General features: G+C 37.6%; 10 protein-coding genes and 1 long non-coding RNA gene across 17 annotated transcripts; 5 read left to right on the forward strand and 6 right to left on the reverse strand.

Annotated features, from left to right (window-relative positions):
• Window positions 1-22,887: 22,887 nt before the first annotated feature.
• On the reverse strand, window positions 22,888-24,472 carry LOC128011757 (transmembrane protein 18). The gene is made up of 5 exons (XM_052594463.1): window positions 24,235-24,472; window positions 23,940-24,057; window positions 23,666-23,720; window positions 23,487-23,580; window positions 22,888-23,359 (listed from the first exon to the last, which is right to left on the reverse strand). The coding sequence occupies exons 1-5, from the start codon at window positions 24,325-24,327 to the stop codon at window positions 23,264-23,266; spliced, it is 456 nt and encodes a 151-aa protein (XP_052450423.1). The 5' UTR covers window positions 24,328-24,472; the 3' UTR covers window positions 22,888-23,263.
• A 1,022-nt stretch (window positions 24,473-25,494) lies between these two features.
• Window positions 25,495-34,129, forward strand: LOC128011816 (cyclin-T1). Of its 2 annotated transcripts, XM_052594544.1 has the most exons (9): window positions 25,495-26,047; window positions 26,770-26,851; window positions 26,941-27,069; window positions 28,613-28,673; window positions 29,966-30,028; window positions 30,146-30,191; window positions 30,565-30,728; window positions 31,049-31,119; window positions 31,352-34,129. In XM_052594544.1, the coding sequence occupies exons 1-9, from the start codon at window positions 25,878-25,880 to the stop codon at window positions 32,588-32,590; spliced, it is 2,025 nt and encodes a 674-aa protein (XP_052450504.1). In that variant the 5' UTR covers window positions 25,495-25,877; the 3' UTR covers window positions 32,591-34,129. The 2 variants fall into 2 exon arrangements, with proteins under 2 accessions (XP_052450504.1, XP_052450503.1); XM_052594543.1 differs by having other exon boundaries at window positions 25,830-26,047; window positions 29,966-30,191.
• Window positions 34,130-36,274: 2,145 nt separating this feature from the next.
• LOC128011817 (melanocyte protein PMEL-like) lies at window positions 36,275-40,760 on the forward strand. Its single transcript, XM_052594545.1, has 11 exons — window positions 36,275-36,410; window positions 37,200-37,313; window positions 38,017-38,163; window positions 38,286-38,426; window positions 38,505-38,666; window positions 38,754-39,119; window positions 39,527-39,676; window positions 39,750-39,855; window positions 39,935-40,140; window positions 40,243-40,336; window positions 40,533-40,760. Exons 1-11 carry the CDS (start codon window positions 36,356-36,358, stop codon window positions 40,669-40,671), a joined length of 1,680 nt encoding a protein of 559 aa, XP_052450505.1. The 5' UTR covers window positions 36,275-36,355; the 3' UTR covers window positions 40,672-40,760.
• Window positions 40,761-41,318: 558 nt separating this feature from the next.
• LOC128011819 (tubulin alpha chain-like) lies at window positions 41,319-44,934 on the reverse strand. The gene is made up of 4 exons (XM_052594550.1): window positions 44,774-44,934; window positions 42,818-43,040; window positions 42,586-42,734; window positions 41,319-42,503 (listed from the first exon to the last, which is right to left on the reverse strand). Exons 1-4 carry the CDS (start codon window positions 44,774-44,776, stop codon window positions 41,523-41,525), a joined length of 1,356 nt encoding a protein of 451 aa, XP_052450510.1. The 5' UTR covers window positions 44,777-44,934; the 3' UTR covers window positions 41,319-41,522.
• A 5,717-nt stretch (window positions 44,935-50,651) lies between these two features.
• Window positions 50,652-57,419, forward strand: LOC128011818 (tubulin alpha-1A chain). Of its 4 annotated transcripts, none has more exons than XM_052594549.1 (5): window positions 50,652-50,801; window positions 51,704-51,926; window positions 52,010-52,158; window positions 52,241-52,543; window positions 56,601-57,419. In XM_052594549.1, the coding sequence occupies exons 1-5, from the start codon at window positions 50,799-50,801 to the stop codon at window positions 57,270-57,272; spliced, it is 1,350 nt and encodes a 449-aa protein (XP_052450509.1). In that variant the 5' UTR covers window positions 50,652-50,798; the 3' UTR covers window positions 57,273-57,419. The 4 variants fall into 4 exon arrangements, with proteins under 4 accessions (XP_052450509.1, XP_052450508.1, XP_052450506.1 ...); XM_052594548.1 differs by having other exon boundaries at window positions 50,653-50,801; window positions 52,241-53,167; window positions 57,225-57,419; XM_052594546.1 differs by lacking the exon at window positions 56,601-57,419 and having other exon boundaries at window positions 50,653-50,801; window positions 52,241-53,353.
• A 927-nt stretch (window positions 57,420-58,346) lies between these two features.
• LOC128011815 (junctophilin-2) lies at window positions 58,347-78,501 on the reverse strand. Its single transcript, XM_052594542.1, has 6 exons — window positions 77,761-78,501; window positions 72,464-73,283; window positions 65,697-65,815; window positions 63,497-64,458; window positions 62,182-62,278; window positions 58,347-59,834 (listed from the first exon to the last, which is right to left on the reverse strand). The coding sequence occupies exons 1-5, from the start codon at window positions 78,137-78,139 to the stop codon at window positions 62,198-62,200; spliced, it is 2,361 nt and encodes a 786-aa protein (XP_052450502.1). The 5' UTR covers window positions 78,140-78,501; the 3' UTR covers window positions 58,347-59,834; window positions 62,182-62,197.
• Window positions 78,502-80,181: 1,680 nt separating this feature from the next.
• LOC128012037 (ganglioside-induced differentiation-associated protein 1-like 1) lies at window positions 80,182-95,337 on the forward strand. The gene is made up of 6 exons (XM_052594954.1): window positions 80,182-80,426; window positions 83,846-84,038; window positions 91,657-91,830; window positions 92,420-92,514; window positions 92,662-92,776; window positions 93,461-95,337. Exons 1-6 carry the CDS (start codon window positions 80,247-80,249, stop codon window positions 93,802-93,804), a joined length of 1,101 nt encoding a protein of 366 aa, XP_052450914.1. The 5' UTR covers window positions 80,182-80,246; the 3' UTR covers window positions 93,805-95,337.
• A 250-nt stretch (window positions 95,338-95,587) lies between these two features.
• LOC128012038 (uncharacterized) lies at window positions 95,588-96,779 on the reverse strand. The gene is made up of 3 exons (XR_008182693.1): window positions 96,636-96,779; window positions 96,395-96,482; window positions 95,588-96,269 (listed from the first exon to the last, which is right to left on the reverse strand). It is a non-coding gene; the product is annotated as an uncharacterized LOC128012038 (long non-coding RNA).
• Window positions 96,780-99,922: 3,143 nt separating this feature from the next.
• Window positions 99,923-115,201, reverse strand: LOC128011711 (nuclear receptor subfamily 1 group D member 1). Its single transcript, XM_052594399.1, has 8 exons — window positions 114,567-115,201; window positions 107,684-107,965; window positions 107,451-107,539; window positions 107,211-107,355; window positions 103,616-104,190; window positions 102,270-102,455; window positions 101,771-101,981; window positions 99,923-101,277 (listed from the first exon to the last, which is right to left on the reverse strand). Exons 1-8 carry the CDS (start codon window positions 114,580-114,582, stop codon window positions 101,081-101,083), a joined length of 1,701 nt encoding a protein of 566 aa, XP_052450359.1. The 5' UTR covers window positions 114,583-115,201; the 3' UTR covers window positions 99,923-101,080.
• On the forward strand, window positions 101,876-179,763 carry LOC128011712 (retinoic acid receptor gamma-A). Of its 3 annotated transcripts, XM_052594402.1 has the most exons (10): window positions 101,876-102,030; window positions 107,458-107,547; window positions 141,265-141,557; window positions 172,294-172,442; window positions 173,634-173,775; window positions 175,354-175,517; window positions 175,975-176,151; window positions 176,256-176,460; window positions 176,633-176,791; window positions 177,701-179,763. In XM_052594402.1, exons 3-10 carry the CDS (start codon window positions 141,389-141,391, stop codon window positions 178,072-178,074), a joined length of 1,539 nt encoding a protein of 512 aa, XP_052450362.1. In that variant the 5' UTR covers window positions 101,876-102,030; window positions 107,458-107,547; window positions 141,265-141,388; the 3' UTR covers window positions 178,075-179,763. The 3 variants fall into 3 exon arrangements, with proteins under 3 accessions (XP_052450362.1, XP_052450361.1, XP_052450363.1); XM_052594401.1 differs by lacking the exons at window positions 101,876-102,030; window positions 107,458-107,547 and adding an exon at window positions 125,770-125,924; XM_052594403.1 differs by lacking the exons at window positions 101,876-102,030; window positions 107,458-107,547; window positions 141,265-141,557 and adding an exon at window positions 157,147-157,623.
• Window positions 179,764-186,641: 6,878 nt separating this feature from the next.
• On the reverse strand, window positions 186,642-210,520 carry LOC128011710 (calcium-binding and coiled-coil domain-containing protein 1). Its single transcript, XM_052594398.1, has 15 exons — window positions 210,267-210,520; window positions 208,358-208,510; window positions 208,168-208,270; window positions 206,529-206,731; window positions 200,254-200,466; window positions 199,916-200,064; window positions 199,388-199,457; window positions 195,508-195,663; window positions 194,706-194,960; window positions 194,489-194,614; window positions 193,872-193,967; window positions 191,031-191,118; window positions 190,445-190,698; window positions 189,141-189,232; window positions 186,642-188,508 (listed from the first exon to the last, which is right to left on the reverse strand). Exons 2-15 carry the CDS (start codon window positions 208,487-208,489, stop codon window positions 188,481-188,483), a joined length of 1,965 nt encoding a protein of 654 aa, XP_052450358.1. The 5' UTR covers window positions 208,490-208,510; window positions 210,267-210,520; the 3' UTR covers window positions 186,642-188,480.
• Between the last annotated feature and the right edge of the window lie 12,879 nt (window positions 210,521-223,399).

Here is a 223,399-nt window from a genome sequence, read left to right on the forward strand (position 1 = left end):
TATCGGGAGAGGAGCGGCCGATGTCCGAGTGGTTGTTGGTGTGGTGAAGTTATTATTAGTGTGTTGGTGGTCCTCTTAAGTGTGCGTGAGTTTGAGGAAATGAAGGCAGAAACAGAAAGAGAGCTCTGTGATCCGTTTCTGATGAGGCACATCTGGTTGAGGCGAGAACATCTCTTGTGTCACAATATAGGGTTTGATTACAGCCAATTAGATTGCCCCTGCAGTTGCTTTAGTTTTTTTCTATTTGCATAAAAAACATGGCGGAAGTGCTCGTTTCTCCACAGCCACAAGCCACAGTCCTGATGGAGGGTTAAACATTTACTGTAACACCAATCAAATGCACATTCACACACCAGTTGAGGTCTTTATTGTTGTGTAATCCATTATTCTGGCTAATTTTGTACAATTAAAACTGTCTATCTCTATTAAAGCTGACAATCACCCTTTCTGTCAGCCCTCCAGTGCTTGTTTAGGCAAGTATTGAACTTTAGCGTGTAACTAATTCTACAATTGCTTTGAGAAAGAATGACAACTTAAATCCTGGATTTGTTAAGGTCGGATGTTCTGTTACTTCTCTAATTGGTCCTGAGGGCGATAAAGTGGATGGAAACTTACACTGCCTTTCAAACGTTTGGGGTTAGTATGAATTTCGCTTTACAAAGCTGCATTTATTTCATAAAAATTACAGTAAAAACAGCAATATTCAAAAAAATTTAATAAAAAAGTATTATAGTTATTATTTTATTTCATTATTATTTTATTCATGTGATGCAAATCTGAATTTTCAGCATGATTACTCCACTCTTTAGTGTCACGTGATGCTTCAAAAATTATTGTGTGTAAGATTAGTGTTCTTGCTGAATAAAATATTGATTTCTTTCTTTTTTTTATGATACTCATCTCAACCTTTATGTATATATAAAAAATAATAATAAAATGTAAAAAAAAATGAAATAATGGTATGAATTGGAAATGCGATTATGCAGTGATGGGAATGGTTAGGGCCTTTTTTTAATATATATTTTTACACTTTGGTAGACATTTCTATATTACATTGCATTGAAGGTATACATTTCTTCTGGTAATTAAACCCATAACTGAACCATTAGTCCAGGTTTTAGTCCAGACTTAGAATTTTATTTTTAGACTATAATTTGCATTTAACTTAGTCTTTTTTAGCCTCATGAGAATACACCCTTGTGTTTTTAGCAGGGGGATGGTAGTCTTGATATTCTTAATGTCATGTGCTGTTGCCTTTTGCACAAATCGGCATGCTTTGCATTTAGGTAAAACAGCTCAGCTTTAGTTCAGTTGCATAAACATGTCATTCATTTGTGTGTTTTTGCATAGTTCAAAAGTGATTCAAGATGCTCTCCTTTACAAAAAGATGGCTGCCTCTAATGTACACTGCAAACCACATTTGTGAATTGCTGGGATTACCGAGGACAACTGAAGTTCTTCTCATGATTTTAAGATTTGTGCTTAGCTACAATTTCACACTCACGGTTGGGTGATTGTTAGAAGTACTCACTTAAAGGGGAATCCCAAGTTTTCTTCTGTACCGGGATGTTCTTTTACACTCAGTTGAATTTAAATAGATTTCATGACAACTGCTTAGTCATTTTTATAGCCAAAGTTCACTACACCCATATGCGTGTGATCATTTTAATATTACTCATAATGGCTAGTTGAAAACCTACCAAAAACCAATTGTGCATAGTTCTTTAAACAATTATTAGATAATTTCCCTGACCTTCAGTTGACATTTATGTTATATATTCATTTCATAGTGATGTATATTTCTAATATGGTGCATTTGCTATTGGGGAGGTGAACATGCAGGTAATAAATTTCAATTATTAAGTGAAAACTTGTCTGTAGTGTGGATCTTACGACTCAGACTTAAAGACAAATTATTCCAACAGAATGTATTTGCTCCAGACGCATTTGTCAACTAGTTAGTATAGTATGTGAGTCAGAGATGACGCATTTAGGGGGTCTTCCTGAAGCAGATTTTCTAAAGTAGTACTTTGAAGTAATTTACTCAGCCTTAAGACAACATCTCACTTTTGATGTCACATGATGAGGGAGAGACACTTGGCATGGAGAAAGCCTGTAAGGCGCAATGCTTTGTCAGAGGGGTAAAGAGAGGCCTGGCTTTATCAAAAATTAATTTTAAATGGGATAAAATGTATGATTTTATGTAAATATTCGTTAAATATAAAGATGTTTATCATTTGAATTTTAAACCTGCAGGAACGCCAAAGGAAGGCTCACAAGATAAAGGCTTCTAGAGTTAGTAAACTGACCAATCAGAATTATTATTTAAATGATGCTCCTCCACTATTTATTCATTATTATTCAAATTTCTCCACCAACGAAAATAGTTCTATACAAAGTCACAGCAGCAACATTTGAAACGGCAAGTAAAACAGAGTTGCATTCTTTAGTTATTCATTTGTTATGGAACAAATCGGTGGAGTGAATGAATCATGTCATTTGTAAATAAATTAGTGTCTTTTAACGAATTGGTTCTTGTTTAAAAATGTTAGCATTTTAAAATAAACATTAAGTATTTGCATAAAAGTTGTACTTTTTTTTGCTTAATTTTGGGTTTTTTTGTTTTATTTTTCATCAATGCACGTTGTTTTATTGTTCAATTTATACAGAAAATTTTAAAGTTTGTTCATTAAAGTTCATGTTATTTTATTACAATGCTAACATTTATAAATATGATAAGACAACTAATAACTTTAATGGACTATTTGACAAAAGTAGAGAATAGAGGTGAATAGTTGTTAAATAAAATTTTGCTCTTTGTTCATTTAATGTGATCATAAGCACAAGTGCCTCTGCTTGAATTTGACAGGGGTTTTCAGATAGCCACTAAATATAATTCAATATTGCAAAAAGGTGGTTGAGAAGTTTTCTTCACTGCACCATGCCTTGTGAGAGAAAGGACATGTGAGATAGTAAAGTGACAGCATGAGTCAGGATCTCACCTCATAGGCACCAGGTGAGAACAAGGCAAGTTCATTCAAACTTTTCTTTATTTAACACCTGATCCGTATGATCCCAGATCAGCTTTCCATCACAAAAGTCTCTTAATGACCACTTTAGCTTTGATAGAAAACTGATCTCAGAACAGTACTCAAGCCTAATCACCACCAAAAGCTGCGCCATCTACGTACACTCTCCATCAGTAGGTGTCAGTGCCTTTAGACTTAATGGTAAGAGCGTGACTCACACTGACGTTCGACTGCCACTGGTGTAAAGGGTTCATCTCACTTTCGATAGTTTGTCGTCTTTGATTAATAAGCTGAATGTGGCAAGGCCACATCTTTTCCTGCAATTACCTATGAGCCCACAAACCTGAAATAATTGGTGAACTTTTCTACTTTCCACCATGACTGGATACATAATATAATATACATAATAAACTGTTAGTGTACTAATGCTGTGTAAGGCAAAATATTAAATAAAATAATAAAACACCAGAACTAAAGGTTTGCTGCTGAATCTACAGAAAGCACGACTAACGTAGTCTGATTAAACTAAATGACTCTTATGAGTTGGTTCTTTTTAGTGAATCAAAAACATGGACAAAATAACCAGTGTTGTTTGACTCTTGAACAAATGACTCTTATGAACAGGTTCTTTGAATCAAAAACATACAGAACAAACAGTGTAGTCTGACTCCTGAAAAATTACCCATGATTTACAAATCCTCAAGCCACCCTAGGTGTATATGATTTTCTTCTTTCAGAAAGAAATCCTGCTAACTGTTGTACGTGTGTTCCAGCAGATGACGTAGGCTCTGGTAAGAAGTGACAAAGACAGAAGCGCAGAGCAGAGGGAAAAACAAGACATCAGTCATGAACTAGAAGTACAAAATGAGGATTTATAAAGGAAAATGTTGGAGGATTTCGATATAATCCAAGAAGACACTGGTTTTTCTTTAATGTAAACAAAACTTGTTTCTTGCAAGACTAGCATATTCTAACTTGAGCTTATGCTATGTCTACGTCCTACTTCATCCACTGGAACACCACTCTCTCTTGAATGTATGTGTATGACAATTAGAAGTTAGGCATTACTGTTTAATAAAGTATTAAATATGGATTTTATTTTTTACACAAAGTGGAGCACTTTTAATGGTGGATGGATGCACTTTTTTGGGCTTCAAAATCTTGACCCCCTCATTTACTGCCTTTTTACAGCTTGCAAGAGCCAGGACATTTCTTAATATAACCCAGATTTTAAGTCATATACACCTAGGATGGCATGAGGGTGAGTAATTCATGGGGTAATTTTGATTTTGGGGTGTACTAACCCTTTAAATTGGTTCATTTTGGTGAATAAAACTTATAATACCAAAAGAATTGGGACACCCCCTTCCAATGAACAGGTTTAACTACTTTAGTAATTTCCATGAGTACAAATCTTAATGTTTCAATATATAATGATATTCTAGGGAATTGTGTGCTTTTAACTTTACAGTAAAATTTTTGTATATAGTGTAACTACAGTTTATAATCATCTAAATAACTAATAATTTCTCAGTGGTTGTTCATACAACACTTCCAAAAAAAACAAGGTGTAAACATACCTTTTGCTTCAAATGACTCTTTTGAGGTGGTTATTTTTAGTGAATCAAAAACATACTGAAAAACCAGTGTAGTCTGACTCTAGAAGGAATGAATCTTATAGGTCAATTCTTTGAACCATAAACATATAGAATAACCATTGTGGTTTGTTTGACTCCTTAACAAATGACTCTTATGAACAGATTCTTTGAATCAGAAACATACAGAACAACCAATGTATTCTGACTCCCAAATTAAGTTGGGTTCTTTTTATTAACCAAACACATACCTACAGTTTATAAGCCATGGAACAACTAATAGTTACTGAGTGGTTGTTCACACAGTGCCTCTAATTATGGTCTCAACATAGCTTTTTATATATATTTTATCAGTCCAAACCAGGCTGAGTTGTCCATTTATCTGATCACCTCTCAAGTCATTCATCACATGCACTACCTGATTCATTCTCCAAGTCTTTCTTCATCCAATCAGACGGTTTCTTTCCCACGCTATTTCATCCAATCCGACTTCATCAGCCTGCTGCCTAATTCACAATTCCATTCATTAAAGTGGCAAAGTAGACAGACGAGTTTGAGACACAGAAATAGAAAGATAATATCTGACATTGTGACATTATCATTATCTGCCCAGAAAATCCTCATCTTTGTAAAGTTGGTGGGGTGTAGAGCGAGAGAGAGGATTCATTCATAATGTCCTGTCTGCAGCCCAAGTTAGTTTCTCTGCATATGTGTGGATTTATCCAGACCTGTTCCAGTTCTCCCTATTAGTTATTAATGACCACTCTCCATAATCACCATTGCGACAGCACTAACAATCAAAAAGTAGACTTAAAACTAAACCAGGGTCTAAAGAAAGCTCTTCTTTGAACACTTCTATGCATGTGTTATTAAGTCGAACCCATAAACATTCATACTGTAACCTTTAACCTTCACATCAACCCTCTCACCCTGACCACTAAAGATAAAAGCAAAAATTTAGGAATGCTTCAATCATACTCCTACTGTCATGTGTTGGCGTTTGTTGCCAGCAGGATTTAGTGAAGGTGGAGTGAAATCATCCGCTATATTTATAGCAGCTATAAAAACCCATAACCCTGGGTAACAAATGTTAACATGTAACTCATCCCATTTTATATGCATGTTTGTTGGTTTTATAAACATGCATGGTAAAGAAAATCGGATTGACCAGCAGAGATTTCTTACAGTTTTTTAGAAGTCATCAAAATTATGATTTTCACCTGTTGGACACTACCAAATAAATTAATATATTAATGAATGGTCAACCAGTGTTATACAGTCACAAGTTCGGAATAATTACATTTTCTTAAAATGTTTTTTTGTAGAATAAATCTCATATGCTCACCAAGGCTGTGTTTATTTGATAAAATAAAATAAATAAAAGTTAAAATTAGTTCTTTTACACTGTAATAATATTTCACCATAAAAGTGTTTTTACTGTAGTTTTACTGTTTTTTCTAGCCTTGGTGACTTCTTTTAGAGTAAAAAACAAATTGTAATTATTCCAAACTTTTGACTGGTAGTGTAGCCTTACATTGATGGACATATCTAGAGAGCAGAATGCCATAGACATAAGTAAAGGTAGATTTCTCTCCAGAGACGTCTACTCATCCGCCCTCTTGCAACGGACAGTGTGTCATCACTCTCAGTAAAAATCAATGCCACAACATTGCACAACCTCTGGTTGTAAAAAACAAACAAACATAGCAATCTAAATTGCCTGAAAATGAGCTAAACTTTTAAAGGTGAGAATGTGTTGTTTGGGATTTTCAATATAAAACTCAGTATTACAGGTTTTTAAACTGTGGTATCTTTTTAGCGTCATATTAGCTAACAACTTCTTGTGTTGTGTTGGTTTGGCAAATTCATCTGCGGAAGTCTATTGCAGAAAGAAATATTCTTACATGTATATAACTAGATTTGTAGATGCACAGTCAGCTTGCTCTCAAGTGTTCATGGACTGGCTTTGATCGCTCCAATATGGCAAACGCCTTACATATAATGAGTGGCTGAGAAACAGCCTCTAAAAATGCATCTGTTCTGTTTATTGTCAGACACTTTTAATGCCAAAATCCACCTTAGCATCCACATAGCAACACTCTAGATAGCACTCACTACACCCGAGCTAGCATCCTGGCTAGTACCTCATCTCCAAACTGTTAAAATGTAGCATTCTTCACATACTTATTGGTCATAAATCACTTAAAACAGCTTTAATATAGGTTAATATATTGGCGACCAGATTCGTTTTTGGGGAGTGAATGTTTTGATGAATGATTCATTAATTCATTCTCTCAGCTGATTCATTCAACAACATCGATTACTTCAGAAACTTAAATGACTGTCTTTAAGACTCTTTGAATTATGCACACAACTGATTCATTTAAAAACTCTGGCTGAATTCAGAATAGCAAACTAGTTTACTAGTTCTACTATTTCTGCTATATATAGATCAGTAGTATGCTATTCCGATTCTGGACACTAACTTAGGTAGAAACAAGTTTACATCTTCATAAGAGATTCATTTATTTATTCACTAATTTAACAGAATCATTTTAAAAAGCATATGTGAAAATGAATGTTAAAATAGTTTTAGCGAATAGCAGACTCTGCACCAGACCTACACCAGTTTTAACAATAACAAAACAGAGAAACTATATTATGCGCTATAAATAGTGCATCATCATGTTTTGGTGTGAATGCTAATATACTTATCTTTATAGTTTCAATCTTGGCGTGAACGGTACGTAACTAAATTGTTAATACTTGATATTAACGTCTGTTTGTAGAACAGTTCTATAAAAGCTCCCTGCTGCGTGTTTCCAAAATATATAGCAAACACGGTTAACTCAACTCTAGTTTTAGACAGAAGATTCACATTTATATTTCTTGCCAAAGGAAGACAGAATGTGTTATCATTGGCACTTTATAAAAACAATAGGTTCATGGAATTTCCCCACTATAATTATAAAGCAAACATATGTAGGTGTGCATTGCTGCATGTGCATGTTTTGATATCAGTAAGTAATGTGCTGAACTGGGGCTTCCCCCATATAATTAAAGCACTATCACAGCTGATCCAGCCAAACCACGCTCAACATGCTTTCACTCGCACAGTACCTCCTGCACGCATACACACTATGATCAAATAAACATCCACTACCTTATACAGAAACAACAGCCTTTAGGCGCAGAACAACCAACACTGACCATGATGTAATCATCCATATTAAAAACAGTTTAGCTATTATGATGATGCTTATGTTTGAGTAGAATCTGAGTTGATGACTTAAGATCAAACTAGTGACATCACAGAGATTCTGTTGAAAGAGACCACGAGTGACTAACACAACAGCCTTTGATGATGATTCTCATAATTGTCGTAATGTACGCAACTTGATGTCAGAGTATTGTCTGTCTTCAAAGTGGTTCTAATGGCACTTTTTCCACTGCGTGGTAGAGTCAGAGTTTAGAATCGCTTTAGAGTGGCCGGGATTATTCACATGTCGTTATAGTTTGCACTGCCTCTATAGTTCTATTGTTCCACTCCTCTGCTATCAATGAGAGGAAAGTCTGTACTTCGGCATCAGACAACAAAACTTTTTGTTTGTTAAAAAAAGGTGCGCTCATTCAAAACGGTTGTGTTCGATCCTTCGCTGGCTGTGCTGATTTATATCTAGTAGTTCTTTTGTGTTTGTGTCACAAGTTTAGTGACGCAGGTAGAGACAGTTCTCTCCAGCCAATCTGTGATCAGCAGAGTTTACACATCACGTTTTGGTAACTGTACGATTGGAACCTCAACAGAGGTGGTACTAAAACAATTGTCCAGGTACTATACCCAGTGGAAAACCCCCCAAAAGTAAACCATGCAGTGGAAAAGAGACATAAGTACCACGTTATATATAAGGTTTATCTTCCTTATTTTGCAATTTATTTGAATGAGCAAGACTTCTGATTCATTAGCCCCTATAGCTAAAAAAAAAAATAGAAGAAAAAGAAAGTGCTGTAAGTTGTAAAAATATCTGGTGTATGAACCAGTGCAGTTTGATTATGAAAATAATTATAATAATTTGATAACAAATGTCCTTTTCAGAGCATCATGTAACTCTGTTTACTAAGCTTACAATTAAATTTCATATATGAAATCACCAAAGAAATCTGAAAACAACTGTGCATAAATGTTGTTACTTTTGCTCAAAAAGCGTTATTAAATTTTTTTTTTCAGGTTAGATCAGCCAGTGCGCATGCACAGTCCTAAGAGCACATCTCAGAACTGTTATATAGATGTTATAGATGCTAAATGTTATATAGCAACCGCGACTTCAAGAGGCAGCTTCAGTGATGCACTGATTTTACCGATTAGTGATTGGCTCTCTCATTCAGAAGGCGGGGCTTCCTGCGATTGAGCAGCCATATTGAGCGTTGCATTTTTCCCCATTCAAAACTATAAGAATGACATGTGTTGGGTATTCTATAGGTAAGTATTGTCTTGCAATTCTAAGAAAAAAATATATGAGGTATGAACTCAGAATTGTGAGATATAAACACAAAATTGGCAGATATAAATGTAAAATTCTGAGAAGGTAGGTCAGAGTTGTGAGATATAAACTTCCTATTGTGAGAAAAAACTTTTTTGGTGATATTTATGTTGTGTTGGGGAAAAATAATTGAGAGATGTAAACTTGTAAACTTGTGAGAAAGTTAGAATTTCGACTTCTGAATTCTGAAATCTGAAATTCCCAGTTCCGAGTTTCTATCTCTCAATTGACCGTTCGCAAAGAGCTTGATTAACTGCCGATCCGACCATCATAATGCCAAATCTGCCAGCTTGTCCAACAGTTACGGATGGAAACTAACAATAAATGTAATTTTTGACCTATTAGATTGTTTAACTAACATCTACAGTACACCTACCCCCAACCATATAAAATAATGCAAAAACAGAAATTATTGTTGTGGCGTGACAAAAAATATGCTTTATTATTGTGCGCATACCCATGAGCCTTAACTGTATCACAACCACAAATAAGACAGAAGAGTAGATTAACCTCTTAAACTTGAACTTTGAAAAAGGTGTTCCGCAGTTGAAATAGAATACTTTCAGATGTTAATTTCGTGCTTTAAGTAAATATGAAAAGATGATCGTTTCACATGACACTTTAACTGAGGCAATACAGTGATCTGTCATTAAACCACAAAACAGTGTATATTGTTTGAATTTCTATAAAAATAAAATGTAAAAGCTGAAAGTCCTGAGACATGAAGTAAACTGCTCTGTATTGTCTGTCCGTGAAATGCAAGTTTATATCTACATTGTATATATGTTTATATATTCAATTCTGAGTTTTCTTTTTTTAGAATTATGAGGAAAAAATTTGTATCACTTCCATATGTTTTTGACATTTCTTCAGGTACAGTTACTACAACTAAATGGCACCAGAAAACATCACACATTCTTAATAGTTAAAAATAGTGTGGATAAAGCTATTTATTTAAGGATTTGGTTTTTATTTAGTGTTTGATCATTTTTGTCTGATAATGTGAGCTATTGTGTTTAGATCAGAAACATACTGTTGATTGAATTAATAGAGCAAAACCTCCAAACTCAAGCAGTCATCTGACACAAAACCTTTCAGATTGTTTGTATAAAGTAATGGGTTTGTTTGACCCAGGCAAGGACACAATTCAGTATAATTACCTTCTTTCCTTGCTGAATGGCACACATTTAAAATTGCAGCCTCCTTCTATCATCCATTCTCTCTCTTTCTCTGTACATCTCATTTTTCTCTGACTGATTTGATTTACCTGCGTCATCATGTCTTTTTGAAGAGATTCCCATCTGCCTTGTAGCTGAGATACGTTGTCAAACACAGACAGCCCTTCCGGAAGAATCTTTGAGACAAACAAGGGCAGCCATGTCTAATGGGATTTCCAATAGTCAGAGACCCCAAAAGGCCCTAAAAATATCACAGGCATGCTGAGAGAGTTTCCCCCACCCTTATGTAGCAAAACATCAGAAAGAAATGTGCACTACAGGTCAAAAGTTGGAATAATTGAGACCTTTTTAAAGTTTTAGAAAGAAGTTTTAAACTCACCAAGGTTTATACATTTCTTTAAAACATGGTAAAAATGTAAAAATATTATTATTAATCTAGTAACATTTATTACATAAAATAAATTAACAGTTTTCTATTGATGATATTAGTTAATTAATTCTATAATTAATATACTTTATTTATGGACAATGTAAACTAGCTTAAGACTTTGAACCCTTGCAAAGGTCTTTCAGCTGTATTGATTTGTTGCGTCTCATTTGTATCTGCCAGTGACTCACTAATCGTATAAAGTTACTGCTGACCACTCTGAACATGTGATGATGTCATTAAGAACAATCACGCACAGATGAAATCGTATGCTGTCATTTTATAGTATACATGCATAGAAAGGAAATATACCTTTGGGAGGATGTTATAAATAAATACTGGACTGCTGGATTTGCTGCTTTGCATCAAAAATTTGATTGCTTGCATTATTCACCATCCTTGCATCACATCTAGTACATGGTGTTGGTACAACATGGAGGGAGGAGATGGAGAGTTAAGGCAATTAATAAAATATCAAACTATCAATATACAAACACTGAGTGTGCTTGTATCCTGAATTGGAGATTTCATTCCAAATTGAGCAAAAACGTGTGTGCTTAGAGATGTGGAAATCATCTTAACTTTCATTAAAGTCTAATTTTAGCTGTAAAACCCAGAAAAAATAAGTATTACCTGTACCTTGCCTTAATATTTTCCATCAATGAGTAAAGCACCTACAAGCCATTTCAAACCGATTTGCTTGATTTAAGAGGAACTGGCAACATTCACCAGAAAATTATATATATAACTTATTTTTTTAATAAATTATATACTTTATATTAATTTATTTAACACAAATGATTGAACATTTATAATTTAGATTTTTACGAATAAAATACCTTGAAATATGCATGTTCCCAGCAAAGCTTGTACTTCCTTCGCCAGCTGAGGAAGTTTAACTTGCCACAGGAGCTGCTGAAACAGTTCTACTCACCCGTCATTGAGTCTGTACTGTGTACCTCAATAACTGTCTGGTTTGGTTCAGCAACAAAATCAACAAGGGTTATTGGTGCTCCCCTGCCCACCCTTCAAGAACTGTATACATCCAGAGTGAGGAAAAGGGCTCAGAAAATCACTCTGGATCCCTCACATCCAAGTCACCCCATCTTTGAACTTTTGCCATCTGGTTGGCGCCTCAGAGCCACAAACACCAGAACAGCAAGGCACAAGAACAGTTTCTTCCCCCAGGCAATCTACCTCATGAACAGTTAAATGTTCCCTACTTATGCTTATAAACGTGCAATATCCTTATATTTATTTGTTAACCCTCCATCCTAGAACATTCCTGCATCTCTCTCAATCCTGTTCCATTATCATTTATAGCACAATTGTTTATACACTTATTTATTTGGCAATTTGTAAATCTTTTTTTTTTTTTTCTGTGTGTTGTCTCTGTGTACTGGAAGCTTATGTCACTAAAACAAATTCCTTGTATGCGTAAGCATACTTGGCAATAAAGCTCTTTCTGATTTCTGATCACAATCACAATACCCCATAGATTTTCTATTGGGTTAAGGTCAGGCGAGTTTGCTGGCCAATTAAGAACAGGGATACCATGGTCCTTAAACAAGGTACTGGAAGCTTTGGCACTGTGTGCAGGTGCCAAGTCCTGTTGGAAAATGAAATCTGCATCTCCATAAAGTTGGTCAGCAGCAGGAAGCATGAAGTGCTCTAAAACTTCCTTGTATACGGCTGCGTTGACCTTGGACCTCAGAAAACACAGTAGACCAACACCAGCAGATAACATGGCACCCCAAACCATCACTGACTGTGGAGACTTTACACTGGACCTCAAGCAACGTGGATTGTGTGCCTCTCCTCTCTTCCTCCAGACTCTGGGACCCTGATTTCCAAATAAAATGCCAAATTTACTTTAATCAGAGAACATTACTTTGGACCACTCAGCAGCAGTCCAGTCCTTTTTGAAGCGAGACGCTTCTGAAGCTGTCTGTTATTCAAGAGTGGCTTGACACAAGGGATGCAACAGCTGAAACCCATGTCTTGCATACAATTGTGTGAAATGGTTCTTGAAGCACTGACTCCAGCTGCAGTCCACTCTTTGTGAATCTCCCCCACATTTTTGAATGGGGTTTGTCTCACAATCCTCTCCAGGGTGCGGTTATCCCTATTGCTTGTACACTTTTTTTCTACCACCCCTTTTCCTTCCCTTCACCTCTCTATTAATGTGCTTGGACACAGAGCTCTGTGAACAGCCAGCCTCTTTTGCAATGACCTTTTGTGTCTTGACCTCCTTGTGCAGAAGGACGGAACTAGACTGAGAGACAATTTAAAGGCCTTTGCAGGTGTTTTGAGTTAATTAGCTGATTAGGGTATGGCACCAGGTGGCTTCAATATTGAAAGTTTTCACAATATTCTAATTTTCTGAGATACTGAATTTGGGATTTTGTTGTCAATTATAATCATCAAAATAAAAAGAAAGTAACATTTGAAATATATCAGTCTGTGTGTAATGAATGAATATAATATATAAGTTTCACTTTTTGAATGGAATTGGTGAAATAAACTTTTTGATGATATTATAATTATATGACCAGCGCCTGTATATATATATATATATATATATATATATATATATATATATATATATATATATATATATATATATATATATATATATATATATATTATTGAATTATTTCCTCTGTCCTTTATGCATCTGTGCACTGCACCATGTTGTGTAAAGAACATGTTTGTAGTAAGGGGAAATGTTGTGTTTATCAGGTCATGCATTTTTCATTCATGTTAAATACATTATTAATGCTTTCATAACATTTACCCTACTTCCTGAACCATTGTTTTATTTTTCACCCCTGGTTTCACATTAATTAAAGATTTTGTTTTATTTTTGCAGCCTGCTTCTGTCATAACACACTGTGACATGGTCAGCCTTTAAAGCACAGTTCAGCGTGACGAAGATGTTACACAGACCCTGTGATCATTTTTGCATTATTTCAGGTATAATTCTTAGTTATTATTGTTATGCAGACTGGCATACAGATGGGGAGTCAGTGAAAACATAAACAGCTTAGATTTATAGATTGATGATATAGAGAAATGTAGATTTATAACCATACTAAATGACTGAATGATGTGAATGATTTTCAATATGTGTTTTCTAGATTACCTCATATGGTCTTGATAACTTCTCGACAGTGAAAATGATTTAGACATCTCTATATCCGCAAAGGGCTCAGGTCTGAAGAAATATGAGCAGATAAAGCTTAAACACTCAGACAGTGGGTTTTTAACACTCACTATATTACACACTCAAATCCTTGGCTAGCCACGTTTTCCTCAAAGTCCAAACAAATTAATTGCTGATTTGAATGATGCAAGACATTCAAAGTGCTTGGATGGAAAAACATGTTTTGTTTTTTTGTTTTAAATAAGATTATCTGCTTGTGAGGGATCCCCTTGCTAAAATTTAAAGTATAAATGCACTAAGACACAATTATATTGTCTGGAACAGATTTGGAGAAATTTAGCATTGCCATTAATTGCTCACTACTGGATTCTCCAGTGAATGGGTGCCATCAGGATAAGAGTTCAAACAGTTGATAAAAACATCACAAAAATCCATAAGAAATCCACATGAATCCAGTCCATCAGTTAACATCTTGTCAAGTGAAAAGCTGTGTGTTTTAACTTCAGGACTATATCGTTCCATAATAACAGTTCTCCCAGTGAAAAAAAGTCAATTTCCTGTTTTCCTCTCAGATCAAATACCACTGACACATTGGTTAGAACAGTTTTAGACTATAAACGGTGACTTTTCACCAATTGCTTGTGCTTAATCTCTTTATATTTTCCCCTGATTCAGATGAGCAACCTTTATCACTGGAGACAATTTGATAGAGAACTTATATTAAGGCAAGACGCAAAGGTTTTAAGTTAAAATGTCTTAAAGATGGAGATGTTTCTTATAAACACTGTTTGGACTCTCATTCGTACGGCACCCATTCACTGCAGATGATCCATTGCTGAGCAAGTGATGTAATGCTAATTTCCTCAAACCTGTTCTGATGAAGAAACAAACTCATCTACATTTTGGATGGCCTGAGGGTGAGCAAATTTGCAGCAAATTTTCCATTTTGGGGTGAAGTATTTCTTTAAGAGACGACACTTTCAAAAATTCCAAAATCCAAAACCTCACACATGAAGACGCAGCCAGATCATTTCCATAATGACCAGAGCAATCTACCTAGAGCAGCGAAAAGTACCACCTGCTTGAAGACATACTTTTTTAGCCTGTAAATATTGGCGCAAATACCAGTAATTTGGCAAGTGCAACCATTAGTTAATCACATTGCGTGATTAATTTTAATACTCTCCTCCCATAAATTTTCCATCTGAAAGGAAAAATCCTACAAATCCATATTAAAGGGGTCATATGATGCAATGAATGTTCCTTTCTCTTTGGAGTGTCAGATGCTCTAAAGAAGATCTGTAAAGTTGCAAAGACTAAAGTATTTAATCAAAAGAGATTTTCTTTATAAAAGTTAAGAGTCAACCACACCTACCTAAAACACCTCATTTAAACACGCCCCCACATGTCTACATCACGATGTGGGATGATTTGCATAACACCACCCAAATCATGGGCGTAGGTTTAGGGGGGGACGCTAGGTACTAGTCCCTATCAATATTTTGAGATGACAAATTTGCTCCTTTGAACTGCTATTTGGATCTTTACACTGCTATTTGGATCAATTCTAACGGCCAGGAGGACGACAGTACAAGAAACGCCGTAATTTGATTGGCAGTGGGGTATCTGACAGGCTACACGCGCGGGCCGGGACTACTTTTGTGCGTGCACTAGCAGCGAACGGGTGGTTTGTGTGCGCGCGCATGTTGATGACGCCGACGATAAGTTACAAGGGCTGTCTCTCTGCCACATACAAAGGCCATAGTAAAAACATTTTAATATTCCTTTTTTTTTTTGCCCCTTTTTGTACTTTGTAGATGCCACCCAAGAATAAGAAAGGGGACATAATAAGCTTTTTCATAAAGCAGAGTCAGAGTGTAAGTAGGCAAAATAACTAGTTAGCCACAAATAAGCTAGCAGTAGTGACTGACCAGGCTTTCAAATGCATATTCTGTGGAAAATAGTATTAACTGGTGATAGTATTACCCAGATAGAATGCTACGTTAGCAAGTAACTGAATGTCAATTAGCCTGTAAGTTACCTTAACTTAGAATCTTGCTGTCAACATAAACGTGAGTGTCCTGGAGGGTAAATAGTGTTTATAATAGAAAAAGGTTATTATTTATTTATTTAGATGTTTCCTTGTGGCAAAATATTTTTTGTTAGTGTAAATACTAATGTACATAATAATTTATCTTAATAAAACGTTTGGTTGTTCAGCATTACACAGTCTCAGATTTTTATTTTTTGAGAGTGCATTTTTGAGATTATACAGTTATACTAAATCACCATTAAATCACTGGTATCTTACAACAAAATAATTCCTTATGGGGGTGTCCCCACCAAAGCTGAGACCAAACCTACGCCCATGACCCAAATGTTCACACAAAGACAGAAGGCGTAACTTTTATTATCGCTGTTGCTACCGGCACCATGTTGTGGAGATGCTGTTTCGTTCCAAAAGAGGACACAACTAGAAATCAGAGGTTAAGTTGTATTTACAACACTGTTCTGGAACAGTTCAACCCAAATGTTCAGATGTGTGCAGCACATTTTATGGAGGACAAAGACTGTTTCCTGAGAAAGTAGCCTACAATGCCTGTGTCTGTTTCTATAAAGTCGGGCAATTCCAACTTTGCAATGACGGTCTGGTGCTTCTGACTCACAGCCTGTAAGTACGTTTACATATTTTAAAGGTATTGCTACTAATAATTCAAACTTGAGTTTTTAGCAGTGTTGAGTAGCGCTTGTTTGTCATTTCTCTGATCACAAATGCACACAAGGTTTATGTTTATGTGGCGCGGTATGCAACGCAACACACAAAATATAGTATAAGTCATTATAATCAGTAATTATGTGCCCAATGCAACAAATGCCTTTTTTGTAATGGGTTTTACTGGTTTTGTCTTCTCATGCAGGGGGACTTGGCATCACAGTATGGTAAGGGGCGTAACATTTTCGTCACAGACTTGAGGTATTCGGCCAATCACAATGCACTGGACAGCTGGCCAATCAGAGCACACTTCGCTTTTCAGAATGATGAGATTTGTAAAAAAAAATCGATGCATTTCAGGAAGACCAGGAGAAACAATAATGAACATTATGTGGAAAATAATGTGTTTTTTTAACCTTAAACCACATAAACACATTGCATTACACCAAATACAGAAAAGAATGTTCTTTTTAGCAACTTCATACGAACCCTTTAAATAAGGTCAGGCGCAAAAATAACCTTTTCAACGCAATTTCTTCACTGCATGTCTTTAGTAAATTCTGACAGTGGCTACTATTATAATGCCAAAACATGGTTTGTGCCAGTTTCCTAAATCAAATGATAGGCTTTTATAATTATATTTAATGAAAAAACATTTAGAAAATATTTACTTTATTAAAGTGCAGTGTATTTTTTGTCTACCTAATGTTAAATGTATTTACACTTTTATGCTATTTCTTTAGAGATTAGCGCATTGATGTTGGCACCTGTTGCTGCACAGCACATCTGCCAATGCCTCTCATCTCATTTTCTATGGACATTTTTTTCTCTTTTAGAAATACTTCTGTAGTGTAGGATGATAATCTGTTATAATGAAAGCATGCTTTGCTTTTCGGCTTGAATGAAAACCCATCTTGTCTTCCTTGTTTGGGCTAAATAAGTGTGTACATGTGCGTCTGTGTGTATTGTTGCGCAGAAGCAGTATCATTAGCATCCCTTCTTAAGCCTTTAAAGTGCAAATGGGGACACCCACTAAAGTGTTCCTCAAAAATATCACACACGCAGTTAGCCTACACACAATGCTGTCCTGTCAAAGAGAGTCCTCTGCCATCTCTAATGATGCTTTCTGGAGGAGGGAAGACACTCTGCCCTTTAACATGATGCAGGGCAGGGAAAGAGACTGATAGTAGGGAGGAGTGGGAGAGAAGGTCAAACTGAAGGTCGTCAAGTGGCCAAATTTTTGGAAAAAGAAGGACACACCCACCTTCTTCCCTCCCACCTTTTCGAAAGCAGAGGATGTTTCACACACCCATGTCAACCGCATGTTTTCCTGATAAAAACAACATTGGAACTGTCTTTGCTGGCTTGCGGAGACAAAGCAGAGAAAAACAAGTGTAGATATCTGTGTGGCTCTGGAATGTTCTGTTTCGTCCTCCCAGAAGAAAATAAATCCTTTTATAGCCTCTCCCAAAGTTAAGAGGGTCTAAATACAATTTCAGGAGTATAAAAGGACAACAAGACATGAGACCCCTCTTCTGGGGATGTTATTGGCCCCCAAAATCTATGTTTTTTTGCCTCATACACTACCCTTCAAAAGTTTAGGGTCTGTAAGATTTGTGGTGTTTGGAAGAAGTTTGCATTTATTTGTTGAAAACAGTTGTGATGCTTAATATTTTTAGTGGAAACTGTAAAACGTTATAAAGTTCCTGGCATACATAAATCATTATTTTTTTATATCCACTTTGTGCAGTAGATAGTTTTTTTTTTTTTTTTTTTTTTTTTTTATCAGATTTGATATTTATAGTTTTATTTTTTATATTTAAAAAGTCATGCATTGTCTTCTTAGCACATCCCTACATTTATGTATGGCATTTATTCTTCTGTAAATGTGTGTTTTTATTTATTTATTTATAATTTTTTTGTAAATGTAAGACTTGATGAAAACGTACTACTGTACAATAAGTTGATCAGCAATTATATATATATATATATATATATATATATATATATATATATATATATATATATATATATATATATATATATATATATATACATATATTTAAACTTATTCAGCAGGCCTGCATTATTTTGATCAAACTGACAATACAGACATTAATAATCCATTTCAATAATTGCTGTTCTTTTGAAATGTCTATTCACTAAAAGAAAATCACAGTTTCCATAAAAAAATTAAGCAGCACAACTATTTTTAACAGTGATAATAATTGTTGAAATGTTTATTTCTGCTTATTAAATGGTGAGTGAATTATGTTTTCTTCAGAAATTGTAAAGCTCTAGTTATAGTGACACAGTGTATTCTGTTTGATCGTATCATGGCATTACAATGCACTTCACAGCATCATTTCAATGAAAAAAAATGTGACTCAATGATATAACTCATGCTGAAAACAACCTGTCTGCCTTATCTTTAATCTCGCTATCTCATAGCTAACCTCCTTTTGATTGTAATGTAACTATATCCATATTCACACATCCATCTATCAATTTTTTAGTCATCAGCCTCAGAATTAAAAGAAATCCCTGCTTTCTGGAAGATCAGGGAGTATTTGTAATCAACGTCATCATTTCCTCTAAGTCAACATATCCCTTACATTACGATAAGTGCTGTGCGGCAGCGCAGTTCCTGTTAGCACCATTGTACTTCCTGGATTATTAGTGAAGATCAGAGATTTAGTAGCCAGGCATCAGAAACCTTGACATAAACGCTGCCAGTCAAACCAATATTATGCAACGATGGTGTTTGCGATGCTTTCAAGGAAATCATTAATAGAGGTTTGAAGTCTAGACGGCACGTGCGTCTTGAGTGTGTGTGTGTGTGTGTGTGTGTGTGTGTGTGCCATCTCCGGTTTCTCTGGAAGAACTGCACTGACACACTTTGCTCTATGATTGGAAAATGCAGCGTTTGGGTCATGTGACTGTGTGGAAGTGTGATGCAGTCAACGTCAGGGATGCTGGGAAGAGCAAGACAGCATCACTGTCCTACTGAGCTGATAGACTTCAGCTGAACCGTCTCACAAGCGATCAATAGCCTTGATACATTTACAGTAAACCATGCAAGCCATAAATACAGAGACAGCACAACTTTTTTCACTCTTTCTGTAAACGTTTACATGAATCTGACCATTTGAGCAATTCAGTGCACTACATTTTTTTTATTAGACCAGAAAGTAATGTTAATCAGTGCTAAACTTTTTTAAACAGTGAGTAGGGTGTTGTTTATGTGGCATGTTTACATCACAGCCATGATTTGCTACTTGCTAATACTGGGTGGTACTAACAGGAGGGAAATTTTCTGAGGAAAAAAAATCCAGATTAAGCTGGTTTGCAGGTCTTAGTTAGTCTGCTTACCTGGTCAGATGTCAGACTGGTCTGTTGGCTGGTTTTATAAATTCGGAGACTTTTGAGCTGGTCGAGCTCAGGCTAAAAATAAAAAAAGATATAAAACCATATAAATACTGTCCAGTTTCTTCCACAGAGCAATTGTTTTGTGTCTTTACACATCAATGTATCATCACAAGCCGCAGGGTTTAATTTGGTTTTGTTTGTTTATGTTTATTTGACTATCAAAAATGTGATTCCATCCTTTTACATTATATGACATACAGACTGCAACGGTTTGTCTTAAAAATCTTTGTCTGTGTTCTACTGAAGAAACAAAGTCACCTACATCTTAGATGCACTGGGGGATTTGATGGAAACATCACATTTTCCTTTTTGGGAGACCTATCCATTTAATAGTGACATTAATGATACACAGTTTATCCAGGATCTGAACTTTGTGAGAAAAGGTGTGAAGTTAAAGGAAAGATAAAATTTGAATGTGACAATAATCTTTCTTTGTAGTTTTATCTTGTCTTCTTAGCGATGGTGAGCGCCGGGAGTTTGTAGTTGAATAGTTTGCAGTCAGAGTGAGCCACAGCTGCAAAGATAGAAGATTCAGTATTATCACCATGTTTGAATGAAGCTTACGATAAAGAACATAATTATGCATTAGAACAGAACATAAATGTGCGTTCTAACACCTAAATGTTGTTACACTTTTATTGTTTAGGAGACTTAATGTTTTTTCCCTCTCATTTTCTGTATATCATTGCTCCTCAATGATGCTGGAAGACTAATATCTTGTGGATTTAATTATTTTGGCTCATTTTTGCACCATGAAGGTAGTGAAATGAAAGGATGTTCTTAACAAAGCAGAAAGTCAAAAAACCACAAATCCTCTGACATCGTAAAACTCATTTATCTTCCTTTTAAGTGTACAGAAAACAGGCCTTTGATGTCTCAGGACTCTTCAGAAAGCAGAAAGCTTTCCAGGAAAGCACACAGCACCTGTTTCAGATGGTCCCTGTGTTACTCCTCTCTTGTTTTGGCCATAGAACTGGTACAGAAACCACTTGAAAATTCACATAGAAGAGAAATGCTGGGCCAAAGCCTGGCTTCACTAAAGCTAACTCACTTTGAAACATATGAATGTTCAGTCTCCAGACCCTTGAGGAGTATTGTTAGCATTACAACTTTCCAGAAAAGAATATCATGTAGCATCACACATCACTCCTATATGAAAAAGAATACATTTTGGAATCCAGAGCTGGATTTTGGCTCATTTTCTCTAAGAGGGAGAAAGAGGGAGTGAATAATGAAGAATGAAAAGTCAATAATATTATGAAATATGACTTCATTTTACTGACTCGTGAGGATGGTAGTGACTCTGAAGATTTGCCACTGTTTCAGGATGAGATCTCAAGACATAAGTGAAGCGACCTGATAGTCCCCATCCAAATCACCATCATTGCACATCAGAAATTCAAAATCTCCTTGAGGCCAGATGATTTTCATAATGATTAGCTTTGCATTTTGAGCATCACCTCAATGGATTGTCTAATCCTGAGCTCTTCAAAGCTGCTTATAATAGTCCAATTATGCATGCATGCATGTGACTCTGACCATATAGGGTGCACTGCAACATTTATGCACTGCACTACACTTAACCCTGGGGAATTGGTGTGCTGCCCCCTCTACTGGTTAAAGAAAGACATTTCATTAAAAAAATCTCCTCTTTTCCTTATTTACTAATGTGATACTTTTCCATTGCAAATTATATTATCTGCATAATAATGTGTGTGGAAGTTAATATATATATATATTTTAATGTGTGTGTGTGTGTGTGTGTGTGTGTGTGTGTGTGTGTGTGTGTGTGTATGTATGTATGTATATAATATATATGCACATTTAAAAATATTAAAGGAATAGCTCACCCAATAAAGAAAAGATGAGTTTGTTTCTTCACTGTAACAGATTTGGAGAAATTTGTAAGCAAACAAATCTAAGCATTACTTCACATGCTCATCAACAGATCATCTGCAGTGAATGGGTGCAATCAGAATAAAAGTCCACACAGCTGATAAAAACATCACAAATATCCACCAGTAATCCACACGACTCCATTCCATCAATGAATGCCTTGTGAAGTGAAAGCTGTGTGTTCGTAAGAGACAAATCCATCAAGGTGTTGTAACTTTGAACTGTCGCTTCTGGCTAAAGTCAGACTGCTACCTCCAGTAAAAAAAAAAAAAAAAAAAAAAAAAAAGTGAAATGTGCACCGATCAACCATGTTTACAAACCAAAACTGTTCTAAACAATAATTTTACGGGTTTTGATGAGGGGACAACGGGGTGGAGGAAGCATTATTATTAATTATGGACTAATTTAGTTAGAAGAAATTGTTTAAAGTTAAAATGCATTAATAATAAATTTATTTCTTAAAAACAAATGCAACTTTTCACAAGATTTTAACCAATGTACTGGAGCATTATGTATTACTTGTGATGTTTTTATCAACTGTTTTGACTCTCATGTTGATTGCACCCATTCACTGCAAAATATCAATTGGCAAGGATCCTTTTCAGTGAATGGGTGCCGTCAAAATGGTTCATAAAAGCATCACATTAATGCTAAATCTCTCCAAATCTGTTCCGATGAAGAAAATTAAATCATCTACATCTTTGAATGCCTGAGGGTGGGTACATTTTTAGCAAAAGTTCATGTTAGGGTTAACTATTCGTTTAATGTTCATCTTAAAAACAAAATAAAAATCCTAAAACTTTGTTTACTTAAAGGTTTAAAATAAATTATCTTTTAATGTGGTCTTAGACTTAAGTGGTTGTGCATCTCAGTTGCTGATGTAGAGGTATAACATTAAAAGAAAATCAAAATGATGTCTATAAAAAAAAAACATTCAGTTTATTGACATAACTACCCAATTTACACATTTGACAAAAACAGGGATTTTCAATGTTAACAACAGACAAATGAGCAATATTGAGCTCTGGAATGGTCAGTATGTACACAAAGCAGTTACATAATACAGTTGATGGCTTTCTCCAATAGGTTTGATAGTATTATGATTTGATAAAATCAAATATTCCATGGAGCATCTGCCTGCAGCATCCATCAGCATTCTGAAATAACACTTAAGCACCTTCACCAACACATATTTTCTAATGATCACACCATCTTAAACAGTCTTTTCTTTCTCTATATTTGCCCTCCACCACTGGACAGTATATAAATGGAGCACATCCTGTTCATGTCTTCTACTGCATTTTTTTGTTCTCTCTGGCAGCTTTTCTCTTTAATTGCATTATCTTTAATTCTGTCATGGTTGAGAAGGTCCTCCATACCCACACAGCCTAAAAAAACAGATTTAAGTATAATCAATACCAAACGTTTGACCAAGTTAACATACTCTGTACAATTAATAAGATGCATATTGCAGTATTTTATATGAAGAAGAATATTCTAAAAGGAAAAACTTACCACAACAATAACAGTGTTGAGCAAGAGTGGGACTGAGTATACTAATGAAATAAACATTCCTTTTGAATCAAAGTATTGGAACTTTGAAAAAGACCTAAAAACAGAATGCAGATATGTTCAGTATAACAATAAAACATGTATAACATAATGTCAGGGGGTTATGGAGGGTATATGGTCACCTCCAGTTCATCGCTGCCAGCTCATTCAGGTATTCTGCACTATAAACCATAGCGACTGAAAAGAAAAGAAATACAGCGTTATCTGGTGTATAAATGCAAAAAATGCAAAAAACATATTTTATATAACTAAATAAATGTAAATGATATTTGGGGTACTTTTGCAATTCACATATTTTGTTGGTTGTCATGTAATATTTTCAGAAAGTTAATGCTGTGTTTTTCTAATATGATTGTATCCATTTTCTCTGATAATATTTTTAGTGCAAAAACTCACCCATTAGGAGAAAATGACAGATCTGTACGCGGTAGTATTTGCAGGATAGGATGGTGAAAGCAAAACACAAGACATGAAAGACCAGCAGAGCCATCAGCCAGGGTTCAGACCAGTCTACCTGCAAACCAGATCACAGGATTATTACTAGTTCTTCCTAATTACACACACACACACACACAAACGTTTTCTTTACTTAATACACGTGGCCTCAGTTGTACTGACAAAGTAACAACTAAACTCTGGATTGTTTGTATGTGAACCATAAAAAAAGAACGTAATTTTGCTGTAAACTTACAGACTGTAGAAAGCTCCATAATGATGTGATGCGAACATTGCTGAATCCATCGATTGGAATAGCGCTGACATTTTTTGCTTTAGATTCGGTCATTTTATCTGAGTACACGACACTGAACTAAACCAACTAAACCAGTTACAACATAAACACTTCCGCATTCGTCACTGTCCTTTTCTCTCAACAGAAACTCATTTGCCGCCCATCAAAGCTATATTTATTTTGGTTGTTCTAATCTGACTTTTTATGTTTTATGTCATTTATGATCAATAGGTTTTTTTTAAGTATCTCGAAACGTCAAAAAAAATCCTTCGCCTCCTTGAAGTCCAAGTCCCTTTCACATACATTAACATTAAATGTTTCATTATTATAATAATAATAATTATTATTATTTCTACAAAATTTTAGGACTGGGTTGAAATAAAAAAAAAAATTTTTTTAATTCCCACATCGGATTAAAAGGAACAAGAATGTCTCAATAAATGAAAGAAGACGTGTAGTAAAGGTAAATTCAAAATAAAAGTCACCTGGACGATGGTGATACTCGCACTACAAAAGTTAAAGCAAATGTTACAAGTAAATGTCAACTAAGACTTAAATATAGATGATGCGATACATTTTTTAGTTTCATTTAGTTTTCTTTAAATAATATACCCTTACAGAGCTCTCTTAGTATTTTTTTTTTTTGCCTTCATCTTATTAAAACATTTTTTTTTTTTTTTTTTTACTGGAGCCAATGAAAAATAAATAACTTGCCCTACTGTACTGTGATAAATGTGATACTGATTTAATACAAAGATTCCATAAACAATAAGTTAATATTAAATGACTTACATTGACTATATCCCTATTGTCTGATTTTGCTCTATTTCGTTATCGTCAAATAGTTTGAAAAAGTCACAGTGGAGCCACTGATCATCTCCATTCAAACACAGCGGTGTTTCGCTTATGAATGAACTGTGTTTTTAAATACAGGTGCTTGTCATATAATTAGAATATCATCAAAAAGTTGGTTTATTTCACTAATTCCATTCAAAAAGTGAAACTTGTATATTATATTCATTTATTACACACAGATTGATCTATTTTAAATGTTTATGTATTTTAATTTTGATGATTATAACAGACAACTAAGGAAAATCCCAAATTCAGTATCTCAGAAAATTAGAATATTGTGAAAAGGTTCAATATTGAAGACACCTGGTGCCACACCCTAATCAGCTAATGAACTCAAAACACCTGCAAAGGTCTAGTTCTGTAGGCTAAACAATCATGGGGAAGACTGCTGACTTGACAGTTTTATGTTTTTTGTCAAATATTGGATTATTGATTGTAGGGTGCTCCTAAAATGTAGAACATGCTCCTAAATTTTTTTAGTTAAAAAAGAAAAGTAAGCGTAGAGCCCTGTATTATATCTGGGTTTTTAGCTTTGTAATGGCCATTACAAAAAATTATAATAATTAAAACTACCAAATACTAAAATTGTCAGAAAATGTTTCATTTTAATTAATGGATGCATTTGGAGTAGAAATAAAGACGATTTTGTGTCCAGTTCTGAACGGGTTAAATTTCAAACCGCACCGCCAGCCGGCGATGACGCGCTTCCTGTGACGCAGTGAGATTTTAAAACATTGTCCTTCTCAGTAATGGCGGCTTCGTTCCCTTCGCTTTCGCAAAATAACAATAAATGGTACTTCACGCGCGAACAAATCGAAAACAGCCCATCTCGCCGAGCGGGACTTGATCCCGACAAAGAGCTCTCGTACCGACAGCAAGCTGCTAACCTCCTGCAGGACATGGGACAGCGGCTCAACGTGTATCTTTTTCAGTTTGTAAGGCGTCGTTCTCGGCAGTCGCTCTGAGGAGACTGACGCCGGTTCGGGCGGCTTCTGGGGTGTTGAGTTTCAGCATTATAATGACCAGAAACAGCTCTACCAGTATACACGCCTTTTGTATTGTGAAACTTGTGGATTAAGGCAAACGGAATAAAAGATTTATGTCCCAGTTTTGTGTTTTTGGTTTAGTTTAGGCCGCGGGGCCTACTGAACAATAGCGCAGTCGGTGTCATTGCCATTCCCACTCTCTATTCTCCATTACTTTCTTAATTATACCATTTGTTTAAATTTTATTATTAGATATATTCGTTACCTATGCCATTCCAAACCTATATCTGTTAGTAGTAATTAAACATACATTGATTTGCCCTGCTGGAGGGAAGGTCTGATACAGTTATGTAATAATTGAGAGAATATGAGCTATTGTTTTATTTTAGATTAATAATGTTCCTTAGATTAAAGGAAAATTTGTCAGGAGTGAGTACTTTCACTTTTAAATTTGAAGAATGGTTCTACTGTGTCTTTAAAAATGGTAGCACCGCTGATGGATTAAAATAGAAGGATTTAATGAAATCATTCATCTGTGATTGCTTCATTCATGTAGCTGTTATGATCCTTTTGAAATACTGAGTTTGTCGAGTTGGGCAGTTGTACTGTTTTCTTAAATGTGTTTGTGTTAAAATCCTTAACTTTGGACCATTAGGTCTCAACTTACAATTAACACTGCCATTGTGTATATGCATCGGTTCTACATGATCCAGTCCTTCACTCGCTTCCACCGTAATGTATGTGCTTTATCCTTCCACAAGTTTTATTAAAATCCTCTGTAACCAGGACCCTCTTAACCTCTTTGTTTGTGTCATGTGCTGTGCAGGTGATTGCTCCTGCAGCTCTCTTTTTAGCTGCGAAGGTGGAAGAACAGCCCCGCAAGCTGGAGCATGTGATTAAGGTGACCCATGCCTGTCTCAATCCTCAGGACCCGTCACCAGACACCAGGAGTGATGTAAGTAATGATAGAGTGTATGTAAGACGGTCTTCAAACCATCTGTGAGAGTCACTGCTTCCATCTACTTGCTTTGTTTAAATGTAATTTATTAGAGTACTTTTTTTTTTTTTGACTGAATTTTACTTTTCGATTGAACTATTTCTTTAAGGAATAACAGTTCACCCAAAAATTCTGTCATCTTTTACTCAACCTTATGTAATTTCCAACCTGTATAACATTCTTTCTTTTGTTGAACATAAAAATATGTTTTTGTTAATGTTTTGAGGGTTTTGTGAACAAAAAATACCGAGATATTTCTCGAATTATCTTCTTTTATGTCCCACTGAAGAAAGTAAGTCACAGGTGTGCACTGAAATGAGGGAGAGTTAATGAAAGGAATAATTCATTTAAGAAATAGTTAAAGGTACAGGTTGTAGGACATGCCACGAGAGGGCGCACTATCAAAACAGTAACAATCGCGTGGTTTGATGAGGCTAACAAGGAGCGTGGAATGATAGATTGTGTTGTCTTCTATCCAACTGCTGACGGCCATCAATCAGACAAAGATAAATCATGGATTTAACGCGAGTTCAACAATTTGCGCGAGTAGATTACATACAAAGTCAATGCAAAGACGTGATCAGACTATGGATCAGACGCGTCCTCGCACAAGTCTAAAGACGCGATGCCCCGCGTTTGGAGTATATGCCCCATACTACTAATCTTGTTGATTGTTATAATAGCATACGTTTTCTGTAAAGAAACGAATCACAACAACTCACCTGTTGAGTAAAACTCAAGCGAGATCAGCATTTCATTCTAGTTGAAGTTTGTCGCGAAGCTATTTCCACATTTGTGCACACAACGTTGTCATGTGGTTTCTTCGTCAGTAAAGGTGTAACTAACGTCATTGACAGGCGACTGCACTGCCCCATGTCACTGTTTAGAATGGGAATTTTTTCATGATTTACAAGTCGTTGAAAACATTAGAGATATTGTTAGTAATCAGCTGGACAACATATATAACACTAGCCTAGTGGTTTTTGGACAATTTACTGCAAATATCATACAAATTGGACCTTTAACTTTTGAATGTCCTTGATGAATAATGGGTTTTAAAAAAAATCCCCTTTGTTTATTTTTTTCTCTCCAGTCTTTGGGGCTTACAATTTACCCACAATGATTTTATTTTATTTTACTGATATCAGATCAATATTTGCATCAACTAATCTAAAATATCAAATTTAGTCTTAAGCAGCAGAACCACAGCATCGACCATAACATTGCTTTTTTTTTAACAGGTTGTCTAACCCACATATTTCTATATTTTCGTCTGAATTGATCTTTTTTTTTTCTCTTAGGTTGGATATGTGTAAACTTTCTTCAGTCTTTAACTGTTAATCTTCATTAACTATCATATTTATGAATTGAAAGGGCATATCTTGTGTCATAAGGTGATTGGCTTGGTGCAAAAAGAGGGTCTTAATAATTTGATGAGAGTGAGTATGTAGTCCATGACCAAGAGACCATATGAGTAACCTGCCTGTCCTCTCAATCTCAGACATACCTGCAACAAGCCCAAGACCTGGTCATTCTTGAGAGCATTATACTGCAGACCCTGGGTAAGTTTGGAAGGGCAAGACTGAGTCAGTGAATCACCATACTAGAGAGATGCACAGAATAACCACATTTACTCTCATTAACTGCTTATTCCCAGAAGTCGACTGGAATATTACGAACTCCTCATTACTACTGTCAACTTAGTCATTTTTATTTCCATTTCATCAAATCTGGTAATGCACAATACTTGTGTGTGGTTTCACAATGCTATCAATTTTGTGTGTTAATCTTGAGTCCACTAGAAATGTCAAAATATCTGGTATTAAATTAAAACACATGTAACAGTACCCTTTTTTTCCAACAGTATCAGTGCCAAGTACCAACCTCAGTCTGCTTAAATCATAATTTATCTTTTAATTTATTTTTAGTTGACTTTTTCAACTAAAACTGTTTTACAGTGTTTCTGCGTGTCTTAATTCACCCTTCCACAAATGAAGGCCTAAAAAGCTCTTAAATTGAAACAGATTGTTCTAGATTTATAATTCATGGTTTTAAACGTTGCATATCCTGTGAAAAATTTATATCAGAAGGGACAGTAAAATATATTCCCATAGTGATTGGAAGCAGAGCTATCCAAGCACTTTGTTTTTTGTTAAATAAATAAATTGGAGATCTATTGATTGTTTTTAAACTGTGAAGCATCACTAATACAAGACATTTACAATATTGGTCATATTATATATATTTTTATCCCTTGTAATTTAATTTTATATATATATATATGTGTGTATGTATGTATATATATATATATATATATATATATATATATATATATATATATATATATATATATATTTTTTTTTTATTTACTTGGTCATAAAATGGTCTTTAAAATGTTTAAATTTGCCTTCATAAGACTCGTAGAAACCCTGTTTTAATTTCATTAGCATTTAGCCTTCAAATCTCTTTCATTATAAAAAAATTGTTACTATTAATATCTTTTTTTTGGATTGTGTGCTATAGCAAAACAGTTTTACAGAATATTAAATCAGGAGATGGTAATGGTATCAACTGCTGACATTATTATTATTGTGATATGTCCTCCGCTTTGAATAATTCTCTTCCGGTGCCCATGATGCTCATTTGTTTTGAAAATTTTGACTATAACCAAATTGCCCTACAGGCCACTTGCATGGAGCTCTAAGATATTTCACCAGTCAAGCACAGGAAGACCCATGCTTTTGATTCACTTGCTCAGTGTGTAAATTGTGTGTGGGGGCTTCACTTCTAAAGAGTCGTTATAGTTCAAACCAAAAACTAAAAGTCTCCCTCTCGTCTGCTCTCTTCCTTCCAGCTTTTGAGATCACCATTGATCATCCTCACACACATGTTGTCAAGTGTACCCAGCTTGTGCGAGGTGAGAACCAGCTGCTCACAGTAAACTGTGCTTCGTATTGCTCAGTAGTGGGTACTTCTAGCCCACCAAGCTCACAGATTTCAAATCTGATTATGAGCCTTCCATTTGTTCTTCCAGCGAGTAAAGACTTAGCTCAAACCTCATACTTCATGGCAACAAACAGGTATGTAGATTTTCAAGTTTTTCAAAGGTTACATTTTTTACTACAAATTAGATCAAAAATACTTAAATGAACATCTGTTTTTGAAGTAAATGGCTGTCAATGTTGCATTGCAGTGTAGACTACCACATTTTGAAAAGTTGAAAGTTAGAAGAGAATTTACTTGAAATTGAACATTTTTGTAACTATACAAATGTCTACACTGTCACTTTTCACCCTTCTGAATATGAGTATTATATTATTAAAGAAACCTTATTGACCACCAAAATTTTTGAATTATAGTGTATGTATTTATCATTTTAGAGTTAGAAGAGTGTTAAATAGTTTCTTGTTTTTACTCGTGTTTTTCTAATCGTGGGTGTTCTTTTTGCTGCAGTCTCCACTTGACTACATTTTGCCTGCAGTACAGTCCACCCATCGTAGCTTGTGTTTGTATTCATCTGGCCTGCAAATGGTCCAACTGGGAGATTCCAGTTTCCACAGACAGCAAACACTGGTGGGAGTATGTTGACCCCACGGTGACCCTTGAGCTGTTGGATGGTATGTATTTAAATGGCAATTGTCTCTGTAATAGAGAGTGTAATGCTAGAGTTTTAGAAAAGGTTGTGAGGGTTGTTTTTATATTTGTTTTATATTTGTTTTATATAAAACCATTGTTTTATTTGTTTCAGTTTACATGTAAAGTCAGTTTTACTATGATTTTTAATAAGCTCTTGTTTGAAGGGCTGCAGTGTAAACTTGGGTGACATTTTTGGTGTTTAGCCAGGAAAAGAAACTATATAGCCTTTTAAATGTTTATTTTTTTTTCTTAAGTTGTATGTTTTCCACAAGTCCTAAAGGTTTTGTTAATGATTTCACAGAGCTCACTCATGAGTTCCTGCAGATCTTGGAGAAGACGCCCAGCCGCTTAAAACGTATCAGAAACTGGAAAGTAAGTCGGTTTACCTAATATTTTATAAACGTATAGATCTTTCAGAATGTTCCGATAAATAGAATGTTCAAAAGAATGACATTTATTTAAAATGTGTTCTTTTTGAATAAAATATCAATTACTAGAATATATATATATATATATATCTTACTTTACCCCAAACTTTTGATCAGCACTCTGCTCTGACCATATACATTTCATACTCATCTTTTTCTTATTTGTTCTGCTTCAGGCTGCGGGTCAAACTGCAAAGAAATCAAAAGGTCAAGATGGTGATCAGTCTGATGCCATTATGAATATGATCTCCATGGCATCGGCTGACAGCACGTTGGCCGGGCTGATGAGCCTCTCTGGCCCACCCTCCGGTTCCTCCATGGACTCCTCAGCTGACGACCACAGCACCGCTCCCTCATCCCAACACTGGCAGCCTCCTGCGAAGGAGCTGCCCGCTACCAACGAGCTTCACGCGCCTGCTAAGATGTCTCTGAGCGAGTATCGGGTGAAGCATGCAGACGTGCTGGCGGCGCAGAAGCGGAATTTGGTGAATATGGAGGCTAGTGTGAAACAGGGATATGCCACTGCCGCCCAGGCCCTCATGAACCAGCAGAGGAAGGAGAAGCACCATCACCACCAGCAGTCCAGCTCTAGTTCCTCAGACCTAAACAAACCCTCACCCATCGTCCTGAAGATCCCGCTGGACGAGCGATCGGAACGCAGTTCCATAAAAATGCGCTTCCCAGTGCCAGGCCAATCCGGCAGCGGGGGGCACAGCAGCAGTAGCAGCAGTCGAGGATCCGAGCAGGACATTAAAGTGCGGATCCGAGTTCCTGAAAGGCGAAGTGGCTCAGGAGAAGATGGGAAAAATCGTGTGAAACGCAGAGAGCGGTCCAACCACCATCACCACCACCACCACCACTCTTCCTCTTTATCAACATCGTCTTCCTCATCCTCATCACAAAAACACTCGAGTTCTGCCAGCTCATCAGGAAGTAGCAAAAAGGTCTCAGGTGATCCTATGCGAATGAGCTCTTCGTCATCCTCATCCCGAAAAAGGACCCACTTGCCTGATCCTCCTTCTGGCAGCCATCTCTCGAAAGTTAGCAAATCGTCCAGAAACTCGTTTCAGTTGCCGACGCTCACCGGCGTGCCCTCCCACGCGATGGGTCAGGGGTCGGACATCCTTCCCTCGCTGAGCCTCTCGCACCATCAGGGAAACTATTCGCATTCCAAATCGGACAAAGCAGACACGAACGGACACAATACGGGCAGCCAGTCCAACGAATACCAGGACACGTTTGACATGTTGAACTCGCTGCTCAGTGCACAGGGCGTTCAGCCAGCGCAACCGCCGATGTTTGACTATCGCTCTCAGTACGGAGACTATCGGTACAGCGGTAGCGCTCGCGGAGGAACACAGGCGCCACCTTTACCCTCAGAACCACCTCCATCTCTGCCGCCACTGCCCAAATAAACCCTTTTCCACTCAATTCAAATCAATCGTCTTGGGAATCCTGGGTTCCTTTTGTGCATCCAACTTTGTGATATTGAGTTTGACAGCAAAGTAATGTAAGGCAAAAAATGTACCTGGTGAATCTTTGCCCTCATGTTGTCTTGCGTTTTGTGTGGGCGAGTGTGTTCACAACACCCATCTGTGGCAATAATGTTATTATAGAACAAAATATGGCAAAAAAAAAAAAAGCAAAAATATTATTTATTGAAAACAAATTGTACATACTATTTTTAATGTTGCTCAATTTTATATCCGCGCTAACAGAAAAGCATAATGGAATTAAGGGTATGTATTACTGAATGAGAGGGACCCATTTTCCTCTTTAAAAAGTCTAACTGAATGCAAAAAAAAGAAAAATGATTTTGTTTTATGTATGGATTTAAGTCTTGCTAACAATGTCTTTTTTATCGAGTATGGTATTTATTATTAGCCTTTTAAAACCATAGTTATTAGCAGTCGTTGCTTGAATGCGTCAGACGATATCTGGATTTATTTTTCTACTGTTGTAACCTGCTTCCCAGTCTGTATTTACTTGACACGTAATGTACGTTTTGAGAATGGACATACGAATCCCCAATATTTACATCGAAATGTATGTTTCTAATATATGAATAGTCACTGAAGTAATGTTTGGATTTTGTTTGGTAAATCTCTGTGGTGTCTTTTTTTTGTAATTTTCAGCTTCTGTAAATGGACTATTTTTACATTTTTCCAAAAAGAAAACCTGTCTAATTTGGGAAAGTGTGTCTAGTAGACCTATGGTTCTAGATTCAGAGTCAGACGCAGTCATTGTTTTAAATGGTTGTAGAATTTCACGCTCGTATATGATACACTATACACAACAGGATGTCCAGCTTGTACTCATTTCATTCTTGTGTTTCAGTTTATTTCACAAACCCAGATGCTATCAGATACAGGCTATTTGTCATTTTAGAATGTAACTGACTTATAAATGGCCTTTAAAATGAATCTGTGATGGGTAAAAATACAATCCAATGAATCATCTTTCCACCAGTTTTCGGTGAAACTATCTTTTTTGTTTCTTTGCAAAAAAAAAAAAAAAAAAAGGCAACAGTATAAGATTAATTCTGTCTGTTTATAAATGATTACCCTTATATTGTCCATCATAGCATGATTTATTTTCTTTTATGTTGAAGGGATAGTTTGCCGAAAAATGTACATTCTGTCATTTGCACACACGACTTATTTCTCGCAAAAGTTATTTTTTCCATATAATGACAGTCTGTGGGGGTTGATGTTTGTACTCCAAAGTATCTTCAGTTTTGGATGACTATCTCTTTAAAAATGCTGTGTCTTTTAAGGTCTGTTAGGTATTTGTCATCTGTCTGTATTTGAACACTCCTGTTTATTTGCTGTAATACCTCCATTTGTGTTTAACCCTGTGATTGTATCAAGGTCATGTTTTTTTGGAGTTTGGAAATGTCAATGATAAGCCATCCGGTCCTAACTCATGAAATTAAAGCTGGTGGGAACTTAAAAGTTTTGAGCCAGTCGGTTTGTACCTTTAACAAGATCGTCTCCATATTCATATCTTGCGTTATCATGTTTTTGTATGCACTTAATAACTGCCCTGAATTAATGGCATGACTTTCATTTATCTATTTATAGACAAAAGTATTTCTAGTGGAAGCATGTAAATTGTGCTTTAATGTTGCATTCTTTTAATAAGATGTTAGCAGGGATTCTGTTTCACATTTCAGGAACATTGTGAAATTATATGAAACACTATAAGCTATAATAGATCTGGTTTAGCATATATGATGCACTCCTCGTTTCCTGTCCCGGTTTTATCGTTCCAAAGTAGAATTTGAAGGTTTACCATCATGTTCCATCTTTGTGTTTGCTGGTTTCTAGTTTGGTTCAGTAAGACTAAGACTGATGAGAAGGCGTTCTGTGGGTCTAATGCAATTCACGTCACCACTGTTTTTCCTATGTACCTCCGTCTCAAGAATATAGCGTTTTATCAAGTGTACAGTAAATTGTATTTTAGTGGTACCACATGAACTCTCAGGTTTTGAATTGAATTTTTGGGGTGTTTCTTGTGAGAAGTTAAGTTTGCATTTTTGTGAACTCCGTTCCTTTTTTTTATAAATGTGGTTGATGTACAATATTGTTTTATGAAAAAAACATTCCTGTGTAAATTGTAATCATGTGACAGACGTTCTACTCATGATTCTTGCAGTAAATTCACATTTCAGATTTTTCTACGACAAACTGAGCAGTTTTGCTTCCACCTGATGTCAACACCTTCATGGTTTGCCTTTGAATTCAGTGAATAAAGAGATACGAGAATAAACAAGGAATGTTAAATGTGGCTATTCAGAACAATTCTGAAGATCAAGATTATTTTTTTGTAAGGATGCCGAAGAGCCAAAAATCTGGGTAAACCAAAAAGTCACAAGAGCTGCTGTAATCCTGATTAACTTTCCATTCCAGACATATTTGTCTAGCCGTAATGTGTAACTTATTGTTTTATCGACACCTTTATATGGAAAATTGCCTGAATTAGAGTGTCATAATTCAGATTTCAGACCCAAATCCAAAGAAAAAAAAAAGTAAATTATTTTTTGCTCGAAGGTAATGAAGCAAAATTAATATGCGATCAAGATGTTTTGCATTGTGCAATTACATTCGATAATTAAGAGCATTTCCCCCATCCTTAGTCAAATGCATATTACTCATATTTCAGAAAGTAATTCACTGAACTACAGTGCAAAAATGAACCTGTTAACCTCTCTGCATTAGTATTCACAAAATGTAGATAATTCTTGCAGTATTTAGTGAATGAGCACTCTGACATGAACAGACTCTTATTGTTCTTGGAGTCCGCCATCCTTAGTCTCACATGACTGATGCTGTACCAGCCGTCTACAGTAAATCCAACACAATTTCCCTCCATCTACCTATAACATTGTTTTTCACTCGTATCTCAAAACTAACATGCATGTTTATTTTTACGACCAAATCTCAAAATGCAGTCTATTGCGTTTGCAAGGCTATTAAAAATGTTAAGATAAAAAAGCGTAAGATTATGGCCACTGACCCAATTAAGAAACAAAGCTTTCAAAAGCATCACACACAGGTCCTCTGGAATCACATGTAAGCATTCTCTAACTATGTTCCTCATTAAAATAAGCTCAGCCTGGAAAAGAGTTTTTAATCTCAGTGTGACCCCTCAAAGTAAAATAAATAAGTCTCATGATTGCAAATCAACCATTCTATACTATTAAACATAAAAAACTATTTGGAGCAATAAGGTAAAAAAATATTATATACACTTTATATATATATATATATATATATATATATATATATATATATATATATATATATTTTTTTTTTTTTTTTTTTTTTTTTTTATTATTTATTTATTTATTTTTTATGGATTTTTTTTTAACTTTTTTAATGGATAGGGATATTTTAAGTAACAATCGGGCTCTAACTGCACATGCATGACTGATCCGGCCAATTAATAAGTTAGTTTAATCAAATAGCATAATTAACCATTAATCAAATCTTAATCTGATAACTCTCTTGCACAGCATCACCACAATCTTACACAGTTATGTGTGTGAGTTTGTGTGCACACATGGATGGTCTTAAGTGATGGGAGGAGCTTGCAGCCCCGGATGTAGGACACGTCTGTATAAAGAGCGATGCCTCTGAAGCTAAAAGTCATTAAGGTGCCAAAAACAAAGTGACACAATGAAGCTACTTTCAAGAATACTGATACTGACCTGTTTGTCTCTGGCCTTAACAAGTAAGTAAACTTTTCAATATCACAATATTATTGTGTTAAGTAATAATAACTGTATCCAATAGCCATAGAATCATGTTCTTGTATATTGGATTTCACTAAACAATATATTATGCTTAGTGCAGAGTTCTTTAAACTGCTTTCAAGAGAATACTGGATATCAGGAAAGTCAAAACAAAACTGTTAACTGTAATAGTTAATTATTTCACCTGCACTACTAACATTCCTAAACCCTCAGGCAGACTTAATGATGCGAGACAATGTCCTGATCTCATTTGACCTCCTTATAGTCATTCAGATTTCAGTAACAATGTGGCACATGAGAATTTCCAAGATCTGTTGAAGCATGTGTTAGCTAATCAGATCAAATAAGAAATAATACATGAAATACTTTGAAAAAAAAACAGCATAGACCAAGAGCATTACTGTAATGGTTCTAATACCAATAATGCAATGGTTTCAATTATTCATAACTGTAGCATTGCATTCTGATTTTGAGTTATGCTAAGCTATGTGCTCTTAAAGCAAGTAAGTAAGGCTTTATGCAGTAAAGCCGAAAGTATGGTCACATGGACAGCTGACCATCACATGCACAGGATTTGGGGTAACACTGCAGAAAGTGTGCTGAATGATCCTCGATGATTCACATGCCCCGCCTCTCAGTCTCCAGACTTTAAAGTTTGTGACTTTCATTGTCAAATGAGAGTTAACGGGATTCCAGTGCCTTTACTCTCAAATTTACTGTTTTCTCTAAATTCTATTTAAATTTCCCTTTATCTTCCTCTGCATAAGGACAAGTCGACAGAAGCAACTATAAATCCAGATTCAATCAAAATCAGACATGGAATACAAAACGGTTCCCAGTGTGGAAAGATGGAGACCCACGCTACAAGAACAGCTGGACAGGTAATAATACATTGCAGTCATAAAAGAAGGAAAGAAAGAGACAGATTTTCTACACTATATGTTTGCATCAACATGTAATTCTTTTTTTTTTTATCATTTTAAACTGTAGTCTTAGCTTAGTTTTTTCATTAGCATTTCTGTACCACAAAGTCATGGGTTTGATTTAAAGGAAGTGCATGACCTAAAATATTTTCTTGAATGCACTTTGATTAGATTTTTATGAATGAATGAATTATTAATTTATGTGAATTATTTTTTATGAATAATTTGATGTACACTCTTAAAATAACGTTGTTCTATTGTCTTCCATGTTTCCATGAAAAATCCTTGGACAAAAACAGGGTTAAAACATTTTTTTTAAATAAAAACCCTTAGTCAAAAAAGATTCTTTTACATTTTTCTTCACACTAAGAAAAGAACCGATCACTGAAAGGTTCTTTGGGGAACCCAAAACTATCATTCTACACTCTTAAAACTAAATGTTCTTTATTTGCATTTGGCTCCAAGAATATTTTTGGAGGATAATATCTTCCATTATACAAAACGATCTTTATATGTTAAACTCCACACTCCACACAGGTTCTTTTAAAAACCGATCACTGAAAGGTTCTTTGAGGACCCCGAAATGATTTTTCTGTGGCATCACTACCCTTTATTTGTGTGTATAGATTATGGATAAAAGCATAATTGTACATTTCTACAGGAGGTCAGCTGAGTTTTGATGTGGGAAATGATGCACCCACTTTAACTGGTGCCAAAATCACCTTCACCATTGACATTGTGTTCCCTCACAACCAGAAGGTCCTGCCAGATGGACAAGTTGTTTGGGCAAAAAATTGCACAATAAATGGTATGTTTCAGTCATCTTCATCCCTGTTTACAAAGACTAAATCTATTTACATTCTGCTGCCAGCACTATGACCAGCAAATGCCGTTGTATTAAGCTTGACCGATAATTATAGTCTAATTTAGGCACACAGTTCCACGAGGGTGAGCCTGTCTATGCTGAGGAGAACTCTGTAGGTGAATGGAACGCTGTGTTCCCTAATGCTCCTCTCCTTTCTAGACAAGGGGATAAGCAACCTCCATATGTGTTTGTGTGGAAAACCTGTGGTAAGGAAAGAAGGACTTACTGTACTGTTATATGCAATTATCTGAACGTTCCTGACAATCCTCTGTTGTGTTTGACAGGTAAATACTGGCAGGTGTGCGACGGCCCGTCCTCATCATTAACCATCGGAACTGATGACGTTCCTCTTGGCTCTTACATGATGGATGTTGTCATTTATCACTACAGGCAAAAAGAGAAATTCATCCCGATTGGATATGCATCCACACAGTTCAGTATCACCGGTATGCATAACTCATAATATTAATCTTTTAATAACAAGTTGTTTTACAGTTTAAGTAATGCAATATATTGAATCCCTGTGTTTCTAGACCAGATTCCCTTTGCGGTTTCCCTGACGCAGGTGAATGACAAAGATGAAGGTGATCGGAAATTCATCAAGAACAGAGCAGTGGCCTTCGACATCACCCTTCATGACCCCAGCCAATACCTGGGCAGATCAGACGTGACATTTAACTGGAACTTCGGCGATGGCAGTGGCACTGTCATCTCCAGGGAACTCAGCGTCACACATACCTACACTGCAGCTGGAGCTTTCAAGCCCCAAGTTGTCGTACAAGCAGCTATTCCGGATTCATCTTGTGCCACTCCACCAAACCTTCCCACTGAGGCCCGTCCCACCACCAACACCCTCACCTCTGAGAGCCCCATCCCCCTGAATGAACACATCACTGAAGGTGCACTGCATGGTTTGGCTGGTTACAGCTGTGAAAATAGTAAAAAAAAGTTGCCTTATTGCCTAATTCATGTATGGTTTGTTAGGATCGGACCATATTTGGCCGAGATACAACTAATTGAAAATCTGGAATCTGAGAGTGCAAAATAATCTAAATACTGAAGAAATCGCCTTTGAAGTTGTCCAAATGAATTCTTAGCTATGCATATTATTAATCAAAAATTACGTTTTGATATATTAACAGCAGGAAATTTACCAAATATCTTCTTGAAACATGCTCTTTACTTAATATCCTAAAGATGTTTGATCCATATCATTTTTTTTGTCAAAAAATATACTCCCAGAGACTTAAGACTGGTTTTGAGATCCAGGGTCACATATTAATATAAATTTAAACACACATTTCAGAAACACCAGCTGCTGACAAGGAGGTGATGGCGGAGGAAGACTACATTGCAAACCAGGCCCATACATCAACAATAAAGCGTCAGGCTCCAAACACAAATGACTGTGTGATTTACCGCTATGGATCCTTCTCAACTGATATTGAGATTATTGGTGAGATTCCTCCCTTCAACAGCATTCAATTTTATTTTTATACCAAAGAGTAATGCAAGTTTGTGTTCTCAAGAGGGCATTGAGAGTGTGCAGATCGTCCAGGTGGCTGTACCTGATGGTTTTCTGCTAACGGAAATAGAGCAGAATGCTGTTGATTTCACAGTTTCCTGCCAAGGAAGGTGAGACCTGGAAAAAATTTAGCTGGAACCACAAAATACAGCCTGATGGAGAATTCACGACCTTACCTTCTCTTTCTAGCCTCCCCACTGAAGTGTGCACTGTAGTATCGGATGCTGACTGCCATATGCCAGTCACAACCATCTGCAATGCTGTTAGCCCCTCCTCAGACTGCCAACTCATCCTTCGACACTACTTCAATGACTCTGGGATCTTCTGTGTCAACGTGTCAATGACAAATGATGTCAGTTTGGCATTCACAAATGCCAGGGTTAATATTAACATTGGTGAGTTCATTTATTTACAGTTAAAAATAAAGCATGGTGCTCCAAAATGATAGCAGTGCTGTTTATTCATCATACATGCTTCTATTTCTCTGCAACATTTAGCAGGGTCCAGGTTGACATCTGCAGGTGCCGCTGCCCTATTGTTGGGAATCCTGACTATTGTATCGGCAATAGGTGCTGTGGCTTTTGCATATAAGTAAGTCATTCCAATACTGCTTAATATCCATGCACTGATTTAGTCAGCTGGCATGAATTATTCATGAATTATAATTCATTTTTCAACCTGCTCCTCTAGATTTCCGAAAGCTTAATCATTAAGCAAATTATTGTGAACATTAACTGGCAAAACTGGTTGGAAAGCACTAACTGGCCTTGTTTTTGCAACTTTCTAGGCGTCTTAAAGGTTATCAAAGGCTGACTGAGGAACCTGCTGCATGCCAATCCAAAGACACTGGTGTCAGCTCAATGCCAGTGCTCTTCTGGAGCCTGGTAAACCAGCAGACGCACAATCAGAAAAAAGGAGTAGTGTGAATTTTCCTTTAAAACTTTACAATTCAAATTTGAAGTTGCATTAGCGCTATTCTGAATAGTGTAAAAGCATATAAACCTTTTTTTTACCATCTCATTTTTTTAAATCTTTAATATTTGAATTGAGATTTTGTATTCTTTTATACACCTATTTGAACCAAAATCCTTTTTTCTACAAAGTCATGTTTTTCATTACACTACATATAATTTTGTACTGTAATTTTAATCGGAAAATTGGCCAACAAGCATTTAAGCAATTGAATAAAATATCACAAAAGCTGCTATTACTTTATGGCCTTTTTATCTTAGACATTGGTGGCAGATATTCTGGATTTTATATATATATATATATATATATATATATAACAAGGCTTTTTACTACAAGATCTTTTGATACCATGACCTGCTTTCCTTCATTCATGCATACCACTGCTGTAACATTTGCACTTACCTAAAAAAATTATGCCCTTAATACCAACTGCTGAGTGACTACTAATCTACTTTTCCTTCAGCCAAAGTGGTTGGAAGCCAAACCTGTGGAAACTGGTTAGTAAGAAGATTACGTCTCTTGAATGCCTGGAATTACTTAAAACTGTCATCTTATATTAACATCCACAAGAAAGATTTTGAAAGAATTGCATACCAGCAGATTTTTTTACATCATCATCAATTTATTCAGTCAAAATTTGGCAAGCAAATTCCACAAATAATTATCATACTGGCCATAACAATACAACAACTGATCAAGAATGTGTCTCTAACATTTAGGAGTAGACTTTACACTTGATACCTGATGTAAATCGTGTGTAAATTACCGGTCTACTGTTTTTAGTTTTAGACATTTAGTGAACAATTTAATACTCCTCGCCTTCCTCTTCTCCTTCACCCTCGATGGAGTCGACACCGACTTCTTCGTAATCTTTCTCAAGGGCAGCCATGTCCTCTCTGGCCTCTGAGAACTCTCCCTCCTCCATACCCTCACCCACATACCAGTGCACAAAAGCACGCTTGGCGTACATCAGATCGAACTTATGATCGAGTCGAGCCCAGGCCTCAGCAATAGCTGTGGTGTTGCTCAGCATACACACGGCCCTCTGCACTTTAGCCAGATCACCCCCTGGAACCACAGTGGGAGGCTGGTAGTTGATGCCAACCTTGAAACCAGTTGGACACCAGTCCACAAACTGGATGGTGCGCTTGGTCTTGATGGTGGCAATTGCAGCATTCACATCTTTGGGCACCACATCACCACGGTACAGCAGGCAGCAAGCCATGTACTTGCCGTGACGTGGGTCACATTTCACCATCTGATTGGCTGGCTCGAAGCAAGCATTAGTGATTTCAGACACCGAGAGCTGCTCATGGTAAGCCTTCTCTGCGGAGATCACTGGGGCATAGGTAGCCAGTGGGAAGTGGATACGAGGATAGGGCACCAAATTGGTCTGGAACTCTGTGAGATCAACATTGAGGGCACCATCAAACCTGAGAGAGGCTGTGATGGAGGACACAATCTGACTGATCAGCCTGTTGAGGTTGGTGTAAGTAGGACGCTCAATGTCAAGATTCCTACGGCAGATATCGTAAATGGCCTCATTGTCTACCATGAAGGCACAGTCAGAGTGCTCTAGGGTGGTGTGGGTGGTCAGGATGGAGTTGTAAGGCTCTACCACAGCGGTGGAGACCTGAGGAGCGGGGTAGATGGAGAACTCCAGCTTGGACTTCTTGCCATAGTCCACAGAGAGACGCTCCATCAGCAGAGAGGTAAAGCCTGAACCGGTTCCACCGCCAAAGCTGTGGAACACCAGGAAACCCTGGAGACCTGTGCACTGGTCAGCCTGAAAATAAAAAACAGTTTGTAAATTGACCCAACATAATATATAATCCATTTTATGTATGTCTTTATTTATAACTACCTACCAGTTTGCGAATCCTGTCCAGCACCAGGTCAATGATTTCCTTTCCAATAGTGTAGTGACCACGGGCGTAATTATTGGCAGCATCTTCCTTTCCAGTGATGAGCTGCTCAGGGTGGAACAGCTGACGGTATGTACCAGTGCGCACCTCATCTGGAAAGATGGTCAATGTTTAGTGACAGGAGCACTATGACATACACAATCATCATCACTTAAATCAAGTCCCATCCTCTTACCAATGACAGTGGGCTCCAGGTCTACAAACACAGCCCTGGGGACGTGTTTTCCAGCTCCTGTCTCACTGAAGAAGGTGTTGAAGGAGTCATCACCTCCTCCAATGGTCTTGTCGCTGGGCATTTGCCCATCCGGCTGGATGCCGTGCTCAAGACAATAGAGTTCCCAGCATGCATTGCCGATCTGGACTCCAGCTTGACCAACGTGGATAGAGATGCACTCACGCTGTGCAAAGGAATGGGAAAATCTTTTTATTAGGTTTGCACCATCATTCTGTTGACATTTGCATGTGTTTAATATTTTGGGTACAACAATAGACACATAACTGACATTGCATCAGAAATGTTCCATAAATGTCTAAAAGTCTTTCTTTGGAATCATAAATGCATTGTTAACACCTGCAAAATGATATTTATCTTAAGGACAGGCATACAAGTGAAGTGAACTATTGTGGCATGATAAAGATTAGTAGGTTACCAAAAAGGATGAACAAAGAAAGCAGTCAGTTCTCTTTATTCAAAGGGAATGAGGCAGCAGAATGGGAATAAGGCAGATCCCCCACCCACACAGAACAGGCTTGCAAGAGCGTGCCTGATAGCCGTTGAAAGAGAACAAAAAAAAACAATGACATAAATCCACCTTTTCCCATTTAAGTCATCTCAATGGTCTACATGAGACTATGGATTTCAATAAAGGAACAATATTTATTTTAAGTAGGTTTTTATAATTGTCTCAGTGGCTGTAACCAACATTTGAAAGGAATCCAGAATGCTGCTTGATTTAAATTAACATTTTTCTTTATTTTTAGATTTGGTCACCACTCATTTTTAGATGCACAGCTAAACTTCCCTATGAGACATCGTGATGATAAAAAGACAGGTCCCAGAATTGAATAAAAACATATTTATCAAAATAATGAAAGCCATGAAAGCATTTAATGTAAAATTTGAATGGAAACAATAACAGCTGTGGAACAGAACAGGAATAGAAATCCAGTCATTTGCTGCACAGGCCAGACATGAGCTTCTGCAGACAGCTGCAGTCCCCACCCAGTTTACTCCTCACGCAGGGGGGAGGAGGGGTGGATGCAAATTTCAAGAAAATTCTATGGCAATCTCTGACGACAGAGAGCTTGTGAAAACCCCCCCAAAAAACAATCATTACATTTGTGCATTTTTTTAAAGATATTAAGTCACAATTATTAAATATAATACACTGTGATTTTAATTAAGCTGCAATTTGTAATTTAATATTATTATTATCACACACACACACACACACACACATACATACATATATATATATATATATATATATATATATATATATATATATATATATATATATATATATATATATATATATATATATATATATATATCTGAGATAATGCCTACTATTTTGGCTATGATTTCGCATGAATATGTAAAAATGATTTCATCATGTAAGGTGGTTTTGGAGGTGCACCTTCAAAACAGGTGCACTGTTATGTAAATGTAGCTAATTGATGTGGAATGTTACACTATTTTATAATGTGCGTCATTAAAAACTCATGATCCTGTCATTTATAAAATATATATATATATATATTTTCGAACAAACCATTCTGGGTGGGTTAATGAATGAATGGATTGATAGATGGATGAATGTAATCCTGCAGGCGTTTGCAAAGGCATTTCTAAACTGAATGCATGTAGTACGAATATTATTTTTAAATGTATCATTCTGTGCATTACAATACCTAAGATTATTTTATATATATATTTTTGCGGCGTTGCGTTGTTGCAATGTCGCGAATTTGCCTCCATTTTAAGCAAAGGGCGCGCGGTGAATGACAAAGAAAAGCCGCTCGAGCTGCTTTGAACAAAATAACACAAGGATTAAACGACACAAACATTTATGGCCTAAACCCTTTGGCGCAACGTTATTTGAAATCAAAGAAAAAATATGCTACTCACCATTGTTCTGGAGGGGATGGAGCGGTGAGGCGAATATCAGCAGGCAAGAAATTTTTTTATTGTTGGGAGTATACTGTGAGTACAGTCCAAGATTGAGACTGTCAGTTGATGATGAAGAGGAGGAGCTAGAAAGAGCGTGACGTCGAGACGAGGAAGGGAGATTAAAACACAGCCGGTAGTGACCGATATAAATCAGTGCAGCACATCTCATATCTCCTTACCAACATTTGTATGGTATTCATCCCACAATGTGGTTGATATTGAAACCTGTTATCATCTTTATGTTTGTACACGTTCCCTTTCACGAAAGCAATCAAAACGCACGATATGGGAAAATTTCTTTAATCATCAAAACAAAAGATTATGTTCTTCTTTAGCTTTAATAATGGAAATAATCAGTTTATGTTATAACGGATAATGTAAGATTCATGTTTCGAAATCCCCAGTAAGGCCTGTTCTTGCTCTGACCCAACTGAAAAAGAATAGATAATGTTTGTGTTAGAAAGTCATTATTTATAATAAATAAAAATAAAATAAGTACAAAGAAAGAACAGAGAATGCTAGTGTTAAAATAAATAAATGTCAATAGAACAGAAAGGTAATAGATAATGCTTGTGTTAGAAGGTCATTATTTATCATAAATAAAAATAAAAGAGATGTGTTTTCAGCCGTTTCTTGAAAATTGGAATGAGTTGGGCAAGTAATTCCACCAGGAAGGACTATTTGTCCATGGAAGTCTTATCACAGGTACAATGTAAAATGTTTCAATACAAGCATTTAATTCAAATGTAATTTATGAAATATTTCAAACCTTTAACCCACTTGGTAAAATCAACCAATGGCAACCGTTTAAAAGTAGCCCAAATTCTGTGGGAAAAAAACGCTGACTTGGCAACATTCAACAAGTGCTGCAGGAGTCAGATTTGACTGATCTCAAGTCGAGAGAGATGACTAACAAGACCATGCTGGAGTAGCCTATTTGCTGCTTAACAGATCCTGAGCTCATTTACAAATATCTGATCTCATAAGAGGTGCTTCCTTTACAAGGAGTGAGTGTGATTGCGAAATCGAAAGTGAAAGTAAACAGCGCCAACGCTCATTCAAAAGATATTTAAATGCTCGCATATTGAGAGCGGGAGAGCGACTCCATGGAGTGCCAAAGTGACATATATTAGAATGTTTAAGGGAGTGGACACGAAAATCGCGGAAGCGAATCACAAGTTGTGGGAGCAGCCATCAACGGTCAGAGATTCTGTGGGAGCGAGATAACCAAAGAAAACCAAATCCCAGACATTTTGGGCGATTAGGCTTTTTTTTTAGGTCCAAAAAGAGCACAGGTTCAGGGAGAAGAGGACGAAAGCAATGTATTTTTTGACACAATACAAATACTCTATATCATAAAAGAGTTTGTAATCTATTAAAGCATGTAGCCTACGGGATGAAATGTGCAACTGACCCGATCAGCATGTTGTTTGCAATCAGGGGAGAGTCTAGTTTCTAGTTATTAGCTATTAAGGGAGTTTTCAATGTGATATTGATTTAACTTTGTTAAAGAGCGTCAGTGGATGAATGTCACAGTTTTGCATTGTGCTTTGAAACGGTAGGCATAGCTTAGATTCATGCTTTCAGGTTGAAAATAAAAATTATATATATAGATATTGATTTTAAACAACAATTAAATAATCAAGAAATATTAAGTGACTTAATTTATCTGACTATAACACTGTTGCCTGATTTTGACAACTAAAATAGTTTGAAACAAGTCACAGCTGAGCAGCTGCTTATCTAAAAGCAATCACAGCGTGTTTTATTTATGAAAGAACGTGAGTTTTTAAACAAGTGTGTTTTTACAGCAGGCTGACAGTAATGTAACTTTTAAACCTTATTGTCATCATAAAAAATAGAGCACTGTGGAGTGCAGCGGATCAGTGCTAGATTTTCAAATATTGGGGTGGACAGATTGGCCATTTTTAATTATTGGGGGGGGGGGGGGGCCTTTTATGGCATACACTGCTTCAAGTCAGACGCTGACTGATCTGTGCAAATCGAACACAACTGCATGCGCTCTGCAAGCGGTCCTGCTCCTACAATGAATGATCCATTAACGGTTTAAATAGGCTAAATAAGTTCGTTGAGAAAATTAACTTATTTATTCAAAGCGCCGGGCCCGTGCCTAAATGTCACTTCAGAAGCGCTTCTGCACCGATTTTGCAGAGTAAATTAAGCATTAGAAATGCTGAATGAAAAAAAAAACTATAGGAAACACTGTTGTATTTCCTAAAAACTGCATTCATTTAAACTTTCATTTCTCATTTCTGTTATTGAACCTGTAATCAGTGATTATATGAAAATGTCATGAGGTTTTACTGATATATTGAAATTACATGATAGAATTGAGTATGATGTACACAGTAGTGCCATCTTCTAGGCTACTGAACAGCATAGCCTGTGACTCTAACCAAACAGAATTACATGAAGCTCGGTCATTAAGTAGCTGAGGTCATATTATTGTGACTAATAATGAAGAATTGTAGCTGGTTTGAGACACCAGCACAAATCAGCTAAGATCAGGTTTTTGTCATCAGCATAAAGCACACTTTTAGTATTTTTTTTTTTTTTTTTTTTTTACAGTGTTGAGTTTGTGAACACTGCACTTTAAAGTATACAATATCTGAATGCAGACTATCACACATGCTATCAGACTGTGCCTGATAGCTCCTCCCACCATCCTCCTTGCTATCTCTCTCCTGCCTCTGTGTCCTAGATTTTGTTGAAATGATGTCATCATGTTTGTCACATGGACAACTTGACTCTTTTTTCTTGCTCTGTCAGTGTCAGTGAGCTGTTCAGTGAGCACGTCTGTAACCAGGTTTCTACAAAACTGGAAGCCGGTTTGTCTGTGTTGACTGCACATTCCTAATTGCAGGGTCTGGACGTCTGAGCACAATGATTGGATTGAGACTCCTACTTACTTCCCCAAGTCAGCTATCTCTGGTATTTAAGGCAGTTTTTAGGCAGACTCCTGTTTCCTTAGCTTACATGTTTAAATAAATATGACAGTACCCTTAACTAATAAAACCAGACTTTCAAATAGTCACATATTGTTTATCCAGTCACAAGTATGCTTATTTACAAGTTGGCAAAAATTGCAAATGATTCAGCATTCTATCTGAAGTGTCCTATTGGCTAGAATACTGTTGGGAATTTTCACAGCTGCTGTATGAGAATAGGATGGGAGGGACGGGTCTGTGTGCAGTTGCCAGTGGTGAGCAAACTTTAAACATAAACCACACAACCTTTTTGGTATTCTGCCACTGAGTGTACTTAATGTCAGTCTGTAACCCATATAAAATGAGTAATGGACTTTTTACATGAACTATATGCTTGCAGTCCTTTACGAATATATATAGCATTGCTCATTAAAAAAAAATAAAAAAATAAAAAAAAAATTAAATGAGTTTATGATTTAATAATAACAGGTATTGCTCCTTTTTATTATTATTTTTATTATTATTATTATTATTTTATCTGTCTAATGCATTTATTTAAACTTAATTGTTCAGATGTCAAAATGTCTCCAGTGTAGATAGTAGATAACATCTGGAAGTAGTTAAGGCTGAAGGGAAGTTGAAGTTCTGAATCTAAATGATAAGATAATCATATCATGTCCTTCAATCTTTACATATCACTTTGCATATCAGTATTTGTTATATCTTGGCCCTGCAGGATAGCTGTAGTCTGTTTTAGGCCTGCGCCACTGACAATATTGATTTTGGGGCCTTGTCTTAATGGGTTGTGGACTGCAGTGAGCAGAATCAGAGATTATGCTGAAAGACAGGGATGTAATCTGTTTTAGAGCAGTTGATTGATCTGGCATTAAGACTTGCATACAAAACTGAAATGGGCTAAAGATGCAAGGATGTTCATTGCTCACACACACACACACACACACACACACACATATATATATATTTATATATAACAGAAAGGTTAAAAGTTAATCAAATATATGCATAACATTATATATTATGAATATAAATTGTTTACATAATGTAAGACTACAGTGAATTCCTAAGTTGTAAGCGTTATTATTCTAAACATGTCCAAGGAGCTATATGAGACCTGTATGCTTATTGTGTTCACTGCTGAACTGTTGTTAGCAACCATACTATAAACAGTAAAATGAAAGCTCATGCGTGAAAACCAGGAAAGGGAAGAGAAATAGAGAAAAGAAGGGGAAAGGACATTTAGGAATGAACTGGTTTTAACCAAACTGTATATATATATATATATATATATATATATATATATATATATATATATATATATATATATATATATATATATTATGGAAAATTACTATTTATTGCAGCAGATTCAAAGCAGAGTAACCTTGAAAGAGTACAAACATTATGTTTCGAGACAATCATCATCTTTCAAAGGCCTATGACTTTGAGTGGCTCAAAAAAAGTATTGATTTTGGAAAACAATCTTTTTGGGCTCACATAAAATTTCTAGAGGAAATGTACCTTTATAATTATAATATTGCGGGGATTTTGTTTTTGTTTGTTTATACTGACAGGACTCTCGGTTTCATTGTCTCCTGCGATTTATCACATAGATAGATAGATAGATAGATAGATAGATAGATAGATAGATAGATAGATAGATAGATAGATAGATAGATAGATAGATAGATAGATAGATAGATAGATAGATAGATAGATAGATAGATAGAATCAGAATGTAGAATTGGGGTAACTTTAGGGCCAGATGGAAGAGTTAGTGTTAAAAAGGATGGTCCTTCCCCTCACTCCCTGCTGGGACAGCTGCATCCTCCCCCTGAGTGCTGCTATTCAGACTCGGGGTCATGTGATCTAAACATATTGGTCGTTAATGTAGGCTTGTGTATTATCTCCAGGATACTAGTCACTATCTAAACATCTCCATTATTCATCTCTTAGCAACGGCTGGAGCCTGGGAATGGGGGGCTGGGTGTCTTGGTCCCTGGCCTATATTCCCCCGATGTCTATGCAGGGTCATTTCACCCCATACATTTATGACACAACATTTTAAGCATTTCAGTAATCATATGCATTTTAGTGAAGAATAGGGAAAAGATGCTAATTAATGGCTGCTGATTGTCATAAGCTATCATTTCTTGAGTTATAGAATATATTGTACAACATCATCTGTAACCGAGTCTTAGAATAACATCTGTCACCTCAGAAGATCTTGTAGGCCTATGATAGTGATTTCATCCTAGTAGCTCATTTGAAATTGGTTTTAGTGCAACTTGGTTAAATATAGTCCCTCTTTTATTTATTTTTAGCACAAAGGTAATAGATGAAAGAAAGGGAAAAGATGTGACAGCTAACTCCAAAATGTACCTCAGGCAAAGCTCTTAAAAGGGGCAGAAGGTATAAAAGAGAACAGATGGAGAGTAGGTTGATCAAGTTACACAAAGATGCTAGTACATAAAGGTTTGAATGTTATACAATTAAAAAAAAAAACATAAAAAAAACCTTGATATATATGGTTATATTAATGCAACCAATTTTGAGTAATTTAAAAGCATAAAAGAATATTGATGGAGAACAACCAAACATAGCCTACATCAAATTACATTTTTCCCCTTTCTCCTTTCTAGCAGCTGACTAAAGTAAAATTTTTAAGATTTGATAGTTGATTATGATCAAATTATTTGATTCCGAAACAATTAAGTCTAGAAATAAAATGTTTCTCAGTATGATTCAGTGTTTCAGATCTATTGGGTGAGGTTCTGGGTGGTGTCTAACTAAATTTAATCTTCTTGACAACCAATACAAATTCGTCTAGCCCTCCGATCTGGGCAGATTTCACCGCGTCTGACCAATCAAAAGAAACGTAGTCAACACTCGTATATAAAGTGAGGGCAGTCCGTTATAACGTTATTCTTCTTACATCGACCCCCTTAGTTGTCGAACTGTAAGATCTCTCCGTCAAGAATCTTTTCTCACCCGGCCAAGCAACATTAACAGGAACAATGGTGAGCACGACTTCAAATAACGTTACTCAATATTGATTACTTATAGAAGTAAAAAAAAATTATACGGCTTATTGCCTGCCTTTTAATGTATCTTACGTTAATTGCGTATTTAAACGATATTTGTGGTAGGTCTATATAAAAATACCTTTATGAAAAAAAAACCCTCAAAAACGCTTTGGTTTTGTAAATGATGTGTTTGGAATCCTTTTTTTTTTCAATTATTTTCAATTAATTTATGTATTTAAATGTATGTACATACATAATATAGTCATGGATGTGTTGAATATGGAGCACGCTTGAACGAGACAACAAAGAGAATGTAGCCGCATAAATAATCTGGGTGTAGCCGGCTCCATGCTGTCCAGTACGGTGTCATATTGATTCAATGGACCAAAAAATAGAGAGAGAGAGAGAGAGAGAGAGAGAGAGAGAGAGAGAGAGAGAGAGATGCAGCGCCTGCCAAAAGGATTTGGACATTTATTTTTAAAATCTTTTTTTTTTTTAATCAAAAGTAGACTACTAATGAGACTATTTTAAAGAACAGTTTATTCCAGGGGGCGACAGATGCGATTAAATTTATTTGTGGAAATCGTATCCCATTTCAGGGCTGTTGGTGAAGCTGTTAAATATTCATGATGATTTAGGCAGCATCATAATGCAGCTGATGGACATTATCAGTAAACCAGCAGTTGATGGTGTTATATGACTACTGCCTCTGTAATGGTATCTCACTAGGATGATTGCACAGAAACAAGATATACAGGCTGTTAGTGTAACCTTAGAATTTCCAATGTTGGGTGAAATACAGTTTGACATGCTAAAGCTTTACAAGTGAGTGACATCTATATAGTGCAGTGATATTTGTTTATTCTGAATTTCAACTTTTGCCATTTGCTTTACAGCGTGAGTGCATCTCTATCCACGTTGGTCAAGCTGGAGTCCAGATCGGCAATGCCTGCTGGGAACTCTATTGTCTTGAGCACGGCATCCAGCCGGATGGGCAGATGCCCAGCGACAAGACCATTGGAGGAGGTGATGACTCCTTCAACACCTTCTTCAGTGAGACCGGAGCTGGAAAACACGTCCCCAGGGCTGTGTTTGTAGACCTGGAGCCCACTGTAATTGGTAAGAGGATGGGACTTGATTTAAGTGATGATGATTGTGTATGTCATAGTGCTCCTGTCACTAAACATTGACCATCTTTCCAGATGAGGTGCGCACTGGTACATACCGTCAGCTGTTCCACCCTGAGCAGCTCATCACTGGAAAGGAAGATGCTGCCAATAACTACGCCCGTGGTCACTACACTATTGGAAAGGAAATCATTGACCTGGTTCTGGACAGGATTCGCAAACTGGTAGGTAGTTATAAATAAATACATACATAAAATGAATTATATATTATGTTGGGTTAGTTTCCAAACTATTTTTTATTTTCAGGCTGACCAGTGCACAGGTCTCCAGGGTTTCCTGGTGTTCCACAGCTTTGGCGGTGGAACCGGTTCAGGCTTTACCTCTCTGCTGATGGAGCGTCTCTCTGTGGACTATGGCAAGAAGTCCAAGCTGGAGTTCTCCATCTACCCCGCTCCTCAGGTCTCCACCGCTGTGGTAGAGCCTTACAACTCCATCCTGACCACCCACACCACCCTAGAGCACTCTGACTGTGCCTTCATGGTAGACAATGAGGCCATTTACGATATCTGCCGTAGGAATCTTGACATTGAGCGTCCTACTTACACCAACCTTAACAGGCTCATTGGCCAGATTGTGTCCTCCATCACAGCCTCTCTCAGGTTTGATGGTGCCCTCAATGTTGATCTCACAGAGTTCCAGACCAATTTGGTGCCCTATCCTCGTATCCACTTCCCACTGGCTACCTATGCCCCAGTGATCTCCGCAGAGAAGGCTTACCATGAGCAGCTCTCGGTGTCTGAAATCACTAATGCTTGCTTCGAGCCAGCCAATCAGATGGTGAAATGTGATCCACGTCACGGCAAGTACATGGCTTGCTGCCTGCTGTACCGTGGTGACGTGGTGCCCAAAGATGTGAATGCTGCAATTGCCACCATCAAGACCAAGCGCACCATCCAGTTTGTGGACTGGTGTCCAACTGGTTTCAAGGTTGGCATCAACTACCAGCCTCCCACTGTGGTTCCAGGTGGTGATCTGGCTAAAGTGCAGAGGGCCGTGTGTATGCTGAGCAACACCACAGCTATTGCTGAGGCCTGGGCTCGACTCGATCATAAGTTCGATCTGATGTACGCCAAGCGTGCTTTTGTGCACTGGTATGTGGGTGAGGGTATGGAGGAGGGTGAGTTCTCAGAGGCCAGAGAGGACATGGCTGCCCTTGAGAAAGATTACGAGGAGGTCGGTGTTGATTCTGTTGAGGGTGAGGGAGAAGAGGAGGGTGAGGAGTATTAAATGACAGAATGAAGAGCAACATGCAAGAAACATGACATGGAAAAACAAGCAGTGAAAAATAAACCTTACCACCAATGAAAAAGATGTTACAATTCTTTGGACAACTGAAAATAAAGCTCCTTTTCAAACAAATGAATGTCTTCTGTTAAAATATTGTGTATATTGGCTATAACAGATATAAGCAATGATAGTGTTTTTAAGATAAAAAGTAGAACACTTGACATGTAATTATTAAAGTGTTTAAAACTAAAAAGTGGGAATGCTGAAGTTCAACCATCTTTCAACAAAACACTTTTGTTGCACACCGGTACTGAGGAAAATGTACATACTTATGCTAGAAGGAATACATCAGGGCCTATGAATGACACAGTAATGACTGTACAAGTAAAAAGCTGTTTCACTAGCATTAACAAATTTTATTATGACTATTTTTATTCTTTATGATCCAGTTTAAAAAAATATATATATTTTTACCAGCAACATTTTCATAAGAACAATTCAGTCTTTATAAGTTTTGGCCAGCGCAGATATACTATTACATTTCATAAATAACCCATAGTTGTGTGGTTTTCTGAAGAACATATTATTAAAATAAAATGAGCTTTGGGTGTATTTTATTTAATCTGAAATAGGCCTATACCAAGAAAGTTTCCTCATGCCAAGACTGATTATTGAGATAAACTTTGCATTTATTTCTTACCCCTAAATGGCAGGTAATTGTAAGCAAAGAATGAACAATATGTACATTGTAAATTACTTAATTAGGAGGCTAACACGAAATTAATGTATTTGAATAGAACAACAGCCACATCTATGCCCATAATTAAGTACAGTGCAACACACCCAATTTATACAAAAACATCAAAGACAAAACAGGTTAATTTTCTTCTATTTTAATAAATGTTAATTTTTCATGTGACTAACATCCATTATTGCTAATGCTTGTCACGCCTCGTACAGCATTTTCCTGTCACAGACGTTATTGTTCAAAGTTAGAATCAGCCAATGGGATGCCACTGACACTCAGACTAACCAATGGGGATGTGACAGGAATCGAAACGTCACCTCGCGCGCGCTCCGCCTTCGTGACGGTTGACAGAAAAGTATAAATATGCACACCCGCCTTTTCAGGCATTATATTCTCACCAGACTCATAAAAGTCCACTTGTGAGAGCGGTCATAACAGAAATCCTACGATTTCCATATCCTCATTTTCTTTTCTTTTTTTTTACAAAAGGTTTGAAAATGGTGAGTTTACAATTTTTATTTAACTTATAAAGTGGTGTCATTATCCTTAAAGATTGGATGTTTTACATCGTCTGTGATAACGGTTTTTGACACAGCATTTAAAATTATGCATCATTATTTTAGTATTAAGGTGATGTACTATAATCCTGTAAATTTAAGCATTGAGGCGACGAAGTTATTTTTGGTAACGTTAGGTATTTGAACTTACGAATTATTAAAGGTTAAATATTGTTTTGTTTTATTTATTTATTTTTCTTAAACGTTAATACTTCCGGGGGGGGGGGGGGTCAGGTTTTACAGAGTAAATGTCAAGAAAAAATAAAAACGTGTCTTTTATACAAAAAAAATTAAAGTCTAAGAGACTTTGCGTAATTACGCACCATTCATATAAATTAAAAACTTGCCGTTTATTTCCCTGGTATAAAACTACCGGTATTAAAAAAAAATACAGATCTGATTACCAAGATTTTGAGAAGAAGATGCTGAAGTGTGTAGTAAAATATCTTCCTTATTCGAAGTCACTTCTCTAAAGCAGTGTTCTAAAGTTACCGGCACAGGAAGTGAGTCAGGAGGACCACGTGCGTTCTGGTGAAACTTGATGAATACCAGTGCTCTTGTGTCAAGAGGTTTAAAGTTTAGGAAGTTCCTCGTAATAAGCCTAAGTGGTTAATGAGCATAACCAGCCTAAATCCGAGAAGTTTTACTCATTTCGGATTTGTCTGAATTAAAATTTTGTAATGATATACTAGGCTTGGATACTCTTACTTAATAAAATCAATGTCATCACTTAGTGTTATTTTACAATGTACATGAGAAGTTTTAGATTTTTGTAGTTCTTTTATGTTTGAAAAGTTGATGTGATTTTTAAGGGATGTAGTTTCATTGTAATTAAACAGTAAAGCCCCCCCCCCCCCTTTTTTTTTTAGTTGGAACCAGTGAGACAAAGGCAGATCTGTTTCGTCAGCTGTTTGTGTGGTCAGGAATTTGTGCAACAATAGCAGTTTCTGATCTGCAGTAGAGGCATATTTCATCAGTGCTTCTTGAATGCATAAATAATAATAAAAAAAATGCTTGTTTCACATACTGTAAATTAACATGCTCATAAAAAAAAAGTAATTTTTTTTGGCTTTATGAAAGTGTTTATTTTGTGAGCATGGATGATTGAATGGCTAAATCATTATTTGCAATTATAGAATTTTGTCCTAAGGTGCGTAATGTCTTCAAATCTTATAAATCACTCTTGTCTCTTCACAGCGTGAGTGCATCTCTATCCACGTTGGTCAAGCTGGAGTCCAGATTGGCAATGCCTGCTGGGAACTCTATTGTCTTGAGCACGGCATCCAGCCGGATGGGCAGATGCCCAGCGACAAGACCATTGGAGGAGGTGATGACTCCTTCAACACCTTCTTCAGTGAGACCGGAGCTGGAAAGCACGTCCCCAGGGCTGTGTTTGTAGACCTGGAGCCCACTGTAATTGGTAAGAGGATGGGGTTTAATTTTAGCTATGATAATCATGTATTTCAAAGTGCTCTGTTCTCTAAACATTTTTTAATGACCCATCTGTGTAGATGAGGTGCGCACTGGTACATACCGTCAGCTGTTCCACCCTGAGCAGCTCATCACTGGAAAGGAAGATGCTGCCAATAACTACGCCCGTGGTCACTACACTATTGGCAAAGAACTCATTGACCTTGTTTTGGAAAGAATTCGCAAACTGGTTAGTCATTAATTTAATTACAACTCCTTTAGAGTTAATTAGCGTTAAATTATGACTAATTAAAACATAAAAAAACTTGATTGCCTTTTTAACATGAATCATGTCTTTCAGGCTGACCAGTGCACAGGTCTCCAGGGTTTCCTGGTGTTCCACAGCTTTGGCGGTGGAACCGGTTCTGGCTTCACCTCTCTGCTGATGGAGCGTCTCTCTGTGGACTATGGCAAGAAGTCCAAGCTGGAGTTCTCCATCTACCCCGCTCCTCAGGTCTCCACCGCTGTGGTAGAGCCTTACAACGCCATCCTGACCACCCACACCACCCTAGAGCACTCTGACTGTGCCTTCATGGTAGACAATGAGGCTATTTACGATATCTGCCGTAGGAATCTTGACATTGAGCGTCCTACTTACACCAACCTCAACAGGCTGATCAGTCAGATTGTGTCCTCCATCACAGCCTCCCTCAGGTTTGATGGTGCCCTCAATGTTGATCTCACAGAGTTCCAGACCAATTTGGTGCCCTATCCTCGTATCCACTTCCCACTGGCTACCTATGCCCCAGTGATCTCTGCAGAGAAGGCTTACCATGAGCAGCTCTCGGTGTCTGAAATCACTAATGCTTGCTTCGAGCCAGCCAATCAGATGGTGAAATGTGACCCACGTCACGGCAAGTACATGGCTTGCTGCCTGCTGTACCGTGGTGATGTGGTGCCCAAAGATGTGAATGCTGCAATTGCCACCATCAAGACCAAGCGCACCATCCAGTTTGTGGACTGGTGTCCAACTGGTTTCAAGGTTGGCATCAACTACCAGCCTCCCACTGTGGTTCCAGGTGGTGATCTGGCTAAAGTGCAGAGGGCCGTGTGTATGCTGAGCAACACCACAGCTATTGCTGAGGCCTGGGCTCGACTCGATCATAAGTTCGATCTGATGTACGCCAAGCGTGCTTTTGTGCACTGGTATGTGGGTGAGGGTATGGAGGAGGGAGAGTTCTCAGAGGCCAGAGAGGACATGGCTGCCCTTGAGAAAGATTACGAGGAGGTTGGGGCTGAGAGTGTGGAAGGAGAAGATGAGGGTGAAGAATATTAGAAATGCTGTTCACTTCCACTGCCTTTTCATTTTCCTGTCTATTGTCATTTTTGTGTGTTTCTTTTCCTCGCTTTCCAGTTGTCATCTGGTTAAAAGGTCAATCTTATAATCTTTGCTCTTGAAAGAAATAAAATGTTGTGATATTTACATGTTCTCCAGTGTTCCTTCTTGACTAATGATCCTTTACTTTATCCCGTTTTTTTTTTGTATAAAGTTAATATTTGAAGTGGATCTAAAAGTTTCATCAGTTTTTGGTTTAAGGACAACTTTTATAGGTTTTGATCTACTTCAAATGCTGACTAGTGTAATATGTCTCTAATTTGCTCATTTAATCTGATGAGATAAATTTAACACCACTGCCACTAGAGATAATTTTTTTTTTAATACAAATGAATGCAATAATTATTTAGCTTTATTCTTAATGCAGATTTAAACATGAATCCTTGGAGATCCGCATTCATTTTAGAATCATTCCATGTGTAAATAAAGGTTGCTTTGCCTGTGAACGTCAAGTTTTAATTGGAGTTCTTTCAGAATTTCCTCAAGCTCTTGCACTGCAGTGGTATTTTGAATGTGAGCTCTCTGCTTTGTGTTGAATGCAGAGGGCAGTATTGCTTTACAAATGGCTGTTCTGGTCTCAGTGGTGCTCGATCTGGCTGATGTGGAACAGTGCAGCAGGGCGATTAAATGTAAATTGACAAATGTTTCTTGTAGGCTTTCTGTTTGCCTAAGCTAATGTGTAAGTGTTGATGAATTGCCACTTTATCTGAGTGAAATATTCTTCCCATGTTTCAGAGTAAATGGTGTTAGAAGAGGCCAATGTACCACCCTAATCTAAAATTGGGCCTGGCATTCAGACCTTGTCAGGAGAATATGTCAAGCTGTTGGACAGGTGGAGTTTAAATATATATTCTTTGTTCCCCCTTAGTCTGCCTCTTCTTAGACAAATGAATATACAGTGCAAATAGACATTTAGTGGTTCTGGGCTGTAAATGAAGTTTAAACCGCAGATAAAGGTGAATGTTTAATGCAACGTAATGCATGTTTTAATGCTTAAAGTAAAGAGGATGACCGTTGTGCAGTTGAAAACATTTATTAAAATTGTGTAGTGCATTTTCTTTTATTGTAATGACTCCATTCATAATTTTGAGTGCTGAAACACAAGAAGCTTAACAGTCATGTGAAAAGGGAAATTTGCAGGAAAATCTCAAGTAATGCAATGCATCAACCATGCTGAATACTATGTCTTTATTAGCTAAATGTAACCCATTTGAAAGTCATATTACTGATACTAATAGATGAAGAACATGTTTAAACATTTAATGTTGCAAAGTAGCGAGAATAGCACTTACATGTCTAGTGATTTCAAAGCCATAAGAAACAAGTGGCTAATATCTGCATTTTAGGTGAAATAGGACTTGTAAACACCTAATCAGAGTCGACTTAATTTGTTATTCTAGATAAAATGTTAAAACCCATTTGTTTATTCAATAAATAACATTTTGGACAGTTAACAATATTTTCTATAAGACCTTTTCAAATTTGAGGTAATAGACTACTGTATGAGGGTTAAATTAGCTAAAACCATGAAATGCTTTGATAAAGTTCATAATTTAGAAGTTTACAAAAACATTGTAATGTGCACACATGCGTAAAAATATGGGACATGTACATTTGCACAATCTAGTTTGAACATTCTCAAATCTCTTGCATACTGTTTTATGTCTAGTACAGGCAGAAAAATGCTGAAGAACCCTCACAAATTCACAGTACAACAGTTTGTAAGCCACAACATAATTTTCTTTTTCCATTCAATAAATAGTGGTATGTTTAGATTCGTTTAAAAACTCTCACACTAATTTGTGGAGACCATCTCTATAGGGACGCTTTAGCTTAATAAAATCAAGCATGTTACATCTTCATAGACCTCATTTTCATTACTACTTTCTTTTTTGCCTTTTTGTCATGTTTTGTTGCTAAATTGTAGAATACTTACACTTCCGGTATGGAAAACATGTTGCTCTTTGTCATGCAGGCGAGACTTTAAGACATTTTGCATACAGCATCTGAGATTATGAAGCATGACACTACCTGGTGCACTGGTGGATTTTATGTTTGTTCTAGCCATTGAAAAGAAAAAAAAAACTGTACGGACCCATTTCATAATGTCATAACTATTTGTTTATTTTCCAAAAATGAATGTTACACGCCAAGTGACATGTTCTGCTCTATAGGATATGTGATGTGATTGTGAACGTACATAACAATTAGCCCTTATAGATGATTCAGTTTCACCTGCATTAGACTTCAGCAGTACTGTTAAATGCAGCATACCTTCCACAAACAAAGCAAATGTGCACAAATGCTTTATTCTATTATGTTCAGGTACTGAGACACACTGATCATTTGGGAGCACTCGGTCCAATTACAGATGGTAACCAACTTTAGAGTAGCTCAGGAGGGCTGGTCTGAAACTGGATAATGCAACAACAGAGCCGTTAATGGAGTGCAGTGCTTCCTCACAGCTCCCCACGGTAGTTTATTTCACCTGGATGGTTTTGGCTAGAAAACGGTGTGTGAAATAATACCCACAGTGATTTTACAAGGAAACAACGTAAGCATTAAGTTGCACTTAAAGGGTTAGTTCACCCAGCAATGAAAATTAGCTTTTGTTTTACTCTCCCTCGAGTCCTCCTAGGTGTTTAGGACTTTCTTCTTTCAGAAAAATCCAATCTGAGTTATATTAAAAATTGTCATGCACCGGAAAAATAATTTTTTGAACTTGTACATAAAGATAGCATCAGCTAAGTAAATTTTACAAACAAATAGTTTTTTGTCTTTTTACTTCAAAATGTGACGTTTAATTCAATAAGCTACTTGAGGTTTCGTTTTCATTTATGTTTCCTAAATACATAAGTAAATTCAAATGGAACTGCCTAAGTACTGCCTACTTGAAACCATTTGTTATGTTTACAAGGATTCTTTAAGTAAATATCAAAGTTATGATGCCATATTTCCCATCAAGCAATGGGGCATAAATGATTAAAAATGTACACTGTTTTATGGTTGCTTTTGTTGTTAGTTGTTTCAAGCCGATCTCATGGCAATTCGTATATTTTTTACAAGGTGGCTCATTCGTACTAATTCATACAACCAAACTCGTACAAATTCATACAATTATTGCCAAATCGTACGTATTTTACGAGTTGCACAATTTGTATGAATTTGTACGAATGACCTACACCTAACCCCGCCCGTAAACCTAACCGTCACTGGGGTTTAGACAAATCGAATAAAATCGTACGAGTGAGGTCATACAAATTCGTACGAATAAACCACCTCGTAAAATACGTACGAATTGGCCATGAGATAGCATTGGTTGTTTTGTTTAGTTGGTTGTTGTTAGTTTTAGTAACATACTGTTTTGTGACACCTGGAGTTTATTTTCTACTTAAAATGACCTATTCATACTCAAACACTATTCACTGATTGTTATCGTCATTGTGTGTGGTGTACCATGTATTGAGGTCTCTGTGTTCATTTGGCTATTCATTTTATTGATTGGGCATATTATCTTAAAAGGATAACAGCCTGTCTACATGTTTACTTGCATGTTTGCCAGTGAACCACATGCTTTAATAGGATGGTGGTTTTCCAATGTTACCTTGTTAAAGTAAATTGTATAAACACGCATCTTTTATTTAATTAAATATTTAAGTTTTATTTAGATTATATGAGTGGAAAATTACACTTTTTACAGTGATAAGCATTACTTAATGTAAAATTTACAAACAAAGAGTCAACAAAATTAACTGGGAATTTCCAAGTAAACTTAACTTAAAAATGTCTAATTAAACCTACTTCTAATTATGTTTAGGCTTTTACTTGGCAAATGTTTGTAAATTTACTAGCCTTTTCTGAGTGAAAAAACTTTCCAAGCTTTTTTCAAGTAAATCCTACTCCAAATTTTTTTAACAAAACATGTTAAATAAGGTGTGTGCATCCATAATAAAATGTGTCTCACACGGCTCTGGGGCATGAATAAAGGCCTCCCATAGCTAATCCATGCATTTTTGTAAGAACAATATCCATATTTCAAACATAATAAACACTTTTCTCTCACTTCTGCTGACTGTCGAATGCGGAAGCAGTCCGGCAAATAATGATAATTAATAATTTGTTACATTTATATAGCATTTTTATGGGTACTCAAAGTGCTTTACATGGAAGAGGGGAATCTCCTCAACCACCAGTGTGCAGAATCCACCTGGATTATGCAACGGCCGAAGGATGTTGCTTTTAACAGTATAGGATGACATAGGACGTATGTGTTGTGCGCACCTATGAGATATGCTCTCTGAGTTTAATGAAGCAAAGTTTTCTCTTGACTTATATCAAAATCTGCCAAAATTTCTTTTTACAAAATCCTTGTTTTGTGCTTCTAATTCATTTGTCCACGTTCGTCACTAATCACCCAATGCAGGCATCCTATGTCATCCGCTGGAACCGTTTCCTCATATGACAGATAGCGGAAGTGGTAGCAAAGTGTTTATTACATTTGAAATATGGATATTTTTCCGTCGAAAATGCATCAATTCACTACAGGAGGCCTTAATTCACCCCCCAGAGCCATGTGAGGCATGTTTTATTATGGATGAGTGCCCTTTATTTAATGTGGTTTGGACCGTTGAACAGAAACACCCGCCCACTACAATGATAGAGCTTAGAAGTGCCAGGACAATTTTTTATATAACTCAGATTGAAATTGTCTGAAAGAAGAAAGTCATTTACACCTAAGATGGCTTGAGGGTGAGTAAAGCATAGGCTAATTTTCATTTTTGGGTGAACTAACTAACCCTTAAATGAAATTCACTCAAGAAAAAATGCAGGATGTAGGGTGTCAGCTTACCTTAGGCTTTGTCATCTCAAGATAGGATGTGAACGAATAGAATTGCCAAACCAATGTTCAGGAATATAACCATGCAGATCAAAATCGTGTTTGGCCCCTAAAAGAAAAAAGGGTCCACAGCTGTTAGTGTCTATTGTCCAAAGTAAAATAATCAAATGATGGTGCTCTAGGTGGTATTTACATGTGCAACTGCTCAAAGGCCACTTACATCAGAGTCAACTACAACCCTTACACCAGGCTCAGCACATTAAGTCCTTAGGCCTACTGGAAACATCCAGGCAGGTGTGTTGGAGCTAAATTCTGTAAGAAGGTGGCCCTTCAGGAGTGGGACTGAACATTGCCGCCAGGGTGTCCAGTCCTTCTCCTGGAAGGCCACTATCCTGCAGAGTTTAATTCCTAATTAAACACACCTGCACCAACTACTCAAGGTTTTTCGATGCTAGGATTTTTAATGCTAGGAATTTTGTGTTTTGGTAGGTTGGAGCTTATCTCTGCAGGAGATTGGCCCTTCAGGAGCAGGACTGAATACCCCTGCTTTAGAGGAACCATAAAAATAAAATACCTGCTTTTTCAATTGCAAGAGGTAGTGATGTTATGCATTGCAAATAATTTTTCTTCCATGCCATAATCAGTGAGCCACGAGATGCTGCTGTGATGCAACGTGATACTGGGTATCTGATGGACTGCAAGGGCTCTCTGAAGGTGAGAAGTTGTAATTTTGACGGTTCAGCCTTGAATAGTGAAAAATGTGGTGAAAGAACTGGAGCCAGGGCATTATGTCAAGGAACACAATCTGCTGGTATTCCAGAGCAGTGTGTTCCAGTCCACTCAAAAACTGTTTAGAACAGCGGTGTCAAACTCAGTTCCCGGAGGGCCAGAGCCCTGCAGAGTTTAGATTCATCCCTAATTAAACACACCTGATCCAACTAATCAAGTCATTCAGCTTATTTGAAATCTACATGTGTGTTGGAGTAGGGGTTAGACCAAAACTATGCAGGACTCTATGAAGGACAAATAAAAGCTGTTCCAACAGGTTCAGAAAGGGTATTGAGGTAGGACTGAGTGAAACAAAGAAGATAAGGAATGAATTGTTTCTTTTTTCCTTAGGAAATCTAACAAGACTTATAGTTAAATACATGCAGAAAAGGTTGTAAAAGGTGATTTTGATTGATTTTTGTTATGCTACGCAAATCTGAAATGTGTGTCTGCTGACTGCAGTCTTTGGGATGTTTCATGTGATTCAAAAATCAATTGAACTGACCAATTGAGACGTTACTTGTAATCAGATTACTAAGATTTGGTTTGTTATCCTTACCTCAACTAGCTCTAGAGGCTCTTGTCTCGTTTCGCTAGGGGCTTTCACAATAGACCTCTGCCTCATCTCAGTTTTGGCCTCGACCTTGGCAATGGGTTTAGCAACCGGCTTGACCACAGGTTTAGGTTCTGGATTAGGCACTGACTTGGGCTCAGGCTTTGATGCAGCTTTTGGGGCAGGGCTTGGTTCTCTTTTCAGTGAAGTTTTAGGCTCAATTCTGTTAGTTAATTTCTTCTCCTCCCTGACTTCTGTCCTAGACTCAGGCTTGCTTTCTGTCATCGAAGCTGGACGCTCATTTAAAGGCTCCCTTGTTTCAGCTCTGTGTTTGACTTCAGCTCCCTTTGGCTCTGGTGTGACTGCTTTGAAGGACAGCTTGGGGGCAGGGTGGGGAGGTGGTTCATCTTCGTCTGTGGTAAGGACGAGGTTGGTTCTTACTGGCGTAGCAGCAGGGGCAGGTTCTGCTGCTCTTAACTCCGAGTCCATTATCTGCAGGGCTTTGATTTCCAGGTCCGATCCCTGCTCAGCTTTGGCACTCTGGCGGCTAGGGGTACGGGCTGGGACCTTGCTGCTGGAAGCAGAATGCTCCTCCGGAGCGGCGTCTGAAGCGGGAGCAATGGCAGGAGTGAAAGAAGGGGTGGTGGGTCGACTGCTTGGCCTACTTCCTGCTCGACTGCTACCTCTGCTACCACTGCCCCGACTGGCCTTATGTCCATTCCAGCTGCCAGTGCTCAAGAGGTTTGGATCTTCCTTGCTGGGTGCCTGAGGGACGATGACTGCAGTGGGTGAGGGGGTGCGTGCAGAGGTGGAGCTTGGTCTTAGACTTTCCATCTCATCCATGAAGGGGCGCTCCAGGGGTGTTGGTAGGGAATCCTCAGCTAACAAGGGCTCGTGCATCCCTGTGTCTGCATTCTCATTGCTCTCAGCAACCTCCTGCAAGGCTCGTTTTTTCATATACTCGGGACCTGAGGGACATCATGTAATGCATGCTTTATTAGAAATGGACAAGACTGATACTCTCTGATTATGATTTAACACTGAAATCTATACAAATACAATGACTTTTGATAGGTTCAAAGGTGCACTAATTACACTGCAGTGTTCCTAAACAACCAATATAACTGCATGAGGCTCTCTACTGTTTTTTTTTTTTTTACCTCGTGTTATTATTCTAGTGTAGAATAAAACTAGTCAAGTCTAGTCACTGATATGACTGAAGTGCTTATGTGACTTTAAGTGTAATCACTTTTATATTGACAATGGCCAAAAGAACAAGTAATCTCTTGGTGGGTTTTTTGTGGTTTGTTATTTTTATTTGTGTTATTCAGATTTTTTTTACCATATAAAACTTTATTTTTCTGCCTGTTATTGCTTTGTCTCAGATTCATGCTCAAATATATTATCAGAGTGGATGATAGAATTGGCTGTACAATGATTAAAATACTTACAAGTGCTGACAGGTATGAGGTAACTGTGTATGCATTCATATATTTGAGTGTCTATATTTAAATTTGTTGCCTCACTGTCTGTCTATCTCTGACACATCATCACATTTCTTTTCACAATAGACCAAATAACCCTGTGCTGTATATTTATCGCTGAAATGCAAGACTAGGGTGTTGAATAACTTGTTCAGTTTCACTTTACGGCTAGCTGTAAGAGGCCAAGAATGCAACCACTCAGGGACAGAATAATAATGCTATACTTCAAGATGAAAGATGAAATTCAATAGCCTCGTCAAAAACAAATGCAGCCTACCATCCCATGTCTTATTATTAAAATAAGCAATGAACTATAATAACACGTTTTGTTATGCTCGTCTACAGTTTAATCTAAGATTTTGGAGACCAAATGTGCCAACATAAAACCGTCAAGAGTTTAGCAGTGCCCTTCAGATCAGATGGACAGACATAGGAACATGGTTCCTAGCAATCTAATCCCATTTCAGACACTCCAAGATTTTTACATGTGCGCTTTAAGGGCTGAAGACATTAACAGCACATAGACTGCTCTGTGATGAATGTTGCTGTACTGTAAATCTGAATTTATGTCTGGATCAACAAGCATTCCTGCTGAATTTACTTCTCTGAGCTACAACCTCCACTAAAACAGACACTCACTGGACCGGGAGGATCTTAACCAGCCCCTGTTCCTTTGGCCTCTGTTGATATATATTCAGCAAACAATGAAGTCTTCTACCTACCTGGTTGATGGAAAGAGGGAGAGAGCTCTCTGGCAACCACACGGGCGATACTAGACTCATTGTTAGAGGCTATGGAGGCCTGGTCTGCGGCGTCTCCTTTGCTTTTGGCATGAGCTGTTCTGTAAAGAGGGAAAAGCCCTGTAGTCAGAGGTTTTAAATCAAATACTGGGAAATATAGCTAGTTTTGTGGTCAGAAATGGATTTGATTTCAGATTCAGAGCATCAAAAGGTGTGAAAACATATTTTCTACTTTCAGTTCATGAGAGTGAATTTGAATTGAAGTTTCAACACCCAACTGGAAAATAAATTGGAATGTAGGAAGAAGAATTTACTAAATTGTAATTCATAGAAATTCAACACCGGTAATACAGTCTGGAAAATGAAGTGATCTTCCACCCCGGTCCATAAAAGTAAATGGATGTGTGTTTAATATTTACATACAGTTGTTTACCTATTTTTGTCAAAATTTGCAATGGCAATCATTCCAACCATTTTTAAAAACTGCTTTAAATCAGAGTTATACCTTGCTGTCCCTGGGAACTGAACTCATGGTCTTAGATTTGTTAGTAATGTGCTACCAGTTGAACATAAGCACGGAGGGTTTCTATAGCATCAATAAAACCAAAATAGAAATTCATTAGTACTTTACGTTACACCTGTCTACAACAGATGCATAAATTTAATATGTATGTTGTGGCAGTGTTTCGGAGGAGCACTATTCAAAGAAAGCTCTGTTTATTTCTGACATTAGATTAAATAGTTTACGATTATAGTGTAGCAAACATACTGCCGGTTCTTGACTGTGAGAGAAAAAGCATTCGTATGACACTATTTTTTTTTTTTTTTTCATTTTTATTAAAAGTATATTCTTCCCATATCTTGCTTGTAGAACCAGAGCAACTCAAGACATCCCATCTCATCATTATTTGGAGAGAGTGGTAGCAGTTGTCTGCCCTATAAAAAGCAATGTTAACATCCCCTCAGCTCTTAAGAATCCCATGCAGTATCCGTGCCAGACAGTGCAGGAACTCAGCAGAACAACAACAATGCTGAAGAATGTTCCAGAGAGAAACCCCACTCGTCCCCTAGAGCTGCAAGAGTTTGGGTTGCTCGTTGTGTGTTTGACTTAAACACGGGAGGAAGAAGTGTGTTGGGGGTCGTATGGCAAGAGGTTATTTATAGCAGAAGAGGGTGTCCTCTTCGCCCATTGAGCTGAAATTAAAATAAATCACTCTTTTAACACCCTGCACCTCATAGTGAGAGATGAGGACTGCTGTGCTATGACGCCGCTTTAGAGAATACCACCCTTTATTCTCTACCGCATGCATTGATTAAATTCAGTCATGCAAAATTATTAATGGGCTAAATTCTACATGTGCTGTATTGTTGTTGGTCACATTAGGAATTACTGCTCTGCAAAATTACAGTGCAAGCCATAGAACCTTATTTTCAGCTGCGTAACTTGACAACAAATACTTTTGACCTCATATACATACTTTTTTGCATTTACAGTAAGCATAAGTGCTGTATCTTAATGTATGAAGTAAGCAAACCTTCACGGTTCAGCTTTTTGTTTGTCAGTTTGATTAAAAAAAGCAATGTAGTATTTACTCTGTGATATTTTCCATCCTGTAATGTTATCCAGAGTTCAAAATAGCCCGAGCACTAAAAGACACTGTACTGAAGCTGGCTGTCAGTGGGACGCTTAGAAAAGTTCAGACCCTCCCAGTGGTACTGTATGTCATAGATATACATTTACAGTAATGTCTGCACTGCATTGCAAGGTATTGGCAGGTGCTTTCATGAATTCTTGCTGAAATGAATATCCATAATACGAATATTTCTTAATGTTGCTCTACAATTAAAAAACAACTATAATGAATAGAAAATAATGTTTAAAAGCATGCTTTCGACTTCTAACATGTTCAGTGTAGGAATGTATTGTTCTGCATTATTAGGTTGGATGTATGTCAAATGGCATTTTCAGCATACGTTAAGAGTGTGTTGTAGGGATGTTAAAATAATAAAACTCAATCACCAAATGAAAAGTACTACTAAAATATTCTGAGCCTTAGGTTGGCAAATCCCATTACAGATTTTGTTATTTTGCATGTTTTTGATATTTTGTATCATAAATCGTTAACATTTGCACATCTAAACTTTGATTAAACTTTGATCAAACAGCGTTTTTCATGTGAGAATTTACTTTGTATCCAGACTTGTTTGGATTGGATTGTGTTACAAATGACAGAAAGAAAAATATTTAATCTTTTTGTGTGGTATTTATTTATTTATTTACATACTTGCTTATTTACATTGCATGATATGTCAGCCTTTTTTGTGATGGTGTTGTCCCTCATCATTTATCAGCTGACATAACATCTGGCCCTTTACATGACTACTGATAGCTTTTAACATTCGAGAAATGAATGAATGACAGAATCATTCTTGCTTGAGAATGCAGATGAATAAGAGTTCGCTATATGGGACAGAAGTCTAATGTAGACATACTATCTGAACTAAATTCTCTTTCTTTAGTTTTTTCTTCACTTACATAATAGTATGAATGGCAAACATTATTCAGATGTATGTTCGTACACATACAGCAAAACAAACATATTACACTAAAAAAAGCCTAAAAGACTTCCTAAAGCATCATGTCTAATCATGTAGTCTGATAGTGAATGATAAAATGATCTGCCATGTCTGAGCTCAGGAACATAGTAGGGTGTTGTACATCTGTATACCACCAGTCTCCTCACTCATTTGCAGGATAGGCAAAATTTATATCCCTGAACGATCCGATACCAATGCTGACGCATTTCAGTATGTGATACCATCAAGAGGCCTTTTGTACTGTTGTACTAAATAGGAAAATAAGAGACATTGAGTTTCAGTATAATATTTACATATATAACAGATCATTATATATATATTGTTAGATATGTTAGAGTTGTAGATTACGTCAGGTACGTCTGTGTGAGTGTCTGAAAGAAGCTGAGGACAGAAGAGGCTATCAGCTGTTGCATTCCCCTGTGATTGTGATATAGCAACAGTGCCTCTCCTTTTTTAGGCAGGCCTCCTTTTCTGACACCAGACCCATGTGCGTCATTTACACCCGGTGCCGCGGCCTCCGAGGAGTCTCGTCTTCCACACAAGACCCTCTGCTGTTCTGAATACACTATGATTAGAGCAAAGGCTAATTGGCACCTGTACCCCACTGAACAAACTCCACGGCCACTGTTTTTGGGTTTTTATCACTGGTGGAGGGCAAGGAAGTCTGTTAAGGTACAGATAGGACAGAGGAGTTGCATATAGGGCTTTGAATCACATGAGGTAAAAGTAGCCATTTTTACTTCATTTTATTTTAATTTAATTTAAAGTTTTTTTTTTTATATAAAGATCTACATGTTATTTTATACTATTTTACACTTTTTTTTATTTTATACCATTTGTATTTTACCTAATTTTATTTTATACAGTTTATATATATATATATATATATATATATATATATATATATATATATATATATATATATATATATATATATATATATATATATATATATATATATACTACTTTATTTTTATTTTATTTTAGACAATTTTTAACGAACCTACTGCGGGCCATGAATCTTGATTAAGAAATACCTTAACTAGCATTGCATGTCTCACCACCAAATTTAGGCCAGCCATATTGTAAATAATACACACACTTCTCCAAAGAAAAAAAAATCATGTTTTTGATTTCCAGTTTCTGTCTCTTATTGCTAACAATAAGATCCAATTTCTCCACTGCAAACAATGATCTGGCACTGGCTAAAACACTTGAATAATGGTGTTTAGTTGTTTAGTAACAACAGGCTCCTTTTTTTGCATTTACTTAAATGCTACTCTGGCTGGCAGGTATAAATGTTTTGCTTATGTATAGGGAATGAGAACAATGAAGTCTTGTTTTTTTGTTCCTGAAACATGTGCTTTGATTCATTTGTTTTCCTGTGTGCAGTCTGGTTTCGGTCCGCTGTCAGTTTGTCATCTTTAATAATGCTTGAAATTATTTTTATGGGATGAGCATCAACAGAAGCGAGCATCTGATGACTGAGAACCCAAGGCTGTTTGTCTTTGGTTTGTGCATCTCCTTACAAGGAGGGAAGATTTTATCAAAGCCACTGCACCTGAAATTTGCCCCGCTGTTTATAACCATAAGAATCACAATGATAAACTGCAGATGCTGTCAGGAGTGTGTGGAAATCTAAACATTTTATCCTGGAGGGAAGCTGTATTATTAGTGTCAGTGCATTAGACTTCTCTTTATCATGTCTAGAGCTCAGCCTAGCCTCCAAGACGCCATGAGTAGGAAAGCAGCTGGGAACATGTGGCCTGCTTTGAGTCTGTTTGGTTTTGCATTTGCACAGACTGTCTGGAAACCAACACCAAAGTGGCATCAGGATGTTTTTTTTGTTGTTGTTGTTCTTGTCGTGTAAAACCTACAAAACACATCCTCTGGCAGGCAACTCTCTGGAAGAATTGACCATAAACTAGTTATTTAGCAATTCATAAAAAAATGTTATATAGCAATTCATAGAAAAATTTGGGGTGTATTCTGAAAATTAGAGGTAAATCTAGCTGAACCGATGTTTGTGGAGAGTATTAAAGGCTTAGTTCAGTCAAAAATGAACATTAACCCATAAATTACTCACCCTGAAGTCATCCTTGGTGTATATGACTTTCTTCTTTCAGACGAATTCAGTTGGAGTTATTAAAAAAAATAGTCTTTGATCATTCAAGCCATTTGATGCAAGTAAGCTGGTGTTGCACTCCATCGGTCCTTGAGAAGTTTAATAAAAGCTCATCCATTTAAAAAAAAGTGTCTCACACGGGTCCGGGGGGTGAACAAAGGCCTCCTGTAGCGAATCGATGCATGTTTGTAAGAAAAATATCCATATTCAAAATGTAATAATCACTTTAATCTAGCTTGTAAAACAGAAGCAGTTCTGGCTGATGGCTTATGAGGTCAACGCTGCGCATGTGGCGGTGATTCTCGTCAAAACCAACATTTGTTAACAGGAGCAAAGGAAGCAAAGTTTCCTTACTTTAGCAAAGGAAAACAAGTCTCCTTTTGGCTTATATCTAAATCCTCCGACACTCTTCTTTACAAATACTAATTTTGTACTTCTAATTAGTGGCCATTGTTTTGTTTTGATCTCTCTACTGCGTTTCCGCGTGCATCAGTTCTACGCTTCGCATGCGCAAAGCTGACCTCATATGTCATTCCCCAGGAACTCCTTCATTTACAACTGTGACTATGAATACTAACTGTAACTTTGTTACAACCGATGCAGTGCAACACCGGCTGAATTGCATCAAACAGCTTGAAAGATCAGCTGAATTTGTTTGAAAGATGAAAGTCATGTACACCAAAGATGACTTCAGGGTGAGTAATTTATGGCTTAATTTTCATTTTTTGATGAACTCTAACCCTTTATGCAGCATTTATTCATTCATTAAGTAAAAAAATATATATTAGGGTTTCGGTTTTTGTTTTTTATAGATGAAACCAGTTGTTGTAGAGTTATTTTCAAATACAAATACAAATCTAGAATATATAAAAGTTTCACTTTCAACTTACAAAAAAGATAACTTTTTCACAATATTCATTTTTTTTAGCTGCACCGTTTTCAGCCAAAATATCTTAAATTGTGTTCCGAAGACGAACAACACTTTTACAGGTTTAGATTGACATGGGGGTAAGTGTTTATTGACAAAATTGACATTATGGGGTGGAGTATCCCTTTAAAGAGCAACACATCACGCCCCAATCTAAAGAAATTCAAGAACAGATGAGTAACAACAGCTGACATACATATCAGTCTGGAGAGGGTTATAAAGCCATTTCTATGACTTTGGGACTCCAGCTAACCACGGTCAGAGCCATTATCCACAAATGGAGAAAACTTGGAACAGTGGTAAACCTTCCCAGGAGTGGCCTGCCTACCAAAATTACTCCAAAAGCCAGTGCTGACCAAAAAGAACACAAATGCTTGTCTCATATGCTTGATTGCAGTAGTTGCTGCAAAGGGTGGCACAACCAGTTATTAGATTTATAGGGCAATTACTTTTACACTTAGGGCCAGGCAGGTTTGGACAGCTTTCTTCTCTTAATAAATGAAATCATCATTTCAAATACTGCATTTTGTATTTACTCAGGTTATCTTTATGTAATATTAAAATTTGTTTGATGATCTGAATCACTCAAATGTGATAAAGATGAAAAAACCCACTTTATATGTAATAAAAAAAAAAATATATATATATATATATATATATATATATATATATATGTGTGTGTGTGTGTGAATGTAAATGTCAATATTTTCAAAATATATACTGTATGTTTATATATTTGTATTTATATATGCATAATAAATATAAACAGCATACATATATATTATGTAAACAAAAACATTTAATTTGGATGCAACAGTATTATTTTTAATATTTGAACATTTTTATATTATCTTTTTTTTTTCTCTTTTTGTTCTGATTATATATTTTTATATTCTCAAATTGACTTTTAATGGCATATTTTATTCAAGTGTTTTGCCATGTAGGTGGAATAATGTACACAGTAATAGCAGGAGGATAAACTCCCTACTTCCAGATTATACAAGATCAGTCCCAATCTCTGTCTGGGTTAATCTTGCAATAACAGTCAACCATATCCAACAGAATCTGTTGTGAGCAGTTAAATGATTTACTCCATACCTTGAGTTGGCGATTTCGGCCTTCTGTTTTGCTATGGCAGCTGCCCTCTGGGCTCCTTCCACACTGCGCTCCACTTTCTGCTTGATCTTAGTGCCCTTCAGCTGAATCATCCTCTTCTTTACAGACTTCACCAGCATGTTGTTAACGTATTTGCCTTCTTCTTTGCCACCCTCTGCAAAAGTGGTGCACCCATAACCGTGCCGTTGGTTGTTCAGCCATTCGCCCTCATATTTAAGCCCACTAGAACGTTCACTGATCCCATACCCTGAGCGTTTGTCGTTTTTCCACTCTCCCATGTAGATTTCAGTAGTGGTGGCGTCAATGTCTGACTCCACTGGGGGAAACTCGTGACCTTCACCTTCCCCTTCGCTCTCACCCAGGCTGATGGTTGAGTTGGCATCGCTGGCGGCGGAGCTGAGAGCTGAATCACTCCGCAGAAAGCTGATCTTACTCTTATTGCTGGAGAGGGATGTGCGGGAATCGGACTTCTTCAGCTTGCCAAGAAGCGAGCTGCGCCGGAAGAGGCCTTTCTTCTTGGGCTTGACTGCATCCGGGTCCACTTGCAGGGTGAGGGCGAAGCCGCCACGAGATGGGCCCAGAGGCATGGGCATGTTGACCAGGGTCTCTTGGCCGGCCGCATTGGTAGCGGTGATGACCGGGATGTCCTGCTGAAGGAGTGTCCCATTGCTGTGTTCACTGCGCAGGGAGCTCAGAGAGTTCCTCAGAGGAGAACGCACCACTGCTGCCATCCCGTAAGGAACACTCTGGCGTACTCCATAGCCGTGTCGCATGCCGCCAGTGAACTGGCCCTGGAAGGTACCTATATTGCCAAAGACATCAGTCAGGGAATGGTAAAGGGATAGTTCACCCATAAATACACATTTTTTCACCACTAGTTTAAAAGAATAGGTCACAAAAATAGATCACCCATTGCAGTAAATGGGTGCCTCTGGAATTAGAGATCAAATAGCTGATCGTCACAATAATCCACAAGTAATCCACATGTCTCCGGTCCATCAGTTTACTTCTTTTAAAGTGAAACAAGTAAATAAAGGCATTTTAACTTTAAACGGCTGCTTCCAACTAGAATATGTGTCATCTATCCACATTTCTTTCTGCAGTGAAAAATGTCTTCAGAGAAATATGCACACACCAAGCACTGTTTGCAAGCAAAACCAGCCCTAAACTGTTCTAAACTAATATGTTGGTGGATTTTCACTGGACTTTTTCACTAGAGTAAGCGTTATTACAGATTATGGATTTACTTGTAGATTATTGTAATGTTTTTATCAGCTGTTTAGACTCATTCTGATGGCACCTATTCACTGCACAGGATCCATTGGTGAGCAAGTGATATAGTGATATATTTGTAATACATGAAATGAAACCAACACATCTATGGCCTGAAGGTGAGTACATTTTCATTTTTGGGTGAATTATTCCTTTAATCAAAAAAATAAACTAAAATATATTGTCACGGGAGGAGCACAAGACAGACACAGTGGGCGTGGCGTCAGGCCTCGGAGAGGCTTTTATTAACAGAAATCATAAAACACAGGGAATAAAAGTGGCCAAAAGGGGAAAGTGTCCAAAATAACAGGGAATCTGGTGTCCTCGTTGTGCTGCGGGGTTCGTGTGGGTCGGGCAGTGTTCATGGAGGAAGGGTCCAGGTAAGGGGCGGAGTCCGGCGGCCGCACGCGCTCCCCTCCTTGGTCCGGGGCGCGAGGGGCGGCGGCTTCCTCTAGCGGCCGCATCTCTCTCGTCGGCCGCGGCGCTGGTAGGGGATGGACGGCCCGGCATCCTGGCCCGTCGGCCGTGTAAACGGGTGCGGTTCTCCTCCGGATCGCGGGTCCGGCTGCTCACGTCTCTTGTGGCGCGGGAGTCCCTCAACGCACCCTTCCTGGACCCACGAGGACACCAGCGTGCATGCACGGGGAAGAGACCGGTCTCCTGAGGAGAGGCGCGTTGGGCTTTTAAACAGCGGCGGTAATGAGGCTCCACTTCCTTCAGGTGTGCCCCATCACACGCCGCCAGCCCTGACTCATCCAGCGCCCCTCCTCTCACACACCCACTCCAGTCGGGAGCCTGGTGAAGGGCGGCGATTTAGGACGGGGTGCCGGTGATAATCAGGGAGGAGGCAGCTGACTCGTCACATTCCCCCTCCCAAGCGACATCCCCGTCATCAGGGCGCCGCCCACACGGGAGTGCTACCATCCTCAACCAGGCTCCAAACGGTCGGAGTGGGCGGGGCTTCCTCTCCGGGCGGTCCTCCCTCTCGCAGCGCACCAGAACAGGGACAGAGAAACCGGGTTTTAGTGACAGCCTCAACCAACCACAGGGTAAAATGACAATGGAAAAGTCACTTACCCCTTGTGTGGTTGGGAGGCTGTCCCCAGTTTTCCTCCGTCCCAGTCTGGGTTCTCACGAACGTTTGCAAGCGAGAGGGAGTGACGTCACCAGACGTTTCCCAACTGCGCTGTCTAGGCTCCGCCTTGCCCGCATTCTCCACCAGTGTCACGGGAGGAGCACAAGACAGACACAGTGGGCGTGGCGTCAGGCCTCGGAGAGGCTTTTATTAACAGAAATCATAAAACACAGGGAATAAAAGTGGCCAAAAGGGGAAAGTGTCCAAAATAACAGGGAATCTGGTGTCCTCGTTGTGCTGCGGGGTTCGTGTGGGTCGGGCAGTGTTCATGGAGGAAGGGTCCAGGTAAGGGGCGGAGTCCGGCGGCCGCACGCGCTCCCCTCCTTGGTCCGGGGCGCGAGGGGCGGCGGCTTCCTCTAGCGGCCGCATCTCTCTCGTCGGCCGCGGCGCTGGTAGGGGATGGACGGCCCGGCATCCTGGCCCGTCGGCCGTGTAAACGGGTGCGGTTCTCCTCCGGATCGCGGGTCCGGCTGCTCACGTCTCTTGTGGCGCGGGAGTCCCTCAACGCACCCTTCCTGGACCCACGAGGACACCAGCGTGCATGCACGGGGAAGAGACCGGTCTCCCGAGGAGAGGCGCGTTGGGCTTTTAAACAGCGGCGGTAATGAGGCTCCACTTCCTTCAGGTGTGCCCCATCACACGCCGCCAGCCCTGACTCATCCAGCGCCCCTCCTCTCACACACCCACTCCAGTCGGGAGCCTGGTGAAGGGCGGCGATTTAGGACGGGGTGCCGGTGATAATCAGGGAGGAGGCAGCTGACTCGTCACAATATAATATAGCTAGTATTTATAATCTAAAATCTAACATCTTATATTACAAGGCTGAATAATAAAAGATTCACATTCAAGAATTATATAAATAGCTTTGAAGTAAATACTACAACATTTTTGTTTAGTTTTTCAGAGTACAATGAAAATCAGTGCTGTCCATGTTAATCTTAGTATAAACTAAAGCAGTTAAAACATTGTTTACTACATTTTTGTGTTCTATAGAAGTAATAATTATTTCTTATTTCATAAGAAATATTGGCATCCACACAAATGCACAATAACTTTCTATTCATTTTAAACGTGCTGTAGTTTTGTAGTTTGCGCTTTATTTAAAAAGTCATGTTATCTCAACAATATTGTTCCTCTGTGTTTTGGTGTGGACTTCCCCATTCTCCTATAATTAAACAAAATATTAAATCTTTATAGTTATCTTTAAAACTTTATACATTATCGTGACAGTTATCGTCCTAGGTGTGAATGGGCCTTAAATGATGACAGAATTATCATCCCTTCAACTAAACTACATATTGTATTACAACACTGCATTTTATTCAAATACAGGCCACCTCTCTCATATCAACCTCTGGGGTAATAAAAAAACATGCAGTTATTTATGTCATGGGGGCTAGTGGGTCCGGTTTGGTCATGCAACACATGTCTGAGATCCATCATTCCTCAGGGACGGGCAGGACATCCGTTATTGTGCCTTCATCCACACAGTGATGCACTAACACTTAGTGATGACTCAGCTTCCAGCTCAATAGATGCAGTATATAAGAAGACACTTGTATGATCATTTGTGTAATTTTGTGCACATGCAAAATGTAAATCTATAAATCTAAATCTATAATGACAAGAATGCTGGTACTATGCTGATAAAAAAAATACTATGTAGTAGTCAGAACTGATGATTTAGGAATAAAATTTAAATAATTAAGATAAAAGGGAAGTCAGTAAGCTGTCTTAGATGTGGACATAACAGCCTAATGTGACACAACAAAAGAAAAATGACTTGGCCAACAGTGAATAAGCTTTTTTATTTGTACTCACACCACACGTCCAGAAAGAACAGGATTCGTGACACTAATTTGTAACCACCCTCCATTCTTCACTGGCAAATGTTTCTTAGCAGTAGGCATTTACCCAAAAGGCCATCTGTGGCAACACCAGGGTTCCATGATTGTAAGCCTCATGTTTATACTACTAACAAGAAAGAATGTTCATTAAATTTAATTATTATTATTATTTTTTTTTTTTTCAGAGTATTCGTGGGAATCGTTTAGCCATGTAAGGATATCTGTCTACTGTTTATGTAGAGTTGGATCCTATTTTTAGATTGTTGTACAGTATGTACAGGATGTGAATTTTCTGCATTCAACCCTAAGTGATATGATTCTTTATAAAAATCAATTTTTATTCATTATTTAAATCAAAAGTTAATTATTAAATTACCATTAGCGAATTACCATTTTATGTTCACGATATGAATATATACATAATAAATATTAAGCTAAATGAATTAATGTAAATGTAATGTACATTTACATGTAACATGTAACTATATTATGTTCAAGACGACTGAATATCTCTATTGCTGAATTAAACGTAGCCTACAGTAGCCTACAACTATGAAATGTTTATTATGGTATAATATCTACAGATTCGCTTACTATAAAAATGGCAGATAGTGTCAGTGATATTTAATGTTAATGAATCAAATGTGTTACCACGTTGTATTATGCTACTATTTTTGAGTATATATATATATGTATATATATAATTATTATTTTTTTTTGCACTAGGCCTACAGTTTCTGATATCTAGGCGTATCCCGTGTGTTTTTGATATCCAAAATCTTTCTATTTTTTCTAATCTAGCAACAGATTGAGGACTAAGAGCAGCCTAAATGCAAATACAGAAGTTTACTTTTCCTTTTAGTAGCTAATTTCAGACTCGATAAGATGAAACGGAAACGGAATCTTTGAACTCCACCAACTGTTCTCAGTTTAAAATCTTCTTGCGTTGCATACTAACCCCTGGCTTAAAATGTCAGCTCACAGAGTGCAGTTTGCACTCACAAAAGTTCATTCTCCGACCTTACCGCCATCCGCGTAGGTCTCCGTCCCGTAACCATCCTGCAGTCCGTTATTCCAAGTGCCCTCGTACTTGGCACCGCTGGCCTGACTGATGCGCGTCCCGTATCTGCCTTTGAATCCATGCGTCCACTCTCCCTTGTAAATCCATTGTCCCTTGGTCTCTACACCTAAACCGTGACGCTTTCCTTGGGACCAATACCCCTCGTAAGTGTTTCCACTCGGCCAAGTATAGACTCCCACCACCTCGAACCCGTAATTCCAGGAACCGGAGAACTCTCCTTGTCCTTTAGGTCCGGTACAGATCCCGTGTCCGTGCGCTTTACCTCCCTCCCAGCCTCCACAATAAGCCCCGCCATCATCGAACTCAAAGCGACCTCCGCTCATCGCACTTAATGCAATTACCACTAACTTTGACTTTAAAAATCAACAGTAACGAACGGCTCGATCTCTGTTAAATCCATCTGTCAAACTCTAACGGAGCCAGGAGAGCCTTTCCTTGCGTTAAACTTCTAGAATAGTCGTGCACGCGCATAATTCCTTAAATATGTTGAACTGAAACAAGCGTGCTAAAGTTTGAAGTTGACTTGGGAGAGGGAGGATTGTTTTGTTTTTTAGTTACATGATATTGTTTCAGTTTACAATGATCTATTTAATCGAATTGTCGAGCCAGTGGTCTTTCATGGCTTTCACCCCTCTCCCCTCTCCCTGCCTCCCCTCTTTGCACTTGGAGCTCCTGGATATGTTTTAGCAGTCCCAACAAGGCTACCAGATCCCAACACTGTTCCAAAAATACAGGCCAATCGCCCCTCAGCACCCAGGCACCTTTAAAAGCGCTGCCAGATCACTTGCAGAACAGGGTTTGGGCTCAGTGTCCATATCAGTCTGTGTCTGTTATTTTAACCGTGTACTTTCAAACTTAAAGATACTAAAAATTGCATGTTGATGCAGTTGCATCCCTGTTATTATATAGGCTATTATCCCTGTATTCTTTTTATACATTTTTATAGAGCATAATAAACTGATTTGACATTTTGGGTTTTATAGAGTTCAAGTAGCCTAAGTTTAGGAAAGTGACATCTATAACGCAATTCAATGTATGAATAGTCTATGTTACATCTCAATTCATTTCCGTTGTTTATTTATTCTCCATTTTATGTCTTTATGTTTTTATGAACCTTGTTCATTTTTCTGTTGTTTTTTTTTCCCTTATAACTTTTTAGTTGCTGTTTATGAAAAATTATAGTCTATATGTTAACATGCCAATTAAAACTTTGTTGTGTCTCACTGTAAATAAATAAATAGGCAAAAGTCTAGACACTCAAAATATCCCGAGCTGAATTGAAATTAGCAGTCTCCTAAAGAATTTTCTCTTTGGTAAAATGATCCTGTCTTGGTTTTAGTTGAGTGAATGTTGAACAGAGGCCAGTTTGCACTCACTGGATCTTTATCCATGCTGATAATAATGCTGACAGAGAGAGAGCTGTATTAGCTCTGCTTGATCTCACAGCAGAGAAATGTGCGAGGAAAGAGACAGAGCCATCTGCTGGCTCTTATGTGATGACTGTTCATCTTACTAAACCATTATTATTAAATAGAACAAACCACATCGTTTGAGACCAGTGTTCTTTAATGCATTTATTGTGTCTTATTATTAATATTTAGTAGAGTAAATTAAAAAGCCCCTAATACAGACAATTACTGGAATAGGCAACACCTCTTCTGTGATGGGTATGTCTACATGATGTAACCATCCATAATTATAGAAATATTACTATTAATATCTACTGTTTTAAGTACAGTATATATATATATATATATATATATATATATATATATATATATATATATATGTGTGTGTGTGTGTGTGTGTGTGTGTGTGTGTATATATCCAAAGATTATATAAATTATATTGTAATAAACTTGTAAGTTTGTAAAAAAAAAAACATTAAAAAGCTATTCATTCAGACAATTACGTGAATACACCTACAGTATTCTGTGAAGGGCAGGTTTCAGTTTTTTTTAAATATATATATAATATTCGTACAGTATATTTATTTATTTATCTTTAAAAATATCGTGTATTCAGAGGGTAAGGAAAATGTTTTCCTACTTTTTACTTTGTTTTATAGAGTTTGGAGCAAGTAAATAAACACTATTTGTAAGAAATGCGAAACTAAATGCTAAAATGCTAATTTTTTCTATCTTCAAAAATATATAAAACCAAAATGATAAAAAAATTGTAAATTATTTATTTTTAAACAGTTCTCCTTTCCATCTTCTCTGGAATCCGTATTTTGCACGATCCCGATAGATTTATCGTGGAGTAACAGAGAGTAAAGCAGCGGCTCGAAAGTGTCGATGATGCCCCTGTTCGTGGTGCTGAACCCCGCGCGCTCTTCCTCCATCCCTCTTTCCCTCTATCTCTCCCTCTCCCTCCCTCCCTCTCTCTCTCTCTCTCTGCTCCTCTCTCACACGCACAGAATCCTCTGTCATGGCGTCTTCCAACAATGTTACTCCCACCAACTGTAGCTGGTGGCCCATATCAGCCATGGATGAAGATGGCAAAATCACAGACGGAGAGGAGTGTCACGAGCCCACGATAGAACACAAGCCATTCTCCAAAGACAGGCTCGTTCTTTACCACTGGACTCAGTCCTTCAGCTCTCAAAAGGTAAGAAAAACACAGCATGAAAATGGTGGGTGATTCTATACTATGCAGTGGGACAAATAATGTCAGTCGGATAACATTGACGCTTTCTCCGTGTGGATGCGTGTTTTATTGGCCTAACGTTACCTGTCTGTTCTGTTGCGTCCTTTATGAAGACATTACGAAACCTCAGCAGAAGATGGAACATTTTGACTTGACTAGCTTCAAGTCCACCGCATCCCAACATCATCGATCAGTTACATGCATAGTGCCTATCAGATGCATTTGAGAGCAGATATGTAACTGTTTACAACGGGGTTAAGGCTGTCTTTGTAGAGTTGTGTGTCGCTTTGCTCTGGAGGACGATGGCACTCTAAATTATTCATTAAAATGAGGGAGCTTTGTGAAAAACAAACGGTGATTTCGTATTATGCTCTCAGTCGCTTCGTGCATTATTCTACGAAAAGATGCCTTTCGTGTCTCTCATGAATGTGTAAACAACGACTTTAACAATGAAAACTGACTCCCAAGTTTTCTATGCATTATTTTAAAAATAAAATAGTATTTATTTTACGTTTAATTCTTTTTCCAACTTCTCCCTGTTGTATTAGCAAGCATGCATAATTTGATTAACAAACATATATATAGTATATGTACTATAATAATAATGTTATATATTATAAATATTTCAAAATTATATATACACTAAAATAGATTTTAATGATTAGTAAACAGATACAGTGTTGACAAACAGAAACAGTAGTGATGATGCTTTTAATTAGCTTTTTTTTTCCAAATTAAATGAAATGTTTATTTTATGATCGTGTGTGTGTGTGTGTGTGTGTGTGTGTGTGTATTTAAATATAAGATGTATGACAAACATTTCACACATTTACACAAACACACACTATTATATATATAGAGAGAGGGGAGGCATATAAATGTGCATATATACAAAATATTTGGATGCATTCAAAAGTTACATTAACACAAAAATTGATTTTAATGTTTATTGAATATATATAGTGTTTAAGAAAACTGTTCTTCAATTGATTCTTTTATTTACATTTTTCTAACTGAATACAATTTTCTGTATTATGGATTACTGAATATGTGCATACATTCAATAAGTGTGCAGTTTAATATAATATTTATGACAAATAAATACATAATTTCAAAGATTTCCACACACATACATACACTATATTATAATATCATGCATTAAACTCTCTTTGTGTTTTGTCTAAACTGTCTAGCAATCTTATATGATGTGTTAAATAGGAATTATGCGTTCTAGGAAACACGTTGTAGTGTCATGACCTTGAGTGCAAGGCTAGTAATAGCTAAACGGCTAAATATGACGGTCAACCCGTTTTTTTTTTTTTTATTCCAATGTATAGTAAAATGTTAAATGTAGTGTGAGATGGCATAATGCACTTTATTAAAACTTAGCCATTCTTTGTCTGATAAAATGTGAAATTTCTTATTAAAATCACTGATTCACAATGAAAAAGCCTCATTATTTGGTGGAATGTCCCTCCTGGCCTTAGCCTCCTGTTTGTTGTGCAGGAGACGACGCTTCTCCACAGCCAGTCTGCTGCTGGTTTTTACATGATCTGAATGAATGTCACGTGTTACCTAAGCTAAACCTGATTCCTCACAACAATATTAAATTGACCAAAACATTGGTAAGGCCCAGATCACAAAGTGATTCGTTTTGCTGATTACAGTAGTTACAGACTTCCATGGAAAGCTGAGCAAAAAATCAATGACCTGCCAAAATTCATCTCATATTTATTTACCAGCAGACTGAGAAATAGAGCTCGACATCATTGAGTGTGTTTTCCTTTGAAGGCTGTTGCGAAATTAGTATTTGACTGATTTTTATAGAAATATTAATTGGAGAACATTTACTGAGCATCAAAACAATCATGTCATCCCAGAAAAGAGATTGGTGCTGACCTTTCAATATCCTTGTCTTGTGCCTTTATATGGTCATGAATTATATGGAATCAATGCATTATCTTGATGAAGTTGTAAAAAGTTAAGCTGTAATGCTGGCTGAGTCTTCTTCTGTTGATTATTATGTGTCTGGTCGAATCCAGACATCACACCGTTGTTGTAAAGTGCCTTATCAAATGTGTCTATTGGTTTTGCAACACCTCAGCGCAGTCAAAGCTGAACACAGCCTGACATTCATTAGGCTTTGCTGCTGGCTGATGCTCTTGTCACTCATCGGTCAGGGCTTCGTTTTATCTTGATCGATCAATCTGGATTTGTAGTATCAGGCAGGATTGGATCTTTAATGAGACTTGTAACCAAAACTTTACTAGCTGCGTTCCTCTTATCCATCAAAACATGAATCAAACAGATATTCTTTTTAAGGGACTATTCGAAACACATTGTGTTGTTTAGCTAAATGCCAAAGTGTCAGAGCTCAACATATGTTGTATTTATAGTTACTTCATACTGTACATGTATAGTTGCTATAGTTACAGCGGTAGACCTTAGATAGTGAGTATGTATACAAACAACATTTTAAGAGAAAAAATATTGAGACATTGGAGAAAAAAAAAGGTTATTACTGTTAGAGCCATAGGATGAATAAGAAGAAGATTGGACGTGCAAGCAATACAATGGTTTATTTAATTACATTTCTAACAGATGGCCAGCCAGACATTTAATTAAAACTAGAATGCTTTCAAAACTCACATTAACACTGAAATGATTTTTTATGATTAATAAATAGATACAGTGTTAACAAAAACAGAATAGAACATCTGTTTACTTGTATGGGACATACATTAATAAAAAAAAAAAACTGGGGTACATCATCAGGGATGTGTCAGAACACTAGAGAAGATGCACTCTTTTTTTGTGCATTGTTTTGCATTTTTCTAGTTGAATACTATATATATATATATATATATATATATATATATATATATATATATATATATATATATATATATATTGAAAACTGAACTGCTGAATTAAGAATTCCCTAGTAGCTATTTTATATTTTATTTTAATGACATTTTCTCAGTCCATATAGTGTTATTTTATTATCATCAATTCAGATGATTAAATTTTTTATTTAGGTTTTAGTAATTTTGTGGTCTGTTTTTGTCATTTTAGTAGTTTTTATTGTAAATGTTAATATATTTCTAATTATTTTTCATTTCAGTTTTAGTTAATTTATTACATCAAGTTCAGCTAAATTAAAATGAGAAAAAAAGCTGAAATAAAGTTTTTTATGTTATTTATATTTTCAAATATATTTTATTTCAAGTAACAAATATGTTTATTATTATACATTTTTATGGTTTTAGTTTAGTTAACTATAATAACCCTTGTCCAAAATCCTAAAGCTCTCAGATTTTTGAGGTCGTATGATGTCATGATGATGTTGTGTGTGTGTGTGTGTGTGTGTTTTGTGGCAGGTGCGTCTAGTGATCAATGAGAAGGGGTTGCTGTGTGAAGAACGGGATGTGAGTCTGCCTCTCACTGAGCACAAGGAGCCTTGGTTCATGAGGCTCAATCTAGGAGAGGAAGTACCGGTTTTCATCCACGGAGACACAATCGTCAGTGACTACAACCAAATCATTGATTATATAGAGACCAACTTTACTGGAGGTATGACTACAGAAAAGATGCTTGTCACTGTACCAGCTGGTATGCATTAAATATATATATTGTCACGAGACAAAGAAGCACACGACGAGCGAGTGAGTGAAAAATATCCCCGAAGGGTGGATTTTATTGAGAGTGCCAGTGAGGAAGTGTCGAAAGTGCGGGTCTTCGTGTCCGGGTCCTTGTATCCCTCTTGTGCGCGTGCCTGTGCTGTGCCGGTGTCACCGTGGTTCGACGGGGCTGCGGCTTAAGGGCTGCTTTCTGCGGGGAAAAGAACAAAGAGTCACTTCCTGGCATGGAGACGTTGCCCTCCTTCTTCCTCCTCTGCCGCATCTTTATAGCCCGCTTGATGAGCCGCAGCTGGGCTTGCTCAGTGGCTGATGAGCGGGGACAGGTGCGGCGTGTCGGTTGCCAGGGCGACGCTGATGAGGACTCGGGACACTTGTCACACTCCCCCCCCCTAAGCGTCGTCCTGTGTCTGCGGGAAAATGGGGAGAGAGGGTAGGGGTGGGGAGTGGAGCCTGACAGACCTGCGAAAGCTGCCCACATCCTGGAAAGGCCGTCGGCGTTGGCGTTGAACGTCCCCGCCCGATGTTGTATGGTGAAGTGGAAGTCCTGGAGCGCTAGGAACCACCGGGTCACCCTGGCATTTGTGTCCTTAGCCCGTGCCATCCACTGTAATGGGGCGTGATCCGTGAGGAGGGTGAACCGGCGGCCGAGGAGGTAATACCGCAGCTCCAGGACTGCCCACTTGATGGCCAACGCCTCCTTCTCGACGGCCGCGTACCGCGTCTCAGCGGGGGACAGCTTTCGGCTGATGTAGATCACCGGGTGTTCCTCACCGTCGTGGACCTGGGAGAGGACGGCTCCCAACCCGGTGTCTGATGCGTCCGTCTGCAGCAGGAAGGGGCAGCTGAAGTCGGGGGCGTGCAGGACTGGTTCGGAGGTGAGGGCCATCTTCACCTGCTGGAACGCCTTCTCCGCCTCCGGGCTCCAGGGAATCTTCTCGGGCTGCCCCTTCCTGGTCAGGTCTGTCAGGGGAGATGCTAAGGAGGAGAAGTTAGGTATGAAACACCGGTAATATCCCGCCAGCCCCAAAAAGGCTCGTACCTGGGTTTTCGTTGAGGGCTTCGGTGCGGACAGGATGGCCTCCACTTTCTTCTCCTGCGGCCTAATGAGGCCGCGACCGACCTGGAAACCCAGGTACTTGGCTTCTGACAGCGCTAGGTGACACTTGCGGGGGTTGGCGGTTAGTCCCGCCCGGCGCAGCTCCAACAGCACCCTCCGGAGCCGCTCTAAATGCTCTCCCCAGGTCTCCGAGTGGACTACCACATCGTCCAGATAGGCTGCGGCGTAGGACATATGGGGCCGCAGCAGGATGTCCATCATGCGCTGGAAGGTGGCAGGGGCCCCGTGTAGGCCGAAGGGAAGGACCCGGTATTGCCAGTGGCCACTGGGGGTAGAGAAGGCGGTTTTTGCTTTGGCTTCCTTAGTCAGGGGGACCTGCCAATATCCTTTCGTGAGGTCTAGTGTAGAGATGAACCGGGCCCTTCCCAGGCGGTCGAGCAGCTCATCCACACGGGGCATGGGGTAGCCGTCGAACTCGGAGACCTCATTTAGGCGGCGGAAGTCGTTGCAAAACCGGAGGGTGCCGTCGGGCTTCGGGACCATGACGATGGGGCTTGACCAGGGACTCCGAGATGGTTCGATCACACCTAACCTCAACATCTCCTGCACCTCCTCCTCTATGGCGTGTCGCCGAGCCTCCGGGACTCGATAGGGCCGCTGCCGGACGATGACTCCAGGTGGTGTCCTCACATCGTGCTCGACGACCTTGGTCCTTCCGGGCCGGGGGGAGAACACATCGGAGAACTGACCGACTAGGTGTTGCAGCTCCGCCTTCTGGGCCGCGGAGAGGTGTGGATTGACATCTACAACCACGGGAGTAGAGGCGGTGAGGGCCGCAAGTTGGGGTCCGGTCCCCACCCAGCGTTTCAAGAGGTTGACGTGGTATAATTGTTCGGGTCGACGCCGTCCAGGTTGTCTGACCCTGTAGGTGACGGGCCCTACTCTCTCCAGTACCGTGTACGGGCCTTGCCATCTTGCCAGGAATTTACAGGCTGAGGTGGGGACCAGGACCATTACGTGGTCTCCTGGCTGGAACTCCCGTGGTTGGGCGGCCCGATCGAAGTGGCGCTGCTGGGCTTGCTGGGCCTTGGTCAGGTGCTCCCGGACTAGTGGCATGACCCTGTCGACTCGCTCCCGCATCTGGCGGACGTGTTCAACCGTCGTCCTGAGGTTGACTGGTTGTTGCTCCCAGGCCTCTTTAGCCACGTCGAGAAGCCCTCGGGGTTGGCGGCCAAACAGAAGCTCGAACGGGGTGAAGCCCGTGGATGCCTGGGGGACCTCCCGGATGCCGAAGAGGACGTAAGGTATCAGCTGGTCCCAGTCTCGTCGGTCCTCGGCCGCCACCCGTCGCAACATCTGCTTCAAGGTTTGATTAAACCTCTCGACGAGGCCGTCGGTCTGGGGGTGGTAGACGGACGTCCGGAGTTGTTTCACTTTCATGAGTCGACAGAGGTCAGCCATTAGCCGGGACATGAAGGGCGTCCCTTGGTCGGTCAGTATCTCTGTCGGTATGCCGACCCGGCTACATAGGAGGAAGAGCTCCTGGGCGATGGCCTTTGCGGTGGCTTTGCGGAGAGGGATAGCTTCGGGGTAGCGGGTGGCATAGTCGACGATGACCAGGATGTGTTCATGCCCCCGGGCGGACTTCGGCAGCGGCCCAACGAGATCCATCCCGATGCGCTCGAAGGGCACCTCGATGATGGGTAATGGAATCAGCGGGCTGGGGGGAGGTGTGTGTGGTGAGGTCCTCTGGCAGATCGGGCAGGCTTGGCAGAACCGTTTCACATCGGCGTCCAGGCCCGGCCAATGGAAACGGTCCCGGATCCGCTGGATGGTGTTCTGGGCCCCAAGATGACCCGCCATCGGGTGAGCGTGTGCCAGTTCCATCACCGTTCCTATCTTGCTGCGGGGCACTACGAGCAGAAGCTTCTCCTCCCCCCTCCGCTGGGCGGCACAATAGAGCAGGCCATTCCGGATGACGAAGTGAGGGATGGGATGAGGTGCTGGTTGGAGATCCTCTCCTTCCGCAACCCTCACTTGAGACCAGCAGTTCTTCAGGCGATCATCCTCGTGCTGCTCCTTCGCGAAAGCCCCACCTCCTGCCACCTGCTGAAACACATCAAAATATAGGTCAGAATTTTGGGAGGGGGGCTCACCTTCTCGAGGGCTGTCCGATGTCAGCAGCACGGGATGTCGAGGAGGTCCCTTTGCTGGCCTCCGGCGTCGGCGGTTCCCGGTCGAGCTGGCAGGCTGTGCGGCTGCGGCGAGCAGACGGTCGAACCCCGGCCAATCTCTCCCGAGGAGGACGGGGACGGGCAGGTCCTTCACGATCCCTACTTCCAATGACCAGGTTCCCGGGGCAGCGGTTATGGCGACTCGCCGAGTGGGGACCCGTCTGGTATCGCCGTGGACGCACGTGATGGCCATCCGGGCCTTGGCTCCTGACCGTGGAGGGAGGACGGTGGGCCGCATCAATGTAATGGAGCTCCCGGAATCCAGCAGCGCCGAGAACGGGCGGCCATTGACGGCGACTTCGGCCCGGGTCGCCCCAGCTGGGGGGTCGTGAACGGCACAGCCTGCCAGCCAAGCGCGTCCTGGGGAGCGTGGTGGTTCCGTTGGCATGGGCTCGTCCTGGGGACCGGGAACCGCTGGCCTGCTCATGTGCCGCGAGGTGCCCTCCGGCGTGCGTCGCTCCTGGACCACCCTTCGGGGAAAAGGCGGCGCTCGCTCCCCAGCCTCCCGGTGGTAGGCGGCATCCGCCAGCTCAATGGCCTCGATCACTTCATCCACACTGGAGGGGTTCCGCATGCCTACCGCCTGGCGGATGGATCGGGGCAAGGCGCGAAGAAGGCGGTCGACGGCCACGCGCTCCGCCACCTGGTGCGCGCTGGGATCCCCGGCCAACAGCCAATGATGCGCCAACCTGGTGAGTTCCACTGCCTGTGCGCGAGCGGGCAATCGGGGTCGATATTCCCAATCGTGGAACTGTTGGGCCGCACATATCGGGGACAGACCCACGCGGCCGAGGAGTTCTTTCTTTAATTCATCATATGAAGCCCTTCGGTTGGGAGTCAAAGAATAATAGGCCCGCTGTGCTTCCCCCGTCAGGAGCGGGGCGAGGAGATGTGCCCATTCATCCATGGGCCAGACTTCGCGCACGGCTGTGGCCTCAAACATCTGCAGGTACAGCTCGACGTCATCACTCGCCGTCATCCGGGGCACGAGCTGCGCGGCTTGGACGCGGGGATCAGGCAGCGGAGCGCGCTGGGCGGTGGCAGTGCGAAGCGCGGCGAGCTCCCGTTCAGTTTCCCCTTGCCGCGCGGCCATGTGTTCAACAATTTGTTGCTGGCGGATGCTCACCTCGGTGAGGTGTTTGAGCAGTTCTTCCATCACGGGGGAGGAGCTGCCGCCTGCACACAAAAAAAAGAAAAGAAAAAAAAACACAACGGTGAACGGGGGAAAAAACTCACAATTTTGGTGATCGCTGTCGGTGCTTCTTTCAATTTGCTGCTCGCATTCTCCACCAAATTGTCACGAGACAAAGAAGCACACGACGAGCGAGTGAGTGAAAAATATCCCCGAAGGGTGGATTTTATTGAGAGTGCCAGTGAGGAAGTGTCGAAAGTGCGGGTCTTCGTGTCCGGGTCCTTGTATCCCTCTTGTGCGCGTGCCTGTGCTGTGCCGGTGTCACCGTGGTTCGACGGGGCTGCGGCTTAAGGGCTGCTTTCTGCGGGGAAAAGAACAAAGAGTCACTTCCTGGCATGGAGACGTTGCCCTCCTTCTTCCTCCTCTGCCGCATCTTTATAGCCCGCTTGATGAGCCGCAGCTGGGCTTGCTCAGTGGCTGATGAGCGGGGACAGGTGCGGCGTGTCGGTTGCCAGGGCGACGCTGATGAGGACTCGGGACACTTGTCACAATATATATATATATATATATATATATATATATATATATATATATATAGTATTTATTTTTCGCCCAAATAGTTCCATTAATAAGTCATTAGTGCCAAATGGCAAATCTGTACGGAGAATATGACAAAAATATTATTAAAAACTATAACAGTATCTCAGTGATAGCAACATAAGACCGGCCATCTAATGTCATAGAGTATTAAAGATAACTGCATTTTCCCTGTGTAAGCAATACAAATGCTAAATCACAATCAGTGCAGTGCACTATATTTTCTCTCCCAGGCTGCATGGCTGGGTGTCATTCTGAATGTCTTCACAGTTTGAGTGTGGGGGTGTTTTCACCGAAGCTCGTCTCTGATCCAAGATCACTCACTCATTTAAGTGATAAGAGCTGAGCGTGATCACTCAAGCTCAATGAAAGAGATCGAAGCAGATATAAGGCATTTTAGAGTGTCCAAACACACATGTATCAGTAATTTATGAAGTTATCTGATGCATCAATTTGATTTGAAACTCGATGTGCTTTTTTGAGCACTGACTATTCTTTAATGTAAGTTTTTTAGATTTAGATTTTGAAACTTAAACTGAAACTAAAATAAAGCCTAATTCATTCAGATAACTCTGAATGCATAAAATGCCTTTCATGTGTTTACAATGTAAAAATAGGATTGTCCGATTTACTATATGATTTTCATTTGCATTGTGGATGGTGTTGAGTTTATGTCCTAAATAACAAACTGTGAAATTAGGCCTGGTAGAGTGGACAAGAGAGGTGTTCGTGATGTTTGTGCCATTTCAGCTGTTTGTGTGCCAGGGTAACAGAGATGTTTGATCCTGTATTTATTGGCTGTATTGATCTTGGAGGGCTGCAGGTCAGCATGCTGGAGGTGCAGAGCAGTGTAGAATGGGATAGCCCTTTGTACCATCCTCTATCTGCTCCAATGCAGTAACATTATAGGCTTATTTTTACCAGATGTATCAGCTTTTCTGGTTGTTGACACCAAATGTTTTACTAAATCCAACTTTATCTTTATCTATATATATATCTATATGTATCTTTAAAAATTGTATATGCTTTTTTTTGTATATTTAATACATCAGTATTCTATATATATATATATATATATATATATATATATATATATATATATATATATATATATATATATATATGGCAAACAAAAATGAAGATGAAATTCTGAAAGCTTGTTTAAAATAAATCAGTGAGACTTTTATAACTGCATAATAAACATAAAATGCATATAAATATTATTTGTCAATCAATATCTCCCATTAAGATGTCTTAGTAAGATGATATTTTAATGCTTAGATATATGATCAAAGCTTTATAGTTTTAACTGTGGTAGAAAAACATATAATGCAATGCAATACAGTGATGATAGAGAGATGAATAAATAAACATTCATCAAAAACTTGATGTATCATATTTGAAATTCCTATTTTAAAGCTGCGGTAGGGAACTTTTGACGCTCTAGCGGTTAATAAACAGAACTGCTTGCGTCTTGCGGAAGAACATTGTAGCCGGAACTACTTCTCTCTGTTTATGTCTTTGAAGAATCCCAAAGGTACTGGGTTACTCCGCCGCGGTACCCCCGAAGCAATCTAAAATAGTCCGAATATAAACAATTATTATAGGTGCACCCTAGTGATTCAGGACAAGCTAAAAACACGGTTTGGAAAATGGATTCATGGTGTACTCGCTTATTATATACATTTTTCTACATTTTGAACACAAACAAAATTACGGACCGCAGCTCTGATTGGTTGTTTCTCACCGGGAGCGATGGAGTTTCTGCAAATGGCAATAGGACCACTGGGAGGAGCCAGAGGAGCTTGATTTTTTTTCACAGATTATCTGTCTCATATTCTACTGTCAGGACATAATGATAGGTTTAACAAATATGTAAAAATTATATATTTACAAAAGTTACCTACTGCAGCTTTAATGAGATTTAAAAAAATAAAAAATAATGTATGTATAATACATAAGTAAAGCTAAGTTCCTTCAGTCCAGTAAGAGATCAATTTAAAATACAAATTCGTAGGTCTGCTTTATAAAAATCTGTAATCTGTAAAGATTTCACAATAAAAAGTGTAACATGACCTGAAATATTATGAAAGAAAAAGTAAAAAAAAGTTTACTTTTATAGCAAAACATATATCAATTAGGCACGTAGTAGATTGTGTGAACATTTCTTTTTTTTTTCGGCAGCAAGTTTTGATCAAATTGATAATTTTGAGGCCATAGAATGTGAAATGTTACTTGCAACATAAACCAAAAAAAAAAAAAAAATTTTTATGTGAAAATAAGAAGCTGGTTAATTATATGACCAGATCAGAAGAGTCATGGCTATATTTATGTATATTAAAAAATGACAAAGAGCAGGCAAAAGCATGCACATCGATCTCAACATACAAAAACAAAACTGCAGCAAAGCATGTGTGACGTTTTGAGCACGCAGGCTCAAATACATTTCTGATACTTTTGGAGCTTTGGTGTTGCCGACTGTATATTTAAAAAAATATATATATATACAGTATATATTTTTTTCTTTCAGACACAGTAGCGCAGCTGATTCCAGATGAAGGAACTCCTATGTATGCAAGGGTACAGCAGTACCGAGAGCTGCTGGATGGGCTGCCCATGGATGCTTACACACATGGATGCATCCTGCACCCAGAACTCACAACCGACTCCATGATCCCAAAGTACGCCACTGCTGAAATACGTAGTAAGTGATGCTGCAGTTCAATGCACCATTAATCTTTTCTTTGTGAAATGCATAGAAAGCAAAGCATCTAACTTGCAAAGCCTGCTTAGTCTGGGAATCATTTTATTTCTCCGAATTCACGTTTGAAGCAAATTGCTGTCTCAAATGTTGACTGTAAACTAACATGGCATCCTCTAACCTATCCTCTAAAGATGTTCTAATGCTGCCCTATTTATGCAGAGTTCATTGATATTGGATGTACAGTACAATGCAAATAAAGCCAAAGAGTTGATCCAGCCATTGGGTTGCAGCGAAATAAATAATGTCACGAAAACCCAGCATAATTGCAAATAAATCTCTTTTATAGTTCATAATTTGGAGGGAGTTCCTATGATAGGTGTTGTTTATCACAGTCACTGCTGTGATTTTATGCATTAAATTCCTTAATTAGTTGTCAGGGACATAAAAAATCAGCAGAAAATAGTGCCAGTTCACAATGTGCTGCCCGACAATGAATAACTCATCGTGAAGGAAATACAAAATCTTCTCAGATTTGGGGTCTATGAAAAATCTTTTACTGAACCACACAATTTGGTCTGATTTCTCTCAGGACATTTGGCCAATGCGGCATCTGAACTGATGAAGTTGGACCATGAGGAACCCCAGCTGACAGAACCATACCTCTCCAAGCAGAAAAAGCTCATGGTAAGTCAGCGGTTTCACTGCATCCATGATGTGTAGCACATTTTGGATGGATACTGTATTTTGTCCTAGCTGAAATAAGAAATTAAACTGCAGTCATGTCAGTTATAGATTTTCCTTGTCTTGAATACTTAAAACTATATTTTGTAGGCAAAGATCTTGGACCATGACAATGTGAACTACTTGAAAAAAATTCTTGGTGAGTTGGCTATGGTGCTAGACCAAGTAGAGGCAGAGCTGGAAAAAAGAAACCTGGAATATCAAGGTATGTTTTCTGTTCACTTAACATTTAACAATTAAAATAAAATCTTAACAAAATAACCCTAATATTTTTTTTTATAATATATCCTTATATAATAAGCATAAGAAATGTTATAAAAAAAAAAAAAAAAAAGATGTATAGTCAATAAAGTAAAAATACAATAACCTTATTTAATAACCTTATTTTATATAGTTTTATTAAATTACATTAGGGTAATTTTTTTAATCTGTGCATTGTCATATAATTTTTGTAAATAATAAAAATTCACATTTGTTAATCTGCAGGTATGTATTTATTTGTTACATTATAAATATAAGATTTAAGTGTTACTTAGTATGTTCTTAGTATGTATGTTAGTATATTTGAGATACTGTTTTAATTTGTTATTTGTAATTTTAGGTAAAGTTTTAGTAATTTCGTTGTATTTGTCAACTTTCCATTTCTTTTTTAATTGTTCTTATTTTTATTTTAGTAAATTAAGTTAAAATGAGAATTGTTACTTTGGCAACTAGCTGAAATTATTATTTTTATGGGATATATATACCATATTTAAAAAAAAAAAATTATTCATTTTATTTTCAGTTAGAGTTGATTTTATTCCTTGTAAATGGTTTTAGTTAACTGTAATAACCCTGCTTTGTGAACCGTTGTTTTTGATCTTACAAGTCATCTTTCATTTCTACACAGGTCAAAAGTGTGAATTATGGCTTTGTGGACCTACTTTTACACTAGCTGATATTTGTCTCGGAGCCACATTGCACAGGCTCAAGTTCTTGGGACTCTCAAGGAAATACTGGGAGGACGGGAGCCGGCCGAACCTGCAGTCGTTTTTTGAGCGGGTGGAGAAGCGTTTCGCTTTCCGCAAGGTGTTGGGGGACATCCACACGACCCTGCTCTCTGCGGTTCTACCCAATGCATTCCGAATGGTCAAAAAGAAGCCCCCGTCCTTCTTTGGCGCGTCCTTCTTAATGGGCTCTCTCGGGGGGATGGGCTATTTTGCCTATTGGTTTTTAAAAAAGAAATACATGTAGTGAATGTGCTCTTGTAGTGTTTTGTGTCTGTGTATCTGTATGACGTTCGAATTTTTCGGTAACACTGTTTTACGATAGCAGGAAAAACAAGACAGTATACAGAGATTAACACTCTTTACTCACCTGGGTGAATAATTAAATAAATATCTAATGAGAACATTCCAAGACTAGGAATTCTTCTTAACAGCACCTTCTCTGGTAACAAACCTATTTTTGTTTTTATGATTTACTGGTTTATTTTATTCATATTATGCTTGCATACAGCATAATTATTTTGTGTTGTTCTGTCCAGATTATAAACATTACGCATTCTTGCCATTTAGGACACCTATGGTTATATGGTACAGCACAACGGTATATTATAAACAGAAAGCCCAAAATAGTGTTTATTAATCTACTCTGAATTCTTAAGCATTCATATTCTGTACGGGTTTCCGAACACTTTGCACTTCTAATTTTAAGAAACTCAAAATTATCAGCATTTAGTTGTTCACTTTTTAGTGCAGATCACATCTGAAACACTATTTATCAGCAGAATGCAACACGTCACTGTTAGCATGACAATTTTCTGGTCTGAATCTGTTTGCTTCTGCATTTGGTGAGAGGAATCAGTGCCAGCAAACATATTAAACCCCTACATTTTCAGAATATTACACTGTACCAAGAATGCAAAAACCCCAAACACTGAAGAGAACAGAATGTTCCTCAGAAGACTGCCAATTTTAGCATTTCTTTCCAATTTAATTGTATTTTTTATTTTTATTTTATCACTAGCAAGTCGTGGAAAGTATACTGAGTCACATGATGAGTAAAGTTCTTGAAATGGAGGTGGTATAGAAATGTGAATGTCAAGTTCCAGTTCTGAGCGTAAAAGCAAACACACCTTGATGTTTAATCGAAAAATTTGACTTATAATAAAAATCAAATGGTCTTTTAAATTAGTGTAACCATTTTAAACATGCCACTGTTTAATTTATGGGTTTTTCTTTCATTGTATTTTTCCATTAATGTTCACTTATACATTTAAACTCTGCTGGACTTGAGAGGCCATTAAATGTTTGCCATGCAGTAAAGGCGAGAAATTACATACATAATATGAGAGTTCTATGCCACCTCACACACAAGCCATATACAACTGTGAAGATGCATTAATACTCTATGATTTAATTTTATGTACTGCTGTTAGTCATTTTCAATACTATAACTACAACAAATGTACAGTACAATGTCTGAGCTGAATTTCTCGGCACCTCAAAACTCACAGAAATGTACTTGATCTGGAGTGATTGTTGTGAATTCAGATAAGTGGCGATCCCTACTCTAAACCGGAATGACTGGAAGTTAAATTAATACATGAGAAATATATTGATGTCTGTGGTCACTAGACTTCATAATAGATTTTTTTATTTTGTAATTTTTATTTTTATATCTTTAAAATATGCATTTCTTTACAGTGCTTTCTAAGATGTTTGTTCATGAGCCTTAATTTGTTCAGTTGCCATCGATTTCAATAAATCAAAATGCTTACCTTAACTTCTTTGTATGGTCTGTGTGCAGCTCAAGTCAGATGATTGTCTGGGGTTTTTTTTGTAATATTTTTTAAAATAAGAAATACAGTGCATGCTGAGCATTTCTAGGGCTTTTCGCACTGTGCTGTGTTCTGGTCATTTTAACTCAGAAAGGAAATTATTTTTCTCTAAAAATGGTAACCTTATGGGCAATAATGCGATAATCGCATTGGGCAAAAACACACAAAGGGTAAAACAACTCACAACCAAAAATGTTAACATATTTGTACCTTTAACAAATACATTTTCATTTTTACATTATTGGTAAAAAACATGATCTGGCTACAAAATATTGCTTGTATATATTTCATTATGTTATTAACAAATTACGTATTAAATTTTTTATCAACTTGTTTTCTTTCAATTAGCATAAGATTGGATTTTGGAAATACAAAAACTTTTCTAATTAAAAGAAAAGTAGGTAAAAAGTTTACAGGCCTCCTAAAACACATCCTAGTATGAAATAGTCTTGTGACAGCTTTGTAATGTAGATGACAGAATAAGCCAGTCAGAAGAGGAGACACGTCTGTCTCTGTCCCAGAAACTGCGATAGCCAGCTGGCCACAGGAGCAAATAGCACACAAGAAGCAAGGCCACACACGAATGTCGATCTGAGACTCCAGAAAGTTGTAAAGTTGTAGAGTTTATAAAGGTAAGGTCCCTGCAGCCAGTCTGCCCAGAGGGCCAGGAGATACGCCTACAGAAAGAGCTTCTGGAACCGTCTGAATGCCGGATTGGGACGAGGTGAGACGGCGGGCTGTGATCTCTAAAGTCACACACAGTCCCCCCAAGACTATGAGTACAAGGTATCGGTCACAAACATGATGGACAAAAAAGTCCCAAATCCTAAATCAACATCCTCATACAACTCTTGGTCCATCGAAACTCATGGTTCTTCTGCAAGAAGGGAATAAATATTAATTATGAAAAATAGTGTAAGGGAAACTACATATCAACTAAATATTAAGAAGAATTGTATTCTACCCAAAATAATAGAAAATACAAATTAAAAAATGGCTTACCAAATGTGACATTCTTCATCATGTAAAATTCAACAAAATATCAACTTCTGTATAAACCAAAGGAGAAATCATCCTGACAGACTGACTTCTGAAATGAGCCACACAGTCATTATTGATTCATGGAAACAGGAAAGCACTAATTAAACGAATGCACTAATGCTATTTTGTAAATTCAACTTTATTTTTTAGTTGACTAACATTTAACAATAACTTTTGAGTTAAGCGCTTTAAATAAACCTACCTTACTCCTAACATTCTCCTTAAGAGTTTAAAAGGGAGATAAATTCCCTTTTCAATGCCATGGTTTCAGAAGATTTTATGGCATACATGCTTTCAATATTAGCCTATCTGCTCTACAACATCCGTGTGTTTTTCCGGGTTCTTCTTCTTCTTGCTTAATAGCAATTGACTCCTTAGGAGCATTATCGCCAACTACTGTACGGAATGTCAAGTAAACTTACATATTTGATGAGTCTGAAATTTAAGAAGGGGAAGGATTGAGAATTTTTTTATTATTTTTTTTATTTTTACTAAATAAATGAAAGATTTGGTGACTGTTTCATGGCACGCTCAGATTGCATACGAAGGACGCCTGCGCTTATCTTATGAATATTAATTAAGAAACACTGCGTTCACAGAGTACCACTATCTGATTGGTCACTAAGCAGGCTGACAATATAAATATTAATTAGGGTATGTATCAAGACGCTCCATCAAGTTTTCCAAGCAACGCTGAATATTTCTTCTTCTTCTTCTTCTCTATTCTTGTTCTTAAATGTTTAATTCAGGTTTAGTTATAAGAAAAAAAATATTTTCGCCACGACTTCATCTTTTATTCAGTACCTTATTATAAGTTTATATTTTGCTTGTCCCTGAATTTTCCATCCTAAAAACACAGCCAACATTTCATTGTAAAATAAGTATATTTATTCACGAGAGTTTGATTACTAATAATAACGTTTTTTTCCCCCTACAATGGACTTATGAAGTATATGATGAAATTAATGTAGAAAACTAAAATTAAGGTATGCGTAAGCAGAATATTTATATCATGCACGGTTTAAAAAAAAGTATTTGGACAAAATATTCAAAACGTGTGTGAACTTTATACATTTTGTACGCCAATTTCGGATGCGTATATGCTAGCTATAAATTTAGAATTAGCAATTGAAACGTTAAAATTGTCATCCACCACCATGTCCACCATCAAACACAGTAATTTCAGATTCAGACTTCAGTTTTGAAGAGTATGTTTTTCTAAAACAAAAGTGCCCAGCAATGATGACACATATATAAATAAAAAGTAAGCATGATTACAATAATAGTGATAGGTTTTATCAACAGACTGTGGTTTTATCTTTCGGTGTTGCGTCATAGCTTGAGATTTTTAAATGCGCTACCGCGGGATTCCACGCGATGTCACTATAACACTGTTTACTATGTAACGCGCTTCTCTTGGACCTCGCATTAGTGTTTTAGATAGAGTTGCCACCCGTACATTTAAAATACGGAATCATCCCGTTTTGAATCAATAAAATCAACCAATCAATCAAAATCCCGTATTTTCGAAGTTGTCTTCAATGCAGCATCATATGCATATCATCCCACCGGCATTTTGTGAAGACAAATTCTGCCCCTGATTGGGTAATACTCGCAGCCATCGTTAGATTGATTGGTTTGTTTCAGGTTCACGGCCAATCAGAGTCAGAGGAGGGCGGGTTTCTTGGCAGAGAGTCGATTTGAAAGAATGGCGGAGGTTGTTCCCGTAAAAGAAATGATCCAGATACCCCCGCGTCCAGCGCTGAAACGAAAGCGGATGCAAAAGTACCGTCGAGAGTGGGAGGAATCAAATACTTGGCTGGAGATTGTCAGCGCAAATGAGTATCAAGCCAATTGCACAATTTGAAGGCGAGTGTTCTCTGTTGCGCACGGTGGCTTGTCAGATGTGCGACAGCATGCCTTGGGAGAACAACATTCATACACTTTACAATAAGGTTCATTTATTAAACATTAGTGTATTATCTAACATGAACTAACAATGAGTAAGTAAACCATTTGTTACATTGTTTATTAATCTTTGTTAATGTTGGTTAATAGAAATAAAGCTGTTCATAGTTCGTTCATGTTAGTTCACAGTGCTTAACTAAAATTAAGATTTTAATAAAATATTAAATGTGGAAATTAACATGAACAAAGGTGAACAATTGCTGTATAAGTGCAGTTCATTATTAGTTAATGTTAATTAATGTAGTTAACTAATGAACCTTATTTTAAAGTGTTACCCATTTGTTTATTATGGTTAAGGTGTACAGTCATACAATCATTATTTTAATAAGAGATAAAGCTATATTTGATTATAAATATATAGTGCCTATGTGAAGCAAATAAATAACTAATTTAAATGATTGCATTATTCAATAGACTACTGTACAATTAAAAATAGATATAAAAAATAGATTAAAAAATTGTGTGTTTTACATGAATTTAGAAATGTTTGTAGATCGGTTATTTATTATGTGGTTTTACTGTTTGGATGGTCTTACTGTCTGCAAACAATGACAAATATTTTATCCAAAATCTGTGTTCACGCCACCTTATACTAAACTAAAGTTCATTAGCAATTAGTATTTTTATGAAAACATGTTTTAAGTTGTGATTTACCGCCACTGGCACATCATGACCTGTGGTCATCGTGGCCCTGAGGGTTGTCCCCCCGAGGCGTCCCTTATTTTTTTGTATTGAAGGTGGCAACTCTAGTTGTACAACAATACCACGAAAATATGATAGGTCCTACAAATACGCTTTTAAAGCATGCATAGATTAATCTGGCTGCATGCATAAATTTAAAACTGATTCTGCATAGTAGCCTATCTTTTTCCAGTTCCCTGAATTAAAGTGGATTAACTGAGTCTGTTTGACAACCAAAACTTGACTGACAGTTTCAGGCCAGTTACAATTATTCTGAAAAGCTCCTGATATAAAGTCTACTGAGGAAATGCATGACAATCTACATGGTTTGTCTACTTCGTTTATCTTAACAAAGCAGAAAGCATTCATTGGTGTTAGAATATAAGCCTACCATCAATAATTTTTCATTATTTTGGGAATTTAGTCAGCAAGCAATATATACACTACCTATCATAATTTTAAATAATTCATACTATATATATATATATATATATATATATATATATATATATATATTATATGTTTATTGCACAACAAGGTGCAATTATTTAATAAAAAATAAGAAGAAAAATTAGCCAAAAAATATATATTAGAATAATTACTGAACTATCTGAAGATTGGACTAATGGCTAAATATGTATCTTTGCCATCATTGAAATATATTAAAATAGAAAAATTATTTTAAATTGGAAAACTATTTCACAAATATATAATGACATTTAAAAAAAAAAATACTATTTTACAAAAAATCTAATCTTGGTGAGCAAAAGAGACTTTTTCCAAAAACATTATATATGTAAAAAAATATATATATATATAAATAAAAACAGAAGACATCAAAATAGATAATTTCATATTTATATTGGTTCTACAGAAGAAATCAATTTACAAAATATACATTACCATATGATTGATGACCATATAATTTACCAGCCATAATAACAATTGACTCAGCTGATCAAATCAACCACAAATTCCTTTTTGACATGCTTTGTGATCTTAGTAAAGGCTGTAAAGATACTGTGCTGGTGGCAGAAGTTCAGGGGCTCTTTCTAAAGACACACAGATGAACAGTCCATTCTTACAAGGCACCAAACGCCCCATCTCAGTCAAACACACCAACCTCTGTCTCTGAACAGGCCGTTACATCAGTGGAAATGTGCAATATTTACAGTAAGAAAACAACAGAAAACTACAAAACATAACATGCGTAGGAGAGAATGCTGGTTTTGTTTCCCTAGATTCAGATATATTCATAAAGGAGAATGTGTGATAATCTGACTTACTGCATTCACCTTGACAATAATAATAAAAAAGTGAACAAATATGACAATTTCATCTATTTTCAAAAGTGAAATGACATTTAAAATCGAAGTTAAATGGTAACTAGAGTTGTTGCCAATCCAGTAAATCTTGTGTAATTAAATGTTACACACTAACACAGGTGACAAATGTATTATTCTTGTCTCAAACTGATGTTTTAATGTGACGTAACTGTATAAGTGATATCTATGGCTTATGTACATGGTATTTCATTCCCTTTCTCAAACACACAGGCACATACACTCACACAGTTGCCTTTAAATGGTCCTTAAAATTACCTTTCTACTGTATACTACAGTGTGTTTCAATGCGCAGGCATTACAGAGGAATGTTCAAAAGGTATGTGTAAGCTTATTTATGATGATATGACTGGTGCAACATTCCCTCTGATAAAAATAATCAACAATGTTCTCGAGGCCAACTGAACAAAAGAGCAATGCATGTATGAAAATGATTTGCGGAAGCTTAAATGGAGATATAGTCTTGTTTAGAGCTTGCTGAAAGCCATCTGTTCATTGTGTTTCTCATTAACACACATAATAACGAATGGTTCCTATGGGACCATGCTTAACATCTCTTCTTCTAAACGAGCAGTCTTTCTCTTAACCAGGACAGGTGTTCTCTGATTGGCCGGTGGTGTCCGGTGGTTGAGTTCCAGCTGCAGCGAGTGATAGCTCAGGGATCGATGCGGAAAGCCAGCAGCTTGTCGGAGTGAAGGTTGTTGAGGGTGTGCAGGTCTGGCAGACGCAGGAGCAGTTTAGAGAAAAGAGAGCTGTCATCAGGGTGGCGACGGGTGACAAGGGTGCGAAGCGCTCGGATGAGTCCTTCCTGTAACTGTTCCACAGCTACTGTATCCGAAATGCCAGAGCAATCTGTGGATAAATGAGGAACAATTTATTATTTAAAAAAAAACAACAGAAAAGTGAAATTAAATATTATGAGTAAATTATAAAGGTATGTATTTATATATATTTATTTATTAAAAATTTTTTGGAATTGTGATTGTTTTTTTAGTATTTAATGTTTGATTTAAAATAATTAAATGCTCAAATAAATGTAGTATATTCTTAGTTAATGTATGTTTTTTAGTAAAAATTTAGAAATTTTTGTTTAAACAGACTTCCATTTGAGTTTCAAATTTATATAAACCATTTGTCATTTATCAGTTATCTGCTAAAACATAAAAAATAAGTAGTTTATCAGTATCAGATTTTTAATATTGCACTAATGAGCATCCCTTTTTTAAATAATTAACTCAGTGTGAGCGTATTCTTCACATCTCCAACACTAAGCATTAGCAATAATAACAGTGATACGTGCCTTGGCAAACAGCACTGATTCATTTGATTCCTGTGTTGCTCTTACCTGCAGAAACCAGCACCACCGCCATAAAGAGAGCCATCTCATCTGACTCCAGGCCCAGAGAGCTCAGCTTGGAGCTGAACTCGAACATGGCGTCCAGCAAGGAGCCCATGCCCAGACCCCTAAGGGTGAGGAGAGGATACGTCTGCCCGTTCAGGAAAGTCACTGTTCTTTCCTTGTGGTTGAACAGTGAGCAAAACCTCACCATGAGCACCTGTAAAAAGACAGCATGATCAGACGGATTCAAAAAGAAATTTACCCAGGTGATTTTTTTGTTTTCAATCTCAAAATATTTTCATCATTTGTAGGGTGTTAACACTATGAAGTTATCTACACGTTAGTTTGTTTGTTTTGAGTGATCTGAAGTGTCAAACTGTGGCTTAACAAATCGCGTGAGTTTGAGTTAGGCTGACTGGGAAATCTAGAGGCCTAGAAATGACACTCTTCACCTTTAATAGAACAGACGGGGAAGTAAACTTTAGTAGAAATGTGTAATCAGTACCTGGAAAGTGCCTGCTTTGAGCAACATGACTTGATCATGCTGGCAAAGCTCCTGGAAGCCCGGAATGCCCTTCGCGAACTCGACTACTTCACGTACAGCCGGGGTGAAGCACTGAGAGAAAGACTCCCACACCTGCTGGCTGGAGACGCCAGGTGCGGACACAGGGTATGCGTTCAGTGGACAGGCCTATGATAGAGATGGTATATATCATTTGAATGTTTTATTAGCATGTATGCTTAACTTTCATGTTGTGTTTCGGTTATCACATTGGATTAAAACCTACTGACTTTGCTCACAAAGGGTAAAAAAACCTCCAAAATAAAATCTTTAATAAGAATTTTTTTACTTTTCTGGGATATTTTTTTCACTGTTACACCTGTGAAGTGTGAAAAAAATGACCGGCTTACTGAGAAAAATAACCTATTAATTCATTGTTATGATATATTATTACCAAATATTGGATTCAGTTTTTTGGTCAACTTTTTATCCATTAGCACAAGTTTTGTATTTCTTTTTGTACTCACTGGCCTTAGTTTTTGAGTGAATATTGCCAGACTTTTCCACAAATAATTGTCATTGAGGCCTATGGCCAAAAAAGGAAAACAAAACCCGTGTTGACTGACAGAAAACCAGTTTGCAAAGGATTCAATCCAAGATTTGGTGATACTGCACAGTAAATCTATGAGCAGTTTTTAAATGGCCAATCCAACAGAGAACACCAAATTAACCAGGGGTTAAAGTGTCCCTGTTATGGATTTTTGAAAAAGACCTTTCATGCAATTTGTAACACAGCTCAAAGTGAATTAAAACATCCTACAAATTTTGAAATCTGAAAGTGAACCATGTATAAAGTTATTGTCTCTCAAAAGAAAGAGTCGACTCTGAATCATTGAAAAATTAATCGTTGAGCGAATCGTTTGGGAGGCTTTGAGCAAATAAGAAATTGAAAGTGGTTTTGACCTTGCATGGGTGTCAACCTGTTGTTGGGGACTCCCAAAACCAAAATATCAACCTTTCATAACCCATAATAGGGTTCTTACTTTATTCCTATACACATAATATTGGTGCTATAATGAAACAATAACATGACAAACTCGTAGAAATAAAGGTTTCAAAAAAAGGATTTCACAGCAATGCAACAGAAGAAACATTTTTGGGTTCCTAAAGAACCTTTCAGTGAACAAACAAACCTTTATTTTCTTATTGTAAAAACATTTGAATAATCTACCAAACATTCTTTCACTATAAAGAAACTTTTGCACAATATAAAGTTCCATGGATGTTAAAAGTTCTTCATAGAACTAAAGATGGCAATAAAAAAAGTATGTATATTGAACCATTCTTACCAGCACTTTGGAGCCAGCAGCCAACTTAAACGGACACGAGGCCTGGGTTTGGGACTCGCCAGTCACGTAGCTGTTGTAATCGACCTGAGTAGGTTGTGAGGATGAGTTGGCGCTCATCTGGAGGTGATTTTGGCTGAACGAAGGAGCGTAGCTGTACCGATTACTGTCCACCGATGAAACCGAGCATTTACTGTCACTGGAAGCAACCGGGCAGCGAGGTGGGGCTGAGAAGCTTTCGTGAGCAGTCGCGTGATACCCCACGAGAGGGTTCACATGAGGGTAGTTGCTGTCCTGAGAAGGGTTGTTTTGAAAGGTGCTCGATCTGCTGCTGGTGTTTATGTTGCCCACACGCTTGCTCAGGTGGTCCTGCGTGTTTGTGAAGATGTCCTGGTAGGCTCGTGATAAGGCACCAATGGCCTCTTTGGATTGGTTCTCGCTGGGGCTGGGAGGAAGTTCGCATGGTGGTGAGGTTTCCATGCCCATGGGGGACGATTCGTTGAGGCTGTTCATGTAGCTCTGCATCTCATCCAAAAGCCGCTGCTTCTCTCGTTTAGGGATTCGGCCAAAACGCACAGCTAGGGGTCAGAGAGAGAGAAACAATTGGTTGACAACATGGACAAGACAACATAAAGCTATAATATGGTTTCTTAATAAATGTATTTGCTTTATCTGTATGTTATTTTACAGACCAAAAATGTTTCTTTATATGGACAAAAACTAAAAACTAATTCAAAGTATCTTTGAATATCTCACAGAAGAATGTAAATCAGGGTCAGTAAATAATGGGTGAAATATCTCTTTAAATGCATGGCGAATTTTCATTTCATATTGGCTCTTAATATAAAATTTTTGATTAAAAAAAATGCCTGGGATTTATCTGAAAAAAGAAGTCTAAGGCAATGGTAAAAAATACACAAGATGTTGCGAAACCACTGCATTTCTATGCGAATCAATGATAATAAAGATCCTGCCTGATCGGTTATCAAAATACCCATGTCCCATTTATTTTATAATAAAGCACATGGCAGCATCAGAAATAGCCTAGTGTGACAAAAAAAAGTGAAATATTGTCTGAAAAAATTGCTTTGGAAGTGAAAAAAAAAACACTCAAAAATAGCACAGCTGCAGTGTAGGAGACAACTTGCTATCTAGAATCTTTGGTCGCTGTGGTGTAGAATATTGATGATCAGTAAATGCGTTAGTCATGTTTTTAATGCTTTCGCATCTTTCACAAGCCCCTCACTCTTTTCTCCATCACCACCCCCTCCTCTAAGTAAATCTGTCAGCTGTTGAATCTAAAAATAGCACCAATGCTACCATATGTTTCCTCCCCCCACTCTTCATCTCTCTCCGTCACTACCTCTTCCTCTCTTCATCCCTATGCTACTCTCACTCCTCTCTGAAGCTGTAAGTAGGGCAGTGGGGCAGGCAGAGCGTGATGACAATGCCACGGGAATTGGAAGATAAACTAATGACCGTGGTGGGGAGAGGACAGGAAAACGCAGAAGAGAAGAGAAGAGAAGAGAAGAGAAGAGAAGAGAAGAGTGTAACTTGTCAGATTGAGGTTGCAGTAGATGTAAGGTATTATGGCACATCCTGGGTTTACAGGATGAGAGCAGAAGGAAGGCAAGTGGCAGAGATGTTCCATACAGTATATCATATATGTCTCACAACTCCTGCATCTGAGAAAATTAAAGAAGCCAAAAAAAAAATGTCCCACTCTTCTGTAACTAACATGCAATAGTTGCATGTGTTATCCTGCAGGATGATCAATATTTTGCATTGCTAAGTCCATAACTGACTTGCCACTTACCAATCAGGGTTGTGTGCCATTTAGAACTCAACTGAAGATGCCTTTTAAACTGCAATTCAGTCCCTGAATTTCAGCTCAATTTGTATTGTATTGTTTGGCAAACCGGATACAAAATTGTTCTTAGATTTGAATGTAGGAAATCAGAATTAAATTACTGTAATTTTTAACTAGTAATGCAAAATAAACAATGCATTATTTTGTCAAAAAGAGAAAAGTTAAAAAAGCAGTGTGTATGTTTATAGATAAATATTTTTTTTTAGTTGAGATAAATCAGATCTTCTTATTGTCATTCCAATTCAATTTCCTGAATTCAATCCAGGTCTTAATTGATGTAGCAAACAGGATGCAGAATTGCACTTTTAAAACTTAAACTGAAATAAAAATTAAAAAAGTTAATATTACCAATTCTAACTAGAAGAGTTAAAACTCTGAATGTTGTTTTAACAAAAGTTTACTTATTTCATTTTTTTTTTTTTTTTTTTTTTACTTTAACATAACAATTCATTTCTTAGAATGCATTGCCAGTGTTGAGTTTGTTTCAATGGCAATTAAGTAAATTCCTCTTCCTGTCATTTCAATTCAAATTCCACTTCCACTTCTGGTGGGTAGTGGCCAGTTCAAATTCCAATCCACCAGTTCAGAATTTGACTTAAATCTGTTAAATTCAGTTCAAATTCTCAGAATGAATCTGAAGACTAGGGTTCTTCATCCTGTGCAAACAACTTGACACACATAGCTTAGGGCGCTGCACTGATTACTAACAAATGGCAAGTTCATAGCGGAAGTGAAACCATGCTACACCATCGTGTCAAACCAAACATCTGTTTGTACCGCACAACCGAAATTAAACTAAAGACTGCAGTAAAGTGAAATGAAATCAGGGCGTCTACTTTATTGTGGTATTTGAGGCCGTTGCATGAGGTTTTCCTGTTTGTGCAACAGAACCCGTCAGAGAAACAGGTTTCTAGGTTGTGGGCCCTAACAATTTCAGGAACTAGGGTAAAATGACTGTTTACCTCCCCCACTTTGTAACCAATAGACTCATTTCTGTTAGTGCCCTCTTAGAATAATATCCAGTGCAATCTGTTATCATAGCCAAACCTAACTTTGAAGCACATCCGCTGGTAACCATGAGAAATTCTGCTGAGAACCTGACTAAATAGGTCACAATGTACAAGTATCAGTTTATTTTGCTAAATTTCCAAAAAAGTTAATTGGACAAGATTTATCATTCATTTCAGTGTTATTCGGGGGTTAAATTTCCGCCAAAGGCATTGTTCTTCTAAGGAGTTCAGATGCCTTGCTTTTTTCTGCATCCCTTGCTTAATTTTTGCTGCAGCACAACATTAATTGCTGAGGATGTTATAAGGCCACAAGTGTGGTAATCAAGACGCCCGTGTTCCAATTTCTCAAAATAATTCTTGTATTTGCTGCAGTTTTCCAGATGACAGATAGCTTCAGGGACTGCGTGACTCCATCCCTCATAAATCATTGTCTCTAGGAGGGATTGGGAGGCAGAGCTTAGGGAACGTGCGAGGGGGAAGGGTAAACCGATTGAGAGAAGGAGGCGAGAAAAAGAAGGGACCACAAAGGGCAAACGAGAGACAGAAACGAGTGCAAAACAACTCTCTTGAAAGTTACCAACGGTGCAAGACTAAAAGAGGAAAGTAGGTTGAGGGGGAGGGGGGCGGTTGGGATGCTTGGCTTGAAGAATGCAATGAAAATACGACTTTTCACTATTTGTCATATGTCAGTGCCCTGATAACCTCTTAAAATTCTCACCGTCACGGGACATGCCAACAGACAGGCATTTTTTGAAGCGGCAGTGTTGGCAGCGATTGCGGTTCATGCGCATTATTAGGCAGTTCTCGTTCTTCACACACATCTTGTAGTTAATGTTCTGCTGAATGCTGCGGCGGAAAAAGCCCTGCAAAGAACAAGACATTTTATATGATAAACTACAATGACATGACAGAAAAGACTCATGCATGTTTGATTTATCACAGGCTTGTTCTCTCTCACCTTGCAGCCTTCGCATGCATGGACACCATAGTGGAACCCTGATGCGATATCTCCACACACTTTACAAAGGAGCACCATGCCTCCAGTCTCTGCTCAGGTAAAGATAGAAACAGAGAGAGAATGGGGTCAGGACGTACAAGAACGCATGTCCTTAATATTGGGGACTCGTTATTCCTTTGTGAAAGAAGATGCTGACATGTGTGATGCAGGTACTAAAAAGAGAACCGACTTACTGGTAAATGTGCCAGTGAATCCACAAGGCCTTTTGCCGGCGATGGGATGGGAGTAGCTCTGTGAACCTGCAGTGGCGTTGTTGTAGATTTCAGGGAACTGAAATACCAGTTTTGGAGAAGGTGCTTGCTGCTTGAGAGCCCCAATCTCGGTGAACGTAACCTCCTCTGGGGAAGATGGCTGGGAGTGAGAAGATGGAGATTGGGTTTGATAGCCACTAGAGGGGCTTCCTGGGCTTCTTGGACTGGCACTGCCATTACTACCAGCATAGAGTATCACACCGCCTGTAAAAATACAAGAGTATATGAAGCCTTTGAGTGGGAAAAAAACATAAAAATGGAACTTTATTTTGTTAGTAAATTTCATTATGTTGCATTATCACTAGTCTTTCAAACACCTTACATTTTAACACGCCTAGTTAAAAGTTAGAGTTAGGGTTAATTTCATGTGCCCCAGTTCAATTTGTTGAACTGGCATATTTGCAAAGTCTAATTTGCATTGGCATTAAACAATGCTAAATGCTAAATATGTCTATTTAGGCTGAAAGCCTTTTAGATATTATAATGAAATGTTATTTATTTAAGCCAGCATGTGAGATTGTTCATTTGCTGATATCTTGCTCAAGTCATAAATATATTTCCAGTATTCATTATTTCCTGTTTGGCTGTTTGGAGTAACTTCCTTGTTACTCTACAATCAAATTCCAGGTTCACAACAAATGTGCTTATCAGTTTATTAATTGGTTCTCGGATTTTCATGAATGTTCACAAGAAAGTCTACATCATTGCTGATCCTGAAACAAAATTCCCATCAAATAGTCAGAGTTAAGGGATAAGTTCGAGGAAAATCAGTTTTAGGTTCACAACCATGAATAGGTGTTTCTACACTCTGTTGTTACTCAGCTATCATCATGTCCCTCTGGTTTTAGGAATTAATCATAGTTAGGGTTAGGTTTAGGTGTGGGATCTATGTTTTTTGATTCAGCATCTACCAAAAATTTTGATCTAGGAAAATGTATAACTTGGGAAAACCCCGCTGACCAATATTAAGCGAAGTATGCTAATATGCTGTTCTGAATTCAGCAAGTGTTTTTTAACTCGAGAAATGCTCCGACTGATTCAGTCCGTTTTAGAGAATCGACTCACTGATCGATCAAAAAGATCCGGTTCAAAATACTGCGGACAATACAACCGCGTATCTCTTTGTTCGCTATCTGTCAGGGTCTAGGGGTATTATGTGCGGGATATTTAACCGCTTGCAGCAGCTTTCAGAAGGGAGGTGATGTAATGATCTAAACGACTGGGAGTGAGTGAGGTTTCCTCCGTAAGAACGATCTCAAGCGTTAAAAATAAAGACAGGTCTACAGCATCATATTGCGACGATCCCCATTTTAGTGCACTCAAGAGGTTTACGGTTTGGTGTTGTTACACGTTACTTTAAATGAAACCATCGGCTTGTTTTATTTCCATTCCCCTGCAGGTTTCTCTTTCTCCCTCTGGGTTTCTGCATCCTATCGCATCCTCTCCGGTCATGCGCTCAGGATGAGCTGAGGCACGATCTCACGTGTTTGCGACGCGAGCTCTCCCGCCTCTGCTCTCCAATAATAGCCCTGGCATAGTGCCCCAGCCAAAACTGCACAACACCTGACCGCAGCCTCACATGGATTCCTGACACCGTTCCTACCCAAACCAAATCCGCAGTCTCGTGTAAACAGCTACAACAATCGTATCAAAAGCTACATACACAGGGACTTTGCGATGATGTTACGGTTCCCACACAGATGCGTCTCCAGTGAGAGGGGCAACGAGGAGTCACGTTTTGATAGAATGTGCACCGTGGCTTTCAGATTGACTTTTTAAACAACCCAAGAACACAGTCGGTCAAATCTGGGCCAAGAGAATGCGATTTAAAGCCGCAGTGTCCAAAACGTTTCTTGCACCATGGTGATTTAACAATGAAATGCAGTGGTGTCTTTCAACAGGCAAAGTTATTAATGATATTTTTCATAAACAAAATGATTCTTGCTTGTGCAAACAACGATGCTGGAAGCTGACCTTGCCGTTTTCACACTATTTACGCCACTATTTAGGCCAGTATTAGAGTCAGTGTCTCCATATGTGACCCTGGACCACAAAACCAAACATTTATTCAACCTCATGACATTGCAAGTGCACATGAGTATCTTATGTAGAACACAAAAGAAGTTATCACAATGTTAATGGCCAGTGGCCATGGCTGGTTCCCATTCACTTTCATTGTATATTCCTTTGCTGAATGTTTTTAGTTTAACTATGCCTTTAATACTGTGCAGTGCTTATGACAATATCTAAATAGTTCCTTATTACTGTCTTTCAATCTGTGTTTTCCACATAATTTGGAACCCTTCTGTGGTAAACAAGTTCAAACTACCAGTAAATAATTGCCTTACTCCTTTGTGTGTTTTTTCACATGCTGCACGCGGTATTTATTTAGCTCAAGTGTTTTTGTGATCCCTCCACTGGCACGTGCAATAGGACTTGTTGATATACTGCAGCGCAGGATTTTACAGCCTTGTGATAGTGAGTCCTACCTGAGTGTATTACTCAGTCCTGCCCAACTCACAAACCCCACCCACTTACACAGAAATACTCACACCTGGACACACGTGTGAGGCCACAGAGGTTAGACAGACAAATGACATTATAGATAACAGGACATGCCCGTTATTAAACCAAACCATAGCAGCTGGGGCACAGTTGTTTTTAGCACCAGTTTCACATGATTGCAAACCAGTCTAAGGCTTTAATTAGATATTAATCTAAAATATGTAGGTGTGATATCATTTTGTCTTTTTTCCTGCCCTTTATGTAAATAACCAGTTTGAACATTAAGTGAAGATAATACAATTTCTAAAAGCTAAATGAGGAGCCATGCACATGTCATTGCAAGCCGGTACAAATTAAGGTCAGTGGAAACACCAGCATTAGTTGAAGAATCAGCAGGTCTCTTTGTGAGCTTAGGCAACCCATGCAAACCCTAATCTGCTAGTGAGCAAAGGCAGGCGTAGAAACGTGAGGACTTTGCAGGGACAATTATTCCCTCCTCCCTGGTCTCAAATACTGGCATGGTCTCCCTTCCCTCCCTCCCCTGAGGAAAATAGCTGAAATACTCTGCCTTGCATGACCGCAATGTTTTGTATATCTGCCTTGATATGCAGCATATTAACATTTCTGCATTTGTATGGGTTTGGGCAGGAATGCAAGAAAGTAATGTGAATGTAAAATTATCATGATAAAAGCACATACTTTCACTTTTTAAAACTTATTAAACAAGCATGACATTTGCTTACTATCGAAGGAGATGTGCTCATATATAGATTAAATGGGTTATTACAGGATAGAACTTTCATAAAGTGAATATGAATACAATTTAAAGCCAAAAGTTTTCAAACTAGAGTTCTCAGACCCTCAGGACGTTTCAATACATTTAAAACATATTTAGTAAGAATATTATATTCTTTTATATTAAATTATATTATAACATTTAGTATTTAGTAAAAAAAAATTCTCAATTTTCAGCTCTCCTTTCAATGTAAGTACTACTTATAGTTGTTATTTGTGTTGAATATTTCTAGAGAGTTTTCTTCTTGCTCATTGGTCATATGTTCTATTAAAGCTGCTTTGAAACTATTTAGTATAAACAATATTTTAGTATATAAAGTATCTTTTTTTAAATAGTTTAATTGAAAATCTTCAAATATTGTAAAAAGGTTTTTGTATCACTAAATTCAAAATATTTAAAATATTATCCAAAAATGTTTTTATATATTTTTTAACAGTTTGTTTTGCTTAGTACTGTCTACAATATAATGTTTAGCATTTTCCACACACGGTATAAATAAAATAAAAAAAAACATTGAGGTCATAGGCATATGTATATAATCATAAACTTGGATAGGTAATTTCGTCCATTGCAGATTGTTCTCATACTGTCATGAAGCTGTTTATGCGAACCGCTCCAGAGGAGAAGTTGCATGAGGCGGGAAAACGTGATGAGGCGCTACACTGACTGCATGAAATCGCTGACCCACTGACCAACCTCCCCTTCCTAACGTATAATCCGCATCAAAACACAATCATTGAAAGAAACAGTGAGGGCGGGGGCGTGGAAATCACGCGCTGCACGCGGCTGAAAGAGCGCATGCACGTGAGGACGATTGTAGGCGCGAGGGATGCGTTCGGTGGGAAGATACGCGCGCTGCGCTCCCACAAGCAAAACTAAAAGCCTCGCGCCTCTCCTATAATTGAAAAGCACTATAAAATAGAGGCAAGCGGCTATATAAAATGGAGGGGGGTGGGTGGATGGTCCGTTACTCTGCTTCTGGAACTTGTCATTCACCTCGTGAGCACAGAGCATATAGACTTTATGTTTGATACGTATTTAAACCATTGGAACGTGTAACAGAGTTCCATAAACGTCACAGCGTTTGTTTTACACCAATAATGAAAATAAATGGAACATTATAAGCTAATGCAAATTATTCAAGGTCCCGTTGTTGTACAATAGACACATGGTCGCTGTGATTTTGCCAAGTAAGACAAGTTCAACATTAAAATCTTTTGAAGATGCTGATTCGACATTATTGTCCAAAAATATAAACTTAACCCAATCACCTACCCCTACACCTAACCTCAACCATAATTTATTCCTAAAATCAGCCTGAAATGATAGCTGATTAACAAGGGTGTAGAAGCACCTGATTGTAAGCCTAAACCAGATATTTCCTTAAATGTTATATCTCAATTCCGATTGGTTGATTGTAATTTTGTTCCAGGATCAACAAGGATGCTGGTCCAGGAACATGTTGAACTTGGTGAAATCATACTCACCATAGTCACATATTCAACAGAGGTTTCATAAGTGGATTTGTAAAGCATCTGTCATCAGTAGGTTAGTAAACCAAACCAAATTTGCAATTTTTTGCATAAGGGACAAAAAGAAAAAACTGGAGTAGGCTACACAATCTAGTCCCTTCGAAAATAAAAGATTCTTTTTTTTTTTCACCTTAAAATTCCTTATTGTAGTTTGGTAATTTTTTGGGGGTCAGTTTGGGTAATACTGACTTTTTGAATGAAAGCAGTTTATTCAGATGTTACCACATGAAGCACATTTGGAAACCACACACATACACATTTATTCTATTCCTTTCAGGTTTCAAAATGTTTAAGTTTGGTGTGAACAGTTTTTTTGTTAACCTGTATGTAATAGACCTATATAATATCAAACATCATATTGGTAATTGGACATGACATTAAACAATTCTTTGTATCAGTCAAAATTGCAATATTGTTGCATCCCTAGAACTCCATGTGGGCTGGATCTAAAGTCACATGTTTGAGTTGATGTAGTGTGTTTACTTGTTAAATGTCACAGGAAATCTGCTTCCTTGTTTCCTTTTTTTCAAGCTCTTAAAAGGTCATGTGATCAAATGTTATTACTTCCTTGTCTTTAATGACTTTATGCAGCAGGTTATTGCACCTCATATTTGTTTTTCTTGCTTTCAAGGCTTTCTGTCAAACAGAGGGTGAATTAAGAGGGTGTGCCAGGCACGAGACAGTTTTTCCATCACCTGTTCTGGAACGTGACTGCAGCTTTTGTAAATGAATCAGCTGTCAATTAACATTGAAGTGGACTTGGTTGACTGAGCCAGCATGTAATTGGCCGTTGGCTAACCTCGGTGATGAACCACTACTCAAATAAGCTTAACCGGTTAACCTCCTTTGATGAAGGCTGCATACTTGAGTAAAGTAAAATTATTGTAAGCTTTATAAAATAAATGAAAAACGAATGCAGCTTTAGTGCATGACCACCCATGTACCCCAAGAGTTCACTAACTTTCCATAAGTGTTGGTGGTACAGTGAATAATGTCTTTTGACTCTTGCTTTTCTATTTACTGTATATTCCAGTTGCATGATGTTTGTTTTGAATATCTCGTGTGATTAATGGCCATACTGTAGTTTACACTAGTAAAGTGTGCTGATGTGCCAAGTTTGACAGCGCACTTGGACCATCTACATACACGTGAGTTTGTTTTCATGGCTAGTACCAGGAAGTTGTTAGCGCACACGCGTGGTTTCTAAATAGATTCCATGAAAGCAATCACACAGGGTTTATGACAGCAGTTACAGAAGTTATTCTAAGTATAGTAATGTTTATCACCATCATTTATGTGATTCACACATTGGATTAGACTGATGCTATATTTAGGTGCACTTTGTAGTCTTTATGCTGAACTGATGATGAGTCTAACCAGCGCAATCAAAAAAGCATGCAGACGCCTTCATGACACCAGTCATTACTGCAAAACCAGTATGTATCACATAATTCACTGCAGCACTGTAAAACATCTTTGTTTTGAGTATAGTTCAAATGCAACTTGCGGATTTCAGAGTGAACACACAGGGAATATATTAAAGTTTTAGAACCATATGCATTGTGCATCAAAATACAGTTTAAGCAGTTAACACAAAACATGACATGTACATTTAATTAATTATGATGTATAAAATGCATAGTAATCATAATAATATTAAAACTCTAAAGCTATTAGAATAAGCATGTCTACTATCCTCAGTACTGTTAATGTAATTGTGCATTTAAAAAAAAAAACATTTAATCAGAAAACAAAAATGTATACAACCTTTAAATGCACAGAATTATGAGTTCAGCATTTGTATGAAATGCCAGGTTGATTATAATAAACATATTAAGCCCCATCATCGATAAAAGGACATTTTTATGAAAAATAATAATAAGCTATATTAGCAGTAATAATATTGCATTATAAAAATATAAATTGTAAATACAACAACAATAATACTACTAATAATAAATGTATTACTTACCAGGACTGCTGTCCATCTTTGATATGTTTTTCAAGATCCTCTGTCTTCAGAACTATTATCTTCGAGAAAGTCAGTGTGGGTCAGTGTGTTAAAGTCTGGTGAAAACAGGTATAAAAGTCACGAAATGCCTGTGCATACAGTGAGAATCCCGAAGAAGGCAGGCAGTATCTCGAGCACAGAGCATTTGGCAGCGGACACACAAACAGTCGGTAAAAATAGAGTCGGTCACAGGTGTGCAGACACTTTCCGCGCGCAGCTACCTGTACCCTGCTCTTGATCTAGTGTGAAGGACGCGTTAGGTGCGCTGGGTAATGTCTCTCGTCTGTCCGTTCATTGTCATCAGCATCTCTGTGGGACTGTCAAACTCCTGGCCATGCACACGCCCTTCCACACCCACATCAATCACGTTTTAGCATGACTGGCAAATGTGACTGGGTTTAGGAGAGCCGTCAACCTCCGTTGTTGTCTTTGGCAGGGATTTATCTCACTCTAACGTGCCCCATGATCTAGCTTTCTCTTTCCTCTTGATCCTAGCGTGCATTTTCATTGGCGGGAGTACGTGCTGTTAAAGCCACGCTGCATGCGCCCTCTGCATGTGCCGTGGAAGCGCTTGTCCTACTGACACACATTTTATGCAAAACACAGCGTGAGACTAGGCGACATGAGAGGCTTGCACATGGACTGCAGGAGGGGCTCTGCGTGACTGCTGCCGAGCGGGCCTTTTAAAATCTCTTTCAACATGTGAATGAGGCACAGAGGCATGGCATAAACAAGGGCATAAAACACCTTAGCTGTATGTAAGATGGTAATATAGTATTTATCTGTAAAAAAAAAATAATAATAATAATAAGATAACACAATATCAAATAACTGTTTTGGACAGCTCATATTCATTATAACTTGAACGAACTGGTCTACAACATTAATATGACAGCTAACCCAAAGATCTGACAAAATTCTGTTATCTGATTTCTAATTGTATAGTTGATTCTAGCCTGAATGTAGTTTTGTTGTGTTCTCTTGTTTGCCTAATAGCTATAGCAGAAAAAAAAAAAGTTTTTTTATTTTAGATTGAAGAACAGAATTCAAAGAATGTATTTCCATAAAGAGAGACCCTGCATACAAAACTTCTACTAGAGAGAAGCAAGGGACAACACACACACACACACACACACACTTTTATTCACAGAATAAAAGTGAACAAAAACACAGCTTTTATTCAAAATGGAAATCTTGATTCTTGTGTTACAATATACACTACCTTTCAAAAGTTAGGAGTCAGTAAAAAAAAAAAATAATTATTTTTTCAAAAGTATGAACACTTTTATTCAGCAATGATATGTTAAATGGGTGAAAAATGACATTAAAGACTCATATTGTTAGAAGAGATTTTAATTTAAAATTTAAATAATAAATACAGTCCTGATGAGAACAAAAACAAAACAAAACATGAATGGCAGCATAAAGACTAAAGTGCACCTAAATATAGCATCAGTCTAATCCAATGTGTTAATCACATAAATGATGGTGATAAACATTACTATACTTAGAATAACTTCTGTAACTGCTGTCATAAACCCTGTGTGATTGCTTTCATGGAATCTATTTGCTATAACAACTTCCTGGTACTAGCCATAAAAACAAACTCACGTGTATGTAGATGGTCCAAGTGCGCTGTCAAACTTGGCTCTGACACATCAGCACACTTTACTAGTGTAAACTACAGTATGGCCATTAATCACACGAGATATTCAAAACAAACATCATGCAACTGGAATATAAACAGAAAAGCAAGAGTCACCTCACAATAAGTAATTTGTGCTTTTTTTAAATGTAAATACATAGTAAAGGCAATTTAATATAAAGTGGGACCTACACACACAGAGATATATTTTTTATTTCTTAATAACTGGTTTTGTTTTAATGAAAGCATGTGCTTGTACTGCAGTGGTTAAAATCAGATTTTGGGGGATAATGATTTTTAAACATTATCCCATTTAAACTGAAAGAAAAGCAAAACAGTGTCCTCTTGTGGTTAATAAACGCACACGGCTGCATTTTATGCTAAGGGCGAGGCCAGAAATGTTTTCGTGGGTGGGCCTATATAAAAAAGGGGGTGGGCAAAATGTAGTGCATGAAAAACAGCCATTAACAAAGGCAACTCTGACAAACAAATAATAAAATGCTCTTCCTGTTTTCTGTCGAGTATGATGACTTTTATGGCTTTTCTTATTTTTATTTTTTTACTTGAAGCACTGACAAAAAACACGTATCATACGATTTATTACTGTTGTTGTTATTGATGATGATGATTTAATTACCAGCTTCTTATCGGGTGAGCCACTATTAAAAGTGCTTTACCATTGTGCTATTGTGGCAGTTAATATTAATCTGAAAAATATGAATAATATAGCTTTTTTTATTTTATTTATAGCACAACTATTTTATGCTATAGTTTTATTTGCCATTAAATATAGGCTAATCATATATTTATTTAAATAGATGAAAAGCTTAAACCTTGTACAGCGTCTTGCAAATGGAATATGTATTGTACTGCCTATAACTTGATATTTATTTGGCCAGTCCTTTATAATGAGTATCAATAACTCTTATACACTGTAAAGTTGTCTAAACTGGAGTTGGTCAGTGCTATTTGAACATAGATTTAGGTATAGTTAAAAATTATGTTCCAGAAAAAAAACACAGTATTCTCACTCATAGTGTTTGCAGACTATTGAAGTGCATAATAATAATAATAACAATAATGAAAACGTAATGCTTATGAAAGTGCTCTTGTTCATAGTGCTTTCATAAACACTGTGACATGAACTTGAGCAATAGTCATGGCTTTATGTTGTACTTCCAATGTTGACCACTAGATGTAGCTTTAATGCAAGAAGTGGCTCTTACACCCTTTAAATTACCATCTTAATTTAGCACTAGGTCACACCAATAGATCAAACCTTCCTTTATATTTTTCTTCAGTCCTTAATATAATATACCCCCCCCCCCCATAAATACAATATGCCTGTAAATGTGAAAGTAAAAGCAGTGTAACAGGCAACAGGAGAGGCTAAAACATGCTTCTATAATATCAAACCATGCAACATATTATAAACCTCCTTTCAAGGCCTTTATTTGGACATCGAGAAGAAGCTCTGTCAAAGTCGGCCATAAACATTCTAGCTCGCATTTCTTTCTTTTTTTCTGAATCCATAAAAAAGTTTGATTACAGCTTGTGTGCTTGACATGTTGATTGAAATGATACATTTCGCACAAGATAGAAATAATCTGAAGATAATGTGGCGCCTTACGTAAACCCTGTTTCTGTGGTGTTTTGACAGTTGCCAGGGTTAATTGGCTGTGTTAAATTTGGAGCTCTGTTCCTCAGCTATGAACCCATGACTGTGGGCAACTCGAGCACTGAGGAACATGTTATGGCAGGGCATGCCGATAATTACAGAGGGAGAGCGGCAGTGTTTGGGAACTGAACAGGGGCTGCTGCCAACATGCACACAGTAGAAACACCTTGTGCCTCGGGCTAAGCAGACAGCCATCAGCGTCTGTCATCTTTCTGTTGCTCTCTTCTGCCCACCAACACTTACCTGCTCGAACTCTTTCACTCTTTTATTGAAAGATCGCTGTTTGTGAAGTCATGCCAGATTCTCTGAGGCTGATGAGCAATTTAACAAGTTTATACCAAGCTCCCTCTTAGGGAAAGAGCACTAGTATGGTGAAGAGGATATATAGTGAAAAGTTTAGATGCGACTTTTAAAATGCTTTTAAAATAGTCTTTTGTTGTATGTATTTTTACTTTCACATTTAATGTTTAAAGGAATAGTTTATCCAAAATGGTTAATTTCCTCAACATTTAGAAACCTCAGGCCATCCAAGATGTAGACAACTTTTTATTTTATTTTTTAGAACACATTTGGAGAAATTTAGTATTACATCACTTGCTCACCAATGGATCATCTCTTCTGCAGTGAATGGGTGCCATCACAATGAGTCCAAAAAGCTGATAAAAACACCTCAATAATCCACAAGTAATCCACATGACTCCTGACAGTCCATCAGTTATTATCTTGTGAAGTGTTAAGAGAAACAAATCCATCATTAAGACATTCTTAACTTCAAACTGTTGCTTCTGGCTAAGATATGAGTACTCCATTCATATTGCTTTCAGGAGAGAAATATGCACAGATCAAGCACTGTTTACAAGCAAAACAGTTTTAAACAAATATGTCGGCGGATTTGAAGTGAGAGGTATAAAAAGGATAGATTTTTTTTTCAAGGAGGAAGCATAATGAAAGATATGGACCCTTGGATGATTTAGAGTTAAACCGTCTTGATGCAGTTGATTTTTAAAAGCATGCAGCATCTCATTTCACAAGAAGTTAAAAGATGAACTGGATTACTTGTGGATTATTTTTATGTTTTATCAGCTGTTTGGACTCGCATTCTGACGGCACCCATTCACTGCAGAGGATCCATTGATGAGCAAGTGATGTAATGCTACATTTCTAAAAGACTATAAAAACAAACTCATCTACATCTTAGATTGCCTGAGGGTGAGTAGATTTTTAGCAAAGGTTAATTTTTGGGCCGAACTATTGCTTTATTTCAATTAGTTACTTTGCATTTCTTATAGGCTAATTATTTGGAAAAATCTACTTGCAATCTCTGAGTGAACATATCGTTTCAAAGTCTTCTTTTCATTGTGCATTGGCAGTTTTATTTGCTAAGGAGAAGGCATTGAAAAGGGGACCTTTCCTCTCGAGCACAAAGATTTGCCGCAATTACAGAATTGCTTCCATATGTGGATCAGGCAGCTTCTCCCGCAGCCCCCTCCAGCCCCTCTCTCTTTCCTCTCTTTCTCCGCGTTCTCTCTCCCTGTCTTTTAGCGACGTCCTTCCCCGACTTCTGTTTTTTAGCCATGCTATATTTTTCCGACCTTGCTTTCTTTCTCTTAGTGCCACGAACGGGTTTGAAAAGGCCACCTTTTAAACTAAGTCCGTCTTAATCAGAACATCCTGGTACTTTTGGCAGTGGGCTTCACTTGTGCTGATTCAATTAGAGTGAGAGAGCCACGGACAGAATGCGCCTGGATGCAAAAACGAAAGGAGGGGGGAGAGAGAGAGAGTTAGAGGGGGGGGCATGAAGGGAAAAAAGCGAATAAAAAGAAGAAAGAAAAAATGTGGTTTCACCAAAAGAATTCTGACTGGAGGGAGGCAGCCTGGTGAGTGCAACAGGGAAAGGTGGAAAATGAGAAGCGAAGGAGAGGGAGAGAGCGAAATGTTTTTTGACAGAGGTCGGTTCAGAGAGGGTTCATGGTGACATCATGGCTGATTGTGAGGAAAGTATAGACAGGAGGGCCATTCACCTTTCATTGGACACATATGTTGGAGGATAGGCCGCGCGCTCATTTGCATGCGCTTATTGGCACTCTGTTAAGTTTTTTTCCGACAACTCTGGACCGCCGAGGCGCGCTTGCTCACTTGACTCGCGCACATAAACATACAAAAATAAGTAGGCCTACAAACATGCGCACACGTGCAACCACAGATTAAATATGACATGTGGCTTATACATTTACACGAACTTTAATGCAAAATATACACCACAGCCTGTCCCATTTTTTCCCCTTATAGCTTTTTCCAAAAGCACTCTGTGTGTTGTTTTTCCTCGTCTATGTTATTTCTTCATGTCAGTTGGAGTCAATGTAAGAGTAAATGTGTACATTTTGCCAAGCGAAATGAATGAGGCCCTTCATTGCCCGAGCCGTGCGTTTGACTTTGAAACTAAAAAGCGGATGGCATTCCTGTGCGTGTGTTCATGTATTTGCGTGTGCGTGCTTTGAGTAAATCTACGTTGTGCTTGTTTGCGTGCGCGCGCATGCACATGCCCGCCTCGCGCTCTCTACGCATGTCTCATTGCAGTACAAAGCTTCACATGACATCAATCTGCATGCAAGGAAATAGTGATCTCATTACAGGCATCTTGTTCCTGATTAAAACCTGCCGTGGCCACCAGCCTCTCTCTTTCTGTGTGTGTCTCTTTCTCTTCCCCTCCCTTTTTCGTTTTCTTCCCCTTCTTTTTTCCATCCTGGCCCACTAGTCCTTGGCATAAATAAATACACGTCTTAGTAGAAATGTTATTCGTTTATTTATTTGCACTCCTTACAATTAACACGGGGGAAAAGAAGGTCACGGATGAAAATGAATGAAGGAGGAAGGATAAAATAATGATGATGTCAGAGGCCTTTAAGATGAGTAATGATGTCATAGCAAAGAGTGACAAATGCAACTCTTGTGAAGAAGAAACCATTAGGAGAAAAAAAGGGGGGAGAAGTGGAGCAAATGACAGGGAGCCTGTGTTCAAATGCACTGTGAAAAATGATTTTTATTGAAGTTGAAAATAAACAGTATTGGACTTAGAAGTGTAAATCTACTAGCAATTTCTGAGTGAAAATTGTTTCTACGCCAATTTCTTTTTACAGTGAAATAAATGTACTAGTCGATTTTTGATTAATTCTGCTCTGTTTGCATTCAGTAAAATGTTTTTGACATATGACGTGTTAAAAACAACCACAGCAATTTATTAATTTGCTGAAGATTTTTCAAAGCACTACACTATCAAAGCACTATCTTTTACAAACTCAAAAGAGCCACAAGGTTTTATTTGTATTTATTTATTTATTTATTTATTTTTGTTACTTTGAATTTGATGTTCCCTCAATATCGCGACTTCATGGTACAGCAAATTGTCTATTTGCAAACTTCACAAAACTAAGCAAACATAGTATGTAATCCGATATGTGTCTCTGGAGCACAAAACCAGTCAGAAGTAACCAATCTAGCCTATATAATAGCTAAAAATATGTTGCATGAGTCAAAATTTTTCTTTTATGCCAAAAATACGGTGGCCGAGAGAGCTCAACGTGCTGCAATTTAAGAAAACACATGCAAATTGAAAAAAAAAACATCTTCATCAATTTGACAACAGAAGTGTTGCAAATCATCACAAAACATGCATATAACCAAACGCGCTGCAAAATCTCACAACACGTGCATATAACGAAACGTGCTGCAAATCATCACAACACATGCATATAACGAAACGCACTGCAATTCCATCACAACACATGCATATAACGAACGATTCTGCAAATCATCAAAACACATGCATATAACGAAACGTGCTGCAAATCCTCACAGCACATGCTTATAACGAAACGCGCTGTAAATCATCACAACACATGCATATAACGAAACGCACTGCAAAATCTCACAACACATATATATAACAAAACGCGCTGCAAATCATCACAACACATGTATATAACAAAATGCGCTGCAAATCATCACAACACATGCATATAACGAAATGCGCTGCAAATCCTTCACAACACATGCATATAACGAAACGCGCTGCAAATCCTCACAACACATGCATATAATGAAACGTGCTGCAAATCCTCACAACACAAGCAAATAATGAAACGCGCTGCAAATCATCACAACACATGCATTTAATGAAACGCGCTGCAAATCATCACAACACATGCATATAACGAAACGTGCTGCAAATCCTTCACAACACATGCATGTAACGAAACGTGCTGCAAATCCTTCACAACAAATGCATGTAATGAAACGTGCTGCAAATCCTTCACAACACATGCAAATTAAGAAACACTGCAAATCCTGCTGCAAATAGCACTGACCACAATGGAAATGTTTCAAGAGCCCATTTCACACTGCCATTCCAGCAAATACACAGGTAAAGAGTTCCGGCAATTGTTCCCGGGTCACTAGATTTTGCACTTTCACACTGCCAGTGATTACCCGGATATGTGCTTGCTTTCACACACAAGCTGTAAAGGTCTCATAATGACACATGACATCAGGGCGTGACGTGTAATGTATGAGTCAAAAACATTAGGCACATTATACTTTCACTGAAGCAAGCGAACAGTCTCGGCGTCAGTGCGGAAAGTGAGGAACTAATTGATCTCTGCTTCATTACAGTTTGCACATATTTTTTCGTCGCGAACCTTGATCTTCCTTCAAAACAGCCGGTAAAAGAGTTGCGTGATAACGCACGTCATCACTTCGACACGGCATTAGATCTGGCTTTTGTGCACACAGCGCTCGTCCCGGGTTGCTTTCACACAGAAGGCGACCCGGCAATGTTCCTGGCTGGGATTTGCTTATCGTGCAGTGGCTACTGGTCAGTGGAGTTGTTGGTGAACTGAAAGGTGAATTTTTTTATAAACACCCTGAATGCATGATTCCTTTATCTTTTGGATATTATTAGCCTAAATAAGCTGAATAATTACATGATTAAATGTAAAACGTTACTTAAGATGGCTAACTTTAATATCCTCAGCTAAATATAATTTCAAGGTTAATGAAAATAAATTTGCAATGCTTCATTAATTGTTTCATAATGTGCATGTGCTGTGAGGATTTGCAGCGCGTTTCCTTATATGCATATGTTGTGATGATTTGCAGAGCGTTTCGTTATATACATGTGTTGTGATGATTTGCAACACTTGTGTTGTCAAACTAATGCAGATGTTTTCTTCAATTGCTGGTGTTTTTTCAGTTTGCATGTGTTTTCTTAAGTTGCAGCGTGTTGAGCGCTCTCGGCCACCGTACAAAAATCATTAAGATATTAAGTAAAGATCATGTTCCATGAAGATATATTGTAAATTTCCTACCATAAATATATAAAATCTTAATTTTTTATTAGTAATATGCATTGCTATTGCAATTTTCTCAGTATTTAGGATTTATTTTTATTCAGCTTTCAGATTTTTAAATAGTTGTATATCAGCCAAATATTGTCCTCTTCTAACAAAGAGTCCAGGATCACATTACATTTATGACAATTATCACTCATTAGCTGAACTGCTTATTTATGCATATTTGAAACCAATTCCATATTCAGATACTAATAACTAAATGGCTAATAAAAAAGTTTACAGACATTTTCTTTAACCCTAACACACAGCACAATACAACAAATAATTTAAAATATTAAAATTTTTCATTTGTAAAAAATCTATACAGAAAGTTTGTTCATATTAACATTAAATTGTGCACAATTTTTATGGAAATGTCTTAGAGTTTACAAAACAATTGACATGAATTCTTTAAAAAAAGGTTCCGAAATTGCTGTGTTGCCATTAAAATAATTATTTTGGTTTCCACAAAGAACCTTTCAGTGAGCAATTCTTAAAAGAACCTTTTTTTTGGAATGGTTCTAAATATCCCTTTTCCTCTATAAAGAAAGTATTGTGAAGAGGAAAGTGTCCATGGATGTTAAAGGTTCTTCATGGAGCCATCAGTGCCAATAAAGACTACTCTAAGTGGGCATGATTTCAGATGGAAAAATTCTGTATAAAAGCAGAATAACAGGAAATAAGGAGAGTGAAGCAGGTGAAAGTGAAATGTAGTGTGGAAAACTGAAAGACAAAGTCAGAAAGTGACAGACGGGGTACACAGGTAGTGTGGGAGAACGAGAGGAGCGAGAGAGGAAGAGAGAGAGATAGCAGTCTGATCTATCTTCATTATCCTCCACTCTGCAGTCTCCCAACACAGAGATCATAAATCTCAACCTCCAACACACTTCACTGACAATGAAACACAAACACTGCTAACCTCTGACCTCCCTCCTGCTACTGACACATACTCGCTCAGACACACATGGAGAATGACAGCACATACTGTAATGTTGTTTGAAACTTGGTAAACTAGATGCTCTGATGAAAATGTAAGATACTAAGTATTTTGAAATGATTTGATAGGGAGACTCCTAAAGCACTGAATCTCAAAATAAAATAAAAATAGACCCAAATTTCCTCATATACTGATCACATTCTAAATTAGTAGTTACCTTATTTTGACAGACAGTTAATATGTTAACAGAATGATGGATAAAGCTTTGTAGGGTAGGTTTGTGTGGCAATGCAAACCACTTCCTGTTGACTTGTGCATTGAGACCCAATGCCAGCCCTGCTAAAGTATCCTACTGCTACACTTCAGCTGAGCTCAGTTTGTAAACGCTTTTATCTTAGCAATGAAAAATCTGAATGCTGAAAATGTTTTAAAACGTTATTTGACAGGAAGTTTATAGCGCAGTACAAACTAAAAGGAACCTTAGTACACGAAGTTGTTTCATGCCCAACTCAAAACATCAGAATATGATCATTTATAAATGCATTCCACATTTTTTGTGTAGCTAATAATTCAGTTTAAAATAAAAACAAGTGTTCCATTTGATTTATTTGCATGAATTACCGTCAGACCCACGGCTGAACCTGACATGCCACTTCCTTGATCTTGAGATGGCACTGTCAAAAAGAAGCCAGTTAAGGTGTGTCTTCACAGTGAGGTTTCTGGGGGTTTATTTTAACCAAAACCAGTACAGAATGGCAGCTTTAGAAAGAGCCCAGGCAAACGCCCAGAACCACATACGAGACATACAAACACAAACTGTACACTGTACTCATATAAAACACATATAGAGTGGCATATAGCCAGAAACACCCTCGGCACCATGAAATTTGGAGCTCCCCATATTTACAGTCTCCCATCATCAAAAAGATGCTATATTCTTGTGGACTTTTGTAGCAAATAAATTATTACTACTGATGACAACCCTGACATGATTCATCAGTGGATGTTATTGGTTTGTTTTATGCTTTTCCACTTGTCAGTCCAGCATTATTTGACATGTTTTCCGTTTTCATATTTATCACACGAATAGCATGATTGAGGATGTCCATGCTTTCAAGCTGTTTGAAGCATGTTATTGCATTCTTTTTTCCAACCCCCCTCAATTGGAATAACATGCAGCAATGAATCGTTCACAGTCAGACCAGGATATCGGTTAAGTAAGACGAATGTTGATTTCATGTCATCTTGAAAACAAACTGTATCCAGCATTTTAGCTACGAGCTTCTCGCTGGCATTCCTTCATCATGTGCTACTCAGTGCATGTCACTTGTGAATACACAGAGTTCATGGAGTGAGAAAAAAAGAAAGAAAAGAGAGGCAGAGAATTAAAAACAGAAATTTAAGCTTGCCTCTGTTTCTTCCCTCTAGGCACTTTGCGGCTTGTGAAAAATGTGCTGTATATTTGAAGGGTGGAGTCACGTGACCCAGACAGGGTTCATGAATCAGAGCGCATAATTATTTCTAAGAGAGACGAAAAGAAGAGAAAGAGGGAGGGAAAGAGAGTGAGAGAGGCAGAGAAAAGGAAGAAGAGAGAAAGAAACGACCGTGTAGTGTGAAAAGGGACTCGGAGGCGCGCTTCTTGTCTTCACCTCGCGGATTTCAGTCACAGTGGGTGAGTCTAACTTCCACAGAACTGATTAAACGATGTTTTTATTAGTTTAGGTACTCTCGTGTGTCTGTCACTTACGACACTTACAACAAGGGGGGACCTGTGGTGATTTAAAACGAAACTTGGGTTAGAGACACCAGAAGCGCGAGAGAGCGATGAAAGAATCGCAACTTTTTGTTCGTTCGTTTTGCTCGAGCGACTCCGTGCTCTTGTATTCGTCTAATTGTAGCGCGTGCGCTGTGCGTGTGTGTGTGTGTGTGTGTGTGTCTGTGTGTGTGCTTTCATTTATTTATTTTCGTGCGGCGTTGATGCTTGGCGTGCGAGTGTTTTCTGGAACCGCGGTGCGTTTACGTTTACGCATACCTTACCTTTACCTGGTGAGTTGACCCTTGACATATGTAAACCATCTCTTTGACAGGTATCGTTTTCCTTTTAGCCTTAAGTGTTAATGTTGCAGCCCTGTGGCTTACGAATTTTAAGTAGGCTATGTGTGTAAATATGAGATAAGCTTATGCGAAACAAAGTATTTTGTACAGCTTGTGGTTAAGGGAAAGGTATTTTGAAAAGCATCTCATGCAGTTTTGTTTTATTAATAAAACTCAAATGTGGTAGCAATCACAATACAGTTTTTTTTTTAAGTTAAAAAGAATGGGTTCTCCATACAATGACAATGAATGGTGTTAAACCTCAAAATGGATGCAAAATCCCAGTATACAATCCACACAACTCATACACTATATTCAAAGTCTTTTGGAGCCAAAGGTTTGTGGTAATGCAAGGGGCCAAATAAAATTAGCATTTTTATCCACTCATAATTTTGACATCTGCCCTAGCTCCGCATAAGAGAAGTGGTCATCCATAAACAAGTTAGATCTTTTTAATAATATGATTGATCCAATTTACCAAAACTGAGCTGAATGGTTTATTCTGGTTCTTGGGTTGACTCAGTAGTACAGACGCTGGAACTTTGTCAGTTAATTTGGGTTTGTTTGACACATAAACCCATCGTATGGCTTCTGAAGACTTGGGATGTAGCATATGAGATGTGTGGACTGTACTAAAGTATCACTTTGAGGTAACATCTACATACTGGCTTTGTAAGTGCTGCATTACTTCTGTTGTAAGAAGTGACAAAATGCATAAAAATGCACACATCAGTGGCTTTTTGTTGGCTCACTTTTTCTCTTATATTACCTGATAGATGAACTTCAGTACTGCGAAGCTCCATTGCATTGACTGTAGCACCTGTTCTTTGTTGGTTTGGATCAGTCTTTGCTTTTCAACATGTTGTGTGTGAAATTTTCACGAGCTGAAAAGTTTTTTTGTAAGTTTATGCCAGCAGTGTTTAATAGTGTCAGAGCCAGTCATGATTTATGATGTCTTCTTTTAACATGTGATAGAATGTTCACATCCAAACACACACATCTGGGGCAGAGGAGCTGTCTGAGTGCGTTACAACATTAAAAACAACAGACTTACTCAGCACATGCACGAACAAATGTATACAAGGCTCTTTTTTAAATGAGAAAGGAATGGGCCAGCCCTTTTCTGTCTTCAGCTGTTTATGTCTCACAGATCAGCAACATGAGTTTACATGAACTCAGACAAAAGAAGCAGAGACAAGGAAAAACAAACTATTGTCAAACCAGATATTCACGTTCCACCAAAACTAAAACTCCCACTCTGACTCCGGCGGGACTGTGGAGTCTGATCTCAGCGGTACAGTAACTGTAATGGAATACAGGAGTGTCTTAATGTGTTTGTGTGTTTGGGTAAACTGCTGTCATTATATTCTTGAGTGTATTTTCCTTTTTGAGTGACAGGGAAATGTGTCTTTTCTTAAGCACAGTATTAGATTTACAGCATCACTTCCTGAATATTTGATAGCTTATTCTTATGATTGTTTTTATAATACTGTAGGTACACTGCACTGTACACTACAGTACTTTCACACTTCTCTTTTGTGTATAACAATAATAATAATAATAAAAGGTAGCTTTTTTGTAGTTTTTTATCTTACTATTTGAATTTTTTTCACAATTCTGAAACTGAGAATTCAGAGAAACAAGTCATATTTGTGAGGTGTATACTTAGAATTTATATATAAAAACTCGTAACTCTGACTTTCTCACAATTCCGAGTTTACATGTTGCTTTAAAAAACCAAAAAGTAAATTGCGACTTTTTATATCACAATTCTGACTTTTTTCCTCTCAATTGTAAGTTTATATCTCAAAATCCAGATTTTTCTTCTCATAATAAAATGTTGGTAACACTTTAGATTAGGGAACACATTCACAATTAACAAAGAGTTTTCCCACAATAAACTCCTAATTACCTTCTTATTAATAGTTAGTAAGGTAGTTGTAAAATTTTGGTATAGGGTAGGATTAAGGGATCTATATTTTCACGCAGAATAAAGCATTAATATGTACTTTATAAGTAGTAATAAACAGCCAATATGCCAGTAGCATGCCTGTTAATGAGCAACTAGCTAATAGTAAATAATGTTCCCTAACCTAAAGTGTTATCAAAAAGTTTATAGCTCACAGTTTTGACTTTTTGTCACAATTCTGATAAAAAGAGAAAAAAGTCGCGATTATGTTTTATTGTTGTTCTGTAGCTTAAATCAAGCATCCATTGTTCCATTGTTCCAACTTTTTTTTTTTTTTCAGTTAGTGTAAAACTCCCTTTTTTTTGGCATGCATGTTAAGTAAGTTTGACTTGTTGCTTGGACTATGTGTGTTTTTGCATATAGGAGATGTTTTCATGAAGACATGCATGCTTAGACCATCCCACTGTCTGTCTATCTGTCTAGATCCCATTTTTTACTTCAGTCTTCAGCTCATCTGTCTGCTTTTTGGCTTGTAATCATAAATCCAGGAGTTTATCCATGACTCTCTCAGGAATTTTGGGGGGCAATAGAATGTAAGTGGCAGGGAGGGGCTGAACAGGTGGTTTATGGGGGATCAGAGAAGGTGGCGGGGGGGGACTTTGTTCTGTACTCTGTAATTATGAAGGAAACCATCAGATCACTGCTTCCCCTGTATATTTTTGCAGGTGTGCAGGGACGTATCCCTTTGACTGCGTGTGTATATAAGACTTTATATGTCAGCCTGTGTGTCTGTGAAAGCCAGAGTGTGTCCGACATCTGCTTATAAAAGTTCCTGTGTGTGTCAGGGCTTTTATTAATGTGTCTGTGTTAGTGTGTGTGTTTATACCCATGAGTGCGAATGCTCCCCATGCCAGTGCTACTGTAATGAGCACCATCTATTACCTTCTATTGCTCTGATTAAATAAACTGTGTTCATCTGAAATGGCTAGTTTAGCTCAGCGGCCATGTCATTTGTTTTTATAAATCTGATTTCTTGTCTGATTACGCTATGTAATAAACCACAACTACAATCTAGGAACGATCATGTTAATGCTCTGATCCTTAACCAATTATTTAACCTCATTTCCCACAAAGAAATACTGCAAGCCACAGAGGAATACTGCAATAAATAAGCTCACTGGTCGTGTTTGTTTTCTCTCTGTTCAGACATTTTATGGGTCTATAAACAATGTCTCTTTTTTTTGTTGTTTATCTGTTTTTGCAACGTGCCTGTGCTCACCTTGTTCATATCACATTGCGGAACAGGACTGTCTTTCGTCCACTCCTTTTATCCCATCACTCTTTCCATTGTTCCCTCTCCTTCTTCTATGTGTCATAAACCCATCCAAACCTAGGAAGTTTGGTTATTTGTTTATTTATTAAAAAGAGAGGACTCTTCAGAGAACTCTAATTTAGTTTTGTAAAAAAAATATTTATGTTAACTTGATGTTTTTATTTAATAATATTAACATTTTGAATTATATATATAATAGGGCTGCAACAAACGATTATTTTGATAATCGATTAATCTAACAATTATTATAATGCTTAATCGACAAATCATCGATTATTTTTGCTGATTAATCAGTAGACATTTATTGATTATTCAGCTTTTGCAATTATTTAAAATATTGAGTTATCCATATTCTTACAAAATAAAGGTTAAGTGATAACATGTTTAATTATTTTGATAAACTAATATTCGCAATATAATCTCTCTTAAAATACCTCATAGGGTTATGATAATCAAAACAGTTAGATCAAGCTTTGATCTCTGCAAACCAAACTATATCTTTAATTAAATGTTTTAATTATTTAAATAAATGTTTTCCCCACTAATGAAAAAGATTTTATCATTAGCTAGCTCTACACTGGATAGCTGCTTTATAACAGAAAATCAAGTTGTAATTCTAACTGAAAGTGACACTGACTCTGCTTTTTCATGTTTAATACTGTAAAACTGCTTGATTCAAGGCCATCTATTGCATAAAGTGCTATATAAATAAATGTGACATGACTTGGATTTTACTGGAGGACTGAACTACAGAGCTCGTGCAAACATACACATCTCTGTAATCAGATGCATTTTAAACTGCTGCCTTCTCAATGGTGTCAGTTTTTGATGTGTTTATTTTGTTATTGAGAGGAAAGTACGCAGTATATTTTTACATACTCATCCAAAGGCCTCTCAGCAGCCTCAGCTTTGGCTGCCTTCACTCTGAAGCGCTGCCGCTGCATCTTCTTCTCTTGAATTGCATCAAGAGAACTGATTTACAGTATCGTGCTAGATCGCCATACTGGTCAAACCGCATTATTTATAAGGCTCTTACATTAGGTCATATGACATAAAACAACTACTCGACAACAAAAATATATTGTCAATAATATCAACTAATCGTTTTAGCCCTAATATATAATTGTTCATTATTTAAAAAAAAGAACAACAATCATAATAATAATTAAAATGTATATATACATGTATTTGGAATCTGTCTATCTATCTCTATCTCCAACTCTAAACAATATATATATATATATATATATATATATATATATATATATATATATATATATATATATATATATATATATACAGCTTATGAAAGTCAAAAATCCAGTATCTCAAAGTATTAGAATATTTATATTTGAGTGAAAAAAATTTTATGTCGTTAAATGACCATCCCTACAATACAAATTCCAGGTATCTCTTGTTCTTTGAAACCACAATAATGGGGAAGACTGCTGACTTTGCAATAGTCTAGAAGACAATCATTGACACCCTCCATAAAGAGGGTAAGTCACAGAAGGTCATTACTGAAAGGGCTGGCTGTTCACAGAGTGCTGTATCAAAGGATATTAAATGCAAAGTTGACTTGAAGGAAGAATTTTGGTAGGAAACGGTGCACAAGATACAGGGATGACCATAAATTTGAGAATGCTGTCAAACAAAGTCAATTCAAACACTTGGTAGAGCTTCACAAAGACTGGACTAAAGCTGGAGTCAGTGCATCAAGAGTCATCACGCTCAGACGTCTTCAGGAAAAGAGCTACCAAACCACTTCTTAAACAGAAGCTTTTACCTGAGCTAAGGAGAAAAATCATTTCCCTGTTGCTCAGTGGTCCAAAGTCCTCTTTTCAGATAAAAGTCAATGGAGTCTAGAGGAAGACTGGAGAGGGTCAGAATCCAAGCTGCTTGAAGTCCAGTGTGAAGTTTCCGAAGTCAGTGATGATTTTGGGGTGTTGTGACGTTTGCTGATGATAGTCCTGGTGTTTTAACAAGTCCCAAGTCAATGCAACCATCTAACAGGAGATTTATGAGCACTTGATGCTTCCATCTGCTGACAAGCTTTATGGAGATGCTGATTTCCTTTTCCAGCAGGACTTAGCACCTGCCCACAGTGCCAAAACCACTTCCAAGCCAACATGCCTGACCTGAACCCCACATTGAATTTATGGGATATTTTCAAGAGAAAGAGTCAATCCAACAATACAGATAAGCTAAAGGGCGCTATTAAAGGGATAGTTCATCCAGAAATTAAAATGTGATGTTTATCTGCTTAACCCCTGAGCATCCAAGATGTAGGTGACTTTGTTTCTATCAGTCTTATACTTGATGTGAATGGGAATCACGGCAAAAACATACAATAATAATAATAAAAAAAAATTACAAATTAAACTTTTCAAATAATGTTTTTTTTTGTTTTATTGTATGTTTAAGCCTTGATTCCCATTGACCTCCATTATAAGACTGACTGACTGCAATGGTTTGTTTTAGAAACCTTGGTTTGTGTTCTACTGAAGAAACAAAGTCACCTAAATCTTGGATGCCCTGGGGGTAAGCAGATAAACATCATAGTTTACTTTTTGCGAGAACTATCCCTTTAAAGAAACCTGTGCTTCAATGGTTCCTCAGCAGTGCCACAGACTGATCGCTTCCATGCCACAGCTCACTGATGCTGGAGTTTGTGGTTACCAAGTATTAAGTGCATATATGAACATACTTTAAAGAACTTGAGCTTTTCTGTCTTACCAATCCTTTTTTTTTTTTTTTTCTACTATTTTGAGCTACAGGATTTTTGACTTTCTTGTGCTGCAAGTTTAATCATCAAAATGAATACAAAAAAAAAAAAAATGTTTTAATTGTTTTACCTTATATGTGATGTATCTGGAAAATATGATATTTTCACTTTTTGATATAAGTAAAAAAAAAAATAACTTTATATATATATATATATATATATATATATATATATATATATGTATATGTGTGTGTGTCTGTGTGTGTGTGGGTGTAGAGATATATAGATGAATATATAGATAGATACATAGATGTACTATTTTATTTTCACTTACAGTATTAATTATTTTAGTTTAGTAGTGGAAAATGTTAATGACAGTGTTAAATGAAATCAAGTGTAATATGACGTAAGAACACACATGGTTTATTGTGAATGACGGGGTGTGTGGGCCTTACAGCTGGGTCTGTGAGAGTATTTAATACACTCTTTTAAATTATTACTTGAGGGACAAGTTATACCCAAGTGCTGTGAGAGATATTATGGCATTGTCAGTGTTGTACAGTGATTGGGTGTGAAAAATGTTTGTTGGGTGCCAGGAAAGTGTTCAGTGTCAGACTGGTTTTAATTGATGGGATATGTGTCTCTGAAGCAGAAGATCCTCTATCACTCTTAATGTTTTGCTACCATTTGCCCTGCAGAAGGCAGAGGAATTGGAACGTGTCAGTTTTATGTCCCACAATAAAAAGGTTTATGAAGGGCTTTCTCGGAAATGACTGCCTGATGACAATGATACGCTTTGTTTAATTTTGCAGCGGACCAATTCTCCGAGGCTATATTTTATTATTGTTTATTAATGCCGTAACCACTGTCCCCTGCTGTGATGCCGGGATAGGGGATTTAGTAGGAGAAAATACAAAACAACAAATGAATCATTAAAAAGTTATCTTTCTGCATTAATGTGTGTTTGTATGTGCGTGTTAATGATGTCTGGCCTTTGAACCTTCAGCACTTAGTTCTGACCCTCCTTATGACCATGTGACCTCCACAGCGCCTGGAGGTTCCTCAGCTGCAGACTTTCCACACAATGCGTCTCGTCTCCAAACATCTTTCTTCAATCGATTCCACACAGATTTCATTCAAGGTTACAGCACACAGTGCTGTGTCTTATTGCAATGTCTCCTGTGCATAACAAGCAGACATCCAGTTTTATCCATCAAAGTTTGCTGTAAACATCCCTCAGACACATATGCTTATGTTTTATGCAGGATGTGACAATTATTTTTCAGCAGAAAATATGCAAACTACAAGCAGATCTCTTCTTTTTATGTTCAGATGTGGTTAGTGTTTTCTGGTTTATGTTTTCCATGTTCAAAATATAGTGTGCCTGGGAAATGTGAGGCGTTTTGTGAAGCATTTAAAACTTTTATTGTGCATCCAATTTAGAAATCTGGGCATCAGTAAACAGACACTTTTACAAATTAAAGGTTCTTTATTGGCAATTATGAAACACTTTTAATATCCCTGAAAACTTTCCAATGCACAAAATATTCTTTAGATTATGAAAATGTTTTTTTGTATTATGAAAAAAATTAAAAAAAGAAGTAATTTAAGAAATGTTGGCTGAATGGTTTTCTAAAGCCCCTTAAACACTGCACGTCGGACCTGCAATATTTCCGGAACATTGCCGGGTCGCCTTCTGTGTGAAAGCAACCACGTCCCGGAATTGATTACTGAATTGAACCCGGGTCGAGGACCTAGTAACATTGGGGGATTCGATCCGGGATGAGCGCTGTGTGAACAAAAGCCAGATCTAATTCCGTGTCGAAGTGATGACGCGCGTTATCGCGCGACTCTTTTACCGGCTGTTTTGAAGGAAGATCAAAATGTGCAAACTGTAATGAAGCAGAGATCAGTTAGTTCCTCACTTTCCGCGCTGACGCCGAAACCGTTTGCTTGCTTCAGTGAAAGTATAACGTGCCTAGCGTTGTCGACTCGTACATTACACGTCACGCCCTGATGTCATGTGTCGTTACGGGATCTTCAAGGGTTGTGTGTGAAAGCTCGCACATATACCGGGTCATCACTGGCAGTGTGAAAGTGCCAAATCTAGCGACCAGGGACCAATTGCAGGAACACTTTACCCCTGTATTTGCCGGAATGGCAGTGTGAAAGGGGAAAATGTATGTTGGCAGTGTGTGTACACAACCACCTTATAATGATAAAGATACACCAAGTGTTTTTTTTTAATCTCATTAAATCATTTTCCCTTTCTCAAATCGAGCTGATCTCAGATGCCTGTCTGTGTGACGTCACACAAACAGGCCCCTCCCATAATAATTTGATTGACAGTGGTGTTTCAGCACAATCTGGACTGGTGTCTGACTTAAGTCCCGCCCTGAGTGAACTGTCATCAGTCTGCCATTGCTTTACCACCAGAGCAGATGTAGACAAGAATGTCTCCTAAGCGACTGAGGTGTTTTGTTCTTGGATCCTTTGTTGGATCATGTTTGTGCGAATCATTTGTGATCAATCACCTCCAGAAGAAATTGCCTTTCCTAATAATGTGCCAATTAGTGAGTTGAATGCGGCTAAAGTAAACAGTCTCTCAGAGAGCGGCATGGAAGACAGGGGCGGGGTCAGCAGAGCTCATTTGCATCTAAAGAAACATGCAATAAAAAGGCTTGCTGTAGACAGAGCTGTTTTTGACAGGGTAAAAACTGTGTTGTTTTACGCTACCATTGAGAAATTTTAACCAAACTTTGTTACAGACTTTCATTAAGATCCTGAAGAATCATATTAACTTGTGGAAGTTGACCCCTGTAAAAACTGTTCAATGAAAGTTTCTTAGGGGAACCATTATCATGGCATTTCTGAGAAATTCCCCTTTTGGAACTTTAATTTTGAGCTACGTATTGGTTGGGTTTCATTACACTGGGTCAGATTAGATGAAGTGGTTTTCTCTCCTTTTCCTTTGTGTTTTTACTAACTTTTTAGGAATGGTTTATATTTGCTCTTTAAGTGAGCTTGATACCTCTTGTAGAAGTTTCCAGAGCCCTGGTCTGCAAGACCTTTGATCTGAATCCATACGCCCCGCTCATGTGGCTTCCGCTATATGGTAGCTCTGCCTGTCTGGGGGTATTTAAGAGAATACAGTTGGATGTGTCAATCCGTCTTAGCACTGATCGACAGCGGGAAGGCTAATGTGGAAAGTTAAAGGAGGTTTTAAAGTAGAGCGCCATGAGCTTAGGAACGAAGGAGTGGAAATATTCAGAGTGTAGACAGGAAATGAACCCAAACCGCTGTACCATCCCAAATCCGTCACAGCTTTGGAGGAAGAATGGATTGCGGTTTTAGCCAGGCAGAGGGAGGAAAAAAATAACTCACCATCGGCTCCAGTGGTTAATGCCTCCTATGACGCCTTGGGTTTTTATAATACTGCGTACCAGTTAGGAATGATTTTAGTGATGGCTCAAAAGCTACACAACAGGTCAGACTTTTGGAATAATAATAATAAATGCTGAATTGGTGTTCAAGAAATATTTCTTATGAATACCAATGCTGAAAACAGGTGTGCTGCTTAATATTATTGTGGAACAGCAAATAAACATATAAGAATGATTTCTGAGGGATCACGTGACACTAAAGACTGGAGTAATGATACTGAAAATACAGTTTTGCATAACAGGAATAAATTACATTTGAACATAAATTCAAAATAGTATTTCACAACGTTACTGTTTTTTTTTTTTTGCATTTTTGATCACATAAAGGCAGCTTTGGTGAGCAAACCAAACTTCTTAAAAATATATATATATATTATTTCAAACTTCTGACCATTAGTGTAGGTCTCAAATTGCCATTTTCCAAGCAAGAACGCGATACCTTCACAAGCAGAGACACTTGATCCGCGAGAGGCAATTCTCTCGTTGAAATGGATACCTTTTCTTCCTCTAAACACAACCTGCTTACCCTTTTCACAGTGGCAGACTGCAGTACTTCAGAGGAGAGTAGACGTCAGCAGCCCGGCTGGGCCCAGCCCCGAGGAGCCATGAATCACATAGAGCTGATTCTGTCAGAGATACACAGCGCATCACCCAACCATGCCAGGAGCATTTTCTCTCTCTCTCCGTCTCGCTCAATCTTTCTTTCTTTCTCTGTGGCTAATAGGCCTCAGCATGCTCTGCTAATGATGTGTTTGTTCTGTGAGGAGCAATGTAGAAACGGTGGTGAAATCAGGCTTTTGGAAAGTCCCAGCCTGTTCTTGTAATCCCTGTAAACTTTGGGTCTGAGGTGGGTGCCCGCCGTTGCCCCCCTCTCGGCCCAGAGCGGGCTAGAGGAGTTTAAATGAGCATGTGTTTAAGGGTCAGCCAGAGAATAGCAGTAATGAGAGAACATGTGTGTATGTACTTATACATGTGTGTGTATTTGCGCCCCGGGGGCCCGTGCCAGAGAGAGCGAGGGCGAGGGCCCTAGAATGAGCTCACTTTCTGCACAGCCCGCCTGCCATAAAAGCAGAACATACTCTGTAAAACTCTTTGCCGATGTGACTCATGAAAATACGTAGGCGCCAAGTGTTTTATTAATTCATTATTGTGTTTGGGAAAATTCTAGGAACACACAGATCCCTTTTCAATCAGTTCCCCTCTTTTGAAATGGCTGCATGAGATTTGGATTTTCCCCGGCTCCCTTTTTTTCCTCCTCCTTTTCCACTATTTTTCTGCTTTCTTTTTCTCTCCCTGTAAAAGCTTTTTTGGGCGTGATTTTGATGTTTTTCTCTGTTTTCTCTCTGTCTCCCGCAGTTCGCCTTGTTTCTGTTGTTCTGCTTTTTATTTTATTCCCAACGTTCTCCTTATTTTGTTTCTTGATGTTCTTACTACTAGTAAGAGTCAAAAGTTCAGAAGACTTAGAGTTAATGCAAGCCCTAAAATATCATAGTGAGAGCCAGAGTGAAATTGTATTTTCAGCAGACCATTTGTTTAGACCATTTTTATTGTATACTGGATATAGTAGTCATTTTTGTGCTGTATTTAGTCCAGTTTCTAATTTTTATCCTGTGATCAGTAATTTATCAATTTTATTAATGCAGAATAAAAGTAAATAAAATATTTAAACAGTCAAAACAATAATTAAACATATTAAAATAAAAATATATAAAAATAAGAATTCAATAAATAAATTAATTTATTGAATCAATACAATAAGAATACAATAAGTAAATTTAAAAAAACAAGTAAATATTCAAATGTATATTCATTAATTTAAAAAATAATATTATCTTAATTTGAGAAAATAATACAGTTCTTGTCTTATCTTGAAATAAATAAATAAAAATAATAAATAAATGTATTTGAATAAATAATTACATTAAAATTACATTTAAAAAGAAATACATTTAAATAATTAAATACATAAAAAGTGAATGTATTAAATACATATAAATAAATAATTACATTAATTAATCCGAGAATTAATCTAAGAAAATATACAATATTTTAAAGTTTTATCTTATCTAATTTAATCTTATCTTAATTGACTCTTTTAGCATACTGTATAATGATATCTGATCATATTTCATGCCTTGCATATGACAGTAGAAACTAAGCATTTCATTTGAAATAGAAGTCTGGTAACATTCCCAGTGGATATATAAAAAATATTTCCCAACCTTGACTGATATTTGTGGAAAACATAATTATGCTATCATTTTAGTTCACAGTAACGCTTTCAGTTCAGCAAATAGCACATTTGGCCTGTGAGCGAGCAGCTCCACTCCACTTCAATTGCGAAGAATTTATCCTATGCTGCCTCGGTCTCCAGAGTAAACACGTTGACTTCGGCAATGTGTGGTTTTGAATGGTGAGCTCTAAATGATATCTGTTACATATGGAACAGTTCTGAGGGGTCACGGGCAGAGCTGCAGCGGGAGTGGGAGGGGGTTTAGGGAAGGGGGGTAATGTGGGCAGGCATGGGTTCGAGGGCACACAGTCGCAGATGAAAACCAGACCTGGAGAAAAAGAGAGAGCGAAGGAGGAGGGGGAGAGATGGCAAGGCCCTGTTGTGGCTGGCTATGGGCGTGTGCCTATCTGCAGAGCTCCTTCCTTAGACGTGGCCACCCTAGCTTGGATGCACATGTGGAAGAGTTTACTGTAATGGAACTCTAAATTAGTGGTGGTTTGAAGCTGCCTGCAGCAGTAGGCTGTAATTAACTGGCTCTGCTGAAAGAAACAGAACCAGAGAGGCTGGAGGCAGTGTGTGTGTGTGTGTGTGTGTGTGTGTGTGTGTGTGTGTGTGTGTGTGTGTCGGGCAGATGTGTATACTGGAGCCACGAAAGAAAATGGCACACTGAGGGAGAAAATATTTGTTTTAGCGTGTATTAATGAATGTTTTTGCAATACATTCTTACAAAAGATTATGTCCTACTTTGTTTCTTTGTGTACTATTATTTACCAGGGTTTTTTTTTTTTTTTTTTTTTTTTTTTTTTTGTATTTCAACTTGTTTTCCTTTTTGTTGTATGAAGGTCTTAGAAACTTTAAAAACATGCTTGCATCATTTATTTTTTTTGCTTTTCTAATACATTTTATGTAAATAATCCATCATAACAGTAGGAGTATAAATAATTGAATTATGTTTGTGTGAAAATGATTTATATCAACTAAAAAATGACTTTACCTCAGTTGTACATCATTTGCACAATTTGTAAAAAATTATAAAATAAAATAAAAATAGTGCACTTGGTCACAGTGTCATTAATTGTTAAAAAAATCTATAAATAAAACTAGTGTATGAAAGTAAAGAGCTTGAGATGAAAATGAAGAAAAAACTCAAATCTGTCAATAAATATTACACAAGCCAAATTGTCAAATTATAAAAGTGTGAAAATATTATTCAATAGTGTGTATTTATTGGATGAATAAAATAGTAACATAAAATTTTGCCTTAGTAAGACAACAAACAGAGTCAGCTTTTTTGATTTTTTTTATATGTTAAAAATATCACTTCCTTCACAGAATGCTGTTAAACAAAATCTGTAACTTGATATGTAAAGTGATATCATGAAAAAATGTATAAGAACACTTTTGCTTAGTCCCGTGATGTCTGCATATCCACTGTTGGACATTGTTAGCAGACAAATTCAACTAATAATAGTTTAAGAGTGTAAAAGCGCCCAAGAAAAACCCTTGAGGTATGTGTGTGTTACACTTGGAAAGATGTTTCTTAGGGCTTCATTGTGTGAATTACAGTAGAGCTGTGTGCATCTGTTATGGAAAGGGAGCTCAGTATTTCTCTCAAAGACTATGTGTTCAGGTGCAAGTGTTTTTTATGCGACAGTGAGAAAGAGACTGTATGAATGTGTGTTTTGGAAAGCCCAGGCTTCTTTCCTGGCCAGAGTGCCCCCCAGTGCCCGGACTCCGTCACTGAATCTGTCTCCTTTTTCTTTCTTTCTTTCTTTCTTTCTTTCTTTCTCTCAGCTCAGTGTATGTTTACGACGAATTCATGAGCACGGTTTTTCCCTTGCTTTTAGCCCTGATTCACAAACCACAGCATTTCCAAAAAGCGCTGAATTCTTTGGCACAGCTCGTTTTTCAAAAACCACATTTAAACAACAAGCCGCCAGCACCACCCACTCATAAAAATCACTCATGGGAAAAGGAACAAAAAATGGACAGGGACAACCCAGCATTCACTAGTGCGGTGATGAAGATAGGTTTTGTCTTCTTGAAAAGTGTGCGTAAGAGAAACACAGAGCGAGATGCCAAAAAATCGTGCAAATATCTAAACATCCTTAAAAAAACATAAACATGTTTTTGTTAAGCAAAACTGCTTAATAAATCAGAATTTAGTGATGTTTCTGGTTTCATTTTTTAAATGGAAGCGAAGCGATTTGGACAAACAAGCTGTCACTCCTTCTCTTCTAGTTCCTCATCTTCTCCACTGGAGCCCATGTTGGGGCCTCGGGTCTGTGAGAGGCCGTCTGTAGTCGTGCAGGGCTGAGAGACTGGCAGCACAAACAGAGGAGCTCTTTCTTGTGGAGTTTGGGTGATTTAAATCATATGGAATAGCCTGGAAACACCACAGACGTCTGGACACCTTTCAAAACGGAGCAGACAAGAGCGCTCTCTTTCTCCCTCCCTCTGTTTCTCTTCTCCTGCCTCAACCGAACTTTTTCCTAACCGCTTTATTATTTTCCTCCCTCCCCTTCGTTTCTTTTTTTGCTCTCTTTCGTTTTTACATATCACCCCATCGTTTTCCCTCAGACTCCACCCTCCTTCTCAAACACACAAGCGCTCTTATGCACCGGCTGCTGGGTTGCTGTTAAACTGATGTGAGAAACTCGCAGATTGCTGTTTGTGAGACGTTAGGGGTTCTTAAAAGATTAGTTCATCCGGAGATTAGCATTCTGTTATCATTTATTCATGCTCATGCCGTTCCACACCTTCCTTTTTATTTCGAACAATGTGCCAGTCACATTTTCTGTGCAGTTTGAATGAATGGGACTGGAGCAAAAGTTTTATTTTGTGCAGTATATTTCAGATCTTTTGAAGCCGTATGATAGCTTTGTGTGAGGAACAGACCGATAATTTATTCTTTAAAAGCCTTGACATCTGCTTCATGTCCTTGATGAATTAACGAGGTAACTAAGTGAACAAATCATTCTATTCAATGAATCGGTTGACCTGATTCACAAAACCAGTCTGAATGATTCATTCTTGAATTGGTCTGGTCCATATAACCCAGTGAGTCAGTGATCCAGTCGCAAGTTTTTTTCATATTTACTTGAGTGGAAGATTATGAGTGAATAACGATGAATGAAAGTAATTTGTCTTTGGAATGGCTTGAGAGTGAGTAAATGTGCGGTTTGCACAGGAGTTTGGACTCGCTGAACTGTTTTACTACTGTTTCGAATTCTTTGTACAAATGCTTAACTCATCGTATGTGTTTCCTCCTGAAGGTACGTCCTGTCGTATGAGTGAAAGCCGAGCCGTGACACAGATCTGAGAAGTTTGCCAACATTGTCACACAGGCCGTTGAAGCGCACGACAGGCCCAACCAGCCTTTGGCAGTCAACCGTCACCATGGCAACCAATAGGGAACGGCAGGTGGGTCACATGACCGGCTTTCCACCTGCTGTCTACCCCTTCGCCTTCAATTCCATGCGGAGCCACTCCCCCTTCGATCTGCTGACCAATAGTAGCCTGTTTGGACGGTTTGGGGCGGACCTTCCCAAAGAGATGGCAGCGTTGTGTGAGTATTGAACCTGCTCCGTATTCGTTTATTAACAGAATTAGTATTCGATTCTTAAAAAAGATTGTGTTTTGGGGTGTTTCTTCAGCCACTTTTTTTGTGTGTCTTTATTTTTTATTTTTTTTGTATAGTGTTTTTTTTTTATAGTATAGTGTATCTTTTTTTTATATAATATATGTAAAATAAAATGCAATTTGCATTGAAAAGCTTTTAAAATAGTGTGCTAAATTACCTGTAATTAGATTTATGGTTAATATTTCATCCAGTTCAATCAGACTATAATTGTGGTATATGTGTAGTATACACTGTTGGATGCCGCACATTTTGGTAAAAGTAGTAGGCCATACATGCAGTGCATAAAGTATACATAGTATGAGGATAATTATATTAAAGAATCTAGCTTGTTTTGCTGTTAATTTGTTGGAGGGGAAAGAAAACTCTGATTTGTTTACTGTAATGTTCTTGAGTCTTTCAAGTGTTTGCTAGCCCTCTAGTCTTGTTCCCTGGAAAAAGGGCATTTCTTACAGGTGTTTGACATCAGAGAGAGGGAAAAAGTAAAAAAAAAAAGCGTTTTCGCTTTAGTGTCACAGGGGGCGCTGTTTTACATCTGACAGCAGAAGGAAAGTGTATGTGAGACGGGATAGAGAAACAACAGATGGCTGAAAGAGAGCAAAAGAGCCATTTAAACGACATTCTATTCTGCAGAAATACTTTTTGCCGGTTTAAAATATCAAGGTTTTACATTTTATAGCATTCCAGAAAAATAGTGGGTCTCTCGAACCAGCTGTCACAGCTGTTTGTTTTTTTATAGCTGAGGTGTATAGAACATTCACTGGCTCTTTAGATTCAGAATGTGTTGCAAGAATGCGAGCCGTCTGTGGATTTTTCTTATTCAGACACTAGCTTAGGGGAAAACACAAGCTACGGACATCTCAAATCTCATCTCGAGTCCTGAGGGGAGAATCTGTGATGGGTTTGGATGGCAACAACAAAGCAGAAGACTATGCGTTCCCCCTCCTCAAAACACACACGCACAGATATACACTACTCGCCGTCTCCTGCTGTGCCGCTTTTACTCTTCTGCAAGTCTGAACAACACCCCAGCCTTTTAGATGTCAATCAGTACCCACCCCCCTACATCTGCCCACCTAATCCAATAGGTATTTACTGAGAGAGGCAGAAAGAGAGAGTGAGGGAGGGGTGATGGAAGCACCTGGGGATGACGTCCTGGTGCGGTGGAATCCAAGAACACACCCTGCTGAGAAAACACACTGATGGATACACAATAAACAAGTCTCCTCTGTCTCCTGGTCCTGAAAATCAGAAACATATTTCACCTCGCATATGCAGTCGCCCTGAATATGAAATTGCCTTTGCGGAAAACGTGTTGTAAAAGTAACATGAATGTTTGACAATCTGGGAAATGATCGGAGGAGCTTGACGAGGCAGATGTTGATTAGCATTGTCAGCTGTGGCTCTAACTTTAACATCATTTTGAAGTCAGCGTGAAATTAGAATTCATCTTGTTTACATTTTTTGTTTCGTAAAAAACGTTTTTAGTCAAAATGATAAAACATGCTTTTCCTCTGAAACTCTTTTCCGTTCCGAACAATCTGGCTCTATTACGATTTACAATACTGTTCCAAGGTTTGGGGTCAGAAAGATATTTTGAAAACTGTATTCAACACGGATGTATAGAATTAATCAAAAGTGACATTAAAGACATTTTTAGGAAACATTTATATTTAAAACAAATGCTTTTCTTTTTTAACTTTCTATTTATCAGATTATCCTGAAAAATATGTAGCACGGTTTTCACAAAAATATTAAGCATCAACGTTTTCAGTATAGATGATAATCAGAAATGTTTCTTGAGTAGCAAATCAGCATATCAGAAAGATTTCTGAAGAAACACGTTACACTGAAGACTAGAGTAATTATGCTTAAATATAAATGACATTTTAAAATAGAAATAGAAATAGAAAACAGTTATTTTAAATGGTAAAAATATATCACAATATTACAGTTTTTTTTTCTGGTGCACTCAGTTACCACCCTTAAAAAAAAGAATTCGTCCTGTTTCACATTGAAATGGGTAAAATGAATTCCAAATGGTAATTCATGTTGACTTTTAAAAGTCAAATGTAGTTCATTTTTTAAACTGGAAACAATTTCTGCCTCACTCTGGCTGTTTGCATATCCAAAAGCACTTCGGCCCCTAAGCAATGCCAGGAATTGGGTGAGAGTCGAGACCACAGAGGCCCTAATTTGCTTTTGGGGACGCTGTTTGAAATTCTTTTTAGACAGGCATGTCACAAGTTGTTTTACTGAGCCATTCTCATCCCTGGCTCTGAGACGAGGGGAAACAAAGGCAGACGAGCAACCGGCCCGGTGCTGTTTTTGCTTTTTTGCGAGAGTTGGTTTAACAGGCCTCTTCATTGTTGTCAAAGATGTCTGTCGGCTGCGACAATTCCCAGCTCATAAAGGCACAAAATACCAAAGGCCCTGTCTTTAAGTGTGTCTGCGTTGTTAGTCCTGCATTCTACCTTTGACTGGTGTGTGAGAAGACAGTCATGCTTTGGCCTACTTCACATAGGTGTGTTCAAGCAGATATAGGCTGACAGGTTCAATCACCTTCCAGAGACCTGCAGCTGGCACAGAGCTCTTCAAAATATTGATTTCACACACTGACAGCTGACACCATCACTATTTTTTTTAAAAGCCTCTTTTCACAATTTTGATAAAATCCTGTTGGAGTGTTTGCAGTAACACTGTGATAAAGTGAGTGATGTATGTACATTTAGATTTATGCATTTGACAGATGCTTTTATACAAAGTTAACTCATGGCCTCAGCATTGTTATTGTCATGTTCTACTGTAAGAGCTACAGTAATATAGACAAAATCAGAGAACTTTCCTGGGATCGGTCTCGTATTCTTAAACATATTCTTAAAGCAGACATGTTTATTTATACCAGCAGTACTCAGCTGCTCTAAAAGAGCTGTGGCCCGCAGGGAAAACAACGCTAAAGGCAAATAATAAAAGTGGCACACTCATAATGTTTTTTTTTTTTTTTTGTGGCAGCATTATTATTTGCATTTCATTGTATTGCACTGCATCCGTTTGATATTAGTATAATTGAAATATTATTAAATTTTATTAATATTTTGAATGATTTCTTTAATTTATTTTGCATTTGTAATCTTTCCCATTTTAGTAATTTTGTTGTGCATTTTGTATTTTTTTTATATCATGTATATAATTGTTTAATTGTTCTTTTAGTTTTAGTTAACTATAATATTCTTGCATTGCTTTGCAGAATATATATATATATATATTTTTCCTTTTTAGTCTTTGTCATGTTAATAATTATGTGTCTTGCTGGGCCTGTTCAGGGTCAGGGTCAGGTATCCGGTTGGTGTCAGGTGAAACCAGTCTAATTACAAAGGGCTTCCTTAAGATTGATTAGTTGGCTAGTCATTCAGAAACACACCGACTTGTTGCTTTAAATAAAAAATGGTGGTTGTTTCATCCCTACACCACTAAGCTTTCCTGGTCCAGCATGGAAATTCATGTTATCTCTCGCTGTTGTTTTTTAGCATGCTGTTTTTTTTTGTTGCATGCTTTTTTTTTTTTTTAGCATGTAACACAGAGGTTCCTCTGTTCTATTCGAGGCTTTTGCGTGGTAAAACGTTCATCTGTGGAGCTCCGCTGTTGTTTTGACACTGAGTATGTAAAGCAGCTGTGCACGTGGGCCCACTGTGTGTGAGGCTCCGTGTGGGGGTCTTACGTGCAGAAGCCGTTATCAGTTGATCCCTGTCATTATCGGAGCTCTTCAAACAAACAGTTGGAAGCCCATTACCAGCACTTACTGTGTGATAGCATCTCAACTGAGCCCTCAAATGCTCCTGAAACCTTTTACCAATCAGGGGAGGAGGCCTCACTCCAAGCCGCCAAGAGGGAAGTTTTGAAAGGCTGCTTGGTCATTTCCTTTAACCAGACGGAGACCGTGTGGTGCTAATCTAATAGTCCTGCTAGGGCCGTGCACGGTCCAGCTGTCTCTCTCACGCTCTCACTGCACATATCAATGATATTAGTTCCCTTTTGGCTTGCGAGCTCGAGTTTTTATTGTTGTGACTGGGGCCAAGCTGTTGTGTGAAGGCATTTGTGTTGTCTAAAACAGAACAGCGTGCTTGTTCCAGCTTGTCATCGAGAGAAAGGCAAACATTTTGTTGTTCGCTGCCCCCACAGGAATGAATCAGTACAGTCACACACTTTCACACAGTAAATGGGTAAATATCTGCAGCCTACTTGCTGCAGTCTAAAAGTGCTTTTGTGCAGGGTTATATAATTGAGACCATCAGGTGACGTATTTGCGTAATGCAAACAGATTTAAAAGCTCTGGGAGATGTTAGATTTAAACATCATATGACGAAGACTGATTTTAGGGCTGCGCAATGAATCAAATAATTAATTGAGATTATGATTCTGACTGCAGTAATTAATTATGTGATGATTGCAGCATTCCATTAATGTTTTTTTTTTTTTTTTTTGTGACCTGATTTTGCAGAGTTGGAGAATTTTAAACAGTCACAGACGCATTGAGCAATTGAATGCAGAGACACTGAATTTAATACATGAGCCTTTCAAGTAATGGTTTTGATTAACCATTTTATAAATCTGAATAACAAATTAATGTATTATGTTTTACCTTTTTTTGTTTTAGTATCTATGTGAGATGGATCGGATGTTGTGCAGCTCACTTGCAACGTACAGGAGTCAGCATTTGAAGTGGATCAAAAAAGTTCATCAAAGTTGTCCTAAGACAAGAACGCATTTTGGTTTTAGGACAACTTTGATTAAAGGTTTTGATTCACTTAAAATGTTGACTACTGTAGATGGAATAACAACCAATACACACTGCAATAAAACAAATTATGGATACAGTGTAAATTGGAGGTTTATTTTACAGTAGCTTTGTTTATTATCACACTGCTGGCTTTTTGTGTTTTGATTTTTATGTTTATTTTGATTTAGTATAAAACAGCAAAAGATAAAAAAAAGAGTACTTCTTTTTAAAAGATAATTAATATATTACCTTAATTAAAAATATTTACAAATTAAATGAGTTGCTTTCAAATAATTATATTATATGTGTAATTGTCAGTAAATGAATATGTTAATAAATTAATAAATTATTATAATCCCTAGTATAACAGCAATATATTTAAAATAATTTATTTCATACTAAGTATAGTTTAATCTATATTTACTGATATTTTACTTGAGAATTACTGATACAAATAATTATATTTAAACTTTATTTGAAGTAATACTTTTAAATTAAGCCTAAAATGTGTTTTAACATCATTATTGATGACGTCTTTAAAAGCAAGAAATTTCAAGTGTACCTAAAGTATACTTACAAAAGTTCCACTTTAGCTGGACTTTAGTTGTACTTTAGCACCACTTCCACACATTAAAAGTGCATTAAGTACAAAATTAGTTTAGACTTTAATGATACCAGTTTAGAATACTAAATGTACAATTGCAGGGTGTTTTTATTAAATACATATGTAAAAAAATAAAATAAAAGTTTCGCTGGAGATGTCATGGGAATTATCTAAAAATTATGGTGTGTACAAAGTGATCAAACATAGAATAAAGGATCACTGAAAGGTAAATATGTTTTTAAAAGAGGAAAATAACAGGTCTGTGTCATTAAGAGGCCGAGGCACAAGTACTATATTATTTCAGATTATTTATTTACAGAAACATTTTCCCGTCAAAGTGTTGGCTTTCCTTCACAGCTGGCATGAGTTTGTGCACAAGATGGATCAAATTGAAATAAGAGCAATGCATGTGTCTGAACACTTCTCCATTTCCTCAGAGATTCCACCATCTTTCATCTCCACCTCTGCTTTCCTGCCAGGTTCCTCTCCGTTCTGTCACTCATCACCAGCAGCACTTACTTTTTGAGACCTTCTGGTGGATGAATCAGTTATCTACGGATCTTAATATTCTTATTGTGCAATCTGTTGTTTGATGGTTTGAATCTAAAGCCAGGAAGCAGTTTGGCTGAAAGCAGATGAACTTGGCCAGTGATCAACATCAAATGCTATTCGAGAACACATTATGCTTTCTTAATATGGCATACTTCCTGATTGAAACAAAATATTCAAAGTGGAAAAAATGTAGGCCAGGACTTGATTTTATCCAGTGGGAACTGATTGGATCATGAACAGTGGGCGTTTTGTACCAGAATGGAGCCAGAAGTGAATACAAGTTTGGAGTTAATTGTGTACAGTTTCTCCCCTTCTTAAACACAAATGACACACTCACGTTTGAGAAAGGTCAAGGGTCAACCACAAGAGCATCACAATGTAACCCAGTTGTTCAAATCTAGGCTTTGTTTTTTTTTTTGTTATAATTAACTGTACTAAAAATAATATTATTTATGAGTATTTTTGTCTTGTTTTCCAGTTAAAATATGTAATAAGATATAAAAAGACTTATTTCACAGATTTTATCCTCAACATAAGTGTATTTTGACTTACTGATCTGGAACTTGTGTTAATACATGTTTTTAACCTTTTTATATCTTAAAACCTGCCAGTGCAGTAAGACAAAATTTACCTTTAAATTAAAGATTTATTTTCTAAAAACAAGTCTTAATATTTTATACAGTGTTAAAAAAACTAAATTAATTTAAGAAGTATTTTTTTATTACATTAAAAGTAACTTGCCTTGTTTTAAAACTTAAGTGAAAAAGCACTGGTGAACAAACAATTATCATTCTAATATGCTGATTTATTATCAGTTTTGAAATTGTTGTGCTGTTTAGTATTTTTTGAAACTTTTGATTCTTTAAAGGAAAAAAAGTTCAAAAGAACAGCATTTATTCAAAATAGAAATCTTTTTATTCAAAATAGAGTATTTACTATCAATTTTTTCCTTTTATCACACCCTTGCTGAATAAAAGTATTAATTTCTTTCAAATAAAAAAGAAAGAAAGAATTTACTGACCCCAAAGTCTTGTATAGTAGTGTATATTGTAATACAAAATTGCTATTTTGAATAAACACTGTTCTTTCTACTTTTTACTTATCGAAGAATCCTGAAAAAAAGTATCAGATTTAGAGGCCCTAAAAATAACTGTTCCCAACACTGATTTTAAATCAGCCTATCAGAATGATTTCTGACACTGAACTGAATAATGCTGAAAATTAAATTTTGCTTCATAGGAATAAATTATATTTTAAAGTATAATCAAATAGAAAACTGTAATTTTAAATTGCAATAATATTGCACAAAAACATTGTTTGCTGTATTTTTTAACATACTGATACAGTATGAGCATGAGAAACTTCTTTAAAAAACAAAAAATCTTACTGATCCCAAATGTTTGAACAGCAGTGTATATATGACGATTAACACTGATGCATTGTTCGCAATTAGACCGGAACGTGCATTGAGGAAGTAAATAGAGTCAGTTTTCATTTCATGTTTACAGAGCGCTCCAGTGCTTTGCTGGCCATCATTGATAGAGGATTGTTCTGCTTTTAATTCTCTAGTATGCAATGCTGGGCTCTTTGTGTATGAGGGAATTCATAAAGTCTTTGTTAATATTTTGGCCACAAGCGACTGCCACACTTGTCTGTTTTTCAGAGAGTTGGCCTAACTGCAGTCGGAGTGGGAGACGGAGTCACGAATTGCCAGGTCATTAAGAGCTCAGTTTGGGAATTTTGCAAATTGTTCACAAATGGAATCTCAGCTCGACTGACTCTATCCCTAAAATCCGGTGGATTACTTCCCTCCCCTCTGTTACCTTCTGTACTCCTCCACTCCTATGTGGATTTCCTTCCCTGATCCCACTGTTTTCAGGCAGACAGACTATAACGGAGGTGAGAGACAGTGTGTCAGGATGAGGTAGAGCGTGTGAGCGAGCACTGAAAGGTAAAGAGTGCACTGGTGTGTTAGCATGATGACAGATGAAGATAAAGAGCGTTGAGAGGGGGCGGAGCTTCACTGTTTGCAACAGGCAAGAATGGGCACGTGCAGTAAGAGGATTCTGCCATGGCGACTGGGAATGGGAGGGGCTTCCTAGTGGATGTCAAAATGGGTGTGGCCTCAACGTTAAGGGGAGGAGTGGGTAACTTTTTGCCAGTCAAGTTCATAACTACAAAACATGTAGTTTCCAGTTTTGAATACCTCATGTCAAAAGTCATGAGAATACTAAAGAAGCATGTATACTGGCATGCCAAGAGAGAGAATGAAACGGCGGGGGGTGAGAGAGAGAACAGGCACAGAGACAGAGCAAAGGCTTGTCTGAGAGATGGCCAAGTATGATAAGTCGGTGAAAAGTTTTACTGTTTCTTTTTTACGCGGTGCAGAACACGAGGAGGCCGAGTGAGGACTGGAACAGCCCGTCTTCTAGCTCTGTTTTCCCCTCTGGTCTAGTCTTCAAGTGACACTTCCAGACTCTCGGGGAGATGTATTGTGTGTACGAGTAAGATGTCAGGATAAGATTACATGTCTCCTCAGAGCCAAACATGTGTACGATGTTGCTCGAGGTGGACGCCATGATGAATGTCCGAGCGATGGCGCTGGGATGGGAGTTTTGGAACTGATGCAGTGTTGTGGTGAAGATTCTTTAAACCACAAGTGGCTTATGATTTTAAAAGTATAGTTACATTTCAAATCAAAGCATCATGTTTTGAAGCCATTCATTTACAGGAAATGTGAATAAACTAGCTTATTAGAAATCACGTTTGAAAACTGTGATTAATCCTTGTGAATATTACCTTATCTATGTATATATGTTTATGTACATGTCCAATAATTTTAGTCGTTTGCGTATATTATTTACAATTTGTACAATTATTTTAATTGTAGTATTTAAAAAAAAATAGAAATTATATTTGATTTAATAGTTATTTTAATAGTTTTGAAAGTATTATTCATTTGTATGTAATGTATTTATTTTTAAAAACTTTTTAGATTTTGTATATATTTTTATTTTATTTATGTATTTATCTAATTATTTTACTAAACACACATTTTATTTGATTTAACAGTTATTTGAATAGTTTTGGAACTTGTGTTTTATTTAATTTATGTGTTTATTATTAATTATCATTAATTATTATAAAAAAAATTAAACAAAATGATTAACAAAATGTATTTATTTAATATATATATTTTTTATATTTTGATGTATTTGTTTTATTTTATTTATGTTTTTTTAATTATTTTACAAAATAACAAATTGTATTTGATTAAATTTTTATTTTAATCAAATTGATTCTATTATTTATTTTCATTTAATAAATATATTTATTTTTAACAACAAATTTAGTTTGGAACTTTTGTTTTATTTATTTATTTTTAACAAAATCTAAAACTATTATTTATTCATTTATTTATATGTTATTTATTATATGTTTTTTACAAATATTTTTCAAAATTACAAATTTTATTTAGAAAATTTTGCAAGTAGTATTTATTTTCATTAATTTATTAATTGTAAACAAAATTATTTTGTGTGTTTTTTTTATTATTATTATAATTATTGTTCCTGTTGATTATTTATGAATTTTAAAGCTATTATCCCATTACTGACAATGTAGTTATGTTAGTACCTCGGCTAATTTTACCTACCGTAATTGTTTCTCTGAACTGTCGGGAATTCTGGAATGTGTCATTGGGTTTAAACATGCATACTTTTGGGTAGGATGTGCTGTTGAGTTCGAACATTGTGGATTGTTTAGTGTGTGCTGAAGGTGTGTTTCATGACTCAAAATGTGTGTTTGAATAGTATGTATATGTGTGTCAACATCTGAGTGTTCCCTCAGGGAGCTACAAGGACTAGTTGTGGTAATCTGAGGCATGTGCACACAGACGGAGCTGAAATGAAGTGGTGTTCTGTGTCTCTGTCATCACCGGCAATCTGTCTGGACATATCCACGCACACAGAAACACATGACTCTCTGTTGCTTACACTCCGCACAGACTTCCTGAGCTGTATAACATGGTGCACAGATCTAAAAACTAGCAGAATATGCAATGCATGCTCAATCAATCCTTCCTATAAACATTTCAGGCCCCAGGGGAAATGTTCTTGTTCAGCGGTTGCGCTTTCATAGCTCAGGAGACATATTGGAGTTTCATTTAAAAGGCAGTTCAGCCAAAAATGAATATTCTGTCATCATTTACTTATTCCAAACCTATTTGAGTTCTTCTGTGAAACACACACACAAAATTTAATTGGTTGAAAAGGCATTTAACATTCAGTAATATGACTGTTTGGACTGCAGCGACACTAATAAAACATGAACTGAACTCAGTAGGCCTATTCTGTAGAGCTGCTTAGTTGAACTGAACTGAAATAAAATTAAGTGGTGAAATAATTTTCACTCGGAAATTGCTAGTAAATTCCACAAATAATTAGAAAGACATGGCAAAAAAAAAAAAAAAACAGTAAATCAAATGTGAAATTTTAAAGACTAAGATAAAGAGAAGATAAAATTGTATTAATCTTTATTTTACTGTGTGAGTTTGTTTCATAACTAATGAACACTGCATCATTCACACTGCTAATAAACAATACTGAATCAAACGAGAACTAAATTGAGTTTAAAAATTACGTTACTGTCTTTTTAGAGTTTATTTAAAGCTGAAATTGTATTTGTTTCATAATTTAAGAAATCTGCAACATTAATACTGTAATTTTCTTGTATATTACTGGAAAGCTGCTTTGAAACAGTCTGTATTTTATTAAGCGCTATATAAATACATCTAACTTGATTTGAAAGTCATTAGCATCCAAAACACATAAGACCACATTTACTTCAATTGTTTGGAAAAAAATATTTTTTTTTAATACATTTTCTTTTATTTCCGTCATTTTTCACATAATAAATGTTTGGAATGACATCAGGGGGAGTAAATGTTGACAGATGAGCTATCCCTGTTCCAGATGTCCTACTTTAGAAATACAACGTTTTGAAAAAACAATTTTTCAGAACAAAAATCTTAGAAGATGATGGCTTAGAAAAAAATGGTCTTCATTAGCATCCATTTACTCTCATCGCTGTCTAGGAGAAGCAGTTGAGATATTAAAGAGATCTTCTTTGTGATTTTTCTCATTCCTTTGAGACCACACACAGGCAAACCAGTCCTGGCTAATATCTCTAATGCACCATGTCTGCTATCTGCATGCGGCAGATAAACCTGATTCTGAGGCTCGGCTCGGTGACTGGACGCCTGACATCATCAGCTCATCTGGTGCGGCTCGTCTGGCCTGGAAAGCAGAGACGACAGACAGCCAGCTAAGTGAGATGGATTTCCAGCAGTTCTGAGTCTGTTTGTCATCTGAGTTTTGTCACATGACAGGAAGTAGGGAATAGTGAGAGAGCAAATTCAACAAACGAGAGAGAGAGAGAGAGAAAACTATGGAAGACAAAGCGAAAACAAAACTGTCTTTAAAGATGTTCCTCTGGGTTGTTTAAAAACTATTGCAGGGTTAGACGAGTATAAGTTTGAAAACAGAAGAAAAAGGAGGGAGTGAAGCAGAGGTGGTGGAGAGTGATGGAGAAAAGCTTGAGCTCCAGAGAGAGAGAAGGAGCGCAGGATAAGTTGGGGGAAAGTTAGTGGCCCAGTGGGGATTTCTTCTGGAGTTCAACCTCCTTGGCTGGGGAAGGGAGAGAGGGAGGGAGGGGAGGAACTTGGGTCAGCACTATGAAGTTGGATTAAATGTCCAAGTCACCTTTTTTTCCACCCTCAGACTACACGAAACAGTTTCTAACAAAAGATTTTCAGTGGGAAAGAAGAAATTGCAGAGTTAGAGCAGTTTCTGTCTCTGAATGACAAAATGTAGGCACTGAAGGAAAAAACAGTCAATTAATCACACGGGAGCCAACCATATTAACAGTGCCACAATATCACATTTCAGTAGTATGAGTGTAGCTGGGGAAAAGTTGAGAATGGAGATTACAGAGAGTGAAAGAAAAGTCTTATGGTCATCAGGATATACATATACATAAACCTAACTGTTTTTGATAAATTCTTTATGCATTAAATTCCTTTTGAAAATAAAGACTCATCATCAGTATTTTTTTATTTTTGTTGAATACAAAAGATGTAAACATCCTTAAAACAAGATTAGTTCACTTGAGAAGCAACACTATCAATATTAATATATTTTTTTAGAAATGACACCTTAAGTTATTTTGAATATTTATTTAATATTCAATATTCAAAACATTTTTTTTTATAAAAAATATTTAGTTTTATTTAGAAAAAAATTACCACTTTTATTCAGCAAGGACACATTGCATTGATCAAAGGTAACAGTAAAAAGACATTTATAGTGTGACAAAAGTTCTTTTGAACTTTCTATACATCAAAGAATCCAGAAAAAATGCATCGCAATTTCCACAAAAATAATAAGCAGCACAAATGTTTTCAACATTGATAATAATAAAAAAACATTGTTTCTTGGGCACAAAATCAGCATATTAGAATGATTTCTGAATAATCCTGTAACTTTTAAGAAAGAAGTAATGGCTGCTGGTAATTCAACTTTGCCATCACAGGAATAAATTACATAAAAAAATAAAATTATGCATAAGGTAATGTTAATGATGTAAAAAAAAAAGTATTTAGATATTTTACTCTAAGTTTTGCTCCTTCTTAAAAGGACTCCGGTTTTATTAGAATTCATAGCTTCCTCCTTCCACCATTGTATACTTTTTGATCAGTTTCTTTGTTTGTTCTTTTGTCACCCTCAGACTTTATGACACAACAATTACATGAAAAACCTCAGTGTTACAATTGATGTACTTTACTGTCTGCTCAAACAAAAGGGCCATTAAAGTGTCCTACTCTCTCTCTCTCTCTCTCTCTCTCTCTCTCTCTCTCTCTCTCTCTCCCCCACTCATATTCTCCTCTGTCTCTCCCCTGCTCTCTCTCTCACTCTTTCTTCCTGTCTCTGTCTATGAGGGTCGCCTAAAGAAAATAAATGAGAACCATAACAAAGTCAAGAGCCACAAGATCAATAAACAGCCTAATGAATACCATTCTCAGCACATGCCCCGACGTGCTCGGAGAAGGACTCTTTGTTTCTTTGTAAGTGTGAAAAAGCAAAGGGGGTTTGGGAAAATGAAGGGCAGAATGCCGCAGAGTGGGAAATTGTGAGTGTATTTGGAAGGAAGGGCAGTATGTGTTTATGGAGAGCCCGAGCAGCAGTGCAGATTGACAGGAAATGGTTTCTTTTCTTAGGGGGCCGGGCCGTACCATTACCAGTGGGGCGATAGGGGTCGGGAGGGGGGTGAAGATGGACGTAGGCACCTCTGTTGCTTCTGGCATTGTGTTCAGCTGTTTGCTTGACTTGAACCCTGGTGGCTCCATCCACTCTCCAGCTGTTCACTTATTGAAAGCCATTGGCACCGAAAATGGCAGAGCTATTTATTTCATTGTGTTTAAAAAAAAAAAAATTGTGTGTCTGTGTGTGTGGGGGGGGGGGGTGTCATGATTGTCTGTGTGTGGCGGAGGTATATGTGGTTTATTAGGGGTAACTAAGGTTATGAGGGTTATCTCTGACTGGTTGTCTCTGAGCTACTTGTTACTTGGTCTAGTACTTGTAAACCAAACACAGTGGTCATGGTTTTGTAAACCTGAAAAAATACTGAGAATGTTCATTTCCAGGCCTGGAAAAGTTTTGGAAATGGTTAAAACCATAAAAGGGAAAATACATGTTTCTTGTTGTGCTCTGCTCTGAGGTTTTGTCTCAGCTGGATATTGTCACAAATCACCATAGAACATTAGTTTCTCTTATTAGCGAACAAATGGCATCAGTATGTATAATCGCTTACTTTTATTGATGCCGAATCTTGGTATTTGACACACAAATGGAAATCTATTGCAGCAATCTCTATGAGATGATTTTGATCAGCCTGAAAGGTCATGCAAAAAAGGTCATTAATCAAAATTGTTTTGGAGCCCTCAATAGTCCACGTAGATGCCATATGCAATTTTACATGAATGAAAACAAGGCTGTGATGAACAGAAGTACATTTATTCTTATATATTATATATTTGATTAATTCTATTAGTTTTAAATTCTACATTTATTTATTTATTTTCTTATTTGTTTGTTTATTCATTAATTAATTAATTTCTATTTATCAAAAGGCTGTAAGGAATAGAAATACACTTTATTTGATAGACTTTACTGTGACACATCTAAATGTATTTTTAATTAAAAAAAAAAAAAAAAAAAAAATATATATATATATATATATATATATATATATATATATATATATATATATATATATATATATATATATATATATATCATTTAAAAAAATTTTTTTTTATTTATTTAACTATTTTGAGGCCGACACAGAAATCAGTTAGGGTTGTTTGGCAAAAAATTCATACAGTCGTCTGTTTATCTCTAAATGTGCTGCTAAACCAGTATACCATTGTCAGGGTAGACGTCATATTTCATTATTCACAAATGATAATGAGGCTGTCAGAGATAGATGTACAGTCCATTCAAGGTCCTAGGTGATATCCAGGCACGCTGAGAAGAACTCTGTAGAGAGCTCATTAGAATTACTCATTAGAATTACCAATTAGAATCATAATAAATATTTGATTAATTTGTTAATGCTGTCAAGTCCATAGACTCCCTCTGGGCCTGGTCATGTCTAATTTCCACAACCATGTTTCCCAGTTTTTTTTTTACTCTCTTAATATATATTAAATAGTACACATTTTTGTACTTGGTCAGCTAAGCATGCGTCTTTAGCGTACACATTAATCTTACATTTAACCGTCTGTATGCTTCTACCCCTCACAGCCTAATTTTCACGCACGTCAAATGAAATATGCCATCCACTAACTGTAGCCCATGGGAAAGGACTCAGATTCATCATGTCTTGGTTGCAAGTGTGAAGACAAGCCTGACATTCCTTCCCAAGTTCATCTTCCTGTTGGTCTCCTGCTTGGCGTCCTCTAGCGCATGGATTCTCCCCACGCAACTGAATAAAGTTCCTCTTTTAAAAGCTTCTATGAGGGCCAGAGGGGGCTTTGAATATTCGCCACATACTTAATGAGCTAGAGACATCAGCGGCCATCAGTCATTTACTCTGTTTTTGTGGAGACAAAGGCGAGAATTTTGCCCTGGCATCTGCTGCTTGCACAATGCTCTCCCTCTTTCTCTTTTTCACTCGCTCGCTCTGGACTTTAATGTGGTTATGATTAGAGATGGGGCTGAGGGACGGGTTCCGGGAGTGGGGGGGGGGTGTCTCATATGTACTGCAAGGGAAAAAGGGGGAGGTGCGCAAAGCAAGAGAGCGTGTTTGTGTGCGGTGCGTGCTGAAATATGAATCACAAAAGAGACAAAAAGAGGCCAGAGAGAATCAAATAAAAGTTTGTCCTCTAACCAGATTAGAGCTGGCAATACAAACACACACTGTGGCCCCTCCCTGTGGCCCTCTCTCTCTCTCTCTCTCTCTCTCTCTCTTGCTTAACCCTCGCTCTCTCACCCCCACCCCCCTCTCTCCACCCCCCTCTATGTGCGCAGGACTGAGGCAGTTGGTTCGCTCCAGTGTGTCTGAGAGCCCCGAGTGCTATGTGGGGCTGTTATTTAGGTCTGTTACAACACGCTAGGAGCAGCTCACCCCGAGCAACCAGCACCGCAGATCAGCCAGAGAGGGAAAGAGAAACAAGCAGCGTGACAGAGAGAGAGAGAGGAAACGCTTACAAGAGCAAAACCAGCAGGATCAGGCAGCACGTATATATCCTGACTAGAGGAATTCCAGCAGGGGATTTAGCGCTGTTGTAGCTGCTGGTGTTGTTATTGTTTGGTTTTTTTGGTGACGCGAGGCGGGTGGGCATCGGGGACGCAGCATGTTCGACTGTATGGAGGCTCTGGGCATGGGTCCCCGCCAACTCTACGATGTCACCAACCGGGGTGCATGCATGCTTCGGAAGGCGAGCCCCTTCTATGCAGGACTGGACCCTTTTGCTTGGACGGGGACGGCCAGCGTACGCTGTAAGTGCCTTTTCTTATTCTTTTAAAGGGGCCTCACATTGACCACAGAACGATCGGTGCCAAACAAACTACTCCAGCTGCATTCGTCAAGCTGCGTCTGTGTGTTTTATAGACTGTTCGAGTCGATCTGTTTCCTAAATTGTCACGAGCAGAGTCTGGTTTCACCGATGGTGTGGGTAACCTGATTTTTGACCTTGTTGGTTGATGAAAAGTTAAACAGAAAGGAAGTAATGCGAGAGGGAGAGATGAAAGAGAGAGTGTTTGAGAAAGAGAGGGAGAGAGAGAGAAGTGGGTGGGGGGGAACCTGACACTTTGCTATAATTTCAGTCATGCAGATTGCATTTGTCTTCTTCACTTCACAATTGCGCCTGACAGCTCTGGTATCCCAGCATGCCTGACCATGGCTCGGCCCACACAACAGCATCAAACAAGCGTAAAAGTGAAAAAACGAGAGGGACATTACTCAAGTATGTGTCACTGATGAAACTGGAATTGGAAAACGGATTGTGTGATTAGACTCTGACAGGAAGCCAAATTGCAAATGGCATTAAATAAATAGTAAGGAACTGGCGTAAATACACTAAGTGGAAAGTTCACTAAGAGCTAGAATAATTGGACCGCTCTTCGATTTTCTCCCTTTTTCATTTTCTGTATCTGTTTCAACCGTTTTATTTTTCCTCCCTCTGTTCCAGACCTTAAACAGCCTTTGGCTTTAAAAACAATCATGCTTTATCATAGACAAAACTCAGGTTCATTTTCTTAAGGGATCAGTCTGAACTTGATGAGAGAACTGAGAAAAAAACTCTAATGTCCAGTTCAGTAAACATCCCTGTTACCCTTTTCCCAAAATGCACGGCGCTCTTGCTGATTTCCATTTGTATTTGTTGAAGCTTCTGCTTTTTGTTCCTCCTTTTCGGCCTCTGAGGGCGACTCATCTGTCTTCATTAATCGTGAAAGACACCAACGTTTCAGTGGCTGTCAGCCACACTGGGTTCTCTTTAATGAAGACAGATGCCCTGTCTGAGCTCGACCCGGAGGGGAGGGGTAGGGTGGGAGGTCCATAATGCCTCTTCTCCTTGGCCAGGGCCCTGATGATAACAAGATGAAATCTGTTTATTTAATCAGTCATGTCTCACCAACGCTACACAAGCACACGATCAGGGCCCATGTTGGAAAAAGAGTCCTATGACTGCACTGCCGCTGCTTCTCGAATTCTGTTTCTTCCTGGTTCCAGGAAATAGCAGAGATCGAGAGGCAATCGGACAGACCCCACTGCCCTCAGGGAAGAACAGGAGCGGTGTACTGTTACAAGCCACCATGCCCGGTAACCTCTGTAAACAAGACCGGCCTATCCAACACAGGATACACACAGTTGTTGATCTTCATTGTCCTCTTAGACCAGTTTAATCAGTGTTTAGGCCAGTGTTTCATTAGGGGCAGGACAGCCACAGTGCATTGTGGGTAAACTTCTCTAAGAGTTCAATTTGTCTCACTGTCTCTTAAAGTTTCAGCTTTTTGTGTCTTTATTTGATTAGAGAGCAGCAGAGAGGGGGTAGGGACACATAGCAGGCCAAGCCTCGAACCTGCGTCAGCAACATTAACACCATGACTTAACGTATCTGGGAGATTTTGGCAATTTTTATTTAGGAATCTGTCGTGAGGAAGTTTCCTTCTCTTAAAAATAGTTTTTCTACATCTGGTACTTTTTGTTGAATTCTAGACCATAAGTGCCTTTCCTTGGCTTTAGGCAAAGTGATGTCTGTTTCTGCCTGGTGTCATCATAAACTCTAAATATTCTGGATTGTGCTGGTCATGTGACTCTACACCGATGTTAAAAAGTTTAGGGCCAAATATATAAATATATACATAGATGCATTAAACTGAACAAAAGTTTCCTTTAAAAAAAAATTTTACATTTCAAAAATTTGTATAATAAATGTTTTTCTTATGAACTTTATATTCAGCAAGAAACCTGAAAAAAAGTAATCACAGCTTCCATACAAATATTAAGCAGCATAACTGATTTGAAAAATTATTATTTTTTTGGGCACCAAATGATTTCTAAAGGCTGATGTGACACTTAAGACTGGAGTAATGGCTGTTGGGCTGTTCCGCTTTCCATCACAGGAATAAATTGCATTAAAAAAATATATATAAAATATATATACATAGTTGTTTTACTTTCTAATAACATTTCACAATATTACTTTGTTGAATGTTTGAACGCCTTGTGTGTTTTTGACGTGCTAAATCTACATTTTTGGATTACACTTAGATGTTTTGCTTTTATTTTCCTCACCTGATTAAAATGCACCAGTTTTCTGGTTTGTAACAGCTTGCCCTACACCATTCATAAAAGCCCCTGCTGCCTGTTAGAGGTGGAGAGCTAGAGAATCCCATCTCACTGTTAGTGTGGCCAGTCTTTCCTGCTTTTATGTGCAGCAGTTCAAGACCTTTGCAGTTTTTTTAAATTCAATGTCAGAGGTTATGGAGAGGCTTTGCACGGGCCAATGTCAGCTCTCGTGACAATGTGAGCTGCTCTTGTTCCATCCCTGAAAGGGAAGAGAGCTGAAAGAGCTTTTTATTGAGCAATCCTTGAAGCACCAGGGCCCTATTGAGCCATATGTCTAAAAAAAGGAAGCATGCAGGTGATTTAGTAATCAGTTCATAAGAAAGATATCTTCACGTTTGTCTGGTGTTCTTAATTTCCCTTTTTATTTCCTAAGATGTTGCTAATGATGTGTAACACTAAAATTTCATAGCTTTGTAAGACTGTGAGAAAGTTTTGTGTACATTTTTAATCATTAAATGATGTGTTTTTGCTTCATTAAAATAAGGACTAGAATCCGGGATCGTCTTCCTGACCTGATCATTCGGGCTCATACACACACGCCACTGTTTTCTGCTAAGTGTGCTGTCCACATCAGAGTCTGATAAGCTCTCTGAAACAGAGCTCTCCGTGAAAGACAGGGAAATGAGGGCTTCCTGTGTCCGCTGTCACACGCAGGCCGATCTCATTTTTTGTTTTAATGGAAGTCCTCAATAATTTCGTTATAATTACAAAAAGATTCAATTAAAAGATTAGAGTGCCCGACAAGGCAGGGGAATAAAAAACGATACTTGATTGATTCGATGCTTGAGAGAGTGTGTGTTTGTGTCTCTCAGCATGTGTGTATGTTGTAGGAAAAAGGGAAAAGTGGTTGGCCATGAGAGATTCACACTGATTGCCTCCCAGTCCAACAATAGAGATATACTCTGTTTAAGTTAAAGAAGCTGTGAATATTTGTACTTCTTAAAACTTGTGCTCTTCAATCTTGCACTTCATTTCAAGCACATTCTAGCCCAGTGTGGGTTGTCAGCCTTATAAATTAAGGATGCACTGATAGTAAAATTCTAACTGATAAGCCTATAATTATTTTCATGTTATAGCCGATAAATGGCTGATATTTAAATATCATTATATTTTGCCCAAATAGATTAAATATGTTACACTAAAATCAGTCGTTTTGGATGCTGCAAGTTCAATTTAGGCATCAAACATCATAATGTATAGTATAAAATGAATATTTTTTCTAAAGCATTATTAGTGCTTTTAAAGATGAACTAATTAAGGATTAGATTATGGCAAAGTTTATCTAAATTTAAAAAGGAGAATCCACAGTTACATATCCAATGCATACCTAAAAGGTAAGCTTATTAAATATCGAATTTCATAAGAAATGTGTCTTTGCTGTATTTATGTGTTTGTAGCTTGTGCGTATGCATCTGTGAAGTATGCATAAGGTGTCTCAATGCATTTTGCTGATTTAAAGGTGGTGCAGTAGCTGTTTATGGATGGCCGTTGAACTCGAAGAGAGGGAGACAAAGGCAAACCCAAAAGAGGAGGCCTGACGTGGCTGCGGAGATTCCCCAGTCTGCCGCTGAAATCCATTTGCTGCCGTTTGGGCAGTTTGTAATATCCTGGCAGGGTCAAGGAACCCTAAATAAGAAAGATCCACCTCTCATGGAACAGCAAAAATTACTGTTTTGCATTGCTTAAAGGAGGGGCGAATTTTAGACTGACTGTGAAATGATCAGAGGGTGCAGTTGATAGAACCAAAACATGCACATGGTTCTGTTTGGTTTAGACTATTAGGCGAGTTCTTTGCACCTTGTTGTAGATTTCAGAACCGTCCCAATGGGCAAGCTGAAAGACTCATTGGACAGTCCACATTTGTCTCACATCTATTCAGGAAGCATTGCTAATTAGCTAATCTTTCCACTTCAGTTTCATGGGTCTCTGAAAGACACAAACAAGGCCAGGCATCATGGGATTGAAAACTCTGGGTGAGGCTCAATGGCTGTCATAGTTTGGCCATCACCTCCCTTTTGTCCGATGACTTAGTGGATGTTTACTGAGAGCTCCAGTGCCTGGTTGGCAGTTTCTCTCTGGGGGCGAGGCGTTGGCAGGATCTTTGTCAGTCTGAAACCATGTGTGAGCTCAGTGTGAGGGGAGAAGTTCTGTTACCAGCGTGTTGTTGACTGACGGCTTGGCTCCGTCGTTACTAGCGCTCACTGTTATGTGAAAATGTGAGGCGAAATATAGCTCAAACCCCCACTATGTTTGTCTGCAGCTGGGCAGCAGGAACTCCCCGTCAGTCGATCGCTGGTTTTATCTAAAATGAGAATCAGGTTGAGGGGTTGCAGCACTGTTGATGAGACGATGCATCTAAGAAGACATTGATTCTGGTATCGTGTTGTAATGCTAGCGCTGAGATCTAATGCATATTTCAGTGTTTAACGTAACCTCCATGCTTTTTGGTTGTTTAGAAATCTGCATATTATTGCTGTGAAACCTACAAGGATGAAACAATACTTTCAGACTGATTATATCAGTGGTTTTATGTCACCTTATGTCACGAGCTGATAATCTTGCAGCTCTTGTCACGAAAAACATCCTGTTGTACGAAGGGGAGGGATGGTCAGCAAGTCATCCACCAACCAACTAGTTGATGTAGTTTTTCTTATTTTCTCTCTGGTATTTTTAGTGGTATTGATTTAAAGGGGAATTAATATTTCTCTGAGATTTTCAAGTGCTGAGTGTGAGCTGTGCTGGGTGTGAGATGTGGTTTAGCATGGTCAGTGCGGTAAAACTCCCAGAAAGAAGTTGCGCCTATATATTTGTCCCCTTTAAAGCACTGTCATTATTGCCATGAAAGCACCACTTGAATAACAAATACACTGCCTTTGAGCATAAATGTTAAGAATATTTCTATATGGCATAAATTGACTTTTCTCTCTGATATTTTAAGACAACACGTCAATATCTAAACCATAAAAATTGTGTGTTAAAATGCATAGTTGTCTCCATGTATATATATATATATGTGTGTGTGTGTATTTTTCAATTTGTACAATTAGTATAGAGAGAAACGCATTTTCTTTATTTTTCAAATAATAGTATAAGAAAAAGTATATGAAAAAGTACATATATTTTACATTTTGTGTGTGTAGATGGAGGTGAGAGGGCATCCTAAATCAGGCATAAAAGATGAATGGATTCAAGAGCCCAAGCATGCTTGTTAGGGAAGACCATCTGTACTTTACCCCCACACATCCATCTTTTTAAACGATCATCTGCTGTCTAAAGACTCATCACAGGGTTCAGAATGAACAGGAACAACACCGTCTGTCTGGTGGATGGCGTCTATGGCGCGGCTGATCTACGCTCCATTTAGAAAAGCTGTGTTGGCTCTAAATAAAAAGAGTATTGTGGTTTAGTCAATACGATGGGGTTGGATTTGTCTCTCAAGGTGACTTCCTAAAGGGCTGAGCTCTGTCTATTGCTCTCCGGGTGTTACGAGAGTACATCAAACCGCACGCAGTATTGTTTTGAAACTTTGCAAATGCCAGTTTCCACGAAATATGCCCATCCACACCCTTGGGGAGTTGCTGAAGGCGTGATGCCACACTAAAGTGAAAAATTCCACTCGCGTAAGCACATCTTATTGTAATTTCCCCTATAGTCAAAGCAGAAGTTTCTCACAGACTCGCCCTTGTGCCATTAGAAAGAACAGAACTGTGCCAGGCTGTTGAACTGATAATGAAAGAACGAGTATTTATACACAAGAGACCCACAGCTACTATAAACATCAACCACGAATCACACAAACAGCAGGAAGCCACAACTCTGTTGGGTCCTCGCCTTATGCAAAGCAAAATTTTGTTTGAGCTCATGCAGTTTCTAAATAACAACAATTAGATGAGATCGAAGCAGGTCAAACAGACCTGTACTTTATTTTTACAGAATTAAGGTGTCCGCTTTCAAAATTCGGCTGTTTCTTCTTTTGTGGTTTCTATTGTTTGGGGAAGGAAGCAATTAGGTCCCGAGTCCCGCCCCAGTCCCAAGCCAAAAGAGACACTTCAGGCTGTAAGTTGCCTGTCTTAAAGCAGGTGAGCGCAGACAGATGGTGAGAGGAGGTCTGCAAGGACCAGAAGATCAGAGATAATGGGAAGATGAGGCTGTCTCGCTGCCTGTTGGCTTGATCAATGGTTGTGTCCATGGAGGACGCATCCAGCCATTGGAGTGAAGAGGAATTAGAGGAGACACTCTCACTCAGGGGTTGACAGCACAGATGAAGCCTGGTGGGGGTGCTGGAGATTCAGTGGAGTTGCAAATTTGGATGTCTGTACCAGAAATCTGTCTTCTCTGAAACAGGCCTTCATTCCCGGTCTTTGTGCTCTGATTACCCCTCACTGTCTAGTTTGGATAGAATCCTGCTAGAGGAATAGGACACAAGTCCCTTAAATGGTTTACTAAATGGGCCTTGTTTTGCACTACACAAAAGCTTTCTGTCAATAAACTCTTGAATTGTTCTTTTGCAGAACTGTTTCTTGTAGAAAGGTGCCAGCAGGTTCTAGTTTCTGTGAAGAACCGCTGAATAGATGACTTTCTAAAGAGCTAGGGAATTGAAAAGGTCTTTGTGGAGGTTTCCTCTATGGCTTTGGGCTATAAAAACCATTTTGTTTCTAATTGAAAACTTTATTTTTAATTAAATAGTCTTTCAGTGGACACTTTTATCTAGAGCAGCTTACATATTGCAAATTACATTTGTTATAGAGACAAGCCCCTGGAGCAACCCAAGGGTAAATGGCTTGCTCAAGGGCATGATGGATCCAATGAAGATCAATGGAGTTAAACCAGCAACCTTCTGGTTACCAGAGGAGAAAAAAAGACGCCTTTGGTAATAGAGAGAACAGTATCTATGTAAGCTGTAGTTGAGAGGGTGTCTGATTGCCTGTAATCCAGGAAGGACTCAAGTGTCCATTGATGTGTTAGTGCCACTCATTCAGGGGTCATTCAGGCCAAATGCTGGCTCACCTTTATCCAAAAATGCCTCTGGTCAATGAGATGTTGCAGATTGAGGGTAATTTAACTTTAAATGGATAGTTGATCCAAAAATCATTTACTGATGTGGCCATATTAGCAGAACTGCAACATATTTTTGCAAGCAAAAAAGGGTCTATTGTCTACTGTCAGTAGCATAGAGAGGTAGGAAGCATTTCCTATACAGAAGTCACTTTCAAACCAAGAAACTTCCTGTTGGTCAGTGTGGGAAAATCACATGACCAACTGGAAAATAAGCAAAACTTGCATTTTGCAACACCCAATTATGCAGATATATGTTGGAATGTCTCCATTTCTCAGAGCAACAGACATTTTTCAAATTATTCTTATGTTGTTCCAGTCATGCAGGTTTGGACTGACTTGATGGTGAGTAAATGATGACAGATGCTACATTTTTGGGTGAACTAACCTTTTCAGACAGATCCAGCCATTAAGTCTGCTCATACCTGTTGCCCTTTTGTTCACCTTGCATGATGGGGCTGACCTACGGAAGACCTATTGCTGGCCGACTCCATGACTGAGAACGATAACTGTATGTGTTCATGTATGTGTTCATACCTGTGTGCTGGTTATGACATGAGGGTGTAAATTCCTTCAGTCTTGTCCAGTCTGGGCTGTATGTAAGTCTTTCTCTCTTTTTCTGTCTTTAGCTCTGAGCCATCTTTTGGATGGCAGCCCAGTTTTATCACAGGGCTTCCTTTCACAAAGGGCCTTACTGCAAAAAGAAGGACTCCTCCTTTTTACAGGCCTGGGATGGAGCGCATGAGAGGGAGGGATAAAAAGTAGAAAAATGGGAGGAGAGGAGGGGGAGATCAGGTAATGAGCTCTCGGACAGCTGTTGACATCAACTGCTACTGCTCAGCACCTTTAATGAAGGCACACACACCTCTTAGTCCAGTAACTTAACCATCCTTTTGCACTGCATCTGTGGTGCAGAGACATTGTTATTAAACTGGCCTCTTGAAGTAATTTTAGAAGGTAGGTCAACTCCTGAATTAAAGTTTTTAATTAGGGGTGCACTTGAAATCAGTTGTTGTCTGATATTAGAGATTTATAACTATTAGATATTACATTTATAAATATCTGATAATAATGGATCTTTATTTTATTAATGTAATTTATTTTATTTTACAACAAAACATTATCCACTTTTATTTATTTATTTTGTTGCTTAGTGCGTTAAATGTTTTGTGTGTGTGTGTGTGTGCTGAAAAATAGTATTTTTACCATTTACATTGCTTTTTTAAAGTAAATTTACCATGTAAATATTAATATGTGACCCTGCACCACAAAACCATTCATAAGGGTCATTTTTTTTAAATGAACACTTATACATCATCTGAATGCTGAAGCTTTCCATTGATTCATGGTTTGTTAGGATAGGACAATATTTTGCAGAGATTTTATAACAAGTATTATAATCTGGAATCTGAGGTTGCAAAAAAATCTACATATTGAGAAAATCATCTTTAACGGTGTCCAAATGAAGTTCTTAATAATGCATAATACAAATCAAAAATAAAGTTTTGATATGAAGAGTTTGGTTTCAAAATGCTATAAATACATTTAGATTAATTTGAGTAAAAATTTGTTTTCTTTACCAAGAAAGTGGCTAAGTGAAAACCATTATTTTCTGTTTCAAACTTGCACATAGTATCTTTAGGTTATAATAACATAAAGTCCATGTTTTGATTTTCAAAGATTTATTATAAAATGTTTTCTTTTTCCCCAAAATGCAAAAACAACAAAAAAACTAAACAAAACAGTACTGTTCGTTTATTTTATTTATTTTTTTTAATGCAATAAATCCATTGAATCAATATGAAAGTTGTTTTTCATATTGAAACTGATGAAAATACAAATTTTAAATTGATCCACATGATCCATTATAATCTTATATACAGACACTGGACTAAAAATACATTCATCAGTCATCATTTCCAAAATGAATTCAACGAGTCATCTTGTTAAGGCTATAAATTAAATAAAGCAATAAAATTTAATTTAGGTCAATAATATCTTATTAGACCACAGAAATTCTAAAATGGCATTTGCCTTGCATTCAACTTCCAAAAGTGCATTCATCCTTGCTATGTTACATTCATTTAATTGACTAGTGCTATGTGCTGTATTAACAAAAACATAAATGTCATTCATAAAAACACTAAAACTGACAAGCTACGCAATATCGCATTCGATTATTTATCTAATGAATGCGATATAGCATAGCTTCTCAGTGAACTACGGCTCTGTGTATTAAATGCATCTTAATTTACATCTGAATGCACATGCAGATTTACCGGTAATATTAATCACAGAACCAGCTTTACTGACAAGATGCGCATGGCAATCACGTGCAATTTATCCCTTAAGCCCTTGTTTGTTGATCATAAAGTAAAAAGTAGATGAGGAAAATTAGGATGCTGAGTGTATTCAAAGCGCCACCATTACTGTCCAGAGTGCATGGAATTGTGCACTGTGATTGTTTGAGCAGATATAATGCATTCTGCGAAAAGGGAGACTGTCTTTTTTCATGGTTTGGAAAAAAAGGGAGAAAACATTACCTAATAACTCTGCAAATAGTGCATTTTGCATAAAATTATAAATTGTCTTTTCAATACCCACCAGATACAATACTGATTTTGGCGGAAGCTCAAAAAAAAAAAAGGCGTTTATATAGGCGTTCAATAAAATCAAATAATCAAAAATAAATAATTTTGATCCATACAATGTATTTTGGCATATTGCTACAAATACACCCCAGCGACTTAAGACATAGTATCTGGAAATTGTTCAAATCTTTGTTTGACTATTTTATTTTATTTTAGTTTCAGCTTGTTTACTTTTTTCAAAAAAAATTTAGATTGTAAATTTGCCTAGTACTTGACAAATTATTATCTGAAATTAGTTTGACTCTTTGTTTAAATGATTGTCTCTCTCAATACATCAACATTTCTACTCTAGCTGCAATATGTGAATTTACAAATGTCGAAAAACAGCTTTCAGTAAGATAAAGTCTGCAATCAGTGAGAATACATCCAGCGGAAAGAGACAGTGATGCAGTGGAGAGGAAGGAAATGGGGTTGTGTAGTATGAGGTGGTACGATGACAACAGCATGTGAGGAGGATCTGCCTGTGGGCAGGAAGCCGTGGGCAATGAGACACAGAGACAGAGAAAGAGCCACGGTCGGTTCCCCTCATCAGGAAGTTGGCAGCCAGAGGAGGGCTGTGTGTCCTTGTCCATCAGTCACTGCTCGGAGAGAGGGGGGCCATGCCAGTCAGTCTATCAATCACACCGCTCCAAAAAACCTGGCCAATCTGTGGCCCGTCTGCCACACTGGCTGCATGCACAACAAAGCAGTCAGTCCACCCCACTCGCAAGCATGGGCTGAAATACGAGGCAAAGGCGAAATCATGGAGATTTCAGTGGAGGGAAGCAAGATTATGTTCTGAGAAATGCAAAGCGAGCGACACGCAAATACACGCCCAACACGCTGAAATACTTAAGAGGAATTGAGACGCAGAGAACTATATTTGCAAATCAAATGGGAGTCTTTAGAGACACTCGTTGGACGAGCGCCCATGCAGAACTGAACACACATACGCTCACATGCCAAGACTAGATTTGGGAACAGAGCTCCACTGAAGATTCAATCACACCCAGTCACGTACACAAAATCTACTCTTCTATTGTGAAAGAATAGTTGTTCCGCAGCCAATGCGTCATATGCTGTTCAGCTAAAAGTAGTGTTGCAACACTTAAAACACATGAAGCTGACACATGTTATTTTTTGTTCTTTTAGACTTGTGTACTCGCTAATTTTTCTACTGTCATTCTGAACCAAGATAAAAAAACTCAAGGTCACAGCTCACTTCCTGTTACCCATGTGGCCTGATTTGTTTGCACTACTTGTTTATTGTGTTACCAGAGTCATTTCTTCAGGAAATGGGTTTAAACTTGGACCACTTTTTCTTCAGCAACAGTGACATGTTTATAGTATGCATGCATGTTTATGTGCACGGCATTGTGGGCATTGACACTTACCCACTAGATCTCACCTAAATAGAGATGTTATGGATCATATTTAGATACTTTTTAATTGTATCAATTTAAGAGTTAAAAGTTTCTTAATAAATATGAAATACTTAAATTATATACTTTATATTATAATGCAGAATATTTTTTATATTAAATATTAATATTTATATAATAATGTTTTATTGTTTAATTTTTTTAATAGTTTTATGATTATATAAACAAACATGTTTGTTATAATTATGATTTATGTATTTAAAAATATTGAATATTTTATAATCATATTATTATTATATTATTTTATATTATAAAAAATATTACTTATATTTTTAGTAACATAAATAAATATTTTAATATATGTAAAATGTATATTTTTTATGTAATAATATGTTTTTTTATTTCTAAATATTAAATATATATTAATAATAATAAATGTATATGAATAATTTGAATAAATATTTTAAATAACATAAATACTGAAAATGTTTATTAAAATATTATGTTTTTGACACCCCTGTTGTGTTTATGTATGTATATTTTCCAAGAATTGGATCATTGTGTGTGTTTGAATATTTACTTATCTGTAAAAAAAATTGCATTTGTGTATTTACTTTACCCTGGTGTGTGCTGTATGTATCGGCTTGTAGATATGGACATTTTCCTACAACAGGGACACTTTGTCTGGGTTGACACTGGGATTAGCATAGGACGGTCCACCTGGAATACTTGTGTACAGAGGACACACAGAGACCAGTTCTGGGCAGAAACACAATACCAGGCAGGAAATGAACAGCGTCTGCTGATAACTGCAGTCGGCTTCTACCTGTCCCTCCGTCAGCAGCCATCCGCCCTCTGCTTTAGCATTGTGATGCAAATTAAGTCCCTGGCTGGAGAGCTGATAAGGAGGCCTCTCATTTCAGAGCGCTTTGTTTCCCAAACAGAGGAGAGCTTAGCAGAGGGGACTCAGAGAGGGCCTCTGGGCTGACATAAGAACCCATCCCATTGTGCACCCTGGGAGAAGTGTTGACTGATATTTGGGAAGAGGTGTTAGAGCGAGGGAAAGCGACCGGGGTTTTTACGGCAGGAACCGTCTCGGGTTGTTGAGAGATTCTGATGGATTTTTGTCCCTCTCCCCCCTCCCATTCTTTTTACTCTCAGCTACTCAGATGGTGTCAATCATTAGCTGTTTCTTCACGCCACATGCAGTTTGCGATCCTTTTCAGGTGCTTGTCATTACCAGCATATTGCCAGTATTGCTATATAAACAAATGAGTTCACGCTAGGTTCAGTTGAGAGCATTGATCCTGGTGTGCAACATTTAGTTCAAAGCATATACTTAGTATTCAAAACACGTATGTGTTGTGATAGCATACATGTTTGGGGTTTATACTAGAATTATAACTTTAATGTGACCTATTATGTTTGATAACCTTTTTTTCCGTTACTTCTTCAGTTATTTTGATGGTAATTTGCTAGTTAGTGTTCTCAATGCACCGATATATCGGCTAATAATAGGCAATGGCTGAGTAATTATTGACTCTGTCGGATATACAAAAACAGCCAATGATCAGGGCTGATTATATCCTGTTATTTACAAAGTTATTTACATCTCTTTCAAAAATGTGTAATTGTACATTTGAAAAGGTAAAAAAAAGAGAACCATCAAACTATTGTATCTATATCGGCACGTCATTCTAAATAATCGGATATTCGTTTCAGCACTGAAAATTTGTATCAGTTGATTTTTCTAAACGAAACTGGAACCTGTTCTCATAAGAATCCTTTATCGTACTTCAAAGTAGAACAGTAAAAAAATAACTAACTTGACATAGCACTACAGTTGGGAAACAAATGTCATGCACGTTGCTAGTTCAAATGCAATTAGCTTTTTTATACATCATATACTCAGAAAGCTTTTGCATTTCTCACTCTCGCTTGAAGAATAAGCGATTTGTTTGTAACCATGGCCATGAACAGAAGGCCCTACTGTATGTGAGCTCGACCTTAAATGGGCCTATTTGCCTCTGCTCGTTCACCCCTCCACCCTCATCTTTTTCTTTCTGTTTTCTATCAAATTCCTCTTTTTATGCCCCCTTTTCTTCTTTTGAAGTCTCCAAACTCTTGTAAAAGGCCAAGCTGGTGGTTTTTGCTGAATCCTGTGGTGGGACAGCGAGGGAGGGGTTGTAGGTTAAGTTTAGGCTTTCCATTGAAGATGGTTGAAGAAGGTGGGGCAATAAAAGTTAGAAGTTTAGAGCCTCTCTGTTTTTTTTATTTTTATGATTGGGCCTTTTTTTTTTACTAGCTCGGGCTACAGCTGGTGGTGTGAATGGCTGCCTGAGGTGTCTGAGTCTTAATAAAGACCCCACCAGCCGGGCTGGGGCCTCCAGTCCAGCCATGAGACCACCTTTATAGGCTTAGCTTACGAGCAGGGTCCTCTATTAAAACCTAGCAGGACTGCACTGAGGAATTTAGGGCCGGGAAACAAGAGGAAAAATAGGGTTTGTGTGTCAAAGAATGGCAAGGGTGAAGGCTGGGGGGTTGAATTTGGAATGACCAAGGGCAAAAGTTGACTTTGGCGTGTGCAAATGTGAAATAAAGGGTTTAATCTGGTGTGATATATCAAAGTAATAACTAAGGGTGTAAGGATACACTCATGTCAATAGTTAAATTGTTTTTTTTTTTTGTATATGTTATTGTTTGTAAGACACATGATCACAGTTTTAAAGTAACTTTGCAAGCCCCCCAGGCTGTGACATAGATGAGCTACCTGTCTTATCGGCTCCGCTTATCTGTCTGCTAGTGTTAAACTGTTTGTGTTTTCTTTTCTTTCCAGTGTCAATCACCGCAGCCTAATCCCTTAAAATCCTGGACCCCTAAGGACAGGGTGGGCTGGGGGGCAGAGCTATAGGAGATGAATTCAACAGACATGTTAACTAGACTTGACTTTTACCTAGTTGGCAGATGCTTTGCATACAATAACAGATTTAAAAAGTGGCGATGGGTGGCATCTTGTGTTTTCTGCTCGGGGGCATCATGAAAAAGGTTTAGCGAGTAATCATGATGGTTTTCAAAGCCCTTGTGTGTCTTTGAAATCAGATACGGTTTAAAAGGTTCACGGTAGGATCTTTTCTTCTCTCCATGTGGCGTTTAATATCTCCCTCTCATTAAATCCTCCTGTGTTGTGTAAATAGTGTGAAGTGATGTGATTAGACGAAGCGTCTGATGTTTTCTTTTCTCTTCTCTTCAGCGGTGGAGACCCAGAGCACCAGTTCGGAGGAGATGGTGCCTAGCTCCCCTTCTCCACCACCTCCACCCCGTGTTTACAAGCCCTGCTTCGTCTGCCAGGACAAGTCTTCCGGGTACCACTATGGTGTCAGTTCTTGTGAGGGCTGCAAGGTAAACAACTGAACTCCCATCACCTGTGGCCTGACGAATCTCATGTTCTTCATGAGTCTGTTACACAATTTGTCTTTGACGTTTGGCAAAAATGCGAAAAATACAGAGAGAGACGTGGAGGTTTCGCTCTCGCATGTTAAAAGTACTCGAATACTAAAAAGTATTTTCGCTCCTGTCAACACCAAGAAGCTAAGACTGACTGAGGAACTTGTAGTGCAGGGAGCAAAAATGTTTATGAAAACATACAAAAGGTCACTTGAAAAGGATACAGTTGCGCAGTATCAGCTACACGAGACACAGAGTAATGTGGACAGTATGTTAAAGGGATAGCTTGCCCAAATATGACAATTGTGTTATCGTTTACTCACCCTCCACTTGTTCCAAACCTAGATAAGTTATTTTTTGCCGTTGAAGGTTATTTTGAAGAATGCTGGTAACCAAACACTTGACTAAACCATTAATTTTGGGGTAAACTGTCCCTTTAAAGCAGTGAGAAGCAATGCAATACAGCATTTTTACTATGTTTAAGGGGTAAAATATGTGTTGTACCATATACCTCTGTGGTTAAATACAACTATGGTCAAGATTTAAGCAGCTCATTGCTTTCAAACATCATAAAACAATATAAAACTGTGGCATTATGATGAAAGGTACCAAAGTCCAATAAATTAATTGTCCTATATTGTGCGTGTTTGTGTAATATAAAAAAAAGAAATGCAAAAAATTATTCTTTAACTAAGGAGCAGTAAACATATGATGTGTTTAAAAAGAACCATCTTGTCTATTTTTGACTTGACACAGCATCTTAAAAAATGTGACCTTCATGGCACAAAATGCTGAAAAAACGGTCTAGCACATGTTTACATACAAAAACAATTTCATGAACTCAATAACATGTCCTGTCTAAACCGGTCTAGTTAGTTTCATTAACACCAGTTCTAAGCCGTTTGTCATAAGTAATATTACATTTGGCACAATAACAATATTTTCATTCATTTGGTTAATGTGTGGTGACAGGTATACGGGCCATCACTTATCAGATTTTTAACTATACTTTTATATAACAAAACAAAATGACATTAGCAAATCAGCAACTTTAAACAATATACTGACAGCTTGTGTAAGTGAAATGATAATGGCTGACCTACTCTTCAGCTTACCTACCCGCTCTCTCTTGGATGTCTGCTCCAGGGTTTCTTCCGTCGCAGTATTCAGAAGAACATGGTTTACACCTGCCACCGTGACAAGAACTGCCAGATCAACAAGGTCACACGCAACCGTTGCCAGTACTGCCGGCTGCAGAAGTGCTTCGAGGTTGGCATGTCCAAGGAAGGTGAGGGTTCAGGTCTCTGTCAGGCACGTGGGCTCCTTGGCCTTCATCCAAGACCCGCATACACAAACACAAATATAGAGACGGGACAGGAGACAGACGGGGACATGCTGATATAGGTTAGAAGCTGTGAAACAGACATACAAGCCAGAGACACACAGACAAATTTAGAGTGGTGAGACTTGAGCGCCGGGACAGAGAGGCATAAACAAACTGTAGACAGCTGTAAACTGCCAGTTTGAGACACTTGAAGACACAAAAGACAAATAAAAGTTCAAACACAAACCAATAAAGCTGGTTAGCATGGAGGTTAAAGCTCTGTATGAATGTTCACAAATGGGTTTCGTGTCTGAAGTTTCACCCACATCAATCCATCAGTGCTAGGTGTGATTTCTTTGGTAGCCTTTCCTCTAGTCACTTTATGACTTGGCGCTAACAGATTTGTGTTGTAACAAAGACAATAGCCCGAGGTTGAGAGAGCGAGTCTGGGGCATGCGTTTGTTCATTCGCCAGGGTCACGGCGATGATGTCACGGGGAGAGTGGCACATTGGGCCTCTATGTGTCCGTTGGGACATGTATGTGTGCATTTATATGTATGGGATGTGTGTAAGGACCGGGATCACATTGTGCTTTTGCTATTACTGGATATCCTGAGAGGAAGGAAAGAATGGGAGGGGGGCTAGAGAAGGGGGGTGGGGGGGTAGGGTTGGCAGGGCTGTCTCCCTTGGGTCGGACGCACCAAAACACCCACGGAGCCTGATCTGAGGCCATGTTTTAGTGATTGCATTTGGAATTCAGTATACAGTAACATTGTGTCTTATCCAAGAAACATGCAATAATGCAACTTGATAAATGGGTTCATTTTGAGATTTTTCAAACAGTTGATGAGCGACAAGATTAACGTCACAAAACCTGTCAAGAACTTTTCCTGGCCATATTTCCCCTCAAAATCTATAGAAAGAAATTTCTATAGAAAATAAATATTATACAATTAAATTATTTTTGTAAATATACAATGTTTTTTATGAAAATTAAATATATATTCTTATTATATATTTTTATGTTTATATTATTTAAATGTCATGGTGGTATTTATTATATATACAATTGTCATGGTATTAAAATAAATAAGAATTTGTGATATAAGAAGCAACATATAAAACACACACACACACACACTATATATATATATTTATATGTGTGTGTGAGTGTGTGTCATTTGTTGTACCCAATTCATGATTTAAATACTTTATTTAAAATTTTATTAAAAAATAAGAATCAGTAATAAGAGGCATCATAGGAAAAAATAAAGAAAAAAATAAAAAATAATATATATATATATCTCCGAGTAGCTAAAATCCTGTTCCACATTACTATATATTAAACACATTGTTTCATTGTACAAGGTTAGACATTCTGAGGAATTAAGCTCAAAATCATCATTAATTTTTTTTTTGGCACATCATTTTTTGGAGTTTCACTAGGTTCTGCATTCAAGTACTAAGATTATAGTTTGTCAAATTATGAGTGAAGCTAACTCATTGTAGAATAATTAAGCTGCCTCTCTTTGTGAATCTCAGCTGTGCGCAACGATCGAAATAAGAAAAAGAAGGATGTGAAGGATGAGGTTGTTCCACCAGAGTGCTATGAGCTGAGTGGGGAACTAGAGGAGCTGGTCAACAAAGTGAGCAAAGCACATCAAGAGACCTTCCCTTCACTCTGCCAGCTGGGAAAATACACCACGGTGAGTTTTTTTCTGAAAATGAGCGGATCTGTCAGCAATGGAATGTGGAATTTATTTATTGCGGTGTAAACGGACCATGTCAGATGTAGTGTGATAAACATGGTCCATTATTGAGAACGATAAAAGATAAATATTGTCATTTATTTAAACTTCATGTTGTTCCAAATCTGTATGACTTTTTTCTCCTGTGAAATTCTTTCAGAAGAATTTCCTGGACAATCTTTTCGATATAATGAAAGTAAATGAGCACTGGGGCCATCAAGCTCCAAAAAGAGCCATAAAACTGACATTAAAGTGGTCCATATAAAGTTGAAGAATTTGAATTTCAAATTTTTTGCATAATTTCTCTTAGTGTTCCATGGAATAAATAACAATATGGGTTTGGAATGACATGTGGATAAATACATGATTTATTTTGCACACATATTCATTTATTTTCTCCTTTTCTCTTCCTCAGAACTCAAGCTCAGACCACCGGGTTCAGCTGGACCTGGGTCTATGGGACAAATTTAGTGAGCTCTCCACCAAGTGCATCATTAAAATTGTCGAATTTGCCAAACGCCTTCCGGGCTTCACCACCCTCACCATCGCAGATCAGATCACCCTCCTTAAATCAGCCTGCTTGGACATTCTAGTATGCGTGCCTTCCTTTAACAATCTCACCTTGATGTAGACCATGCATCTACTTCATTACTTTCACATAATTCTTTGCCTCATAAATGTCTCTGTCTCTTGCAGATGCTGCGAATCTGCACGCGATACACACCTGAGCAGGACACAATGACTTTTTCAGATGGACTGACCCTCAACCGGACTCAGATGCATAATGCTGGTTTCGGTCCGCTCACTGACCTGGTGTTTGCCTTTGCTGGTCAGCTTCTGCCCCTTGAGATGGATGATACAGAGACTGGCCTCCTCAGTGCCATCTGCCTCATTTGTGGAGGTATTACACATGCAGTTTTGTTGCAACACTGCTGCCACCTAGATGAAGTAACAGGGGAAATACTTAAACTGTTAACAGAGATTTAGCTAATATTCAGAATTGGTTTTAACCTCCAAACCACTAAAAATGAATGGAGGTACTACTATACTAATACTAACCTCTTTTTCTGTAGACCGAATGGATCTTGAGGAGCCTGAGCGTGTGGATCGTCTGCAGGAGCCACTTCTGGAAGCTCTGAAGATTTATGCACGCCGCCGCCGACCCAACAAACCTCACATGTTCCCTCGCATGTTGATGAAGATCACTGACCTACGTGGCATCAGCACCAAGGGTCAGTTTACTAGCCAGAAAAGACATGGAAATCACCTCAGCATTACTATTCTGGTTGATTTGCAAGATTTAAATCTTGATGAAAATCATGTTTGTTTTTTTTTCAAATGCATTAGTGAACTTGAGGACTATTCAAACCAAGAGCACATTATTGCCAGTGTTTTTGTGCATCGATGGTATTCACACAGAGGGCAACGCAAATTTTCTGAGTCTCTGAAAAAAGTTTGCATACTTGAGCAAAAGCAAGATGCACTCCATCATTCACATGCTTCAATGCAAAATACAAGGCATTTGACAAAAGAGATTAATCGTCCTTTAATGCAAAATACACTGCCAATTGTAACAGATCTATGTGTGTGTGTGTGTGTATTTTTTTTATTTATGTATTATTTGATCAAAAATATGGTAAACTGTAATGTTGTCAAATATTATTACAATTTAAATGTATTTTTTCTATTTGAAGCTGGATTGTTAGCAGCCATTATTACTTCAGTCTTCAGTGTCTCATGATCCTTTAGAAATAATTATAATATGCTGATATGGTACTTAAGAAATATTTCTTATTATTATCAATGTTGAAAACAGTTGTTTTGCTTAATATTTATGTGAAAACCATAATAAATATTTCAGATTTATGTGCTGAATAGAACATTCAAAAAACAACCTTTGCAAAAAAAAACCTGACCCCAAACTTTTGAACAGTAGTGTATATTTAAATATCGTACAATAAATGCGAACAATAAAAATCTATTTATCTATTTACTGTATAATTTTAAACATTGATGCCCAAAATTGGTGTGAAAATCAGTTTAAACAGACTTTCACTTTCTGCTTGGTACTAATTACCCTAATACATATTATGTATTATGTAAATGACACCGTCCTTAAATCAATTGTTTGTGTGCAACAGGAGCAGAAAGGGCCATAACTCTCAAGATGGAGATCCCAGGTCCCATGCCTCCTCTCATCCGGGAGATGCTGGAAAACCCAGAAGCCTTTGAGGATCAGGCTGAGTCCACAGAGAAGAAGCCCGAGCCCGAGCCCGAGCCCGAGCCTGAACAGCCCACTCCTCCGCCGGCCCTGCTCACTGTGAAGAAAGAGCAGGAGGACGAGGACGACAGCTGGGCCACGGAGAACGGCAGCGAGCCTTCACCAGAGGAGGAGGACGACGATGACGATGACGGAGAGGAGGAGAGGGGTACAGACAGCGATGGAGAGGCCTGGGGTGGCCAGGAACCCAATGCGGATGTGTCCAGAAAGAGCCATGGAGGAAGAGCTCAGTGAGGAAGCGTTCTTCTTCCAGCCTTACCTGTACAGACACTCCTAACTCAGGCCACTCGGTCAACGATGAGAGACATCAGTGAGTCGATCTGAGGAAACTCACGTAAAAAACCTCTTCTCAGGACCTCTCCCGCAGAACGAGAGGGAAGGTGAAAGACAAAACAGCTGGCTTTTCCTACAAAATAACATCGCTTTTATAAAACTTGTTTACTTTGAAAAGGAGAAGCCAAATGGACTTATACCATTAACAGATGACTCTCAACGGGTTCAAAAAAAGTCTTTCAAAAGAAAATACAGGATGAGAACTGAAAATGCTAATCTTTTTCTGTTGTCGTTGACGCCTTCGAATATCATTTGGACTTTTCCAGCCTTGAGATAGTTTGTTCTCTTTACATTTTATGAATAAGCCCATACATATCTATATATACTTTTATATGTTTTGTTGTCCTGTATACTATTTTCTTAGTTATATTTTGTTTGGATAGCTTTCCTGGGCAGACTTACAGAAAGATAATCGGATTGCTATAACTGGCAGACTTCTGCTGAGTCTTTATCCAGCTGCTTGGTTGGGTTCTTGGGCACTTTGGCTCAGCGTTAGATGTCATTGATAATCAGTTCAGTGGCTGGGTATCTCCCGTCGAATGATCCGTGTTTTTAGGGGAATGCCATTACGTATCGGCTTTCATTGCGTCACATGATTCGCTGCCAATTGAATGGTGTGTCTGTGCCAAAGTTTGCAGCTTGTAGGGTTCAACTCCTGTCAGGGAGCCCAGCTCCAAACAGAAACACCCACATGTCCATTACCTTCAAGTCTCTGCATCATGCATATGATGTCATACTGGACCGGTTTCATTCAGAGTGCTCAGGCAGAAGTTATGCAGCACTCGAGTGGAATTAACTTTGACCTCATCGGGCTAGACGGTTCTTCAGGATAACTACACAAATGCATCCGGACGAATTTTCTGAATCTCATGTATCACGATGAAATACAGGAATGCAGACCCGTGCTGACACACGAACACACACACACACATTTTAAAAAGCGTGCTACATCAGACTCAGGGCATCTCTGTAAGGACCAAACGCTTGCTGTCTGGCTGCAGCCTAGAAACGGGCAATATTTATGTGTTACCTTTCAGAAATCTCGCCGTGACACCATTAACTGAAGTAAATCTGCGTATCTTACGCAGAACTTCATTGCAGAACTTCGTTATAGAAATAGATTTCTTTTTCTAATGTTACCTAATCCATTTTATTGCCAAAAACACACAGTATGCAATTTGGTGGTCGTGTGCCACTGAACATTAAAAGGTATCAGTCTCAGTCAAGCAATACAACTATGACCAGAATTCAGCTGTGTGTGTTGATGTGCGCGTGTGTGTGTTTGTGTGTTGAATGTGAGGATGGCTGCACTCAATAAGCTGTAGTGTAGTACTTTGTTAAACGAATGTCATCACTGTGGTGCTGTCAGAGAGTGTGTGAGCTGTCATACTGACCTCTTCTCCTTCAGAGTTGCGCCACAGCCACATGTATAGCAAGTGGAATGTTGAGATTACTTTAACTCTTCGTCATATTTTTCTTGTTCTCTAAACTTGGCTAATGTATTGTCAGTCCTTTGTTCGTGTTCAACAAATTCTGTTATATAAAAAGCCATATAAACAATAAGAGGCACAATAAACTTTTTTTTGAGAATCTCTCTGTTATTCATTTATTTATTTACTATTTAGAATTTAGAATATGCTTGAAGAAATTTTTTAAGGAATCATCAAATTTAGGTATCATATTTTGTGCTTTATTAGCCTACATGTAATACAAGTTTTTTATTATTAGTATTATTATTATTTCAGTTGGCATAAATTGAAGACAATAAATTAAGTATAAATGTTTTACAATATAGGCTAGTTATGCATGTGTCCATCCAATCACTGAAACTCCTTTCAAAACTTGTTAAATGTGAGTTTAAAATGTGCATTTATGAATTTGTAAATAAACATTTAAATAAAGTTTTAAAAGGGCCTTACACACAGCTCGTTTTGGGCTAGTTTTGAGTAGAAATTGGGAATGTTTTGTTGTGAAAACCTGGCAAACCTACTTGGATTGGCTTCATTGTCGTTAATAATTAAATGAACTAGCTCCACCTTAATTTTCATTTGTATATTATACGCAAAATTAGCTTTAGTTAAGAAAAATTATTATTATTTATTTATTTATTTATTTTTTTAGTAAAGCAAAATGTGTGATGAAATCAAGTCACAATGACGTAAATCTTCCACGCCGCTGCGTCCGCCCGCCAAATTTCAACATGGAAACAAGAAAAAGATTAGAAAGAGACAGCGAGGATTTTGCCGTGAATAATGACTCAAATTTCGGTTTGTACTTTTCACAATAATGTAAGATAGCTTTAGAAGACTTGAAATATAATGTATTAGTCGTATAGGCTATATTTATGATATTTTTATGATGTTGTATCCGTTTTTACGCTTTACAGGGCCTGGTCACACTCTGTTCTGTTGAGGAGAAACGAAAAGCAGTTAGGACTTTCTTCAAAAAAAAAAATTTTTGTTCCTTACAGAAAATCATACTCGTCTTGAACGACACGACGGTGAGTAAATAATAACACAATCTTAGCAGACAACATTTACAGTAAAACAACGGATGTGAAACATTTAAATCCGCGAAGAATTAATCCAGCAGAGGGCGATAGTGCACCACAGATTAGCGCTAATGACTCTGCTAGCTGGAGAAGTGTCATTTATCAAACACTAACCACACACAAACACTACTGAGACCAAAACTAATGGATCCTGCCAGTGTGCCCTCATTTGTCTGCATGTGTCATACAGTAATTATCTGAGGACAAAGAAACATCCCTGCATTACTCATACTGGAGCGTTAAAGGCTCAGACATGAGGCAGGGCGGATGGTTACTGTGAAAATTTGGCTTCATCTAGAAGAAAAAAAATTAATCATTTTGATACTTAAATATGTGATCATTAAAAAGTATTTAATATAGTATTAAATACTTCTGAATTGGTTAAATTAAACTGTCAATTTTTATAAAGTATCATTATTATTTTAAAAAATTTACAAGATAAAGAGATGTTTATTATTGCTATAAAATGTAAGGTTTCCCGGTAAATTAATATCAGAATTTATTTTGGTTAATATTTATAAGTGTTTTTTTCTGAATGATACAGATGGCCACACCCTTTCAAGCATGTTTTCATATTCACAATATACCCATAAAGGACAACTTCATATGGATTTATTTATGTCTTTCTGAATGCATGGACAGACACAGTACTTGATGGATTCAGACTTGGCCACTTTATTTGTAAAGAGCAGACAGGGGCTCACAATATACAATTCTATTTATTCATAGCTCAAGGGTATTGTAGTAAACAGGGATATGGTACTCTTAATTAAAAGATTACTATAATTAAGTTTCATTAAAAAGATCAATAAACTAGGGCTAAGATTAAAAACAAGGCCCATACATTATACACTGGTTTACAAGGACCCCATATATTCGGTCCCAATGAGATGTTGCCATGGAAACAAAGGCAGATAGGCTGACTTGATGGATTTAAAGAGACAGGACATGTTTTTCTTTCCACTTTCTGTGGTGTTCAGAGCATAGTACTGAGAGTAATGAGAGTTAAATGAAGGAGAAGAGAGTAATAATAAAAGGCAAGAGCAACGTGTCTAGGCTATGATTGTTCCAATTACAAAAACAACAAAAGAGGCTCATGTGGAGAGATATTCATTCATTTATTCTGATTGAAGCCATTTAAATGGCTATCAATAAAACCTACAAAAAAATAAAAAGAACTGGATTCTTTTGAGTGGAGTGGTGCATGCCTTGGCAAAATATGATGTCATGGTGTGTTTGAAGATAAATTATGGTCAAATGTGGCCCCCTTTTGTCTTACGCCTGACCCTAGTGTTAAAAGATAATGTAGTCTACTTACTGATTTTCATATTTAACTACTGCAGTTTGAAATCTGTGAGTTTATTTCCTAGAATTATTGACTTTTGTTATTATTGACGGTTTATGCTTGTAAACAAATAATAACAGCTTTAGCATTTATTTATTTTTTGCAACTAACTGTATATTTTACAAATGTGTCTTTTCTAGTGGCTGATAAAAACTGAATCGATGTAGGCCCTACAATATCTATATCATACTGTTGTATCTTAATTGTGAGATGTAGTGTCCTGATAAGGGCAAAGTACTTGAAAATATAAGTATTCATTTTGTGAAATAAAGTCAAAATCACAAATGTTACATGTGCTTTACATATTGTAACAGTGGAAATGACTTTTATTAAAAAATAAAAAATAAAAGCTGCATTGGTTTTCATAAGGCCGAGCTAGTGATGAAGAGGTGTCTGGGACAAATAATATTTAATTTGTCCTATTTTTGCACATTTAAAGGAATAGTACATCCAAAAATGAACATTTGCCCAAAAATGTACTCACTCTCAGGACATTCAAGATGGAGAGGAGTTTGTCTCTTCATCAGAAACAGTTTGGTGAAATTTTACATTACATCACTTGCTCACCAATAGATCCTTTGCATGAATGGGTGCCGTCGGTATGAGATCCCAAGAAGCTGATAACACATTAAAAATAATTGTTTTTAATGAAACAAATCCATAATGAATGTGTGTTTAACTTAAAATCGTTACTTCAGCTAAAATACAAGGCCTCTATCTATGCATATCTCCAAGTCTATAGGTTTCCTTGACAATGACCATCAGCTCATCTGCATTTTTTGGTACCTTATTTCTCATTTTCCTCTTGACCATATCCCATAGACTCTCCTTGTGAAGGGTGTAAATAATTGTCTTCTGGACAACTGTCAGATCAGCAGTCTTCCCCATGATTGTGTAGCTAAGTGAACCAAACTGAGAGATCATTTTGAAGGCTCAGGAAACCTTTGTAGGTGTTTTGAGTTGATTAGCTGATTGGCATGCCACCATATTCTAATTTTTTGAGATAGTGAATTGGTTGGTTTTTGTTAAATATGAGTCAAAATCACCACAATTAAAAGTACCAAAGACTTACAATTCTTCAGTCTGTGTGCACTGAATTTAATACCCGAGTTTTACAATTTGAGATGAATTACCGAAATAAATTAACTTTTTCATGACATTTTAATTTGAGATGCACCTGTATTAGTTTTTTTTTAAGTCCTTGAAATTATTGAAAGTAATTAAACTGTAATAAAAAAGCAAAGGAATACAATTCCAGTAATAAAACAAGCAAAAGATTAAAATAGAATAAAAAATATACAAAAAACAAAACAAACTTTGTTTTAATTTTTTTATGCACATCTAAAGTATTCATTTAACAGCCTACTAGAGAAATTGAAATGGCCTATCTAATGTAAAATAAAACTGCATAGTCTTTCAATATAAGAATTAAACTTCCTTTGTTTCTTATTAAAGCTACGAAAGTCCTTCAGTCAAGAGCAGTGAGTGATTTTGAATGTGTCTTTAGTTGTTTTATTAATATTAAAGGTGCAGTGTGTAAATTCTAGCAGCATCCAGCGGTGAGTTTGCGAATTGCAACCAACGCCTCAGTCGCCTGCTCAAACCTCCCTTTAGTTAAGCTACGGTGGCCGTCACAAGTAAAGATGTCGTTGGTAAAGACAGCAGAAAGCTATAAGATTTCCTTACAAAGGTAAATTAAGGAATTAATATTTACTTAATTATTCAATAAATCGATGTTACTGCAAGTGTTAATGTACTTGTTATTCATCGTATGCGTGTTTTATTAGTATGAACAACAAAGTGACGAAACGTGCTCTGTAGAGTGGTTTGACTGTTTAGGGCTACTGTGGAAATTTCGATTAATTGCACAGCCCTAGCTAGTGGCTTCTTTAATGGGATTTTTTTTTCTTCTAACAAAAGTTGTCAACCCACTTACTAGAAATTAGGGGTGTCCATGGTTAACCGGTTAACCGATTAACCGTTAAAAATTGCGTAACCGAGTGAAACATTTTGCTCGGTTAAGTGACGTCAATGGGGTGCATTGAATTTAGTTGTAATAAATTTTTGCACCACCAGAGACCGCCAGAGCGCTCCCAGACGTTTGTAGTGTCCACAAGAAGAAGTCATTTTTCTAATATGAAGCGGGCAAAAAAAAGTACAGCGTTGGAGCACTTTAAAATTGAGAGTGACGGGGCAAAATGCAAGTATTGCAATACAGTGCTTAGATATACTTCAAGTACAACCTCGTTGTTGTAATCTCAACAGCCAACACCCGGGCATCATTAGGCCGGTCAGGACACACTGGATGCGTGGCGAAAGCATCTCAGCTGCGTGGCGTGTCTGTTTTTAATTCGGCTCCCATGTTAACAGGTTAGAGCTTGCCGACTGCCTGCGTGAGACGTGCGGCTCGTTTTGTACACAAATACATATTAATTCATGACATTTTGATATTTGAAAGTCTATAGGTTGACATAAATTCAGGTATAAATGTAATTAAAATAAGTAAATAATTATCGATTTTCAAATATTGTACTTGTCAAACATAGTCATAGCCTTAGCGAGGTGGCCGCGGAGTCTGCTTGTTACCTTTTGCTTTATACATTTTAGGCTTATTCTCAAATTCAGATTGTGTTAATGGGCGGCATTATTAGGCAGTTTTAATAGGACAATTTGACCGGAGAGATTAAATTTTGTCGGACATTTCTTTTTTTTTTCGGCCAATGTCCGGAAATTACTATGGTTATGGTTACTATGGCACACTATGGTTAACCGAGTATTAACCGCTAAGGGCCTCGGTTAACGGTTAATGAAAAACTTGAAAACGTGCAGCCCTACTAGAAATGTAATAACACACCTATCAAACTGCATGATTTGAGGTATTATTCATATCAGTGGCACAATAATATTAATAATAATGCTCTAAAGCTTAAGAAATGTTAGAAATTGCAGAATAAAAGTGAGGTGCAAAAACATTCAGACAAAAAGTGAACTCAAAAGAAGGTATTAGGATGTAAAAGAAAAGAATGACTCTAATATCTTGCCCAGCAAGTGGAGACCATACACGCTGCACTGGTTTAATGCTGTTCAATCAACTTGTAATAAAATGCAAAATGACCCGTAATATATTTTTCATTTCTAATGTTAGAGAAAATACACTGGCTGGAGATGTTTGGAGAAGGAGAGAGACATATAGGGGATATGATATTATATGCTACACATCATCTGCAGGAAACTGGGGCAGTGCCTTCCTAAAAGACATGAGAATGCGGAAAAGGAAAATGAGAGAGAGGTAGATAGGTAGGTAGCGAGGGAGGGAGGGAAGGAAGGAAGGATGGAAGGAGAGCAGGTAAAATGTTGTAATGCCAGGGTGCAGTGCTGTGGCCCCAGGCTCTTCATATTTTTTACATTTCTAATTAAAAGAGATAAAGAGTGAAGGAGTCATCAATCCTACAGTGATTTCCCTGTTAAGGTTTTAGAGGCAGCAGTAAAGCAGGCAGCCCGGCTCCATTGATTTTATAATTAGCTCCCGTCATGCTTCTAGGGGAGTGAGTGAGGAAAGGAGAAAAAACCATGGGTGAGCTAGAGAGGGAGTGGTATAGGAAAAGCAACAGAGGAAAGAAAAAATGGGGTGAAGGTCAGCAAAAAGTTGTTAAAAAGCAAGAGAGGATAACAGGAGGCCAATGGTCCAATTCTACCTAAGTATCTTTACAGGTAAATCAAAGCCAGTGTAGTGTATCCATAATCTAATTTACCATTAGGACCTTGTGCTGTATCAGTGAAATTATATTCTTGTGACCAAAATGGATCTAAATATGGATTTTTTTTTTTTTACTTGTAATTGTTAAAATAATGTTTAGTTATTTTGAACTTACAATGAACAACAACTGTTTGACATTAAAATGATTTATTAAACTAGTGTATATGTACTATTATGTACAATGCTACAACAAAACTACTGTCTTAAATTTAGGCATGGTAACACTATAATAAACATAAATTTGATATCCGTTTATGCATTTTTATAGTCAAAGATTTGTATGCATGTAAAAAGTTATATACAAAATATGCAGAAGATTAACTGTAATTATTATTTAAAGATTTAGTTAGTTTTAGATTTAGACAGTTTAAGATAATCTAAATATAAATGAGCATGGACAAGTAAATGTACAATAGTGAATGATACAGATGAATAAAAATATAGTTTAAGTTAGACAATTCAAACATGAAATAAAGAGCTACTTAACCCAAAAATGTAATATCTGTCACCATTTACTTACCCTCAGGTTGTTCCAAACTTGTGAATGTGGGTAACCACAGTTGTTGGTCCCCATTGACTTACATTATATGTTTTTCCATACTATGGGACCAGCAACCGTTTGGAATAACTTGAGGGTAAGTAAATTACCATTTTTGCGTGAACTATGCTTTTAATAATAAACATTATGAATACTGTTATGTAATAAATGATGTAAAATTGTTAGTTCATGTTACCAATGCATTAACTACCGGAAACAAATTATCCTTATTTTAAGGTGTTATCCAATACTTAAGAAGAGCCAATAGACACATAACAAACATTACATTATTTTATTAATGAAACCCATCCCTCACCCTGAACAGAACCGCATAACCTACAAACAAATTAGATAAGTGAAAGAAGGAATAAATGCACAAAAAAGCAAATGATAAATCCAAATCTCTGATTGTATTGCCCTGAAATGACCTTTTTTTAGACATTCTCAAGAAAATGGACAAACATTACTCATCTTCAAATATTCCCTGCAATAACCAGGTTTCTGGCTGTTGTGTAGTGGGTAACAGGAATCTTTTTTTTGTTTTATCCAAACTGGGCGTTCAGGTGAAGTGTATATTTTAAAGAGGAGAATTGTTTTCAAACTCCGATATCCTGATGCTAAGATGCACTCTAGAATACAGCTTTAAAACTATCAAAGTAAAACCTGGTCAAGCATACAATACAAATACAGTAGACCGCAAAAGCCTGTTTCAGTGAGGTGTAATGGTTACATCACTTTTAAAGTCAATACAGGTTATGACATGTTGTATAAAAGGCAAACAACATATAGGAGCTATTTAAACATGACCCTACAGTAAACAGCAAGAACAAATCAACCGAACAAAATAAAAGTTCTGCATTTACAGTCAGCCCAACAGGAAAACGTTTCAGACATTTAAAAGGAAAAAAAGAACTTGTACATTTTAATGTATGATACCTTTTCATAATATTCCCCTTCATTATTTTACTTTTTTATATATGCATTAAAATATTCTCCCTGTGAATGTTATTAAAATGTAATCACGGTGTTCTGAAATTATGAATTTTTCCTCAGGTAATGAGCTTAAACGCGGCCAAATAATGTTCTCCACATGATCCACGTGACGCACCATTAAGCCATCACACATTAAATTGAATTAAAGATGAGATTCCTTGAATTTCGTGAGGCATAATTTAAATTCATGCCTTAAAATTAAAAGTCTTTCTCGCAGTACTGCAAAAACTTTGTAATGTATCGCCAGCCTCAAGAGGAACATTAAGTAGTTAAACTGTCTTAGTACATTTTGCATATAAATAATCATTTTTTTATCATTAACGTAAAACAGTGTTTCAATACAATGCATGAAACTACAATAAAGCACCAAATATAAATTTAGATGAATTAAATTTAAAGAATTCAATTAAAGTGTCTAATTAAACTTCATAATTCCCTCAGCCTCCATGCTAAAGAGGATTTCCTCTAAAGAAGATCTTGCACATATGAATGTTCCATGAGGATGAAAGTAAACATCCTGAAAGGAATCTAAAGTGCCACTCTTTGCTCTTCATTTAAACAGGACGATCAGTCGCTGGTGAATCCCATTACACATAATGAACCATTCAATGTGTAAACTTTCACACAATCGATCTTCAAAAGACCCACGAAATAAAGAGCATACGCAAACCTTACATTTTAAACCTGAAAGCATCTTGATGATATTATGCTTTCCATTATTGCTGATGCAGATGAATGATAATTGTTATATCAGTACAAGTCTTATGATAGAACACAAGAAAATCAAGATTGAAACACACACACAGAAACGCACTTTACCTCCTCCGCCCCAAATACAAGTTTTCTTTCAATCTTCTCATTACAGACACCTTCTGCTTGTCAGTTGATATGTGTAAAATAACACATCCGTGAAAGTTACCTTAACCGTGTGCGACATAAAGTGGTCTAAAAGCTTATGCATATTCTAAGTGCATATAAAGTGTAAAGCAAATTGCATATTTAAATACTCATGTCAATATAATATAAAGCGCAAATACTTCTAAATACAAAACTCATATAATGTGTTGCACTGGTGCAAAGCAGTCCACTCTGCGCTGGCCTTCGGTTCCTGCAGTTTTGCCTCTCACCACAAGGGGCTCTCTGCCAGATCTCTGCATGACGACACACACAACAAGACAAGCGTAAGTTTGGGAAGAAATGGTGCGTTTATAGACAGCAGAGGGTGAAAGAGATGGATAGAGAGAGGGAAACTGACAGAGGTGGTGGAGGAGTAGAGTTAGGAAGAGAAAGAAAGAGGGTGAAGGAGAGAAGTGAGGGAGAAAGGGTTTTAATGATGCTGAAAATTGGCCGGTGAGCGCTGTCTACCCTCTCAGTAAATCATTGCTACAGCTTCCTGACAACTTATCTGTCCTCTTGTCCTCCCCTCACAGAACTCTCCCTATCCTTTCTCTCGCTCTCTTCTCCCTCACTAATTTTATGAGGTGGTATTCAAAACTTCCATCTCCTCACCATATTCAGACTGTCACCATAAATAAAGGCCTGCATTAGCCTGTGCGAGTGTGCAAGACAGAAAAAGTGACAGACTGTGACAGGGAGATATAAAGCGAGCCGTTCGTGAGAGAGAAGGGCCAAATGTTTTTTGCGACAGTGACATATTTACTTGTGTGGTTTGTGTAAGAATATATGTGAAAATCTATCTGAGCCCGTGTCTGCAGGTTACAGATAACGACAGTGTGACTGATGGGGTTTATAGACAGTGAATGTGTGTTTGTGTGTGCTGTACCCGAGGGTAGTGTCTCTGTTGTCAGGCAGGAGAAGAGCAGTCTCCTCTCCAGAGCCGTGCCCTCTCGACAGAGCGGCCTCATACTCTTCCTCCTGTAAAGCAGACACGCAATCATATATGCATGAATAAAGGGCCTGTTCACTTCAAGTCTGAAGAACGAGCATAACCACATTTTTAAAGTACTTTGGTTTGAAATATCATCAGTGGCAAAAAACCTTGCAAACAATTTAGAGATCATGCCATCTTATTCAATGCATCTACGCGAATTTCAACAAACTGAGACTTTTTTTGTTTGTTTTTTGTTTTTTTCTCCATTCTGTCACCGATGGAGTTTTGGTTCCTTGTCTTTTTCGCTTTATCATTGACTTGATTGCAAATTAATGCACACACACTTTAAACTGAACTGAGCTTTGACACAATGTATTTTGTTTAAAGCGCTATATAAATAAAGGTGACTTGACTTGAAATAATATTCTGCAATCTGAATTTTTTTTTCTTTGAATAGGTTTAAAACGTATCAAAATGAACTAATGGCAAGAGTTTGTACACTTTTTAGAGAATCTTGGCTTGTGAAAAATTATTTAAATTTAGAATGCATTTATTTATGTTTCATATTTGGGGTCTCTGATACCCCAAACAGGAATTTTTAAGTAACATCTTTCATAAAGGATGTTGAAATTTTGTTAATAATCACTTAACAGAAGTAAAGTAATGATTTATTAACCTCAATTCTCAAACAGAACATAAACATTCAGATCCCCAAGAAAATAAAATTTTATTCAAATGTGATGTTAAGAGAGTTGATTATTGTTTAGATGATTGAAAAATTAATAAATAAATAAAATGATTTACACATTGTAGTGCCTTTCTCGTAATCAAAAACTTGATTCAGATTTACTCAAAAATCTGTAAATATTTATTTAATATAGATATATATAAAAATATATTTTTATAGATTCTTGTCATTTAATCACATTAGATTTGATGTGAAATGGTCTTGAAGGTGAGGGCACCTCATAGCATAAGATGTAACATACAATTAAACATCTGCTGTAGCTCAAAGAGTAGAGCATGACCCTAGCAACGGCAAGGTCATGGGTTAAATGCCCACTGAAAGCAAAACTTAATAAAATGGATACCTTCAATGCAATCGAAGTCTCTTTGGATTAATGTGTCTGCTAAATTCATAAATGTAAATAACCAACTTGTGTGCCAATATTCCCCTAAATATTTTCTATGCAGCCACTAATATCATTTATCACTTTTGGATGTGCTGTGATAACTTGATGACAACAAACCCTCACCGACTCAGAGCTGTGAGCGTGTGTGTGAGCACTGGGCTGATGTGGAGATGAGAGCGGTGCAGGTTGGCTGATGACCACGGCGTCCATGCCCAAGGGGTGTCTGGGTGAAGGTGGTGGGGTGGCCGGCAGCAGCAAGTCCGCCTGGGGCTGCTCACACAGACTGTAGTGGTTCAGAGGCCCAGAAGAGTGTGCGTCCTGCAAAGCCTCTGGGTTCTCGTCCTCAGAATCAGACAGCAGTGGACTTTCTGCATGACCTGAAACCACAAATGGCAGGTGAAACTAAATCTATAATATCAGTTATAACAAAGTAAGGTTATATTTCGATGTTGTGTAAGTATGGCAGAGTTGTGTGCATGTGGGAGGTGGGGTTGGTGTGCTGTGTTGTATGGTGCTGAAGTCTCGTCATTGTGCAGGGCCGTATAACGCAGTGTTGTGCAGTGGTGTGTGGCATTTTATGATGTGGCTGTCTGCCGCCTGGAGTTCTGTGGTATTGTTGTGTGAGGGCAATAAAGAAAAGAGACAGACCCACAATAGTGTCGTTGTGTAGTGATGTTTGTACAGAATTAAAGAAAGCACAGTGACTCACTGCTTTGCAGCAGCGCCGTCTCACTCCATTTAGAATCGCTCAGCACCTCCAGCCTTCTCTCCAGCTGACGGCTGTACTCCATCACTTCCTGCACACACACACAGACACAGTTAACAAAGCTCACATTGTAAGATTAAATAATGTTACACTGTAATGTTTAAAATACCATACTGTGCCTCATCCTCTTAAGTAACGGGTGTCTTAAAAGGTCAAATTTCAGTAAATAGGAAATTTAAGGATTTGTAGTGTTGTGATTGGCCAATGCAATGTGAACACAATAAAGCATGACCAATGTTGTGGGGTTACGGAATAATAAAATATTTTCAAGAAGACAACGATTTACATGCTATTTTTGTTTTAACTGTCATCGGGACAAATAAATGTGATTACCTCTAAAATCCCAGGTTTGTCCCAGACCATGCACTTCCGAGTGCACTCATCCTAACAAGTTTACACAAATTTGTATTTGCGAAGTTGTTTTAAGTTAGTTCATTGTTACATCCATTTGTAGTTTCCTTTTTTTTCTGTATTCTCAGTATAGCTATAGAGAAAATGATAGAAATTACTTGGAAACTGGACACCTTATAGTTAATTAACGTGTATTTTTTGTACTTACCCTAAATCTTTTAAAAAAATGTTTTATGTTTAAAATCATAGTTTAAAGTAGCTTAAATATTCTAGGTAATTTTCAGTCAGTGATATAAAAAAAAAAGTGAGTGAAGTGACATTCAGCCAAGTATGGTGACCCATACTCAGAATTTGTGCTTTGCATTTAACCCATCCAAAGTACACACACACAGCAGTGAACACACACAGCAGTGAACACACACACAGGAGCAGTGGGCAGCTATTTTATGCTGCGGTGCCCAGGGAGCAGTTGGTGGTTCAGTGCCTTGTTCAAGGGCACCTCAGTCGTGGTATTGCCAGCCCAAGACTCGAACCCACAACCCTAGGGTTAGGAGTCAAACTCTCTAACCACTAGGCCACAACTTCCACTAGGCCATGACTTATAGGGTCCCCATACATCATCTTATTTTTCCTGGATGTGTCCTGGCCAGGATTTTGAAATTGTCTAAAATGTCCAGGTTTTGGCTTTGTTTTCATAATGATACTCTCAACAGTCCTACCTTCATACACGCCACGATTGGTCAAAGCCTCCATAGTCAATACTAATATTGATCTGAAAACCGATGCAACCAGTTCTTGACTCGAGAACGAGTCAGTCTTTTGTTCATTATCTGGCTCAGCTCTGTGTTCATCTTCAATTCTCTCTTCACAGAAGTTCAGTCAGTGTACTGTTTGAGTAAATGAATTACTCTGCGATATTGGTTTGTTTGAACTCAGAGGGAGTGTCAGCCACATTTAAAAAGTTAACAGCTTAAGTCATTTGTGGATTAATGCGTATTGGAGACGCGAACCGTTTAAAACGATTCAGTTCGATTTGGTGAACTGGTTGAAAAAGATCCGGTTACATTGAATGATTCGTTCGCGGACCAGATATGACAAACTGCTTTGTTTTGAACTCTCTCACAACAGACACTGAAGAGAAGACAATGCTGAATAAAGTCGTAGTTTTTTCTATTTTTAGACCAAAATGTATTTTTGATGCTTCAAAAAATTCTAACTGATCCTCTGATGTCACATGGACTACTTTGATGATGTTTTTCTTACCTTTCTGGACGTGGACAATAAATGTATAATGGCCCTAGCCTTTTTGTGCATTTCATTATGCCTGCCTAGTGCCGCTTAGCTTAAGTGTCGGTTACGTTCATTAAAAAAACACACATGGCGTGTTCTCAAGTACATTTAAAGTTTTTTTAACAGATGTTTGAAATGGATTGAATCATTATTTAAAACAATCTTGGAGATTTTTGAATTGCCTAAATCATAAATGCAGCTGGGTTGAAGCCTGCAGTGATGTTTTTCTTTTGTTGTGGCAGCCGTCCCCTCTGCATATATATTTTTTCAAGAATGCTGCACTCCTGTTGCTGTTTGTTAATCTGAAACTTCATGCCAATAAATAAGAAATATTGCTGACTTGAGCGTTTCCAGCACTCCGTTATTTGACGTTGAAATAGGAAACGTCTTTTTTTTTTGACATGGAAAATCGATTTTACAATCAATTCAATGAATACTTTTGTCTTAAAAATCGAAAATTATTTTTTCTCAAAAGTGACAGCCCTAATTTAGAATCCCAGCCGAAAAATAGGACATATGGTCAGAACCGCTTATCAGCCATCAACCAGTTTTATTCAAACGTTAACCTTACATCATGAATATCTAAAAATGTAAACCTGAAAAAAAAAAAATACTTTCACTTGGTACTCAGACAAGGATACCATAAAGGTGCCACAGAGGTGCCTGCATACGCATGACCAAACTCTTATGTTTATGTTCTGCAAACTCCATTCACAGCCCTTACATAGGTAACATACTAACCAGATGTTCCTCCACCTAGAAAGGATCATTTAAAGTTTATACCTCACATAAGTTTTCTTTACTTAAGATTTCATGCAATGATTAACAAAAATCACAGTGTCAGATTTGTTTAAATCCCTCGGTCCACTCGCCTGCTCGGTTTCAAATGGAAGTGTATTTCCTATGTGGAAAATTGCTTTAAACCAGTGCAATTAGACCGTTTGTATCTAATGTTTAGGACTGGTACAACAGCATGTTTCTCCTATGCCTTCAGGCTCATATGAATGAGATGGTTGTTGACCAAGAAAGTGAGCACACTCTGTAAACTTGTTGGATGACCTGTGAGAACTTTTGAAATGGCTTTAATAAGAACAAGACAACATTGAGCACTTAAGAGTTTTGTGAGAACTGCAGAGGTCTTGCCTGTATTTCTGTCTGCAGCTGCTCCTTCTCTTTCTGAGCCACTCTGAGACTGGCCTTCAGCTCTTGCAGCTCACGACGAGTCTCGCTTAGCTGAACCTAAACACAGTACATGAAAAAATACATAAAAATGTAAATGGTTGAGGTCATTCTAGGTCGCTAAACAGATGTAAGCAAATATGTGATATTGACCATGATGAGTCTTACAAAGTGTGCAGTTAGCACTATTAAACAGACACGACTAAAAACATATTGACAAAGAAAACCACTGCTCTTAATTTCTGTTTTTATTACTGTTTACATAATAACTTGAAGAACTTGAAACTATGTATTCTTGAGATTAATCAACTGTACATGCCATTGCTTGAAAGTAATTTGTTAATTATTTTAAAATTGAAGTTATTAAATAAAGTTTGTTTATTAGCATATTAGCTTTTGGAAGGAAAAACTGCAATCAATAATCACTAACTGGTTTATATATATATATATATATATATATATATATATATATATATATATATATATATATATAGTTGTTGTTGATTTTATTATTATAAACAGTTTATTCTTCTTTTTATCTTTCTATATATTTCTATTTTTAAAAGAGTTTTGGTATTTACCCGATTGCAGTCTTTCTCTCGTCCCAGCTCCACCACTGCTGTCTCTCTCTCCATCCTCACCTCTTGCAACATCTCCTCCTTCTGCTGGATCTCATCATTTAGGCGTAACAGACGCACTTTGTCCAGCTGTCAATGCACACAATTACTTAAAAGAACAATATTCTCAAAGCTGCCTTCGTGTTTTAAATTGTTGTTTTTGGTTTTTTACTACACGTACCTCAGCATTCTGCTGCAGGGTCTCTTTCTCCTGTGCCCAGTTGGCCCTTCCCTCTCTCAGAGCCAGACTGGCATCTGCCAGCTGAAGTGTGAGCTGTGCGGCCTGCAGACGAGCCTGATGGAGCTCAGCATGTGCGGTGTCCCTCTGAGCAACCATGTCTCTCAGCTCCCCCCTCAGAGTCTCCACACAGCGTTCACTCATGTTCAGACGCTCTTGAACACTCCGGAGTTCACTCAAAGACACTTCATTGGCTGCCTGCTCAACAACACAAACATGTCATGCTCAGAAGATGGTGACAGTCTACAGTCAGTTAGGGGGGCTGGCATACATGACTTCTAGCATCTATCTGCATCAATTTCTTTATTTTCTGGACTATATAGACATTGTTCAGGTTTGTCACATATGCATTTACAACAACTTATACAGTTGATATTTAATTTTAAAACTTATTACACACTTATTATTAAACACTTTCAAAATAATGAATGAATCTTACCAAGCACAAGTTTTCTGAATGGTAGTGCACACTATAATAAAATATTTATATGTGGATTGCAAAAAATAATTCATCAAATACAGAATACATGGCTATGACTGAATGGCCATCAAAGTTGCAATTACAACATGTAACAGCAGGGATTGTCTGGACCATGCAAATCCCAGTCAAACCTTGACCCTCTTAAATAACATGCACTTCATGGATAAAAGGCGTCAGGTCTCTTTTCTGAGACACTACATCCTGTGTACACCCTGTAAGACATCCAAGGTAAAAGCTGGGGTGTGAAAACTGCTGGAGTGTTACCTCCTTCCTGTGAGCGCTGTTGAGTTTGTGTGTGAGGGTGTTGATGGTGTCTCGGAGCTGTAGGGCATGTGTGTCTCTCTGGGCCAGTGAGCTTCTCAGACTCTGGAACTCTGCTGACAGACTGTGCAGCTCGTTCTCTGTTTGTTCCATCTTTATCTAATATAATACACAAAGCAATGACACAGTTATGACTATGTTCTTGTATTTATGCTTCCATATAAGTGCATACACGTCAGTGATGCGCGGGTCAATGTATTAATAACCTGCACCCAACCGACATTTTAAACTAACCCGCCCGCAACTCGGACCGCAAAAAAAGGAAAAGAAAAAATTGTACCCGAACCGCTTCCTGACCCGCATTTTTAAAATGTAGTAAATGCTCATCATATCGTCATTGGGCCATAGATGTAGGAACTAGGCAAAAAAAAAAAGGAAAATCCTTAATATATTCTATTTTTGTCAAGAATTATATTTAAAAAAAAATTCATCAATAAGCTCATCATTTGTTCTAAAATAGTCTAGTCTGGCTATGTCTATTTTTATGTTTCTGTTCAGCAGACATGAGGTTTGGGTTTGCGAATTTCTCCATATATTACGCTCCGTTCGCTCATTCCGTGGGGTCTCGCTCAACCCAGAATGGCCTGCTGGTTCCAAAATATGCAAGGAGACATTTAATTGTTTAGTAATAAACTGGTGTTTTCTGTGTTGCTGCAAAGATTAAGTTGACGATGCAGACTAACCCCAGAGAGAAATGCACATTATGGATTACATAATCAGAGAGTAGCCTATTTATTTTGGTTTTAATATTTTCGTTTAAAAGTAGACATTTCAAGCTTTCTGTTATAGATAGCCTTATATTTCTCAAATCTGTGAGGCACACGCTGAGTTTCGGCGCCCTCTAGAGCTGAAACAACGAATCGATTTAATCGATTAAAATCGATTATTAAAATAGTTGTCAACTAATTTAGTAATCGATTCGTCGCTAAATAAATTTTATTTGCCATAAGCGGCTCATTTCGTGCATACTTCAAATCTGCGGTGACCAAAGTGTGGCAGTAATGAGCCACCGGAGGTTTTACTCAGCCAGTACAGCAGGTGAAGAAGCGAATAGCCAATAGCTGGCCTCGTTTTATGTCACGTGCTTCCCGAACAGCGTCTCTGCAGCATTCAGCGGGAAGTGGGAGTACTTTACTTTGAGCCTTTAAAATGAAGAGTAACCTGTAAACTCTGCACTACTGAACTGTTTAAGGGGCCGTTCACATAATCGTGTCTTTTGCGTGCTCAAGTTCGTTATTTCCTATGTAGGCGCGCAGTATGCACTCTCATAATGGAAGCGACGCGGTCGCGACACGCACGCGGTGCGATGCGCCCGTTTTTCCAGGCGCGTCCAAACCGCATCCATTTATCCTTTGCTGAAATTTCCGGGTCTTCATGGAGAGCGCACGTCATGGAGAGAGCACGTCATGGTTGCTTAGCAAAGGCAGACGCCTCAGGGGCGTTTCTGCCCGAGCGCTTTGGAAAGAAGGAGAAAGCGGCGCGACTAGCGTTTTCCACGCGTTTTTAGGTGCGATATGTGAACGGCCCCTAAGAATTTTATTTGTGCAGATTCTCCAGTACAAGGTTGTTTGCAAATGTTTAGTCGTAAAAGCTGATAACATTGCTTTTTAACAGTTAACATTTAAAGCTTTACAAACATGTTATGTGATCAGTTTGTCGTTTACCAGTTCATAATTCAGACTTGCAGCCTAATTATGACTGAATGAGAGAGGTAAATGTTTGAGTATATTTAAAATGCACTTCTTTACTAAGTATTCACTGCTCTTTTTCACACAGCAGGTTTTTTGTGTGTGTCCCATTTTTTTTTTTCTGGACAACCTTCTGATGGATTTTACTTTAAATTCTGAGTTCCATTCAGGTTTCATGCCATTGGCACTTTTTTTCGAAGGATTGTTTACAATTTCACAGCATAAGCTATAAAGCTTTTTCCCAGTAAATAATAAAATACAATGCACTGCAATTTTATTCTGTTTTATCCTTATACTTCGTGAAAAATGTTCTCAAAGATTCCTTAAGCTTTGTTTGGGATGTTAAACTACTTTAGGAGCTCTAAGGACTGCCATGGTGAAAACAATATTTGAAATCTCCTTGTGAATTTTGCTAGAGTATGGATCAGTGTTTTGATTGCAGAAGAGTTCGACAAAGGATTACTAACATAATAAAACAACTCCAGGTATATTTTTGATGAGGATATGACAATGCAAAATGGTTAAAATCTCTTAAAAATCTATGCTGAATGATAAAGACCCTTTATTAATAATTTACTTGGGGAAAAAATTGAAAAAACTAAAATATAAGTACATAAACCGATTAATCGACTAATCGTAAAAATAATCGACAGATTAATCGATTATCAAAATAATCGTTAGTTGCAGCCCTAGCGCCCTCCAGGTCACATGCAATGCAAGTGATCCTGCCGGCGCCTCATTACTTTGTTTGTTATATATTTGCTTCTTATTCATAAAATACGGGCAACTGATTGATAAAACATTGATCAAAATTAAGATACAATTTTTAGAAAACGAAAATCTTTATCTTAACAATCTGATTTTCTACAAAAAAAAAAAACATTTATTATTATCATCATTATTATTATTATTATTATTATAATATTTTTTCAGGTTTATTAGGGGGGATAAATTGAAAGAACAGCATTATTACATTTGTTACAGACACATTTATTTGTTACATTTATATTATTTACATCAAGCTTTTAAGTATTGTATATTGTTACTGAAACTTCATAATGTTTCACTTGATTATACATTTAGTCAGGAATTATATTTTGGAAAAAGTCTAACTAGTAAAATGTTTACAGGTTATGTGAAAACTAGTACTACAAGTATATACATAATTAAAAATAGACTTAGCCTACTCATGTTTATGATCTCTGCTGAATAAAGCACTTCATCCTTTTTTTCTGAGGAAATCCATTTCTCAAATCCTCAACCACATCACATCTTTTTGGGGTTCATTATGTCTTATTGCTCTCATCGCGAAGCAAACAGTAAAATAAAAAAACATGAACAGTCTCGCTGTTTTTTCTTCTGTTATTGGCGTATTCAAGCCGCGTGCTTCAGTTTGAATCTGAACAGCGCGTTCAGCGCAGGGGCGTGGTCACAGTAAATATAATGAAGGGAGACGTGAAAAACTAGACATCGCGTTGTTTTCATATGGATTACTTTATCACAGAATATCTGTTTTGGCAGCACTTGTTTAGTTTAAAAGCAGACATGTCAAGCTTTCTATAGATATCTCTCTCATGTATCTTGTTTGTACATTACGATCAGCGCAGACAGCACACCTTGTTTGTTATCTTTATTTTATAAGTGCACAAAGTTCGTTGTTATTATGTCTGTATTCAAAAAAAGTAGACCCTTTACAGATTCGATTGATGTATTACTCTTATCTGTACGATCAAAACTGAAAGTGTAATTTAAGTTCTTTTCGTATATGCGTTAATCGACTCCAGAGGGTTAAAAAGAGTTTTCTATAAAACAAAACTTAATGAAGTCGTTAAAATCATGTTTTAGCAAAAACAGGTCTTCACCTTTCCTCGTGCCGCTTTCATCTCTACGTGCAGACTGAGCACCAGTTATTCAGCCAATAAAGGCCTATGTATTTCAAAATTGTGTCTAGTACTATATTAATTACAAAGGTTTAATTGGCATCTATATTTCAAACGACCCGACCGCGACCCGAATATCATTAAAAATATTTCTGGATGACTCGTAATCGCGGGCAACCGCGGGTGACCGCAGGCACCCGCTCATTTTGGATCAACCCACGCATCACTGATACACGTAGGTGTTAGCTGACAAACCTTCAGGTTCTTTTGTTCATCCTCATCTTCCTTCTTTTGAGCTGCTGCTTTTTTGGCCCGTTCCCTCATCCTACACAGATACAATGCCAGAGAATCAATGCAACCATGTGGCTCATAGAGACAATAAGACACTGTTTACTCTGCTAAACTGAGCTCTATAAGGGGTCCAATTACTCCAGCAACATTTGGATGCACTGTAGTCAAGAATTCGTATGGCCATATTATATGAAAGCTTATCATGTCCTTATGTGCCCCAGGGAACATAGTAGGACATGTATTGCAGCAAAACAAAGTTTCAGAATAGGTAGAGCTTAAAAAAAAAAATGCTCAATTCAACACAGAAGTCATCAACATGCAGTGATAATTATGTAGTAAATGTGTGTAGCCTTTAGACCTCTTGTTGATGTAGTCATGAAATTAAGAGAAAAGCTTGAGGAAACTGGATGACAAGTGACAAATTTGATACATCGACCAAAACGCGTTTAATACTATGTGCAAACAGGGCCTAACAGACAGAAAGCTTCTCACCTTTCTAGGTCAGTCTCTCTCTCCAGCCCTCTCTGGGTCAGTACTTTGATGTCCTCCTCTAGCTCTCTGATTCGCTGCTCATTCGCTTCTTTTTGAGCCAGCAGGGCTCTCTTCTCCTCTGTCAGGGCCTCACCTAAATCCTCTACTTCCTAAAAGAGAGCGATGTGATGGTGAGATGTTTACACTAAAGCGTATTACTAAAAATCGTTTAGCATTTAGCTTTCTGTCAGTGTGTGTGAACATATACACCACAGTAAACACAGTAAAGGCAAAATATACACACAACTGTGACCCAGGGTTGACCACACAGGCTGATGGAATGAGTGTGTTTACACTACCTTCTGCTTCTCCTTCATATCCTCTACTTTCTCTCTATATTCTCTCACTTCCTCCTTCAGGTCGCTGATCTTCCTTTCCAGCTCCTTGCGGCTCTGCTCCCAGGAGCTTCTGTCTCTTTCTCTCCTGCCTTTCTCCCTCTCCACGTTCTGGTCTGCGGCTTCCAGAGCCTGGAGCAGATCAGCACGCTCCTTCAAACACTCCTGGAGACGACTCTGTTAAGGAAAATGACAGAGAAAGATTAAGACATTAACAAAAAGTACATATGATGTAGAGACCCAGTTTTAAATTAGGTCGGTCAATTGATTAAAAGGTTTAATAAATTACCATATATGGTGATGAATCAAATTAATAACATAATTAATAACTGTTTTCATATACAGGGCCTAACGGATTATAAAGCGCATAGAATAGAAGATACTGCAATCAAACGTTTGACTGGGTTTGCATTATGCATTCACTAGATGGAGCTGTGCTAAAGGGAATGTCAACATTTTGACCGAGCGCCTTGATCCATATATAAGGCGCTCCGTTTTTTGAGAAAATTAAAGGCTTTTATGTGCGCCTTTTATAAGTGCGGAAAATACGGTATAATGAATTAGATGTCAATGATTAATCTATGATCAATTAATTGTTGAGATGTAATCAATTAAAGCTATCAATGGCCGATTAAGCAATTTAATTTTGGGGTTTATGTGGCTTATGCGAATATGTGCAAGCAGCGATGAGTAATGATGACGGGGCTGGATCTTTTGCGAAAATAATGCACAAATGCACTAATTACAAATTACACTTTTAATGAGATCTAAACTTTAAAAGTACATTAAAAAAGAAACAATGCAAAGTCCTTCAACATGAAAAGCAATAGAAAGAAGGTTTTCCAGGGGGTTATTGGCCTACCGTTAATAAAATGAAACCAAAATACACAAATAATATATTAGACTGTTTCTGATTAAATAAAGTAGCAATTGATGCCATAAAATCATGAGTACATTTTGAAAACCATGTAGGAAATTGGTTATTATGTGCAAACAGTGAGAAACTCTATATTTGTGAAGTGTGCGCATGTAAAAAAATAAAAAAAATAAAAAAAACCCGGTTATTAGTACACTTTATTGGTAAAGTATTTCCTTGTGTGTTTTGGCTAACGTGAATTACAGTAAACGCTTTTACTGTGCAGCGCGTGCATTTTTGATGTTTGCCTCCCAGCAAAGAAATACAAAAAATACAAATAATAAAATCAAGATCCAGATCACGTGAACTGCATACTGTAATATCAGCGTCAGCATAAGATTAATTTTACTCTCCTACATTTCTGTTTAATTACATATGTACCTTTTATTCAAATTAAATATGGATTTACTCCAAATAAAAGTAAAATAGTTAAACTAAAGTAACCACACATTAACCATGCTTTTGCTTTACTGTACTAGCCATATAGCTTCACTATGGTATTTGTAGTAAAACTTTGGCTATAAATCCGAATGACTATATGTAATGCACACAATGAGCATGTGATCTCTGCAACACCCAGAAGTACAAAACAGACCCTCCCACCTCTGTAATAAACACAGTGATGTTAGTCCCATCCGAAATGGTACATAAAATCACAGACATCAGGTGATAAGAATCGAAACTCAAACGTAGTTTAGAAAACTAGTCCAGTCCGAATAGGACTTAAAAACCCCTTTCATTCTGGTAAAGAAACTGCTATTTTGAGTGGCATTTGCACATCCTGTCATGTTGGAGACAGTAGATGCATTTTTCACTATTAAAGTTAATGATTAATTGATTGATTTTTAATTTAAACAACGATCGATCATGGGATTGATCGAAAATGACATCCCTAATATCAATATTTAGTCTTAAAACATTTTTGAGGCTGATCAAGTAATTCATTAAATACATGATCTTATATTGTAATTAATAATAAAGTTTGGTGTGATTTTATATAATATAATTATCTTAAATGTCTTTTTTTCTCATAAATGGTTAAAAAAGACATTACCTCTGTAGTCAATCAAATAAAAACAGTAATGGATATAAGACAGCAACACTGCTATATCAGTAAAAAAAAAAACAGCATTATTGACTTGGTTGGAAAGCTCAACACAGACTATGTGGCGTCTAAAACTGTTCATGTGATTTTTAAACCACACAACAAACCCACACATTGTGGCAATGTTAAATGGAGACTGTCTGTCTGAGGTCTATAGCCTTCTGTGGATAAAAGTGTCTATACACTGGGACACTCTCTACTCTCTACTGCATTTTTACCCTTTCTTGCCCAAACAACAGTGTAACTTTTATTAGAGCCCTGCATTTCAGGCTAGGTACATAAATACACATAAATATAAAAATGTAATAATGGATAGTCATTGTTTGTATTAGAATTAGGCTACCTATTTGCAATTCAGCCTATTACTACTTATAATGAATGAAATTGGCTAATTAACTGAACAATTGTGCCAATACACACACACATATATTAACTGACTCGTCACACAGAGCTTTGGTGGATGCCTGCTTGTCCCGTAGATGATCTGCTCGTGTGCTTTAACTTTGCACATGAGCAGATCGGTTTCTTTGCTTGAGAAGCCTTCAGCTTTTCCACCAACAAATTCAGCCATGTAAATAGCGATCCGCCATGGCGCGAGCGCATCTCACTCTTAAAGGGAATGGGAGATGACACTCTGATTGGTTTATTGAACGTTACGACGGCCATTACTCATTAAGAGAATAGGGACAACCCATTCCAAAAATGCACCCTGGCACACGGACCGTTTTTCCGTTGTTAAAATAGCAAACTGGATTTGGACACGCCCTGAGTGCACCTGCGCCGTGCACTTTACACTTTGCATTTAGATCATTAAAATAGGGCCCAATATGTTTGTCAGAAGTACTGAGGATCGGAAAATCATTCCCCATCATTCTCAGTCATCTCTCATTACACAGTGTCTACACCGGACGCTAAATATGTCATGTGGTGCCGAGCCGCATCAGTAAAAGTCTGTCTAATTTTGTGTCAGCACGTCATTAACTGAACATGGCAGCAGTTTACAGTCAGGGATTTGTTGTCATGCCATGCTGGATCCAGTGTAGACAGCATCACTGATTATACTGAGTTCTATATATAATGAAATCTCTATTATACATCAGTGGTTCTGTATTATTTTGTCACACCGCATCACTCGCATCCAGTGTTGAGACAGTGTTAGGAATTGTTTGTTGTTTTCCCTTATAAGGATTCATGCTTCGGGCACACCTCCCTCAATCCCCCCGCCGATGTCATCATCCATTGCGATGTTTCACTGTTGACATCGTCCAATGCCAAATTTGAAGACATCGCCCAACCCTAAAACTTTTCAAACTTGCTATATATATATATATATATATATATATATATATATATATATATATATATATATATATATATATACATACATACATACATACATACATACATGTGCTGGTCATATAATTAGAATATCATCAAAAGGTTTATTTCACTAAATCCATTCAAAAAGTGAACATTTTATATTATATAAGATGAATAAATATTTTATTAATGAAATCAACTTCTTGATGATATTGTGATCATATGAACAGCACCTGTGTATGTATGTGTGTGTGTGTGTGTGTGTGTGTATATATATATATATATATATATATATATATATATATATATATTAGGGCTGCACGATATTGGGAAAAAATTACATTGCGATATTTTATTTTTCTGCGATATTAAATCTAATTTTTTCTTACAAACAAAAATGGGGTGAGCACACTTACATTCTCATTTTAAACGATTTAAACATCGACACCGTGTCAATTGATTAATATGCGCGAGGGAATGAGAGCACGACAGCGCTTGTGTTGTTTGAAGACATTGAGTGTGCGGCCTGGGCTCTCTCTCTCTCTCTCTCGCTCTCTCTTGCGTGCGATCTTTCTCTCAGGCCGGTGACAGGTGCAATATTTGAAAATCAATAATTATTAATAAATTTTTTTAATTACATTTATATCTGGATATATGTCAACCTATAGACTTTCAAACATCTAAGTGTCATGAATTAATATGAATCTGTGTACAAAATGACATATAAACATATTTTCCTATTATATTTTGCCTGGAAACGCTTCCAGCACGCTTGCGTGTCACGTGAAAAATAGGCGTTGGTTCTATTTCTAGCATGCACGTGTTTTCCTGAGACGCGCGTCTCACGCAGGCAGTCTGCAAGCTCTAATCTGTTAACATGGGAGCCGAATTAAAATATAGTTTATATAGTATATATATAGTATATATATAGTATATATATAGTTTAGTAAATTAAAATTGTAGAACATTTTATTAGGGATGCACCGGCTGACCTGCCATAAATCGGAACCGGACGGTTTTTTCGGAAGTGCGCCCCCGTGCACAGACTATATTGCAATCATTCGCTATCATGTCATTTGTGTGGAAGTGTTTCGAAATCTGTGCGCAAGACACAGGCAGCCGATCAGAACTGGAAGTGCAGAGCTACATCTCTGAGGCACAGATAGCAGGAATTAGGGCTGCACGATATTGGGAAAAAAATTACATTGCAATATTTTATTTATCTGCGATATATATTGCGATATGAAATCTAATCACATTTTTTCTTACAAACAAAAATGGGGTGAGCACACTTACATTCTCATTTTAAATTATTTAAACATTGACCATCGTGTCAATTGATTAATATGCGCGAATATGCGCAAGGGAGAGAGAGCAAGACAGCGCTTATGTTGTTTGAAGACGGTGAGCGTGCAGCTGGGGCTCACTCACTCGCTCTCGCGCTCTCTCTCTCTTTCTCTCTCGCTCTATCTCTCGCGCACACTCTCTCTCGCACTCTCTTTCTCGCTCGCTCTCTCTCTCGCGCGCGCTCTCTCTCTCTGCCCTGTTAAACTGACAGGACTTAACATTTTGTAATTGCTGTGCAATTAATCCGCAAATCACATTCGTCAAGGGCCAGGGAGCAGCTGGCCCGTACAGTTATTGATTAACGGATCAACTACGACAGCTTACATCGCACATCCTGCAATGTGACTATCGTGGATTCGTACATCGCGATATCGATGCTCAAACAACACATCGTGCAGCCCTAGCTTGAAGCGAACAGCCGTTAGTGTACTGGCACACAAATAAGATCCCCTTTCTTGTGCGAAGACAAGAAAGAGACAATTAAGGGATGTTCAGCTCAACTTCTCGTGTGTTGGATGAGAAACGAAACGGACTAAACTGTGATAAAACTGAATTTTTTTTATTTTCTATAAACTAAAGCTTGCTGTTTGAAAAGCCAGAAGTAAACATCAGTTCTGTATAGGGTGATTATTTTCATTTTACCTTAAAAATACATCGACTTTGATTAAAAAAATCACCTGCACAATGAAAAAAAAGTGTTTCATTCATCCAATTAAAAGATTTTAGGATAATGATTCACATATGTTTTTTTACTTGAGACAATAGTTATTTATTTTTCATTGGCTCAAGTACAAAAATATAGATGTGAATCATTACCCTTTTTTTTTCGTTTTTAATTGGACGAATGAAACACTTTGCATCTTTGTTTTATTTGCAATAACATTATTTGATTTTAACATTTTGGAATAATTTATTTATATAGCATAGCCTACTTTTTTATTCTCACTGGTAAAGCTTTTTTTTTTTTTTAAACCAAATTTAAAAACTAAAAGAGATACTGAAAGCTGATTAAGAAACATCTTATTGAATGTGTGTGTTGATTGTGTTATTTGGACTATACAACTATGCAGTTGTTGCCTTTAATTTCACATGGTTACAGTTAATCTTTTCAAGGCCAGTTCTATGTAGTTTCAACCCTATTCAAAAACAAAAGCTAAAGGCTGGAAAGCAAAAGCTAGATACTGCCGTTAATTTCAGATGGTTACGGTTATTATGGCCTATTAAATACCAAATAAACATCTTGTTTATGCATATTTTCCTTCCTTCTTGTTTGTTGCTTAAAAAAAAAAACAGAAATCGGTATCAGAATCGGCCAGTTTGCTTGTAAACAATCGGTATCAGAATCGGCCATGAAAAATCATGATCGTGCATCCCTACATTTTATTTGTGATATGATTTGTCCAGCACTATTATTTCCAAGCTGTTTTTGGCTGAAGGTAATGCTGCCACCCTATGCAACTAGATCCAGAATTGTGTTATTGTGTCTCAATTTTGTGAAATTATGGACCGAGTTAGATTCTACACTTAACATATTCTTTAAGAGCCTCTGACCTGCAGTAGCTGGGCTCTTGGGATGACCAGCAACATGTCCTCGCCCACTTCCTCCCCCTGACCCTCCTCCTCCAGAGTCACCATCTCCTCAAGGGGCTTTGGTGCTGAGAAGATAAAGGCAGTGCTGCGAGAACAGACCTCTCCCCTTCCATCCACATATACAAACTGGTACTGCTGGGCACTAGGCCCTGGTAGGTAAGAAGCTGAAAAGGGGAGAGAAGAGGCAAGCTATGAAAATCCAACAAAACTATAAACAAAACAAATGTCATGTGTTGGCTGTGGTTTTGAATATGGGCAAAGCATATTTGAATACTTCCTGTCTGGTTATTCATAGTGAGTGAAGTTTAGAGATTTTATGACCACATGAAGCCTGGGGCACTGCTGATGACCTCATGTGGTTTCTCCGTGAGGTCATAAATGCACTCTGTCTAAATCACCATACTCACCACAAATTACAATGCTGCCATTCTGTACTGTGCAGATCTCAGCCTAGATGACACTTTCACAGACACGCTCGCAAAAATTAGCGCTACCATTGAAAAGGTTTGGTATCAGTGAGATTTTTTATTTTTCATTTGAAAGACATTAATAAATGAATGCATTAAATTGATGAAAAGTCGCCATAAAGACATTTATAATGTTATGATTTTAATTTCAAACAGATGGCTGTTTTTTTTTTTTTTACATTCTATTTATCAAATAATAATTACAATTTTTTATCATTACATAAAACATTGTTTGTACTAAAATATTAATGAGCACAATTGATGATGATCAGAAATGTTTCTTGAGCAGCAAGTCAGTGTATTAGAATGAGTTTCAAGCATCATGTGACACTGAAGACTGGAATAATGATGCTGAAAATACAACTTTGTCATTGCAGGAATAAATTACATTTTAAAAATGTATTCAAACAAAAATTACTTTAAGTTGGATTAATATATCACAGTATTACTGCATTTTTCATCGAGTAAATGCAGGTTTGGTGACTATGAGAGACTTCTATTAAAAACAAACAAAAAGTAACTGACCCTAAACTTTTGAACGGTAATGAATGTTACTTTAAAAGAAGGATATAGAATCCACACTGTAAACTAATTACTAACCATGTGGTTTTTTTTAAATCAGCTAGTCACAGAGTTGTCTCAAAGATGTTGCCTCTGGCTTTAGGGAAGCCTTGAATATTGAAAAAATGTTATATGTTCACACACAACAATTTAATGGCTGTTGTTGGTTGACAGAACTGCACGCTATAGCATAACAAGATAAAACCTTTTCAGATAAGTTGTATCTCTAAAATCATTCTTTTTAAAGCATTGTCAACTCTACACAAAAATTTGTAGAAGAGCAAGACAATCTAGGGGAATTTGGGAGCATCCTGCCCATCCCTATAACTAACTACAGGCAAATTCCTGTGGCATTTTATCTACTTCACAAGCCATTCGAGGAGGAACATTTGCTAATGTATTAAATGCATCTCAGTGTTTTACACCAGCAGTTGGGTGAATCAATGCAAAAAAAAAACTAATTGGCTCCTTAAATTTCCCTAAAACAATTTATTCTTTATTCATACTGTATTGAGACTACTATCAGGTGACTTTCAAGAGGACTTAAACACTCAAATCAATGCTTTAGAGACCTTGAAAATTAACACAGCAGTTGACAGAGGTCCCCTCTTTGTAGCTGGATGGAGCTACTGCCCAAACAAACGTATGGTAGTCCTTGACTGATGACCAGCCAACCTGAGGGTAAAAGAAAACAGAACAACTTCAATTAAGTAAAATAGCTACATCAATGCTAAAGAACCTGGAGATGGCTCTATCTCTTACCTTAAATAGTCCAATCCAGTCATTACTGGCCCATGTGTGCTGTGGGTTGATGGTGTAGTGGCAGTCCACTCTGCTCTGAGGAAAATAGCAACTTCCAACATTGCGAAACTCCACCTCCCATGTCTTCTCCATGGCAACAGAATAGTGATGCACCTGGGTAAATATGAAAATGATAAATGGTATGCCATCTAAAACTACTAAAGAAAAAAAATCTCATTCTTTAATTATTATATGTGTAGTTTTAGGGTGTTTTGATTTCTTATTTGAGAAATTGTGAAATATTGGTATTTCAAAAAGAATTGTAATTGCCATCGAACTGGACCAAAGTTGAAATAATGGTTTAAAATGAAAAGAAAAACAAAATTAAATTGAACACAAAATAATTCTGATGTTAAGAAAAAAATTAAGTCATGCCATTTATACCACTGTAGAAGTAGGCTATATAACTGAGGTCAAAGGCAATAAAATATTTTTTTAAATAAATAAATAGATTAGTTTAGATTTGAATTAGATTAGAATGCTTTATTATCATTGTACACAAGATACAACGAAATTGCAGAGCTTCTGCGCAAGGTGCGTGGCACACAATAGATACAACTTGAATATGCGATATCCAAATGTTTTGTTTTTTTTTTTTACATCTATGGATCTGTAAAGAACAATTCATTACTTCATCCATGGAACCTCTACATTCCTCAAAAGTTCCTTTGCAGTGGAAAAATATTTTTTTGATTAAAATATTATATATATTTTATTATATAATAAAATATTATATAAATATATATGACACAGAAAAAAAAATAGTTCTTTAAAGACTGGTAACGGTCAACCTTTTGGAACCTTTATTTCTAAGATTGTAGGTATGTCGTTGTCTATCTTTATATGTATGTCCCATTTATCTATATCCACATTCACAAATATAGAATAAACAGTAATTGTAAACAGGCTTTAATTAGTCCACACAAAGTTTTATGGACATTATTATCAAGACTTATTGAGCACAAGTAGGGGAGAGGTGAATGTGTTGCGCAAGTGAAGTGGAACTGTTTATGTCAAACTAGATGCCAAGTTCCTTCAGATGACTGATGTTGAGACTTTCTTAGTCGGACACACATCAGCTCTTAGAGAGCATTTGTGACAGGCTGTCGTGTGCCAAAAATGCTGTGACTGACTTTGTGAAATGTATGGATTACAAGCAATGACAGGAGGGTTCATCATTAGCACCACATAATAAACTATACACTCCATATTTAGACTCCATGAACAGGCCAAGGATATTTCCTGACCTCATCTGTCTGATGTCAAAAACTTGCAGCTTCGATGCTTTTATTTGACAAGATTAAGGATAATTTGTTTTCTCATGATATGACTTCTCTAAAATAAAATAGTTGGTGAATCTAAAACTGAAAAACAACAGATGCACACAAATATAATGTACTTAAATATTACTTGACATAACACCAGATTGTTGTGGCATCCTACAAAATAATGCTTACAATAGTTCACAATATTAATATTCAATATCAAATTGCTATAATAGTTTACTCATTTGTCTGTTTTATTGACTTAGGAAAGACTTTTGCATTGCCAATAATTGTGTATGGCGATTGTAAGCGAGGCCCAAAGTTAGAAACAATCTCAAGTTACTCGGTACAGCGTGGCAACAAACAATGCATAAGCAGATCTGACACTTTGTATACAGCAATAAAAAAATGACAAGACAATATTATAACATTGTAATAGTCAACACGCATTCCTTGGGACTGCCTCAAATGAGATGGGATGTAGTAAACATGGCATGCTTTTATCTTTACAGTAGCTGCGTGGTACTGAACATGCTGCATTTTTTTCTCTCCCCCCTTTTTTTTCTTTGTGGAAAAAACCGCAACCGTCGTATAACAAAACTCACCCGATTTAGCTTAGATAATCAGAACAATGTCTTCTTGGGAAACGATGTTCGGTGATAAAGGAGAACACATGTATGAGACTGATGTCAAGTGCAATTTTACACTGACACATTCGCCGAGATGAGCTGTGCTACGGACCTCTCACAACAATAACAAAAACAGAAGCATGAGTGCTCTGGAGGTCTCGGTGCATTATGGGAAATGAAGTTCCATTACTGGTTGTGAATCATGGCTCAGATACTGAAAAAAACTAAAATCCCCATCTGTAATGACGGTGCTTTGAATGTCGACGTGGAAAAAGTCAGACGTCGTTGTAACGGTAAAGCTATTGGAGCTTTGATTGGTTGTCATTTCTCATCGGATTCATCGGCTTGGTTTCTATTGGCTAAATAAATGTGTCAATCAACTACTGACCAGTGTTATAGATGTATGTCAGGAAAGCATGGAGAAAAGCAACGCAGTTGCGAAATGAACTAGTGCCGCGAGGTCTGACTCATTTCCGCGAATCGGTTCTTTCGAACATTGTAAAACAACAATGCAATGATGTATTGTATTGAATGTGTGTTTATACAAATGTCATGCATGGAGTAAACATTTGCAGAATTTTCTATTTGTATTTCTATGTTTTACTGATTGATTGATTGATTTCTAATTAGCCCCTTAAACCTGAAGTAGCCTTGAAATGGGTCAACTCAAATTCTCAGCTCACTAGTGTGTTTGTCAAGAACCTGACATGTCTCCAGATTCGCTCGATCCGATTCATTTCGTGTATATTCGTTCGGTATGTTGTAAACAGTTTCACAAATATATATATATATATATATATATATATATATATATATGTATATATATATATATATATATATAAAGATCCTGTTCAAAAGAAGAATTCGAAAGTTTCAGGTTTGCAAGATATATTGTATATAATATAGTAATATTCGCATACATAATATAAAGCGCCTGAGTCAAACGTATATGATTTACATATATGGACTGATGTCTGCAATAACCTAATGTCTTTAAAAGACTTGTTTTCAGTGTTCTGCTCTGAGTCTCAGTAGGCAGGCCCACGTTCAGCTTGAGTGAACAGCACTCTTCATTTCTTGCTTACTCACCAAAACTTGAAACTAGAATGCTTGCCTGTGAAGCTGAAAAGCAGATGCTAAAAGCCTATCGTGTTTCACTCATTCCTACAAATATTTCTCTCACACTTAGATTCACTTAAAATAGGCTGTTCTAACTGTCAGCTCAATCCGTGTAAACACAATGTGGAATAAAAGCATTTAGAATACATTTAATAAACAGTTCATGGAAAGATATATTTGAGCTGATGAGACATTTCTTTTTCCAAAACATTGGTTGTCTGATGTTCTCGTTATGAACACCAGATGGCAGTATACTTTTAGGAAACGCACTGTTAAAAGGGAAGAGTTGTGGTGAGCAGATGGTCATCTATAAATCCATTATTATTTCATAAAATATAATCTTCATTTTTATTAGAATGACAATATGATTAGTCTTAATCCAACAAATTAATATATTTCTTTATTTACACTATAACAATTTAAAGTAAATGCCCATCATTTTTTAAATAGCATTGTCACACATCACTATCTTTCAGATGTGTATCAGTGTCTTCTTTACAATTTAGGAGTAAAATTCCACTTTATTTTTTTGCATAAAGCTGGAGTAATAGCTTGGATTGAACAGGCATGTTATTGCTCATATTTGTGGCGTGTTAAATGGATGAATGATTATATTGGATAAGAACGTTCTTGAGGAATTTGGCACATACTACACTAAGGTCTCATGGTGCTATTAGGTCAGAAGTCAAAGTGATATATACATTCTAAATGAAGTGCCAATTTAACACTCTCATGCCTTTGATGTGAAGGATTTGGGGCTTAAGTGAACCTTTCACTGTTTTAAGATTTTACAGTGCTGTTCATTGCACTGCCTGCCTGCACATTTGAGTTCTCTAAATCAGCCTCAAAATTATTAAATGGATTTAACCACCTTATTTTTGTGTTTTAAGGCATCAGAACCAATTCGCACTGCTAGGAAGGCAGCTGTGGGCACTGCAAACAAGATGGCCACCCTGAGCCTGTAATTGCATGCAGGCAGTAAATGAGGCAGCCCAATAAAGGTGCTGAGATTGTTTTAACAGAGTGAGCTTGGCTGAAATGCTTCGAAGGCTGCGTGAGAGACAGGCAGGAAGGGGGGAAGGGTAGAGGCGTGTGATTGATGGCACACAGACAGTTTGTTACCGACCTTGCTTGATGACGAGTCTCCCTCAGGCCCATGACACTCCTAACCTCGCTCCTCCTCCCGGGCGCTCCATGTCAAGAGTGTTTGAGGAGATCAATGAGAAGATCTGGTGCAGGCCAGACTTACGTTGGCCAGTCATTTTATCATCTCATTACTAAACTGGTCAGGGATTCCACTTGCTTGTTTTATAGATACTGCAAAGCATATAGGATGACAACTATTGAATTTTCCTGGTAATTCGAATTGTTTTCAATGAATCAGACCTTTGTAATCTGCATTAACATGGATCTACCATGTTTTGTCTTCTAACTCTCAGCTGGCAAGCCAACAAAAATGTCTGCTGTGCTCAGAACACTGAACAGATTTTAAATGCGTTATAATAATAATTACTGATGTAGAAGGTTATACAGTTGCATGTTTTTGTTTTTTTGCATGTTTTTTTTACTTAATAATTTTTTTTTTAAATAAGAGAAAATGAAGAAGAAAAAAAAAGTTTAATTTTAGCTTCTTAATGGAATACTCTACCTTAAAATGAAAATTTTGTCATACATCACTTACCCCCATGTTGTTCCAAACCCGTAAAAGATTTGTTCAACAAACACTAAATAAGATAATTTGGATGAAAACCGTGAGGCTTGTGACTGTCCCATAGACATGCCAAGTAAAATACACAGTCAAGGCCCAGAAAAGTATGACATCGCCAGAATAGTCCTGCCATCTGTAGTTCAACCGTAATGTTATGAAGCGAAGAGAATACATTTTGTAAACGAAGAAAACAAAAATATCGACTTTATTCAACAATTCATCTCTTCTGTGACAGCTGCGCACAGTAATATACCGGTGTATATAAATATGTTATTTGTTAAATACACTACTAAATTTGATGCATTTGATGTTTAATAGAAACTTGCATAATTATTAACTATGATTAGCTATTAGTAATTATTAGCAACTGTTTTCCACATTAATATTTCCTTGAGTAGAAAATCAGTATATTAGAATGATTTCTGAAGGATCATGTGACACTGAAGACTGGAGGAATGAGGCTAAAAATTCAGCTTTGCATCACAGGAATAAATTGCATCTTAAAATATATTAGAAAACAGTTAAAAAATAGACTTATTTTTTTTTAATTGCATGAATAGTACACAATGTTAGTTTTTTTGTTCTGTATTTTCTTTTCAATAAATATACCCATAGTGAGGCTTTTCAAAAATATTAAAAAATCTTACTGACCCTAAACTTTTCAACAGAAGTCCGTCAGTTTTTTGCTCAAAACAATTAGTTTAAGATCCAATAACAATTTGAGGACCCCGATCTAATGTTTATTTTCTAATGCTCTCCTGTAAAAACAATAAATAAATAAAATCAAAATTAAAACATATCATTAAAATATATCCGTGCATGACAAAATATAGATGATTAACTATATTACTGTGTTTCATTGTGTGGCAGATTACAGCATCTTGACTGAGTGTGCAGTGACTGCGGTTGGCATGCAGTAGCATGCATTTTCTTGAACAATGGGTTTTCTGGGGTGCGTCATTATTGCTTATTTTATGGTGGTATCTTTAGCAAAAAATGGGAGGGTGAGAATAAACGTCAATAACAAACACCCACCACACCCTGAACAAGTAGTCCTTCCTGATGGAAAGAGAGAAACAAAGAAAATGCTGAAGGCAGGGAGAAGACGTGAAGTAGCATTTTAAAGCTATCAAATACCCCAGAAGGGTAGAAGACAAAGAGTGAAGGAAGTACGTAAGTGACAGAGATAAAGGAACAGAGAGAGGGAGCTGGTGTGCCAAAGAGAAAGGGAGAAACATGAAGGGGGGCAGCGGTATTTAGTATGCATGGCCAAGCTGCCCCATCTGCTTAGCACAGCAGTCCCCATCGTATAACTGTCTGTAGGCCGTGGGCCGCATAAAGAATGTCTCCAATTTGATGTAATTCCGCAAAATTAATGACAGCTTTACCCCGGATGGGCCGTGAGGGAATGATTAGAGTTTGATCATCCATCTGATCAGTGCCCATGCCTGGCCCAAGCAGTGCGTTGACGCATACTGGGTACACCCTCGCTAGGGACCCGCGTGCACAGAGCCGCTGACAAACATGCACGAAAGCGATGCCAAACTGGCAGGCTTGAGCCTCTCATTCGGCTCCTTTAAATGAGGTTTGCAAACATACCTCCACGCAAACACACCGTTATGGCAGGGGGAATATCTCTCGTGTGCAGTGTCTGGGCTGACCTCAGTTTTAATGCTGCTCCAGGCAGACCTGCACTGTATTTCAAAGCAAAGGGGTCCAAGCAGCATCTAATTTACTGAAATCTGAGGTCGCATTGTGGTATTTTACAAGAGAGCTTTACTGTGGCCATGATTGGAATTGGGTATGAGTTTAAGAGAGATGGGGGCGGATTGGGAATTGCAGAAGGGATTGATCCAGGCAATGGATAGAGGGAGTTAAATCCTGGATGTGTGATTTTCCTCCTTCCCTTCGTTGCTGTTCCTGCCCATCCCCCACTCTCTCTCTCTCTTTCTGTCTTCCAGGGATCCTACTTTTACAAGCGAGCAGGGGCATTCCTTTTACTAGGGGGCCTGGTGCATCTCTCTGTGCTGGGGACATTAAAAGCGAAAGCCGGTGTGTTATCAGTGCAGAGTGCAGGGCTTTAGATCAAAGTCTGTCGTCTGGCTCGCACTGCTCTTCTGGGTTTGTGCTGTTGTGTGGTGCACTCACTGGGTAATTTAAGTTAACCCACAGATAAACAAGTGATTGACTACAGAGATCTGTAAAGGACTAGCTGCCATGATGGTTGGAGAGATGGCAGAGATAGACTGCAACAAACAACCAGTGCTTGAACACCTTTGTGAGACACTCGTTGAACAAGCTAAATGGCTCTAATACTGACGGCATGAAGAGCGTAAGCACTTTGCTTTGAAATTGTAATGGTGGCTTTAGTTCTTGGCATTTAATTGCTGTGTGGAAAAGATTTACACACAGTAGGGAACATGGCGAAATTAATTTCCCATCTGACAAAGATTCTGGGTTTTAACCAAGCTGGGAAAGCGTGACTGCCAGGTACCTGCATTAAAGGCAGCGTGCCAATGCTCTTTTAAGGGATGGCTCCGGTGCAGATTTCTGGGCATGTTGGCACATTTCCTAACAGCGTTTTGATTTTGTCTGAAGAGCTGTCCAGAAAAAATAATTACATGTGAAAGAACGAACATCGACTAAAAGAGGATAAGAAAATATCTTGCCAAGTGGTTGGATGGAATCGATGCACATAAGCTGATTAGAAAAATACACAGTGTTCTGTTTTCTTTTAATGATTTCATGATGTTTCTCCCTCATTTGTTGTCTTTTTTTCTTCTATTTTATGTCATTACATTGGACTTGGTTTGTGTTCTTAATACATTCGCATTCATCGATTGCGATTTTTCCCTTGTATCATTTTACTCATGCACTCTTTCTCTCCCTTTCTCTTTCTTTCTATCTCTCTCTTTCTCCACCTCCCTTTTTTATATTTTTGGCTGAGCTGGAGACCTTTCTCTGTGCTGTGACCTTTAGGTTTTAAATGAAGCCCCTCTGCGGCTTGTCTCTCTTCATAGACCGCCAGTTATGAGCCTTGGGAGGACCGCAAAAAAATAACGATTCAGATGAAATGGCCCCTTTAAAAAGCTCTTCCAAATTCCTTTTACATTTTTCCTCCCTATCCTACTGCCTTCCCTCTTTTTTTCTGGCCACATTAATATTCATATTAATGAGGAACATCCTAAAGAGGAACCTTTGGAAAGTTTTGCAAACTTAAATACACACAAGCTAGCAAACACACATACATGCAACATGCAGGCATGGTACAGTGAGGCGTACTCATACAGTGAATGCTCATTACTGATGGATTTCAAATGCCACAAATGCCAAATGATTTATAGAAATTGGGAATGCATGACTTATAATTATATGTTTGCCAAGGAAGTTACCATTTTCGCCCATTTAATTACCCTTTATAGTTGCCCTCTAAGGGGTAATCGCTGAGGTTTTACTTTAATGCATACATTGGCAAAATGGAAAATGAATTTATTCCTTTCATCCAAGATGTGGGCTGTGTTTGGAATAAAATTTAATGGGAAGCAGTTTGAGCCTTGAAGTTCTTTATACTACTAACTTTTCATCATATCTTAAGACAGATATGAAACACAGAGACATTTATTATAATACATGTATATTTTCCCTATATTAATTTATATAATATTTTATAACATGAAATATTTGTATAATGATTTAGCCATTTATTTATTTATATGTGAACGCTTGTTAAATGAGTAACAGACCTTTTGGCACTCATATCCTGCCCTTATTCCCCCATACTACTTTAAAGTGACTTTTTGGTTAATTTGATGAATACAAAATAAAAGCCTTTTAGTGTTTTAGCAGCTGACGAGAGAGTAGAGACTGGAAATCATTCATTTCCAATGGAGAGTCACGAGGGGGCTGTGTAGAGGTCCGATGTGCTGCAGATATGGGGTTTTCAGATCCGGCTTCTCAAACAAATTGAAGTTTACCACAGCTTCCACAAGGGGGTTGCAGACAGGCAAAAGGCAGTGTAAACAATGACGTGTTAATGCTTTTAGGTTTCTGATGTTGATAAGCTGTGTTTGTTGTATGGTGCAGAAGACCCTGCCATGCAATATAATAAATCCATTGCAGACATAACAAAGCCACTGCATTAGCCCATTTCGTATGATATGACTTGTATAAGAGTTTATCAAAATAAAAATGTTTGTTAACCAGTGGGCCTAAATAGCCAATATATAAACTTCTTATCCAAGACATAGGGTGTGTTTGGAATAACATACATTATTTGGGAAGTGGTTTGAGCCTACTGCTTGAAGTTCTGTGTACTACTTATTTCTTGTTTTTATTAAGGTATATTTTCCCTGTGTTATTGAATAAAAAATATTAGAAAAAAAAAAAAATATATATATATATATATATATATATATATATAATTAAATAATAACTAATAATAATAGTTTCTATTTTTCACTTTCACTTTTTCCTGGTTTAAATGACATTTGTATTTAGCTTAACCAAAAGGTCTTGATGTGGTATGGAGGAAGAACAACTTTTTGATTCGGTCTGTAAAGCTGTCTAGAAAAATAATTGCATGTGAAAGAACGAACATTGACAATAAGAGCATAAGAAAATGTCTTGCATGTGGTTAGGTGGAAGTGATTCACACAAGCTCGTTAGAAAAATACACAGTGTTCTGTTTGCTTTAATGATTTCATCATGTTTCTCCCTCATTTGTTGTCTTTTTCTGCTGTTTTTATTTAATTACATTTGGCTTAATCTCTGTTCTCTCCTTAAACTTGTTTCTTAATAGATTTACATTCATCAGTAAAACCCATTTTTATGACTCATAAGATTTGATCACAATTTTTAGTAACTTTTTTAATATTGTGTTTATTAACAAATAGGCAGCATATAACTTGTATGCTGTTTCGTCTAGTTAATTGAAATGTGTCAGGGTTTTGGTAAGGGAGGAACTCAGGTGCAGACAGGAATCGGGTACACACAGGATTTATTTGACAAAAAGGGAAAACAAAAACCCACGAGGGGGAAAACAATACCTAGGGTAAGGACTAAATAACCAAACAAGACAGGGCTGACCAGATAAAGACACTAAACACTAACTATAAACAAACACTCACGGTATACAGGATACAATCACAGTCACAAGTGTGGAACACATCTGAGAAACACATAAGTAACACAATGAACCGACGCAAGACAGAGCACACTAGGAGATCTAAATAGGGGGAACAATTAAGACACGACAGGTGACACAGATAGGGCAATCACGACACGACTAGGATAACAAGGGGGGCGGGGCAAGGGAACGAGACAACACAAGCACATGGCCCAAAGACAAGGCCATGCGCTTGTACACAAAACAAGGGTCTGTCATGATCCTGCCTCAAGACTAGGAAAAATCAAGGACACGAGGGCAGGATCATGACAGAAATGATGATATTATTTCATTCAGTTAAAAATGTTTTAATGCCTTACTAAACCAGATTTAGATGGCAGCAAAGATCATCTAATTAAAAAAATGGTATAAATGAGCATGGACAATATAAAATAAATAACGCATTTTGACTGATGAATTAAATATCAGCTTGTACCTGATATAATGTGCATCTTTAGAAAAGTGGAAGTTTAGAAGCATTTCAGTCAGGCAAATATCACTGCTAGCAGAACAATGCCTTATTAATAATGGCTGCTGTACAAGCAGCAATCAATGTGAGTATGAACAGCACTCCCGTTTGTCACTGAATTAGAAAGACCAACAAGAACCTGTCCAGTTATCCAGGAAAATGAGAGCAATTAGATCTGAGAACAAGCATGGAGGCCTAACACATTTGTGAATGCCTTGGGCGAACTCTAGAATTCAGTTTTACACCAGACATTGGTCAGCGGGGATCCTGATGGGAGCCAGGCAATCAGCAGGGCCCGATTACAGAGACTAGATGTGCAGAGTGAACACACACAGAGCTGCATATGCAATGATTTGTAAGGCTAAATTAAGACAAACAGGCTTTTCACACACATACACACCTGGGTAGTGTTATCCTGTTCACACTGATGCTCCAAAAATGACTTTAAACACATTTAAATGCACATCAAGGACTGAAAATATATAATTACTGAACTGTAGTTCCATGCACTGTTAACCATTCAGGGCTGTGTTTTTTAAAAGCATTGTGAGCTAAGTTGATCGTAGAAACCTCACATGCTTACAATCCTTTTGGGAAACGCAGTTCAGGTCAGCAACGAAGCAGTGACTATCATGTACAGCATGTTGGTGTTGAGAGTTTCGCTCTGGAAGACATTAACACTCCAATTTACTGCATTAGGAAGACCGTTGGGTTTGAGCACTTTAGAAGCGCACATTTTCCGTTTTCAGATTCCTTCTCGTAAAATTGCCACCATGTCTCTAGACACCCAGAACGGAAAACGAGTGATGGAAAATTTCAGGGAGTTTCAGCCTAGGTGGAGAGAGATGAAAACCGAAAGGTGTTGATTCTGCAATTACTCAAGAGTTATTAAAAAAAAGAACAACCCTGCAGGGTTTCGAAAGCATTTACTAAAATAACACTGAAAGCATTAGCATCATGTTAAAAGCTGAATGTACTCCTAAACCTGTTTTGCCCTAATAATGAAGCCACTGGAAAATTTCTTGATTCAAACTTTATTTATTTAAAATCCATAATGTATATTTATTCCAAATTCATATTCATAAATGTCTTGTCTAAGATTCAGATAGGAATTAAAATGCTAAATAAATACAGATATATAATAACATTTTCTAGATATTTCTAACCTCATATCTACCCTAATGGCATCAGAAGGCACTGGATGTCTGTGTTGAAGAGTCGTGTGGAAAATGAGTGTGACTGGACCTCAGTCCACTGTAAATCCTCAGCGTATGATTTGTGGTTATGATGAGGTAAGGAAACATCATTCTACACTGAGGTCCACTCAAACAGTCACTGTAAAGAAGAAAAAATGGAGGAGTTGAGTAGAGAGGAGAGAGAAGCAGCAAAAAAAAAAAAAGAAGAAATTGTAATGTTAACATTCTTGTAATGTTCCTACAGCTCATGCAGTAGCAATGCCAAGGTTTTGGGTTTAATTATCAGGGAATGCAATCAGAGTCATTTTAGATAAAATGCATAAATCTAAAACGAGTAGGAAAGTATGTATAGAAGGAGAAATTATTGTGAGTAAAAGAATGGAAACCGAATGTGAGAAATGAGAGGAGTTAAAATTAACTGCCAGTTAATCTAACAATGCTTCTGCAGTGCCATTCAGACAATACAAACAAATATATGTGAACATCTGCATGCATAAAGTTCCCTGGGAATTTAGAAGGGGGAAAAAAGCCTCAACTTGTGTACGTGCGTGATTTGTAGCCGAAAAGGAAATTCTCCAGCGGCGTTCCATAAGGCACTGCCAACACATAAACAATAGCTCACCAATTCAGGAAGAAATGTTGGTTCCAGTGACACATAAAAAAAGCAGTTTGCCATGGAGACATAAACACTGAGCACATAAAAATTTAGCCACATAAACTCTGCACTTAATGTCTGTCGTGTTTACGATTAAATCAGACATTTCATCAAATTCATTGTCACAATTTAAAGAGTGGCCAAATGAATGCCACATTTGGATAATCTGTGGTTTTTGATGATGTTCTACTGGTGAAGAATACTTAAATACACAATTAAAAACAAACACCAGTCGTTAAGCCTTACAATAATAAAAAAAAAAAAAAAGTTTTCAGACCATAATAGGCCGATAAAGGACAAATTCGTGGTTAGGTTTCGAGAACCTATGAACCTATCAAAATATTAATAGTTTTCATCAAAACAATGCTGTTATGTATGTAATAACATAAGATTCACTGATAAAGGATCGAGGGTCATACTCGAGTCAGTGTTGCATATTCAGAAGGCAGTATTTCGGCAAGTTTGAGCCCCCTAAAAATCACTATAAAACTATGTTGATTGAACTGCAAATCTCCCTGAGAGGTCCAATAAATGTAAAAGTGATTTATTTCAGCAAAATCAAAGTCAGTTCGACCAGGCAGCCAATTCATTTCAGTGATATTTGGGCGAATAAGCCATGGAATTCATGCATAGTGAAAGACCCTCCCTTTGAAGGCATTCCTTCGATCTGAAAACACCCCACCATTGTCAGAGCGCTGCAGCCTGGCCACCTCACAGAATGTTCTAGTTCAGGTTCAGTGGAGCTCAGAGCCTAAGGGAACCAAGAAGACAACAATTCACGCACCTCACCCTGCAATGCAGTGCCACTGCTTGTCACCAACAAATATATTTTAGCCCAGTGCTTTCTCTCAGATGCATATATATGTATATATACAGAGACACTCACCCTCCCTTTCCTTATCACAGAAATAAGCATTTTTACAGAGTTTTAGCTATAAAAAGGCAGGAGCAGATAGCCCATAAATCTGGTCATGAAAATGTTAAGTTGTCAGAGGTGCCATCAGCTATCAATCGTGTGGTGGGAGGCTGGTGGAGGGGAAATCGGTGATAAAAAACAGCATTTTAGGGAAATTATGTCTAGTCTTCCATTTGCAAAGTGCTGCAGTCGTATCCCACCAGAATCTTAATCACGGGCTTTGATGCGGGTGGGTAGGAGAGGAGAGAGAGAGTGTGTGTGTGTGTGTGTGTGTGTGATGCAGGAGATCCAGAGAGGGTGGGCTGGTGCCTGAGGTGGAGCTGGAGATGGGGGAAAGAAATTATACAACTAGCATAAATCTCCTCTACAGTCTCTCAGTCTTTCAGCCCCCTACACACACACACACACACAGTCTCTCATCATCATCTCTCTATCTCCCACTTCATCGTATCTCCCTCTTCCTCTCTCACCTCATTTGCACTCTTTATCCCTTTTTCTTCACCGTATCTTCCTACGTCTAATCCCTTTGTCATCTCCCTCTATCTGATATTTTTCAGCTCCACTGTGATTCATTTCCTTTCTTGTTTCATTGATTTGCTGTTTTGTTGCCTCTTTCGCTCTATTCCAGACTGGATTGGTGGATACAGATTGACATGTCTTTTCTGTAGGACTGAAGTAAGAATATTTCCTCTTAGGAACAATTTATTATGCTTCCTGTCACAAGGTGGCATTTGTGATGGGGCCTAGGATTACTTGTTCATTTATTGCCACTGTATTTTAAAGGCATAGATAGATTCATAGATGCAGAGTAAAAAGCACATGGCCATGCCTGTGTTTTCTGTTCCTCATTGTTTTCCTCATTGCAAGTCTGTAAGGCTGAGTGTTGCTCATTGACTTGATGAATGCCTAAATTGTCAGATCTGCGGCGCCATTTTTTAATTTAAGGTAATTTTGTTAATTAATTTGAAATGGCTCCAGAGTGCTTACAAGATGAGTGATGCCCCCTCAGAAAAGACACAGTAATTACAGACAGAGAGAGAGAGAGAGAGAAAGAGAGACATTCACATTTTGCACCATTTGGGCCTTAAAAACTTAAAGCCAAATCAACTTGCTTGGTTTGGCATGAAAAGAGAACTAAAATCTCTATCAGTCAATAACCGATTTCTAACATTAATACAAGGCATAATTTGTGTCTTTGTTTTAATTTCTATCTTTATCACTGGTTGGATGCTTCAGGATCTCAGCAAATGCAGAGCATCGTCAATGTATTTTGTTTGTCTTGTTTATCATGACGAGTACTGGGTATTCATATATCTAGCTCATTTAATATTCTGCATTTTACATACTGTGTAGCAGGGAAGGAGACTTATTCATACATAAGGCCTGTTTCTGAGGCTTCTCAGTCATGATGAAAGAACTGCTTGATGTCTCAGGTGTTGTGCTGCCACCTATAGTCTCACCAAAAGACTGCAGGCTGAAATCAGTGGCCTGGATATTCCGAATTAAGAAAATCAGTTTTACTTATTAAATGTGAATACATTCTCACTTAAAGTAGAGAAACGTAAATGTTTTATGAGATGAGTTTATTAATCTACTGCTTGTATTAGGCAAAAATACAGTGTAATAAAATTAATGTTATGTGGACTATAATACAGGGTTTCCTTTAAATACTATAAGGCTCCTTACTAAGAATGATAAATAGTATAATATTTCAGTATAGATAAACATTTTTATATTTGTGACCCTGGACCACAAAACGAAAATGAATCATATGAAAGCTGAATATATAAACTTTCCATTGACGTATGGTTTATTGGTTTATTAGGATAGGACAATATTTGGCTGAGATGCAACTATTTGAAAATCTGAAATCTGAGGGTGC

This window comes from Carassius gibelio, chromosome B23 (assembly GCF_023724105.1).
Source record: "Carassius gibelio isolate Cgi1373 ecotype wild population from Czech Republic chromosome B23, carGib1.2-hapl.c, whole genome shotgun sequence".
Taxonomy (NCBI): Eukaryota; Metazoa; Chordata; class Actinopteri; order Cypriniformes; family Cyprinidae; genus Carassius; species Carassius gibelio.

Coding starts and splice junctions, on each gene's coding strand:
- LOC128011757 (XM_052594463.1), bottom strand. CDS start 24,327: ATGACCGAATCTAAAGCAAAAAATGTCAGCGCTATTCCAATCGATGGA. Junction 23,721..23,939: donor CTGTCATTTTCTCCTAATGG/GTGAGTTTTTGC, acceptor TTTTCTTTTCAG/TCGCTATGGTTTATAGTGCA. Junction 23,581..23,665: donor CTGGCAGCGATGAACTGGAG/GTGACCATATAC, acceptor TTCTGTTTTTAG/GTCTTTTTCAAAGTTCCAAT.
- LOC128011816 (XM_052594543.1), top strand. CDS start 25,878: ATGGCGGCTTCGTTCCCTTCGCTTTCGCAAAATAACAATAAATGGTAC. Junction 26,048..26,769: donor ATGGGACAGCGGCTCAACGT/GTATCTTTTTCA, acceptor TTGGACCATTAG/GTCTCAACTTACAATTAACA. Junction 31,120..31,351: donor AACGTATCAGAAACTGGAAA/GTAAGTCGGTTT, acceptor GTTCTGCTTCAG/GCTGCGGGTCAAACTGCAAA.
- LOC128011817 (XM_052594545.1), top strand. CDS start 36,356: ATGAAGCTACTTTCAAGAATACTGATACTGACCTGTTTGTCTCTGGCC. Junction 37,314..38,016: donor CTACAAGAACAGCTGGACAG/GTAATAATACAT, acceptor ACATTTCTACAG/GAGGTCAGCTGAGTTTTGAT. Junction 39,120..39,526: donor GAATGAACACATCACTGAAG/GTGCACTGCATG, acceptor CACACATTTCAG/AAACACCAGCTGCTGACAAG.
- LOC128011819 (XM_052594550.1), bottom strand. Junction 42,735..42,817: donor CCTGGAGCCCACTGTCATTG/GTAAGAGGATGG, acceptor CCATCTTTCCAG/ATGAGGTGCGCACTGGTACA. Junction 42,504..42,585: donor TGGACAGGATTCGCAAACTG/GTAGGTAGTTAT, acceptor TTTTATTTTCAG/GCTGACCAGTGCACAGGTCT.
- LOC128011818 (XM_052594546.1), top strand. Junction 51,927..52,009: donor CCTGGAGCCCACTGTAATTG/GTAAGAGGATGG, acceptor CCATCTTTCCAG/ATGAGGTGCGCACTGGTACA. Junction 52,159..52,240: donor TGGACAGGATTCGCAAACTG/GTAGGTAGTTAT, acceptor TTTTATTTTCAG/GCTGACCAGTGCACAGGTCT.
- LOC128011815 (XM_052594542.1), bottom strand. CDS start 78,139: ATGAGCGGAGGTCGCTTTGAGTTCGATGATGGCGGGGCTTATTGTGGA. Junction 65,816..72,463: donor GCCGAAATCGCCAACTCAAG/GTATGGAGTAAA, acceptor CCCTCTTTACAG/AACAGCTCATGCCAAAAGCA. Junction 62,279..63,496: donor AGCCTCTAGAGCTAGTTGAG/GTAAGGATAACA, acceptor TTTTTCTTTTAG/GGGCCAAACACGATTTTGAT.
- LOC128012037 (XM_052594954.1), top strand. CDS start 80,247: ATGGCGTCTTCCAACAATGTTACTCCCACCAACTGTAGCTGGTGGCCC. Junction 80,427..83,845: donor AGTCCTTCAGCTCTCAAAAG/GTAAGAAAAACA, acceptor GTTTTGTGGCAG/GTGCGTCTAGTGATCAATGA. Junction 91,831..92,419: donor CGCCACTGCTGAAATACGTA/GTAAGTGATGCT, acceptor GATTTCTCTCAG/GACATTTGGCCAATGCGGCA.
- LOC128011711 (XM_052594399.1), bottom strand. Junction 107,356..107,450: donor ATGCATGCGAAGGCTGCAAG/GTGAGAGAGAAC, acceptor TGTTCTTTGCAG/GGCTTTTTCCGCCGCAGCAT. Junction 101,982..102,269: donor TCAAAGCAGGCACTTTCCAG/GTACTGATTACA, acceptor GTCTTTTTACAG/GTGCTCATGGTGAGGTTTTG.
- LOC128011712 (XM_052594402.1), top strand. CDS start 141,389: ATGGCAACCAATAGGGAACGGCAGGTGGGTCACATGACCGGCTTTCCA. Junction 172,443..173,633: donor GTTCTTGTGAGGGCTGCAAG/GTAAACAACTGA, acceptor TGTCTGCTCCAG/GGTTTCTTCCGTCGCAGTAT. Junction 176,152..176,255: donor CAGCCTGCTTGGACATTCTA/GTATGCGTGCCT, acceptor TGTCTCTTGCAG/ATGCTGCGAATCTGCACGCG.
- LOC128011710 (XM_052594398.1), bottom strand. CDS start 208,489: ATGGAGAAGACATGGGAGGTGGAGTTTCGCAATGTTGGAAGTTGCTAT. Junction 200,467..206,528: donor CAAGAGCCCAGCTACTGCAG/GTCAGAGGCTCT, acceptor TTTCCTTAACAG/AGTCGTCTCCAGGAGTGTTT. Junction 200,065..200,253: donor ATATGAAGGAGAAGCAGAAG/GTAGTGTAAACA, acceptor GCTCTCTTTTAG/GAAGTAGAGGATTTAGGTGA.